Below are 288358 nucleotides of genomic sequence, written 5' to 3' on the forward strand. Positions count from 1 at the left end.
GAACAGAGACATGTTTTGTACAGGATGAAAAAAAAGCCAGAAACCCCGGGAAGGTTATGCTTAGCTGTGGACACCAGATATCAAACAAACCATGGCCGCTGTGTCACTGGGTGGAGGACAGGGTCCCAAGATGCCGGTGGACACAGTGGCTTCCCCCCCTCTGATGCCGGCGGGCGGGCAGAGGCCGGGTGCTCGGGCTGAGCTGGGCTGCTGGTGGGTCTCCCAGGTTGGGGTTTTCCAGATGGGAGTTCCAGCCCCCGATGTGGAGAAATGGCTCTAGGGTGGATCAAAGCCCCTCCCAGGGCTGCTGTGGTAGATTCTACTGGGTCCTTGGCCAACGACTGCTGAAGGAGACAGCTGGGGATCAGGAGAGAAAAGGTATAGCACAAAGAGAAGTCCTCACAGCCTACGCCTGGCAAGAAAGAGCTACCAGGAAGAGCATGGGTAGGGCATGGGGTCGGGCAGATCAGAGCTCAAGGGAGCCTGGGCATGTCAAGTGCCCCCTTCCTGGGCCTCAGTCTTCTCATCTGAAAAATGGGTCACGGCAACATGACTAGTCTCGCTGGCTGGTGTGAGCAGCTGCGGTAAACGTGGCCTGACACAACACACAGGGTCTGAAATCCGGAGCACAGCAGTCATCCGGGCCTGTGCTTTGAGTGTGCTAGATGGCTGGGCTTGGAGCAACGTTCAGGCTCACACAGAGGGCTTTCACCAGGTCACAGAAGTTCCCAGGTGCCAGAACCTGGAGGCCTCCTGTTCCTGCCAGGACTCAGCTGCTCCCAACTCACTCTGCAAATTAAGTCCACACCCTGGCTCTTTATTTTCTTCTGACCCTTCAACCTATAGTCAGCAGAAGACATGAGGGATTCTACATCTGACAGTCTGGAACTCACCGCCTCAGAGTTAGAACCCTTTCCTCCACCCTACAAAGAACACTTAGGCCAAGATCCACGTTACAGATGATAAGACTGAGACCCGAGAACCACTCCATTTCACCCAGACAGACACTTATAGGCAAGAGAACCACACAAGAACGCTGTTCCAGTCTCTTTGGCTCGGCTCGTTAGAAGATGAGGCATAGCTTTCCTTGACCGGAGAAAAGGAATTACAATTTTCATTCTCTTTTTTTCGCTCCCTCTCTCTCTTTTTCAAGGAGTTGTGACTTTTTAATAGAAGTTGGTTTGTGCGCAGGCATTTCATTCTTCAATTAATTTCCATCTAAATGAGGTTTTCCCGGAGATAACCAGTGTTTTAGTTCCATTTGAGCTTAATTTGTATGACTGAAGCCTCCGTTTCTGCCAATTCCAATTTGCCGGGTGATTCTAGCACTCATTACCTGGGCAAGAACGTCCCCACCGCAGACAGTGGAGCTGAGAGACAGACTGATTTCCAATAACATTTCCGGAGAAGAGGTGGTCTCTCACCTCTCCTAATACCACTCAATAAATAGGAAATAAATTATTCATTAAGCCACGTTCTGATGAGGGGCCCCCATCATGGTATTTACAATGCAAAACAACTACCAACAAAAAACCAAAACCAAAAAACCCTCAGAAAACCGAAAATAATGCAAAACAGCAGCCACAGACAGAGGGGAGATGGCAACCCCATCGGTGTCACTGGCCCATGGTGCAGAGAAGGAAGGGGACGCAACAAAGCATCACTCGATTGACGCTGTGTCTCCCCTAAGGTCCTCAGCTGGACACTGTTGGCCAATGGAAGGGATGTAGTTTGAGGATTCTGGGTTTTTTTTGTTTTTTTTTTTTTAAATGAGACACAATTTTCTATTCAGCTGGAAAAGAAAGTAAAGCACGTGAGGCTACTTTGAATATTTGTGAAAAGGAATACAGCAAAAGAAAAGATAAAAATCAGACTTGAGAAGAAAAAAAAATGGACTTTCGAACCTTTGGGAGCACCCCAAATATTCACCTCTTCAAGCAAAGCCTTTTGGAAAGGAAGATGGGTCTCGGTAAATAAAGTGATGGGGGCTCTCTGAGACTGAGAGCCTCGTGTCTTTCAAACATTGTAATTTGTGTGTTTTGCTTCTGAAAGACTGACTTTCCTTCAAAGAAGGGAACAGATGGAGACAGGAATGCAGTCCAACCTGGATCAACTAGAATGTTCTTGGGTGGGGGATTTGAATTCACTTTTCTGAATCTACTAATGGGAGTTCACACATTGCTTTTAGGCTTTATTCTCATGATTGAGAACCTCCTAAAAATGTTTGAGGATATTTTCCTTTTTTCTCTAAGTCTCAGTGAACTCATTAGGTCTTTGAAGAATTGCCCAGGCCTCAGGTCAATGTTCTGGGTTGTATCTCAAAAACTCCCCCACTTCTCAAAGGTGGAAACTTTGGCCCAGAGAAAAGAAGCAATTTGCCTCCACACATCCAGGGACTATCCAGAGCAGGAGGGTCAAAGGGCCGCATGTTGTTTGACCTCAAGCCACTTCTCCCTCCCATTTCCCATACTACTTTGTAAAATAAGTCCTCACCATGAGCAGCAGGCCGTCTGTATCATCCCCTGGAAGCAGAAGTGTACTGAGGGTGAAGGATGCAGAGAAACAGCAGTGCCAGGGGTGGGGGTGCTGGTTAAATAAGGCTTACCAGTGCCCCACTAAGAGTTTTATTTTTGGATGGAAAGAAAAGGAAATGTAAAGGAAATTTGAGAAACACATCAAGGGACAGGGAAGGGCAGATTTTCTCCCAGGAGGCATTTAAGTTCTTGCAAGCTTTCCCAGGCTAGGGGTACTCCTTTGCTTGGGTTAGAACAGAGTAAAGTCACATTGCCAGGGAAAACAATCAGGGATGTTGAAAAAGTCTCATGCCAAGGCAGTGAAGAGTGACTCTGGAAAGGGCAGGCACCCTCTCTACTCAGCTGCTAGTGGGTGAGAGAGCCAGGGCTGGTCAAGACCTCTGGATCCTGGTTCCCAAGACAGGTTTTGAAATGGCCTTCTCAAGGGGGTTGGGGGCGGGGGGGAACCTCTGGCTGCTCCTTTCATTTTGTTTGTTTTTCAACTTCAGAAATAGTAGTATGCTCTCTCCTGAGGTCACAGAAAAAGGCTTTTGCTTTGGGTTTGTCTCTCTCTCTCAGGATGGCTGATACCTTGTCACTAGGGCAACCCTGCCCTTACAGGGGATGGGGAGAAATTAGCTGAGGGGGTGTTCAGAAGCATGTGTAACTTCTATAAAAACACTTAGCTTAGGCTCAGAAGAGCAAATGACCTCACCCACTAATATATTCCCTGGAATAAGGGTGAGACTCAGAGGTGCACGTATGTCTCACACTGGGTGCCTCGCTGAAGGTCTTTCACAGATGATTTAGACTCTGAAGCTTTTGTCTTACGTGCTGACTTTAGACTCTAACCCCCATGTCAGCTGTGCCTCTACAGCGTCAGGTCAGCACCTTAGCTCATAAGCTTCTTGACCATTTTCATCTTTCTGGCACCTCAGTTAGGTAACTGGTAGGCAGGGGACTGGGGTGCAGGCCTGAACTTCACCCACCTTGGGCGCAGTCATGTATCTTTGGCCTGAAGTGCTTCTGTCCTACCTCCAGTGTGTTCCAAGCTTAGAGCTCTAAGTCGCTCCCCTTCAGGGAAAAGGCAAACATCCCTACCCACATCCAGCCTCTCAAATCCCACCCAGAGACACGAAGGGAAAAAAAAAAGAGAGATGCACAAAAATGCTTTGGACGCTTCCCCTCCTCCCCAAACACACACACCACACACACACAGATATACACACCCTTTCCATATAAATAAATAAATACTTGAATACTGCTAATGGCAACTGAGAGAAAAAGAGAGTGAGGCAGAGGGAATCCCATAAATAAATAAATAAACATAAATAAATAAATAAGAGGTTAGCTAGGAGCCCCAGGCAAAAATGGTCCCCCAGAATTGCGTGGATGAAGGCAGTCTGGACGAGGGCTCTTGAATCTTTCGCTGCTGTCCTGCTAAGGAGGTTCCGTGGCTCCAGAAAGCCTTTGTTTCCATGAAGGGAGACTGGAGTCCAGTTCGGGCTCCTGGGCGGGGAAGAGGGTTATTTACAGTTGCTGCACAGGCCCTCCCAGGGCATCTGCCCCTGCCCCAGGCACCTGCCATCAGGCCTTCTGCAGTGAGCGCGCTGGCATCTGTTGGTCCTGGCGGGCGGGGCCCAGTTCTGGGCCAGCGGGTGCCATGGAGAGGCTGGGTCCCCTGCTGCTGCCCCGGGGCCCGGCTCCCCTCTCCTGCTGGAGGGAGGACGTCACTGCTTCTAAGAAACAGGATTTTTTTCCCCCCAAATGTTTCCCCTCCTCAGGGCACAAGGGATAAAGAATATTTGGTTCTCTGCTTCCCAGAGCCCCAGGTTCCAAAGCTGGGCGCTGTCCCTCTCACCCTCTCCCTGCACGCCCTGCCCTGCTGCTGTTGCCACCACAAACTGGAACCTCACCGCAAGGCTCCGGAAAGCCAGTCAGCTGGTGAGGGGGATGCCCCAGAGTTTATTTTAAGGATCTTCTCCCTCATGCCCCTGTTCTTAGTGCCCTCCGTGGGTGAAGCAGCTGGTGGTATTTGTGTGCTGCAGATCAGCTTACCTTCACTGCCCAGCCCTGGGCGGGGGTTGGGGGGAAGTGGGGTGAGGGCAGAAACGAGGGTGGGCTTCTCCCAAGCTGGTAAGAGGTCTGGAAACCAGCAGGAGCTTCGGAGCATCTAACCTCCTTTCCCCCAGACTCTCTGGATTTGGATCTTTCCCCCAAACCTGGGCTGCTGTGCCCCATCCTGGCAAAATTCCCGAGGGGCAAAATGGGTGCCTTAGGCTGAGGGTGGTACGTGGGTGAGAAGGTGCTTGGCTGCACTGGGTAGGATCCAGGGTGCCCTTTCTGGGCAGTGGGGAGGGGGCAGGCAGGCGCCAACCAGAGGGTAAGGCCAGACTGGCTGGCGCTGGGGACTGGCAGCTGGCCACAGCACTGGGGAATGTTCAGCAGATGGTCTCGTGGAATTAAGCTGTTGCCAGCTACTGGGGCCGAGGCAAACTTGGGAAGCGGGGTTGCAGACCCAGCTGTCCTGACTGTCCGTTGTGTCCTTTCTCAGAGGTCGCAGGGTCCCTGTGAGCCACCAAGAGGCATTTTGTGTAAATGGCATGGTGACCTCTCCATGGCTAGAAACTACTGGGCCCCTCTTCCCGACCACAAGGAGATACTGGGAGCAGTGGGCTTATCCTCCCTCATTCTTGCTTCTAGACTCATGACAGAGAGTCCATCTCCTAGCTCCTGACGCCTACTACCAAGTGAAATGTCCATGTCCCCTAGTCACGTGTCCCCCTTTCTAGTACCCAATAGCCTTTCAGCACTTGCTCTGGCCTATGTGGGGAGCTAAAACTCCTGATCCCCTCTCCTGGACCTGAATCACCCTGCTCTCTTCTAATATCCACCCCTCACCCCATGGGATCCACAGGGGTCCATATACGTGTAGCCACGAGATTGGGTGAGAGGAGAATGAGGGCAGATGTGATAAATACCGCTGGTCTTCGGTGTGCAGCCTGGCAGCAGTGGGTTAGCAGAACTCTCTCCACATTTTCCTGGCCAGACCCAAACTTCTGAGTCATGGACTCGCTGCTCCTGATAAACCATTGAGGCTTTTCTGTGCCAAAAGAAGGTAGTCTTCTCCACATGCTCAGGCCTGAGCTGAGCCCCAGCGGGTGTGGTGGAGGCTCCCAGTAGCTCCACATGGAGACTGAAGCCCCCACACCCTCCTTTCCTCTTCCCCAGGAGAGCAGAAAGGACAGGGCCTGGGAGCCCTCAGTGCTGTCTGTCACCAAGGAGAAGGCAGGGTGGTTGGGGAGTTGGGGAGGCTGCCAGAGTGAAAGGGGCTCCACAGGCAGTGGGCTCACGGGAGGGCCCTGGCTTAGCGCCTTGTGCTGGAGTAGCTGTCTGCTGAGCTGTAGCTCCCACTCCGACTTCGACTCCGGCTCCGGCTCCGGCTCCGGGAGCCCAGGCTGGGGCTGCGGGAGCTGCAGCTGCTGCTAGTGAGGGTCCTGCTCCGGCTTCGGCTGCGGCTGCGGCTCCGGGAGTAGCTTCGGCTGGCTGAGCGGCTGCTGCTGCTGCTGTACCAGGAGGAGGTGCTGCTGAGGCCGCTGGAAGAAGAGGGGCTGGGCCGGTAGTACGGGATGGGGCGTTTCCGGGCACTGCAGAGATCAGAGGGGGAAAGTGTCAGGGCAGGACTCCTCCCAGCTGCAATCCTGGGAGCACAGGCATTGTCCTAGGAGATATGTCCCAGCTCCTTAGGGGGCAAAAAATTCCTGTTACTCTTCTCTTGTAGTCCTGAGAACATCAAGGAGGTGGTCTCAGTCTAGAGCTGATATGCTTTGAACAGTGATAATCTCGCTTTTTTAACATCTCAAGGCTGGGCTCAGAGAGAGCATCCAGCTGGCCCCAGAATCTACATCTCAACTTTAATCACAGTTTTGTTTTGCTATTTTTATTTTTACTAGAACCTTCTATTTATGGCAAAAGAGGTTGATTTTTCTATTTATTGTAGTGTATCAAGTTTCATTTTGAAATAAATGTATGGACCTAAAAAAAAAGGCGTATCTATTCAAAGAAATTTAAGTAAGCAGTACACTTAATCAGACAAGGCAAAAGTGGTGGGTGATGGAAGCTTGGAAAACATTGAATGGATTCACTCAGGTGGATTATTTGGGGTTGAGTACATAACCCAGAGGGCCTTTGGAAACACCAGTCCCTTTTTCTTAGACTTCCTCCAAGTCCACTCCAAGGATACCTCTGAAAGTCAAGGCAGTGAGTATAGGACTCCCACCACATGTCCCAGACCAAGGCAGGCTGTTCAGTGAGACGTCTGAGAGGTGACACCAATACCTTGCCTTACTGTCTGGGGCACAAGCTCTTTTTTCTCCTTCAGGTCATCTCTAATGAAGAGGCATGGGCAGCCAGGGTTCTCCTTCCCTTGTGGGTCTCTGGACTGAGGAGCTGACCCTTGGAGGACCAGGAGGAAGACCCACCAATTTTCAAAAGCCGCTTTTAGGGCAGCATTCAGCCATTTTCTCCATGTCAAGGCCTGAGGATTCTCTTCTGGGGCTTTTCTCATCTGAGACTTTACCTGTTGCAGAAATCTTTACCTACCAAGTCTGACCATCCAGTCCATCACAGTGGCACACAGTGCGCTTAGTGCTCTGCATTTAAGTGTGTAAACTGCACTCATATCTCTTTGCCCCTTTTCATTTTATCCTTTTGACACTTCTAGGAGTTATTTCCTCCAGCAGTTCATGGGTGAAAAAAAGATTCTGGGAGGTGAAGAGACTTTCCCAGCTCACCCGGAAAGTGGCACAGCCAAGATTCCTCTCCAAAATACTGGTCTTCCCCTTACCCACTAGCGCACCCCACTCGCCCCCGCCTCCCCCCCCCCCCCCCCCCCCCCCCCCCCCCCCCGGCTTCTGGTACCTAAACAATCCTGTTCGCCCTCTCTACACTTGGTTCAGAGTATACAACCTACAGTTGTATTCAAGCCTTGCATCTGGGTGCATGGGTCTAAGGGTGGAGGTCTGTTGCCACTGCCTGGCTCCACCCCCATGCAATGTCCTCATTCAGTTCGTTGCTTGCGTCTCCCATTGCAAGGCCAGACCATTCTATGGCCCAGCCCAACATGCGGCATCCCCGCAGCTTCCGCAGGTTCCGGCCACACCCGATTCCTCAGGCCGGCTCCTCCCTTTGGCCTGCCACCTCATTCGAGCCCCGCCCACCGCGCCCGCCCCCTTCTGGCAAGCCCTCTGGGTCGTGGGGTGCTGACTCGCCCCAGGCTTTGAACCGAAACCTCATTCCAGCGGTTGGGGAGGTCCCTGAGCTCCTACAGTCCTGAAATGCAGCCCAAAGGAGGCTCCAGCGGGTGGGCGGGTGGGAAGGGCGTGCAAGTGAGGTGGAGGTGGTACCGAGCTTCCTGGCCTCACCTCGTTATCCTCCGCGCCTCCAGGTGGCTCGGGGAGTCTCTCCGGCGCTTCCGCATGGGCGAGTAGGACCGACGTCTCCGCCGAGCTCGCTCGCGCTCGCGTTGCTGCGAATCCTTCTCGCTGTACTTGGGGTTCCGCTCCCTGAAGGGGTACGGTGATGGGGTGGTTACTGGGGAGCTGAGGCTGCCCCGGTTTTTTCGGTGTGAGCGTGTGGGAGAAGGGTACCCACGTTGCCCTCCTGCCCACTTTACCCCGCTGGGGCAAGGGACAGGGTCAGGACGGGCCCCCAGGCAGGCCGGAGGGAAGATAGCATAGCTATGGGAGAGTCTACGTGGATGACTGGCTACTGAGGAGGGGTGCAGCTGGGCGTGGGGAGGGGTGTCAGCCTTTGAAGGTGGGCATTGCAGGGGTCAGGATATGAAGGTTAGGTGGGTGAGCCCAGGTGCCGAGTAAGAAGTGAGAATTAGGGGCTCTGGATATAGGGATGTGGGGTAGTACTAGTTGTGTGAAGAGGCCGAGGGCTGGGGATATGAATTCCGGGGTATGGCTGAGGGTTTGGGGTAAGTACATGAGGATGCAGGGGGGTTCTGGGAGCCTCACCGCCGCTCGGATAGGACATAGGGAACCACTAGGAATGCTGAGTCATCTTCCCATCCATGAGCGGGCAGGGCTTGACCTGAGAGGTACTGAACAGAGCTAGGGAGATGATGCTCGAGGGAGAGGATGTGGGAGAGGAGTGAGTGAGGGAGTGAAAATCGCTCAGTCGTGTCTTTGTGACCCCATGGACTATACAGTCCATGAAATTCTCCAGGCCAGAATCCTGGAGTGGACAGCCGTTCCCTTCTCCAGGGGATCGTCCCAACCCAGGGATCAAACCCAGGTCTCCTGCACTGCAGGCAGATTCTTTACCAGCTGAGCCACCAGGGACGCCCAAGAATACTGGAGTAGGTAGCCTATCCCTTCTCCAGCGGATGTTCCTGGCCCAGGAATCGAACCGGGGTCTCCTGCATTGCAGGCAGATTCTGGACCTGAACAAAGGAGCATGGCCGGAGGTGGAGCCTAGCTCGAGGGGGGTGGGGTCAGTGCCTGGGGGCGGGGCCTGTACCTGCTGGGACTGTAGCGGGAGTAGCTTGGGCTGCGGCGCGACCTAGAGCTCCTGTTAGGCGGGCTTCTCTTGCCAGACTTGGAGGAATAGCTGGGAGAGCGCGAGGAGGACCTGGAGGAGAGGAGACAGCCGCTGAGGGGCCTGCTGAGCTCCGCCGGGCTTGCCCCGTCTGTCTAGCGTTTCATTCAGCTGGTCACCGGGCCTTTTTATTTCTGGAGGTCAGGCGGAGGAACCCAAGCCCTTACCTGAGGATGAAATCCCCTCCCTTTTGGATGGTTAATAATAACTATTATCAACAACTTCCCTTTATTGAGTTCTTCCTATCCTGGCCATTTAGTAGCTGTGTTGCCTTGGGTAGGTGATTTCACTTATCTGGGCCACTTTTCTGATCTGTAAAATGGCAAAAGTACTTACCCAATTAGAATTGTCAATTAAACAAGTCAATTAGGGTAAATTACTTAGCATTTTGTGTACAGCCAGCACACAGGAAATGTTTATTATTATATGATTATTATGTATTTTACTATGTGCCGGATTTTGAACTAAATGTTTTGTGTATATTATCCCATTTAATCCTCAGCACTTCCTAGGGTTAGACTCTGTTATCTATCCCATTCTATAGATGGGGACGCAGAGGCAGAGAGAGATGATGTGATTTGTTCAAGGTCACGCAGCTAGTCACTGTCTGTTTGGCTACAAGATGCTCCTGACTTCTGCTGGACCATGCTGCGTGCATCCAAATTACTAGCCTCTATGCTGTTTCCAGACTTCTTCCCTCTTGCTAATGCCTCCCACTTTTAGAGAAGCCAATCCCTTCGTTTCTCCACCAGTTTCCCGGAAACATCTACCCTGCTTCCTCAGTCTTTCAAGTAATTTTCACTTCACAGTTGATGGCCTGATCTGCTAGTTATTCCTGCTAGGGTTGGGAGGGACCATGCGGCCATGTCTGTGTTCAGTGGGAAAGAGCACTGTGATGGGTTAGCAGTGTCTGCCATGGGCACAGGGATGAGTAGGGGGGACACTATCCCAAGTTTTCCTATCTATTTTCAATTTGAAAAGAAGTCTTGCTCTAACTTGCCCTCACCTATGTGTTCCTTAGTCCCTTCCTACTTTCTTGAGTGAGTGAAGTCGCTCAGTTGTGTCCGACTCTTTGCGACCCCATGGACTGTAGCCTACCAGGCTCCTCCCTCCATGGGATTTTCCAGGCAAGAGTACTGGAGTGGGTTGCCATTTCCTTCTCCAGGGGATCTTCCCGACCCAGGGATCGAACCCGGGTCTCCCGCATTCCAGGCAGACACTTTAACCTCTGAGCTGCCACGGAAGTCCTACTTTCTTAGGCGATCATAATAACTATCGCTCTGGGACAAGATTCTTACATACTGTCCAGGGTGAGGAAAGGCGTGTGGACAAGGAATAGGTCCTAGGTCAGGATGTCCAGCTGTGGCCCCCGAAAAATTCGCTTTTTCCCACTTGCTCTTTCCCCATCTATTGAGAGATGTCAGTAAAGAGTGTGAAGATGAAACATGTGTTTGAACACTTTGAGAGGATGTCAGGCATTTCTATCCACTGTGGTACATACTGTCCTTTTTCTGTGGAACCAGATGAGTCATTTTTCATACTTAAAAATCAGAAATAACTGCTCTTCCAGGCAACTAGTTCAATTTTTATCTTTGTTGTTTATAATGTAAAGGAACAATTTCCCATTTTCATCTGCCAGGGAGCTCAGAGTCACATTGGCGGCACACCTCCATAATCTCAGGACCTTGGGGGCTGGTTCCAGGAGCCCCTGTAGATAACAAAATCTGTAGATGCTCAAGAACCTTTTATAAAATGGCAGAGTACATTGAATACACTGGTCTTTCATAAATAGGGATGTGAAACTCCCAAGTACAGAGGGCTGACTATACAGAAAGGTAGGACCTGCCTTTGGGAGTTAACCTTCTTCCTGATTTAATTCTATTTCTCCCTCTCATTTTCCATTTTGCCTGATTTTTTCTTCTATTTATGTCACTCTATCATGTTGAATTCCTTGCCCCCTTATTCTGAATGAACTGGTCTTGAGGTAAACACCTACATGTAAGTAACTGTGTTTTGATTATATGGTTGCAACAGAGAAACAGTCTGGTTGCTGTTGAAAGTTCTTGTTTGTAGAGGGACGCTGGACTCCATGAAGCCATGGGTTGATTAGATTGGATGCAATCTTCCAATTCCTGAGATCTCATGTCTCTGCATTCTGCTATATCATTCCACATGAGAAAATCAAGTAATAGCCAATGGTTATTGGCATTGAGTGGTAAAATGCAAAGATGGGCCCAATTCTTCTCCTTGTATCCATGCCCCTTGCAAGATGACTTTGCAGTTCCTCCCACTAAAAGGAGCATCCCTTGTATCTATCTGGATTGGTCTTGTGACTTGCAGTGGTTAAGGAAATGGCTGAAGAGATCATGCTTCTTCTAGGCTGAGGACTTGCATACTACTGCTCTCTTTTGGAACCCTGCCATCACCACATGAACAAGCCCAGACAAACCTGCTAGAAGATGGGAGGCCACATGGAGCAGAGATGAATCAGCTGGGGTCATCCAAACAAGCCAGCCCCCAGCCAACCCACCAGCTGAGTCCAGCCCAAACTGCTGACCCACAGATTCAGGAATGAAGTCAAAACTCACTGATAAGGATGCTACATTTGGGGGCATTTTTTCTTTTTCTTTTTTTGCTGTGCTCCATGGCGTGTGGGATCTTAGTTCCTTAACCAGGGATGAAACCTGTGCCCCCTGCAGTGGAAGCACAGAGTTTCAACCACTGGACCACCAGGGATGCCTTGGGGCAATTTTTGTGCAGCAGAAGATAATTAATACACATTAGTGGATCCTCATGACAGTAACAGCAATCAAAAGTGATATTATGTTCCAAGTACTGATTTAAGTGTTTAATAGTCCTCAGGACAATCCTTCAGGGTAAGATATATTACAGTTCTCATTTCAGTAGGGGAGGAAACTAAGGATCAGAGAGGTTAACTGACACCCAAGGCCATCAGCTAGTAATGGATAGAATGGGTATTTGAACTCAAATCTGTTCCATTCCTGTTCCTTGGGGCTGAAAGGACATCTCTAGTTACCCTAGCTAGCTGAAGATTCTAGGTCCAAACTGCACTCACCTTTTCCCAGAGGAGGTGGATCGGCTCCTGGTGTACCTGGGGGAGGCTCTGGGGTTTGCGGATCGGGAGGAGTGGCTGGAGGAGCGTGTGCTGGCGTAGGAGGAGCTTCGGGAGCACCCTCTCATGGGGGATCTCCGGTCTGTGGATGGGACCAAATTGGACTTCTTCACCTCGGTGCATTCCAGACATGGTGACTGAAATCCTCTGCATGGGGGAGAACCACTGTTAGCACTGGCCTGCCCACTGCTCTGGGGGCGTCTTGAGCTGATACTCACCTCCCTACCTTAGCCTTGGCTGTGGTGCTCTTGCAACCAGCGCCGCCCCTGCCCCCGCCCCCGCCGACACCTTTCCCCCTCTTACTACCTCTGGAAAGATTTCCCAGACCACAGATGTTAGAAGAGCAGAGATAGAGTAGAAAACACACCAAAGGGGAGGGGGCAGGGTGGGTGTGATCCAATCCCATGGTGCAAGATTTAGTTTCTCTCCTGTCTTTTTCAGTCCCTCTGATTATATTAATGAGAAAACCTGGGTTGGGTACTAGTGGGTTTTTACTGTGTCCTTTAACACTTGCAAAGAGAGAGAGCAGGCCTGAGACTCAGAACCTTGGGTAGGCAACTGTAACTAAAATTAAATACTTTGTTTTAATCATATGTATTTTCACAGGTGCCTTCTATTAGGACAAGAGATAAAAATTTTCTATTTAAGATAGTACTATAAGTTTCCTTGTATTAAAAAGTGAGTTTATTAAAGTAAATAAAAGTAACAGAAGTACCTGGATATGGAACAGCTCAAAAACTGGCTGATTTAAGTTTGGGAAACTGGTGTAGCCCATTTTATAGATGGGGGAATGGAGACCTAAAGAAGGGTAGAGGCTTGTGCAAACTCACACAAAGGACAGGGTCCTGTCATACCCTCCCCTTGCCTAGAGCCATGCTGGATTCCTGTTGGTTCTTAGTAAGGACATGTTCATTTGGATTGGGCCAAGGGTCAAGTTCAAATCACATTAATATGGGTTTATCGTGACCCAGCCCCTGCTCAGCCTCCAGTCTCAGCTCTGGCACTTTCCTCTCTTGACTTCAGCCATAATGGATTACTTGTTTCTCCTGGAACAGTCGTGTTCCCTTCCTTGTCTGCATGCCTTAGAACATGCCCACTGCCTGGAACCCTGTTCCCTCTCCTCTTCATTTGACCAACTCCTACTCGTGGTTTCAGGCTTTCGACTCCCTTCGGTTTGCTTGTGTCACCTCCAATGTGTTATCACAACCCCCAGCCCCAATGCCTCCCCAACCCCTAGATGGCTTGCTTGGTCTTATAATTGTTATCTCCCTCCACCAGACACCAAGCTTTCTGGAGACAGAACTCATGTCTCTCTGGACACTGTATCTCAGCACCTAGGACAGAGCCTGAGACATTATGTCCTAGGTCATCAATACACAGCTGTGGAATAAACATGCTGAGCCTCATAGCATCCTGGATGCTTCACAAGCATCATCTCATTTATTCCCCCAACAACCTTAGGAAGTTGGTACTATTATTACCCCTTATTTACAGAGAAGACTCAGAAGGGCAAGTTGCTTGCTCAAGGCCACCCAGAGTCTCAAATCCTGATCTGTCCAGCTCTGAAGCCCATGTCCCTGGTCCCTTGCCAGTCCCCGCTTTTACTGTCTATGGTTCCCCTGATTTAGAACTGACGTCTCTTCCACTCTGCCCTCTGCTCATAGCTGACATGACATAAACAGCCATGGGTTTAAAGATCATTTATATTTCACAGTGCAAGGTTGGGTCTACATTATTTAATCCTGCTGTCCATGTAGATCAGACTAAGCAGGTACCTGCTAGATGCTGTTCAGGCTTAACTGCAGTTCTGGAGACACAAATCTGTTTTCAGTCCCGGTACCAGCCCTTATTAACTGAGTTTCTTTAACTATTCTGAGCTTCAGTTTCCCCATTAGCTAAAAGAAAGTTATAATAGTACCTATCCCATAAAGGTTGTGGAAGGAGTTAAGGAAGATTATCTGTGGAAAGCACCTGGCATAATACCTAGCATTTAGTCAGGGCCCCATAAATAATAGTTTCTGTTACTGTTGCTGTTCTTGCTATGTTCAGTATTTCCTGCATAATAGCTTTAAAGTAAACACTGTGGTATATTTTTAAATGATAGTGACTTAATGTTAAGACTTTCTCCTGGAATTATTGATAAAATTGACATCTTTTTTTTCCTGCCCAACTTCCATTCCTCCTTCTGATTAACAGTACCCTGCTTTCCCTTCAGAGAACCAGACTTCCTTCAGTTTTAGTGTACACAGGAAGATTCATTAGCTCTGATGGTGGCATGTGACAAATTCTAGCCAAGAACACAGCATCCTCTGGGCAGTGTGTGTGGTCTTGGGTGAGCAAGCTGGACTAAGCAGAGCCAGTGAGCATTTGCCTTGATCGTCTGCTGAAATTTTGGGAAAAGAGGCATTTCCCTTCCATTGGCTGGCTAGATTGACAGGATGTTAACTGGATGGCATACTTGCCAATGTTTTGGGAAGATCTGCTTGAGAATAAAGCCAAGAGTGGGAAAGCAGAGCTGAGAGAAGTGATGGGGAAGGCAACTTCTCAATGACACATTTTTGAGACCCTGGAGCCAGCTATACCTGAAGCTGATCTCCTTGCTTTTCCCCCCCTCAATTATTCTAATTTCTCTCTCTTTTGCAAATAAAAGTCTCCTGGTTTCGAGTGTGTGTGTGTGTGTGTGTGTGTGTGTGGGGTGCAGTGCCAGGGTGAGAGATGAGATAGTGGAGCTCAGTCAGAACTCCTCCCCCCATCCAGGTGCACTAACCTTGACTCTCTGCCCCTGCTGGTGGGGGAGAGGTTCTCCAAAGTGGCCCCCTTGTTCTGGGGTGAGGAAGTGGTGAAGGAGTTCCCTGAATCAGAGGTGTTTCCACTGTTGGGGTCCCGGCTCTTGCTCAGGCCCCCACTGGGGCTCCCCTTCTCTTGACCCCGAGACCTGGTTGAGCTGATTTGGGTGGAGGGTGGCGAGGAGGTGTCATTGCCTGAGTCATACTCCTGGGAGCGTCCTCGGGAGGTGGTGAGCGGGCTGGCTGTTTTGGTAAAGAGGTCAGCAGCAGACCCCGACCCAGTGATCTGAAAGCAAAAACACCCGTTGGACACTGCTGAGTGCCGGGCCTGTGGGTTGCGTCTAAATAACCAAGAAATGTTTACCATCATGATGCACTGTAACGAAAGGAAAGAGAGAGAGGAGAGGAAAGAAGAGACGCCAAAAAACAAAAGCACAAATTCCTGAAAGAATACCACAGAAAGGAGATCTTTTTTTTTTTTTTAAACCCCCTGCTAGGATAACTGGAAGATTTAGGTATCATGCAGAGAAAAAGCATGCGATCCAGATTAAACAAAAGAAAAAGGAAATTATACAAAATTTCTAATGAATTAACTCAAACAAAAGAGACAACTTAAAAGAAAGGGGGTGTGTGTAAACACCCTTAACCTAAAACAACAATAAAAATAAAGAAAGGTAGGGGGAAAGAAAGGAAGCTATGGGCCTGAAAAAATACATCTTGAAACTTAAAAACGACAAAAGGAGATAAAGCCAAAATTTTAAATGTCAACCAAATCTTCAATGAATTTGATTTTTTTTTCTCTTAAAGAAAAAGTTGCCCAAATAGAACCCTAAACAAATATCACATGGGGAAAAGAAATGAAATAAAGATGAGAGGGTTTTTTTTTAATATAAAGTCAAAGTCACAAAATGATATTTTAGTAGTTTTCAACTAAAGGGGAAAAGAAAGGGTGGGGGGACAAAAAAATGGAAGTCAAATTGTCTGACTGAAAACAAACAAAAAAAAAGCTCTCTACGGATATTTGCGTGTGTCCTTTCCCCCTGGAGAAAGTAGCTAAGGTTCTCGAGTGGCTTCTAATAAATTCTCTCATGTCTTTGCGGATTATATCCACTTACCAAGCAAGAACTCCTCCTTTAGTAGGTAGGTAAGGTGTAAGAGAAAGGGAAGAGCGGGCAAGGTGAGTCCATCATTAGAGTCGCAAATGACAAGTAAAAACACACACCTTTCTGTACATCCTCGCACTTGGCCCTGAACTTTGGACTTTGGGTTTTCAGTGTTCTTGACAGGTGAAGCATCACTTCTGGCTGGCTTTCTCAGTAAGGGGACCTCAAGCCATCAACACTAACCTTGTCAGTCCCTTAACGCCCAAGTTGGATCAAGAAACCCTTGCTGACAATGCAGCTGGTGGCTAGAGTTTGCATCAATCTGAGATGTCAAGATGGGGGGTGGGGCACAGGGAGGATGTGCTTGTAACAGACAGCTTTGGGAGGGGCTTGGAGATTTGGCTTTGGGGTGACTGGGAATGCAGAAGGGCCCCCAGGATCCTGGGTGTGGCTGATCTAGAACAGATGAAGAAGTAAAGGAGGTGATGGAGAGCCAGCCCTTGGGAAGGCTATAGAGTGTTTAGAAGTATAATGGATGGTTTTCTTTAAACACTCAAACCAGTCTCAGCTCAGATGACACAGTGGGCTCAGTTCTGGTCCCCATCAATATACACTGCTTAGCTGTGGGCAAGAGGGACCTCTGCCTGGGTCTCCTCCAGTGACAACCATTCCCATGGGTCGAGAAATCTGCGGGGCTACCTGGAAACCTTTCCTTGAGATTAGTCTCTGGAGACCTGAAGTCCCAGAATTCTCTGTTTAAATGGCTGCTGAGTCCCCTTCCAGGGTCTCTTCAGGCTTTCCATGATCTGTTCTCCCAGGGATAGACCATGCTTCAAGTGTGCATATTTGTAGGTCCAAACATGGCTATCTGAATGGAATTTGGACGTTTGGACTGCGGTGTCCATGTCCGTGTGTGAGAGGTCCGTCACGGTGATGAAGCAAGACGTAGGGGGAGAATGGAAGGGACCAGGGCGTTGGGGCAGATTCTCTCCACACTGTCATGTTGTGGTCCGGCACTCCGAGGGGTCCGAGGCTCTAAATCCAAATCTGACTCTCCCGATCATTTCAAGGATATGTTTGCCAAGATAGGAGAACATACTTCATCTAAGTTTCCTGTCTTGATTTAAAACATTTAGTGTGTGGCTTCTCCTTCTATACTCTTGTCCCAGGCCCTGCAAGTATTAGCATAAGTCTCGCCATCAAAAGCCTGCTTCCCCCGCCCAGTTTCTCCCATGAACTTTGAGCCTAAAGAAGGGGGGCTCTAGGGATTTCTTAAGGAAATATTTCTGTCTTCTCAGCAAATGGTCATGAGGGTGAGATACAGAGACACTGGAACAGAATAATAGCAATGGCTTCACCAGCTCAGGATATCAGCTCCTGGAGTTGGGGAGGCAGAACTTCCTTTGCAGATTCTCCCAGGAGGCTTTGCACACCGACAAGGTGATGGTCCAGCTTTACCAACTTTCACCCAGTGCGGCTGCCACTTCCCATTTGACAATCTGGCTAGTTTTGCTCTGGGACAAGGGACCTTAAAATAAAGTTGCCCAAGTGGGGCTTTCTAGTGTGAGATTTCTTTTAAACTTAATGTAAAGACCTCTTTTCCATTCAGCTCCTTTTTGTCTTCTAGTTTGCAGGTTGGATGCCAAACCTTTACCACCTCTGTGAGTTCAGTGTTTACATGTGTATTTCCACCACCTCTGTCAGGAATAAGAAAGCATCACACAGGCAGCTGGACCCTGGGACCTGGACTCTCAGGCTGGGGTTTGGTCTGGGCTCATGGAATCTTTGCCTCAGAGATGATGAGTGTTTGGTAGCCAGTGTATCGCAAATGATTCAGGTAAGCCCTTCCTGAAGGAAGCCAGGCTGGACTATGAATATAATGGATTTTGTTATCTTGTGGCTTGCTACCTGGAGGCATCCAGGCCAGGCTTTTCTCCACCCAGGTACTCATTTCCACCTTGACTACTAATTTCAAAGCATATGTCCTGGTGCATCATGGGTACCCAGGAAGAAGGACTTCCTGAATGTAAGGCCCCTCAAGGCTAATGGATATAGACAGGGACCTTGCCTTTTTCACATTCTCAATCCCATGCACTGAGCTCATAGTGACACTTTCAGTGTCCCTCCACCTGACCACAATCACTATCCACACGTAACAGAACTGAGAACTGTATAAGGGATCATGCTTTTCTATCATTGCCAGAAAACAGAGATAATCGTACTACTGAAATGTCCTCACTAACTTGACCCTATGCTAAAAATACCAACCTCTCTTAAAAGTCCCATTTCTTTGAATGAACCTAAATTCTTTGACATGCGTGACAGTGTCCTTTACAACCCAATCCTGTGTCCTTCACAAACCTCATCTCTTCCATACAGCCCCTCCCTCCCCAGTTTTGGTTTGTGCAACCTTAAGGCAATCAATTGGGAAGTTTTCTCGGTTTTGCCACCACATCTTGCTTTCCCAACCCCAGGCCATTTGCACATGCCATTTCTTCTGCCTAGAACATTTTCCCTCTGTTCCTTACTTCACATGGATAAATTTATTCATCCTCCAGTTTACATATCACCTCCTCTTGAAAGGCTTCTCTGAGTCCCAGGCCAGGATAACACAAAACTCTCTATTTCATTCATTCTTTCATTCATCCATTCACTCATTCAAAAATGAGTGGCTTTTGTCTGCCACAGCACTGTTACTGGGTGGGAAAATTACCTGTCTCTATCTGGATGGGCTGAAAGTTGGGGTCTTGAGACAAGCTCAGGGCTGGGCATGTGAGCCACAGAGAACTTCTATAATCAAGTTTTAGGTCCAGGTCAGTGGTAGAGAGAAGGAAAGCTCTCCCCCCAAGCCCTCCTCGGGCCTACAATCTCAGAGAAAGCGAGAGTCTATAGATGCTCAACAGCATAAGCTCCAGGCTAAGGTGAGAAGCTCCAGACCTGTGGAGCCTTCCAGATGAGACAAGCAGTGCTGGGTCTGTTTACTTCCTTTGCCGCCTTCTGCTATTCTGGGAGGTCAGGTTAAAAGATGAACTGGGTCTGGTCTTTTGTACTCAACATGCAGTGACTTTGTTTGGGTGCTAGAATGGTATTCCTCCTGGGTCAGGAAATCGAAAACGGTGCCCCTTCTGGTCAGACAAATTAGAAAGAAAGGTACACCTTTCTCTGGACTGAAGCAGCCCCATGTCTGTTTTCATAGCTGGCTTGACAAATGGAGAGTCAGTGGGGTTTAACTCCAAAGCCTTTGGACAAGGCACAACTAGCATAACGACATGCCTGGCAGATTCTGGATACACGAATCTTGACCTGTTTGACCTGCTCTAAGGATTACTTTGAGGGTTGGGGGAAGAGGTGGTAGCCCAAAGACATTCATTTCTGTTGCCTTCAGCTGACCTCTACTTGGTTGTGTCTTTACCAGTCTTGGCGGGCTCTGCCCCTGTTTCCAGATGATAGAAATATTTTTGTAAACTCATTAGGGATGTCCAGATTGTTTACAGACCTGTTAGTCTTGGATCCCTCCTTCTCCAGAGGAGGGAAGATATAGTTCAGGGGGGGCCAAAGGCAGACTGTAGGGGGTATGTGTGTGTGTGTGTGTGTAAGGGGGTGCCATGACAATGCAGAGGAGCCCTTCAAGTCAAGGACATAATGACAGGCAGACAGCAGAGGCCTCTGTGCTCTTGCCTCCTGTCCCTAAGTGTCTCTCTCCTTGTCAGATACTCCCTTCCGCTCTGCCACGGAAGAGGCAAACTCCTGCCCATTGGACGCTGACATGACAGGATGGCCCCCTGTGCTCCTCCCTGTCTTTCATTTTGATAACAGGCCTCTCACAATTCTTCTTCTTCTTCATCCATGGGAAATTTCTCTTCTATGCACTTAACTGCTCTCTGCTCCTATATCCCCATCTTAGCTGCAAAACGGTCCTCAAGAGGCTCACTGGGAGGAGTCATTCTAGACCCACTTTTGTGCAGGAACAATGCACTCATGGTACTGGGGACCCCTGTGTAAGGCCTGGGACCCTCTTACTGGGTTTTTCTTCTGTGGTCCACTCTGAACCCTTCCTCCATCTCAGTCGTGTCCTTCTTTCCATGTCTTCACAAAGGCCTATTTTGGGGGCTTTGCACAAAAATTCAGCCCCTGTAAGCTTTGTTTAATCTCAGAGTGAAATAACACCTGTCTCCATATGGATCCTCCTAGAAATTGAGACAGGAATTTGAGTGCTGGCAGTTTATTTGAGACCAAGGAATCTTATTTGAGGGGCAGTGAGCTGGGGGACAGAAAAGAGAGAGGACAGAACTGGCTCCAGAATTCATCTCAACCAAGGAGGGAGCTGGATATTTACACACCAGTTCCTCACCACTCATGGGTTAAAGGTTGCCCCCAAGATGTGTCAATTCTCCAGCAGTTTCAAACTGCTGCCCAGCCAAGCAAAGTGGTCTTTGGCAGCCAGAGAGCAATACCTGGAAGCTGGACACTGGCAGTATGTGAAGTGGGGGTGGGGACATAAATGGACAGCATCTGTCTCAACACCCCAAATCACCCCTAGAAAACTGACAGGCCAAGTTATGCTTTGTTTCAGAGTTTCAAGTTATGCTTTCTTTGGCGCACTTATTGGCTAAACAATTTTATGTTCGCCAATAAATTTGAAGGAACTGTCAACATTGTAGTTGGGCATACTCACATAGCAAACCCATTTCTAGCTCATGCTGAAACGTAAGAGGATCTGGCAAGATTGAGCTGACATTCCTGCTGGGTAATAATCAGTTTGTGAGTAATTGGAGCTGCTCCTTTTAGATGGGGCACATGCTTTCCTGTCCTCAGGCCTTATGGGGTCTCTGTTGCCTGCATCTATTAGTGGACTGGCCCCTGAGACATCTAAGTTTGTGACTCTCTGTTCTAAGTGTTCATTGCTACCCAGAATCTATCTGAAAGCAGCACAAACATAGGGCATGTTGTGTATTTCATCTCTCCCTCCCATCTTCCCCATCTCTGCCCTTTCAAACCCTCTTGGATTTTGTCAGTGAAAGGAGTCAGGAGACCAGAGCCATGGAGCCCTATCCAGACCCCAGAGCTGTTACATGCTCTTCCCTTTTGGGTGATGATTGCCAGTCTCAGATGTTTTTTTAAGGACAGATTGCTTTTCACAAACTCATGGCCATTGGGACTAAACAAATGAGTATGTTCCCTTTATTCTTTTAGCCCCCACCAATGTGAAGATGCTAAAGCTGAAACTCCAGTACTTTGGCCACCTCATGCGAAGAGTTGACTCATTGGAAAAGACTCTGATGCTGGGAGGGATTGGGGGCAGGAGGAGAAGGGGATGACAGAGGATGAGATGGCTGGATGGCATCACCGACTCGATGGATGTGAGTCTGAGTGAACTCCGGGAGTTGGTGATGGACAGGGAGGCCTGGCGTGCTGCGATTCATGGGGTTGCAAAGAGTCGGACACGACTGAGCGACTGAACTGAACTGAATGTGAAGCTCATTTTTTTTGAACTCATAAGCTTGCCTCTTCTTTTTCCTTAATATACTCAGCATCAACACTTGGATTTTTCTAATAAGTAATTAAATCCCCCACCACAAACTCCAGCTCCTGGTGTTTCACTGGGAGTCTCTCCCAGCCCTCCAGGGAAGCTGGCACTGTTATTTATTGTTTTTGTTTCAAATCATTATTTAATCAAGAGCGGGGAAAAAAGGCAACCTCTCACTTACACTTCAAAATTTAATTTCAGCTGAATTCTGAGACCAAGAGGCAGCACGGCCTAATAGGTTACAAAAATACAATCAAGAAGAGAATTGCAATTAAACTGAACAAGTCCATTTACTGAGCTTCAAATGGCCCCATGGAGAGAGATGGCTATGAATTTCTTTTCCCTCCCTGCCATATGGGGGACCGGAAATTCTCCTGTGAATGTAGAGCTGCATGGCGGAGCTTTTAGCTAGAGGGTTCTGGTTATTCCCGCCCCCCTCCCTTTTTTAAACCCTTTTGTTTCACAAAAACATTAAGTTTATTTTCCTCGCTGTTGTTCATCTTCCTTTGCACACTAATTAGGAAGACAGCAACAGAATAGATTCATTGACCTGTTAGGAGTTCATTTGAGAGGGGGAGGGATGGAAAAAGACAGGGATCTGCTGAGGATGGTAGGGAGATGACAAAGTCCTTTAGGGCTGCGGGGTGGGGGACTGTCCCACCGGGCTGTTCACTAAAATTGACCTTGGGCCCAGGGACATAATCTTGCCTCCTCTCTCCTTCCCTCCATCAGGAAGCTGAAGGGGACTGGTAGCTTCAACCTCACCATTTCTTATTAGCCCCTCCTGTTTTAGAAGCCCCTCTTGATAGCCCTCAGCCTACCTGTTCTTGAAAATTTCTACATGGCTCCAGTTAGGCAAAATTTTCACCAGTCCAAATTCAAATAAGAAAATAAGTTCAATGGAATGAGTTCTTCATCCAGCTAAATGCATCTGACTTAAAGTCTCATCCTTTCTTCTGAGGCCATGGCTATTCCCCCTCTTCTGCCTGGTACATGTCCCTTTCATTATAGAAAAGGGTGGTTTTCTTTTTTCCATCCTTGCTTGGCAAAAGTAAAAGTTGACAATGTGATTCCATTTTCCATTTAAAAAGAATAACTGGGGAAAAAAAAAAAAGAATAACTGGTCCCACATGCCTGAGTCTCCCAGCCCCTTCTGCATTTTAGTCCCTCTCCTCTCCAAACTACAATGAATGGAACTGAATAGTGAGTCTCCCAGTTTGAGCAAGGGCTCAAAGCCTTTTGCAGGATGTACAAGAACCTGGGGCAGACGTGGGAGGGCTGGGCCCTCCATGTATACTCCCTCAGGCTCATTTCCCCTGGTATGCAAAACAGGAGGCTTTTCCTGTTATTCCCCTAGAGTTGTTTTGAAGTTCATCTGAGATCTTAGATACAATTAAACTTTTCGAGGCCAGGGATGTTTCAAAAACATCATGTCTGGGTTTATCAGGAGCAAGTTTAATTAAGCCATTATGATGACAAATCGTAACACGAGCAACTACTGTATATTGTTATGTCCCTAGTGCCAGGCTGAGTTTGCTTCCAGAATAGAAGCTACATGAAGGCAGAAACCTTGTCTGTCTTGTTCACTGCTACTCACCAAGCACCTGGCACACAGTAGGTGCTTAGTGCATATTTTAAAACTAAATAGACAACTGATCTAATTCCACCCTCACAACTACTCCATGAAATAGGTATGATTATTAGTTAAAGGTACAGATTGGGACACAACGTCCAGCAAAAGGAAATGACATAAGGGAGGTCAGGTCATTAAGCATCTGGACCCTGAGGGCAGATGTTTTGGGTTTGAATCCCCACTTCTCCACTTAATAGGTACCTTTTACTTAAGTTTTCCAGGCTTTATGTTATTCATTATAAAATAAGGATACTAGTGGAAGCTCCCTTCAAAGGCTATTGTAAGAAATACATGAGATGACACGTGTAGAATACAGCACATAGTAGGTGCTCAGGGAAGCGTGAGCTATGGCTCAGTCTCACAGGGAGATGAGGTCAAAAACGCCAAATGTTTGGATCTACTCCAAAGCTCCTGTCTTCCTTACTATCCTCTCCGGCTTCCTCCTGTTCACAAATGAGGCCCTCCTTTATGGAGCCTAAGTTCTGCCTTTTTTTTTTTTTCAATCTGTGCAAGTTTTTGTCGACAAGGATTATGTGGAAACTGCTGGCTTGCTGGAGGCAGGAGGAGAAAAGAAGCCTGCCTTCTCCTGAGTCTAACTTCAGTCTTGATCAGCCCCTTTAAATTCCTCCTCCAGTTAGGGTAGACCTAACTGAGGACCCTCTGCTACAGGGACAGGGTGTGGCCAAACTTTGGAGCCACCAACCTCTCTGTCATCCAGTTGGCCTTCTGGCTACCACAGTAAGCTTCTGAGATATAATCCACGATTCATACTAGCTCCTGTTCCTCCTAAATGGGCTATCTACTTAAGTCATTTGGCCTCTCTGAGCCTCAGTTTTCCCACCTGAAAAATGGTGATAATGATGGCACCTACCTCAAAAAATTTTTTTGTGAATCAAATGAGGGGAAAAAAAAAACACCAAAACCTGTGTAAAGCATGTGATTGTGCCTGGCATGTAGTGGCATTTACCGTTCCCTTTATTCATCAGCCAACTCAACTGGGTGAGCTCCTACTCATCCTACAAAGCCCAACTCATATGTTCCTTTATTTGTAAGGTCCTCTCAGACACCAAGACCTCTTAGACATTGTCTGGTCCTTCCTCTGTGGTCCTATTGCATATTATACTTGCTTCTATCACCTCCAAAGCTGATACTGAAAATATTCAACAGCTGGTCTACTGCCGCATCTGAAAGTAACCAGGCTTGGTTACTTTGAAGGGCTGCCAGGTATCAGTGTTTAGCTGCTGGTCTGTGAGAAGGTCCCGAGGGTCCCAGAGGAGGAAAGGGATGGCTTTGTTGACTAGAGAGTGGGTGGTGACAGGGTCTATTTATCAGCTGGTTTGCAAGTATTCAAATACGGACTCAGTCTCAGTCCCAGTGACAATATTTATCCTACAGTACTTCAGTATTCTGTGGATGACTAGGGCATGAGCTCTGGAATTCAGAAGCCTGTTTATTCATCTGTCTCTCTAATGCCTTGAACAGAGATGACTGAGTGTAGATAAGAAATGAATAAGGCCACAAAGGACTGACTCCTTGGGACCCTCCATTTGGATTAGGGCTCTGGCCAAGCAACAGGATTTCTGGTTATCATCAGCTTATTTATTATTTGCATATTCACATATGTAAATAGGCCCCCTTGATGTCATGTGCCCATCGCGATTATTTAAAGAGCTGTGCATACAAGATGCCTGCCGTGAGCTGTGATGATGGCATAGGACATCTCTTATGCTCCAGCTCCAGAACCCCGTCTCCTGTGCTGGAATTCTGTCTCCATCCTGACTCCAGCAATCAATTCCTGTTTCCATTGTCTAGTTTCCCAGTTGTCATCTCCGCTGCCTTAACCTAACTCCAACCCCAGTCCCCTCTTTCCCTGCCTCCTTACCCCCGTCCCATCACAGCATCCATTGTTGTGCATTGTCCATTACAGTGTTGTCTGTCTTTTTTTATAAGAAGGCACAGGCTATTTCTTATTCACTGGATCCTGAGGGCTACGTCAGAACTGGCGCTTTATAGATGCTTAGATAATTGGTAGATTTGAACAAGTCAAACAAGTGATTCAATGACAGTGACTTTGCTGTTCTCTTTAGCAGAGAGCTCGGGAAAATCTTGGACTCTTGGAAAACCTTTGGTCCAACCTGGTGTCCTCTCCACCCATGCCTGTGCAGGAGAGAGGATGAGAAAGAACCCAGTTGGAGGGCCCTAGGAGGGCCAGACTTGAGGGGTACCTGATGCCCCCAGGAGTCAGGCAGCTATGAGAAAGGTGGGGCCAGCCATTTGGGCTACAGCTGCCATCAAGGATGGAGGGAAACTGAAAGCAGGGGAAGCAGACTGGCCTGGGCCTGGAACCGTTCCTCCTGCTCCGTTACTGTCATCAGCGCCGCTACTATTGTTGCCACTATTGTTACCACTTCCCTTGTTGGTACTGCTGTTACTGCTATCCACCGCCAGCAACAAAGGAGCTACCACTCACCTGCTTCAGTCTAAAAGTCTTACAGTGAGTCGTTGCATCCTTACAATATCCCTCTCGTGAGGTAGGTCTTACTATTACCCTCATTCTGCAGACTTGGGAAAGGCGGAGGCATGGCGAGTTTATGTAACTTGCTCAAGGTTCCACAGTTGGAAAGTACAGAGCCAGCATCTGGAGTGTTGTCATCTGACACTCTCTACTATTTGCTTATTTTTGCCCCCGTGCCAAGTGCCAGGCTTAGCTGCTTACAAAATTATTTTGCTTTTGTCCCCTGAAGAAGGCTTTTGAAGAAGAGGCTTATTATCTGCATTTTCTAAAGGATGAGGAAAGTGCAGCTGACAAAGTCTTAAATATTTTAACTATCCCTGACTTGGGACCAGGGTTTGATCACAAAATCATAATCTCAGGTTTTTAACAACTCTGACTTGCTGGAGCCGCTGGAAGGCAGTTCTCATCTGTGAGTTCAGATTCTCCTTTTGGAATCTGGGCACTGGGTTCGGTGGGCTCTTAAGGCCTATGCCTTCTAGGTATGGATGAGTTCTCTGCTCTTCTAATAGGGGCTGGGCCCTAAGAACCAATGGCCAATCTGGTACCTCACTCACTGGTGTGGGAGGACAACAGTTTGGGGGGCTGGGGGCATTAACATTCAGCTTTTTGCAACATCTTGGGCCTGACGGTTTGGAAACTGTCCCAGGTGAGAGAATACAAGCCATTTGCTCCCAGTGGCACTTTTTATGGAGTGTCAGTTGGGGCCACCGAATGGCTGCCATAAATACCGTGACCAAACAGGTTGGGTGGCTTTCACTAACTTAAAACCATTCTTCCACCTCTTATTGCTGGTATTTTAAATGTTCTACCTTTGCAACAATTCCTTTGGGACACAGGTATGATAATCATGCTAATTTTCCAGTTGAGGAAGCTGAGGCTGGAAGGAGTAAAAGGATTTGTCTGGCCAAGCCAAGTCTTGAGCCCAGGCCTCTGGACTCTGCCTTACTGGGAAGAACTTTCATAGGCATTCATGGAGGGGAGAAGGAACAGGAGCATTTACCATCTGCAAATACTGAGCAACTATAGGTACCCTCCCTCTGCAAAAGAAGGGCCTGGGGTGAGCTGCGGACGGTTCCAGCAAGGCAGATTACAGCAGAATTATACCTTGATGATACAGATGTCTTGACTGGTAAAGAAGAGATTCTCAGAATGCACTGTGGATATAACTATTGTGTCCAACCAATGTTTATCATCACCTTCTCTTCCTTGACCACCCAGCAAGAACCGCAGAGCTTTTCCTTACTTCCACCTCATCCTTTCTAAGGGAGCAGCTCTCTGAAATTTTCACATCCACGCCTAGCTAGAGGAGACAGGACCCTTCCCAGTTGTCAGGTGTAAGTGAAAGCTACGTCTGTGTTGAGTCTCCTCCTGTTTGTGTGTCTGTCCCTTTAAAGTCTACAAAAAGCCTTCACATACTTTCTGTTACTGGGTATCCCCCACAATCCCCGTATTATTTCAAATTTGCCATGAGAAAACTGAGTTTCAAAGAGGTTAGATGACTTTCTCCAAGCTACACAGCTAAGAAGCTGAGTTCAGACCCAACTCCAAATGCTTTGCTGAGGAGACTTCCTGGCATCAAACTGTCTGAAGTTGACCCTCCTTGCTGACCTAAGGGACTGTTGCATGATCCCATTTAAGGCCAGTTTCTCGAATGGATTCACTCTTGCTTTGCCCTATGTCTTTACTCCATACCTTCATCTTTCTGAGCCTTGGCTTTTTGGTCCCACCTGTGGAAGCAACTAGTGAAGACAGCTGAGTCCTCAACTCCCTGAGACCTTGTGTGAATATGAGAGGTTAAGTGCTATCACCTCCTTGGAGGAAAATTCTCATATATATATATTCTAGGCTGAGTTAATATGGGTGACATCAAATCCCATCTGCTCATCAGTGCTGCAGCCTAGCTGTCAAAGACGCAGACCTCGTTGCAAAGCTGCAGTGCCTCTGTTACATCAAAGACCCCTCTTCTCCTTCCCCAAAGAAACCTCCTACGGTGTCTCACACATGCCCTCCTGCAGATGTCACTCTGAAGACCAAAATGTATTTTCACCATTCCCCTGATAAAGATCCTGGGTGTTTCAGGTTTTTCCCATTCCCCCCACCCCACACACACCCCCACTTGCCAAGTCCCCAAGCCAAGTGCTGCCAAAGGCTGGTGAATGACCATTCAGTTAAATCAAGAAGGAGGTCTGAAACCAGTGGGATATTTGCCCGAAACTGAATTAAAATGTGTCATACACTGCCCTGAACTTGTGCCTCCACCTCCCCCAAGTGTCCCGGCCAAGACTGGCAGAGGAGGCTGTGCAGAATACTTACTACACCCCTGGCTGACAGGAAGCTGAGCATCTGGAGGGGCTGGCTGGGTTGGGGGCTGGACCGGGCCTCTGGGCTGGCCTTGCAGAGGGTCTTGGAGCAGCGGCGAGAGTGCCTTCGACGGGACTTCCGCCCTCCCTCGGGGGACCGGCCGCGGTGCCTGGATGCAGGGCAGAGAGATCTGAGGGTTTTTTGATGGGGAGCATGGCAGAGAGGTGACTGAAGACCTAATAGGATCTGAGGACAGCAGAGTGTGTTTGGGTGTGTCTGCATAAACTATGTATGCATCCCTCCGCCCACCCACCTGTCCGTGTTCATTCATTCTCTTGTTTGTTTGACAAATGTGTATTCATGTACCTGGCACTGCTGTGGGGGCTGGGGATGCAGCTGTGAAGACAGAAAGGGTCCCGATGATCCTGATTCAGTTTACTCTGCTTTGTGTGCCTGTGATTGTCTCTCTGCTTGCCTGTCTGTACGTGACTGTGTGTACGTCTGGGTGTGTCCATCTGTGTTTTCATGTGTTTGTCTATAAATGTAACTGCTTATATCTGTGTGTCTTTGTGTATCTGGCTTCACCATCTGTGAAACAGAGGCATCTTATTGACTGTCACCCAAAACTTTTGAAAAAAAAAATCTGATGAAAACGACAAAGATGCCTTCTGCAAGCTTGTCAGATGTAGATCTGGCTGCCTGTCTGTGTTGGAAATTAAAGGAATCTCTGACTCCTTAGAAAGGGTGTATTTGGACTCAGCATTACTATTTAGCTCTGAGTCACAGTAGTGATAAAAATAACACCTTATGGATTTTCATGGCATTTGTAAGCCCTTCGTAAGGTGCTTTCACAGTCCTCTCTCCAACTCAAAGACACAGACAGGGCAGGTATTATTTCTTATTCCCAGATGAGAGAGCTGAGGCTCAGAGATGTTTAGGAACCTGCCTGACATCACACAGCTTGTAGTGGCAGAACGAGGGTGCTGTGGGGACCAGTGCCTCTGTTTCTTGCACTGGAGTGTCCCTCTCTGCTCTAGGGCCTCTCACTTTTCTACTGAGTGGCCCAAGGGCCAGCTCTCAGGTTGCTCCCACACCTGCTGGAGTGTCCCTTAGTGCAACGGACACTGGGAAGCTGCGGCAATAGCAGCAGGAGACGTGCTTGCAGAAAGAAGGCTGGGGTGAGGGCCTGTGATATGCGCCCCTTTCAGAAGAGGTGAGCCTTAGAAAGGGTAGAGTGCGGTCGCTGAGAGTCTGCAAGCAGGATCTGCACCATCCTCCCACCCAGGCTTGGGCTGAGTCACACAGACCTGGGTCCTGGTGCCAGCTCTGCCAGTCACCCCTCTGCCCACCAACACACAGGCTTCTCAGCTGTAAATGTCAATCATGCAGTCGAGCTCAGTGTGTCAACGCCCTCCGGACAAAGGCCAACGGGGACACCCTGTGCTCAAACAAGCATCTTGTTACTGCTCCCTGCAGTGATGGAGAACACGCACCATGGGCGAGTGGAGGACATCTCTGTCGGGTGGGCGGTGGTCAGAGAGAATCTATTAGAAGCATGTGGTCGGGGACTCTGGGAAGCATGTAAAGAGCTGGGGCTTTGATCTGACTGGATGCTGTCAGGGAACAGAGGTAATTCTCTGATTGGGTATCTTCACCAGTCTTACCTAGAAGGAGGGGAGACTAGACTGAGGTTAAGGCTATCACTGGTAAAGATGGAGGATGGAGAGATGCAGGGTCACTTTGGGGTCGTGGACAAAGTCCCTGTTTTGTCCAGGCTTGTACCTGCTTCCAAGAGGGTCTTGGTTTTGTCTGGATCACTCAGGATCACAGAGCAGCCTAGTGTGATGTGGGAACACCACAGCTACTGGGGCGAGTCCTCGATGTCAGGCGCTGCTTTCACACCTGCTCCACGCATATCTGGATTAGATCAGAATGTCTGGAGATGGGATCCAGGCACTGGTATTTTTAGACTTCCAAAGCAATCATGGAGCAGCCGAGGCAGAGAAGCTCTGGTCTGGCTCATGGTGTGACAGGGATGATTAAGAGACAGAATCTATTTGCAATTGCAGCACAGCGCCTGGTTCAGAGCAGAATTTAGATTCCCATTTCTCTTCCTCCTCTTCCTTCCTGTAGACATTCTGACTTAGCTGGGAATGCGGCGGGACCAGGACAGCGAGATTTTTAAATCTTCCCAGGTGAGGTGACTGCGTGACTACATAGGTCAAGTGTGAGAAGGATTTAAGAAAGAATAAAAGAGCCTCTGACATCTGGAAATTGGCCTGGTACCATCAAGGGGCCCTTGACATTCCCAATGGTCTCAACAATTTCAAACACCAACATCCACGAAGCCCCACTCCCTCTTTCTCTTGTTCTTCTCATCCACAAGAGCCTCTTCCCCTGCTCAGGCCAGGGCAGCCAATGTGTCAGCATAAAGAGGGTCAATGTTAGGAGCAAGAGGGCTTGGGAGGGCCACAGAACCAGATACCTTGTGCTAGGTAGCCTTTCCTAGGTCGCTTAGCTTCTCTGTGCTTAGAGCAACCCTGAGTGAGAGACAGCCAAGTGAACCAGACGTCCCAGTTCAGTCCTAGCTCTGTCACTTAGCAGCTAAGTGCCTGGCAAGTTCCTCTCTGTGCCTCAGTTTCCTCATCTCTAAAGTGGGGATGACAATGGTGCCTCCTTCCTAGGGGTGCAGAGGGGATCATGCAGTGGACCTTGAAGAGTCTTAGCACCTGGCCATGTGTTAGCAAGTCCTGTGGCCACTGTTCCTGTAAGTGGAGGCAGCAGGTCCTTCAGCAGGTCCTTGCAGCCCCTCTGCAAGGAAGTGGTGACAGCCAAGTGTGAGGCAGGGGCTGCCCCTCTGCTGGGAGAGCGGCTTCCCCAACAGTGACGGTGGAGGCAAAGCTGATGGTGACGGTGTCTAAGCCGGGCTCTGGGCTGTGGTCAGGGTGAGGAGATGCCTCGGGGCGGGGGTTACCTGCTGTCGCAGCTTGAGGAGCGGGACTCTGAGCTCTGGGACCGTGAGGGGCAGTGGTGATGGCGGTGGCGGCGAGATTTTCGGGGCCGGCTTCGCGATCTTGAGGGGGTGGGGGTGAGAAGGAGGGAACCAGAGGAGAGAGAGAGGTTTTGATCTTGTAACACACATCGTTCCCTTGCACTTGAGTAACTGTCCAAGGTCATGCACCCCCCACTCCCTGCATCACCCTCACTTCCCATCTTTGTAACTGGCCATCCTGAACACAAAGAAGCAGAAAGGGGGTCGTCGAGGGGAGACAGCCTGATCCCCAGGACTCTTCTGGAAGCAGAGTGTGTGCCACCTGCACACATCACCTCTCCCTTGCCTAAGGCAGGAGTCTCCATTTCAGGAGCCAGTCAAACACCGCAATGTGGGAATCAGTCGGGCACTCAAGAAATACCAACCAGAGGGCACGGGCAAGAAAGTGACTTTGCCTTCAGAAGAGTGCTGTGGTACCTGATCTTCTAACTTTTCAGGTAAATGTAGAAATGGAGATTTTTGTGTAATTTATTCCTATTTTAAATGCAAGCTCATTAAAAAAAAAAAAAAAAAAGACACTGTTTGGGGCAAACAAAACACAATTGCAGAATCCCTTAGGCTTTTGGGCTGCCAATCTGTAACTCAGACCAGGAAAATTAAGCATGACTCTTAGCATGGAGTCAAAAGCCCACCTTCAGAGTGAGTTACAAATGTCATTATCAACAAGAATTACAGTTCATGTAGTTGCTGCCACTGCCTCTTACTTCAGCTCCCTCTAAATAATAACAATGACTTAGAAGTAGCAATAGTAGTGGCGTGGTCACTGGGGACATACAAGGAATGTCAATCGTCTGGGCCAAGTCAGGAAGCCAAGGGGTGGTTAGAGATGATTCTATTAAACGGTAACTTGGTTATCCCAACAAAGGACTCAGGTATTCTTACTCAGGTATATCTTGTCATGTGATCCCTTCTCTGTTTAAACCCCTTGCACTGTCCTCATGTCAAGTCCAAACTCTGACCTTGAACCCCGAGCATCTTCAGGAACCAGTCCCTGCCTAGCTCTCCAGCCTCCTTGCATGGCATCTACAGTCCTGGTTTGCAAGGCTCAAGTGACACCAAGGTGCTATATTCTGGCTCACACATATCCCACATTGAATCATGTCCTCAGGATGATGGTCATGGCAGGTAAACTGTAACACACACTGCCTGTCAGGCACTGGGTTCTGAGCATTTTCCTTAAATGGACTCATTTACTCCTCACAACAACCCACAAAGCGGATTCTCTTATTATTCCCATTTTAGGGATGCAGAAACTGAGGTACAGAGATTTAAACCACTTGCCTGGCCTGCAGCCTAGAATGGTTACGTCCATCCTTCTCACAGGAAACCTCCTACCACCATTCCCTCTTTCCTGCACCTGGGGTCCCACCATGCCCTGAGCTTTCGTCTGCCACTGCTGTGCCAAGACCTGTCCCATGTCTCCTGTGTCCTGCTGCACTGTAAGCTCTTGAGACTGGGAGAAATGTCTGCCTAATCTCTGTCCTTGGGCCCCCCATGGGGCCTGCCACCTGTTAGGGCCTCTCTAAGGGATGCTGAACAAGCAGAAGTTACTCACTCCAGTGGTTCCCTGTTTAAATGCAGCCTTAACTAACCACGGGTTTTGGCAAGAACAACCACCTTTATCTCAAGGGTGCCTCATGTTTCTTGCTTCTCCCTCTCCTGACTCTTGTCTTTCTGGCTTTCAGAACCTTCTTTTATGTCCTGCTTGCGATTTCTGAGACTTGGTGCTGGGCAAGATAGCCACTTTGCTGCCCTCAGGCAGGCAGTCCATACCTCAGTGATTTTTTCTTCTTTTGATGACTGTCCCAGGACTCCTGGGGTCTGGGCCCGGGCCCTGCTTAGTGACTGTCTAGACTGCAGCCCTTCAGACAAGTGATGCTCATGTCTCTGAGAACAGGTGCTCTGTCTATGCTTAGGATGAACATATGCTCGACACAGATGACCAATGACTGCCTCTTGACTTGACTTGAACAAGCTTGATGATCAGGAAGTTCTTCCCTGAGCTAACTTACAGCTCTGCTGCTTCCTCATGGAGCGTTCCCCGGGCCCCCGTGATGGTGCCTGAAATGCCCTCTTTCGCACTGACCTTGGGTGAAGAGGCATTTGGTTGGCCAGCAAAGCTGAGCGCCTCCCTCTGTGCCTGCTTCCTCTTTTCCCTCCCCTGCAGCTCACTGACTTTCATCCCATTGCCTTTGATTCTCACTTTAGAAGCTTCTTGGTGGGAGATAAAATATTAGTTGATTGGAAAACACATGCACTAACATTTGCAAGGGTATAAAGTAGGTGGGTTGTAACCAAATTTACTTTTAATTTGACTGGGAACTGAACTCTACAGGCAGTGCTGGCTGATTTGAATTTCTACTACTGGCTATAAACCGAGGACCAGCTGGGGACCGAGGCTGGGGGTAGGCGCTCCCCCAGTATCTCCATGCTCTAAGCCCAGGGACCACAGCTGGAACTCCCATGTATGTGCACACATGTGCACACACATGATCAAGCCCCCTTACTCACTCAAGCCCCCTTACTCACTTGTGTACTGGTAAACCCCCCCCACCCCCGACACACACACAATCCCTAGGAGTAATGCACATAGATAAGTAAGCAGTGCACACACCAAGGGCATGGAACTAACACTCTGTAACAAACAGAGCACGGATATGCACGCTGTTTAAGTTCATGCTCACATAAGCAAGGGCACACGTGGTGCATTCTTGTGAACACAGACATATATCACACACATACACACTAGGCACCCACATTGCACACAAATGTTTGCACAATAGAAAAATATACAGATATTTACAAAGTGCACACTATACATATATGTACCATGCACACATGTTACACAGTGCACACACAGGCACACTAAATTCACACACAAGGGCACAGACATGTACACCATTCACTTTCATGCACACAGAGACACACATGCACACACACACAACAAACACCATCTTGCACACCCATGCATGCCAAACCCACAGCTGCAGGTCTACACACAGTTCTGTTGTTCGGTCTTCCCCTTCCTGTCCCTCCTCACCCACCGGCCCCATCTCCCGTTCCTTCTGTCTTTGGCAGTTCTAACCCTCTGGCCGTTCAGAGGTCAGTCTCCCACCTCCCCAAATTGCCAGTACATTGCAGGTGGAATGTACATACTGTTTTTTGTGCCTCTTCTCTTCCTTTCTTTTGCTTTTTGGGCTGGAGGAGCTGAATGAGAAATGGCCAATCAATTGAAAGATGCAAAATTCCAGCGAATGATAAAAATAAAGTAGCTAAAATGCTTAACACATGGTGGTCACTAGATCCAGGCAGTTTGGGAGTGGACAGGGATCGTTTCTAAAACCAGAGCAACCAGCCCACATATATAGACTGAGGACAGGGAATAAAGGACACCGAGATCAGTTTTGGTGGCTTCATGGTAACAGCAGTAGTAAAGGCAATCATATTTGCCATGTTTTGAGGCTTTATTATGGGGAAGCACTCACTAATACTTTTGTCAACAATCTCATTTCATTCTCCCTACAACCTATGACTTCCCTGGTGGCTCAGATGGTAAAGAATCTGCCTGAAATGCAAGGGACCCAGGTTTGATCCCTGGGTAGGGAAGATTCCCTGGAGAAGGAAATGGCAACCCACTCCAGAATTCTTGCCTGGAGAATTCCATGGACAGAGGAGTCTGGTGGGTTACAGTCCATGGGGTTGCAAGAGTCGGACACAACTAAGCAACTAACGTGTATAGACAACCTGTGGCATGTTTAATAAGTATTGATTTTACAGAAAGTGGAAACTAAGCCTCAGATTGGCTGAGAAACTTGACCAGCATCATACAGGTGAGCTGGAATGTGGCCCCAGATCAATGGTCCCTAGCGTCTATCCTCTTGACTACTGTTCTAGTCTTTTCTAAAAGAAAAGACTGGAAAATCCAGGGAGATATTCTAAAGCCTCCCAAAGTTTGGCAGATTCTGAAATGTTCTGCTCATGAATATTCAAGTTTTTTTTTTTTTAAAGTCAGAGTACTGGGGTGTGGGCAGAATGGACAATGATGACTCAGGGTCTCCGCATCATCAAATAGAAGCCCCAAAGGCAAACGCTATTTGATAATTCAAGTCAGACTGGCTTCAGGGGGTCACCAGGAACCCATCATTGGCCTAAGTCCTGGGAAGGGGAAATTTGATTTCATCCCACGGAAATCGCATCTTGACATGAGCTATGGGATATATGTCTGTGTCTGGGACTCAGCCTGGGCAGTGGAGATCCCAGGTCCTCACTGAAAGACCAGGTTCACCTCCTGGCTCTGCTGCTGAGTTGCTGTGTGACATCAGGCAGGTTACCTGTCCTCTCAAAGACCCAGTTTCCTTGCCCTTGAAATGGGGTCATTGCTTAAGCTGTTGGGCTAAGTGAATAGATTACCTTGGTAATCAGTGTCTACTTGTTGACTGACTGAATGAAAGGATTTTGCACTCTGCCAGTGGCTGCGGCTGTGCTACTGTCATTTAGGAAGCCACTGCAGGCTGTCCTGATCCTCCATCAGGCAGACTTGGGTTGCAGTTTTGGCCCTGCCTCCTCTGACTGTGTGTCTGTGGACATGTCGGCCACATCTCCTGAGTCTTAGTTTCTTTATCTGTAAAATGGAAATAATAAAGCTATCCTCTGCACAGGGTTGTGATGGGGACGTGTAGAGATTAAATACCCATGCAGTGGACAAGGCTTAGCATAGCATCTAATTTATAGTGAGTACCCCACAGGTTATAGCTCTATTTGTGCTCACCCTGTGTTTCCAATACTAGGCCTCTATCCCTTAGCTAGGATCTGGGAAGGCTTTCGTGGGGCGATGCTTCTCTACATTCCCAACCCAAGATTTCCTTTTTTCTTTTGGCCATGCTGCACATCTTAGTTCCCTGACTCTCAATGAGCTCACATTGAACTCAGGTATTGAACTCATACTGCCTGCATTGTGGGGGCTTCCCAGGTGGTGCGGTGGTAAAGAATCCACTTTCCAACGCAAGAGACGCAGGTTCGATCCCTGGGTCAGGAAGATCCACTGGAGGAGAAAATGGCAACTCACTCCAGTATTCCCGCCTGGGAAATCCCATGGACAGAGGAGCCTGGTGGGCTACAGCCCATGGCGTCACAAAAGAGTCAGACACAGCTAAGCACACACGCACACACTCCTGAATTAGAAAGTGGAGTCTTAACTGCTGGACCACCAAGGGAAGTTCCCAACCCAGATTTCAACCAGTGGTCAAACAGACCCTGGAAAGGGTGGTAAGACTTGCCAGGGAGAAGGGTCAGTAGGAACTGGCCTAGCAGCAACCATATGGCCTAGTGGAAATTGAAAGTTGGCTTGGACCTTTCAGGGAAACCAGATCACGGCCTTCATTTTGGAGGAAACCGAGGCCCAGGAAGATGAAGAGGGAGTGAACACAGAGGTGGAGGCTGAGAGCTGGACCCTAGATGCTACCTAAACTTGGTTAGGAAAGCAGAAAGCCGAGCAAGCAACCAGAGGCAACAAGATGCTTACCTGTGCCTTCTCTTCTTGGAGAATGACCTGATTGAGGGGGAAAAAAAAGGAAGGGAGAGAGACAGGGAGGGAGGGAAGATGAGGAAGGAGGAGAGAAGAAAGGAACAGAGGGTGTGGGGGAAGAAAATAAATGTGAGTCTGAGTTTCTTTTCCTGGGATGGTTGTATCAGCACATTTATAACTGTTTTTTTTTTTTTTTTTTTTCTGGGCTGTTCCCTCACCAGGGATCACACCCATGCCCCCTGCAGTGAAAGCACAGTGATAACCACCGGACTGCCGGGGGATTCCCTATCAGTGCACTTGTGGTCAGGCTACACGGGGACCAGGACATCTGGTGAGCTCTCCTCCTCTTTTCGATTTGAAGATCATATGAGAAACCTTGGCTTGCATTTTGAATTATCGGTGTTTCAATCCTCACCCAAATTTGTCAGTAAGCCCGTTCTGGAAAAGGCTGCATGAGGAGGCCAGGACAGAGAGTCCCTCTGCCTCTTCCCTTTCCCCAAGCCTCACTTTGGTTCCTTCTCTCTCTAGCTGTGGATTCACCATCATCAGCATCTTCAAGGGACAACCAGTTTCCACATGTGGAACTCCTACTGGGGTCCCGGCTCTGTACTAAGCATCGCTCACACACAATCTCATTCAGTCTTCCCCCTAAACCTGTAAAGTACTACTGATAGCCCTTTGACAAAGACAGAGGAATTAAGTTGCCCGGGACCACACAGCTTCACTTGTGTAACTCCAACTCATTCTCGGATGTCACCTCCTGTAGCATTTTCCAGTCCCCTCAGGCTGGTTTGGTCCCCTCTCTGTTCCCACAAGCCCCGAGTGAGCTGCCGAGCTGAGCCTCACTGTGGCACAGACTTCTTCATAATATGACTACCATTGTCCCCTCTAGAATGTGAGCGACTTGAGGGCAGGGACTGGGTTCTGGTCACTGCTTTGTTTCTGGGGCCCAGAATCTCCTCATTCATGATATATAATGGGTATTCAATAAAGAGGTGTGAATAAGAGATTTTTCTTTTAAACCCTGAAACCTTAGTTAATTGAAGGAGAAGAAAAAGTTCAATGCATCCTCTACCTTTAGCTTCCAGTTCCAAAAAGTTAGCCATCATTAACCAAACATTTCAAGAACTTGGTGAAAATGGACTAAGATTAGAGTGATGCTCAGTAGACGAGGGTTTGAAAAGAATCAGATCATATTTCCGGCTCCTAATTTCCCATTTTATGGTCTTCCTTCCCTCTAAACTTCCGACAACCCCTGGGCCAACTGTAGCCCCCCAAAGAAAGTCTGTTTCTAATCCTCTGGCTAAGTCGCTTTCCTATGAGAAGCCCTTGAGTGAGACGCCACTTGGTTCCCAAGATCCATAGAGAAAAATGCTCCCTCTTCCCATCCCACCCCTAAACTGCGACAGATCACTCAGCACAGGAAGGTGACAAGCTGGCAGTCTGTGGTCACGGGCAGGCCCTCACCTCAACAAAGGACTCCACACTGGGAATTTCAAACCCCAGGTTAACAAGGGCTTCCCTTGTGGCTCAGTTGGTGAAGAATCCGCCTGCAATGCGGTAGACCTGGGTTTGATCCCTGGGTTGGGAAGATCCCCTGGAGAAGGGAATGGCTACCCACTCCAGTACTCTGACCTGGAGAATTCCATGGACTGTATAGTCCATGGGGTTGCAAAGTTGGACACGACTGAGTGACTTTCACTTTCACACGGGTACTGAGCACAAACTCAGACAGCATCAGTGGGCATGTTTGGACAGGTGGTGGACATAATCTGTGAGACCAAACTGAGTAGAGGCCATTCTGGCAACAAGGGCTGAAAGCTGACCACACCCCTGGGTTGGGAAAAGCCTCGTGGGGGTGAGATGTGGCAGGGCGGGGAACCCAAATGACCTCTTACCTTTCGTTCTGTTGTGATTGTTTAATTGCACAAGTAATCCACCACCGGTGTAGAAAAATTAGAAGATACAGATAAGCAAAAATAAAATATAAACCACTCTTTCCCTGTCATCCACAGTTAACCACAGCAAATAGCTTTCGAAGATAAACCCTCCGCCCTCCAGGGGTCAAACGAGCTTTGTAAATGTGTGTAGATGGGGGAGGCAGGTTAGGTGGGGACGGTGCGGCCCCCTGGCTCTGTCTAAACGCACAGCAGGTCCTCAGTTCCAGCGGATGGCTGCCTGTGGAAAGATCGGCCCAGTGAAGAGAGCTTCTGGTTTTACAGAAGTGCTGGAAAATTTTTTGTATCGTAAAATGTTGGCTTGGCCCATGAACCACAGATTTGAGACCTCTCACGTACAGCGTTCCTGTCTTTTGTTTTTCTACACAAACTTGCGTGTGTGAGTGTGTGTGTACATGCATGTGTGTATAGTGAGCACCTTTGGGAATGTGTGTGTGCAAGCTCAGTCACTCAGTCATATCCGACTCTTTTGAGATCCCATGGGCTGTAGCCCACCAGGCTCCTCTGTTCATAGGATTTTCCAAGCAAGAATACTGGAGTGGGTCGCCAATTCCTTCTCCAGGGAATCTTCCCGACCCAGGAATCAAACCTGAGTCTTCTGTGGCTCCTGCATTGGCAGGTGGATTCTTTACCACTGAGCCACCTGGGAAGCCCTTGGGAATGTGCGTTCAGTCACTAATGCCTCTTAGTCCACAAGCAGTTGTCTACAGGTATGTCCAAAACATGGGCAATCCTGAAGCAATGTTTCACATGATCCCATTCTCTAGGACACAGCTGGATCTATCAGAAAGGCCTCTCCATGGGAATTTAGAATAACAAACAAGAGAGATTCAGTATCTTCTTATGATCGGGCCTGCGACAGGAAGAGACGGGAACAGAGTACAGGGTCTGTGTGCCCCTGTGTGCACTATGGAGTTGGGCTTGGGTTGTGTTAGCTTCGGTTCCAGCTCTTCACCGAGACCTGGCTGGTCTCCTTAGAACAAGTTCCCCCCAGGCCTGAGTTAGTGTTAGTGGGTTTCTGGTCTTTGCAACACGAGTCCCAAGTTACACAAGTTACAAATACAAGACCATACACAGAGGAGTGTTAACAGAATGATAAGCTTCCAAGTGACCTTTCAGTGCTGCCCACTGTTGCCCCCATCCCTACCCCACCTGAGGCATCCCTGTGTGCAGAAGAGGAAGGGCAGTACCTGTGTCGCTTATGTTTCTTGGAACTCTTCTTCTTCTTCTTCTTGACAGGTGATGGGCTATAAGATGGGGACCTGCCGTGGAGAGAAGACATACTTGAGACGGAGGCTTTGAGGGCCAGGATCGGTCCTTTCTCCAGTTCCCAGACACAGCCTCAGCTCTTCCAGGAACACATATCAAGGATGATACTTTGTCTTAAATGTTACTGTGTGTTTTATATGTATTATATGTATTATTTCATTGAATCCTTCTGCATACTTCTTAGGTAGGTACAATTGCTACCCTCCTTCTTCAGACAAAGTAAGTGAGATTCAGAGAGGTGAAGTGACTTGCCTAAAGACAGTTGTCTAAATACAGCGAAGAAGTGAGTGAGCTGAAATTCAAATTAAAGCTTCTCTGATCCCAGGGGCTTTGTTCTCAATCACTGCATCACCCCATAGCTGCCCTCCTGGTCGGACCACAATATTTATTTTTGTCTGCTGCCCTTCCCCAAACTGTGTATGCTTTAAAGGCCTCCCCTCTGCCCCACCCTGTTGTCTCCATGGTCAGACCAAACTTCTGCAGGACATCTTGCCAGGATGTTCTCAGCGTGGGTCCTTGCCACAAAGGGGTTACCCAGGAAACAGATGCCCTAGAATCATGACTATGATTCTAGGCTGGGGTTCAGGTGACTTGACTCTCCCATTAACTCACAAGTCAGCAACCTAGATAGTATATTAAAAAACAGAGACATTACTTTGCTGACTAAGGTCCATCTAGTCAAGGCTATGGTTTTTCCAGTAGTCATGTATGAATGTGAGAGTTGGACTGTGATGAAGCCTGAGCGCCGAAGGATTGATGCTTTTGAACTGTGATGTTGGAGAAGACTCTTGAGAGTCCCTTGGACTGCAAGGAGATCCAACCAGTCCATTCTGAAGGAGATCAGCCCTGGGATTTCTTTGGAAGGAATGATGCTAAAGCTGAAACTCCAGTACTTTGGCCACCTCATGCAAACAGTTGACTCATTGGAAAAGACTCTGATGCTGGGAGGGATTGGGGGCAGGAGGAGAAGGGGACGACAGAGGACGAGATGGCTGGATGGCATCACTGACTCGATGGACGCGAGTCTGAGTGAACTCCAGGAGTTGGTGATGGACAGGGAGGCCTGGCGTGCTGCAATTCATGGGGTCGCAAAGAGTAGGACACGACTGAGCGACTGAACTGAACTGAACTGAACACCTCAGGCATGTCACTGCTTGCTCTAAGTTTCCTATTCTCCCACAGATAAAATATCAAGGTTGAAACGTATCTGGAGTTGCAAACTCAATGCCAAGAGAGACCTGCCTCTCAGACAGCTTAAATGGATGCAGCGGGTTGGGGGGTAGATGGTAGGGAGTGGTGGGGCCTGCGGTAAGCCAGGGAGCACCTGACCTAGGAGGATGGCTTCTTTTCAGATTAGCTGAAGGTCTCAGGTAGGAATGCAGGCCTGGGCTTCCAGAGCACTTGCCTTTTCAATAGTAGCTGTCAGAGGACATATTTTCATATGAAATCTCCTGGTTTTAAAACAATGGCCATCAATTAAAAAGACAAAAAACAATTTGCAGGTCAAATAAAACGTGTCTGCAGGTGGAGATGCAGGGTTGAAAGACAATCTGACGTAGGGAATCCGAGCACCTGTCCCCAAACACACTGAATGAATGAAGGAATGAATGAATGAAGCCTAATCCCTGTGGCTTCCCTCTTTTTTTTTGGCTTCCTTCTTTGACATGTTCTCCTGCCTATCCCTAAAATCAGGAAGCTCAGGCCACTTACCCCAAGTCTACCCCTCACCATAGAATGGCTGGAACTCAGGTCTTCATTCACATTACCCTCTGGGTCCTCTTTAGGCCTCACCATTTAGAACTAGGCTAAAGTAGGGGTGAAGAAAACAGAGCCCCTGAAAACATGGAGGTGGGGCCCAAGGCATCCAGAGTCTGCTCTCTGCTGCCCCCTGGAGGCTTCTTCAAATACTGCCTCCGAGGTTTTTTAGCAAACACCCTCTTCCAACAACACAAGAGAAGACTCTACACATGGACATCACCAGATGGTCAACACCGAAATCAGATTGATTATATTCTCTGCAGCCAAAGATGGAGAAGCTCTATACAGTCAACAAAAACAAGACCAGGAGCTGACTGTGGCTCAGATCATGAACTCCTTATTACCAAATTCAGACTCAAATTGAAGAAAGTAGGGAAAACCGCTGGACCATTCAGGTATGACCTAAATCAAATCCCTTATGATTATACAGTGGAAGTGAGAAATAGATTTAAGGGCCTAGATCTGATAGATAGAATGCCTGATGAACTATGGAATGAGGTTCGTGACATTGTACAGGAGACAGGGATCAAGACCATCCCCATGGAAAAGAAATGCAAAAAAGCAAAATGGCTGTCTGGGGAGGCCTTACAAATAGCTGTGAAAAGAAGAGAGGCAAAAAGCAAAGGAGAAAAGGGAAGATGTAAGCATCTGAATGCAGAGTTCCAAAGAATAGCAAGGAGAGATAAGAAAGCCTTCTTCAGTGATCAATGCAAAGAAATAGAGGAAAAGAACAGAATGAGAAAGACTAGAGATCTCTTCAAGAAAATTAGAGCTACCAAGAGAACATTTTATGCAAAGATGGGCTCGATAAAGGACAGAAATGGTCTGGACCTAACAGAAGCAGAAGATATTAAGAAGAGGTGGCAAGAATACACAGAAGAACTGTACAAAAAAGGTCTTCACGACCCAGATATTCATGATGATGTGATCACTCATCTAGAGCCAGACATCCTCGAATGTGAAGTCAAGTGGGCCTTGGAAAGCATTGCTACGAACAAAGCTAGTGGAGGTGATGGAATTCCAGTGGAGCTGTTTCAAATCCTGAAAGATGATGCTGTGAAAGTGCTGCACTCAATATGCCAGCAAATTTGGAAAACTCAGCAATGGCCACAGGACTGGACAAGGTCAGTTTTCATTCCAATTCCAAAGAAAGGCAATGCCAAAGAATGCTCAAACTACCGCACAATTGCACTCATCTCACATGCTAGTAAAGTAATGCTCAAAATTCTCCAAGCCAGGCTTCAACAATGCGTGAACCATATTGCTGTTCAAGCTGGTTTTAGAAAAGGCAGAGGAACCAGAGATCAAATTGCCAACATCCACTGGATCATGGAAAAAGCAAGAGAGTTCCAGAAAATCATCTATTTCTGCTTTATTGACTATGCCAAAGCCTTGGACTGTGTGGATCACAATAAACTGTGGACAATTCTGAAAGAGATGGGAATACTAGACCACCTGACCTGCCTCTTGAGAAACCTATATGCAGGTCAGGAAGCAGCAGTTAGAACTGGACATGTAACAACAGACTGGTTCCAAATAGGAAAAGGAGTACGTCAAGGCTGCTTATTTAACTTCTATGCAGAGTACATCATGAGAAACGCTGGGCTAGAAGAAACACAAGCTGGAATCAAGATTGCCAGGAGAAATATCAATAACCTCAGATATGCAGATGACACCACCCTTATGGCAGAAAGTGAAGAGGAACTAAAAAGCCTCTTAATGAAAGTGAAAGTGGAGAGTGAAAAGGTTGGCCTAAAGCTCAACATTCAGAAAACGAAGATCATGGCATCCGGTCCCATCACTTCATGGGAAATAGATGGGGAAACAGTGGAAATAGTGTCAGACTTTATTTCTGGGGGCTCCAAAATCACTGCAGATGGTGATTGCAGCCATGAAATTAAAAGACGCTTGCTCTTTGGAAGGAAAGTTATGACCAACCTAGATAGCATATTGAAAAGCAGAGACATTACTTTGAGAACAAAGGTTTGTCTAGTCAAGGCTATGGTTTTTCCAGTAGTCATGTATGGATGTGAGAGTTGGACTGTGAAGAAAGCTGAGCGCCAAAGAATTGATGCTTTTGAAGTGTGGTGTTGGAGAAGACTCTTGAGAGTCCCTTGGACTGCAAGGAGATCCAACCAGTCCATTCTGAAGGAGATCAACCCTGGCATTTCTTTGGAAGGAATGATGCTAAAGCTGAAACTCCAGTACTTTGGCCACCTCATGTGAAGAGTTGACTCATTGGAAAAGACTCTGATGCTGGGAGGGATTGGGGGCAGGAGGAGAAGGGGATGACAGAGGATGAGATGGCTGGACGGCATCACTGATTCGATGGACGTGAGTCTGAGTGAACTCTGGGAGTTGGTGATGGACAGGGAGGCCTGGCGCGCTGTGATTCTTGGGGTCACAAAGAGTCGGACACAACTGAGCGACTGAACTGAACTGAACTGAGGTTTTTGAACTTGCCCCTCTAAGGAACCTCTTGATGAAAGTGAAAGAGGAGAATAGAAAAACTGGCTTAAAAATAAACATTCAAAAAACTAAGATCATGCATCCAATCCCATTTCTTCATGGCAAATAGATGGGGAAACAAAGGAAACAGTGACAGATTTTATTTTCTTGGGCTCCAAAATCACTGCAGATGGTGACTGCAGCCATAAAATTAAAAGAGGCTTGCTCCTTGGAAGAAAAGCTGTGACCAACCTAGACAACATATTAAAAAGCAGAGACATTACTTTGCCAACAAAGGTCCATCTAGTCAAAACTGTGGTTTTCACAATAGTCATGTATGGATGTGAGAGTTGGACCATAAAGAAAGCTGAGCGCCGAAGAATTGATGCTTTTGAACTGTGGTGTTGGAGAAGACTCTTGAGAGTCCCATGGACTGCAAGATCAAACCAGTCAATCCTAAAGGAAATCAGTCCTGAATATTCATTGAAAGGACTAATGCTCAAACTGAAACTCCAATACTTTGGCCACCTGATGTGAAGAATTGACTCATTGGAAAAGACCCCAATGCTGGGAAAGATTAAAGGCAGGAGGAGAAGGGGATGATAGAGGATGAGATGGTTGGATGGCATCAGCGACTCGATGGACATGAGTTTGAGCAAGCTCCGGGAGTTGATGATGGACAGGGAGGCCTGGCGTGCTGCAGTCCATGGGGTTGCAAAGAGTTGGACACGACTGAGCGACTAAACTGAGGCCATGTAAGAACCATCTCTCTGACCACCCCTTGGGGTCTGGAACATTGAACCTGCTTTTAGTGTAGGGATTCACAGCCTAGAAGAAAGCCTGAAAACAATTTTAAATGCACAATAACTAAAAGGGTTGTGTACGGAAAAAAATCCATATGGTACAAAAGAGTCAATAGCTGGAAAAAAAATATAAAGTCCATTATCTTTGGCATTTTTGTAGTGGTAGAAGCAGCTGAGGAGCCTAGAATCAAGCGTCTGTAGGTTCTGTCACCTCCTCTCTGAGCCTTTGTTTTCTCATCTCTAAAATGGGGATAATAACTATGAGAGAAAGGAGTCATGATGACTGGAGTCAACACTGTGTATTTGAAAGTTGCTAAAAGATTAGACCTTAAGATTTCTCATCACAAGGAAAACAACTATAACTATATGAGATCAAAGCGCCTGGCATGGCACTTACATAAAGTGAGTTCTCCAAAAATACATAAAGAAGTAAATACTAATGGTCACGGTCATGCTTCACATTAACTATCATTTACTGTGTGCCAGACGCTGTGGCAGCTGCTTCCACGTCAACTTTCTTGTCTAATACTCACAAAACCCCAAGAGGTAGGTATTTCTACCATTTTTTAGAAATGGAAACAGGCTCAGAGAAGTGAAGTGACTTGCCCAAGGTCACACAGCAAGTTGAGAGGCAAAGAGGGGATCTGAATCCCAGAGGAGTCACTGCCTAGCTCAAGAACCCTTCTGTCCCTTCCCCCATCTTCAGGAGCCCTCACCTCCTCCTCTTCTTCCGCGTAGCTTTCTTCTTCTTTTTCTTCCCCCTGGAGGAAGGTAGCGGCGTCAAGTCTTTGCTGCGGGAGGCACTGAGGAGAACACAGAACAAGGCGTTAGAGGGCCCAGGGTTCCCCGAGCCGCCAACTGGTGCTGTTGTAGCTGAGAGATGATCCAGTTCCTGGGAGGGTGAAGGACCCTCAGTGAATACCTAATCACCACCTCATGGCTGATTTGGTTGCACTTCAGGTTAAATGCCTCAAATAAGGAGCCAATGCTGACCTAATGAGACAGATGCTCTACGTTACCCAAACATCAATTGATTATTTAAAACAGAGTTATAGAGGTTAACTGCACCTTAATAGATTTATTATTGAATTTGCAAATGGCTCACCTTGGTAAATAAATCAGTTTTTAAGTAATTAATTGGCAGTTCAGCATCCTCCCTCCCCAATACATCGTGTCTGTAGTTCCTGCTGGAAATTAAATGGGAGGCAAAAGGTAGGTTAAGTAGCAGCTGATTATTAAAAGTATATTTGCCAAGGTCTAATGTAACGAGATACATATCTCATATCGCTTCACAGAACCTCAAAAACCTCCACTCCTCAGGAATAATTATTTCCTGTTCAATTAAATTCAAATGCTCAGGCTGCAGTTAAATGAAGTCAAGTTATCTCCTTTTATAATTGGGGCAGGCTCCAGGGATTTTTTTTTAAAGCAGTATCCATCCCACGGCAAAAAGATATGGTTCTGGATGAAAAACTGCTTGAGAATTGAAACAGGCCAACCCTGCTGAATCTCACTGGGAAAAGAGAATATTAATAAGAATATTATTGTCATTATTAGTAATAACACAGCTACTGTATATCCACTTACTATGCACCAAATGTTTTATATACTTTGATACTAACAAAAGCACTTTGAGGGTGTTATGATTTTTACTGTCTCATTCTACAGGCAAAGAAAATCAGGCTCAGAAAGCTGAACTGCCTTGCTCAAGGCTGCACAGTTAGGAAGTGTCTGAGGGGGATATGAATCGAGGCCTGTGTGATTACTGTCCTGAGAGCTTTCCCACAAAACCAGCTGCTTTCTCAAACTTGTTTGTGTGGCTGATCTTTTGGAAGTTACTTAACTCTTTATAAAACATCAAAAAATGCTGCCATAATTAATTCCATTTAAGAATCTGGTATTTACAGTTAGTAGAAAAAAAAACGATATAAGTAATTAGAATACATGTTAACATCTCTGCATTGCCAGTCAACAAAAATCATATAGCTATATCTTCAAGAGACTCACTCTTAGCAGATTAAAAATGAAAATCACAGGGGGTAAATATGTAACTACTTAGACACCTGTTCACTAGCCTCGGGAGTCTACGAATCCTCTGAAATGGTACACAGAATTAGGAGGGTGTTCTTAGTACTCATAGCTTCCAACTAATTCTCAAATGGGTTTTGATTTGATTTAAGGATCTCAAAGAGGAACTTGCAAGAGACAGAGGGGAAGAGTGGTCGGAGAAATAAACTTCGTTTTTTCAGCCTCAACTTGAACTTCCGTGTTAGATCAGAGAGGGGGACGGGGGCAGAGTCTCACCTGCGTGCTCTGGTGGGACTGGGCTCCCGGCAGGCTTTGCCTCTGTCCCAGCTGTTGGTGCCCAAGACCTTGGAGGCCAAATGCTGGCTCAGCTTTTCCGAGGGTCCATCCTGAGCTGAGACCATGGGGCTGCTCTGGGGTTCTGTCCTGTAGAGGAAGAAAGGAGGAGGCAAAAGCATTAGGATATGACGGAGATTCCTAATGTTCATCAAGCATGCACAGATGTCTGACTTCCCTTGGAGTTAAGCTGGGGTCATAATGATCATCAGGGGTCAATGGTCTCCGCGTGGGGGTGAGGCAGTCAGATCTGTGTGCCATCTTCAGCTCTCTCTTTCCCTCTGTCACAGAGACTTTCGAGGCCACACCTTCCAAACAGTGAAGCTACTGGGTGGGAAGAGAGATGCCTGGATCACATCAGACTGTGCAGGACAGAAATAAACCTTAGTTAGGTTAAGCCACTGAGGTTTAGGGGCTTTAGGCTATCCTGACTTAATCACAGGGAGGGGCTGGGAATCAGCATTTTACTTCCTTCCTCAAGACGTTTTCGGAGGCCAAAAGCAAGACAAAAGTTAAAGTGAAAGTGAAGTCGCGTCCGACTCTTTGCGACCCAATGGACTGTAGCCTACCAGGCTTCTCTGTCCATGGGATTTTCCAGGCACGAATACTGGAGTGGGTTACCATTTCCTTCTCCAGGGGATCTTCCCAACCCAGGGATCGAACCCGGGTCTCCCATATTGGAGGCAGGCGCTTTAACCTCTGAGCCACCAGGGAAGCCTCCCCAAAAAGAAGGATCGAACCCAGGTCTCCTGCATTGCAGGCAGACTCTTTACCGACTGAGCTACGATTAGTTCAAACTCTCTCTTGCCATTTCTATCCCATTTTTCTATCTTATCTGTGTGTGGCACAGAGATACCTTAATTCAAACACTATCTTCACCATTTAGTAACTATAGAACCTTGGATTAGTTGCTCAACCTCTCTGAGTTGCAATTTACTCAGCTATAAAATAGAGGATAATATCAGTCCATATATCATTGAGTTGTAGTGAAGATAAAATAAGATAATATAAGCAAACGGGAAAGGCCTAAAATATGTCATTTCCATTTTCCTTTACTTCTCTGTGAACCAAGCCTCCTATCTGGTGTCCTTAGCAGGTGTGAGCTCACCCATTTGGGATAGCAGTTCCAATGAAGGCCTGAAGTTCTCCCCTCTGCCTCTGAGATGAGGTCCAAACTGCACAGGAAGATGACCTGTGTCCCACCTCCTTCTCTGAGTCCCAGAGAAGGAAAAGCAATTGCCTAGTTACTTAGTCTCTGAAGGGGCTGTCACTCAAATCTCCTGGCTCCTAACCAGGAAGAGTCAGGAGTCTGAGAGCCACAGGTGGATCTAGCAACATCCAGCCAGCGCGCTTGCTGCACTCCCCGCCTGCCTGCCTGCCTGCAGATCCCAGGTCAAGCACTGATCGAAGGCACTAGCATCTCTCCTGCACCGAGCTTCTGCAGCCACCGCCTCAAGATTGGCTTATGACTCAGGATAAATGCATCTGATAAGCCCCCCTGCTCCTTGGGGCTGCCAGGAGCGCAGGCCGAGCCTGGTCAATATTGAAGGGAGGGCAGCAAAACACATCCATCTCCGTCAGCCGCTTATCAGTGTATCTTTAGAAGCAGAGCTAGGGGATGCTTCAAGCCCAGGAAAGATGGAGATTCTAGTGGGGTCTACCCAGCCCTCTTACTGTCAATTCCATGCTTCCAGAACTCTACTTTTCCCCCATGATGAGGGTTCCATTTCTATGTCTTTGTTCCCTCTGGTCTATCTGTGTGGAATGCTGTCCTGGCTCTTTTCAGACAACTCAAAGCTTGCAATTTCTGCCCAGCCTCCAGCAAGGTTTGCCTCTTGCCATTCTTGTCCTAGCTGAGGCTAACCTAAAATTCATCAGCTCTGATTCCCTGGGTGCCTGCAGTGTCTCCGGGCCAGTTTTAAGTGTGGGGATGTAGTGAACAAGACACAGGTGCTCCTAGAGATCATGGAGTTTGGATTATACATGGAAAAGCAGGTAAAAAATGCACAAGCAAGTAATAATATGGCTTATTCATCAGTAATAAATTATATAGAGAATAAATCAGTGTAAAGGGCTTAGAAAAGTGAGAGGGGTGACTGTTATTTCATATTGGGTAATCATGGAGGGAACTTCCCTGGTGGCTCATTGGTAAAGAGTCTGCTTGCCAAAGCAGGAGATGTGGGTTCAATCCCTGGTTTGGGAAGATCCCCTGGCATAGGAAATGGCAACCTGCTCCAGTATTCTTGCCTGGGAAATCCCATGGACAGAGGAACCTGGCAGGCTACAGTACAACGTGTCACAGAAGATTCAGACATGACTTAACAACTTAACAACAACAACAGCAAAATAATCATGGAGAGCCTTTCTTAGGAAGTAACAGGGTGGAGACTTGAAGAATCAGGGACTAACCTTGTAGTTTGCGTTGGCTTTAAAATGTGTTCACAAATCTTTGACCTTCATACCATCAATTAGGGAGCCTAATTTCCCTCCCCTAGGATACTGGATGGGCTCGTGACTCAAGTTGAATGAACCGAATGAAGTAAAAGTGATGTGTGACTTTCAAGACTAAGTCATGAAGGTAACTTCTGCTTCTTCCTCTTGGATTGATCACTTTGAGGGAAGTTGGCCGCCATGTAGTGAGGACTCTCAAGCAGCCCTTTGGAGACATCCATGTGACGAAGAACCGAGACTTCCTGCCAACAGCCAGCACAACCAGCCGTGTGAGTGAACCACCTTGGAAGTGAGTCCTCCAGCCCCAGCAAGCTATCAGATGAGATAGCAGCCGTGGCTAATGTCTGAGCGGTAGTGACCGAGTCACCAGCCAAACTTCTAACTCAAGGAAACTGCAAAACTTCACTGTTAATTGTTGTTCCAAGTCACAAACATTTGGGGTAGTTTGTTGCTCAGCAATATGTAACTTCTACACACATATCTGTAAGCAGTATGTTCCAGGCAGAAGGAATATCAAGTTCAAAGACACTTGGCATACTCAAGAAACAGCAAGCAGGGGTAAGAATGATAAGAGGAGAGATCAGAGATGAGGTCTTTATAGGTCATGGGAAAAACTTTGGGTTCCCTGTGGCTGAGATGGGTGATGCTCAGAAGGTTCACTCCCTGAGCTCAGGACACTCAAAGGAAGGGAGGGAAGGACAGAGACAGGGAGACCATTGCAATAGAGCAGGCCCAGAGCAGGGTGGCAGCAGCGGAGGTGATGAGATGTGATTAGATTCTGCTATAGTTTGAAAGCAGAACTAGCATCCTCGGCTGCTGGTTAAATGTGGGATAAACAATTAGCAACATTTGTTCAAGGAATAAATGAAAGGGCAAAGGCATTGACTAAAGAGAACATTCATCTGCTTCAAAAAATTATAAAGAGCTTTTTGAGATGCCTTGAGCTAATCCCTTCATGGTAACAGTTGGTGGAAATAACTCAGCCAATATCTCTGTCTACTCAGATGGCTCAATCAATGCCTTTCCTATTATTCCTCATATTTCCCTTAGAAAAATGATCAGTGTGCTTATCAATGGACGTGTATTGCCGAAGAGAGTCTTGAGTTGGACACACATACAAGAATGCAATTTGGGGCTTTCTGGAGCATTACAGGAAACCAAGACACAAATATGTGCCTGAGGCAACCTTGTCCTAGGCAGAAACTGAGAGTTGATGCGACGAGTTTGGCAGTGAATGACAAATAGTGCTGGCATTGGGCAGAAGGTATCAGTGACTTGTGCTAATAGAGGCATGGGTTATCTCCAGTGTGGGGAAAGTTGGGGGATGCTATTGCCAGGCACTGGGGGACGAGGCTAAGGGCAGGGACAATGCCTCATCCATTGCTGCCAGCAGCTTTGTTCAGAATTAGGGATGGGGAATCCCTGACAATGGTTTGATGAGTAGAGGTATAATGGAGTTGCTACAGTTTATAACTTGACACTCCCTGACATGGTAGCATTTTTTTTTTTTCCCAGTAGCATTTGTCTCCCATTCCTGGTGTTGGGTACTTCACAAGGGATTACAAAACAAAGAATAGAATTAATTCTATCAGGTTGACAGGGAGTGGTGAGGGAAAGAAGAAAGGATTCCTTCCTCATATAAAATTAAAGATTTTTTCAATGTGTTCTAACACTTTGCCTCTTAGCTTTTTTAAAACTGAAAGAGACTCAGGGAGCATGTTAGTCCAGGCTTTGCTAAACTTGGCACAGTTTCAGAGGCCCCCAAGGAGCTTTTGAAAATACAGATTCCTAGGTCCCATCATAGCCATAATAAATCAGACTGTCCAAGGATGAAATGTGGGAACCTGTATCTTAAAGAAACATCCCAGGTAATTCTGTCTTCTACTGGGTCAATAAATCCAAAATGATCATCGGGATTAAAAAGCTCTGATTGATTTGGTCTCTGTCCTACTCTGCTGCTGCTGCTGCTGCTAAGTCGCTTCGGTTGTGTCTGACTCTGTGCAACCCCATGGACGGCAGCCCACCAGGCTCCGCCGTCCCTGGGATTCTCCGGGCAAGAACACTGGAGCTGGTTGCCATTTCCTTCTCCAGTGCTGTCCTACTCTAGACCCCATTTTCTACCCCTCCACCTCTCCATTACTCTGCTCTGGCCACATGGCCTTCTTGCTACTCTTCATGTGGAACAGGTCCCTTAAGCAGGGCCTTTGCTCTTTCCGTTCCCTCTGCCTGGTATGCTGTTCTTCCAGCTCCTTCCTTTCACTCAAATGTCACCTCCTCAGGGAAGCCCTCCCTGACTTCTCTAAGCAATCATGCTCTTCTTGTCACCTGCCTCCATCACAGTCTTGTTGTACCTTCCCTCCTCCAGAGTACTCATTACTATGAATATCTGAAATGACCAGTTTCCAAGTTTATTTGGTAACTGTCTTCTGGATTAGAATGTGAGCTTCCTGAGAGTGGCAACTAGTCTCTTTTCTCACCACTGGGTCCCTAAGGATCTAGTGCATGGCATAGCGTGCCTTCCTGCTCAAGAAACATTTGCTGAATGAAGGAAGGAAGGAATTTACAAATAAATTCTGATGTCCGATCTCATGTGAGAACCATAGATCAGATGCAACTTCTCCTCATGTATAAATAAGCAGAGGTCCAGGGAGAAGGACCCATCTGAGGCCACAAAGCACTTCAGAGGACTCAGACCTCAGCCATGGCACCCCCACCCCCTTGGCCCCACCCATCTTCCTTCCTTGCTTCCAGCTTTACATCCTTGCAGGGCTTTAAGAAAAATCCTGTGTTCCATCGTTGCTGAGGAGTACTGGCAGCTGCCTTGTTTTTTACCACACGGCCGTTTGATGTTGCATTAAAAAAAAATACTTAAAAGAAGGTGAGATCTTCAGGGGACAGCTAAAACAGTGAAGTCAAGGGCTGGTGCACTCCGCTTCACAGAAGGAGGGAGGGAGCCTTGAGTGCTGAATTCCTCAAGGCCTCCCTGCTCAGGTTCCTGGTAATCAGCGACCTAGAGCTTAGATGCGGCTATCCGTAGTCATGGCAACCAGCAGATTCTCAGCCTCAGATAAGAGGGCTGAACTTTCTGCAAAAGTCTCCTGAGCTGCCTCCCCCATCAAAGCTTGTGACTCCACCAAAGTGCTCCCTCAGCCTGGTTGGGAGCCTCGAGTGCTAGTTTGAGTTAAACACTATTTGGGGAATCAGACACAAACAATGTTGGAGGGAAGTGAGAATCCCGGCCTCCACTTTTCTCTGTGCAGAATGAGGAAACTGAGGTCCCAAGAAACAAGGAGCACATGGAGACAGATGTTAGAACTCCGGGTTGAACTATGTGGCCTTTTGACTCCTAGTCCAGTGCTCTTTTCATGTCCTTTGTTTATTTGGCTGCATCGGGTCTTCGTTGTGGCACACAGGCTTCTATAATTGCGGCACACACACTTAGTTGCCACTTGGCATGTGGGATCTTAGTTCCCCTGGCTCACACACCCTGCATTGTAAGATGGACTTTCAACCACTGGACCAACAGGGAAGTCCCTTTTCCACATCCTTTGATCATAATTACAGCAGGCATTTATCAAGCACCTACTCTGTACCAGATGCCAAGCTAAGCTTTTCTCATGCATTGTCTCATTTAAGCTTCCAAAGAAACCCAGGAGCAAGCATGGCCACGCCCACTCTCAGTTCAGTTCAGCTGCTCAGTCATGTCTGACTCTTTGCGACCCCATGGACTGCAGCACACCAGGCTTCTCTGTCTATCACCAAATCCCGGAGCTTGCTCAAACTCATGTTCATCGAGTCAGTGATGCCATCCAATCATCTCATCCTCTGTCGTCCCCTTCTCCTCCTGCCTTCAATCTTTCCCAGCATCAGGGTCTTTTCCAGTGAGTCAGTTCTTTGCATCAGGTGGCCAAAATATTGGAGTTCAGCTTCAGCATCAGTCCTTCCAATGACTATTCAGGACTGATTTCCTTTAGGATTGACTGATTGGATCTCCTTGAAGTCCAAGGGACTCTCAAGAGTCTTCTCCAACAACACAGTTCAAAGGCATCAATTCTTTGGCGCTCAGCTTTCTTCACAGTCCAACTCTCACATCCATACACGACTACCGGAAAAACCACAGCTTTGACTGGATGGACCTTTGTTGGCAAAGTAATGTCTCTACTGTTTAATATGCTGTCTAGGTTGGTCACAGCTTTTCTTCTAAGGAGCAGGCATCTTTTAATTTCGTGGCCACAGTCACCATCTGCAGTGCTTTTGGAGCCCAAGAAAATAAAGTCTGTCTCTGTTTCCACTGTTTCCCCATCTATTTGCCATGAAGTGATGGGACCGGATGCCATGATCTTAGTTTTCTGAACGCCCACTATACAGACAGAGAAATTGAGACCCAGAAACGGTAAATGGCAAGAGCACCAGCTGCCCTGCTTGTTTATGAGAATCAGCTGAGATAAAAAGGAGAGCAATCTGGAAAACACTCTGAAAACATAAGGAGATAATAAGTGGGGGCACAAGGTGAATCTTAGTAGTTTTCCTGTAAGACAGGGATTTGCTTCATGGGTTTGGAGAAGTAGATGCATCTTAAGGTTTGGCTTGCATCTTATATTCCACAAATAGAAATGGCATTTGGCCATTAGATTTAGGACATCCCTGACACTTATTTTCCCCGGCCCATCAATAGCTTCCCGCAGGGTGTAGAACACTTGCAAATCCAGTGTCTCAATGGATGCTGACAGGCTCTTGGTAAGGTGCTCAGTTTGATGAACTTATCCCCATTACTCAGATGAAGACACTGAGACCTGGGGAGGCAAAGGCAGTTGCTTCCCATCCAAGGTTCATGACCAGGTTCCTGTTCTATATTTGCCTCCAGAGTTGTGAATGACCTGCCCTTGTCTCTGCACTGAGCCAGAGACCTACCGCCTGCTTGTTTCAGTAGAGAAGGATGGTGCAAGACCCTCAGCTCATCCACCAGAGAGCCTGAGGCTTATCATGGGGTTAAGCTAGCTCCTGGGCAAGATGGATTTGGCTAATTTGTGCCTTGGCTCCTTCTTTGGTCTGGATCCTGTTGCTATTCTGGCCTGAGGTCTTGGTACCAAGTCCCTTTCAAGGTTAATTAAGCCTCGTTGGGGATAATTTGCAGGAGCTGTGACTCTTCTGAGTTTTGATCTCGCAGTTGGAAAAAAAGCACAGGAGCTTAGGGGAAGACCAGGGATTCCAGAGAACCACCGTGGGAGACACCACTTGGATGCCTAGGCCACAATGCTCAGCTTCAGGAACTGAATGAGAAAGCAAAGAAGCTTTATGAGGCTGGCATTTCCCTCATCATTTCATTCACTTATTCAGCAGCTGTTTACTGAACACCTACTTGGTATTAGATTTCAAGGACTCCAAAGTAACTAAGACTTCTTTGCGTCCTCAAGGAGTTTCCAACCTGGAAGAGGAACATTGATTCCTCAGTTGGGGATTCCAATGTGGTAATTCTCCAATGGAGAGAAGCTCAGAGGACCACAGAGAGAGCACCTAATCCAGCCTGGGGAGATGGCTGTGGAAAGTTTCCTAAAAGATGTATGGGAATTGGTCAGGTGCAAAGGCCAAGTACCGAGCCACAGCAACGGACTTCACAGAACTGCAGAGGAAGCTGTAAGTTGGAAGAGATAGCTGGGGTGGAGGACGGAAGAGTTGAGGATGACTTATTTCACTTAGCATAATGCCCTCAAGGTATATCCATGTTGTTGCAAATGGCAGGGCTCCCTTCCTTTTTATGAATGAATTCCATTTTATCTATTAGATATATTAATAGATATGATATATGTAACATTGTCTTCATCCATTCATCTGGTGATGGAAACTTAGGTTGTTTCAATGCCTTGGATACTGTAAATAATGCTGCAGTGAATGTGGGAGAGCAGAAACAATACAGGATCTGAGATCAAGAGGCAGACAGGGCTAGAGTCTTCAGGGCCATGGGGACAGCTGCTTCTCACGCCTTCCTGTGCATGTGAATTTGCTAGAAATGTCCACGCTCAGGCCCTAGCACAGACCTGCTGATTCAGCATCTGCATTCTATCAAGATCCCCAGGTGATGCTATTGCTCCATGGACCACACTTTGAGTAGCCAGGCTGCAGACTTGACAAAGGATTTGGACTTGATCCTGAGTCCAAGTCCAGCCCTCTAGCACTCTCTGTCCTCGGGTAATTGATGAGAATGGTTTAGTTCAGTTCTCAGGGCTGAGAGTGTGTGAACGTGTGTATGTGTGCATGGGAAACCCTGCTGTACATCTAAAATTGTCCAGTTCCCAAGTTCAGGTCAAAAGATGAAAGAACCATATAGAGAAAAATCAGCTCAGCACTTCTTACCCAGCTCAGCTGAGCAGGTCAGGCCCCCAACCTGTCTGGGTTTTGAACTCTCATCACAGAGCACAGCCCCCTGCTGCCCCCCAATCCAGCCCTAGTCCACCCTATCACTTCTCCTTTCACAGGCTGGCCTGTCAATTGCCTACTTGCCTAGTGAGGGTTCAAAGTGCTGAGAGGGGGATTGGATTGGTTTCTTGGGGCTGTCTGAAATGCAGGCGCCCCAAACTTGGGAACTGGCTGAATTCCAAAATGCTGTTTCTCACTTGAACACATTGTAGAGGGTTACTTGGTGATGCTGGGCAAGTGCAGAGGTCCTGCAGCTCTACTGACCTGGGTTCAAACCTTGGTTCTACCAGGCTGTGTCGCCATGGGCAAGCCAAACACCTCTTGCTCTGGCCCAGGGCACCTTGAAGACCTTTCCATCAGCTGAAACTGCAAACAGGGTTTGCATTGCTCCAGGGAGGGTGAATTGCTGATTAGAGATTCTTGCCCTGGGAGTGACTGTGCTAGGTGAGTCCCTTTAGGGAATCATTATGCCTACTGCTAGAGAAAGCACCAAGCAAGCAAGATCTGCTGAGAAGAGGGCAGAAGTCCTCAGCCTAATAGGAAACCTTCAGCCTGGAGCAGGAGGAGCCTTTGTTCAACAGCTGAGAGAGTAAAAATGTCCCAGAGGTGCTGTCTGGGACTGTTTCCGTTTTCTTCATCCAGCCACTGATTCAACAAATATTTACTGAGCACCTACTATGTATAAGGCATGTTCTAGGCACTGGACACACACACAGAGAATAAGACAGAAAAAAATCTCTGCCTGGTAGAGCTTGCATTCTCCTGGCATGGGCAGAGGGAGGAGGAGCGCAGAAAAAAAGCAGAAATAAGTGGTAACTTTGGAGAGTATTTGAAGACAATGAGAGCTATTAAAAAAAAAAAAAAATGGAGCAGAATAAGGGAAACCAGAAATGCTACTACCAGGAGAGGGCTGTGGTTTTAAAACAGAAAATTTCATGGAGAAGGGGACATTTGAGCAAGACTTGAAGATGATGAGGGAGTGAGCCTGGAAAAGATCAAAATGGGCAGAGGGCACAGCCATTGCCAAGACCCTGAGATTGCAATACACTACCTGCACTGAGGCTGGAAGTGAGTGAGCAAAGGGAACATGGGTAAGGGGTGAGGAGGCCTCAGATCATGGTCTGCCGGGCTATTGCTAGCTTGGCTTTTTCTCTGAGGTGACTTGCCATTGGAGGGTTCTAAGCAGAAAAGCGATATAATCTGACTTAGGTTTTAAAGGATCTCTCTAGCAGCTTGCTAAGCAAGGATGACCAGGGAGCTGGGATAAATGCAGGAAGACCTGTGGGGAGATTATTGCAACAACCCACATGAGAGGAGATGAGAGCCAGGATCAGTGTTATCAATGCGGTAGTGGTGAGAAGCTGTTGGATTCCAGACACATATTGAAGCTGGAATCAAGTAGGACACGACTGAGCACGCATGCACACAACCAAGTCTGCTTCTGGGCGACTCCAAGGGTTTTGGTCTGAGCCACGAGGAGGATGACGCTGCGGACAGCTGGGTGGGGACAGCTGCAGGCCAGGGGTGTTCTGTAAGGGTGCCCCAGAGCTCAGTTCTGGACACGTCAACTCTGAGATGCTGATTAGACAGCCTATGTGGCAACGGCAGGTGGGCAATTGGGTGCATGAGACTGGAGTTCAGAGAAGACATCAGTGCTGGGTAAACACCCTTGAATGATGGTAGCATGTAGATGGTGTTGAAAGCCAGCAGACTGGACCTTCTGGGAGCAGCTGGCTAGAGTGAGGTGGGAAACTGAGGACACAGGTGAGCTCTGAGAGTGTTGTACTGGCAGGGTTTCAGAATAAGAAGAAGTGACCCAGCCTGGCAGACTGACTCTTAAAATATATTCATAAGATGTCTGATTCCTTCAATATATTCCTTTAGGTGCAATGATTCATTTATTGTTTATGCATGCATTCGTGTATTTCTTCATTAGCTATTCATTTATTCACTGATTTATTTCACTCATCTGCTAAGCATCACTTTACTTCTGGTGGAGGGTCATTTCAAGATGATCCAGACATGATTCTTTCCCTCAGGGAGCTCACAGTTTCAGAAGAAGTCATGGGGCAGGTACATAAGAAACTCTCGTGTTGGGTTAAAGTGACCTGAGAGAGAAGTCTTAAGTAGAGGGAGGTGGCATCTGTGCCTGCAGGAAACAAGATGGCACAGAGCGGGCGAGCTGCTTGTTTGGGGAGGGCTGCCCGTGCACGGTGCCAGGATCCTCACACTGACTCTGCCTAGGCACTCTCCCTGGGCAAGTCTCTTCCCCTCTCTGGTGAAATCACAACTTGTCGGCCCCTCACGGGATGGCCTTGAGGATGAAATGGCATAGTGCGTGCTCAGCACTTAGTTTCCTGCATGGGGCGGCACTTTTTACCAGGGAGTGATCACACTGTTCTCGAGCCTCACTGCTGATTCTCATCCTCTTTTCCCAAACAGCCCTAGACAGGATTCTTGGAAAGGGAAGAACAGGGAGCTCAGGGGAGCCCCTGAGTGTCCCTGGAGATCCTCCTTGCACTGGGGCATTCCCTGCTGGGTCCTGGCTCTTCTCTCTCAGAAGCCCAGGAGTGAATTGATGTCTCCCTGTCCTCCTGGGACAACCAGCTGGACACTAGCTGGAAGGAACCACAGAGGTGGAGGTGGCAATGGGGGCAGCATCTGAGAGTGTGGTGCGGTCTGGACTTTGTGTTCCTACAGACACACATGACACACCTATCCCCACTTCCTGGGGCTGAGATTTGGTAGAAAATTCATAACAAGCAGAGAGTACGCTGCCGCTAAAATCTGTAGAGGACAGAACAGACAAGCCACAAATCTTGCAGGCAGTGAGCTCCTGAGGTCTGGGCATGTTAGTTTTAAAATAACACAGCAGAGAAGTGAGATAAAGAGCTTCAGTGGGGGAAGCTGTCAGACATCTCGCCTTACACTGTTGAAACTATCTGAGAGGCCCCATCTCTCCTCCCGGGTTACAGAAACAGAGACTGCAGACCGGGGGCAGCGACTGTGCTGCTAGACCGCAGAGCCAGAACTTGGCAGAGCTAAGCCAGTTTCTGGAACTTTACCCAGGAGAAGCTGGGGTCCAGAGGGGGGGACCAGCAGTACACTCAAGGACACTTTGTGAGTTAGGGGCTGAGCAGGGACCACCAATCAGTCCTTTGGTAGCTGTAGTGAGAGCTCTTGGTCAGATCTTAGATGGTGGGTGGGTTCGCTGCAAATATCTCATGAGCACCCCTTCCAAGAAGGTTATGTCCACCCTTGAGGGGTGGCAGGGCATCCCACAGCCAACGACTGGCTTAGGAGTACAAACAACCATCTCCCTTGCAGCAAGGCAATGCTATTCACACCCAGAGCTCCCTGTGGGATCAGGCTAAGGCTAGATTCCAGCTGAAACCACAGCTTGCCTTAGTGTTCTGTGCTGCCCTAGCTTGCTTCCTCACTCCCTTTCTTCTAAAAGTATACCGTCAATAAGTCGGTGCATCCAAATCGCTGTCTCAGGCTTAATACCCTGTGCATTCCATCAAAGACAGACCCAGACCATATATTCCTCTGCTGCTGCTGCTAGGTCGCTTCAGTCGTGTCTGACTCTGTGCGACCCCAGAGACGGCAGCCCACCAGGCTCCCCTGTCCCTGGGATTCTCCAGGCAAGAACACTGGAGTGGGGTGCCATTTTCTTCTCCAATGTATGAAAGTGAAAAGTGAAAGTGAAGTCACTTAGTCATGTCCGACTCTTCATGACCCCACGGACTGCACCCTACCAGGCTCCTCCGCCCATGGGATTTTCCAAGCAAGAGTACTGGAGTGGGTTTCCATTGCCTTCTCTGATGTATTCCTCTAACAAACTACTAAATAAATACAAAACAATAGTTAAGTACTGCATTGTTTGGAGTCAAAGGGACATGGGTTTGAAGCTCTGCTTTGCTGCTCCTAGGCAGTGTTGACCCAGAGGACGTGACTTAGTATTATCAAACCGTAGTTTTCCCAACTGAGGATGGCAAATGTTCATGGGTATGTTAATATTATCTGTCTCCTTAGACTGTTGTAAAAACAGCACGTGTAAAATGTAGCATGTTTTCTGGACACATAACAAAGGCTCAACATATGTTATTTGATGAACATGCTGGTGATGATAGTGATGATGATGATGACGATGATGATGGTGGCAGAATTAACGGACAGGTTGGTCCATTGCAACTCCACCAATCAACAGAAAGTTCTTTTATTTTTTTCTTTTACTTTATTTTACTTTACAATACTGTATTGGTTTTGCCATACATCAACATGAATCCGCCACGAGTATACACGTGTTCCCCATCCTGAATCCCCCCCCCCACCTCCCTCCCCATACCATCTCTCTGGGCCATGCCAGTGCACCAGCCCCAAGCATCCTGTATCCTGCATCGAACCTAGACTGGCGATTCGTTTCTTATATGATACTATACATGTTTCAATGCCATTCTCCCAAATCATCCCACCCTCTCCCTCTCCCACAGAGTCCAAAAGACTGTTCTATACATCTGTGTCTCTTTTGCTGTCTCACATACAGGGTTATCGTTACAATCTTTCTAAATTCCATATATATGTGTTAGTATATCGTATTGGTATTTTTCTTTCTGGCTTACTTCTCTCTGTATAATAGGCTCCAGTTTCATCCACCTCATTAGAACTGATTCAAATGTATTCTTTTTAATGGCTGAGTAATACTCCATTGTGTATATGTACCACAGCTTTCTTATCCATTCATCTGCTGATGGGCATCTAGGTTGCTTCCATGTCCTGGCTATTATAAACAGTGCTGCGATGAACATTGGAGTACTCGTGTCTCTTTCAATTCTGGTTTCCTCGGTGTGTATGCCCAGCAGTGGGATTGCTGGGTCATAAGGCAGTTCTATTTCCAGTTTTTTAAGGAATCTCCACACTGTTCTCCATAGTGGCTGTACTAGTCTGCATTCCCACCAACAGTGTAAGAGGGTTCCCTTTTCTCCACACCCTCTCCAGCATTTATTGCTTGTAGACTTTTGGATCGCAGCCATTCTGACTGGTACGAAATGGTACCTCATTGTGGTTTTGATTTGCATTTCAAAAAGTTCTTAGAAGACTCTGCCTCTGAAGCTCCCGCACCAATCATCAGCAAGTTCTCACATCACACCCTTCCCATTTATTCTCCTTTAATTCCAGTGGTCATGTATGGATGTGAGAGTTGGACTATAAAGAAAGCTGAGCGCCGAAGAATTGACGCTTTTGAACTGTGGTGTTGAGAAGATTCTTGAGAGTCTCTTGGACTGCAAGGAGATCAAACCAGTCCATCCCAGAGAAAAGCAGTCCTGAATATTCTTTGGAAGGAGTGAGGCTGAAGCTGAAGCTCCAATACTTTGGCCACCTGATGTGAAGAACTGACTCATTGGAAAAGACCCTGATGACGGGAAAGATTGAGGTCAGAAGGAGAAGGGGATGACAGAGGATGAGATGGCTGGATGGCATCAGTGACTCGATGGACATGAGTTTGAGTAAGCTCTGGGAGTTGTGATGGACAGGGAAGCCTGGCGTGCTGCAGTCCATGGGGTCACAAAGAGTCAGACACAGCTGAGCGACTGAACTAAGCTTGTCCCACAGGCCCCTCCTTTGCTATTAATCATTCTTTTTTGACAGGATTTCCTGTGGGAGAGAGGGATCTCTGAGAGACCAGCCTTCTGACTTTACCTGGAAGTGACCATTTCTGAATGCAAGCCCAGGCATCCAGCTGTACTACCTGTAAGAGATGGCTCTTCCACAGTAATTCTGATTAAGGAGTTGATGAGAAAGGTCTGTCTCTCCACTGGGATTTTTACCTGCCTTTTAGAAGTCAAATCCATTACTGCCGGATTGCGAGTTTATTAGGAAACTTTATCTTTATTAGGCAGTCACCTTCTAGATTATCTCCCTTCAACCCTGATGGGTTCCCTAAGCCCTAAGAGCGCTTGGGGCAGGAACAGACTAGGAGATATCGGGATAGCCCTAGCACGTGGGCAGAAGTCTTCTTCAGCTCTGTGGTTTCTCTGTAGAGCACAGACAGTGCCTAAACAACCAGGAACCTCAAGGAGCCTTGGAACCAGGCAGACTGCAGCTTGAAAGCTGGTTTTGCTGTTTTCAAGCTGTGATCTTGGACGAGTCACTTCATCTCTCTTCTGCAGAATGGGGTTAATGGTAGTGCCCAGCTCATAGAGGTGATGCACGTAAGTGCTTAACACCATTCCTGGTGCAGAGTAAGCGCTTAATCAATGTTAGCTGTCATTGTAATTGTAATTAGTCATTGTAAATAGCCTTTGGGGCAGAGTCTCTCAACTTGGATGTCTGCTCAAGCTGATCCCTCTGCCCGCAATGCCCTCTCATCACTTCTCTGCCAGGAAAAGCCTCACTCAGCCGTCAAGGCTCAGCTCAGCTGTTCCTGAACAATGCCCGCCCCACCCCCGCACCCCCTGCTCCCCGCCACTGCCCACTTCCTCACTGGAATAAATTCTGCATTCTCCTTGCTCCATGATATTGCAGCATAACCTTGACCAAGATCCCTCATCTATTTAAGACTTAGTTTTTTCATTTAAAAAATGGGAATGGGACTGCCCGGTGGTCCAGTGGCTAAGACTCTGCGCTCCCAATGCTGGAGGCCTGGGTTCGATCCCTGGTCAGGGAACTAGAACCCACATGCCACAACTAAAGATCTTGACTGCTGCATACACCTAAGACCTGGCACAGCCAAGTAAATGACTATTTAAAAAGGGGATATTGCCTTATGTATTGGGGTAGCTGTAGGAAATATATAGTCATTAAGCTAAGCACAATATCTATTATAATTATAATTTCAGTTAGCTTGAAAGAGACTTGGTAGCTCCCATCAGAGAAAGAACTTCTGCTTGGTGGGGAGACTTGTGGATTATTCTTTCGCAGTCATCTTTGAGGTGTATATGGCTTCCAACCTGCCTGACCCTGGAAACAGGGGACTGGCCTCAGTGACCTCTGAAAAGTTTGTCCAATTCAAAGATTTTTGTAAGTCAAATTTTCCTCTGCATCTAAGTCATCCCCATCTCTTTGTCTCTTTCTAAACACATTGGGGGTGGCACAGAGGGACCCACTTGGCCCATTCGTCCCCAATTTAAGGGTGAGGTTGTCGCCTCTAAACACAGCTTCTGAGTTCCTAGGCAGAAGCATAAGTAGACCAACTTCAACTCACTGTGTTACAGTAAAAGGGCCACATGTTTACTGAGCACCTATCACGTGACAACACCTCACCAGATATTTAAATCCCATTATTTCATTTAAGTTTCATAATAAACCCTTGAGGCGGGTATTGAAAGGGTTGTTTTTAGATGAGAAAAACAGAGCCTCAGAGAGGTGTAGTCACTTGCCTAAGGACACACAGCAGCGAATGAGGAAGCCCGGAACTCTCAGCCCGGTCTTCGGTATCACTAAGCCTCTTTCCACTGCAGTCATGTCCCCGCCTCCGCCTCACTGGCATTCTGTCTTCCTATTTGCTCGCCTGCACCCGGTCGCCTGGCTGCTGTCTGCACAGTCTATTGACAGAGACATTCAATCAATCAGCCAGCTTGCTCCGACAGCTAAAAAACACCCCATCGACCAATTTTCCCTCCAGCGCCTTTCCACGGACCATGAAACCTCGCTAATTTGGAATTTGCAATGATTTCTGACACAGAATCTGCATTTCTCATTCTGGTTAAAAAAAAAAAAAAAATCTGAATGAAATGTTATCCTATGGAACCCTGAGGACTTCTGAGCAAGGCCCTGGCAGCCAAGAAGCCCTTTTCCACCCCTCTTCTCTGCGTTCCTTCTCCTGGTTTCTTCTACTTGCTTCCATTTCTAGGTTGGATGATAACTGATGACGCCATTATAAATGCTAATACTACTAATAATAACAGCAGATATTCACGGAGCATTAGCTATCTCCCAGCACCGTTCTAAGTGCTGCATCTGTTTACCTGATAATCCTTGCCACAATTATTTGAGGCTGGTACAATGATCATCCCCATTTTACCAATGAAGAAACTGAGGCAAGAGGAGATCCCAGTTATAGGTGGTGGAGATGGAATTTGAACCCAGACAGTCTGCCTCCAGAATCACTGTGGATGGTGACTGCAGGCATGAAATTAGAACACACTTGCTTCCTGGAAGGAAGGTCATAACAAACCTAGACCGCATATTAAAAAGCAAAGACATCGCTTTGCCAACAAAGGTCCATATAGTCAAAGCTATGGTCTTTCCGGTAGTCATGTATGGATGTGAGAGTTGGACCATAAAGAAGGCTGAGTGCCAAAGAACTGATGCTTTCGAATTGTGCTGGAGAAGACTCTTGAGAGTCCCTTGGACAGCAAGGAGATCAAACAAGTTACTCCTAAAGGAAATCAACCCTGAATATTCATTGGAAGGATGAATTAAAGGATAAACCTGAAGCTCCAATACTTCGGCCACCTGATGTGAAGAGCCAACTCACTGGAAAAGACCCTGATGCTGGGAATGGTTGAAAGCAAAAGGAGAAGAGGGCGGCAGAGGATGAGATGCTTAGATAGCATCACTGACTCAATGGATATGAACTTGAGCAAACTCAGGGAGATAGTGGAGAAGAGGGAAGCCTGGTGTATAGAGGAGGACAGGGAAGCCTAGTGTACTGCAGTCCATGGGGTCACAAAGAGTTGGACACAACTTAGCAAATGAACAAAAATAACAGTCTGCCTCCGGAATCCATGGTCGTCACCTCTCCACCACTGTGTTTCTAGGGCTGAACACTATGGGGGGCCACTTGGGGACACCACATCACCCCAGTAGTGCCTCCTGCTTTGGGCCTCTGAAAGCACCATTCAACGATGCAAGAAAACTTCTTGTCCTTCTATAGCTGTGTGATAGGTATACAGAGCCAGGGACTGGAAGTCAGTGAAAAAGCTGCCTCCTGACTGTGTCCCTGTGGCCTTCACCAAGTGAGAGGCACACAGCCTTCAAAAGAAACTGGTGGTGAGGAGTTTGAGAAGGATCCTTCCTGGGCTCAGAATCCTGTTTTAGAGTATTGATTGCCCTTAGGGGCCAACCATCTAACCGAAACCCCGGTTTCTTTCTATAGATATTTTACTCTATGTTGATTGAGATGCAAAACACAACTGGAAGGCTGTGTGCCATCCCCTGCCCCATTCCTGTGTAAAGGTCCCTTGGCATCCTTTTGCATAAGCCAAGAGTGGACTTGCCTTTGTGGATTTGAAGTTAAGAGTCCTTTTTTTTTCAGGTGGGCTCAGACTTCCTGGGCCCAGAGCCAGGCTGACAGTGCAGCTGCCCAGAACATTCTGTGTGTCCACCGTGGCCTTGGGTCTGCACCAGAGGGCAGAAGAGCAGCTGGGGCAACTAGATGCAACGCAGGGACCCACCCAGGAGGGTTGGCCACACAGGGATGCAGGGGGCAGGCATCGTAAGTCGGGAGTACAGTGCAAATAAAACATGGACTTTAGAATCATTTTTTTAGTCTGGAAGAGCCCTACTGCACTCTTGTGACAGACTGGGCATGTCACAAAATGCATGACCTCACTGAATCCCTATCAGAGCCCTGTGGTTTAGGCACTGTTAAGCTTCCCATTTTACAGGTGGGGGAATCTAGGCACAGAGACGTGAATTCCAGAAAAGCTGGACCCAGGTTTTCTCAATGTCAAGATGAATCATGTGGCAGCTCAGATACGTCCAGAGTGACCAGAGAATTCACTGTCCAAACTGGGACACCTGGAATCAAAAGGGCACAGACAGTAGATACCCAGGATCATCCTGGCCTATCTCCCTTTTCTGACCTTGAGACTTTAGTCCAACTGTTTCTTCTGCCTCTCATCCTGGAAGTCCCACAGGCACCTGAGACTTACCTGTCCAAACTTCAACACATCATCACCCCCACAACCTGTCCTCCAGCTCCACCTTCTACCTTTTTACGCAAGCGGCAACCCACCATCCCCCCGGCCCCCCTCTTTCTCTCACTCTCATATCCAGCCTATCAGCAGATCTTGACCATTTTGACTTCAAAGCATCTCAGCATTCGTCTCCTCTCCAAAGTCCTAGATGTGGGTATCAAGGGCCTTCAAGGTCCATAGCCCCGGCTGACCTCTCCAGGTGTGTTGTTCTCTGCTGCTTTCTCACTCACTGTGCTCAACACATCTGACATCCTTGCAGGGCCCTGAGCAGTCCTAGCGTCTAGATACAGCAGAGCATGAGACTTAAGGGCATGGCCTGGCACCAGATTACCGCGTTCAAACGCTTGTCCTGCACTTTGTGACCTTGGGTAATTGACTTCACCACTCTGGGCCTCAGAGCTTCATCTGTAAGATGTGGATAGTAACAGCACCTGTCTCAGAGTCATTTCAGGGATTAACAGTTAATACATGTAAAGCTCTTGGAACAGTGCTTATTTCTTACTAATTAAGAAATGGCATCACTCACTTTGGCTCCTTCAACCTGAGTACCTCCTATCCATTTTTTAGAGATTTCAACTTAGAATGCCACCTCCTCCAGGAAGCCATTCCTGACTACTTAGACCAGTTACATCCCTTCTCTATGCTCACAATATACCTATCTGCTTGATTTTCTCTTCCCCTGCCCGGGACCATGAAGCCTTTGAGGCAGAGCCTGAGTCTTTTCCAGCATTGTGTCCTTAGCACCTGGAAGGTGCCAAATCCCTGGTGTCTTCAGTAAATGTTGGCTGGATGGGAGAACTGATTGGATAAACAGCCTAATCAAGCCAGCGAGGGACAGGTTAATTGAGGGGACAGACAGTGGATGGCAGTGTGTCTCATTGTCAGTGTGGCTACAGATACCATTTGGGACAGTTCCCAAGTCCCAGGACACTGGCATTTGTAATAGAAATTTCTCCAAGACGAGCAGGTACTTAAGGGCAGTTGGTCTCCCCTGAGGGTAGTGCACGCAGAAAAGGAGCGTGGCTCTCCCCAGCTTTCCTGCTATAAATGCCTTGCTGTTCACCTTCCCACCTTCCAGACCACTAGCTCCTCAGCTCCAAGGGGCAGAGGACAAACTGGATCCCTCTGCTCAGTGTTCAGAAGCCCCCACTCCCACTGACCTCACCTCCAGGTATTCCCCTTCCTCACCAGTTAGACTCTCTGAACCCAGGGGCCTGGCTTCCTGTCTCAGCTTTGCCAGATACTTGTAATGTGGTCTTGGGCAAACAAATTCACCTCTCTGTGCCTAGATTCCCCCACGTGTAAAATGGAAAGCTTAACAGTGCCTACATCACAGGGCTGAGATGAAGATTCAGTGAGGTCATGCATTTTGTGACACACGGTCTGTCATAAGACTGCAGAAGGGCTTTTCCTGAATTGAAAAAAAATGATTCTAAATTCCATGTCTTATTTGCACTGTTCTCCCCACTTGCAATGCCTGCCCCCTGCATCCCTGTGTGGCCAGCCCTCCTGGGTGGGTCCCTGCTGTGCATCTAGATGCCCCAGCTGCTCTTCTGCCCTCTGGTGCAGACCCAAGGCCACAGTGGACACCCAGAATATTCTGGGCAGCTGCACTGTCAGCCTGGCTCTGGGCCCAGTAAGTCTGAGCCCTTTTCTGAAGAATCAGCTGACCGGCAAATGCCCCTGGCTGACTTGAGAGTGGGACCATTTCCTTATATGCAGCCCTAGTGATATGATCCCAGCCTGCTTGGTAGGCAGGTGGGGAGGGAGGCTGAGAAGGAAGGAGCCACTATCTTGTGGGCATCTGGAGCCTAATCCTGCTGGGGAACCCTGGGAACCAGTGTAGACACACAACTCCAAGTACTTTTATCTGAGGCACCTGGAGAATTTACCCTTCAACTCCCATCAGTCCTGACTGAAGGCTGCTCCCCAGAGGCATTAACTTCTGCCCTGTGTCTCGGCACAGCGGGCTTGGTGGCTGGAGAGAGCCCTCAGGTACAGGCTCTCTGTTCCTGTTAGCTGGAAGTCTGGTTGACATCCTCAGAAATGGTGGGCACTGAGGGGAAATGGGCCAACTTCCTGTAACTTCACAAGGAGAGGTGCTGAATCCCAGGAAACACCAGACTTCACCCCCCTTGTCAAATCCTCCCTTCTTGCCTCCCTTCCTATCTCCTTCCTTCTCCTTCCCCAGATATTTCGTGAGCTCTGGCTCTGCTAAGCATCCTTCATGTGTAAAGTTGAACAGGATCCTATGGTTCCCCAATCTGAAACCTCTTTCCTATAATGCTCAGAGAGGGGATGTGACCTGCTCCAGATGAAGTGGCAGAGAAGTTAGCAGAAACTTGGTCCTCCTCCTTGAGCTTCAGGCTACTCTGAAGAGGGTTCTTCCTGGAAACTCCATCCCAGCCCATTCTGCTGGAACCACTTCCTCTGGCTGGAGGCTGGGTGGGGAGGGTAGGGGGTCGGGGGAGGGGGCTAGAGCAAGGATCCAGAGGTCAAGCTGGGCTGCTGGGTGTGACGGCTGGCAGGGAGCGACACCTCTGTTCCATGATTGCTCCTGGCTGAATCACCAGCCAGGCCGGCTTGGCTCAGTGTTTCAAACTCATCCTTATGTACTGGAACAGTCTCAGGAAGAAAAACAGCATTTTGCCTTTTCTTGCAATTTAAAAGAAGGGGGACAATCACAAACATACTTTCCGTCTCGCCAGAGAGCAGCCCATTTGAGAAGATCAATCAAATGTTTTCAGTCAAAATCTAAACAGGTCCATATTTCCCCAAATTACATGGGCTGAAGGGACGGTGGGAGAGACAGAGGAAGGAGTGATGAGGCTACCGTGGTGGCGGAATTATCCACAGCGTAGGGGGAGGGGGCGCCACTGTCTGTCAGTGGGGGTGGGGCAGGGAAGAGGCTGGACAGGGTGAGGGGCTCCTTCTCTTGATGGAGGGTCTCGGCTTGCATTCAGAGGAGCTGCAGAGCCCCACGGAGACCCCCACTAGGAGTTTAGCCCACTGTCTAATTCTTGAGGAATAACGAGGCTGATCGTGAGACCCACAAGACAGCCACAACCCACAAGGGATGCTGCCGACTCAAGGGAGAAATGTCTCCCTGCAGAACAGCTCAGCAGTTGTCAGCCACAGTGTGACACGGTGATCCATCACGATCAATTGTAAGCTCTGTCATGGTTTTGTTACTAATGATTACTAAAGATGAAAATTTGGGAATGATTTTCAATTGAAAAAAGAAAAAAAAAAAACTATGAACACATGAATCTTTATCATCCCAGCTGATGGCAGCTCCTTTCAAGTGGCAACCTTGGAGCTGCCCTTGACTTCTCCCTCGCAAACCCCAGGTCTTACCTATCAGCAAGCCTTGATGCTACCTTCAAAATACATCCAGAATCCAGGACTGAAATATATGCACTACCATAAGTAAAACAGAGAGCTAGTGGGAAGCTGCTGTGTAACAGTGAGCTCAACCAGCACTCTGTGACAACCTAGAGGGGTGGGATGGGGTAGTGAGTGGGAGGGAGGTTCAAGAGGGAGGATACAAATATATATACTTAGGGCTGATTCATATTGTTGTGTGGCAGAAACCAAGACAACATTGTAAAGCAATTATCTTCCAATCAAAAAAAAAAAAACAAAACCCAGAATCCAAACATTTCTCACTTCCTATGTGGCCACCACCCTGGTCCAAGCCCACATCATCTCTCACTTGTCCTCTCTGCTTCCAGCCTTGCCGTCCTGCAACCTGTTCCTCAGAAAGCAGCTGGAGGGGAGGAATCCTGCTAAAACTCAAGTCATGTCATGGCTCTCCTCTTTTCAAAGCCCTCCAAAGTCTTCCCTAAAGCCAAGATAATTACAGGACCCATGCAGCCTGGCCTCTGTTACCACACTGACCTCAGTCTGCATTCTTTTCTCCTGGTCTCTCTACTCCTGCCCCGCTGGCCCCCTTGCTGCTCTTCTGAGATGCCAATTATAGTTCTGCTTCAGGACCTGTGCACAGGCCATTTCCACTGCTTTGCACACTCTTCACATGACATCCTCCTTCATTTGCTTCAAGTCTGCTCAAATGTCACTTTCTCACTGACTTTTTTCCCCTGACAATCCTACATAAACATTATTTAAAATTGCAACCCTTCCCCATTGTACAATGATCTCTTTCTGCTTTATTTCTCTCTGTTGTACTATATATTTTAAAAGATAATCATCTGTTTATTTTGCTTACTGTATAATTTCCCCACCCTCCACTAGGATTGAAGTTTCATGAAGGCAGGGGTTTTTTTTGGTCACTTTTGTTCACAGCTGTTTCCTCAGTAACTCCTGGCACAAAGTAAGGGTGCAATTAAATATTTGTGAAATGAGTAATTAGATGGATTCATGATTCCTCCTTCACATGTAAGAATTAAAGATTTTAAAATTAAAAAAATAAAAAACTTAATACTAATAAATAAATAAATAAATAAAATGTGAAATACTGTCAAAAAAAAAAATAATAATAGAGTCCTTTATCCTGAGTTTTACTGTGTTTTCTTGAGCAAGAAAGGTATGAAATTAAGTTTGTGTACTGAATGTTAACATTATGTGATCCTGTATTAGGCAAGGGGGTCTCCTGGGTATATGAACATCATCTGTCATATATCTGGACTGTTGGGGAAAAAAAGGTTGAGAGCACTAGGACTTATGAGTGGATTTACAATATCACACGGATCTTAATTGCTGTTTGGCTTTGAGAAAGTTGCCTGCTCTTTCTGAGAGACAGTGGAGGAGCAATGGGACAGTCGTGTCCAAGAGCACTTTGGCTCAGGTTCTGATTCTCCCACCACAAGCTGAGAGACTTTGACCAAAGGACTTGATTTCAGAAATCTTTGTCTCCATGTGTCTATCATGGAGAAGGCAATGGCACCCCACTCCAGTACTCTTGCCTGGAAAATCCCATGGACGGGGGAGCCTGGTAGGCTGCAGTCCATGGGGTCGCGAACAGTCGGACATGACTTCACTTTCACTTTCCCTTTTCACTTTCATGCATTGGAGAAGGAAACGGCAACCCACTCCAGTGTTCTTGCCTGGAGAATCCCCAGGACAGGGGAGCCTGGTGGGCTGCCGTCTATAGGGTCACACAGAGTCGGACGCGACTGAAGTGACCTGGCAGCAGCAGCAGCATGTGTCTATCATGGGGAGAAAGAAGCCACTGGGTAACAGGGACAGCATCTATGAGGGTGAGATTTGGACTTGAATTCTGGCTCAGCCACTCCCTAACCATGAACGTCCTTTCTTTACCTTAAATAGGAATAACCCAGTCCCACTGGAATGTTGTGATGATTAAATAAGTTACTGAAAAGACAATGATATGGAAATAATAACAGCAGTTTTAGTACTTATATTCCAGTCTTCCTTCTATGCTTTCATAGATAACTCATTTAATTTTCATCACAGTGCTTCGAAGACAACATTATTATTCCTATTTTAAATAGGAGGAAACTGAGGCACAGAGTGGTTAAATAACTCACTCAAGGTCACACAGCAGAGCCACATTTCAAAGGTCTAAAATCGGCTCTTGCTCCCCGCTCCCTCTCTAGCGCTGAATAGAACCACTTGGGTCCTTAATATCCTCTCGCACCAGTCAACAGAATCTGGGACTTAGAACCAGCCAACAACCCACATTCTCTAGGTGTGGCCCTACACCTTTAAGCACCAGCATTCTTCTGAGCATCTGAGTGGGGAAGTATGCCAAGTAGCTGAATTTGGGTTGATTAAATCAATGAGAAAATCAATTAAATTTAAATAAAGAAAAAAGATTGGAAATCAGGCACAATGCCTTCTTAATTAAAGCACCTAATCACTGGCTGAAAAAAAAAAATAACCACAGAACATTTCATTTCATATACGGCCTTGTGTATCTAAAGTGAGAGGCTCCTAATGAAATGCACATTTCCCCACTTGACTATAATTGACTAGGCGATCCTGGCAGTTTCACGGGTGGAAATGATCAGGCGTAATAGCCAGAGCTTTTAAAGGATGTGACAGCACAGGATGCTTTGGGGGCTTATTGAGGGGTAGTTGACCCCAGGTTCTCCTTTCCTTGCACTACAACTCACAATTCTCCTGACAGTGAATGCAGCCGCTGGGCAGGGCCAGGTGTGCAATGCAGCAGGCGAGCATGATTAAATGGCTTTTTTTTCTGCACAGTCCGGTGTCATCACAAACACACAGAGCTGGGGGAGATTGCCGGCAATCAGCGACCAAATGCCTCAAAGAAATTACTCTGACAAGTATCCCTGCCATCAGATCCTGGATTATAGCCTTCTAATTGGTCTCCCTGTCCCCCATCTCCCTCATTCCAATCTTTCTTGTCCACTGCAGTTAGGGGCATCTTTATATAGGCACATCTCATTGAGTCACTTCTTTGATTAAAACCCTTCATTGAAGGCTCATCGAGATTAGAGCAGTCCAGACTCCCTACCCTAGCTCAGGGTAGGGATCACTGACATGATCTGATTCTAGCCCATCATTTCTTTGGCCTTTGTTCCCTGTTCCTGCATCCTTTATTCCAAACATACTGATCCAGTAGAATTCTTTCAAATTTTTCCTGCACTCATGATTCCATGTCTTTGCATGTGCAGTTCCTTCTGCCTGAAACACCCTTCCCTTCACCTGACTAACCCCTGTATCACATCCTCCCAAACCAGTCTCCCACGTGGCTAGACTTGCTTTTCAGACTAGCTTTCTCCTATCGTGGCAAACATTACATGGAATAATAATTGTTCACAAGCTCAGTGAGGGCAGGGTCTTAGGTCTATTGAACTGATTTCTCCCCGGAACCCAGGACAGTATCCAGCGCTGCTTCAAGACTTTGTTGAATGAGTGGGAGTAGACTCTCCGTGAATGGCTGCGATTATCTGCATGATGTGAAGCTTACTTCTTACAAGGTAACACGTCTAGAACATCATCTCTCACCTGGTGTGCTATCTTATCTTTTTTTTTGATTACTAGTGAGTATAATAAGGCTCAATGTTTGCTTGCTATTTTGGTCCTTTTAGAATGTGGGGCAGTGACCAGAGCTCCTGGGGACATCATCAACTCAGTTAATTCGTCAACTAGCCCCCGTTTATTGTACACCTGTGATTGCCCAGCATTGAGCTGGACAGCTGAGCTTTAGAATGCCGACAAAGGTGAAGTGTCTGTGGTACAACAGCTCACAGCTCAGTGCAAAGCAGATGTGCAAATAGATGCTTACAACACCAGGCTATGAGGAAGGATCGATTTCCACAACAGTTCCTTCTATAGGGCAGGGGACTGAGGTGCAGAAATGGGCCATGACTTTCCTGAAGTCACAAGTAGGAAAACTGTACATCCCACCTGCCTCCCCTCGAGATGCCCATGCCATCTTTAGATGGAGGAGAATCTCCCAAGCCACCAGTGTAGAAGCCAGATCCAGTGAAGTCGTTTTTGAGATGGGTAAGCCTGAGTGCGTTTGGAAGCAGGTGAGGTTTAGAGAAGCATCAAAATTAGAGTTAGTGAAAGATACAGTGATTCTGGAGACCAAGAGTCACAAACACTGTGTCTCTGCTCCAGGACCACTGAATGATGTTGGCGAGAAGTTCTCTTAAAATTCCTTATTGTCTGCAGTTTGGAGAAGGCAAGTGTTGAACCACTCATTGCATTCATTCATTCTTTCAACAAATACAAGATATTTAAATGAGCCAGGCAATATGCTAAGTCCTCTGCAGACATTTTCTCATTTAATACACAACCCTTGAATTAAAGCTGATTTTCAGGTATTCTTCTAATTTGCATCCGGGGAACCTGAAGTCAGAAACAAAAAGAACTTGCTAAGGTTGTCAAAATTAATACTAATGATAAGAGTCAGCATTTTGTGGGTCATTTATTGCATGCCCGACAGGGTGCCAAGTTAATACATCAATTTTAATTCTCATGACAAGTTGATGGAATAGGTATCCTTGATAGTCCATTTTACAGATGAGGTGATTGATCTTTCAAAAGGTCAAGGAACTTGCCCAGAGTCAACAGATTGTGCATGATAGAACCAGAATCTTATTCTAAATCTGCTTTAGTCCCTAGCCCAGTACTAATTACTGTGGTCCCCGGACTGCTTACATCAGAATCAGCTGAAACGTATGTAAAATGCAGAATCCCAGGCCCACATGGCCCTCTAGAATCTGAGGGTAAGGTCCAGGAATCAGCATTTGATACAAAGTTTGTAAGTGATTCTTACACTCACTAAAGTTTGAAGACTTTGTTGCCACTCTTCAGGTAGGGACTCAGCAGCATTCAATGAAAAAGAAACTATTCCATTTGACTTTCTCACTCAGTTGATTTGGAAAAACATAATGAAAGGGAGAAAATCAGTGAAACTCTCCCTGGGTCCCAGGAGGGCTGCAAGAAATGTAAAAAATAAAGACGGCAGAGACATTTTGATGCCAATATTCCAGCAGATGTGTTTACGCAAGTTGGTTTGATTACAGGTGCTAAAAATACCCCTTTAAATTTAGGAGCCCAGAACACTTCCCAGTGCTTTACCAAAAAACAGCTTTAAAAAATTTTTAATTCATTCCTTACCCCCGCCTCCTTCAACTAGTTATTAGTATTGATGCTGGAGTTCCAGTTTGTTATCGAGAATTATAATGGCAAATCATGAAGACATTTTCTCTGATTACACAGATTCTCAGTGTATTTGGCTCCCATCTCCCTGCCAGCCATTCCTCTGAATCAGCAAAGCACCAGCTGTACTCCTTGACTTCCTTGGGGCGGTTGAATACCAGACCTTGACAACTTCCCAAAATAAATTTTTCATCCAGAGGGTTCAGGCTGCACCTCCTTTCCCCAACCACTCTTATTATGATTTTGTACTTTATATCTTTGAATCATAGAATGATTAGCCCTGAGAGGTTCAAAGGCTCAATCCACAGAGAAGGAAACTAAGACACAGAAAGAAGGGGAGTAATTCACTAGAAGTGGCAAAAGCAGGAAATAACGGGGCTGGTCTAGAGCCCCAGGCATCCTGCCCGTGGCATCTTCCCATTACAACAGACTGCTTCTCCTGGAATTCTGATCTCCACCTCGTACTAGCTTGTGATCTTTAACCAAGTTACTAAACCTCTCTGAGCCTCAGTTTTCTCATCTGTAAAATGGGAACAGTAGTGACACTCACCTCAAAGGGCTTTTGTGAAGATTAAATGATTTAATTCATGCAAAGTAGTAAGCACAGTGGCAGGGACACAGTAAACACTCCATAATGGCAGCTATCATCCTCCTTCTCATTATCATCACGCAGTCCACAGCACATGTTGATCCGTGGGTGGTTGTATGCGTGTGTTAGTCACTCAGTCATGTCCGACTCTTTGTGACCCCGTGAACTGTAGCCCACCAGGCTCCTCTGTCCACAGAATTCCCCAGGCAAGAATACTGGAGTGGGTTGCTATTCTCTTCTCCAGGGGCTCTTCCCAACCCAGGGATCAAACCTGGATCTCCAGCAATGCAGATTCTTTATCATCTGAGCCACCAGGGAAGCCCACCAGTGAGTGGTTACTAATACTACAATTTTTTGATCATTTTTTATCTTGCTCATTTTTTAAATAAGAAGAAATAATGCCTTATAAAAAAAACATAAACAAGTGTGCGGTAAATGTCACTTGGATGTTTTATGAACAAACAAGACAAATCCAAAATTACTAACCCCAAGCTTTGACTAACTTAACATTTATTTCACTTGGAGATTAGGGATGCTGACCACTGGCTAACCTTCACATAACCCACCAGCTCCTATGGAAGGGACTCTGGCCTTGATCACTGTTCCTCCTTCAAGACTTACTCAAATGCTCCCTGACCCTGGGGCCTTCCTCCGACCTTCTCTGAGCTTCTCCCACAAGGCTTGGCCTTAGAAAAGACCTTCTCTTTCATCCTATATGGAAATTCATTCTAATTGGTGTGGGCCTTCTAGGACTTCTCCCTTCCAGACCAGTGCTAGACCTCTAGGCCAGTATCTGCACCGAAGACTCCCTGGGGAGTTATTTAAAATTGCCACTCTAGGGCGGGGGCCTGGCATTGATATTTTTTAAAAGCACCTCCCTCCTTCCAGGAATCTATTAGCTTATAGAGTCAGAGACAAGAACTATTGCTTTAAACCATAATAATATATATAATATATTATATATAAAATCACAAAGTAATTAATTTATATGTATATATATATATATGATTTTCTGGCCCACATGACTCAGAGTCCATTGGGAGTAGGTTTTACTTGTCTTCTCATCTGCAGCCTTAACATGGGGATTGCTGCTGCTGCTAAGTTGCTTCAGTCGTGTCCAACTCTGTGCGACCCCAGAGACGGCAGCCCACCAGGCTCCCCCGTCCCTGGGGTTCTCCAGGCAAGAACACTGGAGTGGGTTGCCATTTCCTTCTCCAATGGATGAAAGTGAAAAGTGAAAGTGAAGCCGCTCAGTTGTGTCTGACTCTTAGCGACCCCATGGACTGCAGCCTACCAGGCTCTTCCGTCCATGGGATTTTCCAGGCAAGAGTACTGGAGTGGGGTGCCATTGCCTTCTCCAACGTAGGGATTAACAAGCACTTAATGTTTACTGAATTTGGTGGCAATAACCTTTTACATTGGCTTTCCATGTGACTCAGTGGTAAAGAATCCGCCCCACCAGTCCATGGGGTTGCAAAAGAGTCAGACCCTTAGCAACTAAACAACAACAAACCTTTTATACTAATCACCATGACCCTTGTTGGCTCATAAAGATGGTACTTCTTATCTATTTAATCTCTGAGTCTAAGTTTCCCCATCACTACAACGGGGATGAAAATCATATCTGTTTCTTGGAGCTACTTATGGTGAGCATTGAATGAGATTATGTGAGTGAAGTACCTAGGTGGAGTCAGGAACATCAGAAATGCCCACAAAAATGTGATATTTTTCTTTTCCTTTAACTAGTCTCTCAGCAATAACCTCAGATATGCAGATGACACCACCCTTATGGCAGAAAGTGAAGAGGAACTCAAAAGCTTCTTGATGAAAGTGGAAGAGGAGAGTGAAAAAGTTGGCTTAAAGCTCAACATTCAGAAAACTAAGATCATGGCATCTAGTCCCATCACTTCATGGCAAATAGATGGGGAAATAGTGGAAAAAGTGTCAGACTTTATTTTGGGGGCCTCCAAAATCACTGCAGATGGTGACTGCAGCCATGAAATTAAAAGACGCTTACTCCTTGGAAGGAAAGTTATGACCAACCTAGATAGCATATTGAAAAGCAGAGACATTACTTTGAGAACAAAGGTTCGTCTAGTCAAGGCTACGGTTTTTCCAGTAGTCATGTATGGATGTGAGAATTGGACTGTGAAGAAAGCTGAGCGCTGAAGAATTGATGCTTTTGAAGTGTGGTGTTGGAGAAGACTCTTGAGAGTCCCTTGGAGTGCAAGGAGATCCTACCAGTCCATTCTAAAGGAGATCAGTCCTGGGTGTTCTTTGGAAGGAATGATGCTAAAGCTGAAACTCAAGTACTTTGGCTACCTCATGTGAAGAGTTGACTCATTGGAAAAGACTCTGATGCTGGGAGGGATTGGGGGCAGGAGAAGGGGACGACCGAGGATGAGATGGCTGGATGGCATCAGCGACTCGATGGATGTGAGTTTGAGTGAACTCTGGGAGTTGGTGATGGACAGGGAGGCCTGGCGTGCTGCAATTCATGGGGTCACAAAGAGTCGGACACGACTGAGTGACTGAACTGAACTGAACTGAACTGAGTCTCCCAGCAAGCAGTCAGAGGAAAGGAAGGGAAAAGCAGCAGCAGTGCTCAACCTAGGTGGGAGATGGACACAACACCTGACGCTGTCACACCCTCATCAACAGCATCACTACCAGCAACAGCATTGTTCATAATGAGCCCCAACTCTGGGCAGACTCTTTTTCTCTCAAGCACTTTACATATATTATTTCCTTTAGGCCAATGATAAGCCTATTGAGACAGGCCTGGGACTGGGATTTTTTGCTGCAGTGCTTGAGCAACTACATACAAAGAAACTATAAGGGACTAAAAATAACTGTGTGTACGCACATGTGGGGCAAATTCTGGACAAGACACAAAGAGACCAAAAAGCCCAGTTGCCACTTCTGAAAAACTGGTCAGGGTGTTGGGAGTGAAAGCAGGGTACTGCACATGCCCTCTGCACACACCACCACCAAAGGGTGGGCAAGCCACCTAAGCCACTGCTCCGGCCCAAATCCTCGGTCATACCCCTGCCCTCACCCCATGTAAGGAACACGCTTGCACCTTGCTCAGGAGCGAGTGAGCAGACCTGTTACTTGTCCTCGTTCCTTTTGCTATAGCAGGGGCCCCAGTAAACCTTTGCCTGAATTTCCTGTCTGGCTTATGATCAATTTCTATTGATTAAGGAGACTAAGAACTCTGGTTGGTAACATTATAAGGTAGGTATTACTATGCTGGTTTTTAAATGAGAAAATGAAGGCTCCCAAAGGTTATTCAACTTGACCAAGGTGACACAATTAAGTAGTCATGCCAGCATCAAACCCAATGTTTTTAACCACCTTCCTCATGTTCATCAGTGCACTTGCCGATTTTTCAAAGACAGGCAATTCATTTTGCAAACCAGCTCCCGGTTCCTGGAGTGTCACATTCTTTCCTTCTTTGTGTGCCCAGCTGAGATGACACATTCCTCCTATCTCATGTGTTTGTTCAGATCACCAGACAATGAACAAATTGGCTGTTACCTGTTTTCACTTTTCATTTCTTTGTTCTCCTTTGGAGGCAATGATGATTGTGGACACTTTTGAATCCATCTGAGCTAGATTCAAATCAGAACTCTAACTCTGTGACTCTGGAGCAAATGTCTTAAATTAGCTGAGGCTCAGTTACTCCTTCTGTACAATGGAGCTAAGACTAGGTGCCAACTCACAGGGCACTGGTAAGGATTAGATGAGATGATGCATGCAAAGTGCCTTGAACCTAACGAGGGCTTAAGATGAGCTAGTAAGTGGCAGTAACAATAGTTGTGGTTCCTCTTCAGAGAAGATGGTCTAGAAGCCCAGAGGCCGGCCACCTGCCTGCAACCAGAGCAGACTGGCTGACTGCCTGCGTCCTGGAGATGTCCAAAATCTCCGTTCAATTACCTCCATCTGTGGGTAAAACAGTCCCTGTGTAATGGACTGATTAATCTCCTTATCGCATGAAGCACACAGTGTAATTACATCAGAGAATTCAGATCCCCAAGCGCAACATCAATCAACTCAGAGAGGGCAACTTCACCCTCCCTTCCCTAACAGCCTGGGGAAAAATAATATGTCTTCGTCTCTGCCTCCCTTGCTCCTTCTTCCCTCTGATGTGAGGTTGGGACTAAGAATGCCTGTGTCAAAAGCTGCCTGGGGAGCAAATAGGGAAGGAAGGTAAGGCGAGGGGACATCTTTTGGGGGTTATTACTTCTTGGGTTCTACAAAAGCTGTCACTCCCACACCCCTTGTAAGTTGCTACTTGAGTTTGGACTGAATAAATATGGAGGTGGGATGGGGAGAAGAAGCCCCACTTAAAAACAAAAAAAAGGATAGCTGGACATAACAGTAAAAACAACTATTCATGGTTGTCTTTTTATTGAACCCTAACTATTTAGCCTTTTAGATAAAAGGTTATCTCCTTTTGTCTCCTAATAACCTTGTGAGGTAGGTGCTCTTATTAGTCCACAGAATGTAGATGAAAAAACCAAGGCTTGGAAAAGTAAGTGGCAGAGCCAGGGATCAAAAGCTGCTGAGTTGAACTCTGAAACACAAGCTCCTGTTCCCAACCAGAAGCTCTGGGTCTGCACCAGAGGACACCTAGTGCCTCACTTCCCTCACCAAGAGTGTAACTCAACCACCCTCATCCCTTTATTTCTCACCTGAAACTCAGCCATCCACTCATCAAATAAGTTAAAAGCATTAGCTATGTGCTGGATACTGGCCAGGTCCCAGAAGGGCAAAGATCTATACACTTGGAGCCCACTCTCAAGGTGATCTCAGTCTGATGGAGAGGCTGCATGCCCACATCTTCATTGAGAAGTATTGATGGTCACAACACCATGGACGAAGCTCGCAGACATTGCTTTGCAGAAGAAGCCAGATATAAAAGATGGAGGTGGCCCAGAGTATTTTTCTGTTTCTATGAAGTTCTAGATCAGGCAAATCTAACCTATCAGGAAAAGTCATCAGGATGGTCATGACCTTTGGAAGCTGGGAACTAAGGAGAGACGTGAAGGAATTTTCTTGGTGGATATATAGGTTTCAAAGGTGTGTGTATTTGTGAAAACTCATTGAATTGTACACTAAGATTTGTGCATTTCATTGTTTGTTACTTTCTTGGGCTCCAGAATCACTGCAGATGGTGACTGCAGCCATGAAATTAAAAGACGCTTGCTCTTGAAAGAAAAACTATGACCAACCTAGACAGTATATTAAAAAGCAGAGATATTACTTTGCCAGCAAAGGTCCATTTGGTCAAAGCTATGGTTTTTCCAGTAGTCATGTATGGATGTGAGAGCTGGACCATAAAGAAAGCTGAGTGCTGAAGAAGTGATGCTTTTGAACTGGGGTGTTGGAGAAGACTCTTGAGAGTCCCTTGGACTGCAAGGAGATCAAACCAGTCAATCCTAAAGGAAATCAGTCCTGACTATTCATTGGAAGGGCTGATGCTGAAGCTGCAGCTCCAATACTTTGTTCACCTGATTGGAAGAACTGACTCGTTGAAAAAGACCCTGCTTCTGGGAAAGAGTGAAGGCAAGAAGAGAAGGGGATGGCAGAGGATGAGATGGTTGGATGCCATCACCAACTTGATGGATATGAGTTTGAGCAGTCTCCAGGAGCTGGTGATGGGACAGGGAAGCCTGATGTGCTGCAGTCCATGGGGTCACAAAGAGTTGGACACAACTGAGCAACTGAACTGAACTGAACCTCTCCCTAAAAAGTACTGTGAACAAATATCAAAAAATAACAATGGTGGCAGCCATTTGTTGTGTTTAGTATGTGCTGAGCCTTTATGAGCATTAATACGTTTAATACTCAGAACAGCATTACTGAGGCTCATAGAGGGTAAGCAACTTGCCCAGGATTACACAGCTAAGGAAGGCCAGAGCCAGTATTCCAAGCCAGACCTGTTGCTGACACATAAATCTGTGCTTCCAACCACTAAGCTATGCTGCCTTCCCTTTGTCATAGTGCTTTCCCGTTTGTAGACTTGGTGGCTACCTAAAATATCCCCACATGAGACAGATTAAAATGGAGCTCTTCCGTTTGCAGCAGGGAAGGGTAATTTGGGTACCTGACTGCTCAACCTTCTTTGTGTCCTTCAAGGTGAGCTCAGAGATAGCTCCACAGAATACAATTTGGAAACTACTGACAGAGGTGGATGCTCAGGCTTCTCAGCTCTTAAATATGAGGAATCGATGACTCTGAAGGCTGTGGTCTGTCTTGTCTCCAACTGAATCCCCAGTGCCTAGAATACTGCTCTGGTCCAATAAACAGATGAACAGACAGGTGATTCAAAAGTCAAGTCCCTTGTTGGGCAGGTAGAAAGAAGCCAGGTATTTTTTATCCTCCCCTGTTTGAAGAAGCTCCTGGAGGGAAGAAGCCTGTTTTGCTTGTGCTGCATGGTACCTTCCAACACTCAAATTCGTGGCCATTTCAAAATCAGGTGTTTCATGTACAAATTTCAATTTTAAGAAAGATCAACACTGGAGATGAGGGACTTGCTCTCTCAAGGCACCATCAGGCAGATGTAGGCAGCAGCAACCTCCTAACTCATCTCAGTCCCCACCTGTTATCCTCAAAAGTATTGGGAGTCCACAGAGCTGGTCACACCTGGGTCCAGCCTTGCTGGGCATCCATAACTTGGGAGACAGTTGGTAATCTGTTGGTGGCTTTCTATTTCTGGCACCTTCTAAGAAATAACTGGTCTGTATGAGGCTGGCCCAGAAAACCAAAGTCCACCCTTTCTCTTCCAGGCGAGAAGAGACAAGGTGACTTCACATCTCATTGGCTGGGGGTGCTCCAGAAATTGCCCACATGAATCCACCCCCATGTCCTCATTCCCCGGTAGGAAAAAAGCAACAACCAGCCTCCCACTTTCTCCCTTCTCATGCAGGACTCTGTTCTCAGGCTCCAAAACGCAGGCTCAGCCCCAGTCAGGCTAGGGGAGTGTCATGAAGCAGACACGGTGATCTCCAGCTGCTGGGATTATATTTCAATCATGGAAATCCATGGTTCTCAAATGTGCATCAACAGCCCCTTGCTGATCTGGCTCCTTCAGAATCAGGGAAGGCACTTTCTGTAAATACAGATTCCTGGGTCCTGCCCTTGGGAACGCTGATCTAAGAGGTCATGGTGGTGAAGGGATTGACTCCAGTATTTATATATATATATACAGAAAACTCTTCAGGCTGGTGATTCTAGTGCCCAGCCAGGGGTGGGAGCCATAGATAACAGGCTAAGCCACTCTGTGTTCCACTTGCTCTGCCTTCCATCTCTTTAAATGTTGACTTTTCTATTTGGGGCTCTCCTGTTTCTATTTTTGCCTCACCTTGAACTTCTCCCAAAGGAGATTTCCCTAAGCCTGATGGCTCCTTCCCTGGTTTTCTCCCACAGCTTACCTGAATTATAACCTTTGGCCTTAGCTTGGACCTCCTCCTTTCCCCCAGTTCCCAGGCAGAAAAAACACACCCCAGAACAGGATCTTTGGGAGGTGGCATTGCCCTCACCCACCATAAGCCTTGCATGGGAATTTCTTGCCCCTTCTCCCCACCATGGCCTCCTCTCCATTTCTAAGCCTTGTCTTCCTTTTAGGATCAGTTAATGGGAACAAGTGCCATTTTATCTCTTGGTTTTGGAAATCCATCAGCTGTTCCAGACACCTCCATGGCAGGTACTTGGAAGAAGTCAGTCCTGAGCAAGAGCAATAGAAGCCCCGTGGCAAGCCGTGTGTGGATTACTGTGCCCAGGGGTCCACGTGGGTGGGAAGATAAATATCTAAAACTCCCATAGCCATGGAAACAGCGGCACTTCAAGGTGATTTTTGCACATACAAAAGGAAAAGACAGTGGAGTTTGGATGACGGCCCTACCCCAACTGTAGCTACCTAGTCTTTCTGTTTGTAAAAGGGGCCCGTTTAGAAAGGGAAGGGAAGGAGAAAGAAGCAGGATATATGATTTGGCTGTGGGATAAGCAATCTGCACAAAGCCTGCTTTTTCTCTCTTTTTGTCCTCCACCTCCCAGGCTGGATCACAATAGTGATGATGGCAGTGATGATGATGATGACAACTAACAGGTATTCAGGGCTAGCTATGAGCTGGCTCAAGTCAGGCACTGTTCTGCCGGCTCTGTCCGCATTTACTCCTTGCAGCAGCTGTGACAAAGGTCCTGTGTAACCATCACTGATTACAGAGCAGAAAACCGAGGCAAGGGGAAGTTCCAAAACTTGGCCAAGCTCACCAAGCAGCGGGAGGAGGTAGAAGAGACAAGCACTTCTCAGTCTGAATCTGAAGACTGACATTAAACAACAAGCTGTGCTGGCTCTGGTCATCCTAGGCCCTGTCCCCACTTGGACATCCCTGGTGGACTCATATTTTGTGAACATCTGCTAGGTAAGGTGTGTGCCACCAGCCACTTGCAGAACTTGAAATACAGCCAGGGAGGCCAGATTTAATAAAAACGGGCCCTAGAATGCCAGGCACTGTGCCAAGAGATTTACAGCAGACCTCATTTAATCTCTCAGCTACTCTACCACCCAATCTTACAGGCAAGGACACTGAGGTTCAGAGGGATTAACTCACATGATCCAAGTCACACAGGACGTGATGGAGGGGCTGGGATTCAAATCCATGCTTGCTGGCTTCTAGAACTCAAGCTCTGACCCAACAGATTCATGAAAAGGGAACAAACCATACTAGGGTAGTTTGTGCGTGCTCAGTTGCTAAGTTGTGTCCAACTTTCGTGACCCCATGGACTGTAGCCCACTAGGCTCCTCTCTCCATGGGATTTCCCAGGCAAGAATACTGGATTGGGTTGCCATTTCCTTCTCCAGGGGATCTTCCCAACCCAGGGATCAAACCCATGTCTCCTGCATTGGCAGGAGGATCCTTTACCCCTTCTGCCACCTGGGAAGCCTCCACAATAAGCTATAGCACGATGAAAAATACTGGGTTCCTGTGTCTTATTTGTACAAATGTTTACTGAGCACCTGCTATGTGCCAGGCATAGTACTAGGCACTGAGGATAGGATGTTGAGAAAATCTGCCTTCGTGGAGATTACAGTCAAGTGAAAAAGGCAAAAAGGTATATGATTAAACAGAAGAACTAGGAAGGAAATGACCAGTTGTGGGTGGACATGAGGTAGTGGGGCCAGAGCAGAAATGAGTGAGCTAGACAAGATGAGGGGAGATGGGCAGGGCATGCAAGAGCTGACTCTGCAGAACCTGATAGGCAGTGAGTATTGTTTGGACTTGATTCTGAGAGCAGTGGAGAGCTCTTGATGGGGATTAGGCAGGAGAGGGACATGGTCAGCTCTGCTCTTTGGAAAGACCTTTCTGGCATCAGTCTATTATGATCTTACAAATACGTATGTATGAACACACATATGAGTGTGTGGAGTAGGGGCCAGAGCCACTGGTAGGAGAGCAAGGAGAAGGACCTGGCAGGGATGTTAAGAGATGATGGTGGGCTGAGGAAGGAGGAAGGGACTGTGTCACTTGTTCCCTGGCAGGCATTCCGTCCCTGAATCCAATCCATGCTGCTAGTCACAAGCAACCTCAGGTGAGGGGTGTGGAGGATTTAGTGTAAACGCATCCCTCAACTTGAGGAGGCAACATTTCTACACTGGACCAGTGGGCCTCAAGCTTAAGCATGCCTCAGAAGCACTTTTGGGGCTTGTGATGGCTCAGGTATCTGGTCCCACTCCCAGAGTTCCTAATTTGGTCATCTGGCCTGGGACCCAACAATGTACATTTAGGACAAGCTCCCAGGGGATATTGCTTCTGTTGAGAGTGGGGCCACATTTTGAGAACTAGTAGTATAGAGTTAAAAAGGCACCAGTTTGCAGCTATATTCACTCAGGGCTGAATCCAGTATCTGCCTCTAATTAACCTAGGTGGTACTGGACTATCTTTCCAACATTCAGTTCTCTTCATCCATAAAATGGAACCAGTAATATCAACACTGTGAGTTCGTTGTATATTTACAGTAAATCAGGTAAAAAGCTTATTATAGTATTTGTCACATAAAAGGGGCTTAATAAATAGCAACCACTGTTACTGTTACTACTCAGACAAAAAGATCAAACCAACACTTAGCTAGTGACACATTAGGACTGGGACTAAAAGTAATACCTTCAATGAGCACACAAAACCTGGGGCCACTAAAGTGACAAGCAGCTAATATCAGCGAATAACAAAACTTTAGCAACACATATTAGAGGTTATTCTTTGCCAAACAAGATACCAAAGGCAGCCAGGAAACAGATATCTTCATGGCTGTTAAATCAACTTGTCTATTTATCTGTCTCAGTTCAGTTCAGACTCTTTGCCACCCCATGGACTACAGTCACCAGGCTTCCCTGTCCTTCACCAAATCCTGGAGATTGCTCAAACTCATGTCCATCAAGTCAGTGATGCCATCCAACCATCTCATCCTCTGTTGTCCCCTTCTCTTCCTGCCTTCAATCTTTCCCAGCAACAGGATCTTTTCCAGTGAGTCAGTTCTTCTCATAAGGTGGACAAAGTATTGGAGTTTCAGCTTCAGCATCAGTCCTTCCAAAGAATATTCAGGACTGATTGCCTTTAGGATGACTGGTTTGATCAACTTGCAGTCCAAGGGACGCTTAAGAGTCTTTTCCAACATAACAGTTCAAAAACGTCAATTCTTCATTGCTCAGCTTTCTTTATGGTCCAACTCTCACATCCATACATAACTACTGGAAAAACAATAGCTTTGACTATATGGACCATTGTCATCAAAGTAATGTCTCTGCTTTTTAATATGCTGTCTAAGTTGGTCACAGCTTTTCTTCCAAGAAGCAAGTGTCTTTTAATTTCATGGCTGCAGTCACCATCTGCAGTGATTTTGGAGTCCAGGAAAATGAAGTCTGTCACTGTTTCCATTGTTTCCCCATCTATTTGCCATGAAGTGATGGGACTGGATGCCATGATCTTAGTTTGTTGATTGTTGAGCTTTAAGTCAGCTTTTTCACTCTCCTCTTTCACTTTCATCAAGAGGCTCTTCAGTTCCTCTTTGCTTTCTGCCAGGGTGGTGTCATCTGCATATCTGAGGTTATTGATATTTCTCCTGGCAATCTTGATTCCAGCTTGTGCTTCATCCAGCCTGGCATTTCATATGATGTACTCTGCACATAAGTTAAATAAACAGGGTGACAATATATAGCCTTGACGTACTCCTTTCCCGATTTGGAACCAGTTCGTTGTTTCGTGTCCGGTTCTAACTGTTGCTTCTTGACCTGCATACAGATTTCTCAGGAGGCAGGTCAGGTGGTCTGGTATTCACATCTCTTTCAGAATTTTCCACAGTTTGTTGTGGTCCACACAGTCAAAGGCTTTGGCATAGTCAATAAAGCAGAAATAGATGTTTTTTTGGAATTCCTTTTCCACGATCCAACAGATGTTGGCAATTTGATCTCTGGTTTCTCTGCCTTTTCTAAATCCAGCTTGAACATCTGGAAGTTCTCGGTTCATGTATTGCTGAAGCCTGGCTTGGAGAATTTTGATCATTACTTTCCTAGAATGTGAGATGAATGCAATTGTGTGGTAGTTTGAACATTCTTTGGCATTGCCCTTCTTTGAGATTGAAATGAAAACTGACCTTTTCTAGTCCTGTGGCCACTGCTGAGTTTTCCAAATTTGCTGGCATAGTGAGTGCATCACTTTAACAGCATCATCTTTTAGGATTTGAAACAGCTCAGCTGGAATTCCATCACCTCCACTAGCTTTGATGGTAGCAGTGTTTCCTGAGGCCTACTTGACTTCACACTCCAGGATGTCTGGCTCTAGGTAAGTGATCACACCACTGTGCTTATCTGGATCATTAAGATCTTTTTTGTATAGTTCAGAGCTTCCCTCCTAATTCAGTTGGTAAAGAATCTGCCTACCTTGCAGGAGACCCGGGTTTGATCCCTGGGTCAGGAAGATCCCCTGGAGAAGGAAATGGCAACTCATTCCAATATCCTTACCTGGAAAATCCCATGGACAGAGAAGCTTGGTGGGCTGTAGTCCATGGGGTCGCAAAAAGTTGGGCATGACTAAGTGACTAACATTTTCACTTTCACTTTTTATGTGTACTCTTGCCACCTTTTCTTAATATCTTCTGCTTCTGTTAGGATCATACCGTTTCTGTCTTTTATTGTGCTCATCTTTGCATGAAATGTTCCCTTGTTATCTCTAATTTTCTTGAAGAGATCTCTAGTCTTTCCCATTCTATTGTTTTCCTCTATTTCTTTGCACTGATCACTGACGAAGACTTTCTTATCTCTCCTTGCTATTCTTTAGAACTCTGCATTCAGATGGGTATATCTTTTCTTTTCTCCTTTGCCTTTAGCTTCTCTTCTTTTCTCAGCTGTTTATCTGTCTATTAAATCAGAAATTCTTTCATTTTTCCATTCATCATCCATCCAGACAGCTGCTTACCCATAGATTTTTATAAAGCCATATTTTGGGCAAAAAACTATCCTAGGTACTATAAAGTTCAATGAACAAGACCCTTGGTCAAGTGGGCCTAGCATTTGTGCCCTCTGGCATTCTAATTGGCTCCTGCTTCCATATTTTATCCAAGGACTTTGACTTACCCAGAGCAGTGTACATCTTGGTGAAGGTAGGCAGGCAGCAGGAAAGAAAAAAAAAAAAAAAAAGAAGAACAGCAAGTCCTCAACTAACATGAAAACCAAAGAAGTGAGAGGGTTAAGAGTTAAGTCTCCAGAGACAGATCTGAGATATAGTCCTGCTTGCTGGCCCTACCACTTATCAGCTGATGACCTAGGATAAGTAACCTTTGTGAGCCTCAATTTTTCTCTCTAGAAAAAAATGGGAGTGTAAATAGTGCCCATTTCATGGGTGCCTGTGAGATAATATATAACATATATAAAGAGGTTGGCATGATTCCTAGTATATATTCGTCAAATGCTAAACAAATCAACTATTACTGTTTGCAGTAGAGCAGGAAACATAAGGTTCAATGGGGGCAATTTGCTCAGATCAATGTCTTCATTATCAGTTGAAGTCAGACTTGGCTTGGGGTTTTCCTTGAGAACTTCTTCCCCCAACCATCAAGAGAAAAGAAAAGAGCATCCCCCCCAACCCTTTTCCACAAATTTCTGCCTGATAAATCAGTATCTGGTTTGAGGAACACAAAAGAAAAGCACTTATCATGTCTGATATTGGAAAGCACTTTCTGCATCCCCTTCTTACTTTACCCCAACAAAAACCTAAGCTTTAAATAAGCTAAGTTTTCTTTGCATCATTTTAAGAAGAAGAAAACAAGCCCAGGGAAGTTAAGTACCTTACCAAAGGTCACACAGCAAATTAAAAGCTGGACTCTGGCTAGTTTTCCTATATCTTCTTTCCACAACACCACACGACAACTTGAGTTCACTTTCTTGGTTTTACTCCTTTTAATAAATAGGAAACCAGAGGACTTTGGCTGACTCCTCTTTTTTTTTTTAATACTCTAATACCATCATTGGAAAAAAATGTGTATGTATGCATTTTTGGCTACTGTGAATTATTAATGACAATCCCTTTAGTGTGTCAATTCCATTCCTTTGTTCAAAACATTCCTTTTGGCATTGGCAACAGCACTGAGATAAATAGTTTATTTGCCAATAACATAGCTTGTTAAATTTTAATCAAATAGAGTATTGTAAGCACGTAGTTACTGGGATATACCCCTTGGGAATGAGAGAGATCACTTTAGAAATGAATTAATAATGGAGCCTTTGGAAACCAAAATGAAATGGCCAATGGAGCCTTGAAGTGAATTATCCCTATTTAAGCTGTAAATCAATGGAGTTGGGTATCACCCTACTCCCATTAAAATTTCCTTGTTAACTATTTTCGGAAGATAATAGGAACAACCCAACGTGTGGGTGTTGCTTTGCTTCTTGTTTTCTTTTGAAAAGCATGAGCTCTTCTTATGATGTTTTGAGCATGTTGTCCAATATCCTCATATGTTAAATCCTGGGGATCTGATGTTCTGGCTTTAGGAATGGAGACAGGAGGCCACACCCATGACTTCCATTAATTTCTCTCTCTCTCTTTGTCCTCTTCATGCTCAAGAAAACAAGAAGTCACATTTGGTGTGTGATGATGCTCTTGTCACCAGGAGGATGGAACTATTGAGTTGTTTCTGTTTTTGGAAAGGGTTTTAGACAGAACCTTTTATTCTTACTTGTATATCCCCCTATGGATCAATGGCTAGCACTTGGGAAATGATTATACGGTAATTTTTAGGACTGTTAACTAATATTTAAATTCTTTATTCAGGGATGCAGTAGGATTGTACCTACCTTTCCCTTTAAATTTAGGCATGATGCCATGACTTGCTTTGACTGATAAAGTGTGAAAGGAATTGATATGTGTAACTTCTAAATAGAAACCTTTAAAGGCAAGTGTGAAATTCACAGTTTTCTCTTTCCCCTTGCCCTAGTAACTACAGACTTTTCAAATGGCAGAAGTTCATTTGGCCTGGGCTCTTGAGAAAGGACAGCATGAGCAGAGATTCCTGTCAACCCACGGTGAACATGTAGGATGAGCATGAAAAGAAACCTTTGTTGTCTTAGGTCTCTGGCATTTGGGGGTTGGTTGCTACTTCAGCATAATCTTTACTGATAGATGTAGGATGGAGTCTCATGCATACATTACCATGGGTTTATATCATGCATTTATGCACACATTTATTTTACATGTATTTATGACCATAAGCTCTAATCCAGGACTTCTAGTTCTTTTAGGGGAAAGAGAATATGACTTGTCCATCTTTGAACATCCGTTGCCTAGCAGAGTGCCAACTGTTTAGTGGATGCCAGCAGTGTTTTCTGAAGTAATGGTTTAGAAACATGGCAGCATAATCTCTGGGGTTAAATGGCTGAAATGATGATGATACCACTGCTGTTGCTGCTGATGGTGGTGGCGGTGGTCGTGGTGGCAGCAACCACCTTAGTGATGATACTAGCACCCAGTGAAGGTTTACTATGTGCCTAGCCCTATGCCAAATAAGCTGACAAGCAATATATTATTCAGTTCTTACAGTAGCCCTTAAGTTAAATATTCATGTTATCTTGATTATGTGTATGAGAAAGCAGTGCCATGAGGTAGGTAATTGAATGATGCCATTAATAAGTGGCAGAACTGGGAGTCAAACCCAGATATACCTATCCCATAGATCTTCAATGAAAGTGGGAGATTTGGTTTTTGAGGACATTTGACAATGTCTGGAGACACTTTTGGTTATCACAACTGGGAAACAGAATAGGCATTTGGTGGATGTAATCCAGAGATGCTCCAAACATCCTACAATGCACAGGGAAGATCCCCAAATGAACTATCCAGCCCAAAATGCCAATAGTGTCAAGAAACATTTATATATTCTTATAAGTCTCTTAACCACTAAGTTACACTGTCTCCAAATCTACCTCTTCAGAAATCAGGGAAACAAAAGCTTAGAGATTCCCACCTCATCCTCCTGAAGACTTACTGGAAATAAATATATGTGTTTCTGACCTAATTACATTACAAAACACAGATTATATACAACTTTTTAGGAGCACACATTTTCCAAAAAGTGAGAGATGCCTGAAAGGTGTGTAACTAGTAACTTCAATAGGTAAGCATGGCTGGAATTGCAGCCAGGTAGTGGTTCAGGGTTGAATTCCCCACACACTTAAGTCCTTTAATCAGTGCCCGCTGTCCTTGGTGCTGAACCACTGTCAGGCTCTCACGGACATGAATCAGCAAAGCCCCTGGGTTTGAGCGGAAGTTCTGACCACGCTCCCGAGTGCTCACACAGGGCTACACCTTTTTCCTTTTCTAGCCTCCCTATTTCAAGGACATTCTGCCCCCACCTTTGGAACAAGTTAATTAGCATGCAGGAAACTGCTATTTTTGAGTCCATCTTGAAGAATTTTCGGTCTGGGGCTTGACAGGGTGGTGATTATTTTCCTTATATTATTCATTCCTTCAACCTTCAAGGACTTTTCTGCCAATGAGTACACAGCTCTGCCACACATGCTGATGTGCACGCACACACACACTCTCCACAATAAGAGGTGCTGAGAGGGAACATGCATGCTCAGATGACATCAGGAAGTAGGGAGTCTGAAAGGATGAGGTTGGGAAGTGAAGTGACAGAATATAGGGCTTCACGATTAAAACAAACAAACAAACAAACAAAAAACAACTAGCCAGTGACTAGGATTTTGTTGCCAGGTGAGGATTATGTTTCTTCCTCCCTTCTTAGACTACAGGACTTATAATGTTGATAAAATGCTTTATAAGAGTATGAGTTAACATTGAAACATGTATATTATCATATGTGAAACAGATCGCCAGTCCAGGTTCAATGCATGTGACAGGGTGCTCAGGGCTGGTGCACTGGGATGACCCAGAGGGATGGGATGGGGAGGGAGGTGGGAGGGGAGGGTTCAGGATGGGGAACACATGTAAATGGCTGATTCACATCAATGTATGGCAAAAACCACTACAATATTGTAGAGTAATCAGCTTCCAATTAAAATAAAATTAAAAAAAAAGAGTAGGAGTGAGCTGATGTCATCCCAGAAGCCTGTCTTTGAAGGTCATTATGTCCTTCAGGAAGTTGGAGGTCCTGGAATGTGAGATGCATAGACGAGTAGTTTTCTGAAGCACAGGATGGAATGGAAAATTGATTGTTAAGGAGCTGAAGTCCTGGTCCTCATTTTTATGCTCTTTGGGCTATTCTTTGGAGGGACTCCAGTCAAAAATGTTATAGACAACGCATGGAGGAAGTTGACTAAGTCCCAATCAGCTAACTTTGACCTCATTTTCTCAGTCTCTGCTAAAACACCTTGATGCTGCTGCTAAGTCACTTCAGTCATGTCCAACTCTGTGTAGCCCACCAGGCTCCCCCGTCCCTAGGATTCCCCAGGCAAGAACACTGGAGTGGGTTGCCATTTCCTTCTCCAATGCATGAAAGTGAAAAGTGAAAGTGAAGTCGCCGACCCTTAGCGACCCCATGGACTGCAGCCTACCAGGTTCCTCTGTCCATGGGATTTTCTACCTTAGGGCCTGAGAAATTCTGCCTTGTGCAGGTTTCAAAATATAGGAGGAGTGATTCTGCCGTTTGAATGTGTGTGTGTGTGCGCACATGCCAAACACAGATAAAATTACAGAACATTTGCAGAGCTCTGACCCCTGTGAAGAATATCTGAGGTACAGAAAGGTCATCAGAGACTTTGGATAAGAGGATGCGCGTGTATGAGTCTACACGTATGTGCTTATAGTGCACACACACATACAGTTATCTGTGTTAGTAGAATGTGGGAATGTGTGCATGGATAACTGTGAGAATGTCCATCCATGTTTAGCAGTGTAGGATGGGAGTGTCATATCAACAGTAATTTCTCCTTTGGCTCCACAGTTCTTCTGGGCATTTTTTTTTTTAACTTCGTTTTTGCTGTTTTGTCCATTTGTCCATTGAGGTGGTTAACTCCAGGGGAAAGGGGTTTTTGCACCATGGGCTAATATGAGGAATGTTCTCAGGTCCCAGTCATCTTAGATTCTATTTTGTTCTCCTTTGAAACAGTGGCAGACTTTATTTTTGGGGGCTCCAAAATCACTGCAGATGGTGACTGCATCCATGAAATTAAAAGACACTTACTCCTTGGAAGAAAAGTTATGACCAACCTAGACAGCATATTAAAAAGCAGAGACATTAATTACTTTGCCGACAAAAGTCCATCTAGTCAAGGCTATGGGTTTTCCAGTAGTCATGTATGGATGTGTGGACCATAAAGAAAGCTGAGCACCAAAGAACTGATGCTTTTGAACTGTGGTATTGGAGAAGACTCTTGAGAGTCCCTTGGACTATAGTTTGATCAAGCCAGTCCATCCTAAAGGAAATCAGTCCTGAATATTCATTGGAAGGACTGATGGTGAAGCTGCACCTCCAATACTTTGGCCACCTAATGTGAAGAACTGACTCACTGGAAAAGATCCTGTTGCTGGGAAAGATTGAAGGTGGGAGGAGAAGGGGATGACAGAGAATGAGATGGCTGGATGGCATCACCGACTCAATGGACATTAGTTTAAGTAAACTCTGGGAGTTGATGATTGACAGGAAGGCCTGGCATGCTGCAGTCCATGGGATCACAAGACTGAGTGACTGAACTGAACTGAAACTCATAGAATCTCAAAGCTGAAAGCACATCCAATCACTTCAGTTTATAGATGAAGAAGCTGAGGTGCAGAAAAGTGAGTAAAATCTATACAAAATCACATAGTAATCAGAGTCAGTGGCTAGACTAAGCCCACCACAGGCTCCTTCCACTCTCCTACTCATGCTTCTTCAGCACCGGGGGATTGGATTGGCATCAAGAGGAGAACTTACTTATAATCCTGTCAGCTCAAGTCTCCATCCAATCCCCAGCATGAAGGGACCTTGCACCCTCTTTGTATTCCCTAGATATGCTGAACAATTCTGTCTTGGAGTCTGGCCTGCTCTGGCTACCAGGATCTGAGCTGATAGTGGGCAAAGATCTCCTGGGAGAAATATCCAGAAAAGAGGTCAAGAACCTGGTTGGCATTGACATGAGACATATAGAATTTGTGTCTCCCCAATGCCTTTAAGATACCAACATGTCCCTGTGATGCTCAGGAGAATCCAATCCCTCCCTATACCTTCCCAGCTCCCTCTCTTTCAGTTCCCAACTTGCATTCACTCTCTAGCTGGGGTTGCATTTCCCAAGATGGGCCAGGTTCTCTCTCACCTCAATTCTCCCCACACATTGTGAACAGCTTCCACTATTCATCTCCTTTTTCCTGGCTACTCTTGATTATATCTCAAGTTTGTCCTAATCATTTCCACCTCTGGAAGGTTTCTGTGGCTCCACACATCCCTGATAAGTGTTCCTCTCTGTCACCCTATCACCGAGGGAGAAAGAAACAGGGAAATTCTTATCTGGTACCTGTCTCTGGCCGCTCAGCCTTGTAGCTGCAGAGTCTTACTAAATGCCTGTCAGAATGAATGAATGAACAAATAAACAAACAAACATCCTTCTGAGTCTCTTCAACAGAGTGGCAAGGGACTGAGTGTGAAGTAGAAAACCTGGGGAGCATGTGGAGAAGAGGACACTTAATTGGTAGAATAAATGTTTCTTAAGCCAAGACCCAAATGGAAATGATTTCAGGGCTGAGGACTACCCCAGAGGCTCTGAAATGTTGCTCTGTTATTCACAGGCCTTGTGTTTGCTGGGCACGCAGGAGGGCCGGGCAGAGGTGTCTCCAGCTAAATAGCTGCAATCTAGGGAGACGTAATTGCAGGATTTGAAGGCAACTTTTCCATGTCTGGCTCTGCTCAGGGGAAAGAGTGATCACAGGCCTCTCAACTGGAGAGCCTGCCAAGTATCAGACAGCTGCAGGTGGGGTGGATGACACTGAATTTGGCTGCCATGGGCAAGGCCAACCTTAGACAGTAGGTGAAGGGTGTTAAGGGGACAAAGCCTATGGAAGAAAAAGATAGGAGGGACGAAGACAAAGGCAGAGGAATGGAGTTACAGGGTGTGCTCCAGGAGAGGCAGTAGCTGGCTGGTCTCCAACACTAGGGATAATCCGAAAAGATAGGGAGAGGAGAGAGATTTCTGACAGCAACTCATGATTTTGAGGAATGCGCATGTCATTATTTCTGGAAATTTATTTTATGATGGACCCTCCTCAACAGAAGAGCTATACAAAGGACAAGATAACCAATGGGTTATGACCTTGGGTTTTTAATTCAAGCTACCTAGATTTTGTTAATAATTCTAGCTTTTCTATCTATGGGCTGAATGACCTAATTAAGTTATTGTGGCTCAGATGGTAAAGCATCTGCCTGCAGTGCGGGAGACCCGGGTTCGATCCCTGGGTTGGGAAGATCCCCTGGAGAAGGAAATGGCAACCCACTCCAGTACTCTTGCCTGGAAAATTCCATGGACTGAGAGGCTCCTCAGAGCCTGGTAGGCTACAGTCCATGGGGTCACAAAGAGTCGGACACGACTGAGCGACTTCACTTCACTTCAAGCCTCTACCTGCTCCACTGTAGAATGAGTACACCATTCTACACCAGCGTCAGGGAGTATCTGTCTCATTGTTGTTGTTGTTGAGTTGCTCAGTTGTGTCCGACTCCTTGAGACCCCATGGCTGCAGCATGCCAGCCTTCCCTGTCCTTCACCATCTCCTGGAGTTTGCTCAAACTCATGTCCATAGACGTGGTGATGCCGTCCAATCAGCTCATCTGTGTCATTCCCTTCTCCTCCTGTCTTCAATCTTTCCCAGCATCAGGGCCTTTTCTAATGAGTCAGCTCTTCACATCAGATGGCCAACATATTGGAGCTTCAGCTTCAGCATCAGTCCTCCCAATGAACATTCAGGATTGATTTTCTTAAGGATTTGACTGATTTGATCTCCTTCCTGTCCAAGGGACTCTCAAGATCCTTCTCCGACACCACAGTTCAAAAGCATCAATTCTTCAGCGCTCATTCTCTTTTATGATCCAACTCTCACCTCTGTACATGACTACTGGAAAAACCATAGCTTTGACTATATGGACCTTTGTCATGAGGGTTTAAAGTGAAATAGTCCACATAAGGTACTTAATATAGCATCTGGGACACAATATAGGCTCAATTAAGATTAACTAGTATTATCCATGTTTTATGTTATTATTTACCTATGCATTTCTAATGTCCCCAACCCCAAATGTCTGGTATATAGTAGATCTCAAAAAAGTACGGCACAAATAAATGAATGAATGGATAAATGAATAGACTGAATCAACGAAGTATTTTTTATGTACTCAGTGCTTGCCATGAGGCAATTTTATATGTGCCTTGTGTCTGGTGTTCCCTCTGCCTGGAACATCCTTCTTCATCTTCTTTCCTGGTGATCATCTATCTGTAAGTTGATATTCAGCCCAGAGAGTCTATCTTGCAGAAAGAGGCCTTCCTGGCATCACTTGGGGTGGAAGGAGGAATCATGGTCGTATCTCTAAAGTGGCTGTGAGGAACAGAAAGAACCATGGACTTTTTCATTTCTGTACTGTTTCTAGCTATATGAGTGACCTTGGGAAATCCACTGATACTTTTAAAAATTGAAATATAGTTGTTTTACAATGTTGTGTTAGTTGCAGGTATACAGCATAGTGATTCAGTACTTTGCAGACTATTTGCTTCTGTCTTGTCATATGTATAATGGGGATGATGATGCTTACCATGTAATATTGTTTTCAACATGTTTCTCCTTCCAGAATATTTACTGAAGTCCTCTTATGGATCAGGCACTGTACTGGGCTCTGGAGAAAACTCAGTGAACAAGACAGGCAGGATCTCTACTATAATGGAGCTAACAATTCAGCATGGAAGATAGACATTAAAGAAATAAGTGTTCTGAAGAAATATGTACATCAATTCAGTTCAGTCCTTCAACGTGTCCAACTCTTTGCAACCCCATGGAATACAGTACACCAGGCTTCCCTGTGCATCACCAAATTCTGGAGCTTTCTCAAACTTGCTCCATCGAGTCTGTGATGCCATCCAACCATTTCATACTCTGCCGTCCCCTTCTCCTCCTGCCTTCAATCTTTTCCAGCATTAGGGTCTTTTCCAATGAGTCAGTTCTTCGCATCAGGTGGCCAAAGTATTGGAGCTTCCACTTCAGCATCAGTCCTTCCAATGAATATTCAGGACTGATTTCCTTTAGGATTGACTGATTGGATCTCCTTGAAGTCCAAGGGACTCTCAAGAGTCTTCTCCAACACCCCAGTTCAAAAGCATCAATTCTTTGGTGCTCAGCTTTCTTTACGGTCCAACTCTCACATCCATATATTACTAATGGAAAAACCATAGCTTTGACTAGATGGATCTTTGATGGTAAAGTAATGTCTCTGCTTTTAAATATGCTGTCTAGGTTGGTCATAGCTTTCCTTCCAAGGAGCGAGCCTCTTTTAATTTCATGGCTGCAGTCACCATCTGCAGTGATTGTGGAGTCCAAGAAAATGAAGTCTGTCACTGTTTCCATTGTTTCCCCATCTATTTACCATGAAATGATGGGATCAGATGCCATGATCTTCGTTTCTGAATGTTGAGTTTTAAGCCAGCCTTTTCACTCTCCTCTTTCACTTTCATCAAGAGGCTCTTCAGTTCCTCTTCACTTTCTGCCATAAGGGTGGAAGCATCTGCATATCTGAGGTTATTAATATTTCTCCTGGCAAGCTTGATTCCAGCTTTTGCTTCATCTAGCCTGGCATTTTGCATGATGTACTCTGCATAAAAGTTAAATAAACAGGGTGACAATATACAGCCTTGATGTACTCCTTTCCCAATTTGGAACCAGTCCATTGTTCCATGTCTAGTTCTAACTGCTGCTTCTTGTCCTGCATACAGATTTTTCAGGAAGCAGCTAAGGTGGTCTGGTATTCCCATCTCTTGAAGAATTTTCCACAGTTTGTTGGGATCCACACTGTCAAAGGCTTTGGTGTAGTCAATAAAGCAGAAGTAGATGCTTTTTCTGGAACTCTTTTTCTTTTTCTATGATCCAGTGGATTTTGGCAATTTGATCTCTGGTTCCTCTGGCTTTTCTAAATCCAGCTTGAACGTCTGAAAGTTCTGGATTCATGTACTGTTGAAGCCTCACTTGGAGAATTTTGAGCATTATTTTGCTAGCATATGAGATGAATGCAACTGCGCAGCATTCTTTGGCATTGCCTTTCTTTGGGACTGGAGTGAAAACTGACCTTTTCCAGTTCTGTGGCCACTGCTGAGTTTTCCAAATTTGCTGGCATACTGAGTGCAGCGCTATCTTTTCAGATTTAAAATAGCTCAGCTGGAACTCCATCACCTCCACTAGCTTTGTTTTTAGTGATGCTTCCTGAGGCCCACTTGGCTTCACATTCCAAGATGTCTGGCTCTAGGTGATCGATCACATCATCATGGTTATCTGGGTCATGAAGATCTTTTTTGTATAGTTCTTCTGTGTATTCTTGCCACCTTTTCTTAATCTCTTCTCTTTCTGTTAGGCCCATACTGTTTCTGTATGGACCTGTTCTGTGCCCATCTTTGCATGAAATGCCCCCTTGGTTTCTCTAATTTTCTGGAAGAGGCCACCAGTCTTTCCCAGTCTGTTGCTTTCCTCTTTTCCTTTGAACTGATCACTGAGGAAGGCTTTCTTATCTCTCCTTGCTGTTCTTCAGAACTCTGCATATAATTATACATATTTGTGATACGTACAACAAAGGAAAGAAGAGGGTTAGACTAGGAAAAACTTGCTTGAAATCTGAATTTCAAGAAGGAAATAACCATTCAAAAGAGAGTTGAGTTAACAACATCCCAGGCAGAGAGAGCAGCATGTGCAGAGGTCCTGAAGCAGAAGAGAGAGTTCGTGGAGGGGCGGGCAGGTTGAAGAACTGAGAAGAGGTGCAAAGAACATGGGCAAAAGGGGAAAAGGGAGGAGAGGAGTATGATAAGATTCAAAAGGTGGGCACAGAAACCAGGTCTGGCAGAGCCTTGCAGGCCACAGCAGGGAGGTCATAAGTGACAAAAGGGATACAACCCTCTTAATAAAAGGTAAAGATGCATGAAATGTCACATTAGACCCTGGCTATGAACCTGTAACTAGCCGTTTGGTTTCTCCATTGGCGAGATGAGAGAACATCATCTGTCCTGCCACACGTCTTCGGCCTCCCCACCTCCATCCCCAGGTATAACGACAGGTGTGACATCTTCTTTTAAGTGACATCTCTAGATGACAGCATACCCTACCCAATCCTTACTGTGGCTGCACCAGGCACTGTGGCCCTGGTTATGCCAGCCCTGAGACAAGGCTGAGCTATTATCAAAGAGGAGGAAGCATCCTGTAGACTGTTTTGGAGCCATGATGTGTGTGGCTATTCTGGGCCTGGTGGAAGGGAGGCTGGGAGGGGGGACTGGCCGGAAGAGCAGAGTTATTTCAGGACACTGCGGCACACAATTTGTAGCCTGAGTGTACAAAGCAAATCTGGATAGACTAAAGGGGCCAGAGACCCTGAGTCGCTGGAAGCTGAAGGGTGTCCTCAGATGGCCCCAGATGAGACATGTTTCTGTTGTCAGACAACATGGCATGGGTCCCAGAGGCAGACAGGGCTGGGACAGATGCCTGCTATGTGACCTTGGGCAGGTGCCCACTAGGTGCCAGGCATGTTGCCAAGTCCTTTACATGCCTCAGCTCATTGTGTCCTCCCAACAACCTTATGACATATCCTTTGGGTTGTTCCCATTTTACAGATGAGGAAACTGAAGCTTGGAGAGGTTAAGTGACTGGGCACAGCCCTGTTGTTATTAGAGGCAGAATCACTTTTTGCACACAGCTCTCCAGATCCCAATCTGTCTACCCTGTGTTATCATCCCTGCCTCTTATTACCCATGACAGAACAGGGTTGTCCGGACAACTAAATGAGATGGTACATGTAAACCACTCAGCACAGCTTAACCACGTGACCTCTGGCACATAGGCATCCTGGTAAGATGTCACCTGAGCTCTTCAAAACTGCTTATCTGAAAGTATGTACCAAATGTGAGGCACCTTATTCTTGTGGTGAGATAAAGGCAGGTCTTAAAAATCCAGCAGGGACTAGCTAAATGGGGATTCTGAGATGGGTGCTAGCTTCTTGGGAAAAAACCTAGGCTAAAGTACGTGTGTGTGTGTGTGTGTGTGTGTGTGTGTGTTTTAATAGAAACCATGGAGGGAGAAAAGCAGCAACGTTAATTACATATATAAATAGCACTATTGCATGTCCATTTTAAAGCAGTCTTGCAAAGTGTGATGGCAAGAAATTACTGCCCCATGGGACAGTCACAGACATGGAGACAGACCAGGATTTATAGGGTTGTCCAAAGCCACAGTGCAAACCAGTGGGGGAGAAGTGATGGAACCCCAGTCTGCTCCTTCCTGGTACAGGCTTCTAGCCCATGAACCTTCTCAATGAAGACTGTAAATAAGATTTCATAGTTTTCCCTGCTGAGCATCTATTCTCTGCTGTTATGATATGAGCAATGGATTCTTCTTGAGTGACCATCCCCTTCTCTACTCTTGGTCCATCTGATTCAGGTGAAGGTAACGTTACCCCATCTCCACAATGAGTCTATGATCCAGTCCTGGCCAATCAAAGCATCACATGGCTTGGCCACAATGACAGGCTCATAAATGGGCACCTGTCCAAACCATACCAATTGAGCCAGTGAGACTCAAATCTGGGGCATCTACTGAAACCACTGGGAAGGGACCCTCCTTCCTCGAGGTTGCTAAAAAGGATAAGATGAAACCTTGGAGATCCTGGTAGGCCAACTCATAACTCCAAGAGAAGAGGATGCCTGAGAAGTGAATAAGTGCACAACAGTGTTTAAGCTCCTGAATCTAGCTAGACTAGAAGCTATTTAACTCTGCAGTTATGAGAACCAATACATCCTCTTTATTAGTGGAGTTACCTCAGTGTGGTTTACATCCCATCCTGTAACCAAAGGACTCTCAAATAATGCAATCACTCGCATCATCTACAAAACACTTTCCTGTAGGTCTACAAAACGTAGGAGCTCCGGGCACCCATGAGAGTGGTTAAGAGCATGCATACTAGAGTTAGGCTCCTGGGTTTGAGGACTGCCTCTGCCGTTTTCTAGTTGTGTGATTTTTGGTAAATTACTCTATCTCCCTGTGCCTCATCTGTAAAGTGGGAAGACAATATCTACTTGGGTGAATCACTGGGAATATTAAATGAGATAATAAGTGGCTAAGGCTTGGAACAGTGCCTGCCACACAGCAAGTATGCAATAGATGTTACTGTTGGAATGTGGATCAGAAAGAAATTGTTTTACCCAAAACTAGGGACCCTTAGAGGCACCACATGTACAAACTGACCTGATGGTGACAAAAGAAGCACTGTGAGAGCTGTCACTTTTTGAGCCCCTAACTAGGTGCTTTATATGCTTATTTTACATTAACCATACGAGATAGGTAATTTACTATCCCCGCTTAGTTGACTACAAAACTGAGATGTGGAGAGTCAAAAAGCCTTATTTGAAACAACACAGCTAATATGGGATGGAGCTGGCACCTAGCCCAGACTTGCTTTCTTCAAGGCCATGTCTCTCTCAAAATATGTTTCCTAAACCTCAGTTGCTCACACAAGACCAATCATGATTGTTGACTATTTATCCCTGTGTTTTTTACACTCATATTCGCTTAATATTAGTCTTGAAATTGACTTGCTATTTATTTAGCACATTTAGTTAAAAGAGAAACCTAACATCACAACTATAAATGGAAAATGAAAGTCTCGCTTAGAGACAGCAGACAACCTTAAAAATAGATAGGATGAAAACAAGGACATTATTAAATTCCAACCATACACTTCTACCTGCTTTGGGCTTCTGAGCCTGACACCTGCTTCCCCTTTTGTTAAGAAAAGAAGATTAGCAAGTGTTGAGAGGTGTTAAAAACATAGCAGTCCCAAATTTAGACAATGCTTTGACAATCAGAAGGATAGAAAGTGAATTGGAAGGGCAATCATTTTCTTACTATGTTATTATGTATTATTTCATGCTGTGTCCATGGGGCCACCTAAAATATCTCAGACAAATAATAATATGGGTCCAAAACTTTGGAAAACACAGCACCCCAAACTCCAATTTACCTATCCTCTAAGGACCCTCCCTTTTTGTACTTCACTGCATTCTCCCTCTCTCAACCCTTGCACATCCTAAATTATCAAAAAAACCTTCACTTCACAAGAGTCTTTCCCCAGGTAAGTCTTAGAAGCACTATACTGCACGCTGACATATACACCTACCCAAATACACCCACCTGACAGACACATATGGTCCTTATCAGTTGAAAATCACAGCCCTGCCCCTCTATACTGGATAAGCCAGCACCCACCCAATCCTACACAGGATCCATCTACATTCACACAACAAGAACAGCCACCATTGTCACAGTGATATATTCTAAACAAGTCAGGTGATGTAATTCTCCTTGGGTATGTGGCACTAAAGAGATGACTGAGGTAGACTGCTTCTGATTCAGACTCCTAGGGAGAAAGACTTCACATTGAATCAAATATACTCCCAAGAGTCAGAAGGAGGAAAATGATAAATAAATTCCTACCAAGCTCTGAAATGTACCCTCTTGCTGTGTGGTCTTAGGTAAGTCATTTAGCAAAGATCCAGATACATCAAATGACTCCAAACACTAGGACTTGCCCATGGTCACATAGACAGTGACAAAAGTACAGACAGACCCAAGGACAGAGAGATTGGGAATCCATTCTGTGCCTGGCTGCAGCATTTACCAAAATGTATTGCAGTGAACATTGGTGCTACATGAATAGTTGCCTGCTCCTTTAAAATGGTATAGGGATGGGACTGTCTACCCAAATGGAATTGAGAAACACCAGGTTAAACAAAAAGGACCAGGATTTCTGCCTCAGGACTTATCAGAACCTTTCATGTTCTTAAGTGCAATGTGGAAACCCAGGGAGGGAACATGTTATATAGTCTTTCTCAAAAATGTGTGGCCACAGAAAATTTGTTTTATGGTCTAGTGGCTAATAGTCCATGGAGTACTTCGGAGGCACAGCTCCATGGAGTAATCTCGGTCAGAATACCTTCCGTGAGGGGGAGGGAACTCCTTTCAGAAAACTTTGATGGTTGGAAAATTCTTCCATATTACAGAGAAAAAACTTAATTGGTGGGGGGGGGGGGGTGGGAAAAAACCAGCCTCCCTGTAACTTGCACCTTTGAGTTCCATTTCTGTTCTCTTTTGAGACACAAAACTTTTTTGAGCCTTACTCTTTTCTCCTATAAACTGGGAATGATTCTCGCCCTCATAAAAAACCCCCAAATTGGAAGAATTACATACTCTAACTCAACTTTTTAAACTGTTGAGCTACCATCTATAAAGTAGAACCACAAATTGCTTCAGGCAGAAACCCTTAGGACCAGCCCTTGTGGAGACAGATCATTCAGAACAGGATTTCCCACCCTCCGCACTATTGTTTTGGGGGACCATCCCATGTACTATAGGATGCTGAGTTGCATCCCTGGCCTCTGTCCACTAGGCACCAGCAGCAACCCCCCAGTTGTAACAACCAAAATCATCTCCAAACATTGCAAAATGCCCCTTGGGGGATAAAACTGGTCTCCATTGAAAACCACTGTTCCATCAACAAGCTTAGTGTGAAGATGGAGATATTCTATAGTTTGTATCTGTAGTGTCCTGTGTGTGTGTGTGCCTCGTCACTCAACTCTAAGTGACTGCACAGACTGTAGCCCACAAGGCTCCTCTGCCCACGGGATTTCCCAGGCAAGAACACTGGGGCCGGTCGTCACTTCTTTCTCCTTCCTTTCTCAGGGGATCTTCCTGACCAAAGGATTGAAACCCACATCTCTTGCATTGACAAGCAGATTCTTTACCACTGAGCCACCTGGGAAGCTCCACTACCCAATAGGATTGCTACTAATCTACATGGCTAGTGAATACTTGAACTGTGGCTAGGGCTACTGAGGAAATGGATTTCTAACTTTAATAATAGATTCAATATTAAATAAATAAATAATAAATTTAATATTTTTAATTTTTAAAATTAAATATATGTAGCTAGAGGTGATGAGCAGCTACCATACTGAACAATACAATTCTCGATAATGTAATCTGAGGTCCATTTACTATGCTACAAATATTTACTGAGCACCTACTATGTGCCAACCACAATGTCCCTTACTGGATCTATAGTAAAACATGACAGATATGACTCCTGGTCTCATCCAGTTGGTAGATACCTTCAAGCAACCTAGTATACAAGATGGTGTATACTTTGGGCTTGCATGCAAAAGACATCTCCACAAGTCTGTCCCTCTGCCTGAAACCCTACCACATGAACTTCATTGAGTTGCAAGGTCTCCAAAAGACACATATGAACACCCACTGATGTGTCAGGATGGGTTTGTTTATATGATTAGCTACACTGAACAAATCCCTAACAGCCCTTTGAACACAGAGACCTGTCTTCCTCATCAATGTCATCATAGAGCCTGGTGTGGAGCCTGGCATAGGTGGGTGATAAGCAAATACTTCCCAAAAGCTGACTCAGAACAGATCCAGAACAGTCTGTTAAAGATGGTGAATGTTCTAAAAACCATGTCATGTCAAGAACAACCAAATGACCCAACTGAACTTATCAGGACAGTATCCCAGTACCTGGCACAAAGTATTTGCTAAATAAATATTTGTTGACCAAAGAGTAGAGGGGGAGGGGTTGAGAAAAGCGTAAAGCCTGTGTCAGTCCCTGAGAGGTAAGGCTCACATATGAAGAGGGTGTGATTGGCATAGATAAGAGATACACTAACTGGAGCATAAGAAGAGGAAGAATTTACCATTACTCTTACTATTACTGTTTGTTAAGACCCAGATAAGCATGATGGTGTGATCACTTACCTGGAGCCAGACATCCTGGAATGTGAAGTCAAGTAGGCCTTGGGATGCATCATTACGAACAGAGCTAGTGGAGGTGATGGAAATCCAGCTGAGCTATTTTAAATTTGAAAAGATGATGCTGTCAAAGTGCTACACTCAATACACCAGCAAACATGGAAAACTCAGCAGTGGTCACAGGACTGGACAAGGTCAGTTTTTATTCCAGTCCCAAAGAAAGGCAATGCCAAAGAATGTTCAAACCACTGTACAACTGCACTCATATCACACACTAGCAAATTAATGCTCAAAATTCTCCAAGCTAGGCTTCAATAGTATGTGAACCTAGAACTTCCAGATGTTCAAGCTGGATTTAGGAAAGGCAGAGGAACCAGAGATCAAATTGCCAACATCTGTTGGATCATTGAAGAAGCAAGAGAATTCCAGAAGAACATCTACTTCTGCTTCATTGACTACACTAAAACCTTTGACTATGTAGATCACAACAAACTGGAAAATTTTTAAAGAGATGAGAATATCAGACCACCTGACCTGCCTCCTGAGAAATCTGCATGCAGGTCAAAAAGAAACAGTTAGAACTGGACATGGGACAATGGACCAGTTCCAAAACTGGGAAATGAGTACGTCAAGGCTGTATATTGTCACCTTGCTTATTTAACTCATATGCAGAATACATCATGTGAAATGCCAGGCTGGATGAAGCACAAACTGGTAATCAAGCTTGCAGGGAAAACTATCAATAACCTCAGAAATGCAGATGACACCACTCTTATGGAAGAAAGTGAAGAGGAACTGAAAAGCTTCTTGAAGAAGGTAAAAGAGGAGAGTGAAAAAGCTGACTTTAAACTCAACAATCAAAAAACTAAGATCATGGCATCCAGTCCCATCACTTCATGGCAAATAGATGGAGAAACAATGGAAACAGTGACAGGCTTTATTTTCTTGGGCTCCAAAATCACTGCAGATGGTGACTGCAGCCATGAAATTAAAAGAGGCTTGCTCCTTGGAAGAAAAGCTATGACCAACCTAGACAGCATATTAAAAAGCAGAGACATTACTTTGATGAAAAAGGTCCTTCTAGTCAAAGCTATGGTTTTTCCAGTAGTCATGTATGGATGTGAGAGTTGGGCCATAAAAAAACTGAGTGTTGAAGAACTGATGCTTTTGAATAGTGGTATTGGAGAAGACTCTTGAGAGTCCCATGGACTGCAAGGAGATCCAATCAGTCAATCCTAAAGGAAATCAGTCCTGAATATTCATTGGAAGGACTGATACTGAAGTGGAAGCTTCAATACTTTGGGCACCTGATGCAAAGAACTGACTCATTGGAAAAGACCCTGATGCTGGAAAAGATTGAAGGCAGGAGGAGAAGGTGATGACAGAGGATGAGATGGTTGAACGGCACCTCTGACTTGATGGACATAAGCAAGCTCCAGCAGTTGGTGATGGACAGGGACGCCTAGTGTGCTGCAGCCCATGGAGTCACAAAGAGTTGGACACTACTGAGCAACTAAACTGAACTTACAGGCTGAATTGTGCACCTCCTCCATTCATATGCTGACATCGTAACTCCTGGTTCCTCAGAATGTGACTATATTTGGAGATAAGTCCTCTAAGCAATGGCACCCCACTCCAGTACTCTTGCCTGGAAAATCCCATGGGCAGAGGAGCCTGGTAGGCTGCAGTCCATGGGGTCGCTAAGAGTTGGACACGACTGAGTGGCTTCACTTTCACTTTTCACTTTCATGCATTGGAGAAGGAAATGGCAACCCACTCCAATGTTCTTGCCTGGAGAATCCCAGGGATGGGGGGGCCTGGTGGGCTGTTGTCTATGGGGTCGCACAGAGTCAGACACGACTGAAACGACTCAGCAGCAGGTAAAATTAGTCATATGGGTGGATCCTCAGCCAATATGACTATTGTCCTTGTAAGAAGAGATTAGGACACAGACAATAGCCCATGAGCGATAGCCACTGGAGGACACAGTAAGAAGGTGACCATCTTCAAACCGAGGAAAGGGGCCTCAGAAGAAACCAAATCTGCCAACACCTAGACCTTGGACTTCTAGGCTCAGAACTGGGAGGAAATAATTTGTGTTCTATAAGCCACCTGGTCTGAGGTGTTTTGTTTTAGCAGCTGGAGTGGACCAATGCATTACTGATCACTGAGGTCCAAAATGGAGGAGATATACGCTTATAGATAGCTGACTCACTTCATTGTACAGCAGACACTGATATAACATTGTAAAGCAATTGAAAGTGTGAAAGTCTTAATCACTCAGTCATGTCTGACTCTTTGAGACCCTGTGGACTACAGCCCACCTGGCTCCTCTGACCATGGAACTTTCCAGGCCAGAATACTTGAGTGTGTTGCCATTCCCTTCTCCAGGGGGTAAAGCAATTATACTCCAATTAAAAAATGCATAAAAGTTATCAAGAAAAAACCCCGCATCAGGCTCTGTATTAAATGTTCCATGTGCACTATCTCCTTAAATCCTTGCTCTAGTCTCCCTCCCCTGCAGCCTGATCTGGCTCCTTTCAGTGGGAGTCAGACGGCGTCATTCCTCTTTTCAAATCTGGGCTTCCCACCTCACTCAAGGTAAAAATCAAGGTCCTTATAATCACCGAAACTCATTGCATGAATCAGTCCCTGTTGACTCTCTCTCTCTTTCTCCTCTCCTCTCCAGCTGCTGTACCTACACCAGCCAAGTATGTTCCCACCTCAGGGCCTTTGCATTTGCACAGCTCTGCTTGGGATGCTTTCCCCCCAGATGTCACCTGGATTGGCCCTACATTTCCTTCAAATCTTTGCTCAAATGTCACTTCATCATTGAGGTTTAACTTAAACATCAGATGTACAAGAGAACCAAGGGCCCCTGCCCAACACCAAGCTTTCCCTAATCCCCTTTCCTGATTTCATTTTTCTCCCCAGCACTTACCATCATCCACCATACTGTGTATTGACTTTCATATCAATCTATGGGCTTTCTCCTTCCACTAAAACATAGAATCCATGAGAGGAAAAACTTTTTCATATTTATTGTTACACTGCTATATCCCTAACATTTCAAATAGCATCCGGCACATAGTAGGTATTCAATGAATATTTCTTGAATGAATGGATCCTCACAACCTCTTTGTATTCAGTTGCTTCAGTCGTGTCTGACTCTTTGCAACCCCATGGACTGTAGCCTACCAGGCTTCTCTGTCCATAGGATTCTCCAGACAAGAATACTGGAGTAGGTTGCCATGCCCTCCTCCAGGGGATCTTCCCAACCCAGGGATCAAACCCACGTCTCCTGCATCTCTTGCACTGCAGGCAGATTCTTTACCACTGAGCTACTTGGGGAAGCCCCACAACCTCTTTATGGAACAGTTATTATGATGATGCTCACTATACAGGCAAGGAATTGAGTCTCAGAGAAGTCAGTTCACACATTCAAGATCAAATAAGGAAGGAAGCTGCAGGTCCCAAAGTCAACACGAGACACAGAAGTAATCTGCGGAAAGTCGCACAGCTGGAATTCAAAGCCAGACCTCCAGACTTATCCCAGGGCTCTGGCGTCCCTTCCATTTCCAAGATTCCTTGGATAAGCTTCGGTGTGTACAAAAGCCAAGAAATCTCCTTTCCCTGGAAAAGGGGTCACTCTTGCACATTCCTCCTGTTCTCCCAGGGATATAATGGGAACAAAGACAATAACTCAGCTTCTGTCTCCTTCTGTCCAGTGTGGACTGGGAAGAAATAAAGGGGTCCTAAATTCAGTCCTGGGATAATTAATGCTGCCCAAATCAGGCTTCCCCCCCCCGCCCCCAGCCGCTGGGTCACTGGGATTGTTAATTATTTTCTTTATAAAAATAATTAGCCCTAATCAAGACAAGAGCTCTTCAGAATTACAGCTCATTAGCTGTGTGTGCATTTTTCAGTTCCAAAAAAAGTCCTGTGGCACTGATGAAAATTACAGGCCCCTGGAATCAGCATTAGAGTAAATCCAGCTTGTGTTCCCAGCCAATTACCATCAGCCACGTTGACTTGGCTTCCATAATTACAGGTGGAGATGGAGGATGTGTCTGTGTGTGTGCTTGAGTGTATATATCTGTCTGAGTGAGGCTGGGGTCTGGTGACAAAGGCCTGGGAGTTCCAGAGTCTATATCACAACACACTGTTCTTCCTCCTTCTCAAAAGGAGGCATCTGCATCAAAGATGAAGCTAAGGGCTAATGTAGAAGGCAGAAGCTAAACTATGGTGTGGCAATGTGGAAAGATACCTCACCAGGGATTCTGGAGTCTTGGGACATCTTAACCCAACAGACAGATCTGGGTTTTCATCTTAGCTCTGCACCAACTGCTTGTGACTATGGGCGTGTATACCTATTGGTCCTCAGTGCCCACATGCATAAACAACGCTAATATGAGAGCTAACCTTTATCTAACACCTACATGGCTTAGACCCTGATACACTGCCTGTATATCATCTCGTCTGATCTTCGTGAACAGTGCTATGAAGCAGGAGCTAGTGTCATTTCCATTTCACAGATGAAGAAATCGAGGCACAGCAAGTTAATTAACTGGTCCAAGGTCACTAATGGCAGAACTGGGATCTTTACCAAGGCATTCTGATTTATAGGATTTATATCATAACCACAATAAAGGACAGAATGATACACAGACAGACAGAAATGGTATGAACCTAACAGAAGCAGAAGATATTAAGAAGAGGTGGCAAGAATACACAGAAGAACTGTACAAAAAAGATCTTCATGACCCAGATAACCATGATGGTGTAATCACTCACCTAGAGCCAGACATCCTGGAATGTGAAGCCAAATGGGCCTTAGGAAGCATCACTATGAATAAAGTGAGTGGAGGTGATGGAATTCCAGCTAAGCTATTTCAAATCCAAAAAGATGATGCTGTTAAAGTGCTGCACTCAGTATGCCAGCAAATTTGGAAAACTCAACAGTGGTCACAAGACTGCAAAGGGTCAGTTTTCATTTCAATCCCAAAAAAGGCAATGCCAAAGAATGTCTAATTGACTGCATAATTGCACTCATCTCACACGCTAGCAAGGTAATGCTCAAAATTCTCCAACCCAGGCTTCAACAGGACATAAACCGTGAACTCCCAGATGTTCAAGCTAGATTTAGAAAAGGCAAAGGAACCAGAGATCAAATTGTCAACATCCACTGGATCATCAAAAAAGCAAGAGAGTTCTTGAAAAATACTTACCTCTGCTTTATTGACTACGCCAAAGTTTTGACTGTATAGATCACAACAAACTGTGGAAAATTCTTCAAGAGATGGGAATACCAGACCATCTGATCTGCCTCCTGAGAAATCTGTATGCAGGTCAAGAAGCAACAGTTAGAAATGGACACGGAGCAACAGACTAGTTCCAAATCAGGAAAGGAGCATGTCAAGACTGTATATTGTCACCCTGTTTATCTAACTTATATGCAGAGTATATCATGTGAAATGCGAGGCTGGATAAAGCACAAGCTGGACTCAAGATTGCCAGGAGAAATATCAACAACCTCAGAAATGCAGATGACCCCACCCTTATGGCAGAAAGCAAAGAAGAACTAACAAGCCTCTTGGTGAAAGTAGAAAAGGAGAGTGAAAAAGCTGACTTAAAACTCAACATTCAGAAAACTAAGATCATGGCATCTGGTTCCATCACGTCATGGCAAATAAATGGGGAAACAATGGAAAGACTGACAGACTTTATCTTTTTGGGCTCCAAAATCACTGCAGATGGTGACTGCAGCCATGAAATTAAAGGAGGCTTGCTCCTTGGAAGAAAAGCTATGACCAACCTAGACAGCGTGTTAAAAAGCAGAGACATTACTTTGATGACAAAGGTCCTTCTAGCCAAAGCTATGGTTTTTCCAGTAGTCATGTATGGATGTGAGAGTTGGACTATGAAGAAAACTGAGCACTGAAGAATTGATGCTTTTGAACTGTGGTGTTGGAGAAGACTCTTGAGAGTTCCGTGGATTGCAAGGAGATTCAATCAGTCAATCCTAAAGGAAATCAGTCTTGAATATTCATTGGAAGGATTGATGCTGAAGTTTAAACTCAATACTTCGGCCATCTGATGCAAAGAACTGACTCATTAGAAAAGACCCTGATACTGGGAAAGATTGAAGGCGGGAGGAGAAGGGGACAGCAGAGGATGAGATGGTTGGATGGCATCACCAACTCAATGGACATGAGTTTGAGTAAGCTCCAGGAGTTGGTGATGGACAAGGAAGCCTGGCGTGCTGCAGTCCCTGGGGTTGCAAAGAGCTGGACACGACTGAGCGACTGAACTGAAGTGAACTGATATCATAACCACAGTGCTCTAATGCCCTTCTCAAATCCTAGCTAAGGAGAAGCTTCCCAACTCTGCTGAGGCATCTCAGTGTCTTCTTTTTATTAATAATAAAAAATCACAATACATCAAGCACTCATTATGTGCCAAGCCTTTTCTAGATAACTTTTCATATATCTTTATGTCTGTGGTCTCTCACAGAACCCTTATGATATGATATCAGGATGACCCTGATCCATATTTTGTATAAAGTGCAGCTTATAGCCATGAATGGTCTTGGCCAAGTCTGCAGGACTGAGTCTGTTTGGTTCCAAAGCCTGTGCCCACAACCTCCACACAACACTATTTTGACAGCCTGTGACGCAGGCTCCAGCCCTGATCTGGGAGGAGGGACAAGTAGCCTTGGAAACTCTGCTTCTGACTCTGTTCTCCTCCTGGAGCCCCCATCTCCCCATCTGTGAAAGGCTCTGGTGTTTGCAGCTCTGAGATGCTACCATTATGTCTCCCTGACCCCAGTCTCCTCATCTCCTGACGGAGGGGTTGGGGTGGGGGGGTGGGAGGGTAGTGTGGTGTCCAGAAGGAGCTGCTTAGCTATGCTCTGACCCCTGTCATGCACACTGAGGTAGCACCAGAGACCTAGAAGTGTTTCCTTTGCAGTGGACTGAAAAACAAAACAACCCAGAGGGTAGCAGGCCCTTGGTGGCACCCTTATGTCAGGAGTCCAGAGCATGTCCAGCTCATGAGTCCCCAGGGGTATCAGGAGACGTCCAGGACACAGTTCTGGGTGCGTGCATGTCTGTGTGTGTGTGGGGGGGGGGGTGTAGCTGTGTGTGTTTGCAACCTTGTTCCCCTAGACAATTTTCTTCTCCGCCTTGTCCTCTCTCTCTTAGTCATCCTTTTTGTTTGCCTTTCCTTGTCTGAGCATCTATCCTCCATCACCTTCCGACTTCCTGAGCCTCCCAGGTCTCCCTGGCCTCCCATTTGCCATATTTATTTTTTCCCCTTATCTCTGCTCTCCCCTCAGCCTCTCCCCGCCCCTTGCTTCCCCTCCCACTCCTCTCTCACCAGCCCCCATCTCCACTCTTCCCTCTGGTCCTTTACTTCTTTTTCTCTCTGTCTCCTCTCTTTCCTCAGGTCTTATCGCTCTCCTCCATCTCTCCTCTCCACCTCCCTCTCCCTTCTCCTTTCTTCTCCCTACCCTTCCTCCCTCTCCTCCATGCATTCTCTCTCCTGATCCTCCTGCCTCTCCCTCTCTTTCTCATCCTCCATCACCCACCGCCACCCTGTCCTCTCAGGCCTGCTGTTTGTTGCTGTCTGTAAAGGCTGGCAATGTCGTTGGTGGGTGGTGGATCACACATCAGAGGTTTGAATCAAATCAAACTGCGACTGAATTACACTAATAAACCAATTAAATGCCGTTCAAAAAGTAATTTCCATAGCATCCCTCATACTTTTTGCAAATCCTGTTTCTCTCTCCTGCTGCCTTCTCTTGTTCCTGCCCCATCTCTCCCCTTCCTTCTCAATCCTTTCTTTCTTTCTTCATTTTCGAACACTTTCCCCTTCCCTCTCTCACCAGCTCTGCCTGCTTCGCCCACCCAGCCCACTGCATAACCTGCTTCCTTAACCTGGGATTCCAACTGCATTCTAGGGAGTTGGTCAGATGAAAACAGGGCTGAAATGCGAGTCAAGAGACTTGAGTTCTAGTTTTCAGCTTTGCTGCTCACTGGCTCTTCTGCAAAAGTCCCAGAATCCCTCTGAGCTCTTGTCATCTGCCAAATTAAGGTATTGGGCCAAGCGATTTCCAAGGTCATTCCTAGCTTCTGAAGTCTTTGATGGCCAATGCTGGCAGATGATGCCAATGATTCCTAGGGCTGAAGATCCTGGAGAGACCATTTGGCCCTGTCTCCCTGCCTTGAAGAAAGACCCCTGAGAAGAGTCAAGCCAAGCTGAGCAGAGAGAGCACAGCTCATTTTTTTCTTTTGGATGTGGACCATTTTAAAAGTCTTTATTGAGTTTGTTACCATATTGCTCTGTTTGTATTTTGGTTTTTTGGCTATGAGGCATGTGGGGTCTTAGCTCCCTGACCAGGGATGGAACCCACACCCCCAGCACTGGAAGGCAAAGTCTTAAACTCCAGGGTCCCTCCAGGGACCTCCCAGGAAGTCCCAAGCTCAGCTTGTTTTGATGGCCATTAATTCACTCTCTTTCCTCTCACTGAGAATGCTCTTCACCCTTGGACCACCATCCAGAGCATCTAGTCACCTCTGTCCCGTTATTTCCATTTTGCATATTGAAGTCTCAATACTAGGTAATCTTCAATCAAGAACCAAATGAGGCATTGGTTGGGCTCTGTTTGCACACATGGCACCTCAGACCTCCCTAAAAACACAAAGGCATCTTACAAAAGCTGAAGAAAACAGAGATTTTAGTCTGGGGACAGACTTCACCTTATTACCTTCCTCTCCTGAGTGCAGCTTAGAAATGTCCAATTGCTGGCACTTAAACTTGTAAATGAATTTTATTCAATAGAGAACAAGCAGAAAGCATCTTTCCTATTTCACCCACTAGAAAAAAAATTTTTGTTTAAGTTCATGGGCTCCATATCAGGGCTGACTTTTGAACGTGTATGGTCCATTATTTTATCCTTGAATTGAAATGTCATTGATATTATAGAAATTATATGAAAATAACTCACATAAGGTTAGGAAAGTACTTTCACATCTACCATTTCACTGGATCTTTATAATATCTCTGTTAGATGAGTCAGGGGACATTATCCTCACTTGATAGGTGGGGAAACTGAGGTGTAGACACAAAGTCACAAAGACTTACATTTGTGATTGTAACCCAGGTCACCTGATTAGACCCAGACAGAACTGGATTTGAATCCAAGATCTGTACTTATTTGCTCTTATGCAAATAGTTTTACCCCTGTGTCTTAGTTTCCTCCTCTGAATGATGGAGGTAAAATGAAATCCTCTCATAGAACGAAGATTATTATGTCAATCAAATAAGCTAATACATGTAAACAGTCATACCAGCCATAAAACATGAAAATTATAGGACATTTGAAACATGTGAAAAAAAATGAAGTTACTCATAATCTCATCAGTCAGAAACTCCTCCAGCCAGGCCCGCCCGGAGACACTCCCAGGTGCTCGCAAGGGCAGTCCGTTTGCTAGGCCAAAATACAAGCAAGGCCTTCTTGGTGCTGTGCAGTATGTCACCCCTGACCCCCGCATTGCGGGTCGTGTCTTGTGGTCTTTCCCGCTGTGTTCTGTGGGCAGTGAGCAGCAGAACCAAGAGTCACCGTGGTGCTGGTTGGTGATGAGAACTGTTAGCCTGCTGTGCGTGAGCCAAGTCCCACCCCTGACTTCCTTATCGGCTTCAGGGTCTTGTCTGGTGCTCTTATATCTGGAGTGTTGGGATGGAGCACGGAGGCAGATGAGACTGCTCTCAGTCACTGAGGCTCGTTATCAAGAAAACAGCTGGGTATTGAGAGGCCAATTCAGCTCCTCCTAGTCACCCTCTTGGCTTCTATCTTCATAGAAGGTGAGGGAGAATTGTAATGGCTTTCCAAGGAGAGCTCATAATAAACTAATTCTAACTGGGAAGCAAAAGTTCCCATTAGCAAATTCCTGGGGACATCATTCCCTACCTGGCATTCCAGGAAGATGTACATATGAAGAGGGTAAAAGAAGAAATGCAGAGCATGAATTCGGGAATGGGAGGCAACAGAGCACGCTGAAATAATGAAGAAAACTTCACCACGTTGAAGAACAACTTCCGCTAGCAAATCAAATATACTCAGCAAAAGGGAAAAAGGAAATGAGAAAAAACCAAACACCTAGGAATCTTAGTAAATGTCCTGAATTTCAAGAATAAAGAAGCTAAGCTATAAGCAAGGCTGGGGAGAAAGGTTAGTTCCCTGCTCAGTCACTGGACTATGAGTAGAGTAGCAGAGACAGTGGTAGGGCTCAGCTTGGTCATAGCTGAGTCCCCAACACCCATCAGAGTGAATGACTCATAGCAGCTGGTCAATAAATGCTTGTTGAATGAATAAGTAAATGAATAAGTAAATACTGGTAATACTATTATTAACACTTGCCCAAGCTAGTCATTCCTACAGTATTTCAGCCACAATCATACTTCACTGACCTGCTGGATCAGCACGGAATAGGACTACCCTTATTTTACAGCTGGGGAAACTGAAATGCAGCCAGAGGATGCTACTGTTCAAGTTTACATATCCCACAATGGATGGAACCAGAATGTGAACCCAGGTGTCACAATTGCCAGCCCTGGACTCTGGTCTTGACAGTTCAGAAGCAGCCCAAATACATTTTCATGCCTTCCTCCTCCTTCTCTTTAGGGCTGTACCATGTGCCTGGGCAACACGTATATAAACCAGCTGACCCTGTAATGATCACAGTGTGGAAGGCCTAATAGACACCCACAGGGCACATATATAAATAGATCAGCCCATGTTGATCCACGGAGAAATTCCGTGTGATAACTATTGTGGTCTGTGGCAACAAAATCTTGATTCATGCACCTCTGTTTTCCTTGGTGGGCCTGGGATAATTTTTCGCCCAGACTGTAATGTGATGGGGAGGGAGGCAAACAGACATCTATAAAACATTCAACAGAAATCCAATTTTCACTCTGAGGAGTTGGTGGTGGCCTGTCTCTCTCCTTAGTTCCTAGTCTCCCCTCCAACCATACCCACAAGACTCCTACTTTCTGTTTTGCATTTGAGATGGAGAGATCTATTTTCTGATAACAATCCTGGACTCTCGGGGTACATTTCCCCTCATCAGGTATGGCCTTTTGCAGTCTGAGTGGATTTCATTCCAAGACCTCTGTCTCTGTGTGTACGTATGTGTGTCTCCTTACCCTTCTCCTGCCCTCTCTCCCTTTTCCCTCTGCCTCCCAGTCCCCTTCAACCAAGAAATGCCAAACCAGTGAGCTTCCCAAGAAAAGGAGGTAAGTCACTTCTTGTTTTCACCAGCAGTGGGTAAGGCTATCTGCCTTCCCTTGGCTATCCACCTTCCCTTGGCTATCCACCATACTCATTCCTCAGACCTTTTGAGAATGAGATTCCAAAAATTTTGGGGTGCCCTCTCTCCCTAGAAGAGTGGGTAGCAGAAGTGAAAAGAGCTCACCCAGAACAGCATCTGTAGCATCAGTGTGTTCCTCAGATATCACTGGAAGATCTGGGACCAGCCTAGGAACCCCAGACACAGTGGCCACAGCAGTGGGAGGTTATCACAAGGCACAAGTGGGCAGCACAGGCCATTCTGTAGCTTCATTCTCCTTTCTGTCCTCTGTTTTTTCCCCTCTCCTATCTTCCTTGCCTTTCTGCACTTGACTGCTTCTTCACCTCTCTCCTTCCCCTTTAAAGTTGGACAGTTATTTGCTTGAGCGCTATTCAGAATCAAGCTGGCAACTAAGAACTCCCCAAAGGTGTTATCCATCTCCCTCTACTTGCGGTCCCCATACTGCTGTTGAGATGACCGGCAGACTCCAAACACAGAGAGCAGAGCACTACAAACGGTGCTCTTCCTTTATTCAACCACGAGACATTCTGTTTATGCTAGAAGCTGGGGAACTGCAAACCTCTCAAGTCAGATGAAAATTGAAGAACATCAGCAAGGTGTAGGGTTGACAGGAAGGCTCGGCTACAGGCCATTGTGTGCTCAGAATATTGGGTCTGGAGGCAAAAGGAAGACAGCTTTGCCAGACTCTACAAACACCTGCTGGAAGCCAGGATGGGCCACAAATGATAAAGGGATAATTTTGGAAGCCACTGGTACCTTTGGAAATTGAAGTGGAGCCAGTAGCCACATGAAGTCGTGCTGATTCATACTTGGAGAGTGAAAAAAGGCAGGGCACTGCTGGGATCTCACTGACCACTTCTGGCTTTCCCACAAATGAGAAAATCTTTCACACAGGCAAAGCACCTCATCAGAGATATCTTTGGCCCTGGCTACCTCTCTTATCTCTCCAAACAGCTGAATCTATGAAAAGGAAAAGGAAAATGACAATACATCTGAATGTTTCTGTTTTCCCTTCATCTGGCCTGATATATCCAATAAAAGATCTACTAAATACCTCTTAGAACCCATACAAGCTTCCAATTTATGATAAGCATATATCTCCCTCTATAAGCCTGAACAAACAGAGAATAATGTTTGGCCATGTGGAAAGACTCCAAGTTTAGAAAATGATGTCAAAGAAGACTCAATAATATAAACCTACAACAAGGAGAAAAGTTTAGAAATTTTCTTGATAAGATGAAAGAGGGTGTTGCATCTATTCAGCTAGAAGAGATAATTGTAGAGGGGTACCTAAGAAATCTGGAAAATGCAGTGGAAATGAAAAACATTGGCTGGGTTAAAAGTGAAATCACAATTACTGCTGCTAAGTCGCTTCAGTCGTGTCCAACTCTGCGTGACCCCATAGATGCCCTCCCACCAAGTTCCCCCGTCCCTGGGATTCTCCAGGCAAGAACACTGGAGTGGGTTGGCATTTCCTTCTCCAGTGCATGAAAGTGAAAAGTGAAAGGGAAGTCACTCAGTCGTGTCTAACTCTTAGCGACCCCATGGATTGCAGCCTACCAGGCTCCTCCATCCATGGGGTTTTCCAGGCAAGAGTACCAGAGTGGGGTGCCATTGCCTTCTCACAATAGAGGCATTAAAATAGTAGATGCATATTATGAAGGATCAAAAATAAAGATAAGCTCAAGAAAACTCCCCTAATTCAGAAATAGGTAAGTGAAAAGGAAAACAAAAAGACACAAAGGATGGATCCACAACATCCAATAGTGTAGAAGAGAAGGAGCTGCAAGAGAACCAAGATACAATGAAGAAAACGCTGCTGGTCCAAAGAAGACAGCAAAGAAAAGATGCGGTACACATGGACAATGGAATACTACTCAGCTGTAAAAAGAGTGAAGTAATGCTATCTGTAGCAACATGGATGGTTCTCAGATCAGTTCAGTTCATTTCAGTGACTCAGTCATGTCTGACTCTTTGCAACCCCATGAATCGCAGCACGCCAGGCCTCCCTGTCCAGAGATTATCATACTAAGTGAAGTAAGTCAGAAAGAGACAAATACTACATGATATCACTTATGTGTGTTAGTTGCTCAGTCGTGGCCAACTCTTTGAGACCCCATGAACTGTAACCCACCAGGCTCCACTGTCCATGGGATTCTCCAGGCAAGAATACTGGAGTGCACTGCCACTTCTTCCTCCAGCTATCACTTATATGTGGAATCTAAAATATGATATAAATGAACTTTATCAAACAGACTCACAGACATAGAGAACAGACTTGTGGTTTCCAAGCGGGAGGGGGACGGAGGAGGAGAGATTAGGAGTTTGGGGTTAGCAGATACAAACTATTATATGAAAAGGATAAACAACAAATTCTTATATTATAGCACAGGGAACTATATTCAATAGCCTATGATAAGCCATAAAGGAAAAGAATATGAAAAGAATGTATATAAATGTACAACTGAACTGCTTTGCTAAACGGCAGAAATGAATACATTATAAATCACTTCACTTCAATAACATAAACTTGAAAAAAAACCAAAAACGAAAACCAAAGAGGATATCAAAATTGCCAACAGGCACATTAGAAGATGCTCATCACTAATCATCAGGGAGATACCAACTAAAGCCACAATGAGACGTCACCTCCCACCTGTTAGAATGGCTATCATGAACAAGACAAGAGACCACATGTGCTGGCAAGGATCAGGTGAAAAGGGAAACATCATATATTGCTAGTAGGAGTCTGAATTAGTCCAACTACTATGGAAAACAATATGGAGTTTCCTAAAATTAAAAAAAAAAATAGATATACTATTCAGTCCACCAATTCCACTTCTGGTTATAAACCCAAAGAAAATGAAGACAGGATTTTAGCAAGTTATATGCACACCTGTGTGTATTACAGCATTATTCACAATAGCCAAGCTATCGAAATGACCTGAAATTTCATCAGTGGGTGAGGGAATAAAGTATATATACACAATAGAACATTATTCAGCCACTAGAAAGGAGGCTATCATGCCATTTATAATGACATGGGTGAGCCTTGAACCAATGTCATGGGTGAGCTAAGTGAGATAAGTAAGACTGAGAAAGACAAGTACTGTATGATATCACTTATATGTGTAATCTGAAAAAGTCAAACCTATTTAAAAAAAAATAAATCAAAATGGTGGTTACCAGGGAATCGGGTATAGGGGGGTTAAGACTGATGGTATGTAAGGGTACAAATTTATAATGAGTAGTAAATAAGCTATAGAGATCTAATGGCCAAATCACAATTTTATTAGAATATGTTAGCATACCTCAAAAAACTGAGTGGGTAAAAATTAGTAAGTTTGAGTAATATGCATGTATTAGATGCTTTGCTTTCTGAAGAATAAGCAAGGTTCTTGAACAGAGGTGGGTAATTTGTGAAAAACTAAATCCCAAACATAGAAATTCTCAAACCATGGCAGTGGTTGAGATGCCCTGCCCAGATGCCCCATAAAGAATGGAGAAGGGTGTATTCTCCCAGGCCCTGGAAGTCCTGTTGGCAGACAGCACTCAGCTGCCAGCCCCATCAAGGATTGTCTCCACTGCAGAGTACAAAGCTCTTCATCTTCCTAAGGCAGCCTACATTCATTATTGATGTGGAGGACAAAGGTTCATCCTCTTGCTCCCAATTCCAGACAACTCTGAAGGGTCCTCCCTGCTTCAGAGCTCTCTATGGGATCAGCTGAGGTCCCCACTGAGACTTCTTTGCAGACCAACAGGATGCAACTTCCTGTTGTCTTCCCTTCCTTTCCACAGCTGTCACTTGACCCCAAGGTCACTCTCATACATTCCCTGGCTCTAATCTCCATCTCAGATCCTGCTTCCCAGGGAATCCAACCTGCAAAACAAACCTGTGACTTGCTTCTAAATAGATCAAATATGGCAAGAGTGATGGACTGTTGTGACTGTAACTGAGTTATGTATGACTGTAACTTCCATCTGACAAGAAGACTCCTCCATCTTTCATCAAGATGGTTGAAATGCTGTGAGCAATACTATGGGCAAACACCCATGGCGAGGATCTGAGGGAGGTCTCAGGTCAACAACTAATAAGGAACTGAATCCTGCCCAGGAACACCTAAATGAACTTGGAAGGAGATTCTGCCCCAGTCAAGTCTTTGAATGAGACCTCAGCTCTGACTTATACCTAGATTGCAGACTTGGGAGAGAGACCCTGAAGAAGACCCAGCTTCCATGGAAGACATAGTTTCCATAGAAACTGAACTAAAAAAAAAAAAATGTGTTGTGTAAGCTGCTAAGTTTGCATGTGTTTGCAATACATAACAAGTGCATAAGGATTTACTATAAGAAAATAATCATGGGTGTGCAATGAGCTGAACACAAAGGAGTTCACCACAAAATTTCTATAATTGAGAACATCTGGGAACAGTCTAAATGTCAATGAATATCAGACTGGAGAAATCAATTATAATACAGGTGAACCATACAAAATTGCCATTTTTGTAGGTTAAAAAAGGTCAAATATCACTAATTTTATATGTCTCAACCTAAGGTACTCATGTAGCATAGACAAAAAAATAGTATTCATAAAAATAGTTTTCAATATGAAAACTCATGAAAATTTCAGAACATATTATTAAGTGAGAACAACGGTTCTTAAAACTGTGGATATATGATTTTAGTTTTGGAATAGAAAGAGATGTACACAAATGCATGTGAAAAAGACTTGCAGGGATATCAGTAAAAAAGCTAATTTTTTTTTTAAATTGTGGGATATTTGGAGTGATTTTTATTTTCTTTCTGTACTTTCTGCAATGGACATATATTATTTTTAATGATCAGAAAAGCAAGGTTAAATTAATACAAGTCATAGGTGGAACAAATCCCTAAGCCAGAATTAAACATTCAGCTCAGAACACAGACCCTTGTTTCTCACAAATCATTCTGCCTGATTTCCTGGGTTTACAGAATCACTGGGACTGCATTTGTAAGTGCCTTGTGATATTATCAACGGCTCCTCTGGATTAGCTGGCTGGTTTCTAAAAATTTGTCATCCCTCCCTCGTGGATAGATTCTTTCTCATCCTGTGGTTCTTTGAGTTGTTCTTTACAAATCCCTTGGCTTCTGACATTTCATAATGCTGGGCGGTCAAGGGAATTTTGAGGAAAATGTGTGTTCTCAAAGAATGTGTAGACTCACCGTGTATTTTTCTCTCCTGTTTCAGTTACCTCTGACCTTCTGTCACTGTTCAGTTTCATCTGTTACCCAGCTAATGACCCTATTAGAAAGTTGAAATGCTCCCCAGCTTTGTACTGAATGGCTGATGGATTTTCTCTCTCAGACCCCAGAAATGCCTTGGGACAGCTGTGTGGGCCCCTGAGGGATGGGCCATTATCTGAGAGCTCATCCTCACTGAGAAATATCCCCTTACATCAGAATGTGTTCCTAACTTGTTTACTTTTGACAGCCTGCTTACTGTATCCCTGACCGTGTCATCTCTGCATTTAATCCAAGGCTCCCACTCTCTGGAGGAGAAATGGTTTGAATGATGTGTTTTTGGCATATTCAGCAACTTTCATTACAATGAAAGCATATGTTATCACTGCAGGAAGAAATGGGGGTGTAGGAGAAGGGTCAGTTGGTGACTAAGCACATTTTCTCGCGCTGACAAGGGACTTAAACTACTTCAACTTCAAAACAGCCTAAGTTTTAACAAGACGGATTCAGGCCAACCATGACGAGAAGAACCATTACTGTTTGATTCACCAAGTACCTGGGACCATCTCCGGCACACAGCAGGCTCCTAGTGGATGGTTGTAGAATGACTCAGTGACTGGATTAATGGATGACATCAAGAATTACTAGCACATTCTTCCTTAATTTGGAATTTCCATCTATCCTAATCCAACTTCAAATCTTGGCAACCACAGAGAACAAACTTCTCTTTCACATATTGTTTTCTGAAAGGCTTGCTCACAACGCTTGTGTCTTCATGTCTGCATTGACTGCTTCCTTGAAGCTGAATAAGCCCAGTGGCTTCAGTCACAGAACATCATCACTTTTCAATCAATGTCAAAGGAAAAATCGCTGTCCTTGTCCTTTGCTTTGATTAAGGAAATTAGAATGGGAATAAGGGAGCAGGTTCTAGTGGGAGTATATTCAAGCCATGTTGCACTTTCTCACTTGAGGGAATAAACGGGGATGATGTAATGCCTACCCATCCCCTGGCATGAAAAAAAGATAATACAAGTGGTTCCTCTCCTTTGGGTGTGGGGCATAGAATTTCCTCACCTGTGTTTACCTTTTGAGCTATTGGTCCCCTTAATCAGTTCCTTCCTGTCTCTGAGATCCCTGTTATTTACCTACTCCAGGATATGTATTCTGTCCAGACCTCACTTTTATGGAGCAACCCTGACTATATTTCCTCACCACAATCCCTCTCATTATGTAGAAATTCAAGGCAAGGGTGTTTGCACAGCTTTAATGTGGCAAGTCAAGTATTCCTTTGGTCATGTCTATAGCTTAGGATCTTTGGAGAAGGGAAAGGCTACCCACTCCAGTATTCTGGCCTACAGAATTCCATGGACTGTATAGTTCATGGGTCGCAAAGAGTCGGACCCGAAGTGAGCGACCCCTTCACCCTTCATAGCTTAGGATGGCCAATATAAATTCATTTTTTTCAAGGAAACTTCCTCCTTCAGGAAGTTTTCCCTGGACATTCCAGCCCACAGTTTCTTTTCCTCTTGAGTTTATGATGCATTTCTATCTTGAGGCAGCATAGTGCAATAGACAGAACATGGATTTTGAGCCCAGCTTGAACCAGGTTCAAGTCCTAGGACTAGAACTTACCCTCTGTAAAGTGTGGGTAAATGAGTTTTCCCAGTTCAAGCCACTTTTTCCATCTGCAAAATGGAGATGGCAATCTCTCTTTTACAGAGTTATTCAAAGGCAGTGGCCCTGACAGTATGGTGCCCAGACATTCAGTATCACCTGGGAACTTGTTGCTGCTGCTGCTGCCAAGTTGCTTCAGTCCTGTCCAACTCTGTGCGACCCCACAGACGGCAGTCCACCAGGCTCCCCCGTCCCTGGGATTCTCCAGGCAAGAACACTAGAGTGGGTGGGAACTTGTTAGAAAATACGAATCCTAAGATAAACCTCCTCAGCTGGAATCTGCTAAATCAGAAACTGAGGGTGGATCCAAGCAATTTGTGCTTTTAACAAGCCTTAAGGTGATCCCGGAGAAGGCAATGGCAACCCACTCCAGTACTCTTGCCTGGAAAATCTCATGGATGGAGGAGCCTGGTAGGCTGCAGTCCATGGGGTCGCAAAGAGTCAGGCACAACTGAGCGACTTCACTTTCACTTTTCACTTTCATGCTTTGGAGAAGGAAATGGCAACCCACTCGAAAATCCCAGGGACAGCAGAGCCTGGTGGGCTGCTGTCTCTAGGGTCGCACAGAGTTGGACACAACTGAAGCGACTTAGCAGCAGCAGCAGCAGCAGCTAGGTGATCCCATTGCTCAAGTTTGAGAACCATAAGGATTAACAATAACGTGTGCAAAGCACCTTGACAAATGCGTTTAAGAATCCTCACTATTATCATCCTGTATATCCATCACTTGGCTTGATGCTGTCTTGAACTAGTGAATGTCTGTTAGGAGAGGCAGTCTAGCATATTGGTTAAGAGCACAGGCTTTCAAGTCAGAAAGCCTTAAATCTCATTTACACCAGCTTTGTGATCTTGGGTGAATTAGTAACCTCTCTGTGCCTCCATAGCTGTGATTATGGTGTCAGTGACAGTGAAAGGAAATAAAAGAAAGTACCCTGTTGTTTGCTGTGAGGAACACACGCTATGTGTTGAATGCTTATCCCACTGTCTGCCACGTAGCAAGTGCCCCTTAAAAGTGATCTATCATTCTAGTCTCTAATTATGTTCATTTATGCTCAGTTATATCATCGACTCCTTAAAAACAGGGCTAACATTCGGTCACTTATGCCCTGCACAATGACTGGCACTGTGTGGAGTATACAGTGAGGGCACAATTAATGCTGTGGATATCTCATTGCCCCATATACTAATGTCACACAGGGTAAGAGCTCAAGTTTTATGATTACAGGTGATTCAAGTTGATATCCAAGAGGAAACTTGTCATTGACAAAGGAAAGGAAGACCTGGGATTGTGTCCCTACTCTGCCATCTATCAGCTATGGGACTTTACAATTCCATTTCTTTTTTTTTTTTAATATCTTTTTAAAAATTTTTACTTTACAATACTGTATTGGTTTTGCCATACATCAACATGAATCCGCCACAGGTATACACGTGTTCTCAATCCTGAACCCCCTCCCACCTCCCTCCCCAAACCATCTCTCTGGGTCATCCCAGTGCACCAGCCCCAAGCATCCTGTATCCTGCATCGAACCTAGACTGGTGATTCGTTTCTTATATGATATTATACATGTTTCAATGCCATTCTCCCAAATCATCCCACCCTCTCCCTCTCCCACAGAGTCCAGAAGCCTGTTCTATACGTAATGCATTTGAATCAGTTCTGATGAGGTGGATGAAACTGGAGCCGATTATACAGAGTGAAGTAAGCCAGAAAGAAAAACACCAATACAATATACTAACACATATATATGGAATTTAGAAAGATGGTCATGATAACCCTGTATGCGAGACAGCAAAAGATTCCTTTTCTTTACCTGTAAAACACGGATTATGCTTTGTTTGAGTTTAGGAACAGAAAATCCTGATTCAGATTGATGCAAATCATAAATTAAATATGTGATCTTAGTTTCAAGAAGTCCAGTGGTCACGTGGGTTCCAGGACTGATCTACTCAATGACTCAATGTCATTCAGAGCCCAAGTTCTTTCCATCTTTTTGCTCCCTCGGTGTGAGGACTGTGCTCTCTGGCTGCCCTCTTTTGATTTCAGGTTGGCTAACTGTCCCAGATATCCCACACAGACACCAACATGCCCAGAGAAAGAAAAAGATTGTCTTTAAAGTCTTGAGAAAAAGACTTCTTAAGAGGTCTGTTCCTAAAAGCTCCTCAGCAAACTTCTCATTATGTCTTATTGGCTTTGACTGGGTTACATATAACATCTTTGAACAACTGCAGGAGAATGGGATTAGTTTAGACCTATCACCTGGGGTGGTGTGACTGAACTGGGAAATCAATGGCTGGGATACCAAGGCAGGGACACAGGGAATTCCTCTGATGGCCGCCAACTTGGGCTGGAGAGCTCCCAAGGGCCCCAGACTTTCCCCAGATGGCAAGACAGGCTAGGATGCTTCCACTAGACCTTTCTTTCTCCCCTTTTCCCTCTGTTCAAGGTCCGATGCTCTCCCAGCCTTTCCTGCCTACTTCCACCCCATTTGTCTCTTGGGCAGTTTCCCTAGTAAAGCCCTTATTGTCTTGGCGTCTGTCTCTAGTAGGGCCTGGATTCCTAGAGTGAGCACTCTGTGGTCTGGGCCAGCCTCACCTCTCACCACTTACGCATACCCCAGGCCCCGCTGCATGAGATATGACAGGCATCCTGAAACACAGACAGCTCCCCCTTACCTCCTAGTTTTGCACACATTGCTCCTCTGCTCTGACACCAACCCCACCTCTACACTCCCTGTTTGACTGGAGTCTCATTTCTTCTGGAAATCTTTATGTTCTGTTCCCCTACACACACATACACATCAAGGTTACATGCCTTTGATCTGGACACCTAGACTCTTCCCAAACCTCCATCACTCCTCATTCTGTGTTGTAACCTTTGACCCAAGTGCAGGGGGCGGGACCATGTCTTTTCATTTCTCCTATTTGTTTAATGCCCAGAACAGGCCCTGCCACACAGTGTTTAACAGCTAATGGTCCCCTTTTCTTCCTATGGCCCCAGTACATGGGTGGGAAGAGTCCCTGATAGGGCTCTGAAAGACATGGATATTATGCGTCCAGCATTAGCCTGGTTTGGATGTAGAGGGATCAGAAAAGGTCCTATGGCCCCAAGATCCAGCTCGAGACCTGGCAGCTTGGCTATTCCTCCAATTCTGCAGGAACAAGTATCAGCCCCAGGGAGGCTCAGTTTAAATGCATGTCAATCATGTTCTGGAGAATCCTGGATTAAAAGATCCAAGCTGACAGGCTGCCTGTTCAAGGAAGAAACCAACCAGGACATTAAGGAGAAGTTGGGTGTAGAATATGCAACCACCTGGGGCTTGTGAGGGGCAGGGCTTCTGTATGTGTGCAACTGATGAAAACTGCTCAAAGGTACCTGCCTAGGCGGTTTATAGAGGCTGAATCCAGCCCAAATTCCCTCCACCAGCCTGTGTGCCTGGCTGTCAGTGTTCATCAGCCAGAATCCAACCACCCGGAGAAGGCACCTTTGGTGACTGCACAGAGATACACCATGAGCCAGCAGCAACCCTGAGCTAGGTAGGGCCAGACTCTGGGAAAGAATCTGAGGCTGGGAGACCAGAGCCTAGTGCATCAGGGGCACAGTGCCTGGGGCCTGCTGTTGGGATGATGCTGAGGCCTCTAGCTCTGCTTCGCCAAGACACAACAAGCAGCCCTTGGCCATCTGACCTGAGACCTGTGACCTTTCCCTTTGCCGTCTGGCTCTCAACAGAGACCAGAGGAGTTGGTATGCTTTATGGGATCTTGGCTGTCATAGTTCCCCTCAGCTAGGGGAACTATGGTCTGGAAGGAGTGAGATAGGAATACAGATAACCCTACCAACAAATACAAAGCTTTTAGCAGCTTCATCCTTTTGCAAAGGCACCCCGTTGTTCTCCATATTGTAATCCAAGAATGTGTCCTTGTTAACCAGAATTCTGATTCTGTTCAGGCATCTGGGCTGGGGGAAGTAGGTTTGCCTCACTAGGGAAGGCTGGGTCCTACTGAAGTGCCAGAAAATTATTCTTGATTGATCAAAGCCATTCTCCTTGCTGGTGACTGGCTTAGGTATGTGTGTTAGTCATTCAGTCATGTCCGACTCTTTGCAACCCCATGGACTGTAGCCCACTAGGCTCATCTGTCCACAGAATTCCCCAGGCAAGAATACTGGAGTGGGTTACCATTCTCTTCTCCAGGGGATCTTTCCAACCCAGGGATTGTACCCCAGTCTCCTGAATTGCAGGCAGATTCTTTACTGTCTGAGTTACCAAGGAAGCCCGGCTTAGGTATAAGCATGTTGTGATATAATCCTGGGAGGCCTTGACGGAATTCCTATTGTACTATTGTGCTATTCCTAAAATAGTATATGAGAGAGGATGCTCTGTCTCATTGTGTCTGTATGTAATGGCTGAAGATGCTGCAGCCTTCTTGCAGTGTTGAGGAGTATTGTTAACACCCTGAGAATGGCAGGGTCAAACCTGAGGTCTAGTTGAGTTGCTGAATTAACCTACTCTCCCTCAGGACTTCTGTTAAGTGGGAGAATACATTTCTCTCATTATTTTAAGCCATTTTTCATTGTGTTTTCTGGGACCTGCTGCTGAATACACCTTCAGTGGTACAGGTTCTCTGGGCTACCATTTGAGATATCTGTGTGTGTGTGTGTAAAACAATGCCTTATAAATTTCAAAATCCCTCTGCCAGTATTAGGTAGGCTATAGCTAGCAACTCAGTTCCACGATATATGAAAACTACGTCCAGTAGACATTCAACTAATTTGCAGTTAGGAATTTCTGCTAGGCATCTGGCTTACATTTCTACTGCTGCTTCACAGGATCTCCCTGTGAAGGAAGTCCCATAGAGATCACCTCTTTGCTTAAATAGCCACCTAAAACCTTTGCCCCATGGGGATAACCTTCGCTAGCTGTGGTAAGAGCCCCAGAATCTGGACCAGTGCTCAGCACAGAATGGGCCTTGGAAAAAGAAGGTTTTTTAAATGAACAACTAACTAATCATAAGGTCTTTACCAGAGAGTTGAGGTTTCACTATAAGAGAAAGAAAAACAAGCATTCTATTCTTTTAACTGAGTCACAAACATGTCCTTTCTGCTAACTTCAGCAGGATTCTCAGCCCTTTATGAAAAAGAGTCTGGCATCAGTGGCCATGAGGGGGCAGTGATGCGCACACTCCCTCACCTGTCTGATCCTTGGGAGGTTCTAGTCTGCTCAGGCTGATCCAAGGTGTCTCTGGAGTTCTTGTTCTCTGAATCCAAATGCTGATGAATGTACACCCCTCCCCTACCCAAAAATCAGCTGATCACTCCTGATTGTCATTCTGCCTCAATTCTGTAACTTCTCTATTGTCTGCCTTGAATTATAGGTAGTCATTTGCCTAGAGATTCTATATCCTCTATGAACACAGATTAGTTTTTTTTTTTTTTAAGTAAAAGATAACAGACTTACAGAAGAGCTCCCAGTCATCAAGGTGGAGCTAGATCAATGCATTTCTATCAGATTAAAAAAACCAGAATATTCTCAATACTTGGAAGTCCCATGCCCTCCCCTACCTCCCATGCTCATTTCTGATCTCTTTCTCATCTCACTCTCCTGACTTTTCTGACTTCTAGATGAGTTTTGCCTGTTTGGCGGCTGAATATTGTGGGAGAGTGGAAATATCTCCCTCAATCCCTCTTGATAGACAGAGTGCCTGAAAAACTATGGATGAAGATTCGTGACATTGTACAAGAGGCAGTGATCAAGACCATCCCCAAGAAAAAGCAATGCAAAAAGGCAAAATGGTTGTCTGAGGAGGCCTTACAAATAGCTGTGAAAAGTAGAGAAGTGAAAGGCAAAGGAGAAAAGGGAAGATATACCCATTTGAATGCACAGTTCCAAAGAATAGCAAGGAAAGATAAGAAAGCCTTCCTCAGTGATAGATGCAAAGAAATAGAGGCAAAGAGTAGAATGAGAAAGACTAGAGATCTCTTCAAGAAAATTAGAGATACCAAGGGAACATTTCATGCAAAAATGGGCACAATAAAGTACAGAAATGGTATGAACCTAACAGAAGCAGAAGATATTAAGAAGAGTTGGCAAGAATACACAAAACAACTATACAAAAAAGATCTTCATGACCCAGATAACTATGATGGTGTGATCATTCACCTAGAGCCAGATAACCTGGAATGTGAAGTCAAGTGGGCCTCAGGAAGCATCACTACGAACAAAGCTAGTGGAGGTGATGGGATTCCAGTTAAGCTATTTCAAATCCTAAAAGATGATGCTGTGAAAGTGCTGCACTCAATATGCCAGCAAATTTAGAAAACTCAGCAGTGGCCACAGGACTGGAAAAGGTCAGTTTTCATTTCAATCCCAAAGGAAGGCAATACCAAAGAATGCTCAAACTACGGCACAATTGCACTCATCTCACACTCTAGGAAAGTAATGATCAAAATTGTCCAAGCCAGACTTCAACAGTACATGAACTGTGAACTTTCAGATGTTCAAGCTGGATTTAGAAAAGGCAGAGGAACCAGAGATCAAATTGCCAACATCCGTTGGATCATCAAAAAAGCAAGAGAGTTCCAGAAAAACATCTACTTATGTTTTATTGACTATGCCAAACAAAGCCTTTGACTGTGTGGATCACAACAAATTGTGAAAAATTCTTAAAGAGATGGGAATACCAGACCGCCTGACCTGCCTCCTGAGAAATCTGTATGCAGGTCAAGAAGCAACAGTTAGAACTGGACATGGAACAACAGACTGGTTCCAAATAGGGAAAGGAGTATGTCAAGGCTGTGTATTATCACCCTGCTTATTTAACTTATACACAGAGTATATCAAGAGAAATGCCAGACTGGATGAAGCACAAGCTGGAATCAAGATTGCTAGAAGAAATATCAACAACCTCAGATATGCAGATAACACCACACTTATGGCAGAAAGCAAAGAAGAACTAATGAGCCCCTTGATGAAAGTGAAAGAGGAGAGTGAAAAACTTGGCTTAAAACTCAACATTTAGAAAACTAAGATCATGGCATCCAGTCCCATCACTTCATGGCAAATAGATGGGGAAATCATGAAAACAGTGACAGGCTTTCTTTTTGGGCTCCAAAATCACTGCAGATGGTGACTGCAACCATGAAATTAAAAGATGCTTGCTCCTTGGAAGAAAAGCCACGACCGACCTAGACAGCATATTAAAGAACAGAGACATTACTTTGCCAACAAAGGTCTGTCTAGTCAAGGCTATAGTTTTTCCAGTAGTCATGTATGGATGTGAGAACTGGACTATAAAGAAAGCTGAGCACTGAAGAATCGATGCGTTTGAACTGTGTTGTTGGAGAAGACTCTTGAGAGTCCCTCGGACTGCAATTTGATCAAACCAGTCCATCCTAAAGGAAATCAGTCCTGAATATTCATTGGAAGGACTGATGCTGAAGCTGAAACTCCAATACTTTGGCCACCTGATGAGAAGAACTGACTCACTGGAAAAGACCCTGATGCTGGGAATGATTGAAGGTGGGAGGAGGGGATGACAGAGGATCAGATGGTTGGATGGCATCACCAACTCAATGGACATGAGTTTGAGTAAGCTCCGGGAGTTGGTGATGGACAGGGAAGCCTGGCATGCTGCAGTCCATGGGGTTGCAAAGAGTCGGACACGATTGATCAACTGAACTGAACTGATCCCGCCTGAGTTCTTGTGACTGGACTAATAATAAAATTAACACAAGACAAATCCACAAGAAAAAAAGACACCAATTTTAATTTATGTGTACAAAGATCTCATAAAAATGGGACCCAAGAAGTGGCCAAAGCAGACAACTTTTATACTTTTTAGACAAAGAAACAATAAATTTGTGAGGAATTGACAGGACAAAGAAACTTCGGTTTCAGATGCTTAATTAGTGAAGAACCTAAACAGAGTTTGAGCTTAAGTCAGTAAATTTTTAAAGTAACAAGGATTGTTTATACAGGCTCCTCAGCCCTATATCTCTAGTGATAAGGGTGTCCCTTTGACTTCCAGTTGCAGGGAGCTTACCTTTCACACGAGAGATTTATTTCCTGCTTTTGGGGAGACAGAACAGAAAGCCAAAGTGTCCCTCTTCAGTTAGGCATTCATTAAGTAACGTTAATTCAAAATAACCAATATGCCATTGTGGCATATTTGGGGGCAGCCAAACAATATAAACAACAACAATATAAATGGAATATGGAATCATATTCCAGGGTAGCCTTTTGTACCTGTTTTTTTTTTTTTTTTCTGTTCAACACTAAGTTTGTAAAATCCATCACTGTTGTTGCCTATAGTAGTTCACTCATACCCATTGTACAGATGAGGAAACTAAGGCTGAGAAAGAGCAATCTCAAGAAAGGTCCTCAGACAACCAACGGAACCCAAAGGTCCTCTCTGTTGCCCCTGTGAATTACCACCTTCTTGCTGCCACAACAGCGCCCCTCTGTGGGGAGGATCAGCTCCTCCTTTTCCTGTCCACCCAACAGGACTATTTCTCTTTGAAAAAGACCAGCTTAATCACCTCCCCCCCGCCTTTTTTTTTTTCCCCAAAAGCCTTTACTCATTCTTGGCTCCAAGATAAAATCCTCTTTTTTTCCCCCAGCTCATTCCTTTCTGTGCTATCGATAGAAAACTCCTCCAGCTCTGCTGGCAATTACCACAGAGAGAAATCTCATCTATTTTGGGCGATTCATTTGCGCTTTCATACTGCGCCTGTCTTTAACACACCTGAATGGCCCTCTTCAGGACAGCCTGCTCCCTCAAGCTGCAGTTTTTCAATGCCACCAGCCCCGACTCACACCCCCTCCATCCTGACTCTTATCCTTTCCATGATATCATTCCTTGCACTGTTGGAAATGGATCATTCAACCCAGACTGTGCTGATAAGACGAATAGCTCTTCCCTGCCTGGGGCCACTGGGTTTACCAACACTTCAATGCAAGCATCTTCTACAAGGATTTAATTTAGATATTTAGACAAGAGATGTTTATCTACCACACTCGTTGCTTTGTCTCTGAGTAGAGTGGGAATGATCGTTTGGTTTTAATCAGGAAGTAGGTGAGAGGGTCTGTGTATGTAGGTGCAGGGGATAAAGTTGGAAAGGCTGAATGTCAAGACTCTCATCCGAGGTATCTGACTCACCGTCTGACCTTGAGAAAACCAGTTCCCCACTCTGAGCCCCAGGATCCCATCAGTAAAATAAAGGGAATGCATGTTAAATTGGAGAAGAGGTGACTGATCCAGCAGAGAGCCCACGGGGAACACCGCTCTCAATTGTGCAAGTTGCTGTCTGCACAGGGTTACCCTGTCAAAGGGCTAAGTAGAAGGCTGACGTCTACGCAGAGAAAGGGGTTCCCTCTCTAATTCAAGTTGCCTTGCCATTAGGCAGCAGCCCTGTTGCTGTTTTGTGTGCATGATTTTTCTGGGAAAAGCGTCCATAACGTTACAGCTTCTCAAGGCATCCAGTCCCCTTGAAGGGTTGAAAATCACTCATTTACAGGTCTCTTCAGCCCCTTGCTTCCCTAAAATCCGGTGAGTTTGTTGGTATTTCCTTTCCCCTTCAAATACCCCGGCTTTTAGCTCTGAAATGATCCATAATCACAGAGCCCTATTTCTCAAATAAAATCACTGGAGAAGGGAGGTCTTGTCTGGGACAATTGTTTCATTTCCTAATGAAGTCGTTTGATCCCAGGGAGGTGGAGGGAGAACGACCACGGGTGGAGGAAGGAGCTGTCAGAAAGAGTGGGGTTAAAAATTAATCAAATGTCTTATTTGGGAAGGAGGCAACGGAGTACAAAGGCAGCTGCTGCCAGAAAAGGCAAAAAGCAGCTGCTGTTTGGGGCTGAAAGTGATAAAACAAACTCAGCTGAGGAGGGTAGATGGTGGGAAAATGCTCAGGGGAATTCAAATCCTGGGAAACCTCAGGGATTACTTGAGTCCCTCTTACCCACGCTGATGGGAGGAAGGAAGATAACAGGCTCGGATCTGCAGGCAGCCCCACCTGCAGAAAATCCATTATTTCTACCCAGGGATGACCAATGTGACTGTGATTAGAGCTTAACTGTTCACACGGCACAAAGGATTTTGTGCTCACCTTTCTCTCTCTCTCTCTTTTTTAAAGCTTCTATTAAATATTAAGGAGCTGGCTCCCAGAACATTTAAATTAGGATTAGGTTTACATCAAATTGATTAACATACATCTTTGTCAGGCAGGTCCTCTCTTCGGGGAATGTGGAATTGGGGCAGGGAGATTCAGGGGATCAGTTGTGGGTAGCAGACCTGAAAGATTATGGAGAGTTGAGGGTTCAATATGGCAATTTGGAGCAGTTGGGTTCTGGGGTATTCCCTGTGATAAACCTCTTTCTTCTTGTCCTTCACTGATTCAATTTTGGTTTCCTGCAACCAAACAATTCTTAAGGAGACACAAACTTCAGCCACTACTAGGGGGTCAGTGATGGCAGAACAGATGCTCCAGAATCTTCATGACTCCAAGGTAGCTTGAGAGTCAGTATGCTCCACTTTAAATCAATCTAGGATATACAATTCCAATTTACAACAAAGCAAATTAGAGTAATTTTTTCCATTACTCTGGAGGATTCCTTTTCAATCCAGTTAAACCCATTTCCAGTTAAACCCATTCATTCTGGCTCTCATCCAGAACACATGCATTTCTCTCACCCTCCCTCTCTGCTTCTCTTTTTCTCATGATGCTTATAATGGCTATCATGTTTGGAGCTCATACTATGTCCTAGCTGTGCTAAGCCATCTATTGACATCATTTGAATATTCACAACAACCTGCTAAGTTATTCTCTCCCATGTTTATGATGAGGGAATTGGGGTTCAGAAAGGTCAAGTAAACTGCTGGAGGTCACAAAGCAGGTAAATAGCAGAGTTAGAATTTAAATTCAGGTCAGTCTGAGTCCAAAGAATGGGACAGAGTGGAGCCACCATTCGCTGGCAGGGGGGAACAGAGGGCTGGGAGGAGGGAAGGAGAATGAGTTCATGAATAAGTTGGATGAGCCTTGAGAGGGTGGGATTGAAGAAGGGTCTCTGGTAATACAGGGAAGAGGAGATGGACCCATGCCCAAGGGATGCCAGAAACCTTCACTCTGGACTCTCTGTTCAGTGGGTTCCACTTTTGTTTGTTGCTTTTAAGAGTCTCCAGCTGCCTAGGTTCTAGCCTCGTTTTGTTGGCATAGCCACACTCACCACAGGTGTCTCTGCCTCTGCTTCCCAGAACCCCTGCACTCCTGCCAGGTGGCTTATAATAACAGGCATTTATTCTGTCACAGATCTAGAGGCCAGAAGTCCAACATCAAGATGTTTTTAGGACCATGCTCCTTCCAAAGCCACTAGGGGAGGAGCCTTCCTGGCCCCTTCCAGCTTCTGGCAGCTCTGGCTTCCCTTGGCTTGTGGCAGCATCACTGCAACCTTGCCTCCATCTTCACATGGCCCTCCTACCTCTGTGTCTGTGTCTTCTCCCTTCATAAGGATGGCAGTCATCCAGGATGAAGGGCACACTTTATCGCAGTATGATCTCATCTTCAGTTACATCTGCATTGTCCCTATTTCCAAATAAGGTCACATTCAGAGGTTCCAGGTGGACTTGAATTTTAGAGGGAGAGGACGCTATTCAGTCCACTACAGTGGTAAGAGGGGGCCTCTTGGAGGAGACATCTGAAGAATGAGGAGGACCTGGCCATGCACACATCTGGGGGAGGAATAGTCTAGGGTGAAGTGTGAAGGCCCCAGCTCTGGGGTGAACATGGTACATGGAAGGCCCAGAAAGACCCCTGTGGCCGCAGCAGTGGGGAAGGGGAGCGTAGGGGAGCACAGAGAGAAGAGGTGCTAAAGGAAGCTGGGACCATTCCAGCAGCTTGGGATTTTGTTCCGAGTGCAGAAGGGCAGGTTTTGAGCAGAGGAGTGACATGAACAGGTTGGTTTTTAAACGATCAGCCTGGTGGTTACATAAAGCACAACCCAGAGGGGAGAAACAACTGTAAATGGCTGCGGGGGATTTTGAAGACTGTCCCTGTGAGTCCAGGTGAGAGATAGTGGCAGCTCTGACTAGTTAAGGAGCTGAGGGGATGGAGAAGAGGAGACTTGGGCTATATTTATAGCTGAAAGCCTTGTAGATGGATCGATTCAATGTTGGGGAAGCAAAGGATGATCTTGCTGTCCTAAGTATTATACTGTATGTATATCCGCCTAGAGCTGGCATTTACACTCAAACACATGCCCTCTTTCCAAGCCCAGACTTGGAGTTCAGCCTCATTCCTGGTCTCACTGCCTTCCCTACTTGGGGTTGATTACAAATTATTATTTCTAAATTCCCCCATTATTGGGCACTTCAGTTGTTTCTGATTTCTCACGATTACATCAGTACTACAATAAACATTCATTCAGTTGCTCAGGTCCTCAACAAATTTTTGGAACAGAATTTGGGCATGTGTCTGAGGGTTTCTCCAGGCTAGACAGGGTGTAGGTGGGTTGTAGGTTATTGTCACTCTCATGGGATTATAGTTTTTTGCCATGGATTCAGTGACCATAGGTGCGATAGTTCCTCACAAAGCAGAGAAAGCCCTTCCCTTCCCACCTTCTGAGGCTGAACAATCCCAGAGGAGCTCCCCTCCCCAGTCACTGCCTCACTTCCTGTGCTTTCCTAAATTTAAAAATTGCAGGGTTCCTGTTGACCATATGCTCCCTCGTGTCTGGTCTTTAAAAACATGAAGTGGCATTTGGGGAATGAGACCAGGCTGCCAAGTGTAGCCTGGGTCTGGGAAATAGCCAGACCCTTCTTGCAGACGGCTTTTCTTTTCTCTAATATGTGCCCTCATCTGAACCCAGGTCCAGCAGAAGAGATTAGATCTTTATACCTGTTCTGACTCATAGTTCTCCATCTGTTACAGTGAAACATTCTTGGCTGAGAGAGGATTGGAGTGGGAGATAGAATCTAGCTTCACTTTCTATCCTTTCTCCAAAAGCTACCTATGATTTTTTTTTTTTTTGTCTGCTCTGAATCTTAATTCTCATCCGAATCAACAACAAAGCGTAAGAGGTAACACACATGACAGAAGAATAATTTCCTTACTATGCAAAGAGCCCTTGCAAATTAGAAAAGAAAAAAGAGAATGGCCTAATTCTATTAAATAAAGACACAGAGAAGTAAAGCAATCACAGAAAAACACAAAACAGCAAACAAATCTGCAAAGGTGTGCAGCCTCGCATGTTATTAAAGAAAGGGGAACTAGAACATGCACATACTACTTGCATATATGAAAGAGCTTGACCATTCACAATCTTGTCAATATCAGGAAAAAAAGACTCTCATACCCTTGGGAAGGGAGGGTACAAACTTTGGGGAGAGCAATAGGACAGTATCTTCTTTTTTGCTCCCATCTCTTTTTTTTTTTTCCCAAAAAAATTTAGGACAATATTGTATGCTGGGAATTTTAACAATTCCATTTCCACTGGAGGAGGGAATAGAAAACCACTCCAGTATTCTTGCCTTGAGAGCCCCATAAGCAGTGTGAAAAGGCAGAAAGATATGACACTGGAAGATGAGCCCCCCAGGTTGGAAGGTGTCCAATATGCTACGGGGGAAAAGTGAAGGACAATTACTAATAGATCCAGAAAGAAACGCAGCTGGGCCAAAGCGGAAACGATGCTCAGCTGTGGATGTGTCTGGTGGTGAAAGTGAAGTCCAGGGCTGTAAAGAACGATATTGCAAACTCCGGAAGATAGTGAGGGACAGGGGAGCCTGGTGTGCTGCAGTCCATGACGTTGCAAAAAGTAGGACATGATTTAGTGACTGAACAACAACAACAAGGAATTTATTATAGATAGATAGATATAGATAGATAGATATAGATATATGACCTCCAAAGTAGACAAAGATACACCCAAATTCTTATTATAGTATTGTTTTTAAGGCAAAAATTCTGAAAACAACCTGTGAATCTATAGGTCATTGATTAAATAAAGAATAATACATCTATACAATAGAATACAATGCAGTGACTAAAAATAGAACCAGGCAGCTCTAAATTTATTGACATATTTTAAAACACAAAATATAAAGTTTTGAAGAAAAGGCAAGTGTCCCAGCATAATGCATTGTATTTTCATATAATACATTTCTGGAAGAATGTATAAGGAAAGCATAGCAGTGATTTGCCTCTAGTAGATAGAAGTAGAAAATGAAGATGAACAGACTTTCACTTTTATATACTTCTACAGTGCTTTTCCGGAGAAGGCAATGGCATCCCACTCCAGTACTCTTGCCTGGAAGATCCCATGGACGGAGGAGCCTGGTGGGCTGCAGTCCATGGGGTCATGAAGAGTCGGACACGACTGAGCGACTTCACTTTCACTTTTCACTTTCATGCATTGGAGAAGGAAATGGCAGCCCACTCCAGTGTTCTTGCCTGGAGAATCCCAGGGACGGGGGAGCCTGGTGGGCTGCCATCTCTGGGGTCGCACAGAGTTGGACACGACCGAAGCGACTTAGCAGCAGCAGCAGCACAGTGCTTTTCATCAACTATTAACCAAGTGTTACTTTTTTGAGTAAAACTTGTTTAAAAAACATTTCATGATTCAATAGTGGACTCAAACTCTGGAAATTGAAACATTTGAGTTCTAACTTCAGTTTATGTTCTGTTTGTACCTGTGTTGCTTCAGGTGCGCATGTGTGCTAAGTTGCTTCCATGTATGTGTCCTAAGTTGCTTCAGGTGTGTGCGCGTGTGCTAAGTTGCTTCAGGTGTGCACGTGTGTGCTAAGTTGCTTCAGGTGCGCGCATGTGTGCTAAGTTGCTTCAGTCATGTTCGACTCTTTTCAACCCTATGGACTGTAGCCTACCAGGTTCCTCTTCCATGAGACTTCAGGGGATCTTCCCGACCCCAGGGATCTAACCCATATCTCCTCCATCTCCTGTATTGGTAGGCGGGTTCTTTACCACTAGCACCATCTGAGAAGCCCAAAGGTTCAGAGAGGTTCTACCGAGACTGAACTCAGATTGCTGGATTCAAAGTCCAGAGTGTGAACCATAAGACAGGTAAATTTCTGGGCCTGATTTTCTCATCATTGAACTGGAAATGCTGCAGGTTTCTTATGCGTGTGTGTTCACTTCAGTGATTCCTATGCTGAATAGTTTTTTTAATTGGAGGATAATTGCTTTACAATGTTGTGTCGGTTGCTGCCATATAACAATGTGAATCAGCTATGAATATACACATATCCCCTCCCTCCTGAGCCTTCCACCCACCCCCACATCCCACCCTTCTAGGTTCTCACAGAGCACCAGACTGAGTTCCCTGTGCTATCCAGTTACTTCCCACCAGCTATCTATTTTATACATGGTAATGTATATATTTCAATGCTACTCTCTCAATTCATTTCACCCTCTTCTTCCCCTGCTGTGTCCGCAAGTCCGTTCTCTATGTCTGCACCTCTATTCCTGCCCTGCAATTAGGTTCATCAGTATCATTTTTATACATTCCATAGTCAGAAAGACACAAACAAATATCGTATATTAACACATATATATGGAAGCTATGGTTCCTTGGTGGTGTTGTCCCTGTCGATGTTTTTTTGTGCTACTGGAGGGGTAAACTGGTAAACAGAAAAGCAAGCAGCTTAACTGTTTGGCTCTAAAATTTGTTTTGTTTGTTAATCACATGCAAACATCGATCTGATATTCTTGGAGATCATGTCAATTACTTAAAGAAATAATAATGATGCTTTCCCACTGTGAAGGCATATCTGGAGATGTCAGAGGGCGATCCAATTTTCACCTATCCTTCTGCTAATTCCACCTGTAGCCTAGTGCATGCTGGGAGTAAATAGCATCACCTCCCGGGCTGATGTAAAACACCTGGTGAGATTTTTCTCCTGCACCTTCCCTCAAGTTGAGAAGGTAATTGAGTCATTCTCCCGTCTTGGGTAGGCGTAAATACAGACATAGTAATGTCAACAGAGGAAATCACTAAGCAGAGGAGATATTATTAATAGTGAGGAGAAAACTAAAAACGTTTAGGTTAGAGGTAACTGACCAAAAAAACACAACACAATAAAGGAACTCTGCAGGGTCTTTGCAGAAAAATAGCAAAGGACTGTGGGTTAAAGGACCAAGATGGAGGCCACAGTGAGAGGGGAAGAAAGAAGTTGGAAGAGTTGGCAGGAGTGCAGCTGAAAAGAGAGGGAGGGCCTCAGGAGCAGACAAAGAGTACCTTGAAGGAGTTTTCTGGGTGGTTAAAAAACAGGTGCGGACAGACAAATTGAAGGACAGAAAGAATAAGAGAAAACTGTTCTTATGATTGTAATCAATTTGCCCTACAATTCCAAAGTGGGACAAAGAGGAAGAGTAGAAAGGGCTGGATCTGGAGGCAGGGAAGACGGTAAGCAGAGAACAGTTCAGAGAAAACTTAGTCTCAGAGGAGTGTTGCTAGGTCAGGGGATGTCCTCCTGGGAACTGTGTCATGGGAACACTGGTTAGAAAGACACCAAGTGAATCCCAGCTCAGATGCGCTGTTAGAGTGGAGTGTGGGAGCTCCCCATGGGCAGGTCTCTGTGTTTGATTAGTTTCTGATCAAAGGAAGTGGCCCATCTTGAGCATGTGGTGAACACTGCCTGCACAAATGAATGCACATCCTTCCGAGAAATCGAAAAGAAAGACTCTGACCCTCTTCCCCATGGAACTACTATTGGCTTATATCAGGATCTTGGCTAAAGTACAACTTACAAACAGTGTTACCCTAAGCATTGTAGCCATGGTGATTGAGCACTTTGCCACATTAGGACACTGTGAAGTGCCTGCAGATATTCTCGTAGCTCAGTTCAGTTCAGTCACTCAATCGTGTCCAACTCTTTGCGACCCCGTGGACTGCAGCACACCAGGCTTCCCTGTCCATCACCAACTCCCAGAGCCTGCTCGAATTCATGTCCATCGAATCGGTGATGCCATCCAATCATCTCATCCTCTGTTGTCCCCTTCTCCTCCTCATAGGTAGTCCTCAAATCCAACCTAGGAGGGGGGTGTTATCATCACCCTCCTTTTACAGGTGAGGAAAGAGTTTAGAAAGGTGAAGTGCACTGCCCAGAGATGCCCAGCTAGGATTTGAAACCAGACCTATCAATTCCAAAGCCCAAGGGCTTTGCACTAAGGTGCCAGAGATGGACAATGGCCCACATGGGCCTCCCTATTTTATAGATGAGAAGACTGAGACCCAGGCAACTAAAGTTCAGATTGTCAGAATCCAATCATGTGTTCCTTCTGCTGTGCAACTCTGTTCCTCCCTAATTCCACGGGAAGGTAACAGACAAGACTCAATGTTTTGTTTTGTATTTTTCTTTAAATTTCCAACAACTTCCAAAGTTGTTGGAACAGTCCTGATTTTCCAGCCATGTTGGATATTTCTGACTGGATCAATGGGTCTCAGCCAAGCAGTGGTTTTGGTCCATAGGAGACATTTGGCAATCTCTATAGAGGTCAGGAAGCAACAGTTAGAACTGGATATGGAACAACAGACTGGTTCCAAATAGGAAAAGGAGTACGTCAAGGCTGTATATTGTCACCTTGCTTATTTAACTTCTATGCAGAGTACATCATGAGAAACGCTGGGCTGGAAGAAGCACAAGCTGGAATCAAGATTGCCGGGAGAAATATCAATAACCTCAGATATGCAGATGACACCGTCCTTATGGCAGAAAGTGAAGAAGAACTAAAGAGCCTCTTGATGAAAGTGAAAGAGGAGAGTGAAAAAGTTGGCTTAAAGCTCAACATTCAGAAAACGAAGATCATGGCATCCGGTCCCATCACTTCATGGCAAATAGATGGGCAAACAGTGGAAACAGTGGTTCATTTTATTTTTCTGGGCTCCAAAATCACTGCAGATGGTGATTGCAGCCATGAAATTAAAAGACGCTTACTTCTTGGAAGGAAAGTTATGACCAACCTAGACAGCATATTAAAAAGCAGAGACATTACTTTGTCAACAAAGGTTTGTGTAGTCAAGGCTATGGTTTTTCCAGTGGTCATGTGTGGATGTGACAGTTGGACTATAAAGAAAGCTGAGCACTGAAGAATTGATGCTTTTGAACTGTGGTGTTGGAGAAGACTCTTGAGAGTCCCTTGGACTGCAAGGAGATCCAACCAGTCCATCCTAAAGGAGATCAGTCCTGGGTGTTCTTTGGAAGGACTGATGCTAAAGCTGAAACTCCAATACTTTGGCCACCTGATGTGAAGAGCTGACTCATTTGAAAAGACTCTGTTGCTGGGAAAGATTGAGGGCAGGAGGAGAAGGGGAAGACAGAGGGTAAGATGGTTGGATGGCATCACTGACACAATGGATGGGTTTGGGTGGACTCCGGGAGTTGGTGATGGACAGGGAGGCCTGGCGTGCTGTGGTTCATGAGGTCACAAAGAGTCGGACACGACTGAGCAACTGAAGTGAAGAGATGTTTTTGGTTGTCACCACTAGGAGTGTGGGGTGGTGGGTGAAGGGATTCTACTGGCATCTAATGGGTAGAGGCCAGGGATGCTGCTAAATAAACCATGGTGCTACCTATGTACCACCACCTTTCAAAAAAATTGATGTTTATACACATAACTAGTACAGGGGAAAACCTTCTAATTTATGAAAACCTTCTCATTAAATACATAGAGACAAAGCTAAATATCCACCTACTCCCTATCCTGCTTTATCTGCTGTGACACTGTCAGCAGTTTGCGTACACCCTGCAGTGCTTAGGACAGTCCCTACAATGAAGAATGTGGCATTCTTTTTGAGACGGATAAACAGCTCTTCAGCCTCCCATGTAAGGGGTGGTACTTTTCACTGTCAACCACTTAGTATACGTAGGCTCTCTGAGCGATTCATCCCCAAAACACATTTTCTGAGCACCTGCTATGAACCAGGCACTGAGCCTGCAGCTGTTGTGCATGTAGAATATTCTCCCTCATGAAACATTAGAGCAAACAGCTATGCCCATGACCCACACCACCTCAGGAGCTAAGAAACAAAGGGGGTAAATGTAGAATGTTATTCAGCCCTAAAAAGAAATGGCCACTGAACCATGAAAGGACATGCAGGAAAGTAAAGTGCATATTAGTAAGTGGAAGAAGTCAGTCTGAAAGGCCTGCTTATGATTCTAATTAAATGACATTTGGGAAAAGGGAAAACTATGGAGACAATAAAAAGATAGGTGGTTCATCCATATCATTTCAACTGACTCAATTTCATCCCTTTTTATGGCTGAGTAATATTCCACTGGGTATATGCACCACATCTTCTTTACCCATTCACCTGTTAGTAGACACCTAGGTTGCTTCTATGTCCTAACTATTATAAACAGTGCTGCAGTGAACATTGGGGTACATATGCCTTTTTGAATTACAGTTTTCTCAGGGTATATGCCCAGTAGTGGGATTGCTGGGTCATATGGTAGGTCATATAGAGTGAAGTAAGAAAGAGAAAAACAAATATTGTATATTAACACATGTCTATGGAATCTAGAGAATGGTACTAATGAACTTCTTTGCAGACAGGAATGGAGGTGCAGATGTGTAGAATGGACTTGTGGACTTACAAGGGGAAGGAAGAGCGACGAATTCAGAGTACAACTGACATATATACGCTACCATGTGTGACACAGATGCCTAGTGGGAAGCTGCTGTATAACATGGGGAGCTCAGCCTGGTGCTCTGTGGCAGCCCAGATAGATGGAATAAGGGGATGGGTGGGAAGGAGGCTTCAGAGGGAGGGGATATATGTATACATGTAGCTGATTCATTTTGTTGTGTAGCAGAAACTAATACAACATTGTAAAGCAATTATATTGCAATTTAAAAAACAGGTTGGTGGTTGCCAGATGTTGGGGAGGGGACAAGACAAATAAATAGGAAGACCACAGACGATTTCTAGAGCAGTGAAAGTACTCTGTATGATATTATAATGATGTGTATGTATTACACATTTTTCCAGACACATAGAAGGTATAATACCAAGAGTGAACCCTAAAGTACGGAATCTTGTGATTGCAATGTGTCAATATATGTTCATCCTTGGTATAAAATACACTATTCTGGTGAGTGTTATTGATAACAGGGGAGACTATGCCTTCCAATCAAGGGCCCGGAAGGAGTGGGTATATAGGGGCAGGGGCTATAAAGGAAATCTCATTTTTATTATAAACCTAAAACTGCTTAAAAATAAAGTTTTTTTTTTTAAGTTAAAAAAAGGTGGAGGGAGAATTAGTGTGACTGAAAAGCGGAAGGGGGAAAAGTTGATTGTAGCAACTGGCATTTAAGCCCTATTCACACTTTATTTTTTTTATAATTGGTTTCCTTGTTTATTGTCAGCAGCTCCCTGCACCCTGATCTGTCTCAGATTCTCCTGTATCTCTGACTCCTAGCATAGTACCTGGTATACAGCAAGCACTCAATAAATATGTGCTCTCTGAATGCATGATATTATCTCATTCAACAACTCCGTGGGTAGGTATTACCATTATCACTATTTTACACAGAAGAACCTCAAGGCTCAGATAGGAGAAGTACTTGGCTCAAGGTCACACAGCCAGCAAGAGCAGAGGACAATTAGAACCTAGAAGTGCAGAACCCAAAGTTCTGCTCTTGACACCAGGCTTTAGAAGGCAGCCCTGATGGCTTAGGGAGTAAAAGTTATGCAGGGCAGAGGGATTCAGGAAAGGAGAAAACTGTAACTTCTGCAAATCTTCTCTTCAGCCTCTGGATTTGAGAAAGTCAGCCTCTTTGGGGCTGGGATCGCTGTGAATCTCCTCTCCTTCATCCCTCCCCATTAGCTGGTGCATCCCATCCCTTTCTTGCCCCCTATTCTCCAATTTAATGGTCTCTCTCTCCTCTGTTTGCCTCTCTCTTCCCCATCTTGTCCAATCCCCTGGGGCTGCCAAAGATGCCATTCGGTGGGATAATTAAAGTTCCCCTCCTGTTAGCATCTCGCTCCTGAACCCTCCCAGCAGCTGTTCAGCTGGAGCGGGTCTGTGAGAGCTTTACTTTACACAAAAGCTTTACTAATAATTGTGTCTACAAGCTGTGTGCGTGTGTGTGTGTGTGTGTGTGTGTGTGTGTGCGCGCGCGCGTGCACGCGCGCATGTACACAGCCAGCATGCGCCTGGCCTGGCCTCACCCCACCCCCTTGGGTGGGGGCCACGGATTCATTACAGATTTTTCTTGGTGGCAAAGAGAGGAGGGAGGGGAAGGGGACCAGATGGCAGACAGGCGGGTGGAGGTCGGCCCTGCCTCCTCCTCCTCATCAAGCAGATGCCCTAGGAACAAGGGGCCCCGGAGGCAGAGGCAGGATTAGAGGGGGAACTCCGTATCAATTAGTGTCAAAGGCCGGGAGAGCTGGTGGGGGAGGGGCAACCAGTTGGCTCCGGCTGGTGGGGGAGGGGAGAAAGAGCTCACCGATGGTGGAATGGGGTGGGGGGACCAGAAGCCTGCCACCAGCAAGGAGCAGGGAGTGAGGACGGAACCACCCTCAGAAATCACCAAGGACAGCACTATGCTTTCAGATAGGTAAACTGAGACCCAGGAGAAGGGGCTTCCGGGAAGTCTTACAGCACCTGCACTGGGGCTAATACTACTATTAGAGCTCTAGTATTATTAGATATTAGATAACATTAGATAATATTAGATATTAGATAATGATAGATGAAAGTGAAAATCACTCAGTCCTGTCCGACTCTTTGTGACCCCATGGACAATACAGTCCAGGAAATTCTCCAGGCCAGAATCCTGGAGTGGCTAGCTGTTCCCTTCTCCAGGGGATCTTCCCAAACAAGGGATCAAACCCAGGTCTCCTGCGTTACAGGTGGATTCTTTACCAACTAAGCCACCAGGGAAGCCCAAGGATACTGGAGAATCCAGATTCTTTACCTGCTGAGCTATACCAGATAATAATACTAATAAAATTAGTAATATTCTTATAAGCAGTAATATCAAAAATCTTAGAAGCAATGAAATAGCATTAGCCTCATTGCTGAGCACTTACTTTGTGCCACGTACTTGGCGGGCAATTTCTTACCTAATCTTATCCCTCCAATGGCCCAATAAGCCATATCTCAATAGTCTTGTTTTATGGATGAAAAAATTGAGGCTCAGAGAGGGGAGTGGAGCTGCCCAGAGTCACACAGCCAGTAAAGATGGGGCTGGGATTCTGACCCAGTAAAGAGTCAGCTGAACAGTCAACAAGTACAGCTTGTCTGGACTTGCCCTTGGAGTGAGGTTCGGTCCATATTGGTTTTGAGGTGCAGCATTCTTGAACCTTCACTTCTTTTACCCTAATAAGTAGAACTGAATTTTAAATCCCAAGACCAGAATTCAAGTTCAAGCTCTTACCGACAAGCTGTGTGACCTTGGGCTTCCCTCATAGCTCAGTTGGTAAAGAATCTGCCTGCAAAGCAAAAGACCCCGGTTCCGTTCACGGGTCAGGAAGATCTGCTGGAGAAGGGATAGGCTACCCACTCCAGTATTCTTCGGCTTCCCTTGTGACTCAGCTTGTAAAGAATTCACCTGCAATGTGGGAGACCTGGGTTTGATCCATGGGTTTGGAAGATCCCTTGGAGAAGAGAACAGCTAACCACTCCAGTATTCTGGCCTGGAGAATTCCATGGACTGTATTGTCCATAGAGTCGCTGAGCCTCTTTGAATTTGTTTCCTTCTTGGTCCTACGATGTCATCCAACACTGGTGGATAAATTACTTCTGATTAACGCCTATAATGGAATACTGTGCAGGCTTTTTACCATGATGAGATGGATGGGTATTTACTGACATAGAAAGATACTCAGACTATATTGCCAAATTAGAAAAGAAAAGGTCAGAAATTTTAAAATGTCCAATATTTATCCTATGTTGATTAACACATATATACAGAGAGGAAGAATGAGATGAGAAGATGAGAGAGGAAGAGAGAGAAAAGGAAAGAATTAGTGAATCCAGAAGGATAAACTCTAAAATCTTCACAGTGGTTATTCTGCACAGTGATCCTTTCTCTTTTTTGTATGTCAATATTTACAAAAAATTAGTATGAATACAAGTGATAATATTAAAAGGTTGCTCTGTCATCAGTCTTGCCCAGTCCTGAGTACTATAAGCACCAGAGTCTGGCTTTGCATACTGTGAAGTATCTGACACACAGGAGGGATGGTTTGTCTCCTGGGGTGTGGTAAGATGGGGAGCGGAGTGATAAGATGTGGGTCAGGGTCTTGTCCACAGCTCAGTTAGAGACCCAGCAACATCAGTGGGTCAGGTCAAAGTCATAAGGAACCAGAGTCTGAGGGCTGCTGGGGAGGGAAGGGTTAATGTACAAATCCATAAAGCTGACCCCGGGGTGGCCCACTTAGGAGACCATCTGCCAGCAGGCTTGCAGCTGCCAATCCAGTAGGCCTGCCTTCTCCCAGGCTCCTCCCAGCCTGCGCAGCTCAGAGCAGCCCAGATGACTCTGGCTCCAGCCAGGGGATCTGGCCCGGCAGAATCCTCGTATCTCTCTCTCCAGCTTCAGCAGCAGCACTGGCATCTGAGCTGACAGAGATTACCAACCTTCCCAGGTAATGGTCTCCTCTGACCCACAGACAGCCAGGTGATGGTTTTCCCATTGTACAGTGAGAAAATGGACTCTCAGAGGAAAAAGGACGTGGGCAAGGATACAAACCCTTGGGAGACAGCCCAAGTTGCTGGAGGAAGTAGCAAGCCACTGCCCCATCCTCTGATATTCTCCTGAGGGCACTGACTCCTCCAAGAGCAGTTGAGGTCGGGAGATGAGGCACCAAGAGCTCGGAGCAATGGGGCAGGGATGGAGGTGGAGCAGAACGGGAAGCAGAAGTCCAGGAAGCTGGGTTGGAATTCCCCGCTCTGCCTCTCCACTCTGCCTCATCTGCTAGTCTATCTAGACACTCATAGGAACCTTCCAACTCTCTGACTGTGGGGAATCCAAGACCTCTGACCATTTACACGAAAAAGAAATAGACGAGAAACTTCCCCCCACCCCATCCCCATCGGTACCCACGCTGGAGTCAGATATTGGTCCTGATAGCCAAAAGAAGGGAGAGAAAAGAGTTAACTAGAGGGGCAGATGGAGAAGGGACAGAATCCTTGCTGGAACTTGCCCAAATGTCAGACTGAACAGCTCAGGACTGGAGGCCAAAGGAGGCAGAGAGAGACCCAAAAGCTCCCAGAACAGATGGGCCAGCCAGGGCGCGAGGGGAATGAAATGGCCGTCATAATCATAATATCTCAAATTCCTCTGGTGCGTTCCCATTTTCAAAGCTCATTCAAATCCATTATCTTACTGGAATCTCACAACTCCTCTGGACAGTAGATGACCAGGGGCTATGAGGTCCATCTGGCAAGATGAAGCAACTAAACTCAGAGAGGCTAAGAGGTTTGCCCAAGGTCACACAGCTCATTTGCTATTAGAGCAATCAAAAAGAGAACTGAGTCTCCTGAATCCTAGTTCATCCATCAGTGGACCTGTTATTTGATTCCCCCCATTCCCCAACTTGGGGGGTTGGAATGGTGGTATGTATTAATAATAAAATAGCAACAAAAACAGTAATAAAACCAACATGCATTAATCACTTTTGGCATGATAGGCACTGCTTTAAGCTCTTAATATACATTACCTCATTTAATTCTCACTCTGACCCTGGGTGAGGTAGATACTATTAATGCCAATTTACAGACGGAGGAGACAAGATCACATGAACGAAGTCACTTGCTCAAGGACAAAGTTATAAAACTGGAGCTTCGATTTAAATATAGAACAACCTGCTCCTTCACCACCGTGCCAATGGTGCCCAGTTAGCACTGCACATTAGAATCACCTAAGGACTGTCTAAAATTTCAGGATGTTCAGATATCACCTTGACTCAGTTAAATGAGAGTGAGAGGTGTGGGACCCAGACATCAGTATTGCTTAAAGATCCCCCAGGCGATTCCATTGTGCAGTCCAGTTTGGGAATCAACACACCACATTCTCCCCAGGGACTGTTCCATTCATCATCTCAGAAGAGCTCGATGACAGCTGAGTTTCTCTCAGTTTCGCCATCTGTAAAGTCGAGATCCTTCAGGTTTGACAGACTAGAATCCATCCTCTCCAGGCTCAGGGCAGGAGAGTGTTAATGCTCCAGAACTTTGAGCTGAGAGCTCTGGAAGGCAATCTGCTTCTCCAGAGTCAGCTAGAGCTTGGGGACCCTTCACCCAACTGAGCCTGTTGTAAAACTTTTATTGCGTTTATTTCAAATCAGGCTTTTGTGCAACTGCAAACACTGGAATTTGCAGCCCCGGGGAAGTGATACTGCTAGCCGCGTTCTTCATGTCTCTGGGTGAACCAGTTGGGTGTCCTCCACAAAATACAGTGAAATCACAGTGGAGTGGGGAGCCCAGCATGCTGCCAAGGGAACAAAGGAAAACAGATCCTGGAAGAAGATGCTGTGGCTTGGTAGAAACTGGGACGGTTTTAGTTCTCCCCCAGACCTGGAAATCATCCCCACCCCTGCTTTTGAAATTGTCCTCCAGTTTCTCCTCAGCAGGAGGCAAAGTGCCTTCTTTGCTCTCCTTTCTGAGCCTGGGGGAGCAAAGTGTAGAGGGAAGGTGGTCTTTTCTCTGGGTTCGAGTCCTGGCTGTTGAATGACTTTGGAATAGGCTTGGACCAGTTGCTGGTCTACTCTGGGGAACTTCCCTGCCTGTAAAGAAGGAGGCTGGACCCCCTGCTGACCCTGACCTACCTAATTCTGTCATCAGAACTGTCAGTCGCAGGATGGATAATAGAGACACCCAGGTGCATGTACAAATGCAAAGACAATCAGGCCTTCTCCTCTGAGAGCTCTCTGCACCACCTTCCATTTCCCCACCAGAAGCAGGTGCCATTGGAAGCTGCGGTACTTTCCTGACCCCCTTGGAACTCCAAGCCCTGGTCCACAAATGCTTTGGGTTCAAAGCAGGGACTTGCAGGATTGTGATGTCTAGGATCAAATGTCCGGATGAACAATGTCCCAGAGGAGGTGGGAGTGATCCCAAAAGGCTAAGCTGAGGATGGATCTTGGACCCATGGGACACAAGAGCCATAGGATCCTACAGTCTCAGAATCATAGAGCCAGGGGCATAACAAAGTATGTGGGGCCCACAGCTTACGCAGTTGGCGAGTGGGCTTCTTTAAGAAAACAGCCTGAAACACTTCTATCATACTTTATCCTCTAGACTTTTCAGTTATGTATCCCAATTGCCCCTTCATATGACAATTCTGTAATACTGTCATCTACAGAGACAATGGGAAGATAATTCTGCATTTTCTCTGTGTTGGTTGCTTAGAAGGACTTGAAGACCATGTGTCTGAGAGGTCCAAAGGTCCCAGTGAAATATGAAAGTGAAGGGGGCCTCTGGTACTTCAGGCCATTCTGGCAAGCCTAAAAGGGACTTGGGAGGATAGGGGTGTTCCAGGGTCCCTGATATGTTTCTACCTCCCATGAAGAGGGCTTCCCTTTGGAGTTGTGCTAGGAGTGGTATTTATCCACACTGAGCTCTTCATGCATAGAAGATAGCTCATTTTTACTTGGCTATTTCCTGTCACAACTTCTACTAACTCTCCTACTTAACAATCCCATACCCTTAGGGGAAAGCACGTAGGGGAAATAAGAGCAGAAAATATACACAAAATGGCCCTGATTTTTGATAGGCAGAGATATACTCAATTGCTGACTTCAGGCTTTTTGCAGCATTTCCCCGAGTGAGTTAAGTAATCAAAGATCCACAGGGCCCAGGGGACTGGGGCTCAGGACATGACGGAGGCTATGAGGGCACAGAGCTCGGAGGTTTAGGGCTTGAATTGGATGCTGCTGTTGTTGAGGGGTAAGGGTAAACACGGAAATACAGCCCAAGTGGAAGCATTCAATCTACTGACTCCTGGTCCCTGGATCACAGGTTGTTTACCAAGCCTAGCAAATCCTTCCCACAATTCTCCTCCTCCCTGGGGCCCAGAGATGATGGGTAGCAATGCAGTACAGCAATTCAAAGTCCAGTTCATTCTTTCCTGGCTGTGTGACCTTGAATGAGCGCTCTTACTTTCTCTGAGCTCTGGGTTTCTCAATGGTAGAATGAGCTTCTACCCACTAACAGAAGCAATATAATTCACATACCGTTTCTCAGCACCGTGCCTGGTGTTGGGATAAGCAATAAAGGCTGGACGTTAGTAATTCCTGTCTGGCGTGGCCCTTCTCACCACCAGAGCCCAGCGAGAATCCCCTCTCTTGCCTGTGATCCTGAGGAATGCCTGAGGTTGGCTCTCCTAGTATCATATGTTAGGCCTGCACCAGGTGCAGCATCTGGGGTAACTGAGGAGTAGACTTGCACCTACTGAGACCCTAAGCAGAGGCCACAGCGTTAGAAGCAGGGCACTGGCACTGTGTTATTGTTTAGTCGCTCAGTCGTGTCCAACTCTTTGCAACCCCATGGACTGTAGCCCGCCAGGCTTCTGTGTCCATGGGATTTCCCAGGCAAGAATACTGGAGTGCCATGCCCTTCTCCAAGGAACCTTCCCGATCCAGAGATTGAACCTATGTCTCCTGCACTGGCAGGCAGATGCATTACCACTGAGCCACCGGGGAAGCCCATGTCACTATATGGGAAAGGAAAAACTTCCTGGAAAGACCCAAATGAAAATACTACAGTTCTTTACACCCCTCTCCTGACTAGGACAATAAAGGACAGAAACAGTATGGACCTAACAGAAGCAGAAGATATTAAGAGGTGGCAAGAATACACAGAAGAACTATGCAAAAAAGATCTTAATGACCCAGATAACCACGATGGTGTGATCACTCACTTAGAGCCAGACATGCTGGAGTGCAAAATCAAGTGGGCCTTAGGAAACATCACTATGAACAAAGCGAGCAGAGGTGATGGAATTCCAGCTGAATTATTTCAAATCCTAAAAGATGATGCTGTGAAAGTGCTGTACTCACTATGCCAGCAAATTTGGGAAACCCAGCAGTGGCCACAGGACTGGAAAAGGTCAGCGTTCATTCCAATCCCAAAGAAAGGCAATGCCAAAGAATGTCTAAATGACTGCACAATCGCACTCATCTCACATGCTAGCAAAGTAATGCTCAAAATTCTCCAAGCTAGACTTCAGCAGTATGTGAACCGAGAACTTTCAGATGTTCAAGCTGGATTTAGAAAAGGCAGAGAAACCAGAGATCAAATTGCCAACATCTGTTGGATCACAGAAAAGTAGGAGAATTCCAGAAAAACATTTACATCTGCTTCATTGACTACACTAAAGCCCTTGACTGGATCACAACAAAGTGTGGAAAATTCTTTAAAAGATGGGAATACCAGACCACCTTAGCTGCCTCTTGAAAAATCTGTATGCAAGTCAAGAAGCAACAGTTAGAACCGGACATGGAACAATGAACTGGTTCCAAATTGGGGTACGAGTATGTCAAGGCTGTACATTGTCACCTTGCTTATTTAACATATGTGCAGAATACATCATGTGAAATGCCGGGCTGAATGAAGCACAAGCTGGAATCAAGATTGCCTGGAGAAATATCAATAACTTCAGATATGCAGATAACACCACCCTTATGGCAGAAAGTGAAGAGGAACTAAAGAGCCTCTTGATGAAAGTGAAAGACAAGAGTAAAAAAGCTGGCTTAAAACTCAAGATTAAAAAAATGAAGATCATGGCATCCAGCCCCATCAAAAAACTAGGATCATTGCAACCAGCCCCATCACTTCATGGCAAATAGGCAGGGAAACAATGGAAAGAGTGACAGACTAATTTCTTGGGCTCCAAAGTCACCTAAGATGTCAGTGACTGCAGCCGTGAAATTAAGACACTTGCTCTCTGGAAGAAAAGCTATGACCAACCTAGACAGCATATTAAAAACAGAGACATGACTTGGCTGAGAAAGGTCTGTCTAGTCAAAGTTATGGTTTTTCCAGTAGTCATGTATGGATGTGAGAGTTGGACCATAAGAAAGCTGAGTGCTGAAGAATTCATGCTTTTGAACTATGGTGTTGGAGAAGACTCTTGAGAGTCCCTTGGACTGCAAGGAGATCAAGCCAGTCAATCCTAAAGGAAATCAGTCCTCAATATTCATTCAGAGAATGAAGATGATTCATTCAGAGATGCTGAAGATGAAGATCCAATAAACTCTGGCCACCTGATGCAAAGAACTGACTTATTGGAAAAGACCCTGATGCTGGGAAAGGTGGAAGGCAGGAGGAGAAGGGACGATGGAGGATGAGATGGTTGGATGGCATCACCAACTCAATGGACATGAGTTTGAGCAAGCTCTGGGAGTTGGTGATGGACTGGGAAGCCTGGCGTGCTGCAGTCCGTGGGGTCGCAAAGAGTCAGACACGATTGAGAAACTGAACTGAACTGACTGACTAGATTTGCCCCATGAATGGGAAACAGACCCTTCCAGTTAACTGAGTTTCCATCCCATCCCAGCTGGCCAACCAGACTCCAATTTTCTGACAACCCTGACGTGCCTTCTCAGAATCTCCAAGAATTCTGGGAGAATAAATCCATCTGAGGTCAAAACACTGCTCATTGAGGGCAGAGACTTTATCTAGTTCACTGTCACAACCCAAGCATCCAGCACCAAGTCTGGCACATAAAACACACCTGATAAGCATGTTACTGAATGTGTGAGTGAATGAATGGAATACTAAACTTTTAAAGGGCTTTCCTGGTGGTTCAGCAGTTAAGAATCCACCTGCTGATGCAGGAGACTCAGGAGACATGGATTCAATCCCTGAGTCGAGAGGATCCCCTGGAGGAGGAAAGGGCAACCCACTCTAGTTCTCTTGCCTGATACATCCCATGGCCAGAGGAGCCTGGTAGGCTACAGTCCATGGGATTGCAGAGTCGGACACGAGTGAGTGAATGAGTATAAGCATGAGCAAACTTTCAAAGGACAAAACGAAGGAGATGACTTCCCAGAGATCAAAGAGAAGCTTCCTGACAGCTGAGTATTTTTCTTTGATTTCATTTTTGTAACATTTAATAAGCATTAATGGCAGGCCAGGCACTGAAAATCACTTTTCCTATCACCACAATCAATCCTCCCAACAACACTCTGAAAGCTACCCTTCACATAGTCAGTGTGGTCTAATGGTTAAGAATACAGGCTTTAGAATTAGATCCATGTTCAAACCCTGGCTTCAGCACCTCCTAGCTGTGTGGTTGTGAATCAATTACTTCTCTCCTTGGGGATTTCCTTTTCTGTAAAATGGGAGTAACAAAATTTACTTAATGGAGTTAACATGTTAAACATGTTAATGGATATGAAGAGTTCACCACAGTGCCTGGAACACAGGAAATGCTCAGTAAATAGTGACTGTTGTTTTTCCTGCCTTCTTCCTCTTATATGGAGAAAGAGCTTATCAGAGAGGCTTCAGGCTGTGATTCCAGGAATGAAAGGCAGTTCCTGTGTATGGGAGAGGATGGCATCCAATTCTCTTCCCTTTCTACCCAGACCTGCTACAAAATTACCTGTCTAGTTCTGGTAGCATGTAGGAGGGACCCTGTAACTAGCTTTCACCAGTGGAATATAAATAGAAGTAATGGACCACTTCAAGGCAGAAGCAGTTAAGAGCAAGTGTGACCTCTCCGCCTTGGTTCACTTTCCTTGTCTTCTAGCTGGATCATAGCCTGGAAGCCATGTTACGGAGGTAGGTCCCTGTATGGCTTTATGAAGCAAGGCCCTTCTCCAACCCATATAGGACTAAGATATGGACAAGAAAGGACTGGATCATGTTAAGCCATGGAGATCCCAAGTAGCTGCTATTTTTGCCTACCTTAACTTCACTATTTTTATTTAATGACCTTCTTGTATATCTCCACGATTATATCTATTCTGCTTATTCTTTGAGTCTAAATGGTATAAGTAGCCAGCAGATGCTTTCTCATGGTGAGAGATTATGTTCCTTGGGAAAAAGGAGCTCTGGGGATCGGTTCCAGTGGGTCTGAAGGATTCCTAAGAAAGAAGATGAGATGTGAAAGGAAGTCCCCATCTCTCCAGCTACACTGCCTCCCAGGTTCTCCCACTGAGCAAACAACGCCATGACTATGGAGAATGCTCATCTTTCATTTAGGTTAGGTTCTGGCAGATTGCCTTCATCTCTAGCTGCTTCTGGAGAAAACTCAGAACAGACATAATTACAGCCCAAGCATAGGGCTGTCCACAGCAAGGTGACTTGCAATCGCAAACTAGGCTCCAACGGTAAATACATTTTCTGTGTTCTTTTTCTTGCCTCTCTTTTCTAGGAGATGTCTCTCATACCTAGAAATAGTTTAACCCAATCCTGGCTAAAGCTCCGGTCTGGAATTACCCAAACAGAGATCAACACCATCATGGTCTTTAATACAGAACTGGTCACTGAAAACATGGGGTCCACTGGGGTTAAATATATTGGACGTCTCGTGGCTCCTGGGTCTGAGACCCTTTCTTTCTAGTGATTAGTTGTGCAGGAGGGGAAACAAGGGTGCTAAGAATAAACAGTGCTCCTCCTTAGTTATAGATGACTAACTGTAACTAATTACATCTTGTTACACATGTCCACACTAACCAGTCAAACCTAAAGGAAATCAGCCCTGAATACTCATTGGAAGGACTGTTGATAAAGCTGAAGCTCCAATACTTTGGTCACCAGATGCGAAGAGCTGACTCATTGGAAAAGACCTTGATGCTGGGAAAGATTGAAGGCAAAAAGAGAAGGGGGCAGCAGAGAATGAGATGGTTAGATAGCATCACATACTCAATGGACATGAATTTGAGCAAACACGGAAAGATAGTGAACAGAGGAGCCTGGCGTGTTACAGTCCATAGGGTTGCAAAGAGTTGGACACAACTTAGTAACTGAACAACAACAATCCTTAAAGAGAACCAACAAGAGAAGTGCTTGCTCATTCCTGTAGAATGGCAGACGCAGAGGTGTGCATCTAGGTGCTTCTTTGATGTGTCTGACATGTTAGGTTCTTTTCTCATTTATCATCTCCAATGCTCACAGTAATTTTATTGGAAGAAAATTATTCCCCTCATTTTAGAGATGAGAAAATTGAGGCCTGGGGAAGTGAAACATACAAGTAAAACGGTACAAGGGCTGGAGCTACTTGGCTGTGCAGTTCAAAGTATCACACATCATACACACTGTACAAAGGAGAGTCAGAGCAGAGCAGAAAGTACCTTTCTAACTCCCCACACCATTTTTGATGTGTCAAAAGATGTGAAGAAAAAGGATACCTGCTCCACCCACCTTATAGTATTAAAGCACTAGAGCATGGCTCAAAGGCACAAATATACATAAAATATTTGAAAAACGTAAAACACTATATAAAAGTAAATTATTAATTACTAAACTAGTTAACTGATTGACAAAGAGCCTGAATAGCATGGAGGTTAAACACAGGGGCTCCGGAATCAGATAAGACTGCATCTGATGACATTTTGATCTCCCTGAACCTCAGTTTCCTCTTCTGCAAAATAGAGATAAGAATATTCCCCATCTCATAGGGCACTGTGAAACTTTAATGAGTTAGTATATAGGAAATTCTTAGTATAATGTCTGACTCACACATTATTATTATTCCAAAGAACTCTATCAGTCTTGGGTTTTTTTTTTTTCCTGTGAAATAGAAAAAAAATAATTCTACCCATATCACAGAGCTTTCATAATTTGAAACTCTTTTAATAATGTGCCAATTCTGCTGATAAATAACTCCAAACTTAACAGAGGCTGGGCACAGCTGGGAAAAGATGTGGTGGGAGAAGATTGGGCTTCCTGAGGCCAACCCTCCCTGCTGCCTCCCTGCTCTGCCAAGCACTCAGGTGCTCCAGGCAAGATGAAGCTGGCATCCATCACCTTGGCTCTGAATTCCAGAGCCCCCAGCAGCAGATCTGGCTCCTGCAGCCTCCTAACATCCTGCTGGCAGAACACAAAGCCAGAAATAACTCCCTGGGTACAGGACACCCCTTCACCTCCTTCAACTCCCTGACTTGCCTGAGGAGAGCATGACATGTGTCCACTTAACATGGCATCTTGAGGATCAGCAGTGGGCAGGCTGGCCCTTGAAGCCTGTCTTCATCAAGATTGTCTTACCTTCTGAATCCCACCCAGTGGCCAACTCCTCTAGCACTTGTTGATTCAACAGATATTTACTGTAGTCCTAGCTTGTGCCAAGCACTGAACTAGATACTTTCCCATTACAAGTGCAGTGAAATCTCTTTACTCTCTAAACCACCCCTCCTGGGGTATAGAATACAATGCCTATTCTTAGTTCTAAGTCAATATGGATTGGGTATCTGTTTTGTCCTGGGTCCTGTGCTAGTGGCTGATAAACAAGACAAAGCCCTCTGGCCATATACATTCACACGCTAATTAACCGGTTCCAGGATTGCTCTTCTATTGACATTTCTATTAATCAACCCAATGGTTTATGTATTTAACAGTAGTTATCAGAGCTGGTTAGCCATTGTCTAGCTTCTTTAGCCTTGGGCAAGTCACTTTCCCTTTGTGAGGTTCTGCTTTCTTATCTGTATAATAAGGGGAGGGGTGTTTTATGATGAACATTAATTGAAACAATGAATGGAAAAAGCATGGCACCAAAGTGTTCAGTGTTTAGTATCAATAGTGGGCCTGATCCTTCCCAAAGCTGTAGCATTCCCTTTCTGGGAAAGATAAATATATAGCATGCATACTGCCACTTTCCTTTCTTGCACCATTGATAGGCATCACTAAGGGATCAAAGCACTGTTTGTTATTTTTCTCAGATGTAGCCCCATATGCCCATCTCAACACAGTGATTCAGCTGACTGAAGCTCTTGACTCTCTCTATGGAACTTTGCCATCCTGCCCTTACTCACTCAGTTGTATGGGTCTGTAGTTTGGCCAACTCTCTAACGAACAGCTCTTTCCTCTCAACTTTATTCTTGGGTGTTGAGTGTAAGCTCCTTAGAGACTGAACTGCATGGGCATAGGCCCAGATGCCTGCCAGTGGTGCTCATTATATGTATGTATTGACTGATAGGCCTCTGATCAGCTAAACTGGCTCCCATTCTTCTGACTTGTTGCATGATCTTGGGCAAGTCAATTTTCATCTTTGGACAATTTTGATATTATTTTTCTCACAGGTAGTAGAACATAGTAGTTAAAATCTTGACCACTGGGCACTTACAAGCTTGTGTTTGAATCTTGGATCAACTGCCTCCCTGTGTTACCTTGGAGAAGTCACATGATCTTTCTGAACCTGGGCTTCCCCATCTGTTAACTGTAGGTGATTTAATAGCACCCATCTCAAAAGCTTAAGGGGCTTAAAGAAAATATCGCATGAAAATGGGATACTATTTTGAGATATTGATCTATGTGTTTTTCCCCTCCCCACATTTTCCCCTTTTCTTTTTTACCATTTAAGCAAATCATGGGTTCTACCCTCCTTGCCTCAGTGAAGGCATGTGTCAGGGTTGAAAAAAGGAAGAGTATGAGAGTGCTCTTAGCTTTTGCTTTTTAGAAAAGTCAAAGCTTTTAAGGAAGGGGATATATGGACTTAGGAGAAAGTCCTGAAGAAACACAAAAGAAAAAAGATTTCTCCAGAGCAGAAAGAGATTGTCTTTGCTGGGGAGAGGAGAGTCAAGGAGAGGAGAAAAGAGGGGAGGGGAGGAGGAAGAGGGAGAGAGCTGCAAGACCAAAAAGGTGCCACTCAATGATGAGTGTCTCCGTGGTAATGTGCGTGAATTGATGGTCAAGATGGGCAACCTTGGGCAAGAAAAATAACCTCTCTGGACCTGTGTTCTCACAATACAAGGCTGTTTTTAATCACCCTACAAGTTTAGTGCAAGGAAACAGGCTTACCAAGGATCTGTCGTGCTTAACCTTGTGCTTAACATGTATCTATTTTCCGCTGCCCTTCCTCAATACCAATGATTCAGCTTGTGGTCCTCTGAATTGCCAACTTTGGGTTTAGTTCTGGACAAGAAAACATGGTTAACTACCAATATCTCTTGTCTCCTTGTCTTGAAAGGTTATCCCTCTTCATGGATGGTTCAATAATCCTCTTGTAGGGAAGAGCACTTCTGGCATGAAAGGCACTTCCCGCTGCCTGACTCTCCTTCTGAGTAATTGCCCAGGGTGAAAAAGGACCATCACTACCCCCAGGCAACACTTCACCCAGCCCCATGAGGTCAGCCTCACTGCTGGGCAGTCCCTTCTCCCTGTGCTTGAGCTGTCTTTGGGTAAGCTTCCACTGAAGTGATCATCTAGGAACTTGAAAACAGGAGAACAGCTAGGCCTCACTAGTGACATTCCCCATATCTTGCCTCTGGGGAAGAAAGTGTTGGGTAAGAGAGAAGACTGTGGCAACATGTTTAGTGGTTATAATCCTAACTCTGACCCTTATAAGGTGGTAACTTTGGCAAAGTTGCTTAAAGCCTCTGCGCCTTACTTCCATCTGCAAAATGGGGACAGTGGTATATATCTACTGCCTAGGACGGGGGTATGAATACAGTGAAGTGATACCTACAAGTGGCCCAGCACAGAACTTAGTTCATCAATTGTTGCTGTTGTTTAGTCACTAAGCTTTGCAACCCCATGGACTATAGCCTGCCAGGCTCCTCTGTCCTCAGGATTTCCCAGCAAGAATATTGGAATGGGTTGCCATTCCCTTCTCCAGGAGATCTGCATATCCTGCATTGGCAGGCAGCCTCTTTACCACTGAGCCACCAGGGAAGCCCTAGTTGATCAATAGGAAATACCTAAAATTGCATGGCAATACCACTAACTCGTTAACCCTTGGCCAGCCACGTTACCTGTTCAGACTTCGACGCTCTTTATGACAAACTTAACTCCTGCCCTGCTAATTGCTAGTTATTTATAGACATGTCTCTTCTACTAGAATGTAAACAACTTGAGAGTAATCTTTATCTATTACTATGCTTTACATATAGTAGAAACTCAGTCCTGGGTGAAGGTATGAATGGATAATCAGAAGGGATTTCAAATGTGAAATCCCTTTGCACAAGTTTTAAAAAAGGATCATAGCAATTGTGATTCTTTATTTCTGATAAAAGTGAATAAGTACAATCATTTAAATCTCAATAGCAAAAGGCCTTAGAGAAAAACAAACAAATCTCAGCTGTCTAAATTCCTTGGGACCACGATGTTTCCGGTGTCTTAAAAGAGAACTAAGACTGGGAGATTCAGCCAGGATTTCTGCCTGTAAGGTATTGAAAAATAAATTATTTAAGCTGCTATTTCTTATCATCTGTTAAATGAAATTAATAAAACTTACTTTACCATAAATACAGGGAAATGGTGAAGAAGGCACAAAGGAGGTGCTCATAAATATTGGTTGGTTGGTTGATTGAATGAATGGATGGGTTGGAGAAGAAAATAGAGAAAGGATGAAGGAAAAATAGCTGGAGAATACATAAATGGGTAGATGAAATTATGAATAAACAAACTAATGGTTCCTTGATCAATGGATGAATGCAGGGTAGATGGATGGATGGATGGATGGATGGACGGATGACTAGGTAGCAGATGGATAAATAAGTGGATAGAGGAATAGATGATGAGTTAACGGATGGATAGGTGAGTGTGTCAGTCAAATTCACAGCAAGCATGAAGCATTGTGCCTTGAACAATGACCATGATTGCATAATGGAAGCACCTAAACAGGTTAGCTTGGGGTAGTTCTTACAATTATAAGCCCCAAATTCCTCATTCAAGAAAAACTTATTCTCCTTGTTTATCTCCCTTTCTTCTCTAGGGAAACTTGCTTCCAGGAAAGCTGCTTCATTAATGTAGCATCAAACTCCTTTAGTGAGTTTGCTCACCCCAAAATAAAATTGGGCAGTACTAGCGAACATACTGGAGAAGGCAATGGCACCCCACTCCAGTACTCTTGCCTGGAAAATCCCATGGACGGAGGAGCCTGGTGGGCTGCAGTCCATGGGGTCGCCAAGAGTCGGACACGACTGAACAACTTCCCTTTCACTTTTCACTTTCATACATTGGAGAAGGAAATGGCTGCCCACTCCAGTGTTCTTGCTTGGAGAATCCCAGGGACTGGGGAGCCTTGTGGGCTGCCATCTCTGGGGTCGCACAGAGTCGGACACGACTGAAGTGACTTAGCAGCAGCAGTGAACATACATCTTGAGCTATGTTCTCTCTTGTGCCTCCCTGTGGCACTGGGATGGAACAATGTAAACAGCTTGTCAAGAGCTTCCTTGTTTCCATATGGTGCCCCTAACTTTTTTGACCTTTCCTTCTTATACGGGGAGATTGGCAGAGCAGGTATTTCCGACCAGAGCTAGTAAGAGTTACCAGCACAGGATTCAAATGGCACTTCTGACCTCACTTAGGTATGTGAGCTTAGACAAGTTACTTACCTTCTGATCCTTAATTTTCCCATCTACACAATGGAAATTGTCATGATATACAACTGCCTTATAGTTCAGTGGGTTAAGTGATATACTGCAGATAAAGCATTTTGCCTATAGTAAGTACTCAGAAACTATGGTTAGGAGTTAAAACTTTGACAGATGAAGAGTTGAAACACTGACATCCATGAGCTCAGTGAGGCAGAGGAGTGAATCCTGGGAGTGAGGGGGCCTGAGTTCTGATTCACTGTTTGACTCTGGGTAGGCAAGTACCTTTTCCTTTCTGAGTCTTACTTTCTCCATCTGTATAATAGGAACCCAGGAGCTCTGAGATTTAGGAGAATAATCACATTGTCTTTTGGTACTTTTTCTCTACCAAAATGATTCCCTGTTGAACACAAGCCTTAATGTCCTAGGGCAACCATTCCAAATAGTCAAGCCAGTTCAATTCAGTTCAGTTCAGTAGCTCAGTCATGTCTGACTCTTTGCGACCCCATGAACTGCAGCACACCAGGCCTCCCTGTCCATCACCAACTCCCAGAGTTCACTCAGACTCACGTCCATCAAGTCAGTGATGCCATCCAGCCATCTCATCCTCTGTCATCCCCTCTCCTCCTGCCCCCAATCCCCCCCAGCATCAGAGTCTTTTCCAATGAGTCAACTCTTCGCATGAGGTAGCCAAAGTATTAGAGTTTCAGCTTTAGCATCATTCCTTCCAAAGAAATCCCAGGGCTGATAGCCTTCAGAATGGACTGGTTGGATCACCTTGCAGACCAAGGGACTCTTGACTCTTGAGTCAAGCCAGGAACCACAATTATTCAAGTTAGAGATTTTCATCACCATGATACAGATGAGGGCACTGAGACTCAGGGTAGTGACGTGACTTGCTCAAAATCACACAGCTAATAGATGGTGGGATAGAATGCAAACTGAAGCTTATTAACTGCAGAGCCAGAACTCATCCAGCTGTGTAACACTTCTCCCTCGACATGTGTTTCAGCAGCGTTTTCTTGGCAAATGGAATGGGAGTTGATGCCTTCCTAGGGTTGGATGAGCAGGATGGGTGGAGGAGCATGCTGAGCAGGACAACTTTCCAAGGAGAGCGAAGGAAACAGGGATGTGTGGACCAGAGTGGGGACAGAAAACATCAGGTGGCTTTGATGGCATCTTGCCCAAGCCACAAAGTGGAAAACATCAAAACATCTAAGAGCACGTAGACCATAGTCTATGTCCCTGCATTCAAACCACCACTGGGGTTAATCTGAGAGTTAATTTACTAAAGGGCCATAGACACCGGAGGTCCAGGGTGCAGGCCATAGACACTACAGGTCCATCCAGTGTTTTGGAATGTGGATGGGTACAAGCAGTGGATGGCAATCTTACTGGTTCTTTCGCTCTTCCCTAGAACCCACGGATGCTCTGTGATGAACCCACTGTCTATGGCACTAATTGCTCGTGAGGCTTTAGGCAGGTTATTTAACTACTCTGAGTTGGATTCCTTCCATAAAATGAAGTTAGAGAATGAGGGATGAAAAGACTCTAAAGTGTCTTTTCTAGTGGAGGCACGATAGTCTCTCATAGTGGCTACACGTCTTTTCTTGCGGGGAGGGGTCATACATAACCTTTCCTGTGGAAGAAGGAAGGTTTCCAGACTTATGCTTCGTCCACTGAAGTTTGGAGGCTGATTTCCCTCTATTGGGCCCCTGCAATGATGAGTTAAGTTTCCTCCTAAGGCTCCTGAGCTCTGAGCCCTGCCTTGTACTTTTGGGGTCCTAGTCTAAACTCTCCCTCCCTCCTTGGCCATTAAAAGGGATGTCACTCTAAGGGAATGTCTCCACTCAGGAAAAGGCATACACTGGGGCAGCTGAAAAGGGCCTGAGGCTGGTACACTCAGTATAGGGAAAGAAAGGGGCTTTAAGGGGGTGGCACTGGCAATGCAGCCTGGTCAGTGACCACAGGTGGTCGTGCCTGTCCTCCCCTTGCCTAGTGGATCCATGCTCAGGGCACAAGTTTCTTGGGTTACACTTTTTGTCTGCAGTGGGATGGGGACACTGAACCTAGAATCAAGAGGCCTGGCATTTATTCTGGGTCTTTACATGACCTTGAGCCTCAGTTTCTCTTCACTATTGTGGGACTCAAATAAGACCAACAGTAATAGTTAAACCATCACTACCACCACAATAAAAATGTGTCCTTATTTCATGATGTTACTTTAAGGCAGGGCATTTCATGTCTCTCAGCCTCAACTGTCCCCCTTGTAAAATGGGAATAAATTAACTTTTCTGCCTTCTTCTCCAAGGAACTCTGAGCAGTGTGGCATCTTAGAACTAGGTATCAGGTGACCCATATGTCAGCTGTGCCTCTGGCATTAACATCCTGATGCTCCACAAAGTGTCCTACACACTCTCTACGCCCCTGTCCCCCACTTATAAAATGAAGAGGCTGCATTCAAGTTCCTCAAATGCCCCGATGGCCTTGCCTACTTGACTGAGGACTAAACGCCACAGTGAGCTGACACGGACTGACCAGGAGCTGATCACTAGGATGTGCTATTGCTGTGATGGCTTCCTGCTAGAAACAACTGTCCCCATGTAAAGAGTTGCCCTGAGCCTACCTACCCTCTATGGGAGTGGGCTGGGCCCCAGAACCACCTGCCATCTGGCCTTGAAAGGGAGGCTGGCCAAAGAAAAGCCTCCTTACTGGCTGAAAGCTCTGAAATATGATCCCGGGAACAGCCAGAGCTGTTCACCTGCTCTGTGAGACACAGGCTGAGTACAGATGGACGTCTCTTCAGGATCCCCAGACCAGGCTTTGGGCAGCATATGCCACAAGAGGACTTCATGGGGCAGGATGCCACATCTCACCGCGAGAGGCGGGGGAAAGAAAGAGTGGTGTCTGATGTCCTGATCACAGCAGGGAAGCTAACACACAAACCGTGACATAATGCTCTCAAGCAGCACTTTGCTGAACCCAGAGCTCACCCAGGCTGATTCAGACTATGTAAAGGCCTTGGGCAAATCCTTCCCCTTTTGTGGGTCTCAGTTTCCCCATCTGCAGAATGAAGAACTGAATTACATGAGCAGGCCCCAGAGATCTTTTGATCTCTTATCTCTCTCAGTAAGAAATATTTGAGAATGAAACCCTCATATAAGTATGTTTATTTATGAATTATACCTGTACAGTTGTTCCAATAATTATAAATACTATAAAACATATCCCTTCATCCTCCACATGTAAAATGAGGAGACTGGATGATCTCTAAAATCCCTTTAGCTCTAAAATTCTGATGATGTACATGTGTAGGTCTCTGAGTTTCCTTACCTGTACCATGCTCTTATATTTGCATACCCTCCACTATTCACTCAACAAACATTTAAAGATCCCCCAAACATGGGCCACTGTTCTAGATGCTGAGATAGAGTAAAGAATGAGACAGACATGGCCTCTACCCTCAGTAACTCAAAGGGTTCTAAGAATGAAAGGAAACACTGCTGTTTTTGAATACTGGGAATTCTATATGGTTCACACTATTAGGTATGAAAATGATTTGCTGGGGAGAAAGAGTTACAATTCATGCAGTTAATTAGCATTTGTTTGACCCCCTGCTATGTATCAAGTGAAAGAGAGAAACCAATGAACAAGCTGACACAGTCCCCATCCTCTTCAGTCTGTTAGAAGAGGTATACTTCAACCAATGATCCCATGCAGGCATGCATGCTAAGTCGCTTCAGTCGTGTCCGACTCTGTGCAACACTATGGACAGCAGCTCACCAGGCTCCTCTGTCCATGGGATTCTCCAGGCAAGAATACTGGAGAGGGTTGCCATTTCCTTCTCCAAATGATCCCATAAATCAGTAATAAATTACAAATTTGTTTAGACTCAAGAGAGGTACTACACGGATAAGAAAGTTGATGTTGGGTGTGACCTAGTCTAGAGAACTGTGGGAGGATTCCCTAAGGAGATGACATTGGAGCCGAGATCTGAAGGTAGAGTGAGTAGGTATAAATTAGGCACCAGGGGAGACAGAGTGCTTTCTTGGCATCATGTGCAAAGGCCCTGTGGCAGGAAGGGCATGGGAAATTTGAGGAACTAAAGGGAATGGGATGCAGCTGGACCAGATGGAGTGAGAAACAGTATTTTATTTATTTATTCTTAATTGGAGGATAATTGCTTTACAATATTGTGTTGGTTTCTGCCAATACATCAGCAAGAATCAGCCATGGTATACATATGTCCCTTCCCTCTTGAACCTCCCTCCCACCTCCTATCCCATCGCACCCCTCTGGATTGTCACAGAGCACCGGGCTGAGCTCCGTGTGTCATATGGCCAATTCCCACTGGCTATCTATTTTACATAGGCTAATGTGTATGTTTCCATGCTATACTCCCAATTCATCCCACCCTCTCCTTTCTCTGTGGTGCCCACAGGTCTGTTCTCTATGGCTGTGTCTCCACTGCTGCCCTGCAAATAGGTTCATCAGCAACATCTTTCTAGATCCCTTATATATGTGTTAATGTATGATATTTGTTTTCTCTTTCTGACTTACTTCATTCTGTATAATAGTCTCTAGGTTCATCCACCTCATTAGAACGGACTCAAATGCATTCCTTTTTATGACTGAGTGAGATCCAACCAGTCCATTCTGAAGGAGATCAACCCTGGGATTTCTTTGGAAGGGATGATGCTAAAGCTGAAACTCCAGTACTTTGGCCACCTCATGCGAAGAGTTGACTCATTGGAAAAGACTCTGATGCTGGGAGGGATTGGGGGCAGGAGGAGAAGGGGACGACCGAGGATGAGATGGCTGGATGGCATCACGGACTCGATGGACGTGAGTCTGAGTGAACTCCATGAGTTGGTGATGGACAGGGAGGCCTGGCCTGCTGCGATTCATGGGATCGCAGAGTCGGACACGACTGAGCGACTGAACTGAACTGAAACTGAATATACCACTATATCTATATCACGTATATCTCACAGCTCATTTATTCATTCATCTGTCAGTGGACATCTAGGTTGTTTCCATGTCCTCAGTTCAGTTCAGTTTAGTCACTCAGTCGTGTCCGACTCTTTGCGACCCTATGAATTGCAGCATGCAAGGCCCCCCTGTCCATTACCAACTACTGGAGTTTACTCAAACTCATGTCCATCGAGTCAGTGATGCCATCCAGCCATCTCATCCTCTGTCGTCCCCTTCTCCTCTTGCCCCCAATCCCTCCCAGCATCAGAGTCTTTTCCAATAAGTCAACTCTTCACATGAGGTGGCCAAAGTACTGGAGCTTCAGCTTTAGCATCATTCCTTCCAAAGGAATCCCAGGGTTGATCTCCTTTAGAATGGACTGGTTGGATCTCCTTGCAGTCCAAGGGACTCTCAAGAGTCTTCTCCAACACCACAGTTCAAAAGCATCAATTCTTTGGCACTCAGCTTTCTTCACAGTCCAACTCTCACATCCATACATGACCACTGGAAAAACCACAGCCTTTACTAGATGGACCTTTGTGGGCAAAGTAATGTCTCTGCTTTTGAATATGCTATCTAGGTTGGTCATAACTTTCCTTCCAAGGAGTAAGCGTCTTTTAATTTCATGGCTGCAATCACCATCTGCAGTGATTTTGGAGCCCAGAAAAATAAAGTCTGACACTGTTTCCACTGTTTCCCCATCTATTTCCCATGAAGTGATGGGACCAGATGCCATGATCTTCGTTTTCTGAATGTTGAGCTTTAAGCCAAAATTTTCACTCTCCTCTTTCACTTTCCTCAAGAGGCTTTTTAGTTCCTCTTCACTTTTTGCCATAAGGGTGGTGTCATCTGCATATCTGAGGTGATTGATATTTCTCCCAGCAATCTTGACTCCAACTCGTGCTTCTTCCAGCCCAGCATTTCTCATGATGTACTCTGTATATAAGTTAAATAAGCAGGGTGACAGCCTTCCATGTCCTAGCTATTGTTAATAACGCAGAAGAAGCATTTTAGAAATGATCTTGGGGGAGGTGGGCAGGAGTGGTACCATGGCTTGTAGTTATCAAGGGCCTAAAGTTCTACCAACCAAGGGACAATAATGGAGGGCTTTAGATGAGGGTAGGGAGTTTGACTTACTTTTCATAGAGGTTCCTCTAGTTTGATATGAAGATGGGTAAGGAAGGTAAGGATAGAGGAAGACAGAGTTACTGACAGTGGTGTGAGATGGGAGAACCACAATGGCAATTATCTAAAGCTGACTGGACATAAAACAAGATGATTAAAACAAAACAAAAACACCCTTGACCTTATCTGAACTACAGTGACAGGATGTGCTGCAGGCAGAGAACACAGCTGCCATCAGGCAGAGCTGAGTTAAGTCCTGGTTTCATACTTATAGATTACGTGACCTTGGACAAGACACACTTCACCTCTCTGGTCTCAGTTTTCCTCTTCTGCAAAGTGCATGCGTGTGTGTGTGTGTGTGTGTGTGTGTGTGTGTGTGTGCTCAGTCATGTCCAGCTCTTTGCAACCCCATGGACTGTAGCTCACCAGGCTGCTCTGTCCATGGAATTTTCCAGGCAAGAATACTGGAGCGAGTTACAGTTTCCTACTCTAGGGGATTTTCCTGAACCAGGTATCGAATCGAAGTCTCTTGTGCCTCCTGCATTGGCAGGCAGACTCTTTACCACTTAGTCACCTGGGGCACTTAAGTATAAATGTATCAGTTAAGAGCTCTGGGCTTTTATCCCAATTATGACTCTTACCATCCACATACCCATGAGCAAGTCATGTCTACTCTCTGAGTCTCAGTTTCCTCATCTGTACAAATGGGTTTTAAAAATACCTCTCTCTTTAAGTTACTGTGAGGATAGAATCAGATGACAGATGAAACGTGCTTAGCACAGGGCTAGGCACATAATAACATCAGGAGCTTGGCACACACATTCCCACCATGAGAGAATGCACACACATATCATGAATACACACATGTCAGGCCCAGATGGCACCTCTCTTCCCGTAGGAGTGGTAACTGTCTTGTAAAATTCCAGCTCACTTGCCTAAGCTTAGCTTTTAATGAAGCTACTAGAGTACAGTGATCCGTTGGTGTTTCTGCTCAGCGAACCTGTCAACAGGATGTAAGCCCAGGGAATCCGGCAACTAGGGGATTCTCCTGATGAGAGACATTTGCGTCCAGAGGATCTTAATATTTGTTTTAAACAGACAAATGTAGACGTGAATTACTTAATGACTGTTTTAGGGTTCAGCATTGTTCCTGTATTTGGTTTGGCTTTGTCTCTATGACATCTTAATTCTGTGTTGTATTTCACGGAGCTCTACATACAGGCTGGTGGCATATGGGAGCTCCCTCAGCAAAATCTCCAATGGAGATGGAGGAAGGGAAAGAGACCGAGGGAGGGAAAGAGAGAGAGAGAGTGCAGAGGCTGTAGCTTCAAGGGTGTGCAGTGAAGGGAGACTGGGGGACTGCAAGGTGAGAGAAATAGTCTAGATTTGCACGCATGGACATGAGAGATACACCAAACCCTCACCACCATGGGAACAAGATTTGCCACTGCTATTTGGAAGTCTAAACAGTGTCTTTTTCAATTTCCTAATCTGATTGATCACAATCAGAGAGATTGTAAATTTCATGCTTGTCTATAATGCATGGAGGGGCCCAGCTAAGCTGACTCTGCTGTTCAAAGTCATCCCTGGCTGCATTAGAGTTGGGAGAGAGGAGCCAAGAAAAACAGATCAGACCCGGGTCCCTGACTGCTCCTGGGACGCCCCCTCCATCCTCCTAGCCCAGGTGTTGAGGACCTGTTAAGTCCTTAAATGTCTTACAAGGCTTGATCTGTTTCCCGCCTATGTCTAGCGAGTCATCTCCTGTCAGTCTCCTCCACACTCTGCTCTGCCCACATCAACTTTCTTGTTATTCCTCAAATATATCAAACTGCTCCACCTCAGGGCCTTTGTACGTTCTGTTCCCACAAACACTTTCCCCCAGTAATCCTCATGGCTGACTCCCTTCTCCAGGTCCCTGGCCCACTCCCACCCAATAATGCCATCCCCTCCCTCACCCTTTAGCCCTTTGCTCTGCTTTATTCTTCTTTTAAGCACTTACTATCGCTTAACTTATATTATTTCTTTCTTTCTTTATTATTTTTCTCCCCCATGAGAGCAGGGGGCTTCATGCTGTTCACTGCTGTACTGAGAAGGAGCTCAAGAAATCTGCTGAATGAATGAATGAAAGTATGGCTTTGATTTTTAGTCACATGCAGCTTCTTCCACTTTGTGCATTCATTCCCCATTGGTTTATTTTCTCTTTGACACATACAGGCTCACTCTGATCTCCCCACCATCGGTGGCTGCTTGAGGAATGCAGACTGGATTTCGTTTTAGCCAGAACTGGACCATGAAGGACAAGAAACGTAATGGCCCAAGCCTGAGACTGTATCCTTGAGCCGCTGACAGGGGAGTTGGGAGATTTTAAGGGCAGTTCCTTCCTACAGGCCCCCTTCATTAGCACTGACTAAGATCCCCACAAATAATGTCCCCCTCCCCGCACCTGAGAGTTTAGCCCCATAAAAAGGTTCTGGGAAAAGAAAAGCTCTTTCCTGATACTCTACAAGGGATAAAGGCCTTATTCATTCTGATCATTCCTTGCATTTGTAGGTAATACTGATGAAATAAAAGAATCATTCCCATTTCACAGCTGAGATAACTAACAATTACAGTATGATGATAAGCAAGGATTCCAAGCTTCACTGAGGATCTCTTTCTCTGACTCTCCACATCCCGCTTTCTTTATTCCTATCTACATTATAGTGCTAAGACTGCCTCACGCACACACACTCATGCTTCTGTCTCCCATTGCTGCTAAATTCCAAGGCCCTCAAATGAAAAGACTGCATTTCATTCATTTTTTCCTCCCCGATGGGCCTGGCACGTAGTAATAATAAGAACGATCATTTATTATTAATAGTAAGAGCTAACATTGATGGAGCCCTCACTGCGTGCCAAACAGCAGCTTTCCATAAATTAGTTCATTCAGTCCTCTGAACAGCTCTTGGAGGTGGCTGCTATTATTAGCCCCATTGTATGGATGAGGAAACTGAGATTCAGAAGGTCAGGGTGCTTGCCAAAAGCCACTGGGGCCAGTGAGTGTCTGCAAACAGTAAAAGGAAACAATTGTTTTAATTAGTTTGCCTTGGGGGCCTGTTGGATTTTTAAAACGCTCTGTACAAATCTCCACTGGCTCTTTTAGGCAACTGTAGTGAGAATGATCTCACCACAACCCCGCGAGATGAGTATGTTATCTACGGGGAAACTGAGGCATGGAGAGGCAGAATGACTAGCAGATTCCAAAGCCAGGAAGCAGCCTTGCAGGATGTCAGACTGGGTCCATCTGACTTCAGAGCCCAGGCTCTTCATTGTCTTACCTCTTCCACCCCAGGAATAGTCTCTCACACCTCAGAGAAAGTCTCAGTAATAGCAAGCATTGAACTCCAGTTTTGTTAAGCCCCTGCGAACTCTTCCACCTCACAGGAAGGTAAATTGAGCCACTCTGAAAGAAAGGATAATTTTAAAAATGTGTAGTGCCCCTGCAGGATGACCAAGGTGCCCATGGAGCAGAAGGCACCTAACCCAGACTTTCATTCTCATTTATAGGATGGAAGAGATGTCCCCACCTCTATGGTGGCCGGGAGTTAACAGGGACTCATACAGGTTTGGAAAGCACTTCCAGGTGGGATTAAGTTCAACCTCCTGTCCATGGACCAGCCTACAGGGCCGCTCACCCAATCACACAGATCTCTATATTTAGAGAGCTTCATTCTGACACTGTGCTGTGCTGTCCTTAGTAGCTCAGTCATGCCTGACTCTGCAACCCCATGGACTGTAGACCGCCAGGCTTCTCTGTCCATGGGGATTCTCCAGGCAAGAATACTGGAGGGGGTTGCTAGAGTCAAATCTATTTGCAGTGTGTGTGTGTGTGTGTGTGTGTGTGTGTCTGTCTGTCTGTCTGTCTGTCTGTCTGTCCGTCTGTCTCCTAGTCTCCCAGGTTGCACTGATCATTGTCCTCAACCTGTCAGGATGGGGTTGTGGTTGGGAGAGGGCTACTCTGATGCTGGATTTGGGCCATGTGTACTCATTCAATTAATGCATATAAGTTTCATTGAACATTTACTGCAGCCCGGGTCTCTAAGACAGCACGGTTGCCAAGTGAATATGGCAGTGTCAGAAATGATCCCCTCAAGGATCCTGTACACCATTCACCAAATTTCACCTTTCAGAAGGAGAAAGGCTTGACCCAAACAGTAACACTCCCTTTGCAGAGAAAATGTTCATTCATCGCTGGACAAGCATTTTCCCTGACCTTTGTCTATTGGCTCTTAACCACAGGAAATCGCCTCCCATCAGCCCCTTACTCTGCTCCCAAAGACAGAGTCAGCACAAATGTGCTAACTGATCTCTTGGCATGAAGGGGAGTCTTGAATTAAATGATTCAAAGGCATTTTCCCTGCCTAACAATTTGGCTATCTTTCCCTTTATGCAGTAAAATCTCTGATAGTTTGAAATTTATGATCCTTTTAGGCAGGAATTGGGCTGAAGTCTGCTTCTGGACTATTCTGTATGGAAAGGATTTTTGAAGAAAATAGCTTGCCAAAAAAATAGGAAAGGGAATGCTTACTTTATTTAAGGGCGGGGGGGGGGGGGGGTCACCTCTCTAGCCCTTTACAAACCCTCCTGTATCTACGAACAATTGATATGCTAATTACAGACAACAGTTACATATTTATTGTCTTCGACTACTCTTCATTGATACGATTATTATTACAGTTTGAGTTGGCCTGCAACACTAGATTTCCCACTCTGAGCCTAAAGTTCTTGGATACAAGCTTTTCTGGGCTAAGGAATTTAAAGAGAAATAATTAGTGCCAGGAAAATTACTATACTTCTTTGGTAGGGTCAAAAGAGGCAGTCTCATACATCCCAAGTGCCTTGTTGATTCATGCTGGCTCTCGTCCACCTGGTAGGTGGTGAGGTTCGCCTGGGATAGCCCCCGTTACAGCTTCCATCCTGGAATAACCACTCACAGATGTCTCTTTTTACCTTTGATATGAACTACAAATTATATAGTCACTCTAGATTTGATGGATTAGGGGATTAAAACTACTGTTTTCAAGGAGTTAGAACCTTGGCTGGACTGCCAGTGCTTGGTCATCCCTATACAATCTGAAAGGATAATCCATAAGGATATTGTACCAATCAAATCTGAATTCAGACCGTTCTTTACCAGCCCTCCAACTGCCCTCAACTGAAAGTGCTGGATCAGAAAGCAGCTAAACTTCCCCTGAGTGCTAAGTCGCTTCAGTCATATCTGACTCGTTGCAACACTGTGGACTGTAGCCCACCAGGCTTCTCTGTCCATGGGATTCTCCAGGCAAGAGCACTGGAGGGGGTTGACCCAGGGATCGCACCCACAGCTCTTACATCTCCTGTCTTGGCAGGCTGATTCTTTACCTCTAGCGCCGCCTGGGAAGCCCAACCTTCCCCCAGGGAAGGAAATACGGGAATTTAGGGAGGAAAATATTGGACTGCTCTCATCCTACCAATGCATCTCCATCTCAATGCAGTTGCCTGTTAGGAGTTGAAAGCTCACAATTTTTATGGTCAGCATTATTAGGGGGAGAAATGGATAGACAGGAAAAACACGATCAATGTGTATTAAACAATCACTATGGCCCTCACACTGTGGGAAGTGCTTCACCTTACTTAATTCTCCTAACTCACTGCCTGAGATGGCTACTATTGTTATTTCTATTTTCAAGCTGACAAAATAGGCTCAACTAGGCAGAGCCACTTGCCTAAGGCACTTGGCTAAATGGCAGAACCAGGGAATCCAGGTTCCTGTGAAGCTCAGTTCTGAGCTCTTAACCACTGTGATATACTGCCTCCCACTCTGCTTTGCTGTTTTGACATTTGAGTCAGACATCTGCTTGCAACTTGGTACATTATAAAGATATTGCCTCATCAAGTATACCTCACAGAAGGGGAGAGGGATAGGGACCAGGGGGTGCTTTGCTTGGAGAAAGGTTGTACGATGTATGCATATTAGTATGAAATCAACTAATTGAATGCAAGCTTCTATCCTGGTACTTCAGAAACAGATTTAAAATATCCTGGGGAAGTTCATTCAGTGGGTATTCCTCATCCATAAACAACTATTAAGTGTGTAACAAACAGGACTGGCTGGAGGTTCATCTTCCCCCTTCCCCAGCTCTTTTGGCAGATCTGCTGACTGCGAGCTGGGCCTCATTCATGAAAGGAGACAACATTTCTGATGAGACAAAGTCCCCAGACTGCCTGGGGAGGAAGCTGCTGGGCCCAGATGATGCTATGCCCGTGCCTCTGTTTCTTTCCTTCCTAAAAACTCTGCTTTAGAAACACGGTACTTTCATCGTTAAGTAAGTACAGAACATTACAAAGGAGATAGAAACTGACCATCACTGGATGTGGATGGTGTGGGTGAAAATGGGGATGTTTCAGGTTTTGTAGCCAGTCTGTTAAGAGACAATTCCAACCCAGGCCTTCTTGAAGACTTGAATACAAATGTTCCCTGCTCACTCTGTACCCCAAACCAGGAGTAACAGCTACAAAACTGGAATCTATTCTACAGAAAGGCCACGCCTGTCACAGAAGTAATAAGACGATCCTTTAAGCATGATATAATTCAGGGGCTAAATGCTCAGACTTTCTCCTCGGGAATGGGTTTTCCGGGGGTAGGAGACTAGGGACCTTAAAAGACACCAGGAGTGAAATGATACCTGGGTGGGGAGGGTTGGCTATTGTAAGCGTTTCATATGAATTAAATTAGGATTTGCACAAAGCCTCAGAAAGCATGACGGTTGAGAAACTTTGTAAGCAGTTAATATGATTGAGGGTATGACTAGGAAAAAAAGGCATGATAGTAACAGACTGACAGACAAAAGGTGAAGGTACCAAGCAAGGTGGACATAAGGTATGCTTATCTGAATTAAAATACCACCAGGAATCTGCTGTCCTCTTCCTGCACCCCTGAAATATGGAAGACTCTGGACCAACTGCCACACTTCTAGTTTCCAGTGAAATTTCCTTTAGTCCCTTTTACAAGGGCATATTCTGTGGCCAACGCAGCACTGGTTTGCTAACAGTAGGTGCACTCCGAAGGTGGAATGGATGGCAGAAACCCAGGAAGATAAAACCACTAACGTCAAAGCTCTCTACAAACGACCTCCTTCCAAGAAGAGTAACATCAGCTTTTGGTGGTACTTGGTGTTATTGTTCCTCTTCTCCAGCCTGTGTCAGAGGATATCCCCTTATCCCAGACACAAATACTGGCTGCTGCTGCTGCCACTTACAGCCTGCTACATTCTGCTGGCCTGTCATGTTTCTAGTCCACCCTTCCCGAACACGGGACACCCATTTTTCTAAAGACCTGTATGAGCCAGGTCCCTATCAGACTATGAAAAGTTCTCCAGTCTGAGTTTGATTCTTAAGATATGACTCCCCATCGGTCCTCCACCGTACACCCACTGGAAAGTTCAGATGCAACTGTGCCAGACCAGACATTCTGTCTGAAGCCCTTTCCCAGACATGTTTTCAATCTACTCCCAAATGAAGCCTGCCAGGATTAATAAATCCTCCAAGTGGTCTTCCCTGGACCACTTCTTTCTTTTTCTCCCACCCAACCACTCATCCAACACCAGCAAAAGATGAATTTTCATACAGCCTTGATTTTTCCTGACAGAGGGCACAGCCTTCTTCCTTTCATTCCCAAACTCCTCTAAACTGAATGATTTATGAAAAGAAATGGGTTTTCTCTGTCTCGGAATGCTTCCGTTGCATGCAACCTCCTCTCTGTTTCATCCCACATCTTCTTCACCCTCTTTCTGCTCTTCTTTCATTTCTTCCCTCATCCTCCCTCCATCACACTACTCTACTGCCACATAAGGACTGGCTCATTTGCCTGAGTTCAAAGCAATCAGATTCTTTTTGGAAAAACAGATTAAACTCTTCTGAGTTCATCCTCATGATCTTGGGAGCTCCTCCCTGACTCCTGAGCCCAGAGTCCTGGTTTTGGATGCTGGAGACTAGATAATTCAGCAGCAGCAATAGCCAGAAAGGCAAAGAGGAGGGTGCTGTTTAGGGTGTATCTGAGGGAACAGCATATGGGCTTTTGTCAAAACATTCAGAGCTCCCTAGTTTCTGAGCTGAGTATAGAAATGTGCCGCTGTATCTGAACAAGGCTTGAGCTAGTTCAATCTTCATCTTTTCTTGTACAGCACCCCCGACTGCCTCAATTCCACCATTTGTTCACCCCCTGTCCTCGGAGCTCTGTGATACCAAGAAAAGTTTCTCAGTCAAGTCATCTCCCACTACCACCACCCACCCAAAGACAGCAAAACCTCTCAAACAGCAGCTGCCAGGTCAGCCGGATGAGCATTGCTCCCCCTAAAGACTCTCAGTCCCTTCTCAACAGCTTCCACCTCACACAAGCAATTAGTTCCCATGTTCCAGCGGGAGATACAGAGTAGTGATGGGAAAAGACAGGCGCCCTGGCCCAGCTGCCTGCATCCACCCCTCAGGGCTTGAGGCACAGGCCAGTAAAGGGGGACTGCCAGGGTCTCCCCTCTTAAGCAGGAGGTCATTACCTTGGCAGCGGCTTGCGGGCCGTGATACTGGCGACAATGATGCTCTCTGGACGCGGGGTGGCCACGGCTTTAAAGGTTCCTCGCCAGAACTTCTCAAAAAGCTGTTTCTCTCCTTGCTGAACGCTCGCCATAGCCAACCCAAAGGGCCCGGGGCTCCCGGGCGCTGTCCGAAGTGCTGAAACGTGGATTCCAAAAGGGGGCACACCGGGCTCGGTCCCTGTCCGTCTGAAACCGAGAAGGGTGGGGTGCGAAAGACAGGGGTTCAGGGCGGGGGATGGGGGGCCTCAGCCTGGGCCAGCTGGGGAGAAAGAAGGCTTGTCCACCCGTTCTCTTCGTTTTCTGGGTCAGCTCTGGGCTGCGCTCTGACTGGCGGAGCCTCCGCACCCCAAGAAAGGAAGGGAGGACTGGCTTTCTCGGCAGCGCCGGAGAGAAGAGGCGCCGGGGTCGTCTGTGTGTGCGTGCGCGTGTGAGCTCCGGCGCGCCCGGGTTTTGTCTCTCTCACAATGTGACGTTGGAAGAGGAGGCTGGTCGCGCGAGCTGCACTTTCCTCCCCCCTCTCCGCCTCTGCTCCTCCCCACCCACTCCCTCCTCCTCCTTCTCAGCCTCCTGCCGCCATCTGCATAACAAAAGCCCGCAGGTCTAGGGAGGAGAAAGGGCGGGGCGTGCGCCTGTCACCAGGGCCCCGCGGCTACGGAGTTGCAGCGCTGACCCCTGAGAAAAGCAATCCCGGCATCCGAACTGAACCAGGCGTGAGATCTTGCTTTCCAGCTCCCTCGCCTCCCGCTCCGTTGCAGACTTTCCCCCAACCCTTTCTTGCGTGCCCTCTGGGCCGGGCCACCTCCCTATCCAAGCCCTTCGCAAGTCCTGTAGAAGATCCTCTATTGAGGGAGGTAGAAAAAACTTAATCAACCCACCTTAGTCAACCTGCCCCCACCGCACCCCGCCTCACTTCTGAGAGGGACTGTCTACAGCAGCAAAGGGGTAGGGGTGGAGTCTTCTGAATTCCTCTTTGAGCCTGGGTGCCAAGCGAGATCCTCACCACCCAGAAAGTGCCATTTGATGGACAATCCGTCACCAATTCGGCCTCTCGCCATCTGCCGAGCCGGCCCCGCCCGCAGAGGGTTGCAGCCTTACATCTGTGCATGCGGCTCTAAGGGATGTCTCTTTGTGCCTCACAGCCAGCCAGCCCACGTCCCGCCGCCAAACTCATCCAAAGGAAAGAGTGCCCCCACCCCGCCCCATCCCATCCAGTCCTGGGGGAACTCTGCTGCAGCCACTTTTTCGTAATACTGCATATCTCAGGAGAGGAGTCCCATTTGGAGAAGAAAGGTCTTGGGGGAGGGATCTGAGGGGAAAATCAGAGGATTATAGGGGGATAGTTACTTTTCTGTCTCTCTCTCCATCTTCTACCCCCTCCCAGTCCAACCCTAGTCCCAGAAAGTGGAAGTTTAGAATCACGATGAGACCTAGAGGCAGAGGATCTGGGCAGAGTTTCTGTCCTTCACCGCCAGGGTTTACAATAAGAAAGACATGCGGGACCCCCCTTAGCCCATCTCTCCCTTGGAGTCCTTTTATCTCAGCGGAGTTGTTACTCCCACTCCCCAGACCTCACATTCCTGGAAGGAGGCTTTGCCAAGTCTTAAAGCCCTCCCAGCTCCTGCCAGTGCATCTTGGACATGGGAATAAACTTCTTGCTGATGGTGATAGCCATAGGGACCCAAGGGACCAGGGCACCATTGTGAACTTCTGAAATTCTTTAAAAGAGAATAGGAGGAGAATATGAGAGAAAGGGTAGGCAGAAGGCAGTGCGAACTCTGAAGTGACCGAGTATCCTTCCAGAAATGCATCTGCATTTGGATTTGGATTTGGATATTTGCCTGCCAGCTTGTGACAGTGCCTGAGAGCACTGCTCACTCTGCAGTGACCCCTTCTGGTCAACAACTAGAGATGCATTTGCTGCCTTCTTAAACTGGGTTGCCCTGCCAGCAGGTGGAGGTAGGGGCTGGGGAGCTTGGAGATGAAGGAAAGGGAAGGCTAGGCTCAGATATGTTCCCTTCCCTCCCTCCTGCCTCAGATTTCCCACTCACTGATCACTCTCAGGTACTATTTCCCACTCTGAAATTGATGTCATTTGAAATGCTGTTGAGAACTGGCCCCTTAAGTAGTCTGAGATATTTGAGACCATCGTTAGTCATGACATTGGGGCTCTGAATTGAATCACTCGCAGGGGAAAGGTAGATGAGATCCTAGCCCCCACAAGAAAAATCAACATTTCCCAGCCTGTTCCTGTTCTAATTCTTTAGAATATTGATAAAGTTCCAATTTTGTACAATATTGTCTCTTTTGAACATGAATAGCAGCCAGGTAATGTGGGAGGGGAAGCTGTTATTATTGCATTTTAAAGGTGATGAAGCTGAGATGTAGGATGGTCAAGTGACTTACCCCTGGTGATTTGATATGAGCAAAGGGAGTCTGTACAAAATACAGTGGCATCGCTGACTCAGTGAACATGCTGCTGCTGCTGCTAAGTCACTTCAGTCGTGTCTGACTCTGTGTGACCCCATAGACGGCAGCCCACCAGGCTCCCCTGTCCCTGGGATTTTCCAGGCAAGAACACTGGAGTGGGTTGCCATTTCCTTCTCCAATGCGTGAAAGTGAAGTCACTGAGTCGTGTCTGACCCTCAGTGACCCCATGGACTGCAGCCTTCCAGGCTCCTCCATCCATGGGATTTTCCAGGCAGGAGTACTGCAGTGGGGTGCCATCGCCTTCTCCATTCAGCAAACTCTGGAAGATAGTGAAGGACAGGGAAGCCTGGCATGCTGCAATTTGTGGGGTCGCAAAGGGTTGGACACAACTTAGTGACTGAAAAACAGAATACAGACTCTGGTTTTGCTTGGGGGCAAGGAGAATCTTGGGATACCAGGTACCCCATGGTGACACAGTGTGAAAATTGTCAGATACGAAAGGAGTCACATACTTAGAAGCACATGGTGTTGAGTTTTCTAACTTGGGAGTGCTGGATGATAAATTCTCAAGCCTCACAGCCAGATTCCTGGGTTCAAATCCCACCACTAATTGGTTAGAGTTGGGACTCCAATTAAAATCAATTTGCTAGCCATTTCTAGAGAGTGCTTCTTTACCTGAATGGTATTGCTCTCTCATTAGAAAAATGGGAGATCAGGGAGAAATGATTCTAGGATTTGCAAACTCAGGCACTCTAGAGCAAGAACTACAGAGATTCTTATACATCCTTCTCTCTGATGATCCAAAAAGGCAGCATCACTAGGTCAGAGAAATAGCTGTGCTCCTAAAGCAGTTCAAACTCTACCTAACTGACACTACTGTGTTATTGGGGTAAACCCCTTACTTTCTCTGTCCATAAATTTTCTGAGTATAATACGGCTAATCATTACCCACCATCATCAAGAGACATCAGGGTACCTGACAGTCTATACCCATTTCCAAAAGTCCAATGAACAGTGAATGATTCAAATAATTACTTAGATAATGGGAAATATGATAATGAGCCCAATTCATCTGTCTTTGTGCCCTTAAAAAGGATCATACTAAACTATTCAAATTACAAGATACTGTATTTCTTCATATAGACTTTTGGGGAGAAAAAAATGATTTTACTACTCTGGGCTTACTAATCCTCACTTCTTGGAAGCTCTATCTTATGTCTAATTTGAATACAGCATTTGCTGTTTTTTATCCATTTCTCTTCTAGACTATGGAAATACACTGCTCCGAATGCTCCTGGACTAACAGAATACACCAGGAATCCTCCTCTCCTGACTGCATAGTTCCCCAAGAGACAATAGACTGTCTTAGATAATAACGGAGAAGGCAATGGCACCCCACTCCAGTACTCTTGCCGGGAAAATCCCATGGATGGAGGAGCCTGGTGGGCTGCAGTCCATGGAGTCACTAAGAGTCGGACACGACTGAGCGACTTCACTTTCACTTTTCACTTTCATGCATTGGAGAAGGAAATGGCAACCCACTCCAGTGTTCTTGCTAGAGAATCCCAGGGACAGGGGAGTCTGGTGGGCTGCCATCTCTGGGGTCGCACGGAGTCAGACACGACTGAAGCGACTTAGCAGCAGCAGCAGCAGCAGATAATAATAACTGCATGTATTGCACAGGTGTTACTCTGTTTTATGTTCTAGCCACCATTTGTGCTAAACCTTTCATAAACATTATCTCATTTAGGGTAGAGACTTAGATAGATGTTTCTCCAAAGAAGACATCCAGACGGCCAACAGGTACATAAAAGAGATGCTCAACTTCACTATTAGACAAATGCAAATCAAAACTACAATGAGGCATCACTTCACACCAGTCAGAATTACTGCTGTTGTTTGGTTGCTAATTCATATCTGGCTCTTTTGCAACCCCCACAGAGTAGCCCACTGGGTTCCTTCTGTTCATGGGATTTCCCAGGCAAGAATACTGGGGTGGATTACCATTTCCTTCTCCAGAAGATCTTCCTGACCCAGGGACTGAACCTATGTCTCCTGCATTGGCAGGTGGGTTCTTTATCACTGAGCCAAGAGGGAAATGATCATCATCAAAAAGTCTACAAACAATAAATGCTGGAGAGGGTGTGGAGAAAAGGGAATCCTCCCACATTCTTGGTAGGAATCTAAACTGGTACTGCCACTATGGAAAACATCATGGGGGGTCCTCAAAAAATTAAAAGCAGAGTTGTTATATGATCTAGCAATATTACTCCTGGGCATAGATCAGGAAAAGACTCTAATTTGAAAAGTTACATGCATCCCAAGTTCAGAGCAGCACTATTTACAACAGCCTTAATGTTCGTTGATAGATGAATGGATAAAGAAGATGTGGTGTGTATATATATATATATATATATATATCCATTGTGTATACACACACACACACAATGGAATACTATTCAGCCATAAAAAGGATGAAATAATGCCATTTTCAGCAACATGGATGGACTGAGATATTCTCACACTAAATGAAGGTAAATCAGAAAGAGAAAGACAAGTATCATACAATATCACTCATACGTAGAACCTAAAATATGATATAAATGAACTTATTTACAAAACAGAAACAGACTAACAGATATAAAAAACAAATTTATTGTTAGCAAAGGGGAAAGAGGAGGAGGGATACATTAGGAGTTTGAGAGATAGCAAATACAAACTACTATATAAAAAATAGATAAATAACAAGGTCCTACTGTATAGCCCAGGGAACCATATTCAATACCTTGTAATAACCAAATGAAAGAGAATGAAAAAGAGAATATAAATATCTGAATCACTCTGCTGTACACTAGAACTAACATACTGTAAATCAACTATATACTTCAATTAAAAAGAAGCTTCTCATTTAACCTTGTCAACAACTCTATAAGAAAGGAACTATCATGTCTGAATTTTGATTTGGAAACTGACTTTCAGAATGGGAAGAGGGTTCAGTGTGTGGAAAGACCACATATTGGTACACACAAAGAAGAGGCTGAAGAGAACACAGTGATGGAAGGATGGAAGGAAAAAACGGAAGTTAATGATGGAGGAATATACTTAATGCAATGAAGTGAGAGAACTGCCATTATTCTGCCCAGTTTTAAAAGCCAATGATATTGTATTTATCAAAGTGGGATTCCTTGGAACCCTGGTGGCACCACCCCTCAGAAGGCTGTAGGTGATACCCAGGCAGATGGAGTACTAAATAACATCAGAGCACATGGGTACATATGGTGAGAAAGTATTCCTTTCATCACTTGTCTTCCTAGTCATTAGGTTACCTCCAGAAGTAAATCTCCATAGTCTGACTTTCTGAAAATGTCTTGAACACATCTCTTAGGACTTAATTTCAACAGTGAAAAAATGACTTCAGATTCAGAAGCATGGGCGATTAGCATTTGATAGTACTGCTCTGTTTTCACTGAATTTATTTTTGCAGTTATCTTCCATTATTGACATGTGACACTAGTTTTTCATTTCTAAAATGTCTGCTTTAAGGACATTCATTAGGTAAAGAGGTGAGTCACTTTTAACCAACTTTTTACGACAGAAATTTCAAACATATTAAAAAAATAAAGAGACTAGCATAAAGAGCTCCTGTGTACCCATTTCTAAGTTCAACAATTATCAACCATAGTTGCTTTTTAAATCCTATTCTGGCCCTCTTTCCACACTCCTAAATTATTTTGAAGTATATACAAGACACTGTATTATTCTAGCCAGTTGTAAATATTGCAGGATGTATCTCAAAAAGATAAGAATTGTCTTTTTTTTAAAGCATAATAGCCATATCAGTATCACATGAGACAAAATTAACAATAATTCCTTAATATCATCAAATATCCAGTCAATGTCTACTTTTCCCCAGCTGCCTTCTAAGTGTTTTTTGTTTGTGTGTTGGTTGGTTTGTTTGAATTGGGTTTCAAATAACGCTCATTCATTGTGGTTGACTGACGCTATTCCTTAAGCATGGTTTTCTCTGTAAGTTCCCCCACCACACAGACACACATATACATACATGTAATTCCTTGTTTCTTCTGTATTTTAAATTTTATTTTTAATTAGAGGAAGAATATGGAACACTTCATGAATTTGCATGTCATCCTTGTGCAGGGGCCATGCGAATCTTCTCTGTATCATTCCAATTTTAGTACATGCTGCTAAAGCGAGCACATCTTCGTTTTTTATAAGAAACCTGGTTGTTTGTCTAACAGAATTTCCCATAATCTGTATTTTCCTGATTGCATACCTGTGGCATAGATGACACGTTTCTCTGCATCCTCTATTTTCGATTAAGTGATGGTTAGATCTAGAAGTTTAATAAGATTTAAGTTCAAAAGAAATTCCACCAGAAGGTTAATAATGTATGATTTTTTCTTTTCTTGTGATGCTAGCTGACACTGAAGATCTTTGCCTAATTTATTAATTTATTAGAGGTTGCAAAAAATGGTGGTGTTCTAATCCATCAGTTATTCTTATGTCTGAATACACTTGTGGAAGTTTTGACTTTAGTAAAATATTTTACATAATTAAAAAATAAAGTTATATTAAAAAGTAATCCCTAAAAATCAAGCATAGAAGTAAATAAACTTCAATGTGATTTTATTTCAGTGGACTTTAAAACACAGTAGTTTGAATATACACCCAAGTGAGATGTTAAAACAAAATCTGAAACTGATTTCAGTAGTAATCATATGATAGGTGATGGTGTAAGTGTGCTTGTTCTGAAACATGTATATAGTGGGATAGAGAAAATGAGTAATTATGTTGGTGTCATTAAACTTGGATTTTTGGCATATCAGAAAGGAGATACAAATATGATATTTATGATTTATGAGAAAAACCAGCAGCCCTTATTTGCGCTAGAGATACCAGTAGAAACTCATTATATACTTTTTGTCTTAAAATATAATTTCCGTCTCTAGTACCTTCTGCTTTTAAAGACAGAATGCAACTTCTGAATGTGCCTCGCTTTGTCTTGTCTGTTACTTCTTTTCTCTTGAAAGGAGTACAGGAGTCTCTCCTGGAATGCTCAGAAGCAGAAGACAAAGGCAACTGACCTTTGGTTCGGAGGAAAAAATAAAAGGACAAGAAAGAGAAAACCGAGGCTGTTCTTATTAATAGGTCCCTGTAAACTGCAGATCTGGAGTCAAAGCTGAAGCCAGGCATCTTCTGCACCTAAGTGCTTTGGGGTTAGCTCTCAGCAGCAGGACCCTCCCTATTGTCTTGCCCCTGGACTGGATGTAGCCGAAATAATACCAAACAAATCGATAGTCAGTGTTGTGATGTGACCACAGTTGTTAATGTGACCACAGCTGTTAATGCATCATTTTCCTCCTGGAAATTTAGTTTACCTTCCAGGCTGGCCAGATTCTAAGCAAGCTCCTGCCAACTCAAAGCCCAGAGTAACTTCCAACACATTTAATCTTTCCTCTCTGTGCAAGAACTTTACGAACATCTTTATGTTTATTCCCCATGGTGGCCCTCTGAAGCAGGTTCTGTTTTAAATGAAGGGATTGTCTGACAGTATACAGCCAGAATGTCTAGTGAGCATTCTCTTTTACTTTTCTCTGGGGGTCATGATTAAAATAAATAAATTAAAATAAATTTTGTTTTTAGAAAAATGATAAATGCCATTAAAAAAAAAATCCTTCTCAACTAGACTTTATGGAAGATTCCCTAGATCTGTGATTCAGGAATCTAAGCAACGAGCTTAAGACTCTCAGCCCCTTCTCCTTCAGGGGATCTTTATAGGAGGCTGGGCAGTACATAGAGGCCCTGAAGGACTGGGATTCTGTCCTCATTAAACTTGGGCAACTCGGGACCTCCCTCGTGGTGTAGTGGTTAAGAATCTGCCTTCCAAAGCAGGGACGGGACTTTGATCCCTGGTAGGGGAACTAAGATCCCACATGCTGAGGGGCAACTGAGCCTGTGCACCACAACTATTGAGCCCGCATGCCACAACTAGAGAAGCCTGTGTGCCCAGTGTAGCCAAAAAGAATAAAAATAAACTTGGGCAACTCATTCTTAATTCTGGCCTAAGTTTTTCCACCTGAAAGCATATGGTTGGGTTCTCAGAGGCCTCCAACTGGCAGCCCACAGGATGAATTTCTGGCCAACAGACGTGTTCTATTTGAAGCCCACAGAGTATTTCAAAACAGAGAATTTCAATGACTACAAGTCACAGGCAAATGCTTTTCTTTTCAGCACAGACCCCACTATTCCTAACTACATCTCATCCAGCATTCCTCAGGCATAAACATTTTCCCTCTCAACCCAGTGGCAACTCCCAGACTTGGGCATCTCTAAGGGCCCTCCCAGGGGTGACATTCTACAATTTCTTCGTGACTTTGTTTGCTTGGAATAGTCATAATAGTCATTTTAAACACAGCACAAATTTAGTATTTGTTGAGTGATTGCTATCTACCTTTGCTTTGGATTAAGCATGAGTCATCTGTTCCCTCCTCATAACAATCCAAGGATGAAGCTATTATTGTGATCCACCCTTTGCACATGTGGAAGCTGGGGCTTTGAGGTCACACAGGTGATGGCAGTTGGAACAGCTACCTAGGCTGCAACTAAACAATAAAAAAAGATCCTGAATGCTACAATGAAGATGGAAGATCCCACGTGCTGCAACAAAGACCCAGCATGGCCAAATAAATACTTTTTTATTTAATAAAATAAGCAAAGATTCTGATTCAGTTGGTCTGAGGTGGTGCCTGGTAATTCTTTTAAGCTCCCTGGGTGATTCTAATGTGCAACCAAAATTGAAAAACTGTGTGTTCCAGTGCTTTTCAAGAATCACTTTGGGATCTTGTTAAAATTTAGATTCTGATTCATTAGGTCAAAGGTAGAACCAGAGATTCTGCATTTCTAAACAGCTCCCAGGTAATGCCATGGATACTAGTCCCCAGACCTCCTGTGGAATAGCAAGTTTTTTAAAAAGCCAACTCTGCCTGGTATGACCCAGATTACATGCTTGCTAAATGTTGGCTCAGAAGTAATAAGGACATTCAGTGGGTTGTGGAGTAAGGGGACTTGATCCAGTGCTTGGAAGAAATTCACAAACATCCTAGAAAAAGCAAGGGGCTTGAGGTGAATAACTCTTTAGAGTAGCTCCTGTGGTTCACAGAGATGGAAATTTGGAAGGTCTGAGTATAATGATAATTGTGAGCTGGAGTCCCATGGCTGGAAGTCAGCTAGAGTCTGGGTTCATGCATGCAGGTTTGAGTTACACAGGAATCAAAGCTACAGGGCTAGGGAGTGAACTTTTGGGGACAAGGCTGGGGCACTCCACTAATTTATTTAGGAAGTACTGACTGAATGTCTTGTAGAGCATAGGGGTCCTAGGCATTGGGGTCTAATGAAAATCATAGCCTCTGCTTTCAAGGAGCTTTTAATTCAGTAGCAGGGGGACAAAGCATTAAAAAGACAAAATTCAGAATTCAGAGCCACTGGCATGCTAACGGGGACAGCTTTCAGAAAGGGTCCTTGGCCCAGCCCAAGGGAGTTAGAGGAAGATTTTTAAGGGAGCTAACTCAGCTGAGCTGAGTTGTGAAACAGAAATAAGAGTCATCCAGGAGAGGTGGCAGGAGCAGACAGTGTCCAAGGCAGAGGGGGAGAGCACAGGCCATAGCATGGAAAGAGAACAGAGTCTCTTCCCAGAAATAGCTCAGTTTACAGGCCCCGGGGCTGGAGATACAGCCGGAGAAGAAGCTGGAGCTATAGGAAGGGCATGAATGTCAAAATAAAGCATCGGTACTTTTTTTTTCTTTCTTTAAAAAAAAATTATTTATTTTTTAATTGAAAGTTAATTGCTTTACAGAATTTTGTTTTCTGTCAAACACCAACATGAATCAGCCATAGGTATACATATGCAACCTCCCTCCTATCTCCCTCCCCATCCCATTCCTTTAGGTTGATACAGAGCCCCTGTTTGCGTTCCCTGAGTTGTACTTTTTGAAGCCAGAGCCCTATGGGATCAATGAAACCTATTAAGTTCTCCAAACAGTTCTTGCATACCTGTCTATGTGCATTATCCTGGGATAAAACTTGAATTAAGACCGTCCAAGAGATTACAGATACCTGGTTAGGTAAGAATCCCTGGGAGCTACAGACAGGGTCTCACTGTGCAGGCAAGGGAATGTCACAAACACAAGAGTGGGGGGCTCAGGGATAGAGGAAGAAACTACGATTCTGTTCTGTTCTTCCCCCTGAATCTCTGCACATCAGTTCTCTCTGCTTAGGATGCTTTCTCTTCCCGCTGCCACCCACATCTCACCTATTTTAAGTCTTATTCATCCTTCAGATCTCAACTCAGAATCTTCCCTCCTTGGAGAAGACCAGCTTCCTCCCATGATACACACGTGTAGCTCATTTGAAACAACTGCCACACATTGTGATTATATAATAATAAAACTCATCACCAAAACTATCTGCTCCCCTCCCAACTACTGAAATAAACAGTCTTTGTTGAATAGTATCATCCATCGTGTTCATAGCTATAATCTCCACACTGTGAATGGGTCCTGGCACATAGTGGAGACTCAATAAACATTACTGAGTGATTACATACATATTTGCACGAATGAATGAGTGCATTCACAGAGTGGATCACTACCACCTGAATTCTTTCCCCTCTCATTCCTAGCCCTAACCCCCACCTAACTCTTCATTTTGTATTTAAAGCCCTTCCCCTTGCAGTCCAGTAGGTATGGTGGGAAAGAGCTGCAGCAGGGAATCAATTGGACCAGGTAGGTTGCTGAAACCTGCCCCAGTTGGTTTCATATGGATGTTTTTAATCACTTACTGAGCAGATGAAGTCTACAGGTGAAAATCCAAGGAACTTTCCAAAGTGTTCAGCAAATTCCATCTGACTAGCAGCAGCATGGCATTCATGCCTGTAGTTTGAAAATCCTGGTATCTGTTTTCCTTATTTGGCTTATTCCATTCAAACTGTCAGGAAGTTGGGAAGACTTTGATTTGTTCTACGTCACCCCATGTGGTGAGAAGAAAATACCCACATTACAAGAGCAGTTTGGGATTTAACATTATTAGAGTAAGGATGAGTAATTTGGAAGGCAAAGACTACAACTAGGGTGAGTCAAGAAAGTCTTTCAGTGTATCAAATTAGCAACCTCAGCCCCTCTGTTCTAACACCTCCACAAAGCCTTCACCTGACTTCATCTACCCTGGAAACTCCTTGAGTCTCAGTTTCATAATCTGTAAAGTGTGGAGAACAGCACTTTACCTGACGAGATTGTTGGGAGGATTACAGGAAATAATGTATGCCGAGTGTCTGCTTCCATATTTCTTTCTCCCCATACTCTGGCCCAAATGTTTAAACAATCTCAAGATTGACATAACTCTTGGATCCCAAATTCTAAGCAGCCCCAGCAATACAGAGGGCAAAAATGTGAAGCTTTGGGTCAGAGGGTTTGCAGAACAATGGTCAAGCAAAAAGGAGAGGAACTATGCAGACAAGCATTAGGTTTCATTAGCCTAAAAGGTTTGATTATGTATCTTTAACAGGGAGCTTTCTATGTCTTTTCCATACTGTAAGGATTTTCCCTTCAAACTGTCACTTAAAAAAAAAAAAGCTGATGGAACAGGAAAGAAAAAGGGAAAGAAGCCACTCTCTTTTGTTTCTTCAAAGGCAACCCAAATTTTATCCTTTTGGCAAATGGCTCAAGATAAAAACTCCACTTCAGTCTGCTTTCTGTGATTAAACAACCTTCTTGTTTGTCAAATAGCAGGGAGAAGAGAAGAAAGGGAAGCTCTTGTGGCTGCTAAGTGCTCTGAAATTGTACTCCCTCCCAGCTCCCTCCTGTTAGGTACACCGAGGCCTACAAAGGGATGGATTCTCCAGATGAGAGGCAAAGCTGAGGTTCAACTGTCCAGAATAGAAGAGAAATGGGGATGGGGTGGGAGACCCTAAGAAGCTCCCAGAGGATTGGAGAATCCCCAAATTGGGGTGATCTAGGACGCTTATCCCCGACTCCCACCCCCCAACCCCCCGCCTTCCGTTTAGGGACATTGCAACATTCAAAACTAATCTTCTGCTCCATGACATTCTCTACATAAGAAATCACAATATTGAGTAAAACTAATAGACTGCTCTTTCTTTTTTAAGGGGTTAGAGGGGGCTAGCTTAAATCCATCTTGCTTCACTGAAACCTAATTTAAGCTTGACAATACAAGAACTTGAGTTTCCATGGGAAGGAAGAACTTTTACTCAAAGCTCTTCCAAGCTCTGTAAGTTCTGGTTTAAATGCAGTTGTAAACATGTTCTTTTGAAAAGGTGGGCAGAGGTGGTCAATAAAAATACAGAACACCAATAAAGGCCACCTAGTTAAATTAATTTCAGATGAACAATGTATGTTTTTTAAGTATGTCCCATGTAATATTTGGTATACACTTAAACTAAATGAGTTTCATCATTTATCTGAAAATCAAATTTGACTGGGCACCTTTTATTTTATCTGGCAACCTTAGCTACTGACAATCTAACCCCAGGCTGCATTTTCTTCTCATCTCCTTGTGAGCGGAATTGAGAGTATGGATAACAGTCAGAGGGCCACTGAGGGCTTTCTAAGGAAGGTTTTGGGGTGGTTAAACCCATGGGTTTTGATGTCAGGCAGGACTAGATTCAAACCCCATGTCTGCCTCTCACTTTGTGACCTCCAGCATGTGACTTTCCCTAATGAACTTTCCTTTATGGTAAAATGTGAATTGTAATATCTGCCTTCCAGAATTATGATTAAAATTGGGTGACATCAAAGCACTGAGCGACCTATAGCTCCCAGATAAATGGCAGCGCTTAGAAACACAGCTCTCTATCTTTCCAGCAGGCAGTTCTTTTCTTGACTTCCTCTTCCCCTACGAAATTTTCTCCATCCTGCTCTTCAGCCCAGATACCTTTTTGTCTAAACTGCTACAGCACAGCGCCACATGCTCTGAGGCACTGAATTGGAATCAGCATGAAAGTGAAAGTGGCTCAGTAGTTTCCAACTCTTTGCGACTCCACGGACTGTATAGTACATGGAATTCTCCAGGCCAGAATGCTGGACTGGGTGGCCTTTCCCTTCTCCAGGGGATCTTCCCAACCCAGGGATCGAACCCAGGTATCCCACATTGCAGGCAGATTCTTTACCAGCTTAGCCACCAGGAAAGTCCAAGAATACTGTAGTGGGTAGCCTATTCCTTCTCTAGCGGATCTTCCCAACCCAGGAATTGAAACAGGGTCTCCTGCATTGCAGGCAGATTCTTTACCAACTGAACTATCAGGGAAGCCCTGGAATCAGCATCATTGTTCACAAATGTTTCCCAATCAAGACTGAATTTTTATTGACATCAGATACCAAGTTTCCTTCATCTCCACATGTCCAGCATATAACATAAGGGTTGACACATAGGAGACACTTGATATTTCCAAAATGAACATGTTATGAAACCATTAACACCTTAGCATAAATTACCCCTGACCGCAGTTTCCAAATCATAGTACAATCACACAAAAATAAAGTCAGTGTAGGGAAAGTTTCTCAAAAAGCTGAAATTGTTCCATTCAATGGATTGCCCTTACTTGAGACTATTCTTTCTTCTTTGGGGTTGAAAAAAAATGTCATTTATAGAGTAAGTTTGTTTAAGATATTTATTTGACAAAACAGAGAGTTAGCAACCTCCATGTTGAGATATTAATAAATCTGTATCTGTATCCCAACAAGGAAGTTTCAACATTGAAAATTCACTAGCACTTGAAATTTGAAAGTCTGAGTATCAACACTTTATGAGATAATAAAGTGGGAAGAAGGAATGTTAGCTGGACTACTGAGGGAATATAACCCCGGACTGGTAAGCGTTGATGGGAAGAAGTGGAGAGGGGGAACTATTACATTAATACAGCATGAGACTCAACCCCGGAGGGTACATTTTATCTCAATAAAAAGGCCAAAAGGAGTTTGGAGGCGCAAAACAGTAGATGAAAAAAGCAAACAAACTTCCTCTACTTCCTCACTTACTTAGGTTAACCCCACCACCCCAGAGATCAGGATCTTCATTCACTCAAGTCTGAGGTCCTTCCCAGTGGTCCCTCCCACAACTGCTCAGGTCAACAACCTCCTTCAAAGAATAACAACAATACAATACAAGGAGGGATGTCCATTCCACTGACCTCCAAGGACGCTCCTGCCATTGGAATCCAAGTCAGGCCTCTCCCTCTGAATGAGAACAGCTGTACCAGTGCCCCCATGCAAATTCTGGGAACTTGTCCTTGACTTGGCCTCAGAGTTACATTTCTGTAAAGACAGTTCCTTAAACCCCTGTAGCTCCATTGACCATGATTCCAGGCATTGTTTGGTCATTCCTTTGTATCCTTCCCCTCTTTGTCCTGTCCTAGCTGGACACATCTGTCACTTTTTAGGTTCCCATTGCTCATCTGTCAGGGTCCACAACCAGGAAGAGACAAGGGAAAAGGCCAGATGAATGTTTCGCCAGTAAGAGGAAGACTTGGATGTTTTAAATTTCTCCATCTCTTAGGGTAATCCCATCCCCCACCCCCAACTCAGAAATAATTATAGCAACTATTTAGCTACTCAAGATGGGCTCACTATATGACAGGCATTACATTAGCACTTTATAGCATTATTTTATTTAATCTTCACAACAAGCTCATGAAGAAGATGTTATCATGTTACAGATGAAGAAACTGAGGCTCATGAATGTAAATCACTTGCCCCAGGAGCTTCTCACAGCTGTAAGCGACAGAACTGAGGCCTTGGAAAACCAGTGTTTCTAATTCCAGACTTCTGTGTTTAATCTCATTTACACAGCCTCCTACCAGCCACCTTCAAAGACTCCCACCTGTTCACCCAATGGAACTCAAAACTCTCAGGAACCTTCAAGATCTGGTCTCCATCTGCTTCCATAATCTCATCTCCCACTAATGCCCTCCTAGAATCCCCCACAGCAGGTATTTTGAGTCCTTTTTATTTATTTATTTATGAGTCCTCATATCTGAATCTTCCCTGGTGCCTCAGAGGGTAAGGCATCTGTCCGCAATGCAGGAGAGCCAGGTTTGATCCCTGGGTCAGGAAGATCCCTAGAGAAGGAAATGGCAACCCACTCCAGTACTCTTGCCTGGAAAGTCCCATGGACGGAGAAGCCTGGTAAGCTACAATCCATGCGGTCACAGAGTCGGACATGACTGAGCAACTTCACTTTCACTTTCTCGTATCTGAGCTTGTTCCTATATCATTCCTCATGCTACTTCCATATCCCAAGTCTACCCATGTTGCAAGCCCCAGCTTGAGCCCCATCTTGCCCAGCATATCAGACCCAGGGAGTTCACCTTCGTCTCAATTTCATAATACTTAGGGTCTGATGAACCATGTAGCCCATCCCACAGATGACCCTGAGTTACTACGTAGTCAACCTTTATGTGGGTGTTTCATCTCCCCATCTTGAAAAACCCATAGGAAGGAATCACACGACAGCCCACATGTCTCTTGTATTATCTTACAGGAAACACGACAGATGTCCAATCAGTGTTTGATGACTGACCCCCCCCTCCATCGTCATCTTTATTCTTATTTCTTCTTCCCCTTCTCCTCCTCATCCTTTCCTTTCAGCATTTCATTCTCTTCTTTTTGCTCCCCTCTGTTCCCCTTTGCTTTAAGTATGGTAGGCAGGCACTGATGTGGCTTCTTATGCTCTCTTCCTCCTGATATTTGCAGCCTTGTGTAATCCCACTCTCCTTAGTGTGGGCTGTACCTATGACTTGATTCTAGTGAACAAAACACAGTGAAAGTAATGGTATGTCACTCCCTTGATTAGAAAACAGAAGACTCTCTTGTTCCTACACTCTTGCTGGCACTCTTTCTTGTCCTCTCTCTTGCTCCCTCTAATGAAGACAGTTCCATGTTGTGAGATGCTCTACAGAGAGGCCCACATGGCAAAGGATCAATAGAAGCCTCTGGCCAACAGCTCATGAAGAAGTGAAGTCTCAGTTCAACAATTTGCAAGAGACTGACTCCTGCCAACACTGGCATGAGTGAACGTGGAAGTGGATCCTTCCCAGTTGAGTCTTCTGATGACAGATGACTGCAGCCCAGGGCCACACTTTCATGGCAGCCTTGTGACAGAGTCAGAGTCAGAGAACCCAGCTAATCCATGCCAGACTTCTGAATCATGGAAATTGAGACAATAAGTACGTTGTTTATAAAAGCATGAATCGTTAAGCAGCATCAGATAGCTAGGATGATAAGTGTTCATTTGCTCAAACATTTGTGGAGCATTTAACATGGCGTCCTTGTTAAATGAGGGACAGTTTGATGACTCAGGCATAGCTCTCTTATTTTGAGAAGCTCTAACCTTGTTGGGAGTTGGGAAGAGAGACAGGTTATCAGATCATTGAGCTGCCATTTTATTTAAAAGCCCTAATAGGGAAGGGAAGAGGGACCTAGCTGAGATGTCATTCTGCTTAGGAGACTCTCAGAAGGCTCCAAAAGATGTGAACATTGAGCTAGGTGTTGAAGCACAAGTAGGAGGTCATCAAACTGCAGGAGTTACATAGACGGGAGGGAAAGCATTCCAGGCAAAAGGAACACCATGGACAAAGATACAATGGCATGAAAAGGATTGTCATAATTGGGTAAATGGTGAAAAGTTTAGCACTTCCAGTTCTGACTCTTCTATAACAAAAAGAACAATATGATTTGAATCAATGTTCACTGTTAAGTTTTAATATTCAGTACCTCAATGAATTCCTATAACATTCCCACGAAATGGAAAAATCTCTTTTTACAGGTGAGGAAACTGAGGCTCAGAGAGTAGAAGTGACTGGCTCAAGGTCCCAGAGCAAGTCACTGGCTGAACTGGAATTTGAACATTGATCTGTGTTGGGCTTTCCAGGTGGCACAGTGGTAAAAGAATCTGCCTGACAATGCAAGAGACGTGGGTTCAATCCCTGGGTTGGGAAGATCCGTTGGAGAAGGAAATGGCAACCCACTCCAGTATTCTTGCCTGGGAAATCCCATGGACAGAGGAGCCTGGTGGGCTACAGTCCAGGGGGTCACACAGAGTCGGATATGACTAGGTGACTGCACACATACACACACTGTGTTGCTCTAGAGCCACTCTCTCCATCATCGACTGACAGCTCCATGGCTGATAGGTGGTTCCAAGGAAAAGACCCTGATGCTGGGAAAGGCTGAAGGCAAAGGGGGAAAGGGGTGGCAGACAAAGAGATAATATCACTGATTCAATGGACATGAGTCTGAGAAAACTCTGAGAAACAGTGAAGGACAGGGGAGCACGGCGTGCTGCAGTCCATGGGGTTGCAAAGAGTCGGACATGACTTGGCAACTGAACAGCAACAAAGGAAGAGGGTTTTGGCTTCTGCCGGACAGGACAAGTCTCTCCAAGCCTATGGATCCACACATTCCGTTCACAGTCTGGTATGAAAACAAAGAGGCTGGGCCAGTCAGGCTTTCCACCTGTCCTGGGGCAGTAATAGAGAGCAGTAGGTAAGGGCGCAGGCCTGGGTTCAAATCCCGGCTCCTCCATTTACCAGCCGAGTGAACTCAGACAAAGCGTTTAACACCTCTGAGCCTCAGTTTTCCTATCAGTAAATTGGAGAGATAATAACAGAAGCCATCTCATAAAGTCAGTGTGACAATCCACAGAAAGCAGAAGCAGAGAGGGTGAGGAGATGCCATCAAATTGAAGGGCCTCAATAAATCTGTCCATGTAAAAATCTAGTGTCAGGAACCAGAAACAGAGAGAGAGACCATACATTTTCCTCAGATTCTGATGACTTCGCAATTCTGATTCCTTCCTATCCTTAAAACCAATGTGCCATTTTCTTGAGACCAGTTGATATTGTTGGAGGGAAAGAAGGAAGTGTTGGAGGGGAAGAGGGAGGGAGAATACTTAGTCACTAGCCTCATGTTTCCCTATCAGGGGATTTCCAGTAGAGCAACACTCCTGGCTTCTTGTCCCACCTGACTGGTGCATCTGGAAGATGGAACTGAACATGCTCAGCAAGTCTCTCTTAGGGGAGCTGCTTGCCTGCAGAGAAAGTGCATTCTGGGCTTAAGCAGAGCAGGCTCTGCCCATCAGTTTTGCCTGATGTTTGGGGTTGGGGGTAAGTTCAATTTAGAAGAGTATTAGCAAGCGGTGTCCTCCAAAAGAGCTTCTTATCGGCAATAAAGCTGACACTTTGATCTCCATCTGACTGGCTCTTTCGTGTCTCTTGCAATTAGTTTTGAACCACCTTGAAAAGGTTCACTCCTCTTTTTTTATGTTGCTTGTTCCAACCCTCCATTAAGTCTCCTTGTCATGATTCCAGATGGCTGTCCTAAGCAAACTTTCTGCAAAGATAGCTCTTCCTTTGGCTTTCCTCTCCCCTGACATCCTGGCTTCCCACCCACCCAGGTCCTGAATCATAGAGCAATTTGGCAGATCCACTTTATACCCATCCCTTACCCTCTGCCAACCCTGCAGACGCCTCGACTCATCCAAGTCTTTTCTAATTACATCTTGGCTGATAACTATTCTAGCAATTTCTTCATGTTGCGTAAATGTTCCAACTTTTCCACTTTCTCACTGAATCTTTAAAAAAAAAGGAATTTGGTAACTCTGGCATTTTTGAATCATCATTAATTTCAAGCTTGTCTTATTTTATTAGCTGTCCTACATTCCCTCTGAGATCTCTTTCCTCCTTTATGCATCTGAAAACCTCCATGTATTTTCTTGCCCATCACTGAGCTAGGCCAACTTGGACTAACTTACTCTAATGACCTTGCAGAAGAAGCAGGAGACGCAGCACCAGGATAGAGTTCCCAGGTGTAGGCTGCTGGCACCCCCTCAGAACATCTCCTGTGAGGTCTTGCTGCTCCTCTCTCTGTTCTGAAATACCTTCCAAGAATTAGTTTTTTTCTGAACTAATCAGAGGCAGGCAAAAGTCTCCAAAAGGACACTATGATGTACATATTCACTAAGAGAAAGGTGAGCTCAACTCAGCTTCCCCCATTAACACATATGAAATGATTTTCTCTTCTCCCTTCAGATAAACTCTTTTCACTGGCTGAGATTACCCTAGGGGGTTAGGCAACAGAGAGGTGTGTTATGGGGAGCGGAGGACAGAGAAAAGGGTCATGTCCAGAAGCAGATTCTCAATAGCACTGTCCAGAAGAGTGTTCCGTGATGATGGAAATGGTCTATATCTGTGCTGCTGCCGATATAGAAGTTATGCAAACAACTACCACGTGAAATGTGGCTAGTGTGACTAAAGAATTGAATTTTACATTTTATTTAATTAATTTACATATAAATAACCACACGTGACTAACCATTACTACACCCAAGGATGCAGCTCTACAAAGTATTATTTTTTGGTTTACCTGCACCTTCCTTCTTTGTAGCCATAGTTCTCTGTGAATCCTGGGATAACACACAAGAAGACAATGGTCTATGTGACTCCCAGAATCTGGGGTCAGTCGATGCGTGTCATGATGCTCTAGGCCCATGGGAGCCACCCTCTAGTGGATGGTAGAGGTCACAGATTGGTGGTCCACAGGCAAAATTAAACCTCTTGGTTTGTTTTACTTATACAATTAAAAAAAATAAATTAGTTTCTTGCATTTAAAAACCAAGAGATTTCACATAAATATTTGCATTTATAGCCTTTCTTTAAAAAGTCAGAAGACCCCACCTGGCCATTCAGAGGGAGATGAGTAGCAGCAGCCTCCTTTACAAAGGATAAGTTTGCCATGGTTCCCACCACTCCCTAGGGTCTAAACATCCCAAGTAGGCATTTGGGTCTGTTCTTGCGCCAGAGTGTCATAAGGATCCTAGAGAAGAGTAGTTGTAAATCTCTTGATATAGAGCCAGACTCACAAACATGCTCCAAAAACTATATGGTAGGTGTTGGATGAAGAAGAGAGATGATGAGAAGATGGAGGAAGAGGAGACATAAGAAAAAAGAGAGAGAGAAGAGGAGAAAGAGGGGATGAAGGAAGAGTCAGAGGGAAATAAGAGCTTCTAGTCAGTTCCCAAACACAAGACCAACAAAGAAGCAAGAAAAAAAAATTCTTTCCCTGGTGAAGTACTCACTAATTCCCAACAGCTTTAGCTTCCTTCCAACATAATACCACAACCACCCACGTTGTAAGCTCATGGGCACAGGGTGAGAGTTGAGAGGTTAAGAAAGAAGGTAATAAACCAAGGGAATAAATCAGTTGGCCCTTAGGACCTTTGCCCTTGGATCTGCAACCTTTGTCCTGAGAACTAGTTCTCCTGGCTACTTCTTAGAGGCATTTGGGACCTTGTAACAGAAATACCAAGGGGTCTGGGATTCATAAAACCTATTGTGGCTCAAGTCCCTCCCCATCATCCAGCATACATAATCAGAAAAGATAGTTCATGCATGTCTATCAGAGGAAAAGTATGTCCTTCTAAGATGAATGCAGGGAAAGTTACCTATTTGCAGAAAAATAGAGAGATGCAGAAGATTTGGCTAAATTCTCAAGGAGTTAAGATCTCAGGTTCCCAGTATTTAACTTTGCAGTTTCTCAAGGCCTGGACTATGTAATTCAGAATATGCTGGGAGAAGCATATCAAAATGCTGATTCCAATGCCTTGCACCAGACCTGTGGATTCATTCTACTTGGGTGTGGTGCTAGGGAATCTGAATTTTGTAGATATACAAGCTGTTCTACTTATATGACTCAATGAATCAAGGCATATTAATGCTGAAGAAACACGGTTAGCAGCTGGTGAGGCTAGCCCAACCCACTCCCACCTCTGAGTAGCAAGATTGCTACGAATTCAAGTGGTCAGGGAAGGCTTCTCAGAAAAAGAGCAGCCTTTTGCTGGTCTTGAAGTATCCAGATGGGGGTGACAGGAGAAGATTAATTCACTCACTTATTCATTCACCAGATTCTTACTGAATATCTGCTAGGTGCCAGCTTTGTTCCAGTAAGCAAGACAGAGAAAACCCTCTGTCCTCATGGATCAGAGTTGAGCAATAAACAGAATATATAAGCAAAATGTAAGACAATATTGTACAAACATGAGTCCCCAGTCTAGTGGTCAGATGTTGGCAGGAGGCTGTCCATCTCAGTGAAACATCACACACAAGATCCAGATACCCACTCATCCATCCACCAATTTATCTACCCATCATCCATCTATCCATCCATCCATCCATATGCCCACCCATCTATCCATCCCACCATTTATCCTTACATATTCTATTCTTTCCTTTTTTCTTTCATTAAAAAAAAATGAAGCATAATTGACCTACAACACCATAAAAATTATTTCCTTTCTTAATTTATCTAACCCACTTAGGAAACTGAGTGCTAGACCCCCTGTGAAGTTCTAAGGATACAAAAATAAGACAGATACTGCTCTGGAATGAAGTGTATCTTCTTTCAAATTTCTATGTTGAAGCTCTAACCTCAGAATGTGACGGTACTTAGAAATAGGGCCTTCAAAGAGATAATTAGGTTAAAACAGGGTCATTAGGTTGGCCCTAATCCAGTGTGCTGGTGTCCTTATAAAAGGACGAAGTCAAGACATGAACCGAGAGAGACAGTGGACATGTGAATGCAGAGAGATCATCATGTGAACACATGGGGAGAAGGTGGCCATCTGCAAGCCAGGGAGAGAGGACTCAGAAGAAACCAGAACCGCTCTGACCTTGGTCCCAGACTTCCAGCCCCCAGAACGGTGAGAAAATAATTTCCTGTTGTTTGAGCTGCCCAGTCTCAGGTACGCTGTTATGGTAGTTTTGGCCACCTAAGAGAGACACCATCACAGAAGCAAGTGTTCACAATTCAGAGAGAGAGAAGGAGAATCAAACAGACAATTATAAAATTTTGTTCCCTTGCCTGAAAGCCCACCTACAGAGGCACATCCATTTGAATTCATCATTGCTCTTTCATTAATTAAACAAATATTTGTTGAGCACCTACTGTATTTCTGGTTCTGCAGTAGAGAGTGGGCATAAAATAAAATAAAAGGTGGATATATCCATTGCTTTTAGAAGTTCACAAACTCCTCTACTCCTCCCTCTAGACCAAACACTGTTCTCCACTCATTCTCAAATAAGGTGGGGCAGTGTTGTGTAAATGATATGACCACAGACTGTGGAATCAGGCAGACTACCACTAAGGTGGCGTCTCTGGTGGCTCTGTCAGTGAAGAATCTGCCTGCAATGCAGGACACCTGGGTTTGATCCCTAGGTTGGGAAGATCCCCTAGAGAAGGAAAGGGCAACCTACTCCAGTATTCCTGCCTGGAAAATCCCATGGACAGAGGAGCCTGGTGGGCTATAGTCCAGGGGTCACAAGAGTCAGATATGACTTGGTGACTAAACTACCACCTACCATTAACAGGATGTGTGACCTGGAGCAGTCTATTTAACTGGCCTGGGCCTCAGGTTATCTCTAAAAGGCAATACCAATACCCAGGTATGATTGCTGTGAGAATTAAATAAGATCAGGGACATAAATCAGAATAAGTACTCCATAGATGTTTGATATGGTTATCATTGCAGCCTCCGAAGCAGAGCCAATCAGATGATGATAAATATTATCACTCATATGGAGTGCTTTCTCAATACCCAAGAACTCTAAGTAATTTGCATATTTTATCATTTTATACTCATGAAGCATCTTCCTTACAACCCCAGCCTTTCCTAGTTTAATTTTCTGGTTTCTCTTTTGTCTTTTCAGTGTTTTATCACTCCCAGGAAAGCACTTAAAACCCGATAGTCTGAGGGAGAGGCTATAAGCCTGTCTGGAAAGAACTTGCGTCTTTCTTCCCACCCATGGTTCCCCTGACGCTCCAGTTTGCACACTGGCTGAGGCAAGCTGGAGGAGGGAGGTGGAGGGAACGGCACCACATGGCTCTCCCTGAGAGCTGCAGTTACCAATGACATGTTGGATTACAGGTCCCCAGTGAAGCAGTGCAGTTGTCTCTGTACATGTCATTCCTAGCAGGGTTTTGTAGTTAAATTTCCTCTAGCACCATTGGAAGGTACGATCCGCTTCCCTTTGAGGAACTGGAGATGGGAGCCAGCAAGGACTTGTTATCATGGAAACCACGTCTCCCCCTGGGCCCCAAGGGGCACTTCTGGAAATGGTTTGGAATTTGATCACAGTCTTCAAGCATAAGAACCATGGTTAAAAGCTGTTATTTCCTCACTTCTGATAAACGGTTGTTGAGAAGCTGCCAGTTCTGGTTTTGCTGGGGAAGACAGGACTGGGGGAGGATGTGGGTTGGGAAGATGGGAAGACATCTCTGGGATCCCAGAGCCTCAGAGCTGCACAACACCCCAAATGAAAATGACGGTTTGGCAATGGTCCTGCCTGGCTTCTTGTCAAGAGTGAGACAGTCAAAGGGACAATGAGATTAGGTAGGCCCAGTTTTAAGTGACCGCCACCCTCTCAGGATGGAAAGGAGGCTCAGCTTTAGGTAAGGAACTGAAACACATGGGTAAGAATCATCAGCTCTAAGGTTTTAAAACAGAATTCTAGGTACAGAGTTTGCAAACTCAAATACTTATTAGGCACCAAGAGGAAAAACTCCATCAAGGGAAGTTGAAATGAGCTTGGTGAGGTTTTAGGGGAGAAGGAGACTAAACCCCGTCTAAAGGAGAGGGCAGGCACCATCTCCAGCCACCTTGTAGAGACTCCAGGCGGGTCTTCAGTTTCAGTGCAGACCAATTACCCATGCTTTCAGGAAAAGCCCCAGATCTGGAACTTTAGGTGATATCTCCTGACTTAGAAATGTAAGCTATGGCTTATTGCCTCTCCTTTTAATATAATATCATATAAGAAATGAATCGCCAGTCTAGGTTCGATGCAGGATACAGGATGCTTGGGGCTGGTGCACTGGGATGACCCAGAGAGATGATATGGGGAGGGAGGTGGGAGGGGGGTTCAGGATTGGGAATACGTGTACACCTGTGGTGGATTCATGTTGATGTATGGCAAAACCAATACAGTATTGTAAAGTAAAATAAAGTAAAAAAAAAAAATTAAAAAATATATAGTTGACTTATTAAAAAAAAAGAGATGTAAGGTATGGATTCAAGCATTTAAAAATCACATCACAGGCCAAATAAAACATGCCTAAAGGTCAAATCCAGCTCATTCGTTCAAGTTTGCAGACTGTGCTATGAGTGATGATAAGAAACTCCAAATTCCAGAGACCAAAGGGAATTTTAATATATCAGTTACAACTGCAACAAAAAACACAGTAGAAAGAGTAGTTATGATTTATTTGGTACTTACTCTGTGCTTAGCAATTTGTTTATATTATTCCATTGAGTTCTCAGCCACAACCTCATGGGTGTAGGGATTTTTACCCCAACTTAGGAAGAAATTGAGGATCACAGAGATTAAGTCATTTGCCCAAGTCACACTTTACTATATTGGTGTCTCTGCAGAGAGGGTTATCATTGCCCTGTGTGTCTTCTGCAGCACAGAGTGCCCCAGAGATCTCCAAAGGCTTCCTCTTTCTCTAAAATTTTGCTTTGCTATATCCATCAGCCTTGTTCGAATGTAGTGGTTTTAACTGGGGGGCAATTTTGACATTTATCAAAGTCTAAACATTTTTGAGCTTCCTAGGTGGCACAGTGGTAAAGTATCCGCCTGCCAATGAAGGAGATGCAGGAGATGTGGGTTCAATCCCTGGGTTGGGAAGATTCCCTGGAGTAGGAAATGGCAACCCACTCCACTATTCTTGCCTGGGAAATCCATGAACAGAGAAGCCTGGTGGACTATACTCTATGGGGTCACAAAGAGTTGGACACAAATGTGTGACTGAGCATGCGCAAATGGTTTTGGTTGTCACACTGGTGGAGAATCCACCACTGGTGGAGAAGGACAATCCCACCACCATTGGTGGCGAATCACTGGTGGAGAATCCCATGGACAGAGGAGCCTGGCAGGCTACAACTTAGCGCTTTCTTTCTTTCTTTCTTTCTGGTGGAGGAAGAGAGGGGGCGCTACTAGCATATAGTTGGGAGGGGCCAGGGATGTTGCAACACACTGTCCAATGCACAAGGCAGCTCCCACCACAAAGAACTATCCAGGTCCAAATGTCAGTAGTGCCAAGGTTGATAAACCCTTATCTAAAACTATTAGGGGAGGGAGAGCTGAGGACTAGGGGTTCCCAGGTGACTCAGGGGTAAAGAATCCGCCTACAGGTGCAGGAGCTGCTGGAGTCTTGGGTTCGATCCCTGGGTGGGGAAGATCTACAGGAGAAGGAAATAGTAATCCACTCCAGTATTCTTAAGGTCTTCCCTGTAGCTCAAATTGTAAAGAATCTGCTTACAATGCAGGAGACCTGGGTTCGACCCCTAGTTCGGGAAGATCCTCTGGAGAAGGGAATGGCAACCCACTCCAGTACTCCGGCCTGGAGAATCCCATGGACAGAGGAGCCTGGCGGACTACAGTCTATGGGAACACAGAGTCGGACACAACTGAGCGACTAACACTATCACTACTACTACCAGTATTCTTGCCTGAGAAAGCCCATGAACAGAGGACTGGGGGGTTCCTAAGGAGATGAGGAGGAGGAGGAAGGGGAAAATACTGAGAATGATACTTGTAAAAGTAGCTCCATTGTCAGAGAAACTGCATGATTTACCGAGTGTTCTCACCACAGTTTCACTAGTATTTCATGACGCCCCTTTAACACTTCTTATTGCTGTTTTACAGATGAGGAAACTGGGGCCCAGGGAGAGAGATTTTCCACTGGGCTTCATGAATGGCATCTTGCAAATACTATTGAGTGTCTGGGATATCTTGGTTCTGGTTAAGGGATCTGCCCCTTCCACCAACACTTATTAAATATTTTCTACCTGTTGGGCATTTCACTAAGAATTTTACATGCATCATCTTAAATCCCTCCAACAACCTAATGAAACAAGCACTTGGTTTATCTCCATTTTTACAGTTTAAAAATTGAGATTCAGAGGAGTGATTTCACTTGACCAAAAACACTGGAATTTGAACTCAGGCATTTGTGACTTTGAACCCGGTGCTCTTAACCATTCTACTATTTTTCATTCCATGATAAATTCCCCATGGTTGTCCAATAAGGAAGCATTTACTGAGTTCCTTATTTTGAGGAAATTGAGAACACACAAGAGCAATTCCTAATGCATCCACACTTCAAGGAGCTTACATTCCAATGGAAAGATCAGGTACATTCACCACTAGCTAGAACATGTCTTCATTTTGTAAATGAAGTGACCAGGCCATAAAGAAAAGTCAGTAAAGTGCTTACCAAATACAGTCCGCTGCCTAATTTTGTAAATAAAGTTTTATTGGTACACCAGCCATTCTGGTTTGTTTACATAATGCCCATGGCTGCTTCTGCGTTAAGTAGATGCTACAGAGACCACCCAGCCTATAAAGTCAAAAATATTTACCACATGGCCCTCTACAGAAAAAGTTTGCTGGCCCTGTTGTAGAAAAGAAATGAACAATACTGAAAATAACCCACTTTATGTGCTTTTTTTCTCTGCATTGGTGATTGACATTAATGACATTAACAAACTGGGTGCTGACTGTGTGCCAGGCATAGATCTAATCCTCTCTAGTTCCCCCAAGAAACCTATCAGACAGGTATAATTAACCCCTTTCACACATGAGGAACATTAGGCTCAGAGAGGTCAAGAGGCAAACCCAAGTTCAAGGAGCTATCAGGGAACAGAAGCAGAGTCCAAAGGTGGACATGTACAGCTCCAAAGCTCTCAGCTTTCTACATGTGGAAAAACTCAGCATGAGCCCTGGCTCAGTTGCATCAGGAAATTCTGCGAAGTTTTCCATAAATAAAATTTTCTTCTTGTCTTCCATGATGAGGGCCCCCACCCCTGTAAACCAGTGTGATACTGTGGTTTATAATAAGAAATATGTATTTGGCCTTCGTCCCCATTCCTGGCACAGAGCTTCCTAAAACCCTTGGAATTTCCTAAGTGATGAGGGTGATGAAGGAGTTTTGTTATGTCAATGAGGTGATCTTTGGAAAACTCCTAGGTAACCTAAGAATGGAGGCTGGTGGCCAGGAGGACCAACCATGTGATTAGAAGGCTGGAACTTTCAGACCTACCCCATCTCAACCTCTGGGGGGTGTGGGGGAAAGGGGCTGCAAATTGAGTTCAATGACCAAAGGCCAATAATTTAATCAATCATGCCTGAGTAATGATGCCTTCATAAAAACCTGGAGGACAGGCTCTGAGTGCTTCTGGTTGGTGAACAGGTGGAGGTGCTGGGAGAGGATGCTCAGGGAGATATCCTGAGCATCCAGCTACTTCTGATGTAATTTGCTCTGCACATCTCTTCCATCTGGCTTTCCTGAATTATATCCTTTTTACAGTAAACTGGTGATCTAGTACATAAAATGTTTTTCTGAGATTTGTGAGCCACTCTAGCAAATTAATCAAGGAGTGGATTGTTGAAAGCTCCCATCTATAGCCAGGAGGTCAGAAATATAGGTAACAGTCTGGACTTGCCTTTGGTGTCTGAAGTGGAGGTGGGGGCAATCTTATGATGCTAAACCCTTCACCTGGGGAATCAGATGTCAGTGTAGAGGGTGTCAAAATTGAGTTGAACTATAGGACATCTGAGGCTTCCCAGGTGGCTCAGATGGTAAAGAATCTGCCTGAAATGTGGGAGACCCAGGTTCAATCCCTGGTTCAGGAAGATGCCCTGAAGAAGAAAATGGCTACTCACTCCAGTATTCTTGCCTGGAGAATTCCATGGACAGAGGACGCTGGCAGGCTACAGTCCATGGGGTCGCAAAGAGCTGGATATGACCGACTGAGTAACACTTCCACTCATGCATAGGACATCTAACTGGTGTTGGGGAATTGCTTGGTGGATGAGGAAGAACCCACACTTGGGATGCAGTGTGACTGAGTGGTACCGACACTTGGTGTCAGAATCATAATCAGTAAGAAGCTTCTGCCAGGCTCAGAAAGTCCTGGAAACTCTTTTCATAACCAACTTGTCTGTCTCAGACAGCACTCTGGTAAGTTCCACACCTTGGGAAGCTGCTGCAGCTCCCAGACTGGCCCGAGTGCCTTTCCGCCCCCAGTAGTCCAGCAGTTGATATTTACACAGACTTTACAATCTTCTCTGGTTAATCCAGCATGCTCTCGGTCACTTCTCATTAAGCCAAGTGTAGCCTCCTTTTCACTAGTTCTGAATTAAGTTGTCACTTTCCCCAGCAAGGGACTGCAGGTGGAAAGCACAAGCACAAAGCTTGGAAGACAAGTGAAAGAAAAGAGGACAGCCTCCCCCTCCCCCGTCATCTCCCACCCACTTTCCTGGAGCGACAAAGATACTACCACTCACCACATCCTCCCACCTGCAAGTTAAACAAAAATAAGTCCCAGTATGTTGGGGACTTTTTTTTTTTTTTTTTTAAAGCTGCAGGTATTTGGCCCAGTTGCTGCAGAAAAATATTTGACTACAGCAGTTGGACCTGTAAATATCTTTCTTGGTGTTCCCAAGCTGCCCAGTTATCCCAGCTGTGCAGCCAAGGCCCCCTCTGGGATGTTTTCAAGAGAACTAGCTCACAGCAGACGTGCTGCTCTTATTTCAGCTGTCCCTGATCAAGCAGCCAGAGCCCTAGCCCTTCCTCTCCCCAGCTTGATCTCAGACCACAAAATCCAATTGTCTCCCCAAGGCCTTCACTGACTGACAAATTGCTGCCCCAGCAATGGTGAAATGGTTACCAGGGCTCCCTTTGGGAGAAAATCCAGGAGCAAGTTGTAAATTTTTGTAGAAAGAATTTGGGTTTAAATCTCCCAGCTCTGCTCCTCCCAGCTATGTGATTCTGAGCAAGTGACTTAGCATCTTGGAGCCTCTATTTCTTCTTTCATAAGGTGGGCTGTCATCGGGGCTTGTCTCCACAATGTAATTAAATAACACAATGATGTATTTTTAAATTGTGATAAAATATACATAACATAAAGTTTTCCATTGTAACTATTTTAAGTGTACAGTTTAGGGGTATTAAGTATATTCATATTGTTGTACAACTATCACCACCATCCATCTCCAGAATTCTTTTCATCTTGCAAAACTGAAATTCTATACTCATTAAATACTAACTCCCCCTCCCCCTCCCCCAGCAACCATCATTTTAAGTTCTGTCTCTGTGAATGGGGCTACTCTTGGCACCTCATATATGTAGAATCATACAGCGTTTTTCCTTTTGTGACAGGCTTATTTCACTTAGAATGATGTCCTCAAGGTTTGTCCAGGTGGAAGCATGTGTCAGAATTTTCTTCCTCTTTAAGGCTGAATTATATTCCTTGTATGTATACAACACAACACATTTGTTTATCCATTCATCCACTGATACACCTTTGGGTTTCTTCTCCATTTTAGCTATTGTGAATATACTGCTATGAACATGGTTGTACAAATACCTCTTTAAGCCCTTGCTTTCAATTCTTTGGGGTATATACCTAGGAATGGAACTGATTAATCATATAGTTCCTCTATTTTTAATTTTTGGAAGAACTCCACCTGATTTCCTTAGTAATTGCACAATTTTCCATTCCCATCAACAGTACACAAGGGTTCCACTTTCTCCATATCCGCATCAACATTTTGTTATTTGGGTTTTTTTTTGAGAGTAGTTATCCTACTTTGGCCACCTCATATGAAGAGTTGACTCATTGGAAAAGACCCTGATGCTGGGAGGGATTGGGGGCAGAAGAGAAGGGGACGACACAGGATGAGATGGCTGGATGGCATCACTGACTCGATGGACGTGAGTTTGAGTGAACTCTGGGAGTTGGTGATGGACAGGGAGGCCTGGCGTGCTGTGATTCATGGGGTCGCAAAGAGTCAGACACAACTTAGCAACTGAACTGAACTGATCCTAGTGATTGTGAGGTGATATCTTCTTGTGGTTTTGACTTATGTAACAATCAGTAATGTTGAGTGTCTTTTCATGTGCTTCTTGGCCATATACAACAATATTTTTGATTAGTGTCTGGAACATGTTTGGGGCTAAGACCTGATGCCCATAGTTACAGATTCTGTGAGATACAAATCATGATTCCAGCTGAATTTTTCTTGTAGGTTGGAATGCTTATCTGCTCCAGGGCTCAGAGCCATTTAGAGGGAGAAATATGGTGTTTCTCTAGTCTGTTCTCTTAGACTGTGAGAAATCACTTAATTTCTCTGGGCCTCACTGAGAGGTTCTGAAGACATACAAAATAAATTCAAAAAAATCTTAAGGTGGTGGAGAGATAACTGTACTAGGAGTCATATAGACTTGGGTTTGTGTCCTGCTCTACCATTTATTAACTGTGTGATTTTTCGTTGAGTCATCCATCTAAGATTTCAGCACTAAAGAAGCATTCCATGGATATTTGTAAATGAATGAATGAATGAATGGTTGAATGATCTCTTTGTCATCAGTAAAATTATACCCATTCCTGGAATATTCTATCAACTGATAGAATATATTTACAGAGTGCTTTGTAGTTTTAAAGCTATTTGGGTTGTGGTATGGCTGAGTGGCTCAGAGTGTGTATGTGCATATTTACAAACAGACAAATCTCAGTTTGAATCCCAGCTCTGCCAATACTATTCATGTGATCGTAGAAAACTTATGCAATTGACAAACCGTTAGCCAGACTCATCAAGAAACAAACGGAGAAGAATAAAATCAACAAAATTAGAAATGGAAATGGAGAAATCACAACAGACAATACAGAAACACAAAGGATCATAAGAGACTACTCTCTCTGCTCTGCTAAGTCACTTCAGTCATGTCCGACTCTGTGTGACCCCATAGATGGCAGCCCACCAGGCTCCCCCATCCCTGGGATTCTCCAGGCAAGAACACTGGAGTGGGTTGCCATTTCCTTCTCCAATGAATGAAAGTGAAAAGTGAAAAGGACGTTGCTCAGTCGTGTCCGACTCTTCGCGACTCCATGGGCCGCAGCCTACCAGGCTCCTCTGTCCATGGGATTTTCCAGGCAAGAGTACTAGCAGCAACCATATGTCAATAAAATGGACAACTTGGAAGAAATGGAAAAATTCTTAGAAAAGTATAACTTTTCAAAACTTAACCAGGAAGAAATAGAAATCTTAACAGACCCATCACAAGCATGGAAATTGAAACTGTAATCAGAAATCTTCCAGCAAACAAAAGCCCAGGACCAGAAAGCTTCACAGCTGAATTCTACCAAAAATTTAGAGAAGAGCTAACACCTATCCTACTCAAACTCTTCCAGAAAATTGCAGACGAAGGTAAACTTCCAAACTCATTCTATGAGGCCACCATCACCCTAATACCAAAACCAGACAAAGATGCCACAAAAAAAGAAAACTACAGGCCAATATCACTGCTGAACATAGATGCAAAAATCCTTAACAAAATTCTATCAAACACAGAATCCAACAACATATTAAAAAGATCATACACCATGACCAAGTGGGCTTTATCCCAGGGATGCAAGCATTCTTCAATATCTGCAAATCAATCAATGTAATACACAACATTAACAAATTGAAAGATAAAAACCATATTATCATCTCAACTGATGCAGAGAAAGCCTTTGACAAAATTCAACATCCATTTATGATAACCTCCAGAAAGCAGCAATAGAAAGAACATACCTCAACATAATAAAAGCTATATATGACAAACCCACAGCAAACATTATCCTCAATGGTGAAAAATCGAAAGCATTTCCCCTAAAGTCATGAACAAGACAAGGGTGCCCACTCTCACCACTACTATTCAAAACAATTTTGGAAGTTTTGGCCACAGCAATCAGAGCAGAAAAAGAAATAAAAGGAATCCAGATCGGAAAAGAAGAAGTAAAACTCTCACTGTTTGCAGACGACATGATCCTCTACATAGAAAGCCCTATAGATTCCACCAGAAAATTACTAGAGCTAATCAATGAATATAGTAAAGTTGCATGATATAAAATTAGCACACAGAAATCCCTTGCATTCCCATACACTAACAATGAGAAAACAGAAAGAGAAATTAAGGAAACAATTCCATTCACCATTGCAATGAAAAGAATAAAATACTTGGGAATATATCTACCTAAAGAAACAAAAGACCTATATATAGAAAACTATAAAACACTGATGAAAGAACTCAAAGAGGACACAAAGAAATGGAGAAATAGACCATGTTCATGGATTGGAAGAATCAATATAGTGAAAATGAGTTAATACCCAAAGCAATCTATAGATTCAATGCAATCCCTATCAAGCTACCAGCCATATTTTTCACAGAACTAGAACAAATCATTTCAAGATTTGTATGGAAATACAAAAAACCTCGAATAGCCAAAGCAATCTTGAGAAAGAAGAATGGAACTGGAGGAATCAACTTGCCTGACTTCAGGCTATACTACAAAGCTACAGTCATCAAGACAGTATGGTACTGGCACAAAGGCAGACATATAGATCAATGGAACAAAATAGAAAGCCCAGAGATAAATCCACGCACCCATGGACACCTTATCTTTGACAAAGGAGGCAAGAATATACAGTGGAGAAAGGACAATCTCTTTAACAAGTGGTGCTGGGAAAACTGGTCAACCACTTATAAAAGAATGAAACTAGAACACTTTCTAACACCATGTGAAGTCATTCAGTCGTATTGGACTCTTTGCGACCCCATGGACAGTAGCCTGCACCAGGCTCCTCCATCCATGGGATTTTCTAGGCAAGAGCACTGGAGTGGGTTGCCATTTCCTTCTCTAGGGAATCTTCCTGATCGAACTCAGGCCTCCCACATTGTAGACAGATGCTTTACCATCTGAGCCAGCAGGGAAGTCCTTTCTAACACCATACACAGATCTAAATGTAAGACCAGAAACTATAAAACTCCTAGAGCAAACAATAGGCAAAACACTCTCTGACATAAATCATAGCAGTATCCTCTATGACCCATCTCCCAGAGTATTGGAAATAAAAGCAAAAATAAACAAATGGGACCTAATTAAAATTAAAAGCTTTTGCACAACAAAGGAAACTATAAGCAAGGTGAAAAGGCAGCCTTCAGAATGGGAGAAAATAATAGCAAATTAAGTGACTGACAAAGAATTAATCTCAAAAATATACAAGCAACTCCTGCAGCTCAATTCCAGAAAAATAAATGACCCAATCAAAAAATGGGCCAAAGAATTAAACAGACATTTCTCCAAAGAAGACATACAGATGGCTAACAAACACATGAAAAGATGCTCAACATCACTCATTATCAGAGAAATGCAAATCAAAACCACAATGAGGTACCATCTCATGCTGGTCAGAATGACTGCTATCCAAAAGTCTACAAACAATAAATGCTGGAGAGGGTGTGGAGAAAAGGGAACCCTCTTACACTGTTGGTGGGAAGACAAACTAGTACAGCCTATATGGAGAACAGTGTGGAGATTCCTTAAAAAACTGGAAATAGAACTGCCATATGACCCAGCAATCCAACTGCTGGGAATACACACCGAGGAAACCAGAATTGAGACACGTGTACCCCAATGTTCATCACAGCACTGTTTATAATAGCCAGGACATGGAAACAACCTAGATGTCCATCAGCAGACGAATGGATAAGAAAGCTGTGGTACAGATACACAATGGAGTATTCAGTTCAGTTCAGTCACTCAGTCGTGTCCGACTCTTTGTGACCCCATGAATCACAGCACGCCAGGCCTCCCTGTCCATTACCAACTTCCAGAGTTCACTCAAACTCATGCCCATCAAGTCAGGGATGCCATCCAGCCATCTCATCCTCTGCCGTCCCCTTCTCCTCCTGCCTCCAATCCCTCCCAGCATCAGGGTCTTCTCCAATGAGCTAACTCTTCGCATGAGGTGGCCAAAGTATTGGAGTTTCAGCTTCAGCATCATTCCTTCCAATGAACACCCAGGACTGATCCCCTTTAGGATAGACTGGTTGGACCTCCTTGCAGTCCAAGGGACTCTCGAGTCTTCTCCAACACCACAGTTCAAAAGCATCAATTCTTTGGCACTCAGCTTTCTTCACAGTCCAACGCTCACATCCATACATGACCACTGGAAAAACCACAGCCTTAACTAGACGGACTTTTGTTGGCAAAGTAATATCTCTGTTTTTCAATATGCTATCTAGGTTGGTCATAACTTTCCTTCCAAGAAGTAAGCGTCTTTTAATTTCATGGCTGCAATCACCATCTGCAGTGATTTTGGAGCCCAAAAAAATAAAGTCTGACACTGTTTCTACTGTTTCCCCATCTATTTCCCATGAAGTGATGGGACCAGATGCCATGATCTTCATTTTCTGAATGTTGAGCTTTAAACCAACTTTTTCACTCTCCTCTTTCACTTTCCTCAAGAGGCTTTTTAGTTCCTCTTCACTTTCTGCCATAGGGGTGGTGTCATCTGCATATCTGAGGTTATTGATATTTCTCCTGCCAATCTTGACTCCAGCTTGTGCTTCTTCCAGCCCAGCATTTCTCATGATGTACTCTGCATATAGAAGTTAAATAAGCAGGGTGACAATATACAGCCTTGACATACTCCTTTTCCTATTTGGAACCAGTCCATTGTTCCATGTCCAGTTCTAACTATTGCTTCCTTACCTGCATATAGGTTTCTCAAGGGGCAGGTCAGGTGGTCTGGTATTCCCATCTCTTTCAGAATTTTCCACAGGTTATTGTGATCCACACAGTCAAAGGCTTACTCAGCCATTAAAAAGAACACATTTGAATCAGTTCTAATGAGGTTGATGAAACTGGAGCCTATTATACAGAGTGAAGTAAGCCAGAAAGAAAAACACCAATACAGTATACTAACGCATATATATGGAATTTAGAAAAATGGTAACGATAACCCTACATGCGAGACAGCAAAAGAGACAGATATATAGAACAGTCTTTTGGACTCTGTGGGAGAAGGTGAGGATGGGATGATTTGACAGAATAGCACTGAAACATGTATATTATCAAATGTGAAAGAGATCGCCAGTCCAGGTTCGATGCATGAGACAGGGTGCTCAGGACTGGTGCACTGGGATGACCCAGAGGGATGGGATGGGGAGGGAGGTGGGAGCGGGGTTCAGGATGGGGAACACATGTACACCCATGGCTGATTCATGTCAATGTATGACAAAACCACTACAATACTGTAAAGTAATTAGCCTCCAATTAAAATAAATTTTTTAAAAAAGAAAAAAAAATGCAATCATTCCAAGCCATAGTTGCTCTCTTTAATATGGGAATGATTGGAATTCTCACAGCACTACTCTGACGCTGATTCTTGTTCCTGACATTCAAGTTCTTATGTAGTCCCTACTGAAAATGAATAGGGCTGACATACACAACCAATAAGATACTGCTAAAATGATGGAGTGTGACTCTTGAGTCTGCCATAAAAGATATTGCAGCCTCTGCCTTGGAGGTTTGCTCCCTCTTGGATCAGTCAGTCTAAAGGAAGCCAGCCATCATCTCAGGAGGATGCTCAAACAGGCAGCAATGAACTGAGGCTTCCTGCCAGCAGCCAGTACCAACTCACTAGCTTGTGAGTGAATCACCTTGGAAAATGATCCTCCAGCTCCAATCAAACCTTCAGATGAGGCTGCAACTGAAAGAGACACTCTGAACTAAAACAACTTGGCTAAATCATTCTCACATTCCTGACCAACAGAAACTATGCATGAGGATCAAAAAATAATAAATGAAAAAGAAACTATGTGTGAGGTAGTAAATGTTTATCTATGTTTTAAGATGCTAAGTTTCAGAGCAATTTGTTATATAGCAATAGATACCTAGTACACTCACCTCACAGGGACACTGTGAATATTAACTGCATGTAAAGGATCTTCCCTGCACAGTGCTTGGCCCACAATAGCAGCTCAGAAAATATAACTCATTATTGTTATTTTTGGCCATAAAAAGAAATTATTTGCTCTTTGCTCTGATTGAAGGATTTTGAAGGGTTGTGTCTGTAAAAACATGCACTTGAGAGGCATCAATAAATTAATTAAAGCACAGATGGTGTGGCATCAAGAATATAACCTTTTTGTTATAGAAGCTGAAAAGAAGGAAGACTGGGCAAACAAAAGCCTAAAAGGCTGAAGATTCTTTCCAGCATTGCAAAGATTTAAGTAAGTCAGTGGCAGAGACCCAAATTAAATACAAATTATGAAGACTGGAATACTCAGGGCACTGAATAAGTAGACACGGTATTATGGTTTCCTGTACTTAATAAAGTTTACAAAGTACTTATAAGAATACCTCTTTTAATCCTTACAGTAAGTAGGATGGTTATGCTTGTGTCCATTTCATGGATGTGTCAACTGAGTCTTGGAGGCCTGAGGTAAACTTCTCAGGAACATATAGACATCAGGCGCTAGTGATGGGTTTCAGACCCAAGCTTCCAGTCCTCTTGACTCAGACTGAGCCCAGAGATTGTTCTACCATGCCAGGTTTCAGTCTCTTCCTCTCTATAAGCCTTAATTTCATGAAAAGTAGGTTTGGAAGAAACCAAGGATCACATGTTCAGAAGCTTAATGCACAAAGTGGTTTATTTAAGTGCAAAAAGCTGGTAGATAAGACATTGCTTGTTCTACTATAAGAAAAACAGGAGCACACATTGATCAATACACAGCAAATGACACTAGGCCTCAGGCTGGGGAGGCAATAGGGTCTGGCAAGGACTTTGGCAAATTGAAGAGCATACATCCTTTCTTGAGAGGATGTTCTCCTTGCTCTATCCAGGTGTTGCCATGCAGGAATATAAGCCTAGGGCTTCCAGATCACCTGCTTCTGAAGCCTGAAACTGTACTTTATGTGAATTCATCCCAAGTCAATATTGTAAAGTAATTAACCTCCAATTAAAATAAATACATTTATATTAAAAAAATAAAAGTTGATGCACAGAAAATAAAAATTAAACAAAACACTCTGAGTTACACACATCTACAAGCTAATTCAGCTCACAAGGCACAATTTGGGACTAGACCATTTGCAAGCTCCCCTTCTGCTCCAGGACATGCTGTCTCCAACAGTATTCAGCACGCACTGTTTGTTTACATGGAATACTAGGCAGCCTCATAAATATTCCACACTGGTTTTCATGTACAGACAAGAGCTGTGTCCTCAAATAAATTCTAGACTCTCCGAGGGCAGGGACTAGGTCTCTGGTTTCCTGTGGGTCTTTGTTTCTGGCCCTCTTAGTATAAGGTGCAGCAGCTAGGGCAAGGGCTCATGCAGCTGGGACAGAGGGTCAGGCAGAATGGTTTTCCCCAGGCAATGGTTCTGGAGAGCTGTGAGTCTCACATCACTGGAGGGGGTGGAGCTCTGGATCTTGGGAGGGTAGCTCCCATCACTGTCTGTGTTCTTAGGAAGTGAGGCCAGGAAATCAACATTAATGACTTTCATCTATAACATGTCTGCCAGATTTATAAACGAGGCTTCTGTCTCCTTCGAGGATCTTGCCTGCTGCTGGGCAGATGTGGCTGCTTTTGCAGGGGAACTGACTTCCTCCAGCTCATCCCAGATGAACAGGTAGGTTCCTCTGGGTGTTCTCTCCTTGGAGTCCCTGAATCATCTCACAGTATCTAATAGTGCGGGTTCCAGAGGCACCCTTCTTAGATTTGAATCCCAGTTCCTTCACTTACAAATTAACAGAACTGAAATGGCTTCTTGATCATCCCCATGACCATAAAGGTGAAGAATCTGTGTTTAAAAATATAACTTATGTCCTCTGCTTTCCAGGAGCTTATAATTTAATTGAGGAGATAGGACCAAAAAAGTTACAGAGGTTTAATATAGATATGAGAAATTATGGCCCATGGCAATAAATGATCATTAGCAATTGAGTTGTGTGAAAAGTATCATAAGAGCAGAAAAGAGGAGAAGAACATAGTGAGACCGCAGCAGGAGGGTTAAGGTTTTAAACACTGTTGGAACAGGTAGATGAGTGGGGAACAGAGGGGCATTGATAAAACATGCTCTGTTGGCCTTCACTGAAGAAAACAAGATTGAACAGTGGTTAGAAGTATACACTTTGGAAACAGACCTTGGTTTAAATCCTGAGTTTACCACAGGATTCTTTTTGTTGAAGGTGACAGACCCAGCTTCAGCTGGCTTAAGCAAAATTAGCTTTTTATTGGTCCACAGAAGAGGGGGTAGCTCCAGGAATAAACTGAGGTAATTAGGGTAGTTCTGAGGCTTGAGAAACTGGAGGCCACTGGGATTGTCTGACTCTGCCTATCTCATTTCAGCTTTTTTTCCTACTCAAAGTCACACTCTCTTGCAGCAAGTGGACCTCCTCTATTTGGCAGTACATATGGCACCTGGGAGCTCTGGAAGGGCCTTTGAGTTCCAGGACCATAGACAATAGGCTATATTTTTTCCAGCTCCAAGTAGAAAGTCTCAGGGAAGAGCTCTGATTGGCTTGACAAGGTCACATGACATTTATAGGCCCTTCTCAGTGACCACAGAGGAGTGTGGTCCTCTGATTGGACATGTTTGGGCCTTGGATGAAATCTTGCAATTGGAACCTCCACCAAAACCACAGTAGTAAGGAGGTTGTGCAGAGAAGCTTCCACTATTCCAAGAAGGACAAGATATTTATTAATACTTCTTAGAAATAATCTAGTCCAGTGTTTCTTGCTCCTGGATAAATTTGTTAACATTCAGATTCCCAGGCATCACTCAATATCCTAAACCTTCCTCTGGGGACTGGAGCCCAGAAAGCTGTTTTTAAGCAGCTTTCCACATGATCCCAATGATCAGCTAAATTGGGAAACCACTGGTTGATCTATCACAACCTAATAATTTTATTGGGGACGAAACTAGGCACAGAGATGAAAGTGAGTCACCCAAAACCACAGGTCCAGGAAGTGGAAGAAGAGGAATAAGACTTGAGTTCACCTACCCTGCAGTTCCCTCCTCATTCTCCTTATAGCTAGCTGCTTTCAACATCTCCGGTGGAGGCCCCATGAGTCATCCTTCCCATGACCTTTCCACAACTCAATTTCTCTACTACTGAGTTCCAAACACTGGCACTCCCAACACACACACACACACACGGCCCTAGACACTCTTCTTCTTTCTCCAACAGTTGTGTCTCCTAAAACATAACTCAAATCTGGCAGATAGGACCAAGGGTTGGGAAGGAAAAACTAGTGCACTGGAGACAATTTGATGTGATATAATAGGCTACAGGAATAGGCAGTTCAAGCAAGGGAAACTGAGGAAGGGAGGGAACCACAAAAGGATTGGGTGGGACATCCCCCAGCTATGGCTAATCCCATAGCCAGTCCCTTACTCTGTTAAGTAAGAATGGTCCTTCAGAGGTGTCTCAACTTGGGTTAAAATAGTCAGATTGTTGTACTTCCACATGGATTCCTAACTTGCTGTGGGTTGCCTTGGGAAGTATGTCTTTGGACAAGGTAATTCTCTGCAGCTGAGGCTGCAGGGCTGAAGGGCTGGCAGGTGAAAAACAACTACCAACAACACCCTCAGCAGCTGGATAACAGGTCCTTCCTTGAAGAAAGATTTGGGGAGTGCATTAACATGTCTACCACATATAAATGTTTATAATTCATTGTAAGTAATATTTATAATCCAGTTATTATAAATATATTTTCCTATGCATTCTTATACATAATGATAAGAACACAGTTTTCCAAAAATGCTCAACATGTATTAGACTCTAAGCTAAACACATTGCCTTGTTACTATATTTAATGGTTACAATAACCCTATGAGGCGGGTATCATTATCCCTCTCGAACAGATGAAGAAGATGAGGCTCAGAGGGTTTCAGTAAGGTTAAATAACTCATATGCAGTGGATCTAAAGACTCAAACCCAATTCTGTCTGATGTAAAATCACTATAGTAAAACCACTATCACAAAACTGCTGCAGGAGTTATTCAGGTAAAGTGGGGGAAGGCGGTTACCACGAATTAGCAAAGATGAGACAACTGCATCTGGGGGAGTCTAGAGACAGAGGAACATGCCTGACAATCTCTGAGAGATTCCTTCAGTTCTCTACTAAGAGACACAAGCAATTCAGCACTATTTAGTTTGCCAGTGTCTTCTGTTTTCTGTACTTCATAGTACTTGTGTACATGGGATAAGGGAGCTGTAGGCTTTGGCTAGGAGGAGAAGACAGATTAAGAAAAAAATGCCTGCCCATAGGACAGGGTTGAAGTGCTGGGGAGGGAATTCAAGATAAGGAACTTGGGGAGACCCCATAAGGTGTCCAGATTCTGAGAAGTCAGGTTTGGGCTAAGAAGGTATTTAGGAAAGTGAGTCAAGGGCAAATTTCACAAATTAGCCAAAAGCAGCCTTGTCTTGGGATTATATCATATCCCACAAAATCTCTAAAATTAAAAATGTTCTTGAAGATCATTCAATCCAAACTTCTCAAATTTTAGTGAGGGTGATGGAGACCTAGATATGGCTTGTTTATGACTTGACAAAGACTGTAGAGAAAGAAGCAAAGAATAAGTGAGAACATGGGTCTCTGCGTGACAGTTGGTACTATTTATTAACATCCCTCCGTTTTTCATCCCTGTGTCGGCTAAGTTCTCTAAGGAGCAGATGCTAAGACAAAACAAATGCAAAATGTTTACCGGAGAGTAATACCCTTGAAGGAAAAAGGAAAGGAGCAGGATCGAACAGAGGGAGCTGTCAGACTGCAGCCCCCCCCGGGGCAGTCCCTACTCACCCAATACAGGCTACGGAGCAAGAGGGCCCAGTAGAAGCACCTACCCTGCTCTAGTCTCTGTTTCTGTGAGTTTGACTCTTAGGTTTCTCACGTAAGTGGAATTAGGCTTTCTGTGTCTGGCGTAACTTCACTTAGTATAATGGACCAGGGTTCAGTGAAGCAGGGAGTGAGGGGAATGGAATGTTGTTGTTTCACTGGTATGAAGTTTGTTATGCTAAATTAATATGTTCTAGAGATATGTTGTAGATATACCTAGAGTCAACAATTTTTAAACATTGCGCACTTAAAAAGTTGTTAATAGACTTACTGTGGTGATCATTTCACAATATATACATATACAGAATCATTATGTTGTACACTTGAAACATTATATGTCAAATACTCTTCAGTTTAAGAAAAAGGAAGCTTTTGGAGGTGATGGATATGTCTGTCACCTTGGCTGTGGTGATGGTTTCAAGGGTGTATGCATCTGTCCAAACGCATCAAATTGTATACATCAAATAAATGTAATTTTTTGTATATCAATTGTACCTCAATAAGACATTTAAAAATTTTAATTGGAAGACAATTGCTTTACAATGTTGTGTTGGTTTCTGTCATACAACAATGTGAATCAGCCATAAGTATACCTATGTCCCCTCTTTCTCTAGCCTCCCTTTTACCCCTCATCCCATCCTACTCTTCTAGGTCATCACAGAGCACCAGGCTGAGCTCCCATGTTATACAGCAATTTCTTACTACCTGTTTTATGTATGGTAATGTGTATATTTCAATGCCACTTTCTTTTTTTTCTAAAGCACTATTCTGGGTGGAAATGGCTAGGCCCTCTTATCCCTCTCATGTTTAGCCATTGGATGGGGCCAGACTCCAGAGAAGGCAAAGGCACCCCATGCCAGTACTCTTGCTCAGAAAATCCCATGGGCAGAGGAGCCTGGTAAGCTGCAGTCCATGGGGTCACGAAGAGTCGGACATGACTGAGTGACTTCACTTTCACTTTTCACTTTCATGCATTGGAGAAGGAAATGGCAACCCACTCTTGTGTTCTTGCCTGGAGAATCCCAGGGATGGGGGAGCCTGGTGGACTGCCATCTCTGGGGTCGCACAGAGCCGACACGACTGAAGCAACTTAGCAGCAGCAGTAGCAGGGGCCAGACTCAAAGGGTGTGACCTTGGCAGGCTGTCCACTGACCACATTCCCTATAGCTGGGCAGTGAGCCCTTTCTTGAAGGGGTACCTGAGCGGTGTATTTCTGTGTCTGCTACAATTCTCAATAGAAAGAACTATTTTTCTATCTTTTTTTCTTGACTATATAAATAGCTCATGTGCATCATAAAAATTTGAACTACATAGAATCCGACTCTTTGCAACCTCATGGACTGTAGCCTATCAGGCTCCTCCGTCCATCAGATTTTCCAGGCAAGAGTGCTGGAGTGGATTGCCATTTCCTTCTCCAGGGGATCTTCCCGACCCAGGAATCGAACCCGGGTCTCCTGCATTGCACGCAGACCCTTTACCGTCTGAGCCACCTGGGAAGCCCAGAAAAAGTAAATGGCAAAATATAAAAGTCACCTAAAACTGTTAATACATTGAAAACATTCTCTCGTATATTTTATGTATATACATGTATGTTATATGTAACTCTGCATTATATAATATGTTTTTATCATTGACTTAAAAATACATATATTATTTTTAACACTTTCCACTCCTCCCTTCCCTTCCCAAAATAAACAGTAACAACAATCTAGTATGACCATCTCATGTTTTATGGGCACATAAGAATTTAAAAAGCATTTTTACATAATGGTGTTTTTATATCCTCACAAGTACCTTGTCAGCAGGCATATGTAAGTTCTGCTTCCCCATTTGCAGAGAAGAAAACTAAAGCCCATAAAGAGTTGGTGATATCTAAGAAAGTCACTGAATTTGTAGGTGACAGGGCCAAGGCTCAAAGTCCTGGACTTCCCATCCAGTCCTTCCCTGTAAATGTCCTTCTCTAATACTGACCAGGTCTTCCTTCTGATTGACTACATGCACCTGACTGACTCCTCTCTGTGACAGGTAATGTATCAGGGATTGAACTTCCCATCCCAGGAAATAACCAAGCTAGGTTCTGATGGCCACTCGTCAGAGTCTCAGGGAGATTCTTACACTGCAAGAAGGTCCTGCTTCAGGGCCCTGGAAAGAAGTGCAGTGTTGTTACTGAGTCAGCATCTACTGATAGACCAGAAATTAACTCTAGCAGGTCCTGTGTTCACACACCACCATCTCACCCTCCAACGAGCAGTGTTCAGATAGTTTTGATTTTTTTTTTCAGCTGGATTTGGTGTTGTTGTTTTTTTTCCCCCAAATTTCTATTTAGCTCTGCACCTCTGCTGCTGCTGCTGCTAAGTCGCTTCAGTCGTGTTTGACTCTGTGTGACCGCATAGACGGCAGTCCACCAGGCTACCCCATCCCTAGGATTCTCTAGGCAAGAACACTGGAGTGGGTTGCCATTTCCTTCTGCACCTCTATAGTACTGCAAACACTGGCCCATTAAAAGAGCATTGAGACAAATGACAATATAATAATAATAACCCATATTTATAATCCACATGGGCTGCTTCAGCCAGGGCGTGGTATAAAGTGTACTTGGTTAAAATGTGAGGAAGGTGGAACTTCCCTGGTGGTCCATTGGTGAAGAATACACCTTGCAATTCAGGGGACACTAGTTCAAACCCTGGTCAGGGAACTAAGATCCCACATGTCGCACCACAACTACTGAGCCCTCATACCCTGGAGCCCATGGGCCACTGCCAGAGAGCAGGCATGATGCAACTAAGACCCAATGTAGCCAAATAAATAAATACTTTAAAAAATTGTAAATGTGGGGAGGTAATTTGACCGCATTCCTTACTGGAAACATAGATGGTGCCATGTAAGTAATCATTAGGAAAGATAACAAACGCATCTAGCTAGGTGATTTATTTTCAAGTTTTTAAGGATGAATGTTTAATAGCAAAGAGCATGAGTTTCAATGTCAGCCAGACCTGGGTTCAAATATTGTTTCCTCCACCTCCTGGCTTTATGACCTTGGGCAAGTCATTCAACTTCTCTGAGCTTCTTCACTGTGCCTGGTACATAGTAAGCACTTGACAGATATTATGTGTTAGAAGTAATAAGTTATTTTACCCCATTGCTAATATTATAAACTCAAGTGTGGTAAAGGTTTCTGGGACTAGAGGCTCCTCCTAACTCAGTTTATTAGCTCTCTACCCACAGAGCTGACCTAAGCCATGGACCCAATTTATATACACATCAGTTAACCTCACTTTGCACTATCAAACATATGTTCTCTTAGCCTAAGGTAGCATATATTTCAGCCCCATATTCCACACAGTGTAGAAAGAGTAGACCTAACAATATTAATTACTGGGAAAAAAGGAACTGGTGACCAAACTAGTTTGGGATATACCTGGTTAAATGAAGTGAAACACTTAGTTAGAGACACTCAGTTAAACAAAGTGAAATAGATTTTTTTTCTTGCAGGACTTGTCAGAAACTTTTATATCCCAATAGAATTTGTGCCTCTCTAAAAAGCAGAGACATTACTTTGCCGACTAAGGTCCATCTAGTCAAGGCTATGGTTTTTCCAGTGGTCATGTATGGATGTGAGCGTTGGATTGTGAAGAAAGCTGAGCGCCAAAGAACTGATGCTTTTGAACTGTGGTGTTCAAGACTCTCAAGACTCTTGAGAGTCCCTTGGACTGCAAGGAGGTCCAACCAGTCCATTCTAAAGGAGATCAGTCCTGGGTGTTCATTGGAAGGACTGATGCTAAAGCTGAAACTCCAATACTTTGGCCACATCATGCGAAGAGTTGACTCATTGGAAAAGACCCTGATGCTGGGAGGGATTGGGGGCAGGAGGAGAAGGGGACGACAGAGGATGAGATGGCTGGATGGCATCACTGACTTGATGGACATGAGTTTGAGTGAACTCCGGGAGTTGGTGATGGACAGGGAGGCCTGGCGTGCTGCGATTCATGGGGTCACAAAGAGTCGGAGACGACTGAGCGACTGAACTGAACTGAACTGAAGACGCAGATATAATATTGTATTAATCTTGACATTTTCAGTTGAAAGTGGCAGAAGCTCAGCTGAATTTAGGTTATGCAAAAAAGAATTTATTGATTCATAAAATTCCAGCTCCTAGGATTGTATATACCTTAGGTTAAAAGGAACCAGGGGTTCAAATCATACCATCTAATCTCTCTCTCCCCGCTTCATCCCTCTTCTCTCCTTTCTTCTTCCTCCTTTATTCTCTCCTCATCTATTTGAACATCTCTTCCCTGTTTGGCTTCATTATCAGGTTTTTGTGTTTGTTAGCAATATTGCTCCATGGAAGTCTCAAGCTTACAATCTATGAGACAGACAAAGAAAATATTTCCCCCCAATTTTTCTATCTTGCATCATGGACCCATGTCTGATTCAATCTCTGTGGCCAGGAGTATGAAGTAGTCTGATTGGGTAGGTGAACATAAACTAAGCATGGAGGGGGGAGAGAGGTGTTAACCCAAAAGAAGAGTTCCAATGATGGCCAAAAAACCATGTATCCCGTCTGAACTCTGAATCTTTAGCACTTCATCTTACTGGGTTAGTGTTCTTTAAGAAATGCTGATTTTGTACAAACATATCACCATTTGAGCTATGACTTTTTGAGTATCTATTATGTGGCTATGGAACTGGAGTACAAAGATAAATGAGATACCTCAATATCTTCCAGAAGTACACAGTCTGAGAAGTAAAGATCTGAGGCAGACCATAGGCAGCTAAGTACAAGGCAACATTCTAGGTATGATAACTGTGATATAAATCAATTGCCATTGGAACACAGAGAAAAGACAAGGTTAATCTGCCTTAGTGATGACAGAAGCACTTCATAGAGGAAGAGACACTGTGTTAGGTTTGGGAAGAGGTCAAGTTTGAGAAGGGCCAGTTATCTTGGCATAGAGAACTACCTGAGAAAGCTGCTCTTTGAGAGATCATAGCTTAATTTGGAAGTGATGATAACTGTGTGATTCTAATGCAGACTATGTGGTTAGGTAAGAGAATTGAGAACAATGGAGTCAGATTGAACTCCTGACTCCCAAGTCACCCCTCCCTCCCCAATGTCCCTCCAGAAAGCTTTCTTCATAAAATAATGGACTATGAACACTGCTTTGTGTCTACCTAGAAAGCTTCCTCACTCCTATTTCTCTACTTTCTTCAGGTCCACAGAGGTTATATCATCTGAACCAGCCTGAGCCAATCATCTTTTATATTTTCTTGATCACTATGATTGGCCTCGGGTAGTCATGTGACCCAGACAGCTTATCAGCGTCTTGCCTTACTCTCTAAAGAGCTATATTTGAATAAAGTTGTTCTTTATTCCTATTGTGGTTAAGTAGCTGATGAGCGACTTCACTTTCACTCTTCACTTTCATGCGCTGGAGAAGGAAATGGCAACCCACTCCAGTGTTCTTGCCTTGAGAATCCCAGAGACGGGGGAGCCTTGTGGGCTGCTGTCCATGGGGTCGCACAGAGTCGGACACGACTGAAGCGACTTAGCAGCAACAGTGGCAGCAGCAGCTGAAAATATGAATCTGCGACTCCCCAGTCTCCTTCCATGCTACATGTTTTGTAGCTTAAATTGGCCTTTGTCCTTCAAAATGGTCACTTTCTCCAACATTTCACCCGAACATTGCAAAACCTCCCTGCAGGTTCTGAAAAAGGGAAGTTTATATTATACGGAGGGCTTCTCTGATGGCTCAGTGGTAAAAACAAACAAACAAACAAACAAATACCGCCTGCCAGTGCAGGAGATGTACGTTCGATCCCTAGCTTGGGAAGATCCCTTGGAGAAGGGAATAGCAACCCACTCTGGTTTTCTTGCTTGGTAAATCCCACGGACAGAGGAGCCTGGCAAACTACAGTCCAAAGGAGTTGGACACAACTCAGAGATTGAACAACAACAACAATATTATATGTAAGTGGTACAGGCAGTATGCAGTCTTTAGGGCATTGCTTCGTGATGTCCTGCTGCCCATAGAGCAGGGGTCCCCAACCTCTGGGATCTAATGCCTGATGATCTGAGATGGAGCTGATGTGCATAAAATGCACACTAAATGTAATATGCTTGAATTATCCCCAAAATATCCCCTGCCAACCTGTGAAAAAATTGTCTTCCATGAAACTGGTTCTTGGTGTCAAAAGTTTGATGGCTCAGTGGTAAAGAATCTGCCTGCAGTGCAGCAGACACTGGAGACAAGGGTTTAATCCCTTGGTTGGGGAGATTCTCTGGAGGAAAAAATGTCAATGCACTCCAGTGCTCTTGCCTGGAGAATTCCCCAGACAGAGGAGCCCAGCAGGCTACAGTCAGTCCATGGGATCACAAAGAGTCAGACACAACTAAAGCGACTGAGCATGCATGCTTCCCTGCCTTAGAGGATTGGATGTCAAAATCTATCAACCCAATTCCACCTCTTTGAGTCTAGCCTCATCCCCTTCTCCTTATGAGACCCACCTAAATTATACACCTGCCTCCAATTTTGTCTCCACTTCCAATTTACTCTTCACACTGCACAGGGAAGACCCTTCCCTGCAACCCTTTGGGAGCCCAAATGTGACCATGTCACTTGTTGCTAAAACCAGGGTGTACCACCTGGAAAAAAAAGGGGGGGGTCCCATTCCTCAAGTTAGCCTGCAAGACCTTTCAAAGTTTGGCTTTGACCACGTTCCAGTCTCATCTCTCAATACATCTCATAACTTGCCCTCCCAACACTGAATTTTTCCATTTCTCTGCATATACCATTTTTAGAGCCTCTTCTCTTGGGAAAATCCCACTCACCCTTTAAAACTCAGCTAAGGTATCTTCATTACTTCTACAGTAGATACCCCAAGAGGACTCACATGTACCCCTATCTTCACACTTATTCTGCTCAGGTGTCTGTTACCCCATGAGAGCTAGGGCCTTTTTTAGTCTTCTTTCTCTCCTACCTCACATCCAATTCATGGCAAATCTTGTTAGTTCTACCTTTAAAATCTACGTATGTATTCCAAATCCAAACACTTCTTACCACCACCACATATTACCCTGCCTGAACCCCACCATTTCTCACTCGTGTAAATTTATTTTATTCTTGGCTGTGCTTGGTCTTTGTTGCTGCGTGGGCTTTTCTCTGGTTGTGGTGAGCAGGGGATGCTCTCGAGTTGTGGTGTGTAGGCTTCTCTTGTTGTGGAGCTGGGCTCTAAGCGCACTGGCTTCAGCAGCTGCAGCACAAGACTCAGTAGTCGCGGCTCCTGGGCTCTAGGGCGCAGGAGCAGTAGTCGTGGCGGGCGCAGGCGCAGTAGTCGCGGTGCCTGGGCTCTAGGGCGCAGGCGCAGTAATCGTGGCTCCTGGTCTCTAGGGCGCAGGCGCAGTAGTTGAGGCTCATGGGCTTAGCTGCTCCATGGCATGTGGGATCTTCCTGGATCAGGGTTTGAACCATGTCCACTGCGCTAGCAGGCAGATTCTTTACCACTAAGCCACCAGGGAAGCCCCTCTATATTGTTGCATTCACCTCCTCCCAGCTCTCCCTTAATTCCATCCTAGCCACCTTCTGGTCAGGAAGCAGTGGGGAAAAAAAGCAGTCGTCATCAGGACAGCAGCCAAAATGTACCTTAAAAAACTGTCATTCAGGTCTGGTTGTTCCTCTGCTCAAAACCTTAAACTGGACTTTTCATCCACTTAGAACATTGCAGTTCCTACAACGGCCTATGAGCCCTCCGTGATTTTGCCCCTGTTCCTTTCTAATGTCATCTTCCGCCATCCTCCTCCCATGTCCTGCACTCCAGCCCCCATGGCCTCCCCAGTCCCTCCTGTCCACCAGGTGTGCTCCTTCCCCACCAAAGACAAGTGTTATTCCGTCTGCATGACTGTTTTCCCGCAAGTCTCATTTCTCACCTCATTCAGGACTTCTCTCAAACGCCACTCTCTCAATCAGAACTTTCCTGCTACCCTGTTTTTAAAATGACAGTGCCCTTTTCAACACTCCCCATCCTTCTTTCTTATTTTCTTAATTTTGTACCATTATACCGTGTGTTTTACTTGCTTATTTATTTTATTTACTGTGTGTCTCCTGAGTTGTCCCCCACCCCCAAAAGATAAACTCCTTCATCACAAAGAATTCTGAGTGTTCTGCTCACTGATAAAGTTTCAATGCCTTAGACAGAGTGTGGTGAATAGTAAATGCCCAGTAAATATTTGTCAAATAGTGAATAAAAACACTAATGAACAAATTATTTGAACACAAACTGCATAGCATATAGGAGGTACTTAAAATAACTGATTGAATAAATTAATTAACTGATGAAACCTTCTATAAATCTAAATGAGTTTTTTTCTAGTGTTTTCAGGGTTCTTTCTCAACCCCCTTCTCAAGTTTCTGGGTCTCCAGCATCCTAAATCAATTGTCTCTGGAGTGGTTTTTTGTTTTTGTTTTTTGCCCTTCTCTGATGTGATTCTATAAATGTCTTCTCCAGGAGCAAGAACAGAGTCAATCAATGAGTAGCTGACAGTGAGAGGTCATATCCCAACTGACAAAGCCCAGTTCCATTCAGGAAAGTCTGTCATTCTTAGTGACACAAAGCCAGGCAATATCACAATTCTTTATCAGGAGTTTCTAAAATATTGGGCTGGGCATTCATCTGTAAGCAAAACTAACCTCTTTGGATTCTAGAATTCCATAAAAGGGGCTTGATAAACTGATACTGAAATCAGCAGCCTAGCCCTCAAAGCACATGGGGAATATATTTGAAGACAAATAGGTTTTCAAATGGGCTTCCCTGGTGGCTCAGCGGTAAAGAATCTGCCTGCAATGCACGAGACCTGGGTTTGATCCCTGGGTTGGGAAGATCCCCTGGAGGAGGGCATGACAACCCACTCTAGTATTCTTGCCTAGAGAATCCCATGGACAGAGGCGCCTGGCAAGTTGCAGTCCATAGTGTCGCACAGTGTCGGAAACGACTGATACGACTAAACAGCAACAGCAGCAGATTTCCAAACAGAGATATGTATAAAATATATCTCCATTCAACCTCTATGAGACAAATAGAGAACTTGGCATTAAACAGTAATAATTAGCATGCACACAATTTAATAGTATGTTATAAACTCATGTGTATGATTCTATTGGGGCTCCATGGCTCTCCTATGAAGAAGGGAATACTATGATTTCTTTGTGGTGGGCTCCAAATTATTTGCGCCCCTGCCTGTGAAAGGGTCAAATGATCCTGCTTACTGTCATATGATTCCCACTGCTCTGTGAGAGGGGTATAACATCTCTGCCCCCATGGTAAATGGAATGTGAGCAGAAGTGAATATCAGGGATGTTTAGCCAAAAGCTTTAGAGACAGTGCACGACTCTACCTCATTCCTTATCCCCGGGCCACAAAACTATAGCTGAGGGATGACCACAGCAAAAGTATAATATGAGTGGTGAATCAGCCTCTGTTGCTGTAAATAACCAAGATTTGGGTGACTATTTGTTACTACAGCATAACTAACTAACATCATAACTAAGCTGACTAGCACATCCATTTTACAGATGAAGAACCTAAGGATTAAAGAGATCAGTGACTTTCCCAAAGGCACTCATCTCATAAGTAACGGATCCAGGATTCAAACTGAGGGTGTCTCACCAGCCCCAAACCATGTTCTTTCTACCATGTCATTCTGATTAAGGACAATATCTCCTTCTGCACATCTCCTGCAGTAATCTGGGAAACTAAGTGGTATTGGACTCCAAGCTGGTATTTTTTTCACCAACAAGAGCCCTTTCCTCTCAGAGCTCCTGCCAAGTCAGAAAAGGGCTCTGAATTTCACAGTTATTTAGGAAAACAGAGTTGGCTCAGTCTAGTTGTTTTCATAGACTGGTCTCTGGAAATCATCCCAGCCCAGTGTAAAATATGAAATTTAATCACAATGGGAATTTAGCCAGACCACACCGAGCCCCATTGACTGTTCCTCTTGTTTCCTTTTAAAACTCAATTGTTTTTCAGAAGCCCTTGGATGGGTATGGAAGAGCTCTGGGGGGACAAGATCAGAACATTAGCTTTATTTAACCTGATCATGCTTTGGGACCTTCCCTGCTGTTCTTAGAGGGACATCTGGGAACCCAGGCAGTCTTGCTACAAGGTTAATTTTCCTGAACATGTACAGCCTACACATGTAAGATCTGTTCCCTAGGGGAATGGTTTAGAGCATGAACACTGAATTCCCAAGAACTAAAATCTGGGCCGTGGGTACAAGCATACAAGGAAATGGTGCATGTCACCCAGGCAACCTGACTGTCCAGCAACATTTCCAAGAATTCTACAAAACAAATGTCCTTGGTCACTCCTGATAGAGAGTAAAAGCCGGCTGTGCCTGGAAGCTGCTCATGAGAATGCAGGAGAGAATGGCTGAAGTCAGTTTGGATGTCCCACTACATTTCTATCAGAGCCCCTGGGTCATGTACAAGAAAGCATAAGAGGAAATTAGCAAAATCTGAGCATGGATTTTAGTCCATAAGCTATGCAGGGAAATGCAAAGGAAGCCTCATCTATTTAGTAAACATTATCCAGCATCTGCTATGTATGTGTGAGACATTATCCTAAGCACTATGTCAATGTTCTGATTTAATGCTGGCAGTAATTCTCTGAGATATGAACTCATATTGTCCCTATTTTCCAGATGAAGAAACTGAGGCATAGAAAGAATAAATATCTTCCAAGGTCTAAAAGCTCGAACTGGAGAAGGCAGGATTTGGACCCTAGAAGTCATCTCTGGAGTCCAAACTCTTTACCTCTATGCAGTGATGCTTCTAAGGTGTCACAGGAGAATCAGACCTTGGCAAAAACTGAAACTGACTGAATGTCTCCAGCAACGGAATGGTTTCTCTTTCCGTTTGACTCCACTCAGAATGAGAGGGCTCCACCTCCCAAAGTGCAGGTTGAATACAAGACACATTTCTCATAGCTCATGTCCCTGGAAACTTCTAGGCTGTGAACTGGCAACAGGTAGGGACAGAGCCACTCTTTGTACTACTGTTTCCATAGCACCTAATGCAGTGCCAGAATCAGAGAATTCCTATTAAGTACTTATTAGAGGGAAGGGAGGATGAGAGGGAGAGAGGGATGAAGAGAGCTAGGGGAAAAGGAGGGAGGGCTGAAGCAGGTAGTAAGGGAGGGAGGGAGAGAGTGAGCAAGGAAGAGAGGAAGAGGGGAGGAGCTATCTAGTTGTCAGTTGTCTATCATTTCATCCCCAGTTAGGGGTTAGCCTATGAGAGCTTAATCTGTTGCTCCTTCTAAGGATGTTAGAGATTCTCTCAAAAGAAAACTTCAGAAACTGTTGTGACTTTGTCTCTTCTCACTTGCCCTTCTGCAATATTTGTCCCTGGGTTTTCCAGATTTACTGCTGAATATCAACACCCACACACACCCTTACTGTTTGCCCAACAGTTAAGCCATGAGAATGCCTATTCTGCTGGTTTTTTTTTTTTTCTGCACAGAACCAGAGAAAGGACCTAAATGCAGACATCACTCTGACTTCTCTCTATTTTGGGCATCAGGGATGCCCACAGCCTCTTCTCTGTCCACGAGAACCTCAGCTACTAACAGCACTCAGCTGCAGGTGAAATGTCATGGAATCTGAGGCTGCAGCAGCCCAAGGGGACCTGTTAGATCACCTTGTCTGGGAATTCCTCATCTTAATTTTGAAGGAATCAATTACTATCCCTCTAAGGCCTGACTCTTCTCATTATACTACTGTCTTCCCACTCTCATGTCTATTCCCATTATTTCCTCAGAGCAAATCTTCAAACAAGGTGGTGTAACACTTTAATTCAGAGCACTGGAATTGGAGATAGGTAGAGAAACATCAGTCTGATTCCTGGCTCAGTCAAGCTGTGAGCCATGGGCTCACATCCTTCCCTCTCTGAGCCTCAGTTCTCCTGTAGGTAAAATGGTGATAAGAACAGATGCTACATCATAGCATTTCTGTAAGGAATCAACGAGACAATGCATCTACACCATGTAGCGCAGAGACCAGCAAACAGCAAGACTCAATAACTACTTATGATTATCCTCATTCTTCATGCTTTGTCCACACTCCAAACAAGAGCAGCATGTGTGTGATTGCACATGATTCCACTCATTTCCAGAGTCAGGAATAGCCTTCCCTTGTTAACCTTCATTTGGAAACCAATTTAACTCCCTGACATTAAAATTAAAACATAAACAGCCCAGCACCTGATTTAATGGATAATTAAAAATTAAATTAACAGTTAGTAAGTGGTGAACTAATTTTGTTATTATAACCATATTAGCCTCATCCTTGGAGGAATACAAAAAGGGGAAAACAGATCCCTTAAAACATGCACATCTACACCTATCCACCCAGGCAAGAAAATATCTAAATTCATATATCATAACCTCGACAGACTCACCCTTTGAAGCTATCCCCCCCCCCCCAAATTCAGTTGTTTGATATTCATGCAAAAATGTTTAGATGCCAAAGTAATGAGAACTAATGATCTGGGAGGAAAAAACAGACTGAACGAGTGTCCTATTGCAAGACGTAGAGCAAACAGCTTGGTAAAGCAGCTGGTCATCCCACCCCATGCTCATTGGCAGTCTCTGCAAAGACCAAGGGTTTTCTTGCTTGTCTTCAAATACATGGATCTGCCAGACGTGCTAACTGCAAGTCTCAGGTATGAGGCTTTCAGCTGGGGATCCTTATGCTCAGCTCTGATAGAAGGAGAAGGTAAAGACAGCCCAGGTGACCTGGAGAGGGCTCAGCAGAAGATGGAGCATGGAAGAATGCACTCCACCCTCTAAAGAAATCCCAGAACTTACCTTTTCTTCCCTTACCTGCTTTGCTCTGTGCCTATTCTTCCCTCTTCCCTGAGAGGCGCACTGATCTCAAAGCTCTCATCACTTTAATATTAATCATTGCATATTAATGTATCTGTCCTTCCTCCTGATCCGTTCCATCCATGTTAAGCACTGCTTCTATCTTGTTTACTTTTACAGCTGGCATACAGCATAGCATCTGGCACGCAACACATAGGCGCTCAGTGTTTGTGGTCTTGAATTGATTTAATGTAAATGAATGAAAAATTAGTTCAATCTCAGATGTTAAGACCCAAGATGCTGGCCTTTACAGGGACATTTGCCATTTCAGTAGGGAGACTGGAAGAGTGATGCTGAATCCAAAGAGATGGCTTATACATGGGGTGTTTCCTGGCATTAAGAAGTAGCCAGAGGCTAGGGGGATAGTGTTGGGAGAGGAGGCTTCCAAGAACTCATCAAATCACAGCTTGTAGATGCCTATCTGCTCCAATTACATGCTGGTCTGGCTTCAGTGAACAGAAACTGTCTTCGGAGCAAAGAACACTACTCAATTCTCTCAGTGACAAAATGCGATCTGATTCTGATAAGAAGTGATCTGAATGGGGTAGCCTTCTGCCCATAGAGTCTTCCTTGCCTCGGTTTTTTGTTGTTTTTTTTTTTGAGATCCTGTCATAGTCTCTGCTTTGTAGCAAAGAACATTTGTCTGCTTTTGGGAGCCCAGGATCCATTCCCTCCAGCTTAAATAATAGCTCCTCAATTTCCTGTGGGAGATTTCCTCTCGCTCAATGTGTACAGTCTTAATGATGGCAACAGTTAAGGTACTTTATTTCCCACCCAAGGATGTGTGATTCAAGTGTGGCAGATCAGACCTTTCCTGCTGTGACTTTGAATCTTGAGTACAGGATCTTAAAGAGTAAAAGTGTTTGCCATCACCTCTTCCAGAGGGACATCTTTTTAAGAATGCTGTCCACTTCATACCACTCAGAAGTCAGAGTATCCCTTTCCTTTTCTGAGCTGGATCTTCCAGCCTTCTCATTGATTCTATGATCCAATATCCTTCTAATAAATTCATTTTCTGCTAAAATTAGCCTGTGTCTGTTTTAACATTTTATTACTTGAGATCTCTATCTGATACTTTGGGATTGGAAAGCAAGAGATGAGGCAAGAGAAAGCCATCATCATGAAAAGGACAAGTCTTAGGGGTGGTAAGAAGCCAACAGGAGAGGTCTGCCAAATGAAACCAATTTTTGCCTATTTTGCTTGACTTTGACCTCAAGTAAATTTAAAGGTCCTCATCAGTCTAGCTTCAGGTAGGGAGGTAGGTATTTTTCATGACGTTTGAGGCTGTGCTCAGTTGCTCAGCTGTGTCTGACTCTTTTCAACTGTATGGACTGTAGCCCACCAGGTTATTCTGTCCATGGAATTATCCAGGCAAGAATACTGGAGTGGGTTGCCATTTCCTACTCCAGTCTGCATGATTAGCAGGACTCAAAAGGTCTTCTTGATGTAAGCCCACCTTAAACCTAGCTTCTCTGTCTCATTTCCCAGAGGATTTGAGTGCCCAGCAATGAGGTCCCCACCTTATGTCTATGTAATGGTCCAACCTCACAGGCTGCTTGAGGGGAAAACTTCAAAGACATTGTGGGAACAGTACATCTGAAAAAAATCATGTTTTTCCAATGGTCCCTATGTTTGTAAACAAACTGGAGGTTTGTGAAGTTGGTTGTCCACCTTTGACTGCCACAAGTCACAAGTCACAAAGGTAATATTAAATAATTTTACTGCACCCAATATTAGACAGAGACTATAAAAGAAGAGAGGAGTGGGAATTCCCTGGCAGTCCAGTAGTTAGGACACCATGTTTCAACTGCAGGGGGTACGAGTTCAATCCCTGGTCAGAGAACTAAGATACTCCATGCCCCATGGCATGGCTAAAAAAAAAATAATAATAATATAATTCATTCAAGGAAAATCATCTACCCCATGGGCCTCATTGTTTCAGCAGGAAACAGCCTCCTCCTCCTGTCAGTGAACTGGGACACATGTGGGCTACGTGACCTAGGAATGATGGGTCCAAAACATGGCCAATGACTTATGACCTGTGTGACCTGGGATGAAAAGATGCATTTGACCAATCAGATGGCTCTGAGATATTGAAAACTGTAAAGCTGGGAACTGAGATGTCATAGGGGCTGAGGATGACAAGGCACCTTGAGATATGAAAGACAAGCCACTAATAAACCAAAATTCTACCTGAGCAGAAAAGATGAAGAGTGAGAGGAAATTAGCCAAAAGAGAGGAAGGAGAACTGAACGAATAACTGGAGAGAACAAGAGGCAGGACGAGAGAGAGAGAACAGAGACTCTAGTGCCTAAAGCAGTCGTGGGTCCTGACAGCTTTCCAGATTGAATTACAGTTCACAGTCGCCTTAATAATACACTGCTGTTTTGGAGGCAACTGGAAGGAGTCTTGTTTTTCACAACCAAAAGAACCCAAATGAAACAATGGAAAACCAGGGCACAAAGTCCGAGGAGAAGACTACATGAACCAATGCCAATTTTCTCTGGCCCAAGCTTCCAAACCAGAGATGGATCCGTCTAAAATAGCCTCTGGTGCCTGGAGCATATTCTATTTCTCACTGTGTGCACTATTATCCCATTTGAGCCTTATGACAACTCTGTGAGATAATAATGTCTGACACATTCATTCGGCAAACATTTGTTCAATTCCTGCAACACATATCACCAGCATTCTTCCAGGAGTAAATACAGGAAAGAAGAATGGCCAGAGAAACACGGCTCTTGCCCTGGAGGAGGATGCCAGCTTGTGGACAGCAGTGTCTGCATTTTACAAATGAGGAGATAGACCAAGATAGGGGCATGGGTGTATTCAAGTTCATCCAGATAGTCAGTCAAGGAGATGAGGTTTAGTTCACATCTCCTGAATTCATCATCTTTCTAGACTTCTGTTACAAAAGGACCCTGCTTCTCCCATAGCCACAACCATGTCAGGGGTTGGCAAACTTTTACTTAAGGAGCCAGACAGGAAATATTTTAGGTTATGCAGATCATTTTCAGTATCTGTCATGAATACTTAATTCTGCTGTTGTAGCACAAAAACAACTTTAGATACTATGTAAATAAAGGGGCATGGTTGTGTGCCAATAAAGCTTTATTTACAACAAAGCAGCAGGCTGGGTTTGACCTGGGGACCATAGTTTGCCAACCCCTACTAAATGCCTGTGTGCTTAAAGGAGGCTTCCCCTCTCGTGGCTGTTACCCACGAGAGTCCCAAGAGCTTTAAAGATGGCAAATCTATGGGAGTTAAGTAACGTTTAGGCACTTTCTCAGCCTTATGGTGGCTGACTGATTGGGCCATAAGAGGAGATTATACACCATCCGCATCCTTAGAAATGGATCATTTCACATAGATAATATATTTTCTCCAAGAGTCCCTCAATATACCAGCTGCCCATCACCATAACAACCCACACTCTACACTGAAAAAGTAGGAGCAATAACAAATAAAGGAAGAATTCAGGCATTGACTTCTTTGAATATAAGTTTTGACATTTCAAGGTATGCTGCTAACAGACCAGCCACTGGTGTCTTCAAACGTTCTGAATTTCTTGGATCTTCATAAGATAGCAAATGTGTTTGTGTTTTCCTAAAGGCCAGTAGTTGTATATCAGGAAACATAAATTATTTAGGGCATATATACACACCAACAAGAAAACTCAGCCTCTATCAGGTAAGGCAAAAATGTAAGATTCAGAGATGATATACACTCAAAAATAAACCGAGAAGTGCTAATAAAGACCATTGTGTAAACACAGACAAGTCTGCTTTATGCCGATTCTTGGTAGGGCAGATAGAGAGGGAGTCAGAATATATTTCATATTTTTCTGCCCTTGAGAAGGATGCATCCTGATTCTGTTTGAATGTTAGGCTTTGTTGTGAATAATGTTATAACTTTTCTATCATTAGAGCCCACCATGATTAGACGGATGAAAGGCAGACCTCTGGAGTCAGACCCATGACCTCCCCCATTCTTCTGGGTCTCTGTGAGATAACAGAAGTATATGCATTGGTCTCTGCCCCCGGGTTCCTGGCACAAAGCTACTGAAATTCTTGAAATTTCCTAAGTGATAAGAGCACTAGGAACATCTCTGGTTCTAATATTTGGTATCTGACTCCAGTTTTTGACACAGGGTTCCTGAAATGCCTGTAATCTCTTGGGTGGTAGGAGTGTATTTTCCTCTAATGAGGTGACTCTGTATGGTTTCTGGATGAGGGCTCGTCACTGGAAAGACCAAGCTGTGATTAGGAGTCAAGAATTTTCAGCACCCAGAACTCCATTCTCTTGAGAAGGGAGAAGGGTTGAAAATGAGGTCAATGATTGGTCATGTCTACCTGATAAAGCCTCCATAAAAATCTCAAAATGATGGGGTTCAGGGAGCTTCCAGGTTGGTGAACATATTCACATGCTAGGAGGGTGATGCACGCCAACTTCACAGTGACAGGATTTCCTGTGCTTGGGATGCTCCCAGACTCACCCTATGAATCTCTCCATCTGTCTGTTCATTTATATCCTTTATCCTTTCATAAGCTGGTAAGTAGAAGTGTTTCCCTGAGTTCTGTGAGATGCTCTAGCAAATAAACTGAACTTCTGATATACGGCCAAGTTAGAATTTGTGGGTAACCTGGGGGAATACTACTTTCGATGGACACCTAAGGTGGGGGGCGGGGGTGGGAAAGCCTCGTGGGACTGAGCCCTTACCCTGTTGGATCTGACACTATCCCTGGGCTGACAGTGTCAAAATGGAGTTCAACTGCGAGGCACTCAGCTGAATGCTTTCCATGAAATTCTGTCATGGAGGATAACTTTTTGCTAATGGGGAAAAACCTCCACATATTTGCTGACCAGAAGTGTCATAAATGAAGTGTTCTGGATGAGGAGTAAGGAGACACATAGGTGGAAAAGACAAAGCTTTTCCAACGTGGTGCCCAACTCATAGTGCTTCCCAGGTAGCTCAGTAGTAAAGAACCCACCTGCCACTGCAGGAGACGCAGGAGATTCGGGTTTGATCCCTGGGTCAGGAAGATCCCCTGGAGGAGGAGATGGCACTTCAGTATTCTTGCCTGGAGAATCCCACGGGCAGAGGAGCCTGACAGACTACAGCCCATAGGGTCACAAAGAGCTGGACATGACTGAGCAGCTGAACATGCTGGCATGCCCAAGTCAAGGGTATCAACACAAGGTATCTTCATCCTCTACACAAACCCATGAAGCCTTCATCCTGTCCACTGGGAAGGGTTAGATGAATGAATGATGGTGGCTGTTTGCCAGGATACAGCCTCCAGAAATATCTTCTTCCCTGTGACTCCCTAAAAATAATGGGGAGGGAAGCAGCTTTAGAAAGCCCAGATCTACAGAAATGCAAATCAAGACCACAATGAGGTACCACTCCACACCAGTCAGAATGGCTGCGATCCAAAAGTCTACAAGCAATAAATGCTGGACAGGGTGTGGAGAAAAGAGAACCCTCTTACACTGTTGGTGGGAATGCAAACTAGTACAGCCACTATGGAGAACAGTGTGGAGATTCCTTAAAAACCTGGAAGTAGAACTGCCTTATGACCCAGCAATCCCACTGCTGGGCATACACACTGAGGAAACCAGAACTGAAAGAGACACGTGTACCCCAATGTTCATTGCAGCACTGTTTATAATAGCCAGGACATGGAAACAACCTAGATGTCCACCAGCAGATGAATGGATAAGAAAGCTGTGGTACATATACACAATGGAGTATTACTCAGCCATTAAAAAGAATAAATTTGAATCAGTTCTAATGAGATGGATGAAACTGGAGCCGATTATACAGAGTGAAGTAAGCCAGAAAGAAAAACACCAATACAGTATACTAACACATATATGTGGAATTTAGAAAGATGGTAATGATGACCCTGTATGCCAGACAGCAAAAGAGACACAGATGTGTAAAGTGGACTTTTGGACTCTGAGGGAGAGGGAGAGGGTGGGATGACTTGGGAGAATGGCATTGAAACATGTATACTATCATGTAAGAAATGAATCGCCAGTCTATGTTTGATGCAGGATACAGGATGCTTGGGGCTGGTGCACGGGGATGGTCCAGAGAGATGATATGGGGTGGGAGGTGGGAGGGGGGTTCATGTTTGGGAACTCATGTACACCTGTGGTGGATTCATGTCAATGTATGGCAAAACCAATACAGTATTGTAAAGTAAAATAAAGTAAAAAAAAAAAAAAGCCCAGATCTGTTCTGTTCATGATACCCTCACTTGAGGAAAACAATATCCTGGGAGTGTTGTTTAGAATTCTCAAATCCATTCCTGCCCAACTACAATGTCTGCTTAGTTTCAGACAAACGTTTCCCCCTTGCTCTCTAGGGTTTCAGTAGAGGCACTGCAGAGGAAGAGGAAAAATTAGCAAGCGCATCTGCCTGTGGTTGGAGGCCACCTGGGGGCTGCCATTTCAGCCTCCCCAGCAGTGGTGGCTCGTGAATGTTTTATTAAAGACTTTCCTCGGGGTAGTTCTTAATGAAGGCAAAAAGCTACTCTCTTGAAGACAACTGTGAGCATCTTTTCAGCCTTCATGTTTATGGGACTGATTCTTTTCCGTGCTCATGTCTTGAAGGTGTCAAATAACAAGAAAGGTAATAATCACTAGAGCTGACATTTATTAAGCCGTTACTAGGTGTCATGTGCTGTGCTAAGCATTTTCCATTCATGGTATCCTTTAATTTGTATGAAAACTTTCAAGTAGGTATAAGAAGTGTCTCTGCATTCCAATAAGGCAGTAGAGTGTGGTGCTCAGAGCAACTCCACAATCGGACTCCTTGAGTTTAAACCCAAGTTCTCTGTGCACTAGATGTGTAAACTTGGGCAAATGGCTTAAGCTTCCTGGATGTATTAGTCATTGATTGCTGTGTAACAACCCCACAATCCAGTAGCTTAAAACACCCCTCATTTATGATCTCACAGTTTGGGGCATGGCCTAGCTGGGTCCTCTTATTCAGGGTCTCTCACAAGAGGGATAGTCAAGGTGTCAGCCAGGGCTTTAGTCAAGGGGAGTATCTGCTACCACATTCATTCAAACCTATCAGGATTCAATTCCTTGAGTGTTGTTGGTCTGTTGGCCTCAGTTCCTACATGGAAGCTTGCTTCATCACAGCCTGCAAGTTGAAAAGGCAAATAAAATGGTCTTCTAGCAAATGTAAGTCACCAACTTCTGTAACCTAATCAGGGAAGTGACATCCTATCATCTTTGCCATATCCCACTGATTAAAAGCAAGTCACTGGTCCAGTCTACTCTCAAAAGAAGGAAATAACACAAAGGCATGGATTCTAGGAGTAGGGGATCATTGGAGACTATCTTAGAAGGCTGCCTTCCTTATCGGAGTCTCAGCATCCTCATGAGTAAAATGGAGATAGTAGTGCCTATCTCCTAAGGTTGTTATGTATATTAGGTGAGTTACTGCGTGCATAAACATTTAGATTGAGGCCTGGCATATATAGAAGGTGTTATAAAAGTGTTTGCTATTATTTTCATAAAGTGCAACAATGAAAATTCAAGTCAATTGCCCAGTGTCATTCAGCTAGTGAGCACCACAGTGAGGCTCCAACTCAGGTTTTATTAACCGAGTCTCAACCGTGTGCTTAGAGGGACAGCAGTATCTACAGGCAGACACAGTCCCTGATAATGTGGGTCTTATAGTCTAGAGAACAGACATCAGTCAGAGAATTACTCAAATAATTGAAAGTGCTACAAATAAAGGCGTACCAGGTGCCAAGAAAGCTCATAAAATCCAGATAATAGGGTTGTCTAAGTATGTTTCCTTAAGGACAGGACATTCCAACTGGGACTAGAAGAAAGTAAATTGGTCAGGTTGAAGGGGAAGGAAATGTGCTCCAGGAACTGGGGACCAGCCTCTGGGAAGACCCGGGGGCAGAAAATGCATGAACAATGACATTTTTCTTTCAAATATTCCTCTCTAGTCTTGTATACACTTCTCATACTTCAGTGACAGGTCAAACACTACCTCATCCATGCAGATATCCATGATGGTCTCTCCCCAGTATCTGGAAATATACTGGCTGTTCTCTCAAAGCATTTGTATCCAGCTTGGAAGACACTTTTCATTCTGATCTGCCTTGCCCAGTAAATTTGCCTCTGTGGTGCTTTTTCTGGCTTCACGGTTGACCTGGAAACTCCTGGAAGACACTCCGCAGACCTCGCACCTCTTCCTCTCTGATGGATGTTCACTGTTAGACTGGGACCAGGAGACAGAGGTAGGGAAGGAAATTTTCCACTATACACTGATGCACCTTTGGATTTTGTAACATTTGCAGATATAACTTATTCCAAAAGGTAAGAGATTAAAATTAATAATAAAAATGGGAGGCGATGTTGCATTAGTTGAAAGAGCATGCACTTTGGGATGGGACATGAGTATCGGTGCCCAGTGATTCTGGGCAAGTGTCTTAATCTCTCTGAGCCTGCTTCTTCTTCCATAAAATGGAGACTGTCCCACCTCCCTAGAAGGGCTGTTATGTTACACCTGGTGCAACCAGTAAAGCACCCAGAACACAGTGGGAACCATGATCTTATAAGTTTTAGATGGTTTAGCTTAGATTTTCCCTCTTCCTTTCTTCCCTCTACCTGCCAGTGGCATAGAGATTTTCCAGTGCTGAGATGCTGAGCATTTGTCTTAGGTGAAGGAAAAAAGCCAGGGTCTTGAAAAGTGTGCAAGATGGAACTCAGGCAGCCTCCCCAACTATGATTTTGATGAAGCTGAGCAAAAATGAAGCCATATAAGGAAAGCGCTTATGGCCATTAGCCAGGCTGTGTCCTCATCCTTGTGTAAGTTCTCATATTGGGAAAGGGATTTGAGCAAACTAGTGGAGCGGCTGAGACACTGGGAAAAACCCACATGAAACAGTGGACTGCCCTATAGATTAAGATATCTGAGGACATGGCTTTGTTTTTTTCATTCTTGCATCCCAAAAGCTACCATGAAGCAGACACCTTAGAAAGAATAATTAGGTCACTGATCCATCCAACTCTCCAATTTTTCATGAACCTTGGAATTCTTCAACTGATTCACCCACATTGAATTTCCCAGTTATAGACTCAACCTTGCACCCCACCCCACCCCAAACACAGGTGGGGTTATTTACAGATCTGCTCTTCTGAGGGAGGCTTCTGGATGAGGAGGCAGCAGTGACTAGTGGTTAAAGGTCCAGGCACTAAAGTCAGACATCTGGATGTGAAATCACAGTTGGGCCACTTCCTAGCTCTGTGACCTTGGCCAAGTCATTCCATCTCTCCAGATCTTCATTTCTTCAAGTGTACAATGGAACAACAACAACAAAGTGCTAATATAATTGGGTGCTTCCTCTGTGCCATGCACTGAACGAGTGCTTCATATCTATGCAGTATTAATGGCACACTTCATATGGTTGCTATGCAAACTAGACAAATGCTCAGCACAGAGACTTGCATACAGTAAGCACTCAATAAATGTGACTTGCTATTATTATTCTCCCACTGGGGCATGAAGGCTTGATTAACTTCTATTTCATGGTCCAGTATTAGCATGATACCTAAGACAACTTCCCTCTACCCAAATAGATGGTTATTTTTAGCAGAGAATAAAAGCTCAGCCGAAAATCACAGATATCGATGTTTTGCATTTGTGTGAATACTGATATCCACATTTTTAGCAACAGGTGTTATTTCAATAATACTAAATACATTTGCAAAAATGCCTTTCGGTCTAATGTGAGATAAACACTAATTGTCATCCCTTTTAGCAGTGTCTGCTGTCTTTAGGGATTCACAAGGTAAAACACTCACATGGAAAAGCCATACTCTTTTTCAGGAGGAACTTGCTGTCATAGTTGTTTTTGAAAGCATGATCGAATAGCATTTTCCTTTCTTTATAAAGATGCCAGCCATTGGCATACGCCAGGCAGAAAACTGGAGGCAGAAGCCCCTCTCTCCACTTTGGAGCCCCTATACCTCACACACCATCCCACCCTGATGATGAGCCCACACTCACTAAACTGCTCCTAACCCTTCTCATCTCATATTGTGCATTACCACCTCCACTACACTGCAGTATTAATTTGATTTATGGCCCAGCCGCCCCACCTGAGGCCCGAGAAGATGGCTCCCCTCCGATCGCTTCCATCAGCAGTGTAAGTGGAAGGTAATAAAAACCCATACGTGGCTTAGACTTTCAATTTCAATTGGAAATTGAAACGGTGCAATATGATTAAAGTTTAATCTGCATCATCAATAAACATGTGTGCTAAAGCAACGAGGGCTGCTTCACCTCCTGGTCACAGGCATGGATGTGATGAGAGCGTGTCTGCTGTCTCTTGTCTAAACGATGTGTTTACGAGGGTGGGGTTGCACACACAACATATGTGCATGGGCTGCGGGAGTTGATTTATTTGTACAAAGAGATGAAAATCATCATATGGACATGTTTGGGAGGAAAAGGTTGCTCATGCTCAGATGAAACTGGATTCAAGCAACAGCTCAATGAGGATTTGCTAAGGATACAATGGTTTCTCAAGGACTGCTAATTAATATTCATGTATTCGTGTCTTCATTTGTAAAGTATTCATTGAGTGCCTACTGTGTGTCTGACCCTATGCTGGGTTGTGGGGTCGTAACTGTGAAGGGGAAAAACAGATACCATTTCTGCTCTCAGGGAGCTTATAGTAATGGTTGCGAGGGATGTCAGTCAAATAATTAGGCAATTAAATGTAAAACTGCTCCTGTATGAAGTGCCCACAATAAACAGGTTTATAATGCTGTTAAGAAGGAGATGTGAAAAAAAAATAAGCAAGGAGATGTGACCTATGCTGTAAGATTAGGGAGAGCTTCCTGGAGATGGTAAAGATTGAGCTAAAGTCCAAACAGTAAGTTGTGTGAAGTTAACTGGAGGTGGGGGTAGGGACAGAGTTTGGGAGATGGTACAGACACAAGAGTGACCCAGCCACAGGACACTTTACATGCAAAGGCTGGGGGCAAGAGGAAGCATAGCAAATCTGAGGAAGTGTTGAAAGAAGGCAGAGTGGGTGGACTAGAGAGGAAGAGGCTCGAGATGAGTTTGGAGATTGTAGAGAGAAACCACACAGGACTTAGTAGGATGTGGCAAAGGGCTTAGATCTTTTTTCCCCCTAAGAGCAAGGGGAAGCTGTCAGAGGGTTTTAAGCAGGGCAGCTATGTGGTCTACTTAAGAGGATGCTGCATAAAGAAAGTAATGGAGGAAGAAGGAATGGATGGGCAGGGAATGATGTGCAGGCTATTTCTGTGGTCCAGGGGGAAGGTGAGGATAATTTGGACTCACTGATGACAGTGAAAGTGAGAAGTAGACACATTTTCTACAAGGTGGGAGTCAATGCTTTCCCTTCAAATACACAATAAATGGACTCATCTCATCTCCAGTCTCACAATCCTTACTCAAAATATCTCTATTGCCTCCATTAATTCCCCCAGCCTCCTGTTCTCCAAGAAAACAGGCCACTCAACCTGCACTTTAGCAACTCTGGCTTCTGCTTCAAACTTACTTACGTCTTTACCCACCCTTACATATATCTGTTCCTCCTGAGGGTAAAAGGTAAACCACCTTTGCTTTGACCTCCAGATCTTCACACACATTGTTCCTTCTGCAAGAACACTCTTTCCATAGGCCCCTCAAGTCTCAGCTCAGAGCCTTTCTTTCAGAAGTCTTCTCTGATCCTCTCTAAAGACCTGAGTTAGAGGCTGCGTATCAGCATACAATAACAGCCTGCTTAGTTGGCTGGAAGCGGGTAGACTGTGAAAAGATTGAAAGGATGGCCAGGCTTTGTTTCTCATTATATCCTCCAGGACCTTGGATAGTGGTACATGGACCAGGCTCAATAAATACATGTTTATGAAGACTGAAGAACTCTTCCTTCTCTCTAAAGTCAACTCCTATCCTTATGCTATTGACACCAACTCTTCCCACTTCATTGAGACCTTGTTGCAACAATTTTCCCTTCTGTCTTATGTGTTCTAATCCACTTCTCAACTAGATCTTCCCTCACAGCAAGAAAGGCATGCTTCTTCTAAGAGCACCTTCATTCAATCCTGGCTTCCCCCAGAGAGTAGAAGCTTCCCTTAAGCTTCTGTTCAAACTTCTAGAAAACACAAGCCATATACTCTACTTCCTCACACCTTGCTTCCTTCACCATTTAGTTTCCCATTCAAACAGTTCCACTGAAACACTCTCTAGAGCCCCGAGGACCTCTCAGTGCTAGATTCAATGGTCACTTTTCAGCCTTCATTCTACTTGACCTTTCAGTAACATTCGCTGCTATTGACCACCTGCCTTCTTCTACAGTTCGATTTTCACAGTCATATTTCCTGGCTCTTCACTTAAATCTTTGAAATTTCTCATTTATTACCCTTTAATGAACATTCTGGTTTTTTTTTTTTTTTTATGCTGTTTCATAGATGAATAAACTAAAGATGCAATAAGCCATATGATGGTGAATATGTTTCTTCAAAAGTCCTCATCTGATGGAAATATACCAAAGTACTTTTGCATAAAATGATATATCATATCTCATAACTTCTTGAAATACTCCAGATGTGGTCATGTATTACTCGTGTAATTAAAAACGTAAGCCTACTTTTTAAAAATAAAATAAAAGGTTACAAGATCCATCACCAAGATTCCATCTTGTAAAATCAGGTCTCCTTTGAAGTCCTAAAACCAATGGTGTTTCTACCACAAAGACCAACACGCTTCAGGTGATCTAAGAGCGGTCTCGGTCAGAGCAAGGGCTCAGAGTGCTCTGCCTGATACATGGAAGATCAGGGACCATGTGTGTATGTTACCACAGAGGAGAATCGGACGCGTTGTCAGCCTTGGCTCTTCCAGGATCACACATGGAACACTGCATGACATATTTATCCATGTTGAGATTAGTCTGTGTATGAAAGCATACTTTAGGAAAAGAGACTTCTGAAAGAGAAATCAATTTTGGATCTCTCAAATCTTAGAAATTATAACTATCAAGAAATGTTAAATGTTTTGTGATTGATAAAGAGAGGCAGCATGGTGCCACAGTGAAGAACACAGTCTCTTGAGTAAGACATACCTGGATTTAAGCCCCTGCCCCATGACTCAGTAGCTAGGTGAACTCTTAACAAGTCACCAGGGGCCTCAAGTGTCAGTTTCCATGTACGTCGAAAGGGGAGAGCAAACATGAAAACACCTGGAATACAGCAGATGTCTGCAAATTCTTACTGGGAGCTGGTGGGCAACTGGGAGGCAGGGAGCAACATGAGGCCCTCCTGGAGAACCTTACATTGGTCCCTCTTCCCATTTCCTGTACGTCTCACTCACTCAGGATGATTTGCAGTTGGTGGCAAATTCAGCCCTGGGACCAGAGATCTGAGACTGGTGATAAAACCGTCAGCCAAGATTTGCTACATCTTTTTTTCCCCCACCCCCTAGTCTCCCATTAAAAATGATTTGTCGTTAGGACGAAACATGGGAAAACAAACGTGATTACAATTTTCTCATATTAAACGCCTGCGTAGCAATGGCAAGCCTGAGCTGAACCCTCTGGAAAGGCTCTGATTCATCCATCTGGAAGCGGGTCGAGCAGCTGGCAGAGTCGGAGTGGAGTGAGAGTCTGGGTTTGTTCCTCTGCTGCCTCATGCACATCTCAGCATCCTCCTTCCATCTGGCTGACTTCATCACATTGACTCCATCAAACATGGCTATGCAAGGATTAAAGGTGCCCGGGGCAGGGCATGGGCATCATCCTAGCACTGGGGAGATAGGACAGGATGAGGAGGGAGAAGGTGCTCATATCTTGTAGTCTGCAGTCCCAGGGGTGAAAAAAAAATCTCTTGTAACCTTTGGAAATGTGATAGATCTGAGGTCAGCTGACCATGAGGTTAGCTACATAGTTTATTAAAGGCACGTTCTTGCCTGGAGAATCCCAGGGATGGGGAAGCCTGGTAGGCTGCCATCTATGGGGTCACACAGAGTCGGACACGACTGAAGTGACTTAGCAGTAGCAGCAGTCACAGCTTTTACATCATTCAAAACCTTTTGTTCAGTGGTAGATAAATTACAAAATCATCTAAATTCTTCACCTCTTCCTGTATCCATGCTTTGTGCAATGTGACTCTGCAGCTCCTCTTATCAAGAGGCAGAGAGTCTCCCCCATCCTTGATGTGGGCTGGTCTTGTGATTTGCTTTGTTTAATTGAATGCAACAGAAATGAGTGTGTCTGGTTCCAAGGTTAGGGCTCAAGCGATATTAAACACTTTCACTCTCTTTATTGTAACAAGTTCGGGTTACTCTACAGGATTATGAAAGACACCAGGCTCATTCACTACCTATCACCCCACCTAGCAGCCAGCTAACTTCTAGATACGTGAGTGAGGCCATCCTAGACGAACAAGCCTCCAACCAACCACAATCTGATCACAGGTTCATGAGTAAACCCAGCTGAGATCAGCCCATCTCCTTCTAAATCAGTAGAGCTGCCCAGCTGACCTACAGACCAGTAAACAATAATAAATGTTTATTGTTTGAAGCATGGATCTTTGAGGTGGTTTGTTATGCAGTGAAATTAAGTGATATACAGTCCACATGTGTGTGACTTTCCATGATCCCCTCCTTATAACATATAACTGCCCATCTCCTTCTAGAAATAACTTTAATCTATTATGCCCTGAAATTGAAATTGGCGGTATTGTTGGCTTTCTTCACCTCTGTAGAATCTGGTAAAAACCCTTGATTAATGTGCAAATCCCTCCCCAACGGCTCAGTCCACAGGAATTTCCTCCTGAAGATGCCAAAATGTTCTGTCACTCAAGGACCAGTGGAGAGAGAAGCCCATGCTCTACCAAACACACCAGAGCGAGGAACAGGGCTTCTATCATTACTCCCCAGACACAACTTACTGCACTGGTTCTTTCTCCTCACCAAGAATATGATGAATGTAATATTCTTGGTTGGTAAGAAATATTAATTAATTGGAGAAAGAACCAAACTAGAGGTATATTTGTTTAGTCATAGTCACCATACTCATAGAGATTTCCTTTCCCTCATCTGATCACCAAAGGTGGGGGAAGGTTAATGTGATTGATCTGGATTGACCAAGCCAAGGACATGTGGTTGGGGCAATGGTTTCACTGGAGCAAACCTGCCAGAGTGACTCTCAAAGTCTCTCTTTTTCAACCTCTCTCCTTTCAATGATATTGGAGACCACGTACTATCTCCTCCCTCTTGGGCAGTGGCATCCCCCCCACCACTTTGGAACTTAAGGGGGAACTTGGGTGAGGCCCAGAGGAAAGGCTATCTCTGCTTATCTAAGCTCAAAGAAGGAAGTGACCCACATGCTCCAGCATTTGAGTATATAAATGCTGGTTTGAGAGCAGGATTCATACATTCTCTTAATGGCATATATGCTCTTAATGGTACTCCTTACACATCTACTCCAACCCAAAGACTTTTCTCAGGAAATGTCTCTCCCAGAGGACAAACACGAAGGAGGGAGTGCCTAGAAAGTTATTGGACCCAAAAGAAACACATGTAAATGCATGACTTCAAATGCTGAAGAGGAGGAAAACAGAAATGGCATTGACAAGGTATAAGACTTCTTGTTGTAGGTAAAATTGCAACATGTGGAAATATTAGGATGTATTGCAATAACCAGAATATCTGAAATAGGACTCTCTTTGACATGAGGTATCCATCATCAACTGACCACAAAACAGGAATTTGAACACACAGGAAAAAATTCTTCGAAGTATTTCCCTAAAGCAGAAACCATTCCTCTTCAAACCCATCTCCACTCTGCAATTCTTAACATTATCAGAATTTTTATTACAAAGCCATTTTTCCCAGAGAAGGCAATGGCAACCCACTCCAGTACTCTTGCCTGGAAAATTCCATGGATGGAGGAGCCTGGTAGGCTGCCATCCATGGGGTCTCTAAGAGTCAGGCATGACTGAGTGACTTCACTTTCACTTTTCACTTTCATGCACTGGAGAAGGAAATGGCAACCCACTCCAGTGTTCTTGCCTGGAGAACCCCAGGGACAGAGGAGCCTAGCGGGCTGCCGTCTATGGGGTCGCACAGAGTCGGACAGGACTCAAGTGACTTAGCAGCATCAGCAGCAGCAGCCTACCCTGACTAATCCCACTTCCTTAACCCTCCTTCTTGGATTTTACCTTCTAGTCATTGACACACATTAGGAAACACTTGGTTAACTCCTCTTTCTCTCTGTTTTTACAGATACATTGTCTCGATACGGGACATTCACATCCCTTCTCTCTTCCTAGAGAACTCCTACTCATCTTTCAGGTCTCTGCTTTGATGTCTTATTCTCCTACAGTCTGTGGCAGGAGACGTTTGGACAGTCCTGTTTCAGCTGATGAAGAACCCCTGGGCATTTCCTATGTGCCATTGAAGAAGATACAGAGCTGGACAAGTTGTCACTTGGGGCTCATAGCACCATAAGGCTTGGGCCGCTTCATGCCCATGAGATAATTTCTAGGAGTTACAACAAGGGAAGAAACAAAATTATGAGTCTTTAAATTCGTCTTGCTTTAGGTCATAAAACTTTCTTGTGTGCTTGCTAGTTATTTCTCTCATGGTATATGGAGACTGATCTCCATGCCAAATATAAATAAGAAATTGCAATTAGGTGTCATTACTGCCAGTCATCCCTTTAGGGAAATAGTACAGTAGTGACCAGGTTGTAGTCAAGGACTTTGACCTGGACAAATTTTGTTCTGTCATATTATCCCAAGACCAAGGCAAGAGAAGGGAGCTAGAGGGGCTTTCATTTCAGTTAGCCCCTTGAAGTCATTTAAGGAGAGAGACTAGGGAGCAGGGAGTTAAGAAACCAAGGAGGTAATATCCGATTATTTCTGAATGGTACCTTGACTAGAAAATAAAGGAGCTCGTTGAAAAGAAAAAACAAACAAACAAACAAACAAACACCTGAACTGATGGATTTCTGTTCCTTGGAGTTCTAAGCCTTTCCCCAACTGCTTTATAAAGAGAAGCAATCAACAAACGCACTACTGGCAGGAAGAGAGGTTGGATAACCTATTCTCTGAGTAAGATTACCCCAAAATTAGAACTGTTACCAATCCTTCCAAGAATAGGTTTCGGACTCCTTCAGTCCTCAAAGATCTTGTGGAGGACACAGACAGAACCCCTCCCAGGGTCTGTTCCCATCCCCTCTCCTCACTGCCAGATTATGAGCTTCTTGAGGACACAGACTATGTTTTATTCATGGAAATGTTGCCTGGTTCTCAGAACTTACAGGAATGCTAACCTGTGAGTCAGTTCAGTATTCCTTCAGCAGCCATAGAGCTAAACATCAAGAGAGGATCTGACCATCAGTTTGGTTCAGGCTGAGGTCCCTAGATCAACCAATTACCAGCTTTAGTCTCACCAATTCAACTGACTTAAAGCAAATGACCCTTGAATCTATCAGTTTGTGATTTTTCTGGAGAGCAAATGATACAACTGACAGCTCACCTACCTTAGGTCTCCAAGAACTGGGCTCCAATCCCAACCCTGTCACTTACTTGCAATAGTTACTTATCCTCTTTGTGTCTCAGTTTATCTACAACATGGAGATGGTAAGTAGTACCTCTGCTATAGAGTGGTAGTGAGAAATTAGAGAGAATATATACATACAGTCTTTGAGGCACATGGTAGACCCACATGAGTCTTTGCTTTGGTGACAATGATAATGATCACACTGTTGATGACATCATCAATGATACTATGCCTCTTTCATTCTTGGAGAGTGTTAACTGGCTGGGAAACATTCCAAACAGGATGAAGAATGGATATGGACCCAATATATATCTGGCACCTCAGACAGCCTTCAGTGTAATTAGTACACTTTGGGCACATTGACAGGATGTTTCTGTGTCCTTGTTTATATTCCTACTCCCTAGTCTTTCAGTGTTTGTTTCAAATGGTGAATTGCCATCACAAACATTTCCAATTGACAGCAAAGTCAGAGACAGTGCCATCTTACAGCTCAGATATTAGTTCAGTTGCTCTGAGTCTTGGTGGTGTGATTGATGGGAGTTTCATTGCAAATGTAAAAAATCTATATTCCTTTCTTTCTGTTTTGGCACATCAATGTTTTGGTCTTGCATAACACATCCTGTCGCACTGAAGATAATGGAGCTTTAATGTGTTTGATGGCTCTGCATCAGAGCTGGTCAATGCAGCATCCCCAGGACAGAAACCACTGGATCAACAATGCTCACACATCCGCTGCCTACTAAAGACAGGAAAAGCTCCTAGAGCCAGAGGTGGAGAGTATTTACCAGTAAAACACCAATTCCACCTGAGCACCTGTAGGGGCAAGGCTTAAGCCAATACCGTGTCTATAGCATAGGTAGGCGTGAAATAAATTCTTGTTAAATGGATGAATGGATGAACAGAAGTCTGCATATTGTGAAATCACTGTGGCATCTATAATTCTTCCTCTTTTGGAATTTTCAAAAAAGCAATCAAATCCCAAGGAAATTAGCTAGAAGATATGAAAATATGGCAAAACCCCAACGGTGTTAGACCAGCTGCTGCAAATGTGACAACCGCACAAACCCAGGGGAATAGATAATGGCTTGACTGCTGAAAGATGAAAATCCACAGACAGACTTCATTTCAAGAAGACAGTGTCTGACCATCAGCCACAGGCACAAGCTGGATCACACAGATGTGATGAGGGTGGCCTCTGCTTTCATCTATGGGCTTCAAAAACCTTGATGTCATTCTATTCAGTGGTGACTGGATTACTGTGGGAGCTGGAAGGCAAGGAGGTTTTAGTCTAGAGAGGGAGAGACAAATAGATTCTAGGCTCCATGTCTAAAAGTCCTGCCAGTCCTTCTCACTGTTGTAACCCTGGCGGCTAGCACAACTCCTGGCACAGAGTACATGCATGCGTCATTTCAGTCGTGTCCAGCTCTTTGTTACCCCATGGACTGTAGCCCACAAGGCACCTCTGTTCGTGGGATTCTCCAGGCAAGAATATTGGAGTGAGTTGCCATTTCCTTCTCCAGGGGATCTTCCTGACCCAGAGATCAAAGCCAGGTATCCTGCATTGCAGGCAGATTCTATACCATCTGAGCTACCAGGGAAGCCCATAAAATATACTGCCTATCTCTATACTGATATAACAGCTTATCTGCACTACCATGAAAGCAATATACAGCGCATGGTTTACACCTAGTGTATCTAGTGCATAGTTTCGGAGAAGGCACTGGCATCCACTCCAGTGCTCTTGCCTGGAGAATCCCATGGACGGAGGAGCCTGATGGGCTGCAGTCCATGGGGTCACTAGGAGTCGGACACGACTGAGTGACTTCACTTTCACTTTTCACTTTCATGCATTGGAGAAGGAAGTGGCAACCCACTCCAGTGTTCTTGCCTGGAGAATCCCAGGGATGGGGGAGCCTGGTGGGCTGTCGTCTATGGGGTCGCACAGAATCGGACATGACTGAAGCGACTTAGCAGCAGCAGCAGTGGCAGCAGTGCATAGTTTATATCTATTTATCTCATGGTTCTAGAAGATAACATTTAGTTTGTAATATTAGTCTATTAATAGAAGGTGCCATAGTGAAGGAGAGAAAAAAAAATGTGTGAGCAGCTAGCAGAAACAGAAATGTTGTCAAGCCTCGGGAGATTCGGAAGGGACTATGGAAGAAAAGACAGCTAAAATGGGTCTTAGAGGAAAGGCAGAATCCAGGATGCCTGGGCACTGCATAATTCATGCTGTGGAAATACTAGAAAAATTTCACCAAAATACAAATATAGGGCAATTTACTCCAAGCATATCCTAAGGAACCATTTATACAAAACCACCCAGGAATGACCATCCTGGCCTCTGGTTCAGAATATCTGTTAATGAGGCTCATGAATCTAAATTATAACAGCCTCCTTAAATCTTTCTTATGAGCTACATCTTGGGGAATCAGTTCCAAAGAGTGCATGCTAAGTTGCTTCAATTGTGTCTGACTCTGTGTGACCCCATGGACTGTAGCCTGCCAGACTCCTCTGTCCATGGGAGTCTCCAGGCAAGAATACCTGAGTGGGTTGCCATTTCCTAATCCAGGGGATCTTCTGGCCTAGGGATCGAACCTGTGTCTCTTTTACGTCTCTTGCACTGGCAGGCAGGTTCTTTATCACTAGTGCCACCTGGAAAGCCCAAAGAGTACAAGGCTTATTATTTTATTAATCTTCTCAACTATCCAAAGAAGTAGGCATGATTATTGTCAATGTATGCCCAGGAATACTGAGGTTCAGCGAGATGAAATGACTTATTCAAGGTCACCCAGCTTGTAGGTAAAAAAGCTGTGATTCAATACAGAATATCAGACATCAAACCTCCAGTCTTAACCCGCTACTAAGCACCCCCTCTCTGAACGCAGAGCTACCAGGAAAGGTATGGGAAGAGGAGCTATAGGAAGTGACTTTAAAGAGCATGTTCTGATAATAATGGTAGTAGAGATCAATAAAGACAATGATACTATTTTACATCTTTTGAAAGAAGATAGCTCTGGCTGTGGCAGACTTTATCAGGAGGCTCTGATTAATGAGTGAAGAAGCCCTGGACTCGGCTCCCTAATAGACGCCTGCTGTATCACCAGGAGATCTCCATCTCAGCCATACATTGTTGCGATGTGCCTGGGCTGCAGTGTTAGGTTCTGCCCTGCTTTCGATCAGGTTCATCTCTGTTTTTAAATGGAAAGGCCACTAAGTACATACATCCAGTACAGTAACTTGTGATCAGGAGACAAAGCAGCCGCTAAATAATTCTGGGGGTTCAGATCAGCACTGAATGTGCATGGTGTGATTGGGTGTTTCATTTGTGGTCAGCTAGTATTCTTGCCTGGAGAAGGCAATGGCAACCCACTCCAGTACTCTTGCCTGGCAAATCGCATGGACGGAGGAGCCTGTTCGGCTGCAATCCAGACACGACTGAGTGACTTCACTTTCATTTTTCACTTTCATGCACTGGAGAAGGAAATGGCAACCCACTCCAGTGTTCTTGCCTGGAGGATCCCAGGGATGGGGGAGCCTGGTGGGCTGCCATCTATGGGGCCACACAGAGTCGGGCATGACTGATGCGACTTAGCAGCAGCAGCAGACATGGAAAGTTAAAACACCCAAGGTCAAATGTCCAAGGTCATGTGTCCAACGGACCAAGGGAACCAACCTTCCTTATTGTTAAAAGCCTCATTTGACTCTCAGCCCTACCTGGCCATCTGAAAATCCATGGAGGGGAGACAGTCTGAGAAGGTCTGGTGAATCAGAGGTCTTGCTTCCTCCAGTTCTCTGCTCAAGTATCAACTTCCCAGGATTCTCTAACCACCCACGTGAATAGCATGGCCTTAAGCTTTCCTTTACTTTCCTTTGCCTTTTTTCTCCATGAATCTTAGTGATACTCAGTATTATGTTCTCTACTTATTTGTTCTTTCGTTTATTGCCTTTCTCTTCCTACTAGACTACAAGCTCCCTAAAGTTAGAGACCTTTGTTCTCCTCCATTTCCCCAGCATTCAGGGCTCTGCCTGTTATATGGTAAACATTGCCTAAATATTTGTTTAACTAAAGAATAGTGTGTTGGCACAAAAGCATCCTGTATTCCAAGAAACAGCTTTATTCTCAGCTCTGTCTTTGCTTGGTGATGTCATTTAAAAACAAAACTTTCTTTTCTAATTAAATATTTCAATAGCTTTCTTCTCATCATCTCTAGGATAACTTGGAAACTTTGTGATGTGGTTTATTAGCCCCTCTGGTTCTGGCTGAGGTTTCTCCTCCAGCCCATCCCATGCCTCTTTCTGTCTTGTGTAAATCTGTGCAACATACTCTTTCAATTGGACAGTAGTACCCTGCTTCCCCCCATTTCCAGGTCTTTCTACATGTACCCTCTCATTGTGACACACATTTTCTTCTTCCTTTTTCTTTACCTGGTTAGTTCTAGGCATCCTTCCATTTCCAGCTTAAACATTACTTCCCGGGGTTATCTTTCCCGAGTTCTCAGACTCAGCTAGCTCCCCTCTTACTTTCTTCATGGCATCCTGCACTTCCACCTTCTCTCACATTTGAAAGTTTGAAGATGTGTTCAGTGTTTGTGGGTCCCATATACGCCACTTTGTGGACTTCACCAAAGTGGAGACGGGTCTTTCCTCCTGAATGCTGAATTCCCAGCAGTCAGCACAGTGCTGGAGGAAGTCAGTGCTCAATAAAGATTGTGTTTATGCACAAATGCATGCATGCATGAAGAGCAGAGCTGGAGAGTTTTCTCCCACTGAAATTACCTCCAAACACAGGACACATGCAGATCTTCTTCCCCTGAGATGATGCTCAAGAACACGTGGGTGATTTTGAGTCTCCCTATTGACAGCCCAGGCCCGCCCTCTCAATGAGAAAATTAAGTGATCTTCTTATCACCAGGAGCTGTGGTCATTCCCCAGTCCACACCCTAGATTTCAAAAACGTTAGGGAGCTGGATCATTTGCAGATTTATTATTTAAGCCTCTAGCTAAGTAACAACACTTTTGTTTTTGTAAGTGAAAAATTTGCAACTAACTCAGCATCTAGAATGCTAGCAAAATTTGAAGCAATCTAGACAATTGTGCTGAAATTGCAAAGCTGGAAGGCCAAGGGGAAGAGGCCATGCTAGCTTTATACTCATAGAGAAACCCAGAGCCAGTCTGGAGACCACAGGGGAGGGAGAGAGGGACTGAGCAGGGGAGAAAAACACATGGAGACCTTTTATTGCTTTTGTTTAACTCTAATTACGAAAATCATGATCACATGCAAAAATCTCCCATAATTAACCACCCAGAGATAACAACTTTTAATATTTTGTTGCATGCCCTTTTGGTACTGAAAAAGATGGGCTGGAGGCTGCACTTATTATTTAATAATCAGTTTTCTTACTTAGCAATGCAGCACAATTATATTCCAATGGGAGGCAGATGGCATCAGCCAAAAACATGGACTTTGTAATCAGATAGACCTGCATTTTACTCTTGCTGAACCATGTACTATTTAGTTCTTTTGGCAAGATGTTTAAGCCTTAATTTCCTCATCTATAAACTGGGGACAAAAGTGAAATTGATCTCTCTGTGTTGAGGAGATTAAATGGAGTAAAACATGTAAGTTATTAACACCAAGTCCATTGCATAATAGATGTTTGAGTAGCTATTGTTACTACTGGTATAGCATCAGCAAGTACTTCTCCCAAGCATCATTTTTAATGGTCAAAAGCATTATCATAAATGGATTTGCTTAACCAGTCCCTTACTGTTGTACAAATGCATTGCTGTCATTTCTCTTTTCTGCTGAATGGGACTTTGGAATGAATAGCCATACCAAGAATCCCCAGGAGAAAAGAGAGCCTAAGAAGAAGCGGTGGTTCCAGCAAATGTCCTGGTGCCAACAGGTGGCAGAACCAACGACACATGAATCTCCAAGGGGGAAGGGAGGGAGGAGGAGGGGCATGACCACTGAAATCATTCAAAGAACAACAATTGTTTTTCATTCTTATACCAGCTGACCAAATTGTTTCACTGGATTGCAGTCAAGAGAGATGGAACAACCTACAGCAACCAGAGTGATATTTTAAAATCGAATTCAGACATACCTTCTTCCTTAAAACAAAACCCGTATCCCTTATACTTGGAGGACCTTATCCTACAAGGTCAAGGATAAAGATCTGGCACCTATCTCCCTCTCTGATGGCAGCTCCTATCACTCTCCCCTCTGCTCACACCAATCTGAACGCTCTGGCCTCCTCACTAGTCTTCACACTTGCAGTGCTCATTAAAAAAAAATTTTTTTTTTTTTTTTTTTTGCAGTGCCACATGGCTGTGGGATCTTAGTTCACCTACTAGGGGCAGAACCTGGGGCCTCACCAGTGAAAGCACAGAGTCTTAACCACTGGACTGCCAGGGAATTCTTTGAATGCTCATTCCTACCACAGGACCTTTGCATTTGACCTGCCCTTTGCTTGGAACACTGTCCCTTAGATCTTTGCATAGCTCACTATGCATGACGCAGGTTTTTGCATATGCTCTGAAAGGTCTTCCCTGACCACTCTATCTACAAAATAGCTCCCCTCTGTACTACTACTTCTCCATCACTCTATAAATCTGGATATGTTTGGTTTTGCTTCATAAAATTTGCTTCTGTATGACAGTACACACGCATTTGCTTATTATCACTCTTCCCTACTAAAGTATAAGCTATGTATGAAGAAGCAGTAGCTGCTTGTTCCTTAATTATATTCCTGGTGCCTAGAACACTGCCTGCATCATAGTGGGTGCTCATTATATATTTTCAGAATGAATGAATGAATCTCTAAGCTGAATTAGGGTACTGGGGCCAACATCTGTCTATGGAGTAAAATAAGTTCACACATTCCTGGGCCCTTGTGATTAAAGGCAGAGATTAAAGCACTCATTGACATGCTGACTATATTACTTCCTGGCTCTGTGATCTTGGGCAAGTTATTTGACCCCTGTAGGCCTCAATTTCTCATATAGAAAATGGGAATAACTATGGTATCTACTTTACAAGATTGTTCTGAGAAATAAACGAGATTTAAACGTATGTAAATTGCATAGCAGAATGTCTGGTACTTGAGAAGTCCTTAAGAAACGGAGAGAAACTTACTGCTTCTTATTATTCATCAATTAATTCATTAAATCAGTGGTCCCCAATCTTTTTGGCACCAGGGACTGGTTTCATGGCAGACAATTTTCCCACAGACTGGGGGTGGAGATGATTCAAACGGATTACATTTATTTTGCACTTTATTTCTATTATTATTACCTCAGCTCTACCTCAGACCATCGGGCATTAGATCCAGGAGGTTTGGGACCCCTGCATTAAATCATTCCCCCATTGTTTCATTCATTTGTTCATTTGAATATATTCATCCACAGACTTAATATTGTTAAATTGACCATACTACCCAAAGCCATCTGTTGGTTCTGTTCAATTCCTATCAATTCCAATGTGACTTTTTTTTCACAGAAATAGAAAAAAAATCATAAAATTCATATGGCACTGCAAAAGATCCCAGATAGCCAAAGCAATCTTGAGAAAGAACAAAGCTTCACACTTCCTGATTTCAAACTATAATTAAAAAGCTATAGTAATTTAAAAAAAAGCTATACTAATCAAAACAGCATGGTATTGGCATACAAACACAGAAACAGATGGAACAGAATAAAGACCCCAGAAATAAACCCACACAAATACAGCCAATTCATATGTGACATGGGAACTAAGAACATTCAAATGGGGAAAGGACAGTCTCTTTAATAAATGGTGCTGGGAAAACTGGGTATTCACACACTAAGGAATGAAATTGGACCACTGTCTTGAACAGGTCACAAAAATTAACTTGAAATGGATTAAAGACTTAAAAAAAATTGAAAGCATAAAACTTTTAGAAGAAAACACAGGAAAAAATCCTTTAGACATTGGTCTTGGCAAGGATTTTTTGGATATGATACTAAAAGTACAGCAACAAAAGCAAAAATCAATAAGTAGAACTACATCAACCTAAAAAGCTTCTAGACAGCATAAGTGACAACCTACAGAATGGGAGAAAATAATTGCAAACTATATATCTGTTAATACCCAAAATATATAAGGAACTCATAAACTCAACAGCAAAATCATCATCATCCTATTTAAAAGTGAACAGAGGATCTGAATAAACATGGCCAATAAGTACATGAGAAGATGTTCAATGTCACTAATAATTAGGGAAATGCAAATGAAAACCACAATAAGATATCACTTTACACTTGTTATAATGGCTATTATTAAAAAAAAAAAGGCAAGAGGTAGCAAATGCTGGTGAAGATATGAAGTGGGCCCTGCTGATGGGCAAATAAACTGGTACAACCATTATGGAAAACAGCGTGGAAGTTCCTCAAAAAACTAAAAGTAGGCCTACCACATGATCCAGTAATTCTACTCCTGTATATCTGAAAGAAATGAAATTATTATTGTGAAGAGATATCTGCATTCCCATGTTGAGTGCAGCATTATTCTTAATAGCCAAAACATGGAAACAACCTAAGTGTCTGTCAACAGATGAATGGATAAAGAAAATGTAACATACATACACACGCTGGAATATTATGCAGCCACCCACAAAAGGAGATCCTACCATTTGTAACAACACAGAGAGATCCTGAAGGCATTATGCTGAAAGAAATCAGTCAGACACAGAAAGACACACGCTACATGACCTCACTTATGCATGAGATCTAAACAAGCTGAACTCAGAATCAAGGAGCGGACAGGATGCTGCCAGGAGCTTTGGAGTGGGGGAAATGAGGAGATGCTGGTCAAACGGTACAAAGGGTACCAACAGAAGATGAATAAGTTCCTAGGGCATCTGATAAACAGCATGGTGGCTACAGTTAACTAGACCGTATCCCCTGAAGTAGGAAATGACACCTCACTCCAGTATTCTTTCCTGGAAAATTTCATGGACAGAGGAGCCTGGCGGGGTATAGTCCATGAGGTCACAAACAGTTGGACACAACTGAGCAACTGACCACACACCTTGTAGACTTTAAAGCTGCTAGGAGAGTACATCTCAACCATTCATACCACCACCACAAACACTGAAAAAAATGATAATTGTGTGAGGTGAAGGATGTGTTAACTAACCTTGTTGTGGTACTCATTTTGCAGTATATAGGTGTATCAAATCACCAACTGTACACCTTACACTTATACAATGGTACATGTTAATCATATTTCAATAAAGCTGGAAAAAATAATCTACCTATCAGCTCATTTTTCAATTATTTTCTTTCCTGCTGTTTCACATTTTACAGATTCATCTATCAACTGAATCCATCCACCCCCATATATCCATCTATCTGTTTATTTACGGTTTTAAACTAGTATTTATCAAGCTTATTTTGAAGGATGCTGAGGCAACAATGGAGAGATTAGAAACATGAGATTATAACAGCACGAGCCCTTTTAAACACACCTCTGAACCCAACTATACCTGGAGCCTAGCCCAAAACATGCCCCTCTCCACCCACCCCTCTCCCCAACACCCCCTCCTTCCAGCCCAGGGACACAGGCCCAAGAATCAGCATTCATCCTCCCAGCTCCCTACAGCCTCTGTCTCTCTCCCAGCTTCTACCAGTTATTTAGTTTGCAAACAGAGCTAATGCCTTCTGGCCCAACACTTCGCCCAGCATGAAACACTAATGAAATCTCTTCATCTACCTCACACTGGAATGGCACAGTATCCCTGAGGTGCCTAAAATACCCAAAGCTTTGGTCACCTGCCTCTATCCCAAATCTGGCAGTTATTCCTGAAGTCTCATTCTTTCCCTGCCACCAAGGTGGGGAGACTGATGGGCTCAAGAATAATGATGAAGACAATCAGGATAGTGATGATGAGACTAGAACCAGTGCCCATGACATTGGCTCCAACTATGTCCCAGTTAGTGAGAACAATATTAAGACATATTTATCAAGTGGGACAATCCAACCAATCAGAGGAGGCGCTATCTGCAAATAACCAGCACAGCTATCCCAATGCCTATCAGCTGACTATCTGCCCTGCTTTGCATATCTATCAATTAATGAAACCCCTCAATAGGTCAGGAGGCAGTATTATGAGCCCATTTATCAGATGTAGAAATGGAGGCTCAGAGAGGGGAAAAAAGCCACTCACAGAGTAGGTAAGCAAACCTGGAATTTGCTGAGTCCTGAGCTTGCTTGCTGATTACTCATTTGTATGTTTGTATATTTACTTGCATTTATTATGAAAATATTTGCTTTATTTGGTAAACACCTTAGCCATATTTTCTTCCATTTTTAAAAATTTTGAACCATTTCCAACCTATAGTAAAATTAAAAGAATAGATTACTGGACACTCAGGTATGCTTCACTCAGATTCATCAAATTCTCTCTTGCCTTCTCTCAGAACGGACACACACACATTTTTTTCTGTTCCATTTCTAATTAAGTTGTAACCACCGTGATGGTTCACCCCTGATTCCTGCATCAGCTACACTGGTAACCACTGTCCCCCCAAACACTCCTGTCCACACAGTCCGTTACAGGGCTTCTCTTCCTTCCCAGCCAGAAGTGACCTCACCCCTGCTTCTAGACAAGCTCCCGTCATCTGCTCCTCACCTGTGGCCCCTAATGGGCGGCTCCTCACCCATAGTTCCACTGAGTGGACCCCATCACCTGACATGGGACCAGGGAGGGTCTCTGACTCAGAGGGATCCCAGCCACGGGCTGGCAGCGGCTGTGATTTGGTTGTAACGAGTCAAACAGATTTCCCCTCTCAGCAACTTGATCTAAGAGGACAGGGAGTCACAGACACTAGAACTTAGAAAGTCATGTTGACTCAGGGGCTACTGTAAAGGTGGAAGCCATGAGGAAGCAAAAGGAAGATGGAGCAGCTGCACAAAAATAATGTAGAAAAATATAACAATAACAATAATAACAGCTAACACTGATTGAACAGCTAGAATGTGTTAAATACAGCATAGTCAGTATCCCGTTTAGTATTATACTTGACACAGAAGCACATACAGTATCGTCTCCCTGTTTGGACTGAGACACAGAGAAGTAAAGTAGCTCACCTGGGGTCGCATGGCAAGCAATTGGAGGAATCTCTTTGCAACCAGCATCCTGTTGGTTCCAGGAATTCTCCCTGCCCTTCCTGAGGCCCCCTGTTCTGCTTTCTCTGGATTCCCATGAGATACCTGAATCTCATAGCAAAGCTTCAATTGCACTTGAACTCACTGGAATGGGTTTCTGTTGACTCCAATCAAAGGGACCCTGAATAAAGCTCCTGGCCTCACCCGTGACTTCAGTGAGACTGGATTTCCTTAAGAACAACCCTCAAGCCCACCACTCTGACTAGTTACCTGGCAGTTTGCACAGATCGACCCAAACATTCAGGGAGCCAAGAATGATGCATGAAGATTAATTATACATGATCCATTATCAATACTTTAATATGCATAACCTGTCTTTGATGATTTTCTTATTTAGATGTCACCTTTGCTTTATTTCATGTAACAGATATCTATCAGGATTCTCACACTTTCTCTTGTGACATTATAGAATGTAACCTAATTGCCTAGAGAAAGCCTTAAGCTTCAGGGCTTGAATTCTTCCACCAGTGAAAGTTGGAGGAAACTACTGCTTGCTCAATTAGGGAGAGACTTTTTAAAAAAAATCATATTCAAGTAACCAATTTTTTGAAAATTAGCATTCCTCAAAGTACAGTTAACACTAATAACAGCAAACATAATTGAATCTCTCTCAAATGATTTAGGAGGTATTTCTGAATGTCACTTCCCTTTATTTGAGACTGTTAAAAAAATAGGATAATACAATTAAAGCCTTACCTTTGCTTGTTGGAGCTTTCTGAGTGTTATATCTTTGCAGGACTAAGTCAAACACAGATGTCACATCCAGTATCTTGAGCTGTTTATAAGAATCATCCAAGTCACTCTGAATGGTGTGACAAGATACTCAGCTCCACTGTCTAGGGTCACTTGACTGATTCTACTGTAGACACCTCTACCAAGCTGGATAGATCAGCTCCTTTAGAAGCTGGATATTAGCTTTGATTTTTAAGATGGTTGGGGAAAAAAAAACTGGGAGCTCTCATGTTTGGAGATAATTCCCACCTAGCAGAGCTGTTTTGAGGATGGGTGATTTACATGTTGAGTTTACAATACAGTATCTTGTGCTCAATAAGTGCTCAATATATAGTAAGTGTTATTAAGGAAATAAACACTTGAGAGTTCGAGAGGAGCCAAAAATCTATGCTTCTGGCTACCTCCTAAATATTCTGACTTGTATTTGTTTTCATAGCAGATAGAAAATCAATTCTACTCCATTATATTCTCCTCTTTAGAAGACCATTTGGGTACCTCCTGGTGGAGGAAAATGCAGAGAGAAGGAAAAGGAATGTGGGATAAAGCCACAGGTTTGAGGAAGCACTGATGTCACAGAAATTCATGGGACCTGAAGGCAAAAGAGTAGGATCTGTGTAGCCAGCAGTTTTGAAGCAGCTTGTTTCACAGCAGCCCATGTTACACGTGGTTCAATATTACATACTGTTTTAATGGAATCCACAACTGTTTCTTTTTAAACTTCCACCTCCTGACTCATTTGTTTCTTCTTTCATCAGGCAAAGGTACATTAGGCACCTATTGTGAGCCTGGAGCTGTTCTTGGTACTGAAGAAACATCAGAGAATGAGTTGGACCTGGACCTGCCTTCACAAATGTTTCTGAAGAAGTGGAGATGAGACATGAGAGTGTGATGACCTTATTCAGTCTTGGAGGTGGTGAGGAGGAGGTTCAGAGAAGACATCCTGGAAAAAGTAACATTTGAGACCAGGAGGATAAGAAGTAGTTAGCATTCAAGTTTTTGTTTGTTTGTTTGTTTGTTTGTTTCTTGAAAAGCAGCACAGAGTCTTTACCTTCCGTATATTTGAGGTCAACTCTCTGACCTCATTTGCTATTCCCACCCTAATCTCTCAGTCTGACTTAACCACATTGGTTCACATGGAGAATTTCCCTTCTCCCTAAATAATGTTCTCTTTCCCCCAGATGACACAGTTCTAGGCCCTTCACCATACTAACTGACTCACCATCAATCGATTCATTGGTCATTGTGAAAATGATTTGGCTGTCCCTCAAAAAGTTAAACACAGAACTGCCATAAAACCCAGCAATTTCATTTCTAGCTAAGAGAATCAAAAACATATGTTCAAATAAACATTTAGACATAAATGCCCACAGAAGCATTATTCATAATTGCCCCAAAGTGGAAGCAACCTGAATGAATGAACAAAATGTGGCATTTCAACACAATGGAATATTATTTAGCCATAAAAAGAATGAACCATTGACACATGCTAAATATGAATCAACCTCAAAAACATAATGCAAAAGGAAAGAAACCACTTGTGAAAGGCCACATATTATATGATACCATGTATAAGAAACGTCCAGAATAGGCAAATCCATTAGGGAGAGCAAGTAGATCAGTGGTTGCCAGAGGCTGAGGGGAGGAGGGAATGGGGAATAGACTGCTTAATGGGTATGATGTTTCCTTTTGAGGTGATGGGAGTGTTTTGGAATTGGATAGTGATGATGATTGCGAAACATTGTGAATACTCGTAAAACCACTGAATTGCACATTTTTAAATGGTTTTAAATGGTGAATTTTGTGCTATGTGACTTTTATCTGAATTTTTAAAAGGGAAAAAGAAAGAAGAGGTAGAGGATGTGGTGAGAACCAACCACTTGGGGCACCGCAAGGCCTGTGGAAGAAGGGCTTGTTTATTCATCTCAAAATCCATCTGCTGATTTTCAGGTGGTCTTGCCTGAGAAGGGGACTACAGAAAAAAATTTTTTTTGAAGAATGGAAGAAAGAAATTTAGGATTAAAAGAGACGGCAAAGTGGGAGTTGGGAAAAGTCTGTATGATCTCTTGGGCTTTGACGACCCCAATGTCCAAGGGAGGATGACCTAGGCGAGAACTTCTGGTCCGGTGACCTCATCTTCCACAACTGACCATCAGTACAGAATACAGAAAGAGGAAAGGGAAGAAAGAGCACAGAGACATAATTCAGGGTTGGGGAGAGAGAGAGAGAGAAACATTCTTTTCTTCCTTTTGTCTCCAAAGCCAGGTGACAGAGAATAGAAATGGGAAATGTAGATCAAAATGTAATTTTCCCTTACAAGCTGCAGCGAGGCCAGGGGCTCGGGAGGTAGCCTGCCCTGGGGAGCTGCTCACTCGGCAATAACTCATCGGTGGCTCTGCACAAAAGCAGCACTTATTAAAGGTCAAACGAAGACAGCAGGCGAAGGGTTGATGGAAGCAATAAAGGGGCACAAGAGGGAGGGGGCCACAGAAGCAGCTGGTTCTAATGGAGAAGTTGTCCTAAGCAGGGCAGAGGCCACTCATTCAAGCCAGCAGATGATGCCCTGACACCCACTGGGGACCCCTGGCCTGGAAAATGCTGCCTGTGTCTTCATGGCCCAGGTATTTCCCTGGTCCCATGCAGAGATCAATGATCAATCAATAAAACACTGGCTTGTATAAGAAACAATTATCAGCAGGGCAGAAAAATAGCACTGGGAGCCCTTTGCCCCTATCTACCTGCCAGTGGATGGGAAGGTCGCTAAATTCTTAGAGGTCAGGTAGATAAAGAATGATCTAAGTTCCCAGGTGCCCAGGTCAGGCTAATTCTGCATAATCATTATCAGTTATTTCTATTTTCTGTCAAACATTCTACACAGCTCATGATTTTACTGGATTCTCTCAACAACATATATACAAGTGCTGTTACTGTTCCCACTTTACAGTCAAGAACACTGAGGTTCAGGGAGGTTAAGTCACCTGCCCAATAGCACTTAATCTAGTGAAGGGCAGAGTGTGACCCCCAATCTGTCTGACCTCAAAGGCTGTGCTCTTAACCACGATACTTATCTGTTTCTCACAATAACCAAATGATTATTGAGGGCCCACTATGTTCAGGGCCATGAATGCTTTGGTAGGATTTGGATAATTCATTTCTTCTTTCAGGGCTTCAGCTTTCTCATCTATCCCATGAAGAGTTGTCCCTGATGTTCTTACCTAGGTTGGAGGTTCTGAGTATCAAGTGATAGTCACTGATACCCATTTGGATATCCAAGTCAGTATCCATTTGGAAAATGGAAACCTTGTGTATCTAAGAGGTTGTCCCTCCCAGAGTATTCCCACTGGGAATGCTGTCCTGCCTAGAAAGAAGCACAATCCTGACATAGACAGGCACCAGAGTCCCAAGCTGAAACTAAGATAGATTATTTGACTTGTCACTGATCCTGGAGTAGAAAACAAAAAAAGTGAAGGTCACAGCGTGGGAAAATAGGGATAAGAAATTGCAGCTGACCTGATGATAATTAAATGCAGCATTAAATGACAGGCATTGCCCAAACTATCAAGTCTCTGACCCTTCCCTGTGAATAGTAAACCAACGACCACTTGCTAGTCACAGTCTTGCCCCTAACATGCTAAGCTACCATGTATATAGCAGTTTTACATTTTTTAAACAGGAAGCATTATTTTTATTTAAAAAAATCCATAGATGGCCCCTTTAATAGCCTTCACTTAGGTTGCTAGAGAGGGCTGCTTGGAAAGTTTGAGAAGCATTTGCTTAGCAGAGAATAGAGCTGCTAGAAGGATGAAGGAAAGTAATTTAGGAATTAAAGAGATGGTAAAATGAAAGTCAGGAAAAGTGTGTGTGTGTGTTCATAACAGATCTCATAATAGAACATTAGAAAGCTCTAAACCTTTTATTTATTTTCAAGTATGAGTTTAATGCCATTTCATGTTTCCTCCTGACCTATTGGCATCTATGGGACTTGATCTTGCAAATGATAGCTTTGCCAGGGATAACAGATGCCTCTGGTGCCCAAGTCACAGCCTTTCAAGCTCAACCATGACTGTGACTTCAGTAGCCTGGGCATACTGACACCATTCAATTTCAAACAACTGCCCCAAATCCAGAATCTCTCTGCCTCAAAGCTTTCTCTAACACCACAAGAACCCACTCAGCCTCAAGCAGGTGAATTCTGAAACCATGCGATAGTTAACCTCAGGGCAGCCCTTAAATGGGTGACCAGAGCTAGTGGATAAGTATGTACACATCTCAGATGCACTAGTGGACTTGAGCCCCAGCTTGTAAATAATACGTTCTTTGCTGGCTTTTCATGATTTCACTGATTTCACTCTCCCTGTTTCTTCACTTCTGCTTCCTAGAACTAGCTCCCAGATAAACTGCTTGCCCCCAAGTATGTATATCAGGGTTCTTCTTTGGTGGAATCCAAAATAAGACCCCAAGCACGTATCTTCTAGGAATAAAACTTCCCTGGTAGGTGTTTCAGCCAGGGTTCAATCAAGGAAGCAGGTTCACTGGAAGGTGTATATATATTAAAGAACTTGTCCCAGGCATGTGACCTTACTTAGTTGTGATTGATTAAACAGTCTTCATAAGGCCATTGTCTTTGCATCTGATGTTGAAGTTTGAAATCTTCAGGACAAGCAGTCCCAAAGGGCAGATAGATGAGGAATGAGAGAGAGCAAGGACAAACTGGAATCTGTGAGCACAAACTAGCACCCACAAGGATACAGACTCGAGCCATGTTGGGTCTCACTGCCTTTGACCCTGGTGATGTGGGTGCCCTCGAGGATTAGTTGGTACCCTTCATCATAGGGCCAAATACACCCCTGGCCCAGAAGTCAAAGAAGCTGAAGCAGGATCCATGAGAAGGTGGACCCATACCAGTTAGGTGAACCCAAGACATGAGTGAGCTATGAAAGCACCTTACCTGATCTACACACTGAAAACCAAAGGATTCTGGGAAGTGTAATTCAGCCTGGCCAAGTTGACACTTTACAAAGAGGAAGGTACAAAACATCAGAAGTGGGCAAGACCTGACCTCAGGACCAGCTGTACTTGGAAATATCTCATGATTACTTGAAAAGCAGCTTCCTCCTTCTTAGCTGCTGAAGGCAGAGACACTGCCTAGAGTTGGTGGGGTTGTGTATGGCACAATTTCAAAGTGTTCCATTCACATGGATTATTAATGGAATGATGCCACCATAACCTTCCTTCCAAGGAGTAAACGTTTTTTAATTTCATGGCTGCAGTCACCATCTGCAGTGATTTTGGAGCCCAAAAAAATAAAGTCTGACACTGTTTCCACTGTTTCCCCATCTATTTCCCATGAAGTGATGGGACCAGATGCCATGATCTTCGTTTTGAACCTCCATGAAAAGCAACCATACCCACCCACAAGAGCATCAACTGGTAACAAGGGGGAGCATATCTCAGAACAGACTTCCAGTCCATATGAAGTATCCCACATTGATCTGGGTGGGGGCAGACTTCTGTTGGCCAACAATTAAAGTATTGTTATTAACAAGACTGAACTAACCAGAAGGGAGGGGTCAGGGCAAAGAGGGGCAGTCAGGTGGATCTGGGGAGTAATGGCACTATAAAGAGGCAAGACATGATGTCCTATGAAGTTGCCTGAGCTAGATAAGCACCTGAAACACCTGACTCTGATGGCAAATAGGGAGCAGAGCCCAGAAGAGCAGAGAGGTGGATGCGTGCTCACAGGGGATACGTTTTAGTTTGCTCCTGTACAGTTCTCTGGTTTCAGTTGGGCCTCCTGACTCTGGGAATCCTTATGATAACTTTAACCAGAGGAGACATCAGTTCAGTTCAGTTCAGTTCCGTCACTCAGTCGTGTCTGACTCTTTGCGACCCCATGAATCACAGCACGCCAGGCCTCCCTGTCTATCACAAACCCCCGGAGTTCACTCAAACTCATGTCCATCAAGTTGGTGATGCCATCCAGCCATCTCATCCTCTGTCGACCCCTTCTCCTCCTGCCCCCAATCCCTCTCAGTGTCAGGGTCTTTTCCAGTGAGTCAACTCTTCGCATGAGGTGGCCAAAGTATTGGAGTTTCAGCTTCAGCATCAGTCCTTCCAATGAACACCCAGGACTGATCTCCTTTAGAATGGACTCATTGGATCTCCTTGCAGTCCAAGGGACTCTCAAGAGTCTTCTCCAACACCACACTTCAAAAGCATCAATTCTTTGGTGCTCAGCTTTCTTCACAGTCCAACTCTCACATCCACACATGACCATTGGAAAAACCATAGCCTTGACTAGATGGACCTTTGTTGGCAAAGTAATGTCTCTGCTTTTGAATATGCTATCTAGGTTGGTCATAACTTTCCTTTCAAGGAGTAAACGTCTTTTAATTTCATGGCTTCAATCACCATCTGCAGTGATTTTGGAGCCCCCCAAAATAAAGTCTGACACTGTTTCCACTGTTTCCCCAACTATTTCCCATGAAGTAATGGGACCAGATGCCATGATATTCGTTTTCTGAATGTTGAGCTTTAAGCCAACTTTTTCACTCTCCTCTTTCACTTTCATCAAGAGTCTTTTTAGTTCCTCTTCACTTTCTGCCATAAGGGTGGTGTTATCTGCATATCTGAGGTTACTGATATTTCTCCCGGCAATCTTGAGTCCAGCTTGTGCTTCTTCCAGCCCAGCGTTTTTCATGATGTACTCTGCATATAAGTTAAATAAGCAGAGTGACAATATACAGCCTTGATGGACTCCTTTTCCTATTTGGAACCAGTCTGTTGTTCCATGTCCAGTTCTAACTGTTGCTTCCTGAACTGCACAGGTTTCTCAAGAGGCAGGTCAGGTGGTCTGGTATTCCCATGAGGAGACCTCAGTGGGGGCATTTTTAAAGGTTCTGAAAATGCTAGCATTTAGACAGAAAGTATCAGATTTGTAACTTGTACACACTTGTGGTTTATTACTACTCAATGTCTGCCCTTATGTCTCCTAACAACATAACAATTTCCTTTGCAGAGTAACTCTCCTTTGGCCTCAGTCATTGGGAAGCCCAATTCAAGACTGGGCAATCGAGGCCCACAGGCATGTGAAATAACTTGCCCAATGTCACACAGCACGGTGAAGCCTGGTTAAGAACCATGGCTTCAAGGCTAGGGCAGTGAACCTCTCTGCAAGCCCACCATAAGACAGTGGTGAGCTGACCCTACAGTACAGGGCTGGGTCAGCTGAGAAGTGAAGGTCAAACAGAAATTAGAATTTGTTTTCTCACCTTTGCTCTCCCTCTCTTGTTCAGCCAGAGAGTAAACACTTGACTAGCTTGAGCAGGAGAACTGAGCTCATTAAATCACTAATTCTCTTCCTCCAGGGCCATCCCCAACAGTCCAAAGTCAGCGAAACCTGTTATCTACTTAATCTGATTTTATGCCATGCAGCAATTTATTTTCGAAAAATTTTCCTTGTTGGATAATGGCAACTCTTGAGAAAGCTCTATTGATTTTTTGACTGCAGGTTTATCGGGGCTGAGTCAGCCCGGCCCTCTGCCAACCGGAGTCTCCATTCAGATCTTTATCTCGTCTCTTCATAGCTTGAAAGAGTAAGTTTAGCTAAGGCCGCAGGGATGGGTCCTAAGGGTCGCATTCACACTCATAATGAAACAAAATTAGAAACTGCTTTAGGTCCTAACCACCACTGTATTCACTGTGCTGAACTATACACAGTGGAAAGAGTATGAACACGGAGGTGAAGTTGGTATTTCATATATGCTTGTAAGTCTAAACTAACTGCAGCCATATAACTTGTAGGGGGTTGAAGCAGAAAGAAAATCTAAACTTGGACCTGATGCTGACACTGTGCACCCATGCTAATGTGCCCGTCATCTCCAGATCAGTTCTTCATCCCCAAATGAAGGACATTATCTACCTTTCTTAAAACATCATGGACTTATGAATAAAATTGATCGTCCTCAGTAGAAAAATACTTCAGAATAGATGATCAGTGTCTACAAAGTCCCCAGATTCATCCTTCAGACACTGAAGGGGAAGGATCTTAAAATCTCACTTCCTCCAAGAAACTTTCCATCATTTCCTCTTCATTTATTCATTCAGAAAACATTCATTGAGTAGATACTGGAGATGTGCCCTCTTTACACCTCCACTTACACTCTCTTCTTAGACATCCTGTCCACATCTCCTTACTAGACAACTTGTTTGCTCCGCCTCACATCCTCTTGGCCTAGCTCTTTTGACTCTAGCTATTGATGCAGCAAATCACCTGCTCGCAGGTGTATTCTGATGGCACCTTGCTTTAGCTGTACCTTGTACTTCTTGCCTTCTCCTCTAGGGCTTTGACCTATTTTGGTGCAATTATAAAACTGGAAATGAGAGGAAGATAACATCCCTTGGGGCAATCCTTTGACCCAAGGACACCAGGAACTGATGAATAAATTCTTTCCTCTCTCATTCTTGGGAGAGCATTTCTGAGGTGCATTCTACACATTTCAAACCCAGGATCTGTTGAGGATGAACCTCAGTCTCTGACATCAGCTCAATAACACAACTTTGCACTGGCTTTCCCTCCACCTCGATTTGACTCTTTCAAGTCCCCCTCTCTCATTCCTCAACATCTCTTCCCAACCAAACCATCTGCATGCAAACCCTTCTCACAAGCTCTGCTTTCAGGGAGAATTGGGGCTAAGACCTCTGTATTGCAAGAGACACTTCCAATCTTTAGAGCAGCAGGGCACATAATCCCATACCCCCATTCCTAGCACAGTTGATTGGCCCAAGAGTAAATGCCTGGCGGGAGTTAAATCCAATCACAGTTTCTCTTCCCTGAGAATTTAGAATCAAGATGCTAATCTCTGTGTGATGTGTGAAGTGGAAAACATTGTAAAGCCTGGGCTGGGGACACCATGTGCCCATGGAGCAAAGAAACCCAGTTTGCAAAGAGACTGAAAGAGACATCATGTAGTCTTAGAGAAATACAAGAGAAAGTTGCTGGATTCCTGGTCATTTTCTTCTTCTTCTTCTTCTTCTTTTTTTTTTTGGTTCAAGTTCCTTGCTAGCCCAGCTCACCTTTCCACCTTTGGGTTCTCTGAAACCCTCTTGTCCTTCCAATAAATTAATTTTTCTGCTTATACTAGCTTGAAGGGGATTTCATTATTCACAATAAAACAGTTTCTAAATCAGAACATCTTATGTGCCAGGTGCTGGGCTAAGCTCTGGATGTACACAAGATAGTCCCTGCTTTCAAAGAACTTAACACCAAACTGATCAATAAAAAATGAGATAATGTCTCATAACAGTTCCTATGCTGCCAGGGCTAATCCTTTTCATAATAATCCTGTACATTATACCAAATAACTAATTAATCCATTGATAATAATTGCAACAGTTTCCTGATCCGTACCATGTGTAGACACTGTGCTTTATGCTTGTCAGATCTTTTCGGTCTTTACTGAATGGTTTGTTTCCTTAGTGTTAGGAATACTGCAGTAAATAAGATCATTTCAACTTACAGTAAGTGCTGTGAAGGAAATCAGCCAGGTGATGTGATAGAAAGATAAGATCCAGCTTGGAGAGAGTAGATAAGAACTATTTTAGATAATGAGAGGAGACGATCAAAGAGAGCTTCCCTGAAGAATGAACATTTTCAATGAGATGTACAGAATGAGAAGAAAATAGATGTGGGGGGGGGGGGGGAAATACAAAGGAAGAACATTCTGGGCGAAGGAAAGGAAAGTGCAAAGGCCCTGAGGCAAGAATGGGAAAAATGAAATAAATAGATGACTGCTACTACTGCTGCTAAATCGCTTTAGTCGTGTCCGACTCTGTGCGACCCCGTGGACGGCCTCCTACCAGGCTCCTCTGTCCCTGGGATTCTTCAAGCAAGAACACTGGAGTGGGTTGCCATTTCCTTCTCCAAAATAGATGACTAGACTCCAGGTAAGACAACTCTTCCTGACCCTTGAATCACATCTGTCATTCTCAGCTCTCTAGCTGCACAATGAATTTTTAAAATACTCAATCTGGGGTGGAACTAAATCATGTTGTTTGTTGTTTAAGCTCCCCAGCAACTCTGATTCACATAAAGGGTAGAAAATGACTAGACTCTAGGCTATATGGACATTAGTGAAGTAGAATTTACATAAAAAGGAAGCAAGCATGATGGAGAAATGTGATGATTGGTTATCTCACAGATCTTGGATCAATTCCTTGGTTCCTATGGCAATTGTCTGTATCCAGGCAACAGTCCCCCAAATCTGGGTTTATGAAGACTAGGGGAAAGGATGTGAATACATCCTAACCAGGAAGTGCTTCCCTAGAAGAAACTCTGTCAGTGTTGCCAGGCTCTCCTCAAAGCTGGATTAGGCTTCACCTCCCTCTCCTTAGCCCCCATTCTTAGCTCCACAAAACACTTACCACATGACGTGACATATACCTATATTTGCTCATTCAGTAGAATGCTATGAAGGCAGGAACTATGTCTTTTTCCTCAAGACATCTTACACGTCTTTCAGGTCTCAAATTAGATGCCACTTCCTCCAGGAAGCCATCTTTGACTCTACCCCTAGGAAAGTTTAGGTGCTTCCATTGGGGGTCCCTTTATCATAGAACTTATTGCCCTATATTTTGCCTGTATTTACATGTATCTTCCTCAATAACCTGGGAACTCTTTGCATCTGAGACCATATTTATTGATTCATTCCACTAATATCTATTGATCATCTTCTGTGTGACACATATTGTTCCAGACTACTGGAGATGCAACAATGAAGAAAAATGGACCTGCTCTCACGAGGCTCATGTCACTGTGGTGGGAAGACAGGTAATTAACTCATCAAACACACAGTATGTCAGACAATGGTAAGTGTTCTCAGTGTGATGGGAAGACATGCAAAGCAATTGGATGGTTTTAAATAGAGGGGTGAAATGACCTCACTTTCCTTTCAAGAGCATCATTCTGAATTCTCTGTTAAGAAGAGAGTGTGAGAAAGCAAGGGCAGGTGCCAGAAGGGCATGCCACGGGGCTATTTTAATTAACCAGGCGAGGGATAAAGTGGTAACAACGGAGATGGTGAGAAGCAGACAGATTCTGGGTTTCTGCTTTCGATAGCTTAATTGAGGTAGAATAAATACAATAAAACACTTAAAATACAACCAATAAACTCTGATATGCATTATACTTGTGAAACCATCACCACAGTCAAGGTAATGAATATAAACACCAAACTCTCCTCGTGCCCCTTGGTTACACCTTCTGCCTCCTCCTATCCCCAACCATTGATGTGTTTTCTGTCACTATAAATTAGTATGAATTTTCTGGAATTTTACGTAAATAGCATCATATAGTACTCTTTTGCACCTGGCTACTTTCACTCAGTATAATAATTTTGAAATCCACTCATGTTTTTGCGTGTATCAACAGTTTGTTCTTCATTCTTGAATGTGGTGCCACTGTACAGAGGTACCACAGTTTGTTTATCCATTTACCTGTTAATGGACATTTGGGTTGTTTTCAAGACTGTGGGTATATTTTGAAGGTAGAGCTGAAAGAATTTGTTGGTGGAGAGGCTGTAAGATATTACAGAAAGGGCAGAGTCACAGAAGGCATCCAGATTCTTCACTTCAAGTGAGAAGATGGAGTTTCTGATTGCTGAGATGCGAAACACTGCAGGGTTAGAGTAGAAGACATCTAACACGCAATACACTGCCTAGCACATAGTAGGAGCTCAATAAATGTTTGCTGAAGAAAGGATGAAGACAGGGAGAGCAAGAGTATAAATTTAGTTTGGGGTGCTGGTAATTCAAATCCTAAGATTCAAGCCAAGCTATACCTTTTCTCTCCTTTTCCACGTCCCCAATCTCACTTCTGAAGCCCAGGCAGTCATAATCATAAAGAGACTCCTTGGGCACAAAGGAGTGGAAGGCAGATTCAATTAGAGCAGCGCCCCTTGTTCTCAAATGGCCTCGGGTCCAGGAAGCATTGTTTCCTCCCCAGCATGGGGCTGAATGCACAACTGTCCTCTTTGGTTTCTGAACAATAAGCTTCCAAATTACTCTCCCACCTGACAGATCTACGAGCCACAAAGAAGTCCCCTCCCTCCTCCCCATTTACCCTGAACTTCCCAAATGCTCCAGCTTGAAATGTGTCTAAATGTGCTGAACTCCAGTGTGAACTGTTATTAAAATCCACATATACCAGTGTGTTCCATGGCAAAAGGAAATAAAAGACAATCTGCAAAACAATAGATACAAATAGCCAATAAACATAAAGGAGGGAGGATGCAGACCTTCACTGTACTCGACAAAATGGAAATTCCTACGATCTTGAGAGAATATCTTATTCCTATCAAATTGGCATGAATAAAACAAATGCAAATAAGCTAGCATTGGCAAGACTGTGAGGACACAGACAGGAATGTACTTTGCTGGTGGAAGTGCAAATTGGTATAACCATTCCCCGGAGGAAGCTTAAAAATGGCCAGAGTCTTTAATCTAAGAATTCTATAGTTAGCAATTTGTTCTGAGCAAATGTCTGTAAAGATACTCATCACATCATTGTAAGAGGAAATGTCACCAACCACCTTAACACGTAAAGAAATTATGACACTGCCCATCAATGCAGAAGAGATAAATGCATTGTGTATATACATACAGTGAATTATGCATCTATGAATTATACAGTATAGTACTACATGCAACAACATGGATGGGACTTTCAAACATAGTAAGTGAAAGAAGGAAATAAGAGAATGCATGGAGTATGATTCCATCATCTAAAGTTCGAATGTAGACAAACTATATCGTTTAGGTATGCAAACACAAATGGTAAGACTGTAAGGAAAAACAATAGAAGGATTTCAATACAAGACAATATAGTAGTTAACTCTAGAAAGGAGAGAGGGGTAAATACAGGTTGCTCCTGGAGTTTGGTGAGGTTTTATTTCTTGCCCTGCATGGTAATTACGTGGGTACTCAAATTGCTATCATTCTTCATGCTGTATTTTCCCGCCCCTGGTCATTTCACTGTTAAGCAAGATCAGGGAATGAGATTCTTTCTTATTCTTATGACAGAACTACACACGGAACAACAGAACAAGGTTTGGCCACTTGTATCTAAAAATTCTAACAAGTTTGGCATGAATAATCTACTCTTGAGATTTTTTTCCCTTAGACCTTTAGAAGATCTAAATTGGTTCTACTTTCATAGGCTTGTTCTGGAAGGTAACAGGGCCACCTCATTTCTGAATTTCCTGAAATTTGGTATTACTAACAGAGAAAATACATGATATTTCTCACTAAAGTTTTGCTTTTTAAAATAAGTTAGTTAAAGAAAACTGTGGCTGAGTTAGGGGCAGCAGTGGAGGGAAGATACCCCAGATAATTAGGGGCCACAGACTGAGCCATGATACACAGAGCTTTGCTATATACTAAACACTTTCCTTGACATTGGGGCAGAAGAAGGAAAGCATCTGACCTTCAGAAACTTCTACAGCCAGGGGAGGTGGCAGAATAGCAGCGGAACCAGTTCATTTGGGGCAGGAGAGAAACGGTTGAGGCCACAGAAGAATAAAGGAAATGAGGGCATGTGTTTCTTTTCTGAGCCACTATTTCTATGCCAGCCCAATTCAGCAGGATTTAGAAGCCAACGGGTACCCAGAATGAAAGAACTGCTTCCTTCTTCCTGATTCAAGCATATATCAATGCATCTAACACGTTCTGCTAGAAGGTAACAAGATCACAAGAAAACTGGGCTCTCTCTCGTCAAAAGGATGTGGTACCTCAAGCACTCTTCATGTTACAGATATTCTGCCTTCAATTCAGAAGCTAAAGCGTCAATTTGTGGCGATCATTAATTAAGACAACAGCAGCAACAACAATGAGGAGGGTAACTGTGAAATTTATTGAGGAGACTCAAAAGTGTCAGATGCTTAATTTGCATTTTTTCATTTTCTTACATAACAGGTAGTATTTTAAGATATTATTAACATTCCCATTCTACCAATGAGGAAATGGAGGGAGAGAGAGAAGTAAACCCACTTATCAAGGTCACACAACTGGTTAGTGGCAAAGGTTGTGGAAAACCAGGTCCTCCTGACTCAAGCATCACGGTAAGAGGTACCACACATGTGAGCACTGATATGGTGCTGGCCTGCCCTTCACAATGGGAGGGAGCCTTAGCTATTTCAACTGCTCTGTTCACTCCAGAAGCATTGGTTTGAGAGTGAGTGGATCTGAAGCCTAAGGAGATAACACTGCCAGGCAGAACTGGAGTGATGTTGAATGGCTTTAGTGACTTATTCTTTGGTGACGATTGTGCAGCTCAGAGGGACAGTCAAGTATCTTGAGGCCCTAGAGACAGGTGACTGAATTCCTGGTATAACTGCGGTTTATTTAGCCATCTTCATCCTCTTGGGACTTGCCTGGTGGTCCAGGGGCTAAGACTCTGCACTCCCAACGTGGGGGTCAGGGTCGGGGCGTGTTCAATTCCTGGTCAGGGAACTATGTTTCACATGCCACAACTAAAGAGTTTGGCATGCCTCAATGAAATTCAAAGATCCCACATGCTGCAGCTAAGACCTGGCATAGCCAAATAAATAAATAAATGTTAAAAAAAAAAAAGACTTTACCCTTTCTACCATTATCCAGGTTATCCAGGGTCCTGTGCATTAGAATTTCTGGGTGGTAAGAGAGTGGGAGAGAAGTTCTCAGGATTCATCACGTCACGGGAGGAAGAATCAGGTTCAGTTCAGTTCAGTTCAGTCACTCAGTCTTGTCTGACTCTTTGTAACCCTATGAATCACAGCACTCCAGGCCTCCCTATCTATCACCAACTCCCAGAGTTCACTCAAAATCATGTCCATTGAGTCAGTGATGCCATCCAGCCATCTCATCCTCTGTCGACCCCTTCTCCTCCTGCCCCCAATCCCTCCCAGTGTCAGGGTCTTTTCCAATGAGTCAACTCTTCACATAAAGTGGCCAAAGTATTGGAGTTTCAGCTTCAGCATCAGCCCTTCCAATGAACACCCAGGACTGATCTCCTTTATGATGGACTGGTTGGATCTCCTTGCAGTCCAAGGGACTCTCAAGAGTCTTCTCCAACACCACAGTTCAAAAGCATCAATTCTTTGGCGCTCAGCTTTCTTCACAGTCCAACTCTCACATTCATACATGACTACTGGAAAAACCATAGCCTTGACTAGATGGACCTTAGTCGGCAAAGTAATGTCTCTGCTTTTGAATGTGCTATCTAGGTTGGTCATAACTTTCCTTCCAAGGAGTAAGCATCTTTTAATTTCATGGCTGCAATCACCATCTGCCATGATTTTGGAGCCCCCAAAAATAAAGTCTGACACTGTTTCCACTGTTTCCCCATCTATTTGCCACGAAGTGATGAGACCGGATGCCATGATCTCCGTTTTCTGAATGTTGAGCTTTAAGCCAACTTTTTCACTCTCTTCTTTCACTTTCATCAAGAGGCTTTTTAGTTCCTCTTCACTTTCTGCCATAAGGGTGGTGTCATCTGCATATCTGAGGTGATTGATTTTTCTCCTGCCAATCTTGATTCCAGCTTGTGCTTCTTCCAGTCCAGCGTTTTTCATGATGTATGCTGCATAGAAGTTAAATTAGCAGGGTGACAATATACAGCCTTGATGTACTCCTTTTCCTGTTTGGAACCAGTCTGTTGTTCCATGTCCAGTTCTAACTGTTGCTTCCTGACCTGCATACAGATTTCTCAAGAGGCAGGTCAGGTGGTCTGGTATTCTCATCTCTTTCAGAATTGTCCACAGTTTATTGTGATCCACACAGTCAAAGGCTTTGGCATAGTCAATAAAGCAGAAATAGATGCTTTTCTGGAACTCTGTTGCTTTTTCCATGATCCAGCAGATGTTGGCAATTTGATATCTGGTTCCTCTGCCTTTTCTAAAACCAGCTTGAACATCTGGAAGTTCATGGTTCACTTATTGCTGAAGCCTGGCTTGCAGAATTTTGAGCATTACTTTACTAGCATGTGAGATGAGGGCAACTGTGTGGTAGTTTGAGCATTCTTTGGCATTGCCTTTCTTTGGGACTGGAATGAAAACTGACCTTTTCCAGTCCTGTGGCCACTGCTGAGTTTTCCAAATTTGCTGGCATATTGAGTGCAGCACTTTCACAGCATCATCTTTCAGGATTTGAAATAGCTCCACTGGAATGCCATCACCTCCACTAGCTCTGTTCATAGTGATGCTTTCTAAGGCTTACTTGACTTCACATTCCACGATGTCTGGCTGTAGGTGAGTGATCACACCATCGTAATTCTCTAGGTGATGAAGCTCTTTTTTGTATAGTTCTTCTGTATATTCTTGCCACCTCTTCTTAATATCTTCTGCTTCTGTTAGGTCCATACTATTTCTGTCCTTTATTGAGCCCATCTTTGCATGAAGTGTTCCCTTGGTATCTCTAATTTTCTTGAAGAGATCTCTAGTCTTTCCCATTCTGTTGTTTTCCTCTATTTCTTTGCACTGATTGCTGAGGAAGGCTTTCTTATCTCTCCTTGCTATTCTTTGGAATTCTGCATTCAGATGCTTATATCTTTCCTTTTCTCCTTTGCTTTTTGCTTCTCTTCTTTTCACAGCTATTTGTAAGGCCTCCTCAGACAGCCATTTTGCTTTTTTTGCATTTCTTTTCCATGGGGATGGTCTTGATCCAGAATCAGGAATCAGATCCAGGAATCAGATTGCCCCAATAATTAATCTTTGAATAATTCCCACCAATATCAGGAGGGATGAGGGAGACAGTAGATTCCATACCACTTCACCTCTGTGTCAAAGTGATGGGGCTTCTACTGTCTTTCATCAAATTACCTCCTCAGCATGCTTTGGAGTCAGGCTACAATACTGAAATTAAGGCTCAGTCTTATGCCTCTGAAAGTGGGGAGATCATTATCAGTGAATAAGCCTTGGTGAGGTCAAAAATCAAAAGACCAAGGAAAAAGATCAATAGAATAAGGAGATTTGGGATTATTGGGAAGAAAAAAAGGAAAAGTCATACAAAGTGTCTAAGACTGGTTCCAATAATAATCACAATTTGCTAAGCACTTACTAGATGCTAGACCCTGTGATTAATACTGCCCCTCTATCATCTCATTAAAATCTCACAGAAACTAAAGAAGTAGGTGTGAGGTCCATTTTACAGGTGAAAAAAAAAATGAGGCTCAGAGAGGTAAGATGATGCCCCCAGGGTGCACAATCACTAAACTGTGGATTTGGAATCTAAACCCTGATCTCTCTGTTTCAAATGGTCCATGCTCTTAGCATGGTAAGACACTGCTTCTCAACCTAGAACAATTAGCTCTGAAATGAACTCTTTAGCCCAAAGAGAAAATGTTAAGAAATTAAATTGATAAGGAGAGACGAGAAAACAGGAGAAATCATCAGAGTGCATTGTGTATAGTGAAACAGGAAACAAACTTGTTCCCCACTGCGTGTGCACATCACCAGATTGTAGCATAAAATGCATTTCGTACTACTGGCGATGGTCCAAAAAGTTTGGAGAAGTACTGCTTTAAGATTTTCAATGCCCTCATTCATTGTCTCAACAGTTTCAAAAAGGTGTGATGTGCTGTCCAAGGTGCTGGAAACACAAATACCAACCCAGGAGCCCTGCCCTAAGGAATCCTAAGTCCAACAGAGGAGCAGACTCTGTGCAAATAATGTCACAGGCAAAGAGCTCTGATGGAGGAAGCCCGAGAGTGGAAGGAAAAGCATGGGAAGGACAGGGAAAGCTTTGCAGAGAAAGGTCTCCAGGAGGTGAGTCCTGGAATTATCAAGGCACATAGGCAGTGAGGTTCCTGGGAGAGAAAACTGCTCTCTCATGAATATGAAAAAGAGGAGAGGATTTCCTGGTGGTCTAGTGGTTGGGACTCTGAGTTTTTTCTGCCAAGGGCAGGGGTTCAATCCCTGGCCAGGGAACTAGGATCCCACAAGCTTCCCAGGACAGCCAAAATAAGTAAAAATAAAAAATTTAAAGGCTAATATTGGGGTAGACTAGGAATCTGTCCTCATTCTTGTTTCATGATCATGATGTTGGCGATTTATTGGGCACTTACCATAAGCCAACATGCTTGACCCTACTTAGAATCACATACCCAGCAAACATACAAGGCAGGTCCAGGATTTTCTCCTCCAGTTTACAGATAAGGAAACTGGGCTTAGAGAGTGACCTGCTTGGGGTAGCACAGCAGAAAAAGACAGGGCCAGGATTAATACCTGAGCAGGTAACTTCAGTGTGCCTGTTCTTAGTCACTACTGTATCATTCTCTCTAGCCAAATCATTAAAGAGTTTGGAGAAATGGGAGAAAAAGTAAGGAGGAGCGAGGAGTGAGGTAGAGGTCAGGTGATCTTGAGATCAATCTCTGTATATACACAATCCTGACAAGTCTATGAGGTAGGTAGAATTATCTTTCCATTTTATAGATAATGACAGAGAGGCTCAGAGTGGTGATGTCCTTCTCAACAGTCACAACCGTGTAAGCTCCAGTTCTAAGTTCCCACTGCTCAGGCTCCCAATTCCTTGCTCCAGAAGCTGGAAAAGCCCTGTCCTCTCAGGCCTCTGCAGGGAAGACTTCACTGCTGGCCTATCTGAGGAGGTATCTTGTCTTGCCCTGGAAATGTGGAAGCCACGCACCAGTGGCCCCAAGCCCTAGAAGAGGCAAGGCCACTAATTAGATGAATCTGTTCTGGTGTCTGCCCAGACTCCAGCAGACAGATGGAGATGAGTCGGGAATCCTAAATCGCTCTGTATTAGGGCCTTGGAGTCTAGTGCCCAAGTGAGATGACATTTCTGAAAAAATGGCAGTAGGGCCCAGCTCTGAGCAGAGAGAACAGGGAAGGGCTGCAGGAGGGAAGGAGAGCTGGAAATGGGTATGAGTGATGAGTTGATGCTTTGCCTCCTGAAAGCAAAAAAAAAAAAAAGAGAGAGATGAGCACTCACTGACATGGACATGATTTTAAGTCCCAGGGAGGGCTGGCATGTTTAGCTCCACAAAGAGCCAGGAGTTTAAGCCTTATTTTGAAGGATTTGAAGGCTTATTTCTCCTCTTAACAACTGCGAGTATTCTCCTCTATAAAATGGATGTAAAGATTGCCACATCTAACACTGATAGGGTATACACTATGTGCTACTTTCCACTATTAACTAGTTTAATCCTGAAAACAGTCCCATGAGATAGACATTTCCACCATTATCCCCATCTTACAGATGAGGAAACTGAGACTTAGTGGCACTTAGGTCATAAGTACAAGAGACAAGGCTTGAACCTCAATATATGCCCTTAGTTACTATACTGCCACAAGGAAAAGGAAATCAGTGTAGTAACTGCTGCCAACTGAACACACATCAAACTCACCTACTCTTATTTGATTTTATTGGTATTGGTCTCACCAGTCCCATTTTATTTATGAATGGGGCAACTATAGGTTCTGGGGATCTGCAGGGATGAGTGCAGGGTCCCACAGAGGCCAGGGTTCCGCCCTAGGCTGGACTGACTTCCTAGGCCACATGCACAGCCGCCACACTCATGGTTCCCTGGTCTGGATAACCCTAAAGAATGACCTGGGAGAGGGCTAAACATTTAGACTCTTTATGTTTGAAATCCTCCCAAGGTGATGCTAATTATCAGTCACTTGCCAAAAGTGACATGTTAGAATTACATGAAATAATGAGGGAATGCATTAGTAAATTTCAAAGTTCTATAAAAATGCAACAAAGCATGCTTTTAACAGTAATAGATTTCATTGCTATTAATAATAACAAGCCATTGTAAATGTTGGTGGAAGCACTGGTGAATGTGTGCTAAGTTCTAATGAGCATAACAGCTGAGAAACAGAAGATAGTGACTGACCTCAAGGAGCTAGCAGTCCAGTAACTGAGACAAAGGATGTTTTGGTATTTTTCCAAGAGTGAGTTGCTAAGGAACATGTCAAGAATGAGGTAATTCACACTACTGTCAGAATATGAAGCCAGTGGACTTTCAATTACCCACGTACAGAGAAGAAGGATGTGAATGTATGTTTGAGTTCCTTGAATCCACTTTATCAGAGGGTGAGAATGAAAGGTTGGACATACTGTAGCTGACATGGAGGAGTGACTATTTTAGACTATGAACTTAGCAAGCGGGTGCGGAGGTGGGGGAATGTGTCAGAAATGGGACAAAACTAGCAAAAGAACATGAATGGACTTACTAGTTTGTCTGACTGTGTGTTGGGACTGCCCAGTTGTCATCAAGATAGAAAAGAAAAGTAAACATTCCAAGTGGTTTAGCATTATTAATTCAAATCGAACTGTGTCAGTTTGGCTAGCGTTCTGCTTATGTGCTGATGGAAAACATGACTTGTATTCTCAGGAATGTGCCATCCTCTCTATCCTCACACAGTACAATTTATAATAATGTTTGATCGGGTCTATTTTTGTCCACTGTGATTCACTAAAAACCAAAATAAAACACCAGATTCTGGGAGTTCTGTCCATTGGCAATCCTGGCAAAACATTTCCAAATTCCCACTGGTTTGAACATGATCCAACCAGATATTTTGAACTTGATGATCCAAAGGAGGGTCCAGAAAACCTGCAATTTGTCAAGATTCCCCACTTGACTTTTATATGTATCCTGGTTTGGGAGACATGAGGAATATCAGTGAATGAATACATTCATTCAACAATAATTTACTGAGCACCTACTATGCACCAGGTTCAAACTAAGCCCAAGGGCCACATGGATGAACAAAACCAGAGAGGGTCCCCATCTGCATGAAGTCAAGTCAAATGGTATATATGGAAGGAAGTTGCTCAGTCATGCCCAATTCTTTGTGAGCCCATGGAATTCTCCAGGCCAGAACACCGGAGTGGGTAGCCTTTCCCTTCTCCAGGGGATCTTCCAAACCTGGGGATTGAACCCAGGTTCAATCTTCCACATTGGGGGTGGATTCTTTACCAGCTGAGCCACAAGGGAAGTCTAAGAATACTGGAGTGGGTACCTATCGCTTCTCCAGGGGATCTTCCTGACCCAGGAATCAAACTGGGGTCTCCCGCATTGCAGGCAGATTCTTTACCAACTGAGCTATGAGGGAAGCTTAGATGGAAGGAACATAAACAGTTCAAAAACACATAGCATATGTTCTATAAAGGAGATTAACAGAGGGCTTTTGTTGTCAGCCTAATTCAGATTGGGGGTAGGTGAACATTTTAAGCAAGACCTAAAAGATCAGGTGTAAACAAGGGAGAAAGTGAGTCAGGAGTGAGAATTCAGGTGCAAGGGAAAGAAAGGGAATAGCAAATATGAAGACCTGGAGGCTGGAGGCAGAAAGGTCCCAGTGTGACTGTAGCATTTAGATCAGGAGAGCCTAGAGGAGCTATCCCACACTGAAGGTCAGGAAGGGCGGCGGTGAGGAGATACCCTTCATCCAAGGTAAGAAGCAGAGGCTGTGCTTTGCTGGAGCAGCCGTGAAGAGATACCCCACGCCCAAGGTAAGAGAAACCCAAGTAAGATGGTAGGTGTTGCAAGAGGGCATCAGAGGGCAGACACACTGAAACCATACTCACTGAAAACTAGTCAATCTAATCACACTAGGACCACAGCCTTGTATAACTCAATGAAACTAAGCCATGCCCGTGGGGCAACCCAAGATGGGCGGGTCATGGTGGAGAGGTCTGACAGAATGTGGTCCACTGGAGAAGGGAATGGCAAGCCACTTCAGTATTCTTGCCTTGAGAACCCCATGAACAGTAGAAAAAGGCAAAATGATAGGATACCAAAAGAGGAACTCCCCAGGTCATTAGGTGCCCAATATGCTACTGGAGATCAGTGGAGAAATAACTCCAGAAAGAATGAAGGGATGGAGCCAAAGCAAAAACAATACCCAGCTGTGGATGTGACTGGTGATAGAAGCAAGGTCCGATGTTGTAAACAGCAATATTGCATAGGAACCTGGAATGTGAGGTCCATGAATCAAGGCAAATTGGAAGTGGTCAAACAAGAGATGGCAAGAGTGAACGTCAACGTTCTAGGAATCAGGGAACTAAAATGGACTGGAATGCTTGAATTTAACTCAGATGACCATTACATCTACTACTGCGGGCAGGAATCCCTCAGAAGAAATGGAGTAGCCATCATGGTCAACAAAAGAGTCCAAAATACAGTACTTGGATGCAATCTCAAAAACGACAGAATGATCTCTGTTCGTCTCCAAGGCAAACCATTCAATATCACGGCAATCCAAGTCTATGCCCCAACCAGTAACACTGAAGAAGCTGAAGTTGAATGGTTCTATGAAGACCTACAAGACCTTTTAGAACTAACACCTAAAAAAGATGTCCTTTTTATTATAGGGGACTGGAATGCAAAACTAGGAAGTCAAGAAACACCCGGAGTAACAGGCAAATTTGGCCTTGGAATGCGGAATGAAGCAGGGCAAAGACTAATAGAGTTTTGCCAAGAAAATGCACTGGCCATAGCAAACACCCTCTTCCAACAACACAAGGGAAGACTCTACACATGGACATCACCAGATGGTCAACACCGAAATCAGATTGACTATATTCTTTGCAGCCAAATGTGGAGAAGTTCTATACAGTCAACAAAAACAAGACCAGGAGCTGACTGTGGCTCAGATCATGAACTCCTTATTACCAAATTCAGACTCAAATTGAAGAAAGTAGGGAAAACTGCTAGACCATTCAGGTATGACCTAAATAAATCCCTTATGATTATACAGTGGAAGTGAGAAATAGATTTAAGGGCCTAGATCTGATAGATAGACTGCCTGATGAACTATGGAATGAAGTTCATGACATTGTACAGGAGACAGGGATCAAGACCATCCCCATGGAAAAGAAATGCAAAAAAGCAAAATGGCTGTCTGGGGAGGCCTTACAAATAGCTGTGAAAAGAAGAGAAGCAAAAAGCAAAGGAGAAAAGGAAAGATATAAGCATCTGAATGCAGAGTTCCAAAGAATAGCAAGGAGAGATAAGAAAGCCTTCTTCAGCGATCAATGCAAAGAAATAGAGGAAAACAACAGAATGGGAAAGACTAGAGATCTCTTTAAGAAAATTAGAGATACCAAGGGAACACTTCATGCAAAGATGGGCTCAATAAAGGACAGAAATGGTATGGACCTAACAGAAGCAGAAGATATTAAGAAGAGGTGGCAAGAATACACGGAAGAACTGTACAAAAAAGATCTTCATGACCCAGATAATCATGATGGTGTGATCACTAATCTAGAGCCAGACATCCTGAAATGTGAAGCCAAGTGGGCCTGAGTAAGCATCACTACGAACAAAGCTAGTGGAGGTGATGGAATTCCAGTGGAGCTATTTCAAATCCTGAAAGATGATGCTGTGAAAGTGCTGCACTCAATATGCCAGCAAATTTGGAAAACTCAGCAGTGGCCACAGGACTGAAAAAGGTCAGTTTTCATTCCAATCCCAAAGAAAGGCAATGCCAAAGAATGCTCAAACTACCGCACAATTGCACTCATCTCACATGCTAGTAAAGTAATGCTCAAAATTCTGCAAGCCAGGCTTCAGCAATAAGTGAACCATGAACTTCCTGATGTTCAAGCTGGTTTTAGAAGAGGTAGAGGAACCAGAGGCAAATTGCCAACATCTGCTGGATCCTGGAAAAAGCAAGAGAGTTCCAGAAAAGCATCTATTTCTGCTTTATTGACTATGCCAAAGTCTTTGACTGTGTGGATCACAATAAACTGTGGAAAATTCTGAGAGAGATGGGAATACCAGACCACCTGACCTGCCTCTTGAGAAATCTGTATGCAGAAAACAGAGTACATCAAGGCTGTATACTGTCACCCTGCTTATTTAACTTCTATGCAGAGTACATCATGAGAAACGCTGGACTGGAAGAAATAAAAGCTGGAATCAAGATTGCTGGGAGAAATATCAATCACCTCAGATATGCAGATGACACCACCCTTATGGCAGAAAGTGAAGAGGAACTAAAAAGCCTCTTGATGAAAGTGAAAGAGGAGAGTGAAAAAGTTGGCTTAAAGCTCAACATTCAGAAAACGAAGATCATGGCATCTGGTCCCATCACTTCATGGGAAATAGATGGGGAGACAGTGGAAACTGTCAGACTTTATTTTTGGGGGCTCCAAAATCACTGCAGATGGTGACTGTAGCCATGAAATTAAAAGACGTTTACTCCTTGGAAGTAAAGTTATGACCAACCTAGATAGCATATTCAAAAGCAGAGACATTACTTTGCTGACTAAGGTCCGTCTAGTCAAGGCTATGGTTTTTCCTGTGGTCATGTATGGATGTGAGAGTTGGACTGTGAAGAAGGCTGAGCGCCGAAGAATTGATGCTTTTGAACTGTGGTGTTGGAGAAGACTCTTGAGAGTCCCTTGGACTGCAAGGAGATCCAACCAGTCCATTCTGAAGGAGATCAGCCCTGGGATTTCTTTGGAAGGAATGATGCTAAAGCTGAAACTCTAGTACTTTGGCCACCTCATGTGAACAGTTGACTCATTGGAAAAGACTTTGATGGTGGGAGGGATTGGGGGCAGGAGGAGAAGGGGCCACAGAGGATGAGATGGCTGGATGGCATCACTGACTCGATGGACTGAATCTGAGTGAACTCCGGGAGTTGGTGATGGACAGGGAGGCCTAGCATGCTGTGATTCATGGGGTCGCAAAGAGTCAGACATGACTGAGCGACTGAACTGAACTGAAAGAGCGACACAAAATATCAGGTAGTGAGAGTGGAGACAAGGGCCAGTTAGCATGTTTTAGGAGTCTCGATTTGATCCTAAGAGTTAGTGGGAAGCTGGTGGAGTGTTTTAAGCAGAAAATGATATGATGTGAATTTACAATATTTCAAAAACATCACAGGGCATTCTCCTATCCTTCAACTATTTTACTCACATAATGCCTGTGGATAAGATCCCAGTCTGCAGTATTGAAGGGTCTATTCCATTCTAGAATCATGAGGGGAAAGCCAACAAGGAATCAGACTCTCCAACTTCATCCTCTGTTCCTCTCCCAGAAGGTGGACAAAACTCCCTTTTAAAACTGAGTGTGGGGGTCACAGAGCAGGAAGAGAAAGCCCATCAGTATGTGCCCTGTTTCCCTCCTGCCACCTTTTCAATTCCACACCTCCCAGAAATCAATCTCTCTGCTGTGTTCTCCAGAGAGAAAACTTATCAAGAGCATACTGTGCAATAAACTCTAAAGAAACGTCTCTGGAGTCCTGTGGGGGAATGGTGATGCAGGGCTGCAGAAAGTCAGAGTGCCCTAGGACTCTGGGTGACAAGCGTTTAGGATGCTGCAGCAGACTCCTGTTTTGCCTGCCCCATCCCAAGGCCTCCTTCTTGTGGGGCTGACTCCATACCTGGCCTGAAGACTGGGGATGGCCCAGGACTGGTCAATCAGGCGTCTACACTATGCTGGTCTTATTTATTGACCAAATGATAGAGTTATAGCCCAATCAGAACCAAAGAGACTCTATTCTTTGACTTTTGGGGAAATGATGGTAAGGGAGAATAACTCCGCCTCTTTATTTATGGGTTTGCTGAAAGGATAGGATTTTAAAGATGCATTCTTTCAAATCTTTTAAACTTTTAAAGATGCATTCTCCGTCCCTCCTTAAACTCTCACTACACAAGCTCAGCAAGATTTGAAAATAAATGAGATGAAGGTGAATGATGCTAAGAAATGTCTACGCTGACTCCTTTTAGAATCAGAAACAGGAGAGCTGGAACTCCCACGAATGGGAAAAGAAAAACGACACAGTGAGGCAACTGTAGCCGGTATATTTCAAGCTAAACTCCTGGAAAGACTTTTTTCAACAAGAGGATTCTATTTAAAGAAGGTACCATTCCTACCAATAGCCTCTCCATGACCCTTCTCTTAAATGGAGCAGGCAACTCTTTCTCAATTCAAGTGTCTGTTCTGGATCCAAGATAATATCTCTAAAAAATGGTCAGGGGAGAGGGAAAGAAGGAAGGAAGGTGGGAAACGAGGGAGGGAAGAAAGAGAGAAAGGGAGAAAGAAAAACAGGCAGAAAGAAAGAAAGGTGACGTGGGGGAGAGTACTTCCTAAATCAATAGTTTTCAACCTTGACTACAAGCTATGGAGCTTTTGAAAAAAACTGATGCCTAGGTTCTACCTCCAGAAATCTCATTTAATTCATCTTGGGTAGGGGGAAATACTGGTATTCTTTGAGAACCACCGAGTAGTACTGGTGTCTTCTTTGTGTAGTCCTTGGACCTGAAGCATCAGCGTCATCTGGGAGCTTGCAAGAAGTGCATGCTCTCAGGCCAACCCTGGATCTGCTGAATCAGAATCTACATTTTCACATGATCCCTAGATGATTCTTATGCACATTCAAATTCAATATACAGGGACACCCCTGAAACCAGCTTCAATTCTAGGGAGAAAGCTGGCTTAGTTCTACACGCTGTAGCCCTCACAGCATCTACAGGGGAGCCGTCTGTCTTGGGGAGAAGTAGAGAGGGGAGGACTATTGGGGTGGCCCACATCAAGGAGAAGTTACTTCAGTCGGTGCCCTCCCCCTTCAGCCTTTCTATCACCCCTGCTTTTCCAAGACAAATTGCTGTGCAGTGTAACGGTCACTTAAATCATCCAAAACAGAGCAGCCCAGCAAGAACTCTGGAGCAGCATCATACAATTACACCAAGGAAATCATTTTTACGTTTCATTAGTGCTTTTTAATAGAGACGATCTGCTCCCAGGTGTGACCACCGAGGGGATAGGTCGGGCTATTCTTGTCCCCTTTCTCCAGCCAGCTTTAATGTGCACGTGAATCACCTGGGAGATTCTGACCCATGGTAGCTAGGGTGGGGGTAAGAGTGGGAATCTGCCTTTTTAACCAGGTAGTGCTAATGCCGCTGGTCATTTGAGTATCAAGAAGGCCTTAGATGCCACAGATAAACCCAGAAGGCCCACTTGGAAACATTCCTGTGCTGATAGTTTCCTCTGCCAAGATCTCATTTAATCCTAACAATACTGCAAAGTGAGGTTATTTAAAAATTATTCCCATTTTCCATCTGAGGCAACCAAGGTTCAGAGCCCATTCGAACCTCAGTCAACTGGATTCCTAAGTCTGGCTGTGAATCGGAATCACCTGGGAACTTTTTCAAAATACATTTCCTAGAAGATTTCAATTCTGAGGTGGGTTCAAGCATATGTATTTTTAAAAGGGCCTCGAGCAATTACAATGCAGCTAGTTCATGGACTGACTCAGGGGATTACAGATTAAGATGTCACTACCTGTCTAGAGCAGATCAGAGCAATTCGTGTGTATCCCACTTCCTTTAGAGAGTAACTGCTTCTTATTTTCTTTATGTCCTTGACACCTAGACCAACTCCTGCCAAAAAGCAAGGGCTTTATAAGAGTTATTGCCTCTCTAAATGGATTGAGAAATTGATGGTAGATGGATAGATGCAAGAATGCAGGGAGGGAGGAGGCAGACAGAGAAGATGGGGAGGGAAGAAGGAGGAGGGAGAGGTGAACCAAGCTGGGAGTTCCTAGAGCTTGGCATTTACCTACAAACTTGCATTGAGTCCTCAGAAGCATTTTTTAATGTCACAGATATAAATAAGGGGTACTATCTTAGCAAGTGAGCTATCCAAGATGAGACGTCTGTATTTACAGGATGTATGAAGCCTTTACCGACTAATGGACAATGGAGGCAGGGACAGAGGTGGAGGAGGGGAGCATGTCTCTGCCATAAGATGTGGAAGGATAGGGTCAGCCTCTGTGCCAGCTGGCATGACAAGCTCCCTCACTCTGAGGCACTAACCTACAGATGTGGCTGACTTGCAGAGAATAGGTTTCCCATCCTCTGGGCTCATTTTGGCCCCTGTCTCCTTTCCTCTCCCACTCTCCTTCCCCACCACACCTCCTTCTTATCTCAATTTCCTTCCTCCCTTTCTGTCTTGTTCCCTGAGGTCTTAGAAACTTCTTTTCAAGGCTCCAGGCTCCCCACTTCCACTTTTATCTACACAAGAATTTGGAACCATTTTCTCATCAAGATCCATCCTGCCACCATCAAGAGCATAGATCCAGTCTTCGGAACAGTCATGAAGCAGGAGATGGTAATCTTCATTTCCCATTTCCCCTGACTCTATTGGAACTCAAGCTACCCTTCCCCTGACCCTCCTTCAATAGCCATTTCTCCATCATCCCATGGATTTCAAGAGTATCTTTCCACTGATGATTTTGTAAATTACATCTTCCACCTCAACTCATCCCCTGACCTTTGCACATCCCTCTGTGTGATTAGGATCTCCACTAGGGACTCTAATAGGGATCTTTAACTTAATACATCTCAAACCAAACCTCTGACTCCCCTCCACTCTCCTCCATGTTCCTCCCCACCTCGCTTTGCCCAGTTGCTCAGTCATCCATGACCACTCTCCCTTCACTCCAAGAGCAAAGTCTTCAGCAAGTTCCTATAACTGCACCTTCAAGATGCATACCAAATCTGACCTGTCTTACAACCTCTCTATGGGCCTCCCTGGTGGCTCAGTTGGTAAAGAATCTACCTGCAGCATGGGAGACCCAGGTTCCATCCCTGGGTTGGGAAGATCCCCTGGAGAAGGAAATGGCAGCCCACTCCAGTGCTCTTGCCTTGGAAACCCCATAAACAGAGAAGCCTGGCAGGCTACAGTCCATGGGGTCACAAAAGTCTCACAGGACTTAGCAACTAAAGCACGACCACAACCTCTCTGCTGCCACCGTGGTCCAGGCCACCACCACCTGTCTCCCGGATCATTAGAACACCCTGCAAACTGGCCTCTAGCTTCTCTTCTTGCCTTCCACTACAGCCATTCTCCACACAGAGGCCAAATTGAGCCTTTCAAAATAGGCATCAACTGACATCACTCATCTGCTGAAAACACTCTTGAAACTTGCCATCCACCATCCAGACACCCCACTGCAGCTTTTGAGGGTCTACACAACCTGGTTCCCTAGACTTCAATTGCATTTGCTGACACTCTCCCTGCTCCCTGGCTCTGGAGTCTTTCTGTCCCCAACTCCAAGATCCTTTGGACTTCCTGCTGGTCTAGTCTTCACTCAGATACTCACATGGTTCATTTGCTGTCTTTGCTTAAATGTCACCTCCTCAGAGGGTATTTAATATGGTTCCTTTCTGCTGCCTCTGCCCTGTCCTCATTCCACCTTCACCATCTCATTACATTTATAGACACACACACACCTACTCACACATGTATTTGCAGATTATCTGTCTCCACCCATCAATATGAGCTTCATGAGACCTTTTCCATATTGATATCAGCTGTATCCATCATGCTATGGACAGAGCCTGGAACATAGTGGTATTTCAACCTTGTTGTTGAATAAATGGGAGAACCATCTATCCCTACCTTGCTCAGCATGTTAATCTGGATTATAAGAACCATGCCTTGTCCCTTATCATGTCCTTCATTTTCCTGGCATCTTGCTT

General features: G+C 44.6%; 1 protein-coding gene and 1 non-coding gene across 2 annotated transcripts; both read right to left on the reverse strand.

Annotated features, from left to right (window-relative positions):
- Nucleotides 1-5880: 5880 nt before the first annotated feature.
- SRRM4 (serine/arginine repetitive matrix 4) lies at nt 5881-175307 on the reverse strand. Its single transcript, XM_052655011.1, has 13 exons — nt 175177-175307; nt 47234-47380; nt 45646-45732; nt 39842-39913; nt 36691-36717; nt 34326-34376; nt 31092-31190; nt 28130-28286; nt 15020-15324; nt 12196-12399; nt 9042-9152; nt 7937-8077; nt 5881-6160 (listed from the first exon to the last, which is right to left on the reverse strand). The coding sequence occupies exons 1-13, from the start codon at nt 175305-175307 to the stop codon at nt 5881-5883; spliced, it is 1812 nt and encodes a 603-aa protein (XP_052510971.1).
- A 6448-nt stretch (nt 175308-181755) lies between these two features.
- On the reverse strand, nt 181756-181858 carry LOC128062675 (U6 spliceosomal RNA). The gene has a single exon (XR_008200829.1). It is a non-coding gene; the product is annotated as a U6 spliceosomal RNA (small nuclear RNA).
- Between the last annotated feature and the right edge of the window lie 106500 nt (nt 181859-288358).

The sequence above is a fragment of the Budorcas taxicolor genome, chromosome 17, assembly GCF_023091745.1.
Source record: "Budorcas taxicolor isolate Tak-1 chromosome 17, Takin1.1, whole genome shotgun sequence".
Classification (NCBI taxonomy): domain Eukaryota; kingdom Metazoa; phylum Chordata; class Mammalia; order Artiodactyla; family Bovidae; genus Budorcas; species Budorcas taxicolor.

Bases quoted from the DNA above. Each gene is read 5' to 3' on its own strand.
- SRRM4 (XM_052655011.1), bottom strand. From the start codon at position 175,307: ATGGCGAGCGTTCAGCAAGGAGAGAAACAGCTTTTTGAGAAGTTCTGG. The intron at 39,914-45,645 runs GTGAGGGCTCCT...TCTCCACGGCAG, and splicing joins ACGCGGAAGAAGAGGAGGAG to GTCCCCATCTTATAGCCCAT. The intron at 28,287-31,091 runs GTAACCCCCGCC...CCCTGCATCCAG, and splicing joins TCCTCAAGCTGCGACAGCAG to GCACCGCGGCCGGTCCCCCG.